The sequence below is a fragment of the Lethenteron reissneri genome, chromosome 33 (genome assembly GCF_015708825.2).
Source record: "Lethenteron reissneri isolate LAM-NWPU_2019-01 chromosome 33, ASM1570882v1, whole genome shotgun sequence".
Classification (NCBI taxonomy): domain Eukaryota; kingdom Metazoa; phylum Chordata; class Hyperoartia; order Petromyzontiformes; family Petromyzontidae; genus Lethenteron; species Lethenteron reissneri.
In genome coordinates this window covers 3,457,162-3,689,154 of record NC_083811.1, presented here as the reverse complement: position 1 = coordinate 3,689,154, position 231,993 = coordinate 3,457,162, and the positions used below count along the sequence as shown (strand labels likewise).

The 231,993-nt window shown below is 48.2% G+C and overlaps 2 protein-coding genes and 1 long non-coding RNA gene across 3 annotated transcripts; 1 reads left to right on the top strand and 2 right to left on the bottom strand.

The window, feature by feature from the left end:
- Positions 1 to 19,334: 19,334 nt before the first annotated feature.
- On the bottom strand, positions 19,335 to 164,582 carry LOC133350211 (transmembrane protein 178B-like). Its single transcript, XM_061564316.1, is given in 5 exon segments — positions 19,335 to 23,661; positions 28,673 to 28,810; positions 152,972 to 153,085; positions 163,225 to 163,732; positions 163,734 to 164,582. Coding segments are annotated over 5 exon segments (1,293 nt in total). The 5' UTR covers positions 164,004 to 164,582; the 3' UTR covers positions 19,335 to 23,398.
- LOC133350212 (uncharacterized) lies at positions 128,356 to 135,957 on the top strand. Its single transcript, XR_009756029.1, has 3 exons — positions 128,356 to 128,462; positions 129,532 to 129,739; positions 135,776 to 135,957. It is a non-coding gene; the product is annotated as an uncharacterized LOC133350212 (long non-coding RNA).
- A 10,764-nt stretch (positions 164,583 to 175,346) lies between the features above and the next one.
- UPK3A (uroplakin 3A) lies at positions 175,347 to 193,913 on the bottom strand. Its single transcript, XM_061564315.1, has 7 exons — positions 193,666 to 193,913; positions 191,799 to 191,954; positions 188,197 to 188,443; positions 186,813 to 186,904; positions 182,623 to 182,758; positions 180,331 to 180,502; positions 175,347 to 178,366 (listed from the first exon to the last, which is right to left on the bottom strand). Exons 1-6 carry the CDS (start codon positions 193,736 to 193,738, stop codon positions 180,355 to 180,357), a joined length of 852 nt encoding a protein of 283 aa, XP_061420299.1. The 5' UTR covers positions 193,739 to 193,913; the 3' UTR covers positions 175,347 to 178,366; positions 180,331 to 180,354.
- Between the last annotated feature and the right edge of the window lie 38,080 nt (positions 193,914 to 231,993).

Below are 231,993 nucleotides of genomic sequence, written 5' to 3'. Positions count from 1 at the left end.
CTGTTCCGTGGTTAGCGTATACAGACAAGCAATTCTCGGGCATTAGAACAAAACCCCTTAGTTCTGAGATTTAAACACGTGTCATACCAACAAGTTAAACTCATATCTAACACGAGTCGTTACTGAATCAGATACGCGCGTGTGAATAGCCACGTGTTTGAATCCCAGTCCAGTACGTCCACTGCAACTGGCACCTCAATTGCGATCTAAGTTCGATTTCCCCCTCCCTGCCTGGTGAACACCAGTGGCGAGTGATGTTTGAACTGGCCCTACTATCCCTCCTCAACCAGCACTGACCATAAAAGAGTTTACCATACTCTTAGGTTTTTTTTCGGTAAAGTCACGTAGGTAAAAATAAATTAATAAAAATAATAGAAATAAGAAAAAGAATAGAAATAAAATAATAAATCACGACGTTTCGGAGGCAACACAAGTCTCCGTCATCAGGTGGGACCGTCACAGCTAGATTTGCTGTATCAAGTGAGGCAAAATTCCAAGAGACAAGCTCTTAAATACAAGTTAAGGGGGAGGGGCTTATCTGAATGTGGTAGCCAATGAATGGAACGTGTTGGGGGGGTGGGCGGGGCTAAAAGAGAACAATCGGTGCACCTCAACTTGGAGTTGTAACCGGTGTTGGCTGTCAATCCAAATACAAAAAAATTAACCCGTAAAAACAAAGTTTTTCACTATAAATCCTTTATATGCGTGGTGGCTAGAGTCCTCTCGTCCTCTGGCTTGAGATGGCTGCCACCTATGGGTCAGATGATTGTCTGCCAGTATTAAGCAATTGATAATTACATATTTAATTTGTTTTCCCCAAACAGTGTAAAATTTTGGAAAAAAAATGTCACGAACATTAATTGTCTCGCACAACGAGTCTGTGAAAAATGTCAGCTCGATTGGATCACGGGAAGTGGGTTAAAAAACGACCAAAAGATTTGCACGGTCGTAAGCAAGCAAGCACGCAAGCAAGCGAACTTAATATAAAGGATTTAAAAAGCAGTATTGTTAAACGCTGGGGATATCAACACTCGGTAAAGTATAATAGTACCTGAATAGTACCGTGGTTGGCCATCGTAAATGGTAAGAGTTTACCATTGACGATAGGCAACCATTGGAACCTCATTTGCCAGTAAAAAATATGAAAATTGTTTTTTTATCCTTCTATCTGGCAACAAAACTGACACCTTTTTTACAAGGAGTCATGTTTGCATAGACCACAATACCTGCAGCCATAATGCAAACAAAAAACATAACTCTGATAATGTATGCACTGTCCTTGAAGTTGATTGGTCCACACCCGAGACAGCTTTCCTTAGAGCCTAGTCTCACATGGTGTTGGACCAGATGACGCCAAAATGCGCCTTTTGGTGTCATCTGGGCAACCACGTTGGCTGATTCAAGAGCCGAATGGCTCACAGGGCTTATACCAGCGATTAAACTACCGTCTTATTTTCTTACACTCACCATACACGCATCAAATGTCCCGTATTATAATAACTAGCTTCTTTGCCCGTCCTAGGACGGAAGCTGTAATGTTTGAGAAAACATTGAGCAGAGTATTATTGTATCTTGTGTGAATTTAATGGCAGTGAATCTTGCACGAAATTATGTAATAAAACACCTCACTTCATGTCACCAGCACTGTATATAACTGACCTTCAATTTGTTCAAATTCACTGCTCTGATACTTTATTCTCTTCTGCTTTCGGTCGCTGGGGTTGAAATTAATTGGAAATCGATACAATATCTGGAAAATCACCGATAAATGTCCATATTACCATAATGTAGAAGCATACATTAGACTTACCTTTTGTCTCAAATGCTGAAGAAATCAATAAAGACACCAAATCCACTTTGTTGCTGCGTATAATTGTTTATTTGATTCACTTTCCATAAAGAAACGTCAAACTTAAAGCGAATATGCGAAAACAAAAATTCCGCTCGACCTTCTACGTGAGTGTAAAAATCCACCCGCTCATGAATATTCATGACGGGGGGTGACATGTGGAGGGACGTCACGCGCAGGACGCAACATTCTTGGCACACGGGACACATTTGGCTCATTATATATGGAGACTAGCTGTTCTACCCGAATTTAGCATGAAATCGAGGGAAAAGACACAAATATAGCATATATAGCACTCGTTGAGTTGAATAGTGACCCCCAAATCATTACATATTCATATCACTCGACCACAGGTTAAACCATTGGTATTAAGGGAAGGCTGTCTGACATGCTACAGTACTAAAACATAATAATTCATATTAGTTGCATGGCGCTAAGTAGCAGAGGTGTGGACTCGAGTCATGTGACTTGGACTCGAGTCAGACTCGAGTCATGAATTTGATGACTTCAGACTCGACTTGGACTTGCATAACAATGACTTTGTCCCACCTCTGAGATGTGGACTCGAGTCATGTGACTTGGACTCGAGTCAGACTCGAGTCATGAATTTGATGACTTCAGACTCGACTTGGACTTGCATAACAATGACTTTGTCCCACCTCTGCTAAGTAGTGCACTGTAACATCCATGTCCATGTTTCTAGTCCAGTAATTAGTCATATTCCATTCACATTTAGCCAAATTGAATGCGAACACGTAGGGCATGTTGCACAAATCCAAATGCACCATCACTGGAGCTGCCTGTATCAAGGGAGTGCCAGTCGGTTTCTACTCAGTGTAAACTATCCACCAGGACTGATTCACTTCCATCGCGATTTCAGGAATTGTCAGTCATTGGTTATCACCAGAAGATTAATGGGTCGATCATATTTTTAACACCGTCGTAAATTGTAGCATATTCACTGACTGCAGTGGATCACATGAAGCAATTACATGCAACATCTATGAAAACAAAATAATGTATGCTTGCACGTGCAACTTGATGCTTATATTGCTAACAAAATAATTGAATTTATTCAGGCCATGTGATCAGCTGCCTGAATTCATCACTGTGAGGAGAAGTGTGGGTATCTGATTTCTTCCAAATCATTGGCCACTGTGGAATAATAAGTGATTAAAATCTCATCGTAAGCGGCGTGCCCTTCTCCTGCAGTGATGTATGCACTGTGTGGTGGGTTAAAGTCTTTCTTTTCAATATATGCACGCATCTGTACACTCCAAATAACTACAGTTGACGAATTAGCATATTATATTAACAAACAAGGAATTAAAATTGCTTTGCAATTTTGGACATGCAAAACGAACGTTCCCCAAGGAAACAGGGTGCTTGATATGCGTTGCATAAACAATTGAGGGGGTGGATGTAATTCATTTGCATGTTTAATTTTGTATATGAGCAGGCAGGTTTTCGACGTTGAATTATTGTGCCTGAAATCCCGTTCATTAGCCAAACTATGTCATCAGTTTTACTTGGTTGGCTACTGCTGCTGCTACCACGTCTACTGAGCTTTGGGTGAGGTCATATGTAAGTGACCCATCATGCATATTGGTGTTTACACACCTTGATATCATGACATCGTTACAATTGCATCATTGGTATTCGGGAGTATTCACATAGCAGGCGTCGTCAGAATTACAATATTTAATATTGTTAATGGAGCTGTGATCAGTCACCCTCTGTCACCCCGGCAATTTGATCATCGCAATTCAGGATAGTGATTCCAATCAATAATTGTTTACACTGTTGATAAATGTAGTGATCACGAATGGCAGCAGGGGTCATGTAAACCTATTGCACACAACACACATGGAAAAACATCGATTATATTCCACGTGTGATTCTATGCATGTGTAGTGACTAACTCGGAGACACTAAGAGTTGGAGGCACTTCTTTATTATACTCACAATCTCCCTTCACACACCCTGCAGTCGCCTAGGCTACACACACCCTAGCCTATACACAACACTAGCCATCTAACACTGATGGCGATGACTGATACAGCCAACAATCGTATAACAGCGCAATATCAAGTGATGACGACTGCGGCGACGAAGAGAATATTGGTGACGACGACGACGATGGACTTGACCAGCACTTAAAATCAACAGCCACGAGGTCCCCCACAGCGGCCCTTCTTATATTGTCAGCATGGCCTGGCTCCACCCCCGGCCACGCCCCCTTTCTAGAATCTCCAGCGAGTTCTTGATGTGCCCCTTCTATGACCTTTCCCCTAGATCCACCTCTGGGGTATAACCTGGCCTGCTGAGGTCAGGGCTGCTGTAAGCCGCAGATCCCTTTCCCCGCCAGCAGCCAGCGCTATGCTCCTACATTACTTATTCTATGCCACTACACATGTGTAGTGACATAGCGCTGACTGTTGTACAGCAGCTGCAACTGCAGGTAGACACTTAGCACACACGCCATTGAGAATATACACGGGTGTGCCGGCAGGGCAGAGGAACTGGGGCAAGGGGCGCGGTAGACCTGGTGGGGAGGCCCCTGGAACCCTCTGGTGGGTTCGAGAAGGGAGGCGCGGGTCGGGCGGAGCCAAGCCGCACCGAGGGGAATATAAGCAGCGGAGAGTGAGAGGTTTTGGGAGTGATCTCGTCTCGCTGTCGTCGTCGCTGCCTTCGTCGCTGCCACCTTCACCCGATCATTGCGTGGCCGGACAGTGGTTGGCTGTCTCGGTCGACGCCGTCGGTGCAACGCGGACAGGGTCGTGTCTGGGCCAGGTCGTACGGCAGCATGGTCATGAGAGAGGGGGCCGGAGATGGTGGCATAAACGAGAGATAATAAAAGGGAAGGACAGTGCCTCCTGCGACTACCCATTCTCCGACTGAGTGTGTGTGCGACACACGCCACCAGCACACACACACACACAAGCCTCGAGCAAAAGGAAGAAGAGACCTACGACACTACACATGTATGGTGATCTTCAGAATATATCAATCGACTAATCATAGATGCATCATTACACGTCTTTGTGTAGAAATCGTTACATATCGCTCCATATGATAAACAATGCCACAACACATTTATTGACATCACAAAAAAACAACTCAACGCATCAGTCAATAACACTGCCTTCAAAGAAAAATATACAGTAATGGGCTAGGTCTTGGGCTATGGCCCTACCCCATAGCACACATTACAACATGATTGGCATCACAGTGCATTGTTGCACGTTTTACAATTGCATAGCCAAAACACTTTAGCTGTATTTCCGTAGAATTTAACGCCACCCTTTTTCGGAAGCACTGCAGTAATTCTTTTTTTACTCCTCTAGAGTAATTTGTGAAATGAGCTATTTCAATTAAAAAACATCAATAGACCCCCGTACATTGCCTAAATGACTTCCCCTGAGAAGCATTACTCGTGGAATAGGTGACACTTCATTCCAGTACAATGTGATGAAATCGTATTTGCGATATGCTTGTATTGACCAGGGGGAAAAAGCCAGGATGCATTGCGGCATTGTTATCTATAACATAATGGTCCCAAACATACCGTTTAGGGGAGCGTTTGTTAACAAAAAAAAACTCATTGTATAAATCAGGGCACAAGTGCTGTGCTAAAAAAGGAGGACAGTTCACTCTATTAAAATCAGGTTAAATATTTGGGGGGACTTAATTATGTAACCTGGGGCACAGGCCTCATTTAGTACAAGCTGCAGAGAGTGTAACATGCCATAACTTTGCATAATGTGTGTAATATCTGTACGTTCTATTCTCATGGAGAAAATTAAACTACTGTATTGTACTGTAATTCCTAATGGCAATGTTAAAATGTATACCTTATACATACAGATGATTGTCACTGAGTGAGCAACGTACATTCTAAAGCTGTTCTAAAGGACTAGAACATTCATATTTAGCGCACGTACAGATGAGCCAATGTTTGTGACTTGAATATTTCCGGAAAACTAACACTTTAGGTTGTTGTGTCCCTCGAAATTACGGCATGAAAGCTAATTAGAATCACCCATAGCGCACGGTCAGCTTAACGTTATAGAGTGCTTTAAGTCTCATGCTAAAACACTTAAAGATATATATGATCCATATCATCAGCTAAGAAATTTGCCAGCAATGGAGTGTGACGCTAAAGCCAACAGAAATCAAGCAAAGGCCATAACGGCATGGTTACAGTATAATCATAAACAGACTTGATTATACAGATGTATAGAAATTATAAGAGGGATTGTTTCAACCCAAGGCTGTGTGTCATATGTCCTGTGTTTTTACCTGGTTCCTTGTGTAGTGTATTTCATGGAGACACACACTTGAACTTGGAGGCAACACGTTTATTCGACAACCCCAACAGGGTAACTACATAACCGAGGCAGGTCAGTAACGTACTGCCTGACCCATGATGCCAAACGTGACGACCGAAGACCGAAGATCGGGGAGACGTAGCACGGTGGGTTGATTCCAGAAGACAGACAGCCGTGATTGCTCCCGGTACTTCACTTTTATGCTCCTGAGCGTGGCCTCGCTCCCGCCCCCTTCTGGATCTTACCAGAAGGTTCTTGACCGAGCATCACGTGTCCCTCAAGCCACCCTTTGGGCCCCCTCGCTACCCTGTGCCGGTCACGTGCCCTCTCGGGGTCACCCAGACTATCACGTCCCTACTTGCCCTCTCTCTGACCGTCACCAGAACCATGCCGTCTAGGGCCCGCTTCATGCCATACCCACTCTGGTGCCAGAGAGAGGCTCAAGACGCGCAGTTCCACTCTTGTGACAGTAGCTGGTGCTAAACGCCATAGTGACTCCGTTAACGTCACTACACTTGTAACCATGCACAATTGCGTTGATCCGCGTAATTTTGACACATAAATTGCAATGTTACAGAAACACGTCAATACATTTGCTCAATTACAAGCTGGACAATTTAAACGTGTGACGTCCATACCCGTGGCAGCACATCGACATCCCCTGAGCGGCTGCATTAATCTTAGATCGTTTGTGATGTCATTTTGAAAAGTTGCTGCATTCGCTGCCTTCGCCGTAAGTGAATTAGACCTGGCTAAATTGCAAAACAAGCAAGGTAGGTGTCACGGCATTGTATGTTAGCCCCCCCCCCACAGAGAATTAAATCGCGTTATAAGCCATAAATCGGTCCTAATGAATCACTAAAGGAAGTACAAACTGCAGTGTGTCTTCCTGTCGCTTTTAAACGCATTCATTTATTTTCATAATTGCATTACAGACAGTGAACGTAAACCTATGTTGAGTGTGTTGAGAACTCTCCTGCAAGAGCATTCTCCCTATGTTCTTTCATGCTCGCAACCCATCCCATCCTCACCACAGAGGCATCGTGTGCCATCTGCTCCGTGTGGCACACGTGGTAGTCCGCACACCGGGTGGCACGCGCCACATTGCAGCTCCCGTCATTGCCGCCGCTGTGAAGAGACGCGAGATAATCTGCGGAGGTACATTTTAGAATCACGGCGTGCACGTGAATTATGTTCAGCAACGCGCTACATTTGTTTTAAGTGAACATAAAAAAAAATTGCAGAGTACACCGTAGTTCTTTAGTGTGACAATTATGGTGCATTTTGGAGCAGCTTGAATGGAGAACGTAATTTTTTTGTAGAGACACAGATGCATGTAAAATCATGTCGGTGTCAGTTTAATAAATAGGCTTTCGCGACCAATATCATCCATAGAGGTTTTTTGGGTTAGATCGTGAAATTATATAAATGTGTCGTTAAAAGCCGCCACCACCCGACACAGCCACAATGTAAAGGTTGTCATGTTCTGTTGACGTGACAACCCTTACTATTCATAATCAACGTTTTTGGGTTAGATCGCATTATTTATAAATGTGTCGTAACCCTCCATGTTGTGGTTTCACGCTTCAACACACCGGTGGGCTAAAGCAGTGAACTATTTGTCTTTTGTCAACGTGACACTTTTTTTGCTGATTGGCCGTGTCGGGTGATGGAGGGTTATGACACATTTATCAATAACGCGATCTAACCCAAAAACGTTGATTATGAATAATATTGGTCGCGAAAGCCCACGTGTTAAACCCTTACTAGTTGGCTGTGTCGGGTGGTGGCGGGTTTTAACGACACATTTATATATTTATGCGATCTAACCCAAAAAAACTGCTATCATGTCGGTGTGTTTATGCTTAAGGGAGAAAGGGGTTTGTGCTGGTCTTGATTTTTCATTCCAATTCGGTGGTGAGCATTCCACATTCCTATTGCGGGAGTTAGTCTCTCCAGGGGGCAAACACCATTGCCTTCCTATAAAATGATGCTAATTTGATCGAACCTGAAAAAAATACGAATTTTTATTGTTACATAATCTGTGTTGACGTATGCATCATAAACATGAAAATTGATTGACAGTTAAAGGGACAAAAGCCAAAAAGTGCACAAAGAAGCCTGGAGAGGTACATGTGCAGTGACACATGTACCTCTCCAGGCGCGTCGCGCTGGTTACTGACAGAGAGGGAACGTGGGCATAACGGCCGACCTGCCCGCAGAGCAGCGTGTGGCAGCCGTTCTGCCAGCAGAGCATTGCAATGCCACGGAGTGGGTCACTCAGGTGCGTGGCACTGGCTGCTGGCAGAAGGGGGCATATGAGGACGTGGCACCCCGGCCGGCTGGTGGAGCACGTGATAGGCCGGGGTAAAGGATGTGGGGCAAAGGTGGCCGAGGGGACACGTGAGGTAGAGCCCAGAACCTTCTGGTAGGTTCCAGAAGGGGGCGTGGCTGAGGGCGGAGCCAGGCCACGCCAGGAGCATAAAGGGAAGTCCCGAGGCTGGATAAGGGCTATCTGTCGGTGGAATAGAACCCAACGTGCTACGTCTTCGTCTTAATCTCCGGCGTCGCGGATCAGACAGCATGCCAGCTGCTCTGACCTGTGTATAGTTATCCCGTGTGTGAACAGTGTTAAGAGTGCAGAATAAACGTGTGTTGCCTCCTACTAATAGTGTCTCATAAGGGACTCACTACACATGCTTGGAATGATGCTGAGAGTCAGGTATAGGGGAGCAAATAGATTATGGGACATACGCGGGAAAAGTCTATGCGAGATTAAACATTCATTACGAAATGATAAAATGTGGTATTTGTGAACATCTATAGAGAATGACGGTTACGCCACGCACAAATACTACACTGGGCGTGGGCGGTTAATTGGTTTCTGGAGGATACATGACGGTCCAATATATGACATTCAAAAGCCTCTCCGAATAAACCACAGGCTTCTGTTGTGGCTGTAGCCTGTATGGTGTCGTTATGGGATTGCCTCTGTCACAAAGGTCCGGGCTTAAATTGTTCCCCTGCTCCAAGACAAATTGCAAAACGAGTACGGTGACTTAAGATTTGGCAGCGCGTGCAGCATCCGGCCAACTTCAAAGGGGCCATTCATTCTAAAAACAATGCCGCTGTCCAATAAGCGGTTATAAAAACGTCCACCCGACTTCCACACACTTTGTTTATTTAAGGAAATTGCAGTGGATTTTGAGAACTCGTCTCTCCCGACTGTGAAAGCCTACCCTCTGAATTACTGACCATAAAACTATAATCCATCGCGCCACACACAAGCCGGGTGAATCATGAGATTTAATTTTGATACGCTTATATATATAAAAAAGCTAAACATAAGAAAAGCCCAAGCCTCGGCCTTTCTTTCCGTATTTCCACTATCTCTCTCCGCAGAGACACTGCCATCGTCACTGGGCGCTCGGCGTAATAACATCTGCCTGTTGGCCTCAAAGCTAATATCCTGCTCAGTTCCATATTTTGAACTTCAAAATAGTTGTATTAATCCCTCCTAACTTTGGTGTGAAGTTTAATGTGTTATTTTGTCTTACGGTTTTTTTTGTCCCTAAGCTTATTTATCTATCACAGTAATCCTCTTACAGACGCACGACATTGGAATTGCATTGGGGGTGGCTAATCAGTCAATCGTGGCAGAACAGTTAAAGCCCCCCCCCCCCTGCCCACGATGTGAATCCCAAGGGCTGGGGGAGGGCAGCACTAGGCGCCAGTAAAAAAAAGATAAAGGACCCCATTTGCTCAGTCCTCCTGGAGCTCAAGGGCAAGTGCGGCTCTTTAATTTCTTGGCTGCAGCACGCGGTGGTAGGGTGGATGCCATAGCGTTGTGTCCAGCTGTGAACCCATCGCAGCCCCCACTGACAGCATCGGCTACAATCAATGGAGTTCGAATCTGCCTAGGCCAGGGGCATATAGTCACATTTTGGAAGATGGGGGTGCGGGGGTGAACCTATTATTTATTAAAATGTAAACAACAAATCTTCCATTTATATTGCTTCCATAATGTAACGAAATGTCTCAGAGCACAGTTTATATTAGCCTAGGGGACCCCCTCATGGCAGCTTGTCCATACCAGCAAATCGTCCCCGGTGGTTTGATTACTTTTAGGATCTGCAACGTTTCCTCCCCATGTCGGAGTACCGACTGCACTACAATTGCATTAAGTCTACGCAACAACTGGCTACTGAGTACTGAGCCTATATACGGCTCATGCGTTACCATGCATTTAAAGACGAAAATCAACAAAATCAGCATCGATACCGCCTCGCTGCAGCGAGAACAAAACATGGACTCAAAAATGCCATGATGTAATGTTGTCGGTTTCTCTGAGCCATGGGGCCGTCCATAAATGACGTCACGCACCTAGGGAGGGGGGGAGGGTCGGACAGTTGTGACGATGTGTGACGAGGGGAGGGGGGTTTTAGAAATGTAACGTCACATCAAAATGTTGTTATAACACTAATTGCTACTAATTGTTATAACACTCCCACAACATTAGAGTGCAGCGCCACATTAAATACGCACTACAATGCCAATAGTTTAAAGCGATTTGAAGCATGTTTTTTTGGGGGGGGGGGGGCAGAGCTTTGTGACGTCATATTTGAGGGGGGTCTGACTTTTTGTGACGCCGTGTGACGAGGGGGGGGGGGGTCAAAAATCATCCAAAATCACGTGACGTCATTTATGGACGACCCCCATGTCTAAGAATAGTGGGGGGGGGGGGGGGGTCCCAGACACCCATCACATCCACAGTGGCTGCTGCGAACCTGGTCCAAGGAAAGATCAGAGGCTGCCTGAAAATCACCGGGAAATAATTTATTGGAGAAATGCCCAACGAATTACGCCATGGCCCCGGACCCCCATGGCCCCGGGCCCCTCGCCTTCTGATCCGCGGCAGACTTTCTTCGCACGCTGCTCGCCGTAGCATCGAAGCGTCGCGCGGTCGGGCAGGGGACGTACATTGGTCGCCTCTAGACACGCAGGCCACGTGTTTACAGGTGGTAATGTGTTGACGTGCAAGTGAGAGGGTGCTTCTTCCGAACGGGAACACTGCAACGGCAGAGGTCGCAACCGGGTACCCGATACCCGTACCCTACCCGATACCCGGCTACCCGTACCCGACCCTGGTGCGGCCGGGTACGGGTAGGCCGTGAGTCACTGGTGAGTAACCGTTTGTCACTCATTTCGGGTAGGGTACGGGTAAGGAACGGGTACCCGTACCCGGCACGGGTGCGGGTAAGGGATCAAAACCCGTTTGCGACCCTGGTGCGGCCGGGTACGGGTGCGGGTAAGGAATCAAAACCCGTTTGCGACCTCTGCTGCAACGGCGTGGTGCTGTCGCTGGATAGGGGATCTGGCGCTCAATGTCGGCTGTCTACATTGATAAAACATTTGAACAGCAGGGGTAGAACGATTCCCCCTCCGCTTCTCACCGGTGATTTGATGAATTACCATGATGCAGGGTCACTTTGAATGTTACCACCACCACCACCACAGCAGCATCAATTTGTGCAAGATCCGTATGGGAAATTGCTTTCAACGCCGTTGTTATCTTAGTTATCATATTTATGGGTAGGGCTGTTATGATTGCCCCTCACCCAATCACCCTGTGATTCAATGAGTCGTTGCAATTCAGGATCACGATTAGATTTAATGTGTTTGCATTGTTGTGAATAATAATTTCTCGAGCGGCCGTACGATTGAAGGGGATGCCATCACATACAACATCGATTAATTGAAAAATATCAATGACTCCACGTGCGATTGATTCAATGTATGCATTGTGCGCTTAAGAATCGAGAGCCGGAATCAATAATTAAATGCATCGTTTCCCCTCTCACCATTTTGCGATCGCACAGGAAGAGCCAGTTCCATGTATTGAAGGTGCGCTACTCCACACACGACATGCTCTTGCAAAGGACTCGGACTTTCACTTATCAGGGGATCGTTGCAGAGGTTAAATACCTCGCCTGGTATACAGGAGGGCGTGGGTTCGATTCCGACCCTAACGCCTGCTGTATATTTGGAGTTTGCGTGTTCTCCCCGTGGTCGCGTAGATTTTTCTCCGAGTCCTCCGGTTTTTACCTCCACATTTAGAAACAAGCCTTTAGAGTATTTGGCTGCTACTAATTTCCACGTGATAAGCCACTTCGTTTAGCCATCATTTGTGGCCAAGTCGCTTCTGAAAAAGAGCCATGTAGCTCAGTGGGCCTTACCCGGTAAAATAAAAAATATATAGTCTAGTTATGTTAAACATTGCAGACGAGGCAGAAACTAAAAGTTCCACGAAAACAAAGAGGGACAGATAAGCCCACACGCTTCGACAACGATGGATGAACGCTCATTTAGGGCCCATTAGCCGAAGACTTATTTCCCGTTAATTACGATACTTTAAAAATAAGTAACGGGAGTTTTTGACCAACTTGAGATGCACTGAACTACCAGACAGAGTTATCGCTACCACTGCGTGATTTCACCAGCCTTAGTGTGACAGCTAAATACTTTGTTTTTTTTAACGGGGGGTCCCATCTCTGAGACTTTTATATGCCACGGCAGCCCAGGGCCTATTGGTCTAGTGAGGCTGAACGGGTATATCTCACAGCAATAATGGTCACTGTGCATTTTCATTATTCATTGCTTTTTTTCCCCGCACCGTACAGCAGACTTTAAAGATACCATTAGGTCTTTGAAGCTGAACGGCCGAAAACTTGGATACATTTAAAAGCCAAATATGCTGGCAAATGACTCGGCACAGCCACTGACTGCATTAGCATGAACAGCACGGTTAGAGGCCTATTAATTTTGGATGTATATCCCGAATTTTTGTCTTCACTGCAGTACAAGAGTGAGACTAAAGCAATGACTGTCCAACAGAAGCCGCTGTTGGATGCAATCGTTCAGTTACATTGGCGATGAGATTACTGCAACAAAAATGTCATGGGATACCTTTGGAGTATATCTACACTATTTTTTTTAGGTCAATCTCAATTCACTGCTGGTGAAAGTCTCCACGTTCTGCATCAGTAATTGAGGTTTTCGATTTAAAGCTTTCGTGACTGCAGCGATTCATCTTCTTGGTTCTTTCGGTAAAGTCAAAATAAAAAAAACATAATAAAATATGTTGTATTTTTATTATTTTATTATTTCCCTTCTACGTGACTTTACCGAAAGAACCAAGAAGATAATTGGGGTTTGTTTGACCATACTTCACCACGACAGCTAAGGGAGGGGAACGCGCCCGACGGGTTCTTTCCACCGCAGAGAGGGGGCGGTGAGTGAGCTGAGCTTCGTGTGCAGGCGCTTGGCGGATTATTACATCGCACAATTGACATCAGAATCAGAGTCCTTATTTAGACCGGAGGAATCCGATGAGCTATGAGGCTCTTTTTCGCACATGTCCCGTATGAGCGGGTCAGCAAGTTAGAACGGCAAACAATTAATAATGGTGGCGGCTTGCCGATGACTTCATTAATGCTGATGATGATGATGATTTTGAAGTCAAAATCCCACGTAAAGAATTTGAACAGGCCCGACGATAATCTTCAATTGGATTTATTTCGTACGCCCCATCCCGGGACAATGAAACACAACAGCAATACAATACCTCAACAATGCATGGCTATTGCATGGTCACGACCACAGGGAGGCAAACAGGCAACAGACACTTAACCAGGGTTACTTGGCCGGGAGAGGTGACGGGGTGGAGGGAGGGGGGGCTTGGGGTGATCTGTGTGAATAACTAGGGGGCAGAGAGGGTGGGGGAAGGCAGATGACCATCGTAATAAAATTTCATAACTTACGCAGTACGGTATTTATTCAACAATATTTACACAAGGTAGAGATATTTTCTACGTTGACTCTTTTTTCATTTGTCAAGCTTAATGCAAATGTCTCTGTGTGCGTCCTCTTTTTTTTCTTCATCATTACAAAAAAATAAAAATGCACAATGGCGTAAGCGTAGAAAGTCAACGAAGGGCGGCGGAAACGGACGCTGCTGGATTGTCGAAAAGTTTTGATTGAAGTTATTTTCTGTTTAACGGTAAATCGATGGGTTGTGTTTGAAATGTGCAATCAATGTGCAGTCGAGCAGAGCAACGCCTTCCTTGAAAACGAGACTTTAGCCCCCAATGGGCCCTCACCTAGGTTTTAAATACTGTACATTGATCGATCGATTGACTTATACAAGGAGCTTCCTTGACGCCAATATTAAAAGTCCTTTTGCAGAGTTAACACAGCAGTGGGACCGACTCTGACTCCATAAAATCCATTTACCCGAGAATACCTGGCTGGCTGTACTGGCTACAAGCGAATTCTGTATAACACGCACTTTTAATTGCTTCAAATTTAGCAATGAGTTTGAAAGAAAATGTTTTATGTAATTTTCCGGATTATTTGACGTTTTTTTTTTCCCAGTCAGAGAATAGTTGGGTAATGTTTCTCATAATCCAGTATTTACATGCACACAAGCATGTGTGAGACCCAGATTTGTTTAACTTGATTCATCTGGAAGTGGAGTACAATCATGGCTAAATAGTTCTAGCACTATAGGTCCTGTAAATTGCCAAAGTGTTCATTTATTTTCTTTAAAGGACCATTGCCCAAAATGCTGATAATTATATATAAATATTTGTCTTAAGTCAGCGTTATTGACCAATGCTGAGTTATTTTGTTAACGGTTGAATTTGTTTTTAGCTCTAATCATAGCCAATAAAACATTTGTAAGAATTATACAAAATGTGGATTTTGGTTTATGTTTAAACACCGAATAATGAAAAACTCGTTCTAAACACTTTCAAAATGCAGCCGCATTAGAGTCTGCTAAGACATTTTTTATTTCACGAAAATAAATAAACCAACGCCCCCCCCCCCCCCCGTAACCTATAGATGAAGTGATGTTTCCACCGACCCTGTGGATAATACCGGAAATTATACCCATTGTTAATATAACAATGATTACATACAAGCACAGAGAATGCCCCCCCCCTCCCCCCCGCTTTCCTTGGAAGATGCACACAGTGAACTCTACTTAGCGGGAGGCATGTAAAACGGTAACATTTCTTATTTTCTTAAAATTATTTTTTTTACAGCAATGCAATATGAACATGCCTTAAAGTTCCTTTACCCATATACCGTACAAATAAAAAAAAACACACAAATTTGACCCTGAAAAAGCCAGGCGTTCTTGCGCGCGCGTGAGACGAAATAATTGTTTTGTTTCTTAGAGGTACGCAAAGTCTCCACCATACACAATTATGGGGAGGCGCTGACTCAGTTTGTTGGTTACAAGCTTCTTAATTAGGTCGTTTACCCATTGGCGGTTAACATTTACTGCCATCAACATCTTTCACAGTCAAAGCACCTGCAATATGTACTATATATATGTACACACACACTCACAGATGTCACAATCATGCACGCCTCCGGTGAAGAAGTGAGAAAGCCAAAAAAAAATAACTATTGTTACAGTTTAAATAAAGGAAATTGTGATGGCTTATGCACCGGAGCACATAAAGTAATTATAATTAACAGCAGACTGAGAATTTAGCATTTGTGTTTGTAATTGTGTTTGTAATTGTGTTTGTAATTGTGCTTGCTCCGACCCACAAAAACAAAGATTCCCTCGTATAGACTTTACTAACTGTTGGGGCTAGTGGGGGTGGGTGGCCAATACCACGCCCGACCACCTTTGTCTCCCCAGTGACGATATTTACACGCCCTACTAGCTACTCATTTGAGACTGAATCGAATTAGGGGAGGCGGCCCAGGACCGGTTCAGATAATCTTCGCCGGTGTTGGCCGTGAGCAGGGAATCGAACTCGGGTGGCCGGGTTCCTAGCGCAGCGCGCTAACCGCTACACCACCGCTCCCCACGCTCCGACCCACATCACCAACACCGCACTCCATGCCATGGCCAGTCCACTTGTGACGGCTCCGCATTTTATCCACCACAGTAGCAGCAGCAGTTCGTGCAGCTCTCTCACTCCGAAACTCTTCGCACGCACAGCTGCAAAAATAAATGGTTTTTGGGTTCTTCTTTTTTTATGTTACCCACTGTTGCCACCTGTTCTGGTTCCACCACCCCAACCCACGAATCGTCCCTTTTGGAGGCAAATACATTAAAGGTCTTTGTGTTTGTCAATTGTTTAATACAGCAATACACTGCTCAAGGGAATGCAATTCGCGCGTAACAATAATTCAACGCATTCGTCAATAACACTGCGGAAAAAGAAATGTATAATAGGCGACGTTACGGGCAATTGCCACCCTTCTGGCAGAAATGTTTTTCTTATTCCCGTGATGGATAAATAGTTTTGTATTTAGTTTGATTTATTTATTTATCTATTACCTCGGAGGTGGCAAAACGTACTCCTGTCAGGGGAGTCGTAAAGACCTTTACACAGCACGGCCAAATCCGCTGCGCGTTCGAGGGCGCGAGCACGTTCACAGCGGGCACGGGGCTCCACGAGATGCCCGTTGTCATGGTGACAGCAGAGCAACCTATTACCTCCTACTACTCTTACGGGTTTTTCGATAAAGTCACGTAGGTAAAAATAAATAATACAAATTATAGAACAAATAATATAGATAAAATAAAAAATCACGACGTTTCGGAGGCAACACAAGTCTCCGTCATCAGGTGGGACCGTCACAGCCAAATTTACTGTATCACTTGATATTTAGATGTGACGGTCCCACCTGATGATGGAGACTTGTGTTGCCTCCGAAACGTCGCGAGTTATTATTTTATTTCTATAATTTGTTCTATTATTTAATTTATTTATTTTTATTTTTACCTACGTGACTTTACCGATAAAACCTAAGAGTATGAATCCTTGCAGTCACGAAAGCTTCAAATCTAGAACCTTACCTCCCCCTGCCCTGCTTTAGACGGGACACACGGGGGGGGGGGGGGGTCTAAGGTCTTAACCCCCCCCCCCCTGTGGGGGTGGTGCAGTGTGGTTAGTGGTGGTGTAATCGAGAAAGAGGGGCCCAGGTATTCATATTCTTGGTTCTTTCGGTAAAGTCACGTAGAAGGGAAATAATAAAATAATAAAAATAAAACATTAAATAATAAAAATAAAACATAATAAAATAATTAAAAGAAAACATAATAAAATAATCTAAATAAAACATAATAAAATACAAATTCTCACGACGTTTCGGCCACAACGCAAGCAGCCGTCCTCACCCTGTGGCCGAAACATCGCGAGAATTTTATTTTATTACTGTTTTATTTTTATTCCTTAATTATTTCCCTTCTACGTGACTTTACCGAAAGAACCAATAATATGAATCCCTGCAGTCACGAAAGCTTTAAATCGAAATTTAGGGGTCCATGTGTCCGGAGCGGATCCGTTGAGCGCAAGCCGAGGTTAGGGGTTAAAATAATAAGAACATTAATAAATAAATAAACCGCCCCGCCAAATGTAAGAAGTGGAACGTGCCTTAATTACTGTTTTCACCATATATGCACAGCGGCAGTCCTTGGGGCGAAAATATAATAATTGGGTTTAATGAACGCCGTCCTCGTCCAAAATGACCCCATCAGACACCATCCAGAGTCTTTTTTTTCGTGCGGCTTCTAGAGTGTTTGTGTTTTTACAACTTTACGCCTCATCAAAAAATATTTACGGAGCCAAATACAGAAAACAACGACGTGTTTTATCCATAATATAGGTTATTTGGGTGTTTTATGCATTCAAAGTGGTATATTGCCAGAATTTCCAACGGCTTTACGACACCACACATTGTGTTTTGTCTATTTATTGTAGTTGCCTACTTTGGCAAGCGGTGGTGGAGGCAGCAATAAAAGTATAAGGTACCCTCACAGGAATAGCGAAAGAAGAAGTAAAACATTACAGGAGAACACAAGATGACTGATGGTGATTGTTTACAACGCCTGTTCCTAACGCATGTATGTTAATTCCCCTAATTAGCTACATAAATAGAAATAAATCAACGCTTTTCCAACGCATTGTATTTTAAAGATTCCTCATTAAAAATGTATATCTCTGCATATATTCGCCTTGGTGAGACAATGTAGCTACTACTCAGGGTCATTATCCAAGCAATCATTGTGAGCTGGGTGGCCCCAGAGGTTTGGGGGGGCAGGGAAAATGGTTGTCATTGTTGTATTGATGCTCTTGTTCTGTGGTGATGCACCACGGATCTCCTTCGCAAGCTAGCTGGGTAACTGGCTAAAACGGGACCTTCCATGTGACAAGTAAACATTGACTGGATCGGGCCACTGAGCTTTGCGTCTTTGGGACCCTGCGTTGAAGTTCCTGCAGCCGTTCAAAATGAAATCCCGTTCTCGGGCACAGGGGTGGCACAGTGCTCATTCTACTCACCGACGACTGCACACAATAACAATGAGGTGTTAATTTGGTTTTGCTGAAGAGTTCCGTTACCTCCCCCTCGCCCCCCCCCCCCCAGCTCTTCAGGCTCATTCCCCAAGAATCAACAAGACACAGCAAAATAATACCACCGTGCGCTCATTCAAACAAGTAACGAACACAGCACCTCAGGCCTGCAGAATATTAATATATACCTCGGATGATTTCTCAGTGACAATTATCCATTATCTTCTTGGTTCTTTCGGTAAAGTCACGTAGAATAAAAATAATAAAAATAAAACATAATAAAATACAATTCAGACGCTGTCTTTCCGACCGACCTGTTCTTCACCTGAGGACGGCTGCTTGCGTTGTGGCCGAAACGTCGTGAGAATTGTATTTTATTATGTTAAATTTTTATTATTTTATAATTTCCCTTCTACGTGACTTTACCGAAAGAACCAAGAAGATGAATCCCTGCTGTCACGAAAGCTTTAAATCGAAATTTAAAATGATCAATTAATTTATTTATTGTGAAAGTGTTTTCTGCGTGTCTGTGTGCAGCAGTGCTGCCCCATGAACCGCCGCTACTAGGGGACAGGTCTCCACACTAGATGGCGGTGGAGATGTCTAGCCGTAGACATGGAGCTGAGCTAGACAGGGTGGTTCAGATGTCCTGTGACACCCCCTCCCCCCCCAAGAAAATTTATTGACCCCGAACATAGTTTTTTCCCCCTTTGCATATTCATTTCTGTTTTAAATAAACCTTTCTTTCAAAAATAGTATCACGTTTTAGAGAATAAAAATTGGGGGGGGGGGGGGGGGTCACAAGACACCTGAAACACCCTGGTAGCAAAGCCCTCTTCAAGAGGGCATACTTTTAGCCTGATCTTCCACGCTGGTCAGACACCTTGCGAGAGGTGGTGAGCACCCACGCTCGACACTCTTACCCCCCCCCACCCACCGCATCACTCGAAGTCAATCTGAACCACGACTCTAAAAAAAAAATGCGAATGAAAACCGTTGAAAAACCAAATTGGCGGGCAACTCGTTGGAGAACAAAACAAATGATATTTCTTTTCACTCCACCGTAGAAAGGTTTTGTGTCCGAGGAGACAAACTTTGTTTTGTATGCAGCATAAAAATTCGGAATGCGTTGGCGGTTTGCATATTGGATGTGAGACACCGCTGTGAGACAATACCCCTAAACTTTAACGGCCTCCACTTTTCGTTCTAATAATCCTCACCCAGCCAAGCAAACTTTACGCTAATTAAAGCTACACCACACCTCGTTCCGCCGCTTCGCTTGTGTGCGCGCCCCCATCGATTAAAAAAAAAAACCGCTTTCACCATTTACTGTGTGAGCCACGATAACACAATGTATATGCAATGTACATTACACATCAACGTTTCATATATATATAATGCATCTGTAGATTTGAACCTTGTCGAAACACACAACGCCCGGCACAACTGCTTATGAAGTCTGATTAAAACCTCACGTTCCCCCCCCCCTCCTATTTTTTTTTTTTACAGAATACAAAAACAGCATTGGAGCAAAAACAAATGCTGTGCAGTGGAGAGTGCTACCAAACGATATCTGCATGGAAATTCCGGTGACATTGAGCACCTTACCCTATTCCCAATGGACTAGCAATAGGCCAGATTCATATTACAGGAGCACTCCCCTTACCCCCTGACCCTATCATCCCCGGGAGCTGTAGGGCCTACAAAAATAGTCATTACACTGTGCAACAAAAACATATGTTTTTTGTTCCTGGGCAGTAAGTGTTATTTTCCAATTGCTCATGCCTCCAAAGTACAGAAAATTGCTATTATTCCCCACAAACTTTGCTTTTGTGACCAGGACAGTGATACTTTGAAATGTACATATTTTCAATGAGAAAACGTGTGCATTTGTGTCATTCCATCACGTAAAGTCCTGGTCACAAAAGCAAAGTTTTTGGGGAATAATAGCCACTTTCTATACTTTTTAGGCATAAGCAATTAGAAAATAAAACTGACTACCCAGGAACAAAAATCGTGTTACATCGTGTTATCTGCGGCACTATTCTTCCTATGATCTGTGATCATCAATGATCAACGCAGATGATAGGAATAAAAATAGTCCTGCGCTGCCGAGTTATCGATTGAACAATGCGTCTGATTCATGAAATATGTACGTGTTAGAGAATTGTGTATATTATCATTATTTTGACGACGTGATATTTGCCATCATTTTCTGCGAAGTGACTTTCTGTTATCCGCTAATTAATAGCAGACAAAGAGGCGTGACATGTAGTTTCATACTAGTCTCTGTGGGTTATCCACAATTTTTCAAATTGGACAAGTGCGGTAAAATCGCGGATAGCCCTGCGCATAACAATATCCATGGCTAACAGGAGTTCTGTACTCTGTGTTTCCGATTCATGGAGCCTAATCCTTGTAGGGGAAATCGCTGACTTTCCTGCGATTCTTCTCAGGTGTGCGCCGAAATATTATTATTCGCCATAAGGTTTGTTTTCTTACTGCATCGGTTTTTTTTACCTTTATCTCTTTCTGTCTCTCCCTTATTTCGCACACCCATGGGCTTGGAAATATTTCATTAAAAATTGACGAAGGCATCTCTCCCAGGCCCACTGTTCAAGGGACAAAAAGGGCTGACATTTCCCTTAGGTAGACTCTAGGTGAGCAGAGAGCCGCGGATCGGCCGGTCTGTCGTAAACAAGGCTCTGCTCGGGGAGCTGTCATGAATACAAATCCCCCGCGTCTATCGCGAAATGCAGAGTGTAAGGATGTTGTCGCTTGTTTTAATGCCACAGCATAAGGTCAGGCTTCATCCCCTCCCTTCGCCGGCAATACGCTTAAGCGTGCGCTGCATAATCTTGGGACGCACACGCGCTCGCTCAAGATGCATTTTTAACCATTTGCAAGTCTCCTTGGTCAGTGGGGGGGCGGGAGGTGGATGCTTACGGGAGACAGGTGGGGTGGGGGGAGCTTTATAGAAAAACAAAAATGAAAACTCGCCTACGTTTTGTAATCGAACACGTCTGAGAGGACGAAGAAGACGTGCTTGTTTCTTTCTTCCTTTCCGAACAGATCATTTGCACAGTTTCCACGGCACTCCAACAGATGAAAAGATCAGCGAGGCCGATCAGCGCCAACAACCGCCGACGGGGGACCCGCGTCATTTGGCCCGACGGTCCCCCCCCCACCCCTCCAGCCCCCCCCTCCCGCCACCAACGCCCATTATAGCGGAGAGCGGCCGCTATTTGCCGCGACCTTCTGTAAGGTTAAACCGTCTCGTTACCGAATGCCGACACGAACGACAGTTGCATGCTTTCAGCGTTTCTTTAATGCCTCTGAATGGTAATGGGGTCAGGGGCTTTTTTTGGCGGCGGCTGCAGTGGTGGCAGCGGCGGCAGCGGGGGCAGTGGGGCAGTGGGGGCAGAGGGGGCAGTGGGGGCAGCGGCGGCAGCGGGGGCAGCGGGGGCAGAGGGGGCCAAGGCAACCTCCGAGTGCGGTGTGCGGCCCGGCGTCCGGGGGGGGGGGGGGGGGGGTACCGCAGAGCGCACGTCCCGTTAAGAGGAGTCCGACGGAGAGAAGCTCGTTAACGCGCGGCTCTCAAGTCGCCGCTGACGAGGGGAAGCCCCGCGCCTGGGTTAACGTGACGCGCTAATTACGCCGGGTAACGGGCGGCGGTGGTTCTTTTTCTTCTTCGATGGCACCCTTTGTTCTGCGCGAGGTCGCGCCGCACTCGTTCTCCCCGACCCGGCTGCACCAAATTGGTCAAGCGCACTCGAGTTGGGGGGGGGGGGGGGAGGAAATAATAATAATAATACAGGGAGCCATCGTGATTGCGTTGGGATGGGGGTCATTCAAGCCTACGACATTTTACTCTTGCGAATTCAGATGTGCAAGACCGTCCGGTTACTCAAGGCTTTTTCCCAGTCAAGCGATGCGTTTCCTTGCCAGCTCCGTTACCCCGGTCCGCGAGCGTGAAAGTCAGGTGTCTCAATTCCTGCGTAAATCTTTACGGTTCCCCTACACAATTTTACCTTTGCTCGACACAGTCGTTTAACGCAGCCCATCTCCGGATGACATAGAGCGCATGGTTTCATAATCCTCGCATCTGCATGCCCAGCACGTTCTCAACAGCACGAGGCCTCCACGCTAAGATGGTTTCAAGACGAAGATAGCCATTGGCATGAGCGTGTTTGGCATGGGGCCCTGGTGCAAATTACGAAATGGGGGCCTCCCCCCTGCCCAATTTCCCACCCATCCCCCTTCTTCATAGCCCGGCGCCTGGGGCCCCTCTGACCTGTTGACCTCTTGTACAGTTGCACTGCCTGCACACTCGAATAAGAAGAAGGTGGCGTCCATCCCAGCCTCCGCTGTCACAGAGGCAACAATCGAGAGTGGCATCGCAAGGCAAAGAAGACGAGCCAGGCCAGACTCGTTGAAGCGGGCACCGTGGCACGGAAATTCCGCTCCACAAAGAGGCAGGATGGCGATAGGGTTGCCACCTATCCCGGTTTGCCCAGGATCATCTTTTTTTAGGCAAATCTGCAAGTCTGCCCCAGGACGTTAAGAGCCTCGCTTTTCGTAAATAACGCAAGCGCACTTGAGAGGCAACGCGTTTACACCGTAGCTCTGCCCACTCTCGGCATTGTGAGGGGTAATCTTCATCCCTCGGAGTGTTCCCGGTTTTTCCGTTGTCGTTGTTGCTGTTGTATCTCAGAGAGGTTGTAACCCTAGACGGCGAGCCGTGAGGGGTTGGGGGGGGTGGTGTGCGTTCAGACGACGGGCGGAACCTGGCGGAACCGGCCGACCGGACCGGCGGGAGAACGGCCGCTCGGAGATCACACGGCGCCGTTTTCTGGTCGGGGCTTTGGCGAGCCGGCGACGCTCGCTGGGGCGCTGGTGGGGATCTGCACGGAGGGCGCCAGCGTGCAGAAGAAGCCGGCCAGGAGCGTGAGCCCCAGGCCGCCCCACGCGCAGAACATGGACCAGCCGTAGCCGTGCGTGACGTCCGGCGGCAAGCCGTAGAGGCCGCGCGGGTACCGCGACAGCTCGAAGTTGATGCCGGCCACGCACGTGCACAGCGAGATGATGCAGAAGGTGCCTGGGAAGAGAGAGAGAGGGGGGGGTACAATGAGACAGACGTGCAAAGGTCACCGAGTCTCCGTGTCTTTAACGAGACCACAGGGCGCCAGGGATCGTCTGTGCTGGAGACGCCCGCTGGGTGTGTTGATGATAGAAGTTTCACATTTAAATACAACTCGGCCATTTCCTCCTCAAATGAGTATTGGGCTGGTGTTGATCTCCCGTGGTCACAGCCCTGGGCCAGTGGTGGATGTGGCACGTTTTTGCCGTGGGGGCACATCTATCCACGCAGCAACCGTTGATGATCTTCCCACAAAGTGGTACTCGTTAAATTCAGCCCGGCGGGATGATGTGCTGAGTCGACCCCCAACCAGGATTTGAACTCGCCTCCTTAGTAGTTGATTACCGATTTCAAGCGTCGCTCAACTATGATGTTAGCTGTGGTCGTGAATCAAACGCAGGTCGCTGGGGTTCATGGTACAGTGAGGCGACCGTTCCACCCGGATTGCATATTGGGAAGGACAAATTAATTTGGTCTTGTTCAAGTTCACATTAACCTAGCCACGCTCGAGTTGAAATTGACATTGGCCAAGTGCCATCGTGAGAGATGGGAGTCAAACACTGGGGCATGCAACGATATTTTTTACGCTCGTGATAGGACTCAATGACGCGCCAGACTGCGATTGCGGTGAGGTGCAAACCATCAGGCACATCAGAGTCAGAATTTGTATTTATACTGGAGGAATCCAATGAGCTGTAAACCTCTTTTTCACAAATGTCCTGTTGGGCCAGGTAAGAAAGTTACAACAACAAACAGGACAAACACACGATGGTAGTGCAAGGTACGAGGAAGGTAAACAAATCACCCAAAGGCATACAAATAAAACTAAATCATCCCCATCCTACCAGGAAAAAGCCCACTGAGGTATTAACTTATTTCTCAGAAGTGACTTGGCCACAAATGACAGCTCAATAAAGTGGCCCATTATTTGTACATGTATAGCAGTAAAATAATATAAATCATCTCAATCACATATCCCTGACGACTGCCCCAACACAACGAAGCTGTACGCTGGTGAAACAAGTGGACCACTCCACTCTGCTACCATCACCGGATGCCGTGGAGTGGCTCACAAAATTAGTAGCCCTGCTGATTTTTCCAAACGCCATGCCAAAAGATGAAGACGCTCTTGGCAGAGTTTTCAAATCTCCCGTCATAACAACTATCTATCTATCTACACTAATGTTACAATTAGGCGTAATGGAGCAAACAAAAGTGGACAAGTGAGAGAGAAAAGAAACAACAAAGAATACATATGAGATGGTAACAACGAGACAAAAGAGAACATCTTCTTGGTTCTTTCGGTAAAGTCACGTAGAAGGGAAGTAATAAAATAATAAAAATAAAACATAATAAAACAATTCTCACGACGTTTCGGCCACAACGCAAGCAGCCGTCCTTGCGTTGTGGCCGAAACGTCGTGAGAATTGTTTTATTATGTTTTATTTTTATTATTTTATTACTTCCCTTCTACGTGACTTTACCGAAAGAACCAAGAAGATGAATCCCTGCAGTCACGAAAGCTTGAAATCGAAAAAGAGAACATATTATTGCACCGAATGGTAATCAAGAATTGTGGCAATTCATAGAATTGCTTTACAGGAGGTAAAATAAATCAACTTTTTTTCGTACTTTTTTTACTTGTTTTTACTTTTAACCAGGTAAGACTCACTGAGTTACCATATTGCTCTTTCTCAGAAGTGACCTGGCCACAAATGATAGCTCAACAAAGTGGCTTACCATGTGGAAATTTATAGCAGCCAAATACTCTAAGCGTACGTTTCTAAACGTGGAGGCTAAAACCAGAGGACCCAGAGAAAATCCACACGGGGAGAGAGACGTTCAAACTCCAAATATGCAGCAGGTGTCAGGTTCGGGATTGAACCCACGACCTCCTGATTATGAGGCGAGGTAGTTAACATCTCACCACCGTGGTGCAGGGGTATTCAATCATTTCATGCCTATAAACTAGTCCTGTCTTGTTAGTAGGGGGCCATTGGTTAGATCAACCCTTGCATTGATAATGGTAAATGTATTTTTCCATGTCGTTCTATTTCCTTAATGTCATCGTGACATTTAGCTTGCGGTTCGAGTGAGCAATGCACATGTAGTTAGGCTGAAAGTGGCACAAATTAATTTCCCGAGGCCTCGTGGTCTCGGCAAAACACGCTCGTAATTAGATCGCATTTCATTCATTCGTAACACCTAATAAAGACACTGATATTGCCGCGATGCACGCGCCGTGGCAGCAAGCACAACCTTCACAATTAACGGGTTTCTTTCTCTCCACGCGCTCATACCGTCTAAATCAACGCAGTGCCTGGCAGTCTCTTTAGCAACTTCATACAATAAAAAAACGCACACCACATGCCACACACCGCACATCAATTATGACTAATTGAGATGATTTATGGACGCGCTGTTAGCATCGGTGATATAATAAGGGAATGCGGAAATGTCACCAGTTTAACGACCGGCCGCCGTGTTTGCGCGTGCGTCTGAGCCGATGTCGTTCCGTAAATCACGACGTCGCCGCCGAGTGAAGCCAAAACAAGGAAGGCGCGGGACGCGACGACGTGTGCTGTGCGCACACTGAACTTATTTCGCACCGCACCTAGCCAACCGCACTCATCGGAGGTGCGCGGCAGTGGAAGAGGACAACAAACTAATAGCGATTTAAAGCTTTCGTGACTGCAGGGATTCATCTTCTTGGTTCTTTCGGTAAAGTCACGTAGAAGGGAAATAATAAAGTAATAAAAAACAATATAATAAGAATGGTTTATTATTTAATTATTTCCCTTCTATGTGACTTTACATAATAATATTATGTTTCGATTTAAAGCTTTCGTGACTGCAGGGATTCATCTTCTTGGTTCTTTCGGTAAAGTCACGTAGAATGGAAATAATAAAATAATAATAATAAAACATAATAAAATAATTCTCACGACGTTTCGGCCACAACGCAAGCAGCCGTCCTCAGACTCTGTCGTCTCGACAGACCTGTTCTTCACCTGAGGACGGCTGCTTGCGTTGTGGCCGAAACGTCGTGAGAATTATTTTATTATGTTTTATTTTTATTATTTTATTATTTCCATTCTACGTGACTTTACCGAAAGAACCAAAAAGATGAAACTAATAGCGATGAAGCTTCACGCGAAAGAAGCGTCACGTGCCACCGACACGCGGTCACGGGCATGGCTGTGGCGTCGCGGTAATGGAGCACGTATTGAGGCTTCAGCGGTGAACTCTAAACGATTGGGAACTTTGATTGATAATTTTGTTGTTGTTGTTGTAATCCTCTATCGGCATGTGCGCTGAGAGGCCCATTCAGCACCCCGCAGCAGCCCCGTTCGTGCCGCGTGGTTTGTACACCATGCGTGCAGGCAGGGGTGGGCTTTGGATGTCAGCAGTGGATGATTTCATGTGGGTGGGTGGGTGGGGGGGCATTTGGGGGGTCGTAAGGGCCCAGCCACTACAGGTGTCGTGTGTGCTTGGACTCTCCGTCCCCAACATTTTTTTTAGATGTGATCGAGAGACTCCCACAAATGTTGGACAAAAACAATGTTGGGTTTGAGTCCGCGTTTTTTTAAATTTGGGATCCCTCCAACCGTGCGACAGAAAGATGCCAATCGTGCTGGCGGTGGAAGCTATGCGTACATGACGGCGCGCTAACGGGAGCCTCAGCGCTGAGTTCAGTAGCCAGCAGATTGAATGACGATGTAACAACACAGGCCGCCTCCTCCTCCTCTAAGCTGTGACCAAGAGTCGGGTGGCGCTTCACGGATCCGTCACCACAGGGAACCATTCCCTCATCACGGAGGACACCCCCAACTTCCAGAGTGTTACTGCGCCCCTGGTTGGTGGTGGGGGGGTGCCGTGCAACCCCGAATGAATCCACAGTGCCTCCTGTAAACTCCACCCCCGCCCTCAGAATCAGAATATGTATTTATACTGGAGGAATCCGATGAGCTATAAAGCTCTTTTTCACAGATGTCCAGTTGGGACACGGGGTAAGAACGCCACAACAACAAACAACACAAACAAAAAACACGATAGTTGTGCAAAGTACAACAAAGGTAAACAAATGACCCAAACACATACAAATGAAAATAAACCATCCCCATCCTACCAGGCAAAGCCTACTAAGGTATTCACGTATTTCTTAGAAGCGACCTGATTAATAGGCAGCTCATTGGGGTGGGTGGGGAGGCACTTGGGCTCAAGGTAAATGGGTCATCATGGACCATGCGGTTGATGCCATTACCACCACCACGCTTCATCATCGCTTCCTTCCTTCTGCCAGATCGCACAATCATTTGTACTGTGAACAGCCGACTCCACTTACAATCCCCTGCATGTTTAAATGCACTGCTACAACCCTTACAGTACAACCCTCACCGTCAACCCACTACTGAGTCTCGTCGTGCGGGGGGCTAGGCAGGGGGGGATTATTCGACCATAATCCAGCAAGGCGGATCAATGTTCATCGGCGAGAGCTCACTCGAAGCCGCTTCAAGGCTTGCTGTCGACTTGTGTACGGCACGGCATCACGAAATAACCGATGTCGATCTCACAAGCGGCCCTGTGACAGCCACTTCTGGGGGCTGTTTTCGAACAGCAGGGGTTGCACTGCTCTGCGAGAGACACCGATGGATGCATCATCTCACGACACGTGCCGCTGATGGCAGAAATTAAGCGTGGGGAAAGACAAAAATGGAAAGAGCTGACCAGCGAACGGGGTGACCCGGGCAGGTGCTCGCTTGCGTGAGGATACATGCAGAGTGTTGCTTGCGTGAACGTGTGGAGCATGCTTGTGTGCATTCGGAGTGAGGTGCCTGCACAGTATGCTTGCGTGTGTGCGTGCGTGCGGAGGGAGCGTTCGTGTGGATCGTGCGTGTGCACGTGCTTGTGTGAGCATGCGTGCGGAGCGTGCTCGTGTGCGTGCGGAGGGAGCGTGCGAGCGTCTCACCGCCCATGAGGAAGAGCAGGCCGGCCACGTACTGCATGAGTCCCCTCTCCCAGCAGCATCCCAGCACGCCTAGCACCCAGCCGAACAGCAGGATCGCCACCGCCATGCCCAGGAAGCCCGCCGTCATGCGCCGCAGGTCTGGTCGACAGCACGCACACAACATCGCCACCGTTACCACCGCCACCATAAGCGAGGTCATAATCCCCACCGCCACCATAAGCGAGGTCATAATCCCCACCGCCACCTTTAGCGAGGTCATAATCCCCACCGCCACCATTAGCGACATCACAATCACCACCACCAACACCATGAGCGAGTTCATCATCATCGTCGCCACCACCGCCATCAGTGACGTCATCATCACCACCGTCACAGCGTCATTACTACAATGCTATCACCACCGCTCTCATTTCTCTTATTGTGCCGATGCTTTGCTCCACTTTGGGGGGTCATGATTCAATGCAAGAATTGCCTTGTCTCGCTCGTATCATCTGCAATGCATATTCTTCTATTCGTGACGTCTTGGTCTATTCGTGCATAAGTTCATTCGCATGTTATTTTCCTGAATTCAAAATAATCAATTCCTCGCTGTGTGATTCAATGCACGTATTTGTGAGCATAATAAGTGATTTTAATTAATTGTCATAATTTACATTGCAAATAGCACAGACATCGCTATTACCGTCAACATCGCCATCTAAGTTACGACCATAACCACCACTTGAACCATCAACATTGTTATTGCTACCACCATGCCCAGCGCGAAAACCATGGCAGGCATCATCATTAAAACCATCAACGCCACCAGTCATCATCGTAATCATCACCACCAATACAGCCATCACAATCTCCATCATCATCATCACCGCTATAATCATCACCACTGACATCATTATCACTACCATCAACAGCCCGTCGCTATAATCATTACCGCCAACATCATTCTCGTCAGTACGACCAACACCACCGCCATTCCTGTTATCATCATAACCATTTATATTAATTGGTTGAAATGTTGTGTTTTCTTCATTTTAAATTAGACGGGGTTTATTTTTTTGTATTGAAGTACGGATTTCTGCTACTCAACAATGGCGAAAAGGCTTTATTATTATTACTACGTATTATTATTCGGTTGCCTGATCTTCCACTCACTCGCTCACTCGTCACGAGTCTGCCTCTGCTTGAGAGGCACGGCTCAAATTAAATTATTCGTCTGATATTTTATTCATGTTTCGGTGCCCGAGCAGAATAACGGGAAGTTAAAGTTGAATTCTCCACTTTCCTTACAGTCCTTCACTGGAGTAGAAAAATGAGCCTTGGTGTGTGTGTGTGTTGTTTGTTGATGGCAAAAACAGAGGGGCATTTTTTTTCTTCTAAATAAATAAAACCACGCGGTTGATATTTCAAAAGAAATCCAGAGAGCCGAAGGGCCAATTTTATCTCTCGCAGCCCACGGAGGTCTATTAGCTGTTGTATTAGCTGAATACAAAAAATCGCGTTATTGCCCTAATATATTATATATATGTCCTGGCTAATCATTCTTACGAGGGGGGGCGCGGAAATCAATGTGGTTTCCTTCTCAGAAAATTAGCCTGATGCTTTTCCTCGCTTGGGTGGACTCCATTGCATTTGATCAATGGCCTACTTTGATTGGTTTTAATCAAAGACCTTCCTGGCACTTCCAAGTAATAATAATCAAAACGGCAGCGGCAAACGGCTCCTCTCGCAAACGCGCGAAGGAACGACAAAGGACGCAAACGACGTCCGAGACAAAGAGGTCAAAAGGTTCAAGCGGAGGGTGCAGCCCACGCCGCTGCTGGTAGAAGGATCTCCAGAAGGAGGGAGCTCTCTGGTGCCCCTCCGGAGGGTACTTAGCCGATTCTTCGACACTCGCCTGGCCTTCTCAAAGAGGTGGGAGCATCCACACGTAGTCCCACCGCACGCTGCTGGGTGGACAGAGGCTCTGGTACGAGGCATTTAAGAAGCTTGCCCCCCCCCCCCCCCCCCGTTGTTGCAACTGATGAGCCGGGAGAAGCAGTCGAATAGGCGGCCTGTAGATTGCACGCTGCGAACCATTAAACCACCACCGCCGCCGTCATCGCCGTTGCAGCATCCTAGAATAAGTAGAGCACCGTCAATGCTTTGGGAAGGCGACATTACAATTGGCCTCATTCCCGAGGCTACGAATCAGCAGCATGCAATGACATGTAAATCATATCAGCCAACCGCCTCGGTCTGGCACGAACAAATCCCTTTGCGATTCCACCAATATCAGCTGTCGGGTAAAAATGCTCCCACTGACACCCGCCCCTCCCCCCTCGTGTGGCGGCATAATTTAGAGTGTAGAGCTCTACGGAAAAGAAAAACAATCACTGGAAATGAATTAATTGAAAAGCGGTCGCATTACAGTGTCGGAAATTTCATGAAATACCAAGAGACGATCCGATCGCCACTCTTCGTGGCGAGAGAGAGCAGGCTCCGATTGCAGGTCGGCCCGAGAAGATGGATAAGTCGCGAGTGGAAGAGCCAGGCCAAAGTAAATTAGGCTGACAATTCTCCCCGAGCACAATTTGTTTTGCTTATAAATGGCCCGTCAAACCGATATCTCCCGCGATGAATCAATGCGAAAGGGGGCCTTAGCTGCGTATAATTTTGTAGCCACATCCGATAAGAGGACCCCTTGAACATGCCATCGGCACGTTTTGGACAAAAAAAAAACTATCCACGGGGTGTCCTCGTCAGCACGGATTAGTTCCTTCGTCGCCGTGATAAATTGGCTCTTCCGAACTTTTTTTCCCCCGTTGGTCGAGGTTTAAAGCATTTTACAAAGTCTGTAGAAGTGGTCCCCAGTGCGGAATCTTTTTTTTTTTTATTTTGAAGCCGAGGTGTTCCGCTCACACGGTTTTTCAGACTCTTCGTGCACATTCATAATCAACGTTTTTGGGTTTAGATCGCGTTATTTATAAATGTGTCGTAACCCTCCACCACCCGACACGGCCAATCAGCAAAAAAAGTGTCACGTTGACAAAAGACAAATAGTTCACTGCTTTAGCCCACCCGTGTGTTTTGAAGTGTGAAATCACAACATTTACAAAAAAAAAATATTTGTAAATGTTGTGGTTTCACGCTTCAACACATTTTTTGTAAATGTTGTGGTTTCACGCTTCAACACATTTTTTTGTAAATGTTGTGGTTTCACGCTTCAACACACCAGTGGGCTAAAGCAGTGAACTATTTGTCTTTTGTCAACGTGACACTTTTTTTTGCTGATTGGCCGTGTCGGGTGGTGGAGGGTTACGACACATTTATAAATAACGCGATCTAAACCCAAAAACGTTGATTATGAATAATATTGGTCGCGAAAGCCCACATGTTAAACTCTTTGAGCACACATCGCGATATTTCAAGACCTTTCCCAGCAAGGTGTTCATAACAAGCAGCACGACCAAAAAAACAAAATCTGATATTAACTGCGCCACTTGAGAGGATTATAACGCTATATTAATTATTGACAATTTAAACCGTGCTCAATATTACCCTGCTCAAGGGGAATTAACACTGTGGTGTCGACCCATTCATTCATTGGGGCGGGCCCCCTTTCAATATAAAATATCCTGGGGGGCTGACAGTACAGATTAAAGAGAAGGGATGAAGTGAGATGAGAGAAGAGAGGCGCAGACAAGGTAGAGATGACAGAGATTATCTTTTTTTATGTTATCTCATGCCCGTTAGGATATTAATTTGAAGTGATATATAATGTACCCCCGAATATACCATGAATCCAAGGCCCCTTGAGCTACTTAGGACCAAATCTTTTACTTTAGTTTTCTTTTGACTAGCACTGCCACGGTCACTGTGATAGTCAGCTCTATCACGGCACTAACATCATTCTCATATTAAATAGGTTCAAGAGCCTTCCTTGAGGCTACAAAATTCAGCAGAGATCACAAAACTTGAAACCATTTTTTCGTCTATGCAACACAGGTGAGGGGGGTGGGGGACGTGGGTCTATCGCAGGCCACGCGAACCGGCCGTTTGCCGAATGAGACAAAGCGATTAAATGCACGGGACGACGCCACTGCTCGCTTTCACAACTCCAGCGTGCGTCTCTCTCCACCGACGTGCCCAAAAGGGGTTGCTGAAAACGGAGTCGTTTATTTCTTGCCGGAATCCCCGGCAAGGCCCTTGTGTTTTTCAACGATCGCGGCGGTTTTTGACGGCCACGCGTGGCGCGACAGCCCAACGGAGCGCCGTGTTTTAGCATCTCGCTGCTGGAGCCGCACCGGCACCTCCGCTGCCCCGTGCCAACTTTCCACGCACTTGTTTATATGTATTTATTTTATTGCGTGTGAAGATAAACGCTCGACTTTTGCCGCATTGACGCCAAAGCGGCCGAAGGATCTGTCCGCACGGCGCGTGAGAAAGTCGTTTGCAGAACTACAGACGACTCTGCGTGTATGTTGAACTTCTTTCGCACCGCACGTAGCCAACCGTGCTAATTGGAGGCGCAACGCGTGTGCAGCGCGAGTAAGAAGTGGGGGCTTTCCTGAAACGAATTGAGCGATGCATTTCAATCGTGAGTCAGTAATGTACTTTACAGTGGCACGGAACCTCCAGCCCACGGAGTGCAGTTGCACCTCCTGCACACATCCTGCAGCTCATGGTACATGCGCGAATTCGTGCGTGTGAGAATCGATGATATTATGTCTGTGCGTGTGTTTAACTTCTTCTGCACCGTACGTATCCAACCGTGCTAAACGCAGTATGCGGGGTAAGGAGGACAAACTAAACACGAAAATAAGTTCTGAAGATATGAGTTTTCAATCTAGATGATGTTAAAAGTGCATAGCTCCAGTGGCTTCCTAATATCGGAAGAAGAGCATTCCAGACGGCCACAGAAACTCATCTGAAAAGCGCGTGATGCGGTGACCGTCTTTGTTTGACGGTTAGCCAAGAGCCGCTGCTGTTAGGATGACCAGAGTTCGGACGATGGCTTTGAATGTGAAATAACCACACGGCGCCCCGCTGGGATCTTTGTGTTTGCTTGGCCAAATAATTAATTTAATTTCACTTTATTTTTGGCCAAATAAACACGGGCTGCCTGCAGCACCACATGAGCACAATTATGTGTTGTGCTGTAAAATGCCAGTCACAGTTAATGGCTTAAGGGAACTGTAATTTCATTAAAATAAAAAAAATATTCGGCTACCTCTCTCATTTGGCAAATGAAAAGACAACCTGCCCTGCGGCAGGGAACATCGTCATCCCCTTCTTGCCAGTGAAGCATTGACAATGGTCATGATACCCTTGAGCAATAATAGTCATAATGATAATACAGTAATTAGCCCCTTAATTTATCTTGGAAAGCCAGCGTGGGTCATAATGATGATTTCGAATTTTTTTTTTGCTTTCGCTGTGAGCGGAAACCAAAGCACCTGGTGGAACCCACTTAAACTCTGCACAAACTCTTCAATACTGGCCATGGAACACCTACTTGATGTACCACCTCCTACAGACACGTTGTCGTCTTACCGGCGGGCGTTTGCCGTATTCCTATGCAACTCACGAACCTCGAGCTTGAGTCACCGAATTACAGGCAAGCCTGAGAACAATAACCCATGGATCGATTCACATCACGTGTTGACACCGGCCCTTTTTGGATTTAGCTCGTAAATGAGGTCATTGCCTACGACCCGATCACTCTCATTCGTCCGTTCTCATCACACCTCAGAAGCTAAGCAAAGACTGAGCCTGGATCGTGCTTGGATGGGTGAGGATAGTACTTGCATGGGTGACCACCACACGGCCGGTTGCTATTGCCTGTGGTGCCACGTCATGGGCTGCAGAGGGCAGTGCCCCAAAACCCAGTGTTGGACTCTACTGCTACCCGACTGCTACCAACATCTATGTTCCGCGCCTTCGCCAGCATGGTGAAGTATGGAGAAAGATCCCCCACAAACCCACACGGTTGCCTCCATGCGCAGAACCGGCCCTAGACCTTTGGGGGCCCTAAGCAAAATTTGGTTGGAGGCCCCTTTGATGTATGATTTTTTTTCACCCACGAGCTAGCAGTGACTCTAGGGGGCCCTCTGCTGGCCACGGGGCCCTTTGCAATTGCAAGGGTCGCTTAGTGGCTGGGCCGGCTCTGTCCATGCGGCAGTGGATAATTGACAAAAAAATGTCTCTACACACGTAAAACATTGTACAGCAATTGAGTGAATCAGCCGGGAGTGCGATCTCTCTCCAGTGTCCGCGGTGTGCCCCGGAGCACGAACGAACTGGGGGGGGGGGGGGGGGCTCGACGCTGCTGCATGACTAGCTCGCCCTCTAGTTCACCGCAAACGTGAACACCTGAAGCAACGTGCGAATTGAGGCGGTTGTCCCCCGGTGGTGTCAGCAGCGACACCCGCCACGTGTTAAAGCTCGCGCTCTCTTCGGCCACCAAAATCGCCCCCTCAATGTGCCCGGGACTCGTCAGAGCTCGGCGCTGAATAGGGTTTAAAAGCCTCTGATGACGACCGCTTTGTGTTGCGACCAAAACGTCGTGATATTTTTAATTGCTTCTAGATTTGAAGCTTTCGTGACTGCAAGGATTCATACTCTTAGTTTTTTTCGGTAAAGTCACGTAGGTAAAAAATGAAATTAAATTTATTATTATTTTATTTTTATTAATTTTAAACTAAGAGTATATTTTTTATTCACTTTATTTGTATGATTTTATTGTAATTTTTTCTATCTACCTGACTTTACCGAAGGAACCATAGAATATTTAAAAGCCTCATTCGTTGCTTGGACAGGAAGGAGACTGCTTCTTGGGAATGTCTCGTGTTGCTGGAGGCTTGGGCTGCTGTGCCCCCAGGATGCGGGCACAAGCAGCTGTGCATTATCGAGTCAAACCGTACAGAGATTATACTCTTTGGTTCTTTCGGTAACGTCACGTAGGTCTAAAATAAAATAAATCTTTACCACCTGATGACGGACGCTTGTGTCGCGCCCGAAACGTCGTGATTTATTTTATTTTATACCTACGTGACTTTACCGAAAGAAGCAAAGAGTATGGATTCCTGCCGTCACGAAAGCTTCAAATGAAGATCGTACAGAGATTGTGAGTATGTTACCCGCCCTCGTATACGTTGCATTTTTCTCCAGTTGTCACCCACGTGCCACTCATTTGGGCACCGCGGTGGCGCGGTGTTCACTACCTCGCCTGGTATACAGGAAATCGTGAGTTCGATCTCGGCCCCGAAGTCTGTAGATTTGGAGTTTGCGTGTCTCTCTGCCTGTGGTCGCGTGGATCTTTTTTCTCCGGGTCATCCGGTTTTCCTTCCGCATTTAGACTCAACATGCGTTGAGAGTATTTGGCTGCTGTATATTTGCACGCGATAAGCGACTTGGTTGAGCTATCATTTGTGACCAGGTTGCTTCTAAAAAAGAGCGATATAGCTCAGTGGTCCTTAGCTGGTAATATATATTTTATATATACCGTACTTTAGTTTATTAATGTAACTGAGATTCAATGAGGTATTTCCTGGTTAAACAAAGCGGTTGAAATGACGTAATTAACCAAAATGCAAAAACGTCATGAAATTTCCAAGTTCGCGTTAACATTGCCTTCGAACAGAAAGACCCACAATAGGCTAACGATCTCAGATCAGCTTAAAACGTTCTCTCACCGTCTCCCAGATCCTCCATAGACTGGCCCCTGCCTGCGTCTCCCTTCTCATCTCACTCCACTCGACGCCTCTTCACTTGGGCAGCCAATGCATTCTGTGAAAGCCCCCTGGCAGTCAATTATGACTCAATAGGGAGGTCGCTCCTTCTCTGCTGCTGCTCCTCAATCTGGACGATCTACTCCTACCAGAAATCCGTGCTGTCCAATCTCTTCCCCTCTTCAAGGAACAGAGCGAGAGAGAGAGCGACAAGCGCTCTCCGCTCCCTGTCTCTCGACAAAGTCTTGTCAACAAATAAGCATGCCCTCCCTCTCTCGCGTCATTTAAACGCCCCGTACAAAAACAACAAACGCTTGACCCCCCCCCTCGCCCCCCCCCCCCGAGGATCGGGTCAAGTAAACAGCTCGTGAAACCGCCAACGTCTTCAGGGTTACACAAACGTTCGACGGCCGGGCCTTGCGAGGCTTCCTCCGTCACTGCCCGTCTCAACCCGTACCCCCCCCTCCACTCCGACGCCTCGAGGCGAGGTCAGGTGCCCTCTGTGGGCGCCGTGCGGCCAAATATTTTGTTTTTTCCACGGGCTCTTGGAGGAGGAGCCACGGCCGGTGACGGCGGTTGAGTCCACGGAGCGGGTTGCGCTGCGCTACCAACTTTGGCCACCCGAGTTCGATTCCCGCTCACGGCCAAAAGCAGCGACGATTGTCTGAACCGGTGCTGGGCCTTCCCTAGGGCGACTCGGCCTCAAATGAGTATCTGGCCGCGGTGTGTAAACCATCGCCATTAGGGAGACAAAGGCGGCCGGGCGTGGTATTGGCCACCCACCCCGTCGTGTGCAGTGCCGGCCTTCATAGGTGCTCACTAACAACACTTGCCGCAACAGTCTGTTTGGGCTACACGGAGGATCTTTGTCTTTGTTTTGCATGCACGAGGCAGTGACGTGCGCCTAATCAGGCACAAGTGCTTTGATGACGGCAAATCTGCTTAGTGGCGAACGGCGGTTGTTGTTGTTGTTGACGTGGCGTAGGGCTCGCGGTTCGTGCTCACGGCCGCCCTGGTTAATGCCGCGGTTGTATTAACCATAGCCATTCTACACGCCACCTGATTCTCCTTGGAATTGGACGTTAAAGATCCCGTGACATCGTTGGAAAAAGGAGGAAGCAATGTGTACCTGGTGTCGTGGTCCGAATTTTTGCCAAATATTACTTAACTGGGAAACACATAGCAATCGTAGTGCTCGAGACCCTTCCTGCAAAATATTCTTGACACTCAAGCGAGGCTTTCCTGGGTAAACAAGCGTAACAACAATCATAATATGGTCACTGGGGAGTCTGTGCCGCGCCGCGCCACGCGATCGTTCTGCCTAAACAGGGGTAATGAACGTGCATGCATCGGCAAGATAAGGTCAGCAAAATCAGCCTCGCCTGCCTGCCTGCCTGCAAGCGCCCGCGTGCTCATTGCAGGGACACGAGACGAAGGCCGCCATTGGCTTCCGCCCGAGATTTATGGCCTGATCGGGCGCAGACATTGCGAGCGACGGCACCGTTCAATTTACGGTGGAGTGCAAGACAATTTGGATTTATAATGCGACAAAATATACATCTTCTTGGTTCTTTCGGTAAAGTCACGTAGAATGGAAATAATAAAATAATAAGAATAAAACATAATAAAATAATTCTCACGACGTTTCGGCCACAACGCAAGCAGCTGTCCTAAGGTGGAGAGCAGGTCTGTCGAGTAGACAGAGTCTGAATGACACACTCTAGGCTTGGAGCGACTATTTAAGCTGGGATGGAGGGGGGAAGGGCGTCTTGACAAAATAATTTGCATATCAAGAGGAATTTAGCATATTTATGGGAAATGCAGATATGCGATTAGTACTACTTGTGAAATGCGTAGGTTTGGCGGGGGGTTTAAAGTCATTATGCCCGTGCATAAAGTTTAATTTTTATTATTTTATTATTTCCATTCTACGTGACTTTACCGAAAGAACCAAGAAGATGAATCCCTGCAGTCACGAAAGCTTTAAATAAAACAAATATATGCATCGCGTCTAACATAAACAAGGGGACAAACGTCTCCGACGGATGTCGCCCGGTGGTGCGGCGTGTTCTCTCCGTAGGGTGTGCGACACAGCTTGAAAACCAGCACTTCCAGAGGGTTTCACGAAGGAGGGGAGAGATGCGTATGGGAAGGGACAAAGCGGTTGGAGACGTCTGAAGGCCAGGGAGGAAGTTTAAATGTCCGGCCAAAGAGTGCGAATGAAGACTTCACGGAAAAAGAGTCGTCGGCAGAGATGAGAACGGTAGCGGGTCTAGATCGGCCAAAGGAGGTCACAGAGTCGCAGAGGAGAAGCAGAGTTTGTTTGGGCGAGTGTTTCACCAGAAGGCTTTTTGGTTGCTGGAACAGAGGGCATGCGAAGGGCAAGGTGAGCGAGGCGAGTGAAAATATCAAAAGGGTCTCCCTGCTCAAATACCAAACGTGCAAACTACTCGCCTCCATAGAGAGCCCCGAGTCAGCGGTGAAAATTCCTCAATTCTTCTGGCGGAGGTGGCCGGCTATCCACTTGGTCAGTCACTGTTGACTTTGCACAAAGTGATACTGTACTTATTTTATTGAGCACGAAGACACCCTTGTTGTGATGGCAGTCGAGACGTTACCTCTGTTATTATTGAAGGAATGGGCCGACCAGTAAGCTCGATTAGAACTCAAACCTGCGGCAGCAGACGTCACGTCAAACCATCGCGTTCAAGACACACACATAAATTATAATTTTTAAAAATCTAAGTTGAAACCCCATTTCTTTAGAGGTGCTTTTTAGTTTTTTGTCTCGCACCTCCCTATTGGCACGGTTGGCTCTATACGGTCCGAAAGAAGTGCAAACATACATATAAAATATAATCGATTCTCGCATGAACGATTTTACACATACACCATGAGCGTACGGATGTGTGCAGGCGGTGCAACTGCACCGGTATCTGTGGGCTGGAGCCTCAAGGGCCACCACTAACATGGAAGCAATTGTATAGGGAGGGGGGAATTGCATTGTGCACCTGGGCACGTGCCAAGCGCGCCACGCCACTGTAAAGTACATAACTAACTCTCGATTCAAATGTATTGCTCGATTCTTAGTCGTGCTGCACACGCATTGCACCTCCGATGAACACCGATGGCTACGTTACGGTGCGAAAGAAGTTCCACACACATACATACACACATACATACACACATACATACATACACACACATACATACACACACACATACATACACACATACATACATACACACACATACACACATACATACACACATACATACACACATACATACATACACACATATATACACACATACATACACTCTCAAGTTTCCCAGGGTACAACGCGCCTTAACGTTAAAATCTCCCATTTGCAGCGTAGTGCTGTTGTGTTGCTGGGCGCTTGGCGTTATATCCCTTTGGCCTTGTGCTCCAGCCACCGTAATCGGTCAAAATCGGCTCCTCATTTGCCGTCAGCTGCCGAGGGCCCACGTTTGTGAAAAATAATCAATTAACGTTTAAAATGGACTTAAATAGCGCTCTTGATCATCGATCACAGAGCGCTGTACACAATATGCATAATAAAAGAAGAAAAAAAAGCATCAATTAACATTTATAATAATTACGGTGCAGCAATCCTTCTCAGGTCCATAACGAAGGAATCTTCGGCACGAGAAGATTTTCACGGCAAAAGCACCGGCCACCAGCTTGTGCAATGCTTCCGAATCGCGTGCACAATCTCCGCGTGAACTCCAGTACTCCTGGATATTCCTGTCACCTCTGGGATTTATGTTCTGGCCCCACAATGCACCACCGCCATAATGCGGTGGCTCTCTCTCTCTCTCTCCCCGCAAGTGCACGATAACACAGCACCGCCTCGTGCCATTTTTTATTTTACAGCTCCCCATTAGGGCGCCCAATGCCCTGTCCATTTTTCACCACCTGATCTCGCTGTTTCCTTCGCCTTATTGCCCTGTCCATTTGTATTACTGTTGCTGTTACTGCGAAGGTGTTCGCGGGCTGTGTCGTGGTTGTGGCTCGCCGATGTGGTTTTTCGGGTTGTTGCCGCGTGCTGTTCGGCGCAATGTCCGACCGTTTCGCTCATCATTCCGATTTGCAAATCCTCAAGCTGAACCAACAACACGGGATGCAACCCAAAAACACATTAGGAGAATTTTACTATTATTATTATACATTTCTCCGTTACAATCCTGGACGCAGGCAGTGATGAACCGTCCTTACCCTGTTCCCTGACCCCACCATGGCCGTTTGTTCATCATGAAACACCTCCGCAGTTATTCCCCAAGCAGGGGCACAGCCACACTGTGCAAGTCGGGGGGGGGGGGTGGGGGGAGGGTGCCCTCCAAGTGGATTGCTCCCTGTGGTTATTGGGTAGATTATGGATCAGTCAAAGTTCGCTTCCCGCTTGGTCGCAGAAAAAAATATATGAAGGTGACGAGGTGGTTCAGAGGTCACAGCGCTGAGTTAGCACCGCTGATATCCTGGATCTGTATCTGTGTTTGTAGCTGCCGGTGATTAAACGGGGTGATCATGTGGAGTGGGGTGATGTTCTCAGCCAGATCATTGTGCGGTCTCAGCTGGGTCAAAGGTGACCCTGGCTGAGACCATCATCTCAAGTACCATCATATTATTTTGGATAAATCCTAGCGCTGAGAATTAAAAAAAAGTGTGTGGGAAAAATGCGCACCCTCCCACCGTGTAAAGGATAAAAAGGCCACTTTGCCATTTGTTACGTGAAATATCTGTTATCTGACACATGCGGCATAGTAATCCGTGAGATTTCCGAATTGATTTTTCATCTCGCTCCACGGTCTCAAGAGGATACTCGTAATAAATTAACAACAAACTAAGAATTAGAATACTTGGGTAGTGACACCAACACGCAAACCAACTATCTCACTTGGCACAGCAGAGGGTTAGCTATGTATCACTCGAGTAATTAGGCTGCAGGGCCGTGCAGTGGTAATACTTGTGCCTCATAGCAAGGAGAGCCTTGGTTCGATTCCCAATTCAGGCACCTTTCTGTCTGGAGTTTGAATGTTCTTCCCCTCTTCTGCATGGGTTTCCTTTGTATTTTCAGGTTTCCTCCCATAGTAAAAAAAAACGTAATGTAACCGGTATCGGCCAAACATCCCAATCCTGAAATTACTCAATTGTGATTGCGCGTAGCGACATCGCCCTCTCGACTGTCAAAACCATGGCAGAACGCTCCTGAAACAAAACAAAACTCAAGTGAATCTTTCCTGGGTAAATCGTTGTAAATAGAAGTAAGTAAATAAACACAGACAGTCACTTTGCAGGTTGCCCAAAAATTAATGGAGAGAATCAAAGCTGTCAATCCGCGTGCAAATTTGCTCACGCACGAGAGGTAGCTACGCCTAATCCAGCAGACGAACGTAAATAGTGAAGCATTAAAGCAAAGTTCAAAATGTACCCTCGGATAAAATACATAACATAGATCGGAAAGATGTGGGCGGCCGTTAAACCACGTGGTCAAGGGTCAAACCGAGGCGGCCGGAGGCTCGCTCCTCGGTTTGTGTGAGCGAGACACGAGGCAAACGCTGGGAATTCAAAACTAAAAAAGGTTAACCGGCAACGAGACGAAAAGTGAATACACGGGAAAAATCTACTTAAAAAATGCATTCGTTTTAATTATGTTATCTAATTTTTAACGTGTCCCATTTGTATTCGTGGGTATTTTAAGCGATAACTTAAAAATATTTATCTTGGTCCTTTGAAGTATATTTTTAACTCTTACATTTATTACACCAGATCTCCTGAGAAAAAAAAAAGAAAACCCATTTGTTTTCAAAGGGCTCTCACCTGGCTATAAATAAATTATTTGACTGATCAATGGATTGATTAATGAATGGCACAGTAAATGGATACTCGACCTGTCAGCATCAGCAACCTTTGAAAATGAACAGATAAGACAGAGGTCCTTGTGTCCATTTTGTCGGTGGAAATATTTGACCGCAATGGGATGCCGCCACAATGTAATGGAAAGTCACTTGGAATCCAGACGTCTGCAGATCGATCCGATCTCCAGGCATGGCAGTTGAAACAATGGTGCCAGTTTCACAAGTCTCTCCCCCACCTCTGACCACCCCAACGATGTAAATGGGTTCAGCGTGGTCCAGTCGATGGGTAGGTCGCATATGGTGAGGTCAAGTAGAGTAGGCGTAACACCCTCCGGCTCGCTAAAGCTTCCACCAGCAGTGGCACGAGCGAGAAATTGTAGGGCTGCGCCATTACCTCTTTAACCAACCGCAACTCTTTGACCCAACGGCACACTATTAAAAAACAGAGACTCAACGCTGAGCCTCTTCATAGTGCAAAGCTGCAGGCAGGCAGGCAGACAGCACACTGCCTTAATGAGGCAGTTTGGCCGCAGCAAATTACAGCATTAGGAGGATCCTAGATTGGGCCTTCAAGCGGCAAAGCTGGGAGCTGCCAAACATCTTGACCATGCAACGGAGCATTCAGGCATGATCCGCAACCGTGAGTTTGCCACTCAGAGGCACCTGATTGCATCTGACAGGAGGGTTGCGCTTTTGGTAATTGAGGCTCCCAGACTCTTTAAATGTCTGGCGCTTCCAAAGCGTTGCAGGCGGCGGAGCCAATCTTCTCTGCGCGCATTTCCAAATCGCATTTCTTTCTCCGAGCGATTAAAAAGCAAGAAAAAAAAGACCACCGTCCCCGTCGCGCATCGCAATAAAATAAATTGAGGGGCCTTTCTGAGAAGGCGGCGTGCATTGGCGGCGCTCGGCACAAAGCAAACCAAGCAATTCTGTAGGGCCCCCAAGCAGCTCAGGAGCCCCCATCCCCCCGCCCCGACTCATTATTATTTATTCACACTATTCATAGGCACAGGATCGTTTGTCTGTGTTGGCAATTATCGGCAGTGATGATAGTGCCGTACCGTAGCTTGGGCCGACGCGACTGTCATGCAGTGACCTCGCAAATAAAGCGACGGAGACTACGGGGTTTAACAAAAGCAACGTACCGTGCGTATGTATTTTACATATTTCCTGATCACAGAGTTCCTACCATTTATCTTATTTAACATAGATTTTATATATATGCGACAAGGGTATCACGGTGTATTGCGCCGGTGTTATATTTCGTGGGGTGGAAATAATGTGATTAGTAGTTACGTTAGGTGATGGTGGGTGAGGTCCCTTTATCTCCACTGTCGTCTCATTAGGATTAAAAAAAAAATGTAAACTGTGGGGCGGGGGGGGGGGAATGGTTTCCCAAATATGATTCCTTTTCCGGGCCCCCAGTGGGCCAAAACCACCCCAGGCAGCGTGCATTATCCGCGCCGCGTTACAACTATCCTGCGGCGGTTGCAAGTGCTCTCGTGGCAGCTGATGATTACGCGGTCTCCCCACGGAGCCATATTGACCAGCGGTCAATTGACATGGACCGTGATAAAAAAAATAAAAAAAATTACACGCGAAAAAGAGATGGCAACTCTTGCGCCGAAACCTCTTCCGTCCGTTTACCCCGCGTGATCACCCCCCCCCCCTCCCCCCAACCACTGCCTCATCCTCCGGCAAGCGTGCAAAAAACATTGCCCTCTGACCTTTCGCCTCTGACCTCGCCTCATCCGCAACACGAAATTGCAAGCAACCGACGGTGGCACTCCACCTATTGGAAGTCAGTGCCGCGGCAACGATGCGCAATTTGCTTTGGAAGGGTCCCTTTCGTGGAAGGACATTTCAGCCGTGCAACGAAAACAACTTGTTCACTATGTCTCCACTGCGCCACCACCCCCCCCCCCCCTTCGTGTCCGCTTGCGGATTTGATATTGAGCGTGGGTGCACGTTGCAAAGCGTTTCGCAGTGCATCTGGCATGTTGACGTATTGCGCTGTGTTTGGGCCTCGGATAAACATCACTCCAGCATGTCATCACAGTCGACGGGGCAGTAATTCTCCCCGTCGGTTTGCATACAAAAATGGTCGAGCGTTGTTTAAAAGCTGCTGTTTTGGGACAAGTGAGGGAGAGAGAAAGAGAGAGAGAAAAAAAACAAATTCAAACAAATAAAAAAACATCCATCGAAATGTTCTATCACATTAGACGTACCTTGCATTCATTAGTGTCAAGGCAGCATCTGAGTTCAATCACGTGATCAGCAGCATCTCAAGAGTCATCGCGCATCAGCGTCCAGGTCTACGCGGCGCTCAACGCGCCAAACGGACTGCCCTCAAGCTGTCACGGTCGGTCGGGCCACTGGGAGCAAAATGCATTGTGGGTGGAACTGCCAGAGAATAATGCATCGTGGGCAGAGCCAGCAGCAGCATTGTGAGTGGGGTCACCAGAGGCATTGCATTGTGGGTGGAGCCACCAGAGGAACCGCATTGACTGGAGCCGAGCGTGCCAAGGCACGCATCCAAACTCGTCCAGGAGGTACGCCCGTGCGGCTGCATTGTAAACGATCCCCAACACATCTTAAGCGGCGGCCGTGCACTGGGACGTAGAGCTGATTACAGGGGCCGACATTCACTTCCACGGAAAAATGAACAGCCTCGTCCGTAGCGTCTGCGTTGGCAGCGGCTCACAAGCTCGGGTTACCGGGTTCATAGCGTGGTGCGTGAACCACCACCACCGCCGCCACGGTTTTCGCCCCTTAGAGATGACACAACTATTATAAATTTATGAAAGCAATCATCGTATTAATTTTTACTTCTCTCTGTTTGGGTGATATTCACAATGGTGCCACTGCAATGACGATTCCACCCCATGTCTTTAAGTTCTGGAAATATAATTTTCTCGTGATACATTGCTGTGGGGGTCACGTGGAAACGACGGCTTCCAAGGGAAGTGAATGATCATCCCTTTTAATCGATGCTCCGGCGTGAAAGTGAAATGCGGTCGGTAACACAATTCCAATTTAGCCGTTACGCCGATTCCTAAATTCCTTATCGTACGCGATCGCTCACAAAAAAAACCCACAGACGCCGTCATGCCCCCCCCCGCCCCCCATCCTGCGTTAATGAGAAAGATCACAGCCCAACAGCAAAAATTAATGTTCTTCTGAATAGGAAGGGAGGGAGTGGGGGAGGGTAGGGCTAGAAAAAAATAAATATTTAAAATATCTCCAAAGTTACAAATTACCACGAAAAAAAACGCAGACGGGAAAGTTATACTCTAAGGTTTAATTTGATTTAAGTAAATGTCACGGGAACCGGCAAACCGAGTGAACAAAATAAAGGGCAGCCCCCCCCCCCCTTTGATCACTGAAGCGGCTTTCACCCCCCCCCCCCGATCCCTGTCGCGAAGCGCCATCCATCACTTCCCCGCGCGCGCATCCCGGGGCCAGCACCGTCACTCCAACACTCGCCTCCTCGCCGCACTCTCTCATTTTCTTCTCTTTTGTCTTTGGATTTCCGGCCCCTCCCACTCACCTCATCCCGCCCGCCCGCCACCACCACCACCGCCACCACCACAACCACAACAACCACCCACCCAATTCAGTGTCGCAGCGTGTTTGCCATTGGCCGCGGTGCAACAAATGAAATTGGACTCCCTGTCTAATTTCTCTGTCACCCCTCCCCATGCCATTGTCAAATCTTCTTGGCTCCTTTCTGGCCCCGCATGTGCGCCCCGGTGCAGTTACACCGCCTGCACACTCTGCAGGCACTCCGCCGCACAACCATACTTTCAACAACAATACTTTCCTATTCATCTGGTCGGCATCTCATTTTCAAGAGATAAGGACATTTACAATCGCAGCATTTGCTGCTGGCAGTGCGTCGCCGTTGTCAAAGAATGGGCCCCAGAAGATGATCTCACATAACTACTTCTGAATTTTCTTCTAGAGATCACTCTAGCCTTTATATGCCCTGCAAAGTGTGTTTGTCGCACATTAACAACACAAAAATGTACAATTCTCAGAGCTGCACTGTAGCCACGGTCAATTGGAACACTAAACGGGTTGCTATTCTGTCCACCGGGAGACCAGCGGACGATGTTCGACGGTGAAATTAGTTCGCGTTTGCAATCAAATCTTCACGTCGTACTGTCAAATATGACAATTCCTCCCGACAAGATCGTCATTGCCATCACAATAAAGCCACGTTGATTGTGATTTTTTTTGCGTGTGTGCAAGTCATTGGTAAATGGGATGCGACCGGAGATCATAAACTCGGGAACCACTCGCGAAACACTCGCGAACCGGGATTCGAACCCAGGATCTTAGCCGTGATGCCCCCCCCCCCGCCACTCGACTACCTCCCTCCTATGATTAAACCCCCTCCCGCAGGCCCTGATCATTTTCGGAATTTCACACCGCAGCAGTTATCACACCTTGCCCCCCCCCCCCAAAACCCACGCCAACTCTTGTGCAAATTATTTTTTTGGAGATAAAGCACATATGCCATTTACGCTCCGCCCAGCAGACGCCACTCGCTAATCTGTAGGGAAATCGGCTGCCAAGTCCTGGTATTTTTCAGGAGGCGGGGAAATAATTGTTTCCCTTTTGTCCTCGGTCACCTTGCGAATGCATTTCCAGAAACGCATTAAAACGGCACAAAACAGTGATTCTAGAAATACGCTCTCCCAGGTGCCGCTCTCGGCCCGGTCTCTCTGGTCGCCTCTCGGAATGAAACGAGCAACAGGCGGCATGGGGGGGGGGGGGGGGGGTTTGGAGCGCGTGGGATTAGCGTGTGCGCGGGTTTGGGTGGGCGTTGGTGAGCGTGGGTTAGCGTGTGCGTGGGTGTGTGTTGATGAGCGTGGCCGTGAGTGAGCGTGTGCGTGGGTGTGTGTTGATGAGCGTGGGTGAGAATGTGTTGGTGTGCGTTGGTGTGTGTGCGTGCTACGAACCCGGCGACCCACGGCCAACACCCGTGATGATCGTCTGAACCGGTCCTGGGCCTCACCTAGGTCGACTCAGCCTCAAATGAGTCCCCATTGGCGGTGTAAACATCGCCACTTGCGAGACAAAGGTGGCCGGGCGTGGAGCTGGCCACCCACGACTTCGTGTGCCGTGCCGGCTTTTATCGGTGCTCGCTTAACCGCACTTTCCCCAACAGTCAGTTACAGGCTACACGGGGGAGGGGGGGCATTTATCTTTGTAGGGGAATTTGATTGTGGATGAGCGTGAGCGCATGTCTCACTGGATCGCGGTGTACTCAACCGTGCGTGCGCACAGAGGCGTATAGTGCGCTGCTGCATCTGTCAGCTTGCATGGTGCAAACACACACACACAGGCAAGGCAAGACAGGCACGTACACCCACCCGCGCAGTGAAGTGGTGGCTCATCCCTAATTAATCAGCGATTTTTATTTATTTCTGTAAGAACTCGCTCTTAATCCCACTGTATCGGTTCATCGGGCATCCTTTAGATGCGATCCAATTAGCGCGGGCGTCGAGTTTTGTTCAGTCCGCTCTGGTAATTGCTATTGGCTTTGCCCAGCCTTGGAAAAAAAGCTGCCGCAAGGCCAGCGGCTGCCACGTGCTTTCTCGTTCGCTCGACCTCCATTGGGAGCGGGTGATGGTGGGTGGGGTGACGTCATCGGCCATCAAATCGTCTGGTGGTGGTGGTGGGGGGGCGATGGGGGAGCAGGTGGAGCGGGTGGGCCACGGCTCATTACGCGGCTGCAAGTGGTGTAGGGTTCACTGAGCATCAACACTTACTTTTGAGCTTAATTAAAATTAAATTCCGATTTCCCCCCCCCCCCCGCCCGCCGCCTCCTCTCCCGCAACCCGACTTCCATCTCCGAAATGTCCCACGTCGTGCCAAAAAAACACTCGCGCGAGAATACGAGAGGGGAGAAGGGGCATCGGCCATTTCGGACGGCTACCCTCAGGCCTCGTGTCGAATTATTTTGGCTTGCAGAGTTGCGGAGGCGCATTGATAGAAAGCGCTCTCCCGACAAATTGCGAAGCAGTGGCAAGGGCATCCGTCGTCGTTGTCTTCTGCTTATTGTTGTTGTTGTCGTACGGCTGCTGATGTAGATGCAGAGCAACTACTTACAATTTTCACATTCGGCTGGTCAAGCCCAGATATACCGCGTCGGAGGCAGCGGAGTGTATCATCATCGTCGTCGTCGCTGCGATGTCTCCTCCTTCGTATTTGTGGATCGGGGCATTGCGTCGCTACACGTCGTCAAGGTCTCTTCTGGATGAACGCAGTGGCACCGCTGACTGAGAGCTCTGAATTTTTCAATTTGCGCATCATGAATCCTCATCTGCTGCCGTGTTATGTGCGGTGGACGCGCTTTAGGGGTGGACCGTGTGCTTCGTGAAGATGACACCCAAGGGTCTTTCATGAAGTGTTCGTTTCGTGAGTTCTTTTCAACTCTTGTTCAGCTCCCCAAACTCCATCGGCGTTGAATTCGCGTCGGACGTGACGGCGTCGCTCCGTGGTTCGGCAAGTCTTCAAATGAAGGGGGGCATGCAAACCACCCCATTTAAACACATTCCTCCTGCGGAAGGAGCTGGTAGGAACGTTGGGTTGCTCGGTCAATGGCCAGGGTCAATGACCAGGATCTACGGCGGCGTGGTGTATTTCGCAAATATGGCCGACTGTGAGGGCGGGCACAAGCCGGCGTGAGTAGGTTAAATGTTGAGTTTTATAAGGGCACCACGGGGTGACCAGCCCCTCCCCACCAAGCCCCACCCTCCCCACCCAGCCCCTCCCCGCCCTCCCCACCTAGCCCTTCCCCACCCTCCCCACCAAGCCCCTCCCCTCTCCACCCAGCCCCACCCCTCCTATTTTTTGATGCACGACGGACAGACGGACGGACACAAGAATCCCCTGTGGGCTGGTGGAACCAGGTGGTTCCTACCAGTATAGGACAGCTCTCTCAATCGTGTAGATGCGTGGTTGCCGGGATTGTCCCGACACGAGTTGGCAACGGCCGACATCCTGCTTCGTTGATCGGCGAAAGTTGATGTCCCAGTACAATTGTTCAGCGCAGACAAGGCGCTCTGTCATTGCGCTGCAGTGACGTCACTGCATTCGCGTTGCAATACATCGAACGCTGCCAACTGTTGTGGAAGTTGAACGCAGTTAAAAGATTGACGATGGAAATTCGGTCCGCGTTACAAAATGCTTTTTGTGTGTGTGTGTTTAGTTTGGTGTTCTTTTCCCCCCCGTACCTCTGATGAGCGTGGTTCGCCACGTACGGTGCGAAAGAAGTTCACCGTTTTCTTGGCTCTTTCGGTAAAGCCACGTAGAATGGAAATAATAAAATAATAAAAATAAAACATAATATAATGTTCTATTTGTATGATTTAATTATCAACATTATTTTATTATAAAAAAAAAACAATATAATGTTTTATTTTTATTATTTTATTATTTCCATTCTACGTGACTTTACCGAAAGAACCAAGAAGATGAATCCCTGCAGTCACGAAAGCTTTAAATCGAAGTTTAAGTTCACCGTTGCCGCACAGTCGGTGGCAATACGTGAGTGACACCACTGGAGTTGTATAATGACGAGCTTGGCGGTAGCTTTGAAGTGTGCGTTTCTTCTAATGAACGGGGACGTCAAGCGGACCAAGGGAATACAGATGTCATTTGCAAGATAAACTTTGTTTGTTTACTTGTTTGCGTTTTGTCTTCCATATTTGTCAGAGCAAGAGACGGGGTGGTGTTTGTTGTTGTTGTTGAATGTGACGCTGCACGCGAGTTGACAGGGGATAAACGATTTTAAAACATAACTCGGTCCATATTTCACGAATTAGCTTGACGTCGCGAGAATTCGGGGGAAATATTTCATTGAATAATTACACGTCCGTGTCTCAGATCAAGTAGAATTTAAGGGATTTTATTTTTTTCATCTCCAAGTGTACTATTATTTCTGTATGTTATTGAATCAGTTTTTTTTTATTATTAATCACCATTACATGTAACCCTGAGGCGGTTCTCAAAATAGCTTTTTAGCACAGATCACGGAAACAGGCACACAACTGCCTGCCACGTGTACTTCTGGCAATTAAGAGAATATTCTGTCCTCTGTTGAAAAACTCGTCAATCGAGGGGAACAAAAACAATATCTACACAAAGGAAGATTGCGTACCATGACGTGGACCAGGATGTAACAATTATTAATTACATCGGAATTACTGCTGTGGTTTTCGTTGTGGACATGTTTCCTCCCCCCCCACACACACACACCCACAACTGCTCTCGACACGTGACACATGTCACGTGCAATCAATCCTCCAGACATGAAGTCCATCGGCAGAGCAAAAACTTTATAATCCTCGTAAATTTTTTTCTCTAACTCGTCACACGCTCACTTTTGTATTCGCGAGCTTTTGAAGAATATTATTTGCCGCATGTTGTATATTTCATCTATTTCAAGGTTGGATGTGAGAATTATTACTTGCCGTTTTTTTGTCGAGAAAACATTAAAGTTTCAGGTTCTATCCATCGGCCCAAGAGGAGGATTTCTCAAACTCTTCTTCCCCGCGGCTCCATAAATCTCTGCCTTTCAATGCTCCCCGATACGCTTCATTCGAACGCAGCGGCAGAAAACATCGTTACACATCGCATGCGTCTGCTGACCGGTTAAAAAAAATAAAATGTGAAGAAAAAAAAGGTCCCCACCACATTCATCACTGACGCCGTCGTGAAAGAGAAAAAAATCACAAAATAGGCGAACGCTGCGGGCATTAACCCTTTCACCTCTGCACAAGGGTCATGGTCCAAGACGTTGCGTTTTAATTCTATGAGCTTGAAAAACCACTCGGATAGAGCCCTTTAAGTGTTTGGTTTGGTGGGGGAGGAACAGTAAACACACATCGCCAGGTCTAAATGGCAAAAACAAATAACCCCTTCACAGAAATACAGACTTCTGGGACAGGTGCTGTTTGCGAGCGCCTATTGAGGCTGAAACGAGGGAGTGTGGTGTGGCCAACGACCTGAGACGATCCATGGTCAGGCATCAAACCCACGTCGCAGGGTTCATGGAGCAGCTCACTCATACACCAGCGATTGGTGACGTCAACCACGGCGTTTGTGCCAGGCTAGGTACACTTTTGAGGCCACCTGAAGTGTCGAAGGCTCGCTGGCAGGAGAACAAACCCAGGTGCCGTGGGTTGCCCGACTGAGATTGACGGACACAAAGAGCGCCTGGTGCCATATGTAAACATCTCCACTCAGGAGACAAAGGCGGCCGGGCGTGGCACTGGCCACCCACCCCCTCGTGTGCCGTGCCGACATTCGTAGGTGCCACTCGCTAACAGCACTTTGCCCCAACAGCCTGTTGAGGCTACACGGGGGATCTTTGTCTTTGCTCGGTTGTGATGGTGCCCCAAGGCAAACGGCTGTCCCCCCCCGCCCCCCACTCGGACCGCGTCCGTGAAAATCGCCCTCTGCAGGTCGTGAACCCGCCTCGGTGGAGGACGCAGCCCTTCTCTGTACGTCGCCGCCGTGGCTTGGAGATGTTAACTCCCTCGCCTGGTACGCAGGAGGATGTGGGTTCGATCCCGAACCCTGACGCATGCTGAATATTTGGAGTTTGTGTGTCTCTCTCTCTCTACCCCTGGTCGCGTGGATTTTTCTCCGGGTCCTCCGGTTTTTCCGTCCACGTTTAATAACACGGATTTAGAGTATTTGGCTACTGATATAAATGGCCACGTGATAAAACCGCATCATTGGGCTATCATTTGTGAAAGCCAGGTCGCTTGTAAAAGAAAAAGCTATATAGCTCAGTGGGGCCTGACCTGGTAAAAAATATTATTTTGTTCATTTATCATTCCCATCCCAGATTGCGCCTTCGTCTGCGAGCACCCACCCCCCCACTAGGCTCACCACCTCCGAGGCACAAACATCGCGTCATCTTCATCTTCTTGATTGGATGACAACCCGCAGAGTCACCCTAATGGGGCATAATGGCTTGCGTCAGAACCACGTGAAAATGTGTTGGCTTGAGTGGTGGTGTGGTGTTATTATTATTATTACGCAGCTGACGACAAAAAAAACCGGGGACTGTTAATAGTCCCGATAAGACGTATAGATTTCCTTCAGAGGCCGATGTCTCAAACCGAAGATGATGATGGGGAAAATCAGGACGGGTGGAAACCTTTAAAATGAACCACAGCCAATCTCAACAGAAGCCACGGCCAGTGTCCGGTGTGAAAAAAAGGCTTTCAAAGTGTCATCCAATTGCTGCAAAGGTTTACAAAGACCTCGAAGATCACCGTTAACGACTCGATTATATAATTACACTGGTCAACAACAACAAAAAACATTTTTTTTCCTGGCCTGGACTTTTGCAGCTGTTTTAGACTAATTTCAGGGTGCTGATTCCAAATCTGATCTCAGATTTGCTCTATCACATCTCATTTGTATGCTATCGGCATACCCCATTTTCATTGATTTTACCCTAAATGAACTCTGTCACTAATGATTGCAAGTTGTTGCGAGTCAGTGACTGCTTTAGTGTTAAAATATAGTGCTGTATTTTTAGGATAGTGTGTTTATAATATAATTTTATGAAGATATCCACATTTATTTAATATTTTTCTTCTGCAGTTTTGAGTGAAAATGCAATATTTGATATCTCAAAAACCTGATGTGATAGACAAAAACTAATGCCAGATTTGGAATCAGCACCCCAAAATTACCTGAAAAAGTGTGTTGACCAGTGTTATCGGCGGACGGATTATGTGAGAGTTTGGGGGGGGGGGTGGATATTAACCATGCTCAAACGCACCGTCCGTGTGCACTCTGGCTCCGTTTCATATGCGCCACTCCGTATTGCCCACGTGACCGCAAACACATCGGCCAGTAATCCGATGACTTTGACGGCGCATTCTACGTCGCCGTTCCTGCTCCACGGACCCGACAGAAACCACAAACCACTCGCCGTCGTCTGCGCTCGTTCAGCGGAGGCGGGAACACGCAAACTTGCACCAACTCTCTCCTGAAACCCTCTCGTGGCTAGCAGACCTCGGCGTTGGCATTTAGCTCCTGCGCGTACTGCTGCCATCATGCACGAGAATAGAATTTCCGTTCTACTTTGGGATTTTATTTTTGTCTATCCTCGCTTACATGTTTTTGTATCACCCTTGTATCATCCCGGTTTTTGTTTAATCTCAGCCACCCACCGCCTTGACTGTTGATGATAGTCGATTGTATTTGAATGAGATTGTTTGTTGTCTTCGCGTGATTATTTCTGTATTTGATAATTGAAAAGGCATTTTTTTCCAATTCATCAAATACATAAAAATAAAAAGGCGCCATAATTTTTGTTCCCTCTGTGTCTCATCAACATCCTAAGCCACATGGTCAATCCAATTGCCTGATAAAGGCCTCCAGAAGGCATCGCTACGTCTCATGGTCCTGCACTCTAACAATCCATCTAGCATCTGCGCGCGAGCTGATTTCGTCGCTCCATCTCCCCCCGGTGGACGTCCGTCGTTTTCCTTTGACCGACGGCCACCACCCCCTTTCGATGACGTCTCCGTCCCAATCCCACTCACGTTTCTTATCCGTTTAAAAATTGTGTCTTTATCCTGCCTTATGTTCCGTAATGCGCGTATGTCCCTCTTTCTGTCTCTCACTTGTCATGCATCTCTCCACGTTTCTTTGTGAACTTTTCAGTGTTTGTGAAATTTTTTGCAGTTGTTAATGATTCGGAGAGAAATAAATATTGTCTCTCTATTTACTTTAGGACAAATGGGGTATTCCGCCTGCCAAATGTGTCGTAGATTTGTCCGGCTCCGTCAAAATGCCAGTGGCATGTGTCGCTGCCAAGCCCCAGTCCACAACACCTGCGATCAATATCCCATCATCAAAACTCTCGCTTTATTACGGCAAGGGAATGTCACAAGCCAATACGCGAACCGGAACAATAAGTCTACTGTTCTGGGCGCAAGCCGCGAGTGAAGGACGATTCGAGCTAAATGAAAACTCCGGTGGTCATGCAATGGTGGAGGAGAATTGTATTATTTGTTAATGTAACTTGCTGACTCGCCCCGACTGGGCATCGGTGAAAAAGAGCTTCATAGCTCATCGGATTCCTCAAGTCTAAATAGAGATTCTGAATCTGAGTAGACGACGACACCTTGTGTAAATTTTACATTTTTGAAATGTTCATATTATTTATTTAGGGAGGCCTCGCTGAGTTTGAAGACGATCTTCCAGGAGAGTCCTGGATCACCACGCTGGCTAGGAGATGTTAACTACCTCGCCTGGTTGACAGGAGGTCGTGGGTTCGATCCCGAACCTGACGCCTGTACATTTTGAGTTTGTATGCTCTTTAAATTTTCAAGCTCCATGTGATGTTAACTACCTCGCCTGGTTGACAGGAGGGGTCGTGGGTTCGATCCCGAACCTGACGCCTGTACATTTTGAGTTTGCATGTTCTTGAAATTTGCAAGCTCCATGTAATGCTAATGGTAAAAAAAACCTGTCGGCAATCGTTGGGGGGCGAATGGACAAAAATACAAAAACTAAACAATGTTTTATTTTATTTTACCCGGTAAGGTCCACTGAGCTATGCAGCTCTTTTTCAGAAGCGACCTGGCCACAAATGACAGCTCAACGAAGTGGCTTAACAAGTGGAAACCAAGTGCTCTAAACTCATGTTTTTAAATGTGGAGGGAAAAACTGGAGGACCCGGAGAAAAATCTACGCGACCACGGGGAGAGAGACACGCAAACTCCAAATATACAGCAGCAGGCGTCAGGGTCGGGAACGAACCCACGACCTCCTGTATACCAGGCGAGATAGTTAACATCTCACCGCGGAGCGCTGAATCAGCTCCTGGATGTATGGTAGAGCAGATCCACTGATGCTGTGTTACAGCTCTAGTTAAGAAGTAGCACACGTGGACACGGAGATAGTAAAAATATTCTTCTTCGCCAACCCCCACTTGTCAGCACAGTGACGTATGGTCAAAACAATGCCAAAATGAACAGCAGGAGAATGGGGAATGCCTTCATCTAGCGGTGGATCTACAACGGGCTGCGCATACGTGCACGTGGGTCAGACACGTGTAGGCAACCGATTAACGAATTTCATCAAAGGTTGATTTGAACTGAAAGTATTTTTTCAGGATGCTTTGAACACAGCCCAATATCCCTGTTCTTGGGGCCTGGCCATCAACCACCTACTACTGGACAAGGGAATGGAAAGCTGCCGTTTATAATTCTCACACGAGTGACTTACGCCGTAAATCAGTGTCCGAAATAAAATAAAATAAAAATCGATTAACATTTTGCTGGCTGATTTGAAGTTTCATTTCCATGAGTAAATATCTAGAAAATAAATACGCATAAGCCACGAACGGGTGGTGGTGCTCGTCCCTCCGAGGGTTATTTCCTACCAATGTTTCTGGCGTGGGGGTGGAAAAAGGGGGATAAGGACGGAGAGATTGACGCCGTCGCAGGGTGTTGTTCAGAGCCCCGCTGACACGCGCTGTTAGGGCAATGCAGATAATAAACTTCGGAGGGCAATTACGCACTGCCCCCTGCCTCTGAAGTCCTCCCCCCCTCCTCCTCCGATTGGGAGAGCGATCGTAGCAGCCACGCGTGATGAATGTAAAAATGCACGGATGCCAACATGAGGCACGTGACATCGAAACATCGGTAAAAATCGATCACTGCATTCGATTTATGATGACGTAGAATGGTTCAAACGGTGCAAAACGAGACAGAGCAGAACCTCCGATTGGCACGGTTGGCTACGTACGCTGCGAAAGTAGTTTGACATACGTAAATAATGTGACGAAATTCATTCAAACTCTATTTGAGCGTGAGGAAGCTTTAGTTTTGGTGAATAAAATATAGCAAATAATCGAAATGCACAGCTCTCTTGGACAATACACTGCTGGATGAATGCCTCTCTATGCTGGTCGTAGGAATCGTTTGACCATACTTCACCAGAGTGGTCAATGCACGTTGATGAATGGGTCCGAGACCGTGGCTCAGACATCACTCACCACCGACGTTAGCCGTGGCCTGGAATCGAACTCGGGTTGCCGGGTTCAAAGCGCAGTGTCGCTGGGCCACTGGCACCACCCCTCCGTAAATGTTGGTGTACACAGTATACCTGCATCTACAATAAAAAAAAACATCCCCACAATATTTCCATTTCCTTTTTACGATATTCCACGGCGGCTGCGCACGCAATCGCCCGTCAAAGTCCACAGGCGGGACGCGGCGGCGGCGACGACACGCGCGCTCCCATCATCCCGTGTGCCCACGCGCTCGCGCACCCACGAGCCCGCCGCACGCAGGCACGGCCAGTAATTCATGCCAACCGTGACAGAGCGGGGCTCCCACCAGGGCCACTCTGTTATTATTGCGGACAGCGTTGGAGGAGCGCCGGTGGTGGTGGGGGGGGGCAGGCGCGGCATTAATCAGCCGCGCGACGGCGCGCGCGGTGCCTTAAAGAATCCACGACGCGATCGCAATGCCGCAGTGGAGAGGGCGGCACGTACGGGCGATGGTGGTGGCAAGACCGTAAGTGTGACCTTGTTCAAGCGGAGGTGGTGGTGGGGGGGAGGGGGGGTGATGTGCATACGGACACCCACCACTGGCGCCAATGTTAAACAAACTTTAAAGAAATGTCAAAACGCTAAACAGAATGAGTGATGATAGCAAGTGATGTTGTCGTATCGTGCATTCTGCGCCAGCTCTCGCCCACTGCCGTGTACGACGCCCATTGAAAGCCAAGGGCGAGATATTGACTCCCTCGCCTGGTATACAGGAGGTCGTGGGTTTGTTCCCGACCCTGACGCCTGCTGTATATTTGGAGTTTGCGTGGCTCTCTCCCCGTGGTCGCGTGGATTTTTCTCCGGGTCCTCCGGGTTTTCCCCTCCACATTTATAATCAACATCACGCGTTAAGAGCATTTGACTGCTGTACATTTCCAATTGCTAAGCCACGTCGTTGAGCCACCATTTGTGGCCATGTCGTTTCTGAAAAAGAGCTCTAGAGCTGATCTAGCCTTACCTGCTAAAATAAAAAATTGGTTGGTTTTTGCATTTTTTTTCTTCCATTCGACCTCCAACGATTGCCGACAGTTTGTCCGTCATCATCATCATACCGGCATCACGTGGAGCTTGCACGTGATGCTGGACGACGTGTGCGACAGTCAAGATCATAATTTCGAAAGGGGGGGGGGGTCCGAGCCTTCACCTGCGTATGGTGGAGGGGGTCAGCTCCCCCCCCACCCCGCCCCTGATGCTAGGGGCGGGGGGCGGTAGGAGGATGAGCATGGGGCACGGAAGCTGAGTCGAGATGGAAGGACGTGCGTAGGTGGACGAAGAAAGTGCTGAGAGGAGTAGGATGGGGGGGGGCAGAGACTGGGGGCTTGGGGTGGGGGCGGCGGGGGTGGGTGGGCAGGCACTCTGTACTCTGTGAGGATTACGATGATCATAATCGCTCACAGCATACAGGGAAAAAATACTGCAGGTCCTACCTGGATGACATGCATTTGCTGTGGCGACGGGCGTGCACGCGTCTGCATGGGCGTGTGGGTAGCATTCGTATTACCCTACGAACAGGGACACCTGAGTTTGATTCCTGGCCATGGTGATGATGAGTTGCCAGTGGGGCCTGAACCAGTCCAGCACAGGAAGAGTTTGGTTCTGGCCTTAATAGGTGCTCGCTAACAGAATCAGAATATGTATTTATATTGGATGAATCTGATGAGCGATACAGATCGATGTCACAGATGTCCAGTAGACGTTTGCCCCATGAGGCCAGTCAGTCTAGTGTATAAGGCTTCATGCAATCTTGGTCACCTGGGATCGATTCCTGGTGACTGTGCACAACAACATTGTCGATTAAAATACAAACTAAGAGTTAGAAAAAATTCTGACGTTAACTCAACCCGAGTTAATTCGCTTGTTTCATATTCTTTGGGTCTTTCGGTAAAGTCACGTAGATAGGTTCAAAGAAAATAACAAAAAGATAACAAAAAAAACTACGACGTTTTGATCACAGTGGGTTTGCAAAGTACCTTCGTCTTAGAGAAATCAACAGACACAACTTCAATCGAGAAGATGGGAATAGACTGAGCAATCATTGGATGGACGTTATCAACCAGTTTACGTCATAACTGGCTGTGATGTTCCCATCCTACCACCTCCCGATGTTAGTTGTTATTTTCCACCCTCTGATTTTACATGAACAAGTTAAATGTCCCACACTTACGCAGCCCACCTCGCTCACCGAGCTCGACATTGCTGCTCTGCGATCTGCCCTTAACATGCTAATCTCTATTCTATGGCTCTTTCGGTAAAGCCACGTAGAGAGAAAAATAATCAAAAATATCACGACGTTCCGATGGCAACACAAGCGATCGTCTTCACATGAACATAGCCACCCGCGCAATTTGTCACGGACGCCGCACTCCGATCTTACATTGACTTGCTAATCTCTCACATTAACATCGCTAGCCCCGCCCAATTGGTTTATGACCCGAGGACCACACCCTATACAAACAGTCTGCATGCAGCAGCTTCCCTCCTCCTGATGACGACCGCTTGTGTTGTGATCGAAACGTCGTAGTTTTTTTGTTATTTTTTTTCTCTGAACCTATCTACGTGACTTTACCGAAAGACCCAAAGAATATGAATTCCTGCAGTCACGAAAGCTTTAAGGCAAGATTTAGCTAGTTTCAGTGTGTCAATACCGGCACTTGGGAGACAAAGACGGCCGGGCATGCACGGTGTTAATCCCAGCACACATTCATGCATTGGGCTGGCCTTAATGGGCACTAACATCCTATCCGACCTAATAATGGTATATTTTGCGAGCAGAATGTGTGCACACACAGTCCTGAAATATTCACATTCTCAATGTACTGTGAATCGAATTGAAAAAAAGCAACGTTTGATGGGCCAGTGGGGCTGCTCTGTCTGTCTGCGGGCAGGCAGTACACGCATTTCTAACAAATACCGCGTATGCCGTAAAACGTATTGACACGTGTATCGTACACAGCTCCACACGTGGAGGGATGTGACCACTTTATGTAAACTCTACGGACGTTCTTCCAAGAGCTAGAAAGGTAACAATTTTCACAGATTACCTCTGATTATTAGAGAAATCAGAATGCCAGCAATTTTTCATTTTTGGCCCCCAAAAATCAGAGGGAGCCCGCAGTCTTACATTCAGAAGGGAATAATCAGAATCAGAATATGTATTTATACTGGAGGAATCCGATTAAATATAGAGCTTATTTTCACATACCCTAAACACGTAGAAACACACGATCCACACACGTGTCTCCCATCGTGTGTGACGCTGACGCCGATATCAGGTAAAACCGGCTACCAGTCACCGCACCGCGCGCTTTCAGATGCGCTTCTACGGCCCTTTGGAACGCTCATCCCTCCGATATCGGGAAACCAACTGCACTTTTAAATCCAGATTGAAAACTCATTTCTTTTGAACTGCTTTTTGTGTTTCGTTTCTTGACTTTTCCCCCCACCGCACACTCTGATTAGCGCGGTTGGCTACGTGCGGTGCGAAAGAAGTTCAAAATACACAAATACACGGTCGATACTTTTTAGCCAGTTTACTTCTGGATGAAGGCCTCCCTCCACACGCTTGCGTTGGTCACGAGGATTAATTGACCACAGTTCACCACACTGGTTAGTGCGGGTTGATTCAAGGGTGGGCCTCGGGAATGGTTCAGGCTTCCCATCGCTACCGATGTCAAGGCATGTTAAGGCAGGCTCGCTAACCGCTGGGCCACCACTCCCCACGGAGCACATTTCACATTGACGATACGCGTGTATGCTGGCATCCCCGCCGTGCACACATTCATAACGCATGCTCAGACGACCGGGTGACACCAGCGCATGCCGCACGCCGCGACGACAATGGACAGGCTACCCGACCGCTGAAATGACAGCTTTCTATTTTGGGCGATATCGGGTCGTCCCTGCCCAGTTCTAAATGGAAGTACACAATTGCGCCTTTCATTATGGATTATAGTGAAGCTGCTGAACATTATGGGGGGAGGGGGGGGGGTGGTGGTTTATCCCTCAATCCAATTTCCAAGTTGTAATTCTGTGCGGACAGTAATAAACTCAAACAAGTTTCGCCCTCCGCTCTCCGTACCAGTGCGTAAATGATTGCTGGACACACACACTCCCGTGTGCACCTCCCCCCATCCCCCCCCCCCTTTATTGCTCCCCCCGCCCTGCCCCACCCCGCCCCGCCACACCGTTCTTGGCGCAGGCCTCTCTCTCATATTTTTTTCATTCTGCCGTGTTTGAAATTCCGCAGAGACACGGCCCCGCGGGGAGGAGCGCTCGGGTGGAACTCTCCAAAACGCGACACGCAGGGGGCGCAGATGGGGATATCGGGGCAGAGGAATGGGGAAGGGAAAAAAAATAACCGACATTCCTTCCTCTCGATTGAAATACTAATTTCTTTAGAAGTGATTTTTTTTTTACGTCTGCTGTCCTTCCCCAATTAGCACGGTTGGCTACGTACGGTGCGAAAGAAATTCAACATACGGGGTAAGAGAGGTCGCTCCCAGGTGCGGTGCAAGACGCAGGGAATCAAAAGCTCAGGGCCCCCAAGCGGACTCAAGGGATTCCATGTTAAGAAAACAGATGCGCATCGATCGTCAGCTCAAACTCAAACCTCATTTAAACAAAGCAAGTCAATGAATAATAATCTAAATTCATAAAGCGCCCTTAAACAATCGTTCTCAGGGCGCTAATTAATGTTAGCGCATTAATTACTCTCATCTCTATCTTTTCTGCGTCTCTATTCTCCCATCTAACTGCATGTCTATTTGTGTCTATGTCCTATTATCTCACTACATCTATATCTGTTGTCTATATCTCTTCTGTGATCTCACTCCAGACTTTATACATTTAAAGGGGGCCTGCCCACCATCACGAAGGTCCTTGCTGATCATGAGCGGAGGGAGGTCAGCGATCCCAAGACTACAAAGGACAACCCCAAAAAAAAATCCCGGTCTCGTGATGGCATCGGGGGCCTCTCTCAGGCCAATGGAGCAGAGTTGACGTTGGTATTTAATGTCCCCACCACCTCTATTCCAGCAGACGGACCGAGAACGTGGAATCCGTACAGGACTGCCCATTTCCAGAAACCGATGGGGCTCCGCAATCTCCTGCTCAATATGCCGCACACAAAGACAAATACAAAGATCCCCCGTATAGCCTAAACACACTGTTGGGGCAAGTGCTGTTAGCGAGTAGCACCTATTAAGGCCGGCACGGCACACGAGGGGGTGGGTGACCAACACCACTCCTGGCAGCTTTTGTCTCCCTAGTGGGGATGTTTACACACCACACCAGGTACTCATTTGAGGCTGAGTCGACCTAGGAGAGGCGCAGGACCTGTTCAGATAATCGTCACTGGTGTCGGCCGTGAGCGGGAACTGAACTCGGGTGGCCCGTTTCGTAGCGCAGCACGCTAACCGCTCCACGGTACAGAGCATCCTGAACACCAACGCAGACATCGCATTATTACAACATATTTCCCCCTATCGCTCCACGTCTATGAAAATGTAACATCCCGACACTGCGTTTGTGAGTAAATGAAAAGCGCGTATATGAGACGCGAATGTATGGAATGGGCCGAAAAAAAATGTGAGCGTGTAAGTTAAGCGAAACTGATAACCACCAACGGCGAGGGATCGCAAACTCAATTTGCCGGACGAGTTCAACATTAATCAGCGTTTGCCGCCACCACGAGCCCAGAGACCGTGAGTCGCGTCTCTCCCCCGTCGGCTTGGGCAGAAAGGAAACATATTGCAATCCGCTCCAGATATAGGTCAAGACAAATATATATATGAAAGCGTCTTGGCAAAGGATCGCGAATTAACATTTTTTCATCTTCGTTCCGCGCGCGACGGGCATCTACGGCGACGCGTGGCCCCCGCGTGTCTCTGCCGTCGATCGCCGTCTCGGGTTGAGATTATTATTTTTTACAAATCTCGCCGTGGCTTTAAACGTGATCTATCCACGGCTCGACGAATGCCTCCCTGAAACGTCGCCATCTCCAAGCGGTCTCGCGACGCGACCGCCGTCCGCCCAGGCGGCTTGCCGGTTTCATCGCTCCGTCTCTTTGGTGGACATCCTTTCGTCCGATTTTTTCCTCCCCTGCGTGCCACTTTGTCGATAGCCTCGACCGCCGGCAATCATCCCCTCTTGTCGATGTGTCCCTGCCCATGCCCACTAACATTTACCGAGTCAATACGATGGCTTTCACCTGCTGCGTATATTCTCTGATTGATGCTTTCCTCTTCTCGTCTCTCAATGCAATTCCAAATGTCCACCTCTACCGCAGTTATTTGCACACTTTTCAGTTTTTGCTCCACGCGCTTGATACGTGCTTAACATAAGCCTGGCACGAACGAAGCGCTGGGGGGGGAAGACTGACAAACATTGACCCGCGAGTTACACTTGCCAATTTTAGTTTTTCACAAAATCGACACCGCGAGTAAACATGACAAAACATTGACAAACGAGTAAATTGGACACACCCCCTAAATTTGAACAAAAAATGTGTCAGCGCGCACAATACGTCACGGACACGAGTGACCGTGGCTCTGAAGCATGTAGCTCGGAAAGCGTAGATGTCGCTTGAATGCTGCCTGCGAATGTGCAGAAGCAGCAGCAGCAGCAGCAGGGCGATGATGATGACGGCCGCGTTCCAGGCTGAGAGGGCTGCCACGGCAGGGACCGTGGTCCCGGTTCATCGGTGGAGAGGGGTGGAGGTTGCGAGAGACTAAAAAGTGATCACGCAAACATAAGGCGGCCTTCTCAGCCATTGTGAGCCTCCAGTAAGCGAGGAAAATTGGAGCTCGCGTTGAGAATGTTATCATCCCTCACCTTTGCCCGTGTACGCACGAAGCATGTGGCGAGTCCCAAAGCCCCCCCCCCCCCTCAGTGATTCGTTGAATCGTCACAATCTAGGGATGGCAGTTCAATTCAGGAAACAATTATCCTTCCACTAATCTTCTTACCATCCCTTTGCATTATTTTTCAGCGCGTGTGTTTTTTTAAATAAGTTTTTTTTCCACGTCGCATTTTTTGCAGCCTCGTTTGCGCCCGTTACCCTAAACGTGACGTCAGCGTTGTACACGGACGTCGGCGCCCGCATCGCGAGCTCGAGATTTCGAGTGCGTAAGCGGGGCGAATCGACGCGCCGTTTGCGTTTAAGGATAACTGAATTCGCGATGGTACGGCCTGTTACTTTTTGGCGTATGTGGGATGTAGCGGAGTGGCGGGAGGGGTGATAGAAGATGGGAAATTGAAACACCTCGCGGGCCCTGCTGTGCCCGTTAATTGATGATGTCCAAATGCGGGTAAGCAGCATTCGGAGAAAATCGTCGAGGATTCGCAGATTTTGCGGACCAGGCGCTGTGGCCGCTTGGGTTGTAAGCCGGAGACGCTTGTAATCGCCGCTTCAAGGCAGCCCGCGAAACGTATTTACAGGAATCTACAGAAATTGCCCCGTAATCCCACTGCGAGCCAGGGGGCATCCCCGTGTTTCTCCGTGATAATGAACGCCCATTAAAAATGCGGCAGCCAAAAATAAGGAGCCGCCACGCGAACGGCGAGACAACCTGCTGTGGACCCTTTCGTTTGTTTTTATTTTCTGTTGAAGAGCGCGCTCAAAAATAGCGGAGATGTCCGTCCACCGCTCCGTGAGTTTTGACCTTTTTATGCTCGTGATCGTCATCGTCAGCACAGCAGTGTGCAGCTGGGCGAGGGGGTGGGGGGCAGGGGTCCATTCAATGAAGAGGTAAAATTTGTATTTAAAGCTTTCGTGACTGCAGGAATTCATATTCTTGGTTCTTTCAGTAAAGTCACGTAGAAGAGAAATAATAAATAATAAAATATAAAACAATATTATTTCCCTTCTACGTGACTTTACCAAAAGAACCAAGAATAAGAAGTGGTAGTTCACGACCGGTGCAGGTTTCACGCGCCACCGATGTCAGGAGCCTGCGAGGAACCAGGCTCGCGTCGGCGGGCTTAGCTCGCCGGGCGCTACTCACCGTGCCGCTGCCGCCACCGCTGCCGCCGCTGCACCGGAGTTGCTTGGAAACGCAGGGAAACATTTGCGCAAAGGCCGACGATGAAGGGCTGCGAGTTAACGTGCTAAACGGTTGCGCGCGAGTGCATGTTGGGTGCCGCATGCATCCTTCGACGGTTGATAATGAACCGACAAAACGATTTAAAATAAACGTTAATCAAAGCGAGACTGCGTTCATAAATGTCTACGGATTGGGGGAGGGGGGTTCTCTCAGTTTACGGTTTTAATTTTCACGAGTTGTTATTTTCGTCCCTTCCCCTATTTACAACGCGAAAACAACTCCAGCAAGCATCGAGTGTGATGACAATTTTAAATTTTTGCCCAAACAGGCTTGCAAAAAGAACGAAAAACAGTAAGCAATAAAAACATATTTTCGCTTTGTTTGGGCGGCCACTTTGTGGTGAAAGTTTGTATTATTATTATTATTATTATTGTTTGCTAAGGAACTTATTGCTTGTATGCATGTTGAATTTCGTTCGCACCGTACGTAGCCAACCGTAATAATCCGAGGTGTGGGAGTTGATGTTTCGTTTGCTTGTCGAGGCTTGAGGTTCGTTCGGCAGGACGAGGGATATCCAACAAGCGGGTTCCGCATGAATAGACAGTTATTGGGTACGCTATGAATTGTTTCTGACGGCATGAACGATGTTCCTTATCTGTTGGCCTCAAACTTTCCACGGTGTTTCTTTATTTCCTTCTCTCCGCTCGTTTGATTACAACTACATTTTTGTATCCCCACCCCCACCCCCAGTTTTATCCCAATGTTGTCTGAAGACTCGGGGAGGATTTCCTGTCTCAACGATTGGCATTTGTAATCGCAATTGTGAGTAGGTGTCGTCCCCGGGATGACAATTATGCCAACCTTAACATGTGCTCGCTAAAATGGGGACATGTTGCAATACCAAAACAACAAGTAATGCAATGTTAAAATACACAATCTTTAGCGTTATAAATAACGGGAATATGCCATAACCAGCTCAGCTGAAGATGTGCACCCCCCCGCCAACTCTTTAAGTCAAACCCTCATCCTCATTGCCTTTAAATAAACTGGGGGATTAGCCCGAGTAATTTCCATGCATGCGCTGCCATAAACGCACACGTGTAGCTACTTAGACGTTTTTCTTTTTTTTTTATCTCTCGGTGAATCAGCATTGAGATGAGAATGCCGCCGGGCAAATAAGTCGGTGGAATAAAGCGTTCGCTGTAAAAAAAAAATTGTATAATAATAACGCGTCTCATCCGTGTTGACCTTGGGCTAAAAGGTCACAATCCATCACTCCCGCAATATAGATAAAACAAAAAGCCATTCGTAAGAGAGACGCGCCGGCAAATCCCTCCCCAAGCCGGGCTTTGTGACCGACCGTGAAGATCGTCTCATTCCAGAATCTGATTCGTATTTGGGCTGGGGGCAGGGGGGAGGGGGGAGACGGGGATGCAAGGGGGAGAGAGATAAAAAAAAAGAAATATAAATAACCACATTTAAAAAAGAGAGTCCACACTTAAGAGAGCAGCCGGCGGTAATTCCTGGCTCTCAACTGACGGCTCTCGTAAAACGCGGCGGAGCATTCGATGGGGCGGTACCACGTGCCTGCCGCATTATGTATAAATAATCTTTTCTTTAGCGTAATTGGGAGAAAAAAAAATTGCGCCCCGTAATCACAGCCTGGCAACGCACAAAATAACAGCCACACAGCGTAATGAAAACCCCAGTCGCACTGATGGATGAGACATCATGTCACTAACACCAATTTAATTAAAAATAAAATAAAAATAATTAATTTAGCCTTGGCGGTGTTTGTGATATTGCCACGAGACTTGTTTCATAAACTGTTATTCTTACGTAAAAATAATGTATCCCCTTGACCCCACGACTGCTCTCTGTCTCCATGGCATTACTGTAAGGTGTAGTAGCAGGTCAGCGAGCCTGAATAAAAAAAACTAAATCTAATATGTGTTCACACATATAAATATATATATTGCTGAATTTCTCCTGCAAAATTCAGTTCCTGAAGAAGGCACCGGCACGTGTGAGCGAAACATCGGACATCGCCGCCCCGTACAGCGCGCGCCACGACTCGAAAACATCGCCGATTTGTGCAGCAGCACAACGGCGAGAACCCGCCCAGTGATAAACGTACGCTTACGAAACGCAGATCGCCACCCATGACGACGAAGCGGCAATCAAGGAACGGAACGCGTCTGATAGGGACCCCACCGGGGGAAGAGACGGAGCGCTGAATTCAGTTCGTGTGCAGGTGCCAGGTGGATCACGTACCTCGACGGATGGTTGCATCGCGAGGCCGGGACAAAGGCCTCCCCGACGACTCGGGGAGGCCTTTGTCCAGCAGTGGATAGATCAGGGCTGATGGTGGCGAATCGAGGGAGGCCTTCATCCAGCAGCAAATTGAGCATTGCCAATGATGATGATGATGTGTGTGACACAATCTAACGATCCGATTTACTGACGCGTCGAAACAACACCGTCGGCACACCGCGTTCTAATTACCCAAACCCCCGCCGTCCTTGCGGCACACGTGCCGAGCTGGTGCCACCGCTCCCCACCGCCTTCCCCCCCTCCCCCCCCCATAAGTTTACCGAAAGCGAATTCGAACGCGGAGCACGAAGCGTGACTTTGGTTCAAACGTGTCGCTCGTCACTCCGCGCACCGGCAGCAGCGGCGACGGCGGTGGCGGCGTCATCGCGGACAGCGATGGCGAGCAGTCGTGAAACATTAGAGATGAAGGATGGCGAAGTAAACTCACTTGCATTATTGAAATCCATCTCGGCGGCATTTAGGGGAGACAATCGGAGGGGAGAAGGGCCGCTCAGTATTTTTGATTACCGCGCTGCCGTGACCCATTTGTATCCTCGTTTCTGTGCTCGTGACAAACGCAAAGCGGTGTCCGCTCCCTTTCTTTCTCTCTCTCTCTCTTCGCGAGCCAGACAACCGAGTCAGCTGGAGGCAAACACAAATAATCGCAACCTTTGAAATGTCCTCGCAAGATTTATCCAAACGATCGTTTTTTTCGTTGGTTTTTAAGTCGCTTAATAATTGAGGAGGGGACGATGGGACTTGGTCTCATGCTCCTGTGAAAAAGAGCTTAGTAGCTCGTCAAATTCCTCCAGTCTAAATAAAGATTCCGACGCTGCTTCGCGGCGGAACAATGACCTTGAGGAGGCGGGGACTTTTGGAGGCAGCGCTCGGAGCAAAATGTAAAATAACAAGAAGAATAAAATAGGAAATGATTTACAACCCGTTTGCCCATCCACGGCGGCTGGATGAAGGCCTATCCCCACGCTATTGCGGGTCGTGAGGTTTATTTGACCATACTTCACCACCCTGGTCAGTGTGGGCCGGTGAAGGCGGGAGAGGGGGGGGGGGGTCACAGCACAAGAGTTGACTCTGCTGCACTCTGGTGCCCACATCACACCTTGGTAGCGGCCACCCATCCAAGGACGATCCCGACTCAACTTTGCTAAGTTGCCGAGTATTGACGAGGTTCACCTCATTCCGGGTGATATGGTCAAAGGCATTACAGCCCTTTGTCAGTCCACTGTTTGATGAAGACCTTTCCACACCATATTAATCGTGGGAGTTCTTTCACCATACTTCACCGCCCTGGCCAACGGCGGCTTGGTGATCGTATCACGTGGCGGTTGTTTGAAATGTTCACCGCGGCCGGGATTCGAATTCACGTCGCTGGGTCCATTCGTAGCGTACTTCGCTCAATTCTTTGCAACAGATAATAATCGTGTCGGCCTGACCAGGACGAGTCCAGAGAGAGAGCGGCTGCACCGTTCAGCGGCGGATGACGCCAGTGACCCGGGGAGTTTAAAGTGGGAGTGCAATGCACGGGCGCCCTCAACTATTACCCCGCGCTTTCCTTTGTGGAAATCGATGAACACAAATCACAAATGACTCGCTTACAAGAACATTTCTACGCTATATCACTGCCTGTGCTTTCTGCCCGTCCCTCAAGTTAAACGTCCCTCACTGCCAAGCGGAAGAAGAAAAAAAGTTACGAAAAATAAATACCTCGCTACTATCGACGAGAAAAGCCACCCTTTCTCCTGCCAAGCGGACACCAATTTCCCAAGAGTTGTTTCTGGATTTCAGCCCAATTGAAGCGTCAGCGACCATCTCCGTCCTCAGTGCCGTGCAATTTTTGGGAAGTGACGCGGCGGACCACCAGCGGGAGACCCACGGAACGATCTGAGCTGTGCTTGAGGTAGCGGGCGGCTCCCAGTGACCACAACATTGCATCATGAAATGTGCCCGATTTGGCCAAAACCCCTGGGTCGACTCAGCGTAAAGCGAGAACCAGGGCGGTGACGTGGCCTAGCGGTCGAGCGTTCGCCGCTTGTTGGCAGACGTTCACTGTTCGAAGCCATTGCCTGTCCTGGTTAACACTGCGGGTTTAATAGCATCATGCACCGTCTGCTTAATGGTGGACGTCAATCATCCCCTGGTGTCTTGTGCAGGAGTAGGCCACTGTGTGTTGGCATCAGCGTCCAAATTTGACAAATTAGAAAAGTACCCAAAAACACATTTCTTTAGAACTGCTTTTTGTGTTTAGTTTGTTGTCCTTCCCTGCACCTCCGAATACCACAGAGTGAGTGAGGATTGTGCAGTGAGTTGGGTTAACAGAGCGGGAAGGCGAGTGTCTGACGGAGCATCGCGGCACCCAAGGGCACTTCAGCCTTGCGAGTTGAGCAGATGGCGAAGAGAGGAGTCGGGACCAAAACCGTGACACAATAATACAAAAAAATCACTCCGTGCAATTTTAAACGTTTGGTGTGAAAGCAGTCGGATCAGGCTCAGCGGGTCAGGAGAACTCAGTCGACACTGCTGACGTTCTGAGTTCAAATCTGGGTTTCCTGGGCTTTATCCACGCACGATCGCGTGCACGTGTGAACAAGAGCCTTCGCGTGCGTGCCCTGCAGTGCATGAATTAAGGAGTCACGCGCTATAGAGAGCGCACACTCAGATCCCTTTGCCTGAATGGATCTCAGAAGTTGCTCTGTGATATCGCCTTCTGCAAACCATTCTCCAACAAGACACGGTGGTAGAGGGGGGCGATGCATTGGTATGCGGGAGTTCTGAATGGATTCTACGTCTCGTGATTGCGTTGACATAATTCGATTACAATCGGGCCAACGGGTATAGGAAGGAGGGAGTTTTGAACGATGAGCGGACGTCAATGAGAGAAGAGATGTGTTTGTACTACGTTTCGGTCGGAGGGAGTGGAGGGAGTGGAGGGAGGATAGATGCAGGGCTGGAAGATGACGGAGACGACAATATGGTTAAGGCGCACATTAAGACAATTCATAGAGATCGGACACTCGCTGGACACGGGGAAAGCCTTAAGCCTCGATTTGGAACGTGGGGAATGAGTCAGCAAATGCGACCAGCCAGGGCGGAAAGTGTTCTAGGCCGCAGGGGCAGCAGCAGGCTTGGGAGCGACCTCCCATCGAACAAAGGGATGGCTGGGATGTTTGACAGAAGGCCTAAGTTGAGGGATTGAATGACTATAGACGTAACGCATTCTACGATTCACCCAGCCGGCAATTCGACGAATTCCCACAATTCGATTTAAGAACTCGTCCTCTTTGGTCTCGTCGTCACCGTGTCCCCTCTGTCGCACGCGGTCCATCTGATCTCATTCCCTTGGCTTAAAAGGACGCATCAGCGCACGATCTCAACAAGCGGTCGATCCTTTTGAAACGTCAGACGCACGGTTGGAGACGCACGCATCACGAGCGCGAGAAAGTATTTAACATGTCGTAGGCCTTCGCGACCAATATTATTCATAATAAAGGTTTTTGGGGTTAGATCGCGTAAGTATAAATGTGTCGTAACCCTCCACCACCCGACACAGCCAGTAAGATTTGTCACGTAAACAACGCGCCAATTAGTGACTACTTTAGCCCACCGGTGTGTTGGAGAGTAAATCCACAACGTTTACAATTTGAGTAGTATGACGTTTCGCTGGTAATTACATCAGCCAGCATCATCGGGCGATTTGCCAGAATGGTGAAGCCATCCACCTGCTTCCGGTCTTAAATAGTGCAGCAGCAGGACGATGTCATCACCACGAACTAATTGGCGCGTTGTTGACGTGACAAGCCTTACTGGCTGTGTCGGGTGGTGGAGGGTTACGACACATTTATACTTACGCGATCTAACACAAAAACCTTAATTAAGAATTTTTTTACATTTTTAATCGCAGAGTTTGAGAGGCCCGTGCCCTCGCACAACAGCCCGCGCCACGGCTGCCATCACGTTTCAGAATCAGAATGCGAACAAGTTTTATTGCTGGAGGAAACCAATGAAGCTACGAAGCGCCTTTTTCACAGATGTCCAGTAGTTTTCACACACACACACGAGTAGTTTTCACACACACACACACGACGCTGTAGCATTGTACAGTGCTGTTAGCGAGCGCATATTAAGGCCACCGTGGCTCCCAAGAGGGTGGTGTGATCAGTGCCAAGCCCGCCGGCCACTTTGTTTCCAGCACTGCACCTCGTGGTCGAGTGGGCCTGGGGGATGTCCAAGATTGGATGCGAGATCACTCACAAGATCACTCACAAGATCACTCACAAATGATGTTTGGCGTTGGCCAGGAACCGAACGTGAGTTGCTCCCCAGTGCGCGAACCGTTTCAGCGCCCCAACAACAACAGCCACCACCACCATCATGGGCCACTAAAGTGGCGGTGACGTTCGTGCCAGGCTACGTGCAATTTAAAGCCAGTGTGCGCTAGCCGTTTCAGCGCCACAGCACACGTTCACGATCGCGGCACACCGTTGATTCTTTTACCCGCTCGCGAGACGTTGCCGTGGGAAGATTTTCACACCGAAATTATTCCCAAGACGGGAATAACTCCACCCCGCACGAGCCTGGCACACACTTTGCACTCCAGAGCCTTCGTCGCAATTTCTAGAAAGCTTCATAAATCCTCTTTTTGTTTTTTTAAACGTGGCAAAAAGTTGTAGAAAATGGATGGATTTAAGTACGTTCCTTTAACTTGTGACTGCCCATTCGATTATACGGTGAAATTCAATTACAGTAGAAAAATTATAATCTCCAGCTCACCATTACCTTGCTGACACAGATCCCGAAATGTGTTACAATATTTGTGCAATACGAACACAAACAGAAGCGATACTTTCTGTCAAAGAGAAGGGGAAAAAAGTCGCAGAGCAAAAAAGTCAACAGCTTAACACGCAGCAAAATCTGTCTAGAGGATGACGCGACCAGAGCGACCAGGAGTGGACTCACCACGATGGCTGAGCAGTGATCGCATCTCGTGCCGAGTCACAAGATCGTTGGACACGGGGAGGACTCACTTTCACGTCGGGAGGACTCACTTTCCCGTCGGACGGACTCACTTTCCCGTCGGGTGGACTCAGTTTCCCGTCGGGTGGACTCACTTTCCCATCGGGTGGACTTACTTTCCCGTCGGGTGGAACTCACTTTCTCGTCGGGTGGATTCACTTTCACGTCAGGTGGACTCACTTTCCGGTCAGGTGGACTCACTTTCTCGTCGGGTGGATTCACTTTCCCGTCAGGTGGACTCACTTTCCCGTCGGGTGGACTCACTTTCCCGTCGGGTGGACTTACTTTCCCGTCGAGAGGACTCACTTTCCCGTCGGGTGGATTCACTTTCCCGTCGGGTGGACTCACTTTCCCGTCGGGAGGACTCACTTTCCCGTCGGGTGGACTCACTTTCCCATCGGGTGGATTCACTTTCTCGTCGGGTGGATTCACTTTCCCGTCGGGTGGGACTCACTTTCCCGTCGGGTGGACTTACTTTCCCGTCGGGAGGACTCACTTTCCCGTCGGGTGGAACTCACTTTCCCGTCGGGTGGAACTCATTCCTGCCCATCCCTCGCCCCCAACCCCCAGGATGAGGGTAGTGAGCGCCCCACCCCGAGCAAACAAACGATTTGGTGGGTTAAACACGTTCGCTTTCGCGACCAATATCATCCATAATAGAAGTTTGTTTTGGGTGAGATCGCTAGTTATAATTACTGGAGAAACGTCGTACTCAGATTGTAAACGTTGCGGCTTGGCTCTCCAACACACCGGTGTGCTGAACCAGTATACTACACTATACACTACACTATACACTACACTACACACTAGTGCTGTACTAGTGACGAATTGGCACGTTCTGTTTACGTGACAACTCTTACTAGTTGGCTGTGACGGGTGGTGGCGGGTTTAACGACATATTAATATATTAACGCCATCTCACCAGAAAAACCTCTGTCATGGAAACTATTTAGTGCATTGGCAGTGGTGCACAAGTGGTGCACAAGTGGTGCACAAGAACAAATAAAGAAATGAAGAAATAAATAATTAGCGGTCCACATACCGCACCGTGGTTCAATTGCCGGTCATTTTGTAACAACACCATTTGCAAAAATGGGATTTAAATCAGGATTTATGATCCCTGAGGCCAACACCGTCTAAAACGCCAAACTCCTCCTCTGTCGGAGGTACAGATTTTGGGCAGTGATCGCATCTCACACACCCCACACGTTTGTTTGTATGTTGAACTTCTTTCGCACCGTACGTAGCCAACCGTGCTAATTGGAGGTGCACGGGGGGGGGGAGGAGACGTCGTGGAGTGTTTGCTTATACTGAGCTTCTGTGCGTCTTCACAAGGAAACGTTTCTGCCACCGCTACCACCACCACCACGACCACCACCACCGCCGTCACCATCAATACCGGCGCAAAGCCATCCACGGGGGACTAGGGAGGAATTGTCCCAAGTGTTATCACGTTGTCGCATAATGTAGAACATCCTTCGAAAGTGAGAAAACCAATTTCCCCTAAAATTACTAGACCAACGTAGACAAAACCTGAGAATAGGTTTTCCTCTTTTTTTCTGGCAACAAAACAGGTGTTGAGATGTTTTAAAACACCAAACTGAAACCTTTTACAAGAAATTATGTCTGCATTAACCACAATACTTGTGGTCAGAATGCAAACAAAAGGCTCCAGTGTTTTAACATCTCAACACCTGTTTTGTTGCCAGAAAAAAGGGGAAAACCTATTCTCATATTTTGGTTTCCTGGCAAAGGAGGTCCCATGATACAGGCAAAACCGTGAAATCATTTGTCTCCGTATTTAATGTTTTTTTATCCTTCCCCGTGGCTCCAAAGCTCGTTACGGACGCGCGACGCTTAGCAAGGCTCCGCACGTACGCAGTGTTATCTGTGGCGCCACAATAGAGAAGTGTGTGTAGAGTGCGCACGCTCACCGCAACAAAAAAATGAGCACCGAAAAAAAATGCCATTATAATTTTATCGGCGGCGTTAGGTTTTCGATTCCGTCACTGCCGCACGCAAGAAGAAGGCAAGCAACAGCATTAGCATTCAGCAAGACGCACGTACCAGCGCGTTGCTAAGACTGTAACGGACTTACGGATTCCTGAACAAATAATATGCATTTCATTGGTAACATAAATAAGATTGATAGATCATGAGATTTTCACCGCATCGCACGCTTTCAGATGTTCCTTCCGCGGCCGTCTGGAACGCTCTTCCTTCCAATGTTAGGACGCCGCTGGAGCAAAGCACTTTGAAATCCAGATTGAAAACGCATGTAATTAGAATTGCTTATTGTTTTGAGTTTGTTGTCCTTTCCCTGCAACCTCCGACTAGCACGGTTGGCTACTACGTACGGTGCCATAGAAGTTCAACATGCATACATACACACGTGAATAAGACAAAAAAAGCCACGTTTGAGACACCAAGTTAGAGAGTGTCCAGAAAAAGAAAATTGGCTTAGGTAGGACACGTCACGAGAGGAAGATGATAGCCAGTGGCAAAGACTAAAACTGGAGTGGCAGCCAACAGAGAGACCACGCCAGGGAAAGATGTTAACCGCAGAAGTAGAGTGATGACATCAGCTCAACTAAATGTGTTCGTTACATCGCAAGACCCGACAAGATGGTTATGGCTTGGGGACGCTTTCATCCAGCAGTGGATAGCTCATGGCTGATGATGATGATGATGCTGATATTATTCGTTATGGAATGAGAATGGGGGAATTGCGGGTGCAAGCGTTTGACGATTCTCTGCAAAAGCGGAAATTTCCTCTCGCGTATTACTCTGCAGCTGTGCACGCTGCGGGAGAAAAGAAAAGCAACGAGCGGCACGTTATGCAACCGGCCAGAGAGAGAGAGAGAGATGCGGCGCGGACCTCGGGGCCCAGGGCTCAGCCGCTAACACGGAGGGGCCAGGGCTGAGTCGGCGTTTTTTGGTGGAGATCCAGAACCGAGTGTCGTGACCCCGTACACGAACACAGCGCGGCCTACGCGTGACCGCACAGGAGAAGACGCCCTCACGCCGCACGCGGAGCCTCAGTTCGCCGCTGCCCTTGTGATGCCCAGCGTGGACTTCAGAGATCCGTCGCGACCGTTGAATGTCGAGTCCACTCGCTGTCTCAAACGTTCTTATGTCGTTCCCCGCCGCTCATCCCTCTATTTGTTCGTTTATTTATTCAGCATCTTAAATGCTCCACCGGCATACTTCCGCTTGCGCAGAGATCGAGCGAATTGAATGTCGCTCGCTCGCGTTGCGGTCTTCGTAGAATTTCGTTGCATAACCGTGTTTGTAAATCAGTTCACGTGGAGGTGATGGGTGGATTATTACCACGCAGAATCGTGAGAGGTGGCGGCAGCAGCCTGAGGAGGCCTTCATCCAGCAGTGATGGTGGTGGTGGACAGTACTGTGACGCCACTGAATGCTAACGAGAATGCGAATGGGGAACAGCCTCAAAAGCCACTCCATTGAGTGTAACCAGGGTTTGATTTCAACTGCGTCTATCTGGGTCGGTGAACCCGATAACATTTATGCACCCGGCACACCATATACACAATACCTCTTCGCTATGGCTGTGGCTGCTCGTCACGTCCTACTGGCAAGCCGGGAAAAAGTAAAGCGAGGTACACTTTTTGAATTTAAAGTAACATTTGTTGAAATAATTATTAAATTGATTCTTTGACAGGATTCTGTTGCCTGCACATGCTCAAAATAACTACGCAGATCGGGGTCCTGCTGTTGGGGAGGTGTGTGGGATGATTCGTTCCGATTGATTTAGCTGGTCTGTAGGCTTCTGGACAACATTTACAGTTGGGGATGGGGGTTTGCCCTGGATCGGTTCGGATTTCATATGGGAATCGAACTGGTTTTCATGGCACGCCACAATGTACGTTGAACTCCTGTCGGACCGTACGTAGTCAACCGTGCTAATCGGATATGCAATAACGACTACGCCACAGCTACCCCCCCCCCCCCCTCTCGAAAGCGAGCACCGGCAACTTTACGAAAAGAGATCTCTACGGAACGTGACGAGCGGAATATGGGGTCGGCGTGCGGTGCAGTGCAGTGCGCGCGCACGCGACACAAGTGACCACGTCATTGTGCCAATGATCACCTCCTCGCGGTGCCACGAAGCCGCACAAAAAATGTACCCACCCGACTCTGTGGTCGTACCGGTCCGCACACCGCCGTGTTCAGGGGCGGTGAGGGGTGTGAGCGGTCGGTCACCGTGGGATTTTACACTCCTACAAATCCCTCAATTACCCGCAATGGCCGCACCTGGTGCGACGAATTTAAAAAGCTGCAGGGTGGGGGGGGGGGGGTGTCCGTCGCGTTTATACCGTAGACAGAGGCAGGGGTCATCACCCGCTGCTGTAGGTCAAGAGGCCACTTGGCCACAGAGCGGCTGCGGTCCCCCTGCCCAAGTCCACCCTGATCGCTTACACGGTTTTTATTGGGTTATGGGTAACGGCGGGGAGAGATGGGGGGGATGAGGAGGGGGCGGGAGGGAGCGGGGAATTGGGAACTGTTTAACTCTTTGAGTGCGGGGATGGAGCCGCAATGCAGCGGTTCGGAGGAAGGCGTTGGTGGATCGCGTAGAGATTTGTGAGATTCGGGCACCTCCTCTCTGAGCCTGCGAGGTGGCCACGTTGGATGTGGTCATACAGAAAGTGGGTCCCGTGAACTCGTCTGTCTGGCGGAGCTCTGAATGTTATCCCTCTGGATCCGATGGCTTTCTAACAATACGCTTGGTTTCATCCCAGACGCAAAAACAACATTTTAAAAAATAAATTGAACACATTTGTCAAGATAACTGCCTGAAAATAAAATATATATGTAATCGCCGACGTTTCAGGCAAAGGTCATCAATCCTATTGCATCAACAAACCGCCCAAAGATACAGAGTTAATATGGCTTGGAGACTGCGCTTAACATTATGGGGGCCTGATGCGAATTGACAATTTCAAAATGTTTCTAATAACTAGTTTTTTAAATCGGCATTCAAATAGTTATACTAGTATTAGCAATTGAGCACCGAACAAATCCTTCAAGAAACAAAATTATTTCTAAATACACTCTGTTATATTAACAGGAAAGTTGTAAAATATTGCTTGCACAATGCATTGTGGGAAGTTTTGATTTTTTTTTTTGTGAGAATAAGGCCCCACCCCTCATGGCAGATGAGTGCCTGAGCTCAATCACCATTTCAAGAGAAGACATTTGACCAAAACTCGCCAAATATCCCAATGTAGGACCCTTCTGAAATAATCTTTATACTTAGCAAGGCTTGCTTGCTGTGTTAGACGGTCAAGAAGATGACAATACATCAATGGATGGATTCTCAAATCCATCTGTGCGGAGCAGCTTAGAGCATTATCCTCTCACTAATGGTAGGTTTTGCCCGGGTACACTAGCTTTCTCCCCACATGAATCCAAATACTCAAAAAGTTGAAACTGGTCAAGCTATGGCCAAAACACGACCCTCCTGTAAGTGAGCTTTGAGACTCAGTGAGGCTTTGCCCAGAATAAATAACTGACGTTAAAGTTGACTTCATTGCAATTCCGTAACTGCACACATGGATATCAATGCTTTTGCTCAAGGCTAAGCATGTTCCTTGCCTGATATTATTATTGCCAGTGTTATTAATCATGTATATTTTATCAGGATACATAGATAAGATACAGCATCTCATTTTTAGCACGCTCATTATTATTCTATTATCAGGAAAGGTGTAATGAGCTATGGGCCTGTCTTCATAACCTTGCTGTGCCTCTCCTACTTAAATCAAACGTGGCGGAGGGATCCTCCCTGCAATACTTATTTCACAAACAGTACCAGCCGTGAGAGGTGTATTATATTTTAAATAAAAATTTCTCAGAACAGGCCATGAAAAAGTTACGAATGCGAATGTTCCGTCTACGCGTCCGTGGGGAGCCACTGGAGGCTGAAAATACTTCATGCCTTTTTTATTTTTTATTTTATTTCCAGACAGCGACGACCCAGAAGCGAAGCTCTCGCATGCTCCACATTTTTTCCTCCGACATGGTTTTTGGTCCGAGGCGGCGACTAAAATATAGCACGCAGAATATCTGCCTGCTGATGTGTTGACAGGACAATTTGTTGGGTTGGGCAAATCAAATATAATTTAATTACGATTTCAAACATGTCAAAATCCCACCACCTCTCAAGATAATGTACAAATAGAGGAAATGTCCCCATATTTGAAGAGGGCTTTTCTGCATTTTATTTATTTATGAAAGCAGAAGATGATGGGAAAATTTCATCAGGTAGAGGCAGAGGATGATGGGTAAAATTATACAGGCCAGAGAAGGAATTGACATGAATTGAGATTATATTATGATAGGAATGTGAATGAGGACAGTTCACACAGAGAGATGAGAAAGTTCAGTCCTGGGCAGAGGAGGCAATTCTTGAGCTTGGACTTGAACAGGGACAGGCTCTCATTAGCGTGGACAAACCGAAGTAATGAAAAAATTCCAGACAGTAACAGCAGAAGCAGAGGAGGAGCAACCTCCAATCAATGCAAGAAGACACACGGCAGATGGCACGATCTCCTTCATCACGTGCAGGCTTCTTGAGGACCGATGGCTAAGAGCAGCGCCTCCGTTGTACGGTTGACTGTGTTTGCACAGCACCGTAATAAACACCCCGAAAGATTGACATGTTTTCGTTTTGGGCTGCAAATAAACACGAGTGATGGTTTGACCACGACGAGGCTTAGTGTCAGGGCACCCACGCCCCCACTCCCACAACAGATATTGTGTCTGGAATCAAATCAAATCTCCTGCTCGTGCTCGGCAGAGCCACCGAGATCTTAGCGTCGCTTACATCTCTTTCACGGTTGATGGATAGCGGTGGATAAAGAGCATTTTACAACCGCCCGCAGGGCATAATTTACCCGCTGGTTCGTATAGAAACAGATTTACCAAACCATCCTCATCACCATCTTCACCCTCATTATCATCCTCATCACCGTCATCGCGAGCAGTAATTCTCAATTGTTATGCTTTTTTAAAGAATTTCTACATTGCAGGGCTATGAAAGATGGCGACGGCTCCATGATACCTTAATCCAGCAGTGGTTGGAGTGCTGCTGCTGATGATTATATAGAGTAATGAGCGGATCTGTGTTTATTTTACACAGCGATTGGGGCTCGTTGCCACCGCGCACCCGGGTAGCGGAGAACACTTGCAATGGCACACCTGATAAATTGTACAGCCCCTTGTCAAAGCCACTGCTTGAGTAAGGCCTCCCCAGGCCACGTCGTTGATGAAGAATGTTTCACCATACTTCACCATGCGGGTTGGGTTAGTACTGGTTGATAAAGTGGCGGAGAGCTAGGGCCGGTTGAGATATTGATTTCTCACCGACGCTAGCCCCCCGTCGGCTGGGAGCGGCGCGAAAACCGCTGCGCCACTACTCCGCCCCCCGGACGCCAACGTGATGTCAGGCGAGCGAGTCCGAAGCGCCGGTGCAGAGAACGCTTCGCTGGCTAAACCGAAGTGTCGAGCCCTAACCCAAACCCCTGCGGTGCTGCGTGTGGCCGCTGCATTGGGGGACCAGCCCCGGGTGGGCCTGGCAGGTGAAGGGCAAACAGCCGGAGAGCCTCGCCGCTTGAGGTCCAGCAAGCTAGAGAATACCCGTGACATTACACAGACTGTTATCTCCCCCCACCTGACCGCCGCCAACCCTCTCTACAATTATTTGGATTTTTCTTTAAACATTTTTTACGAAACTATTGTCAACGCTTAAGTGCAAAAATTGAGAGGGATGGGAAGAGAATGTTGGAGATTAGTACAATCGCATGAGATGATCAGGGTGTAAACATTTTGGTAAAGTGGTTTTTTTTCTGACCAAGGTCGAAGGTCACGCGTCGTACAAATCTCAGTGCCCATGGCAACCAGGTGCCTGGTTCATTCCGCATAGAATGATCCTCTACAACAAAATATATAGAAAACACAACAAGAAAAAACCTCGCACGCATACGGATGGATTCGCTAACGCTTTGCAACGTGCGTTTTTTTCCCCTCAGAAGCATTTAATTCGCGTAAATAGCGGCATCGCTCGTGCCAGGCGCGCAGGATGCAGAACGTTTGTAGGCCGTGAGGAGTCCACGGGGTCAGGGTCGCAGCTCTGGCGGGGACTGTCGCTCCTCAGCCGTCAGCGCCGGGATGCCAAGCCCGAGTCCCGATAGCGCTGCATCGTGAGTGTCCACGTTTTTTGGCAGGTTAAGTCCCAATACGAATTCAACTTTATATTCGAATTTTATTCATATTGGCTCATCTTTATGAGAGTTGCCGTGCGCCCCCCGCCCCCCGCAACACGAGGGGTGAAACATTGGACATTATGCCCAATCACACCGTGGTATTAAATTAACTATTTTTTGGTATTTTACCAGGTAAGGCCTACTGAGCTATATAGCTCTTTTTCAGAAGCGACCTTGCCACAAATGATAGCTCAATAAAGTGGTTTATCGTCACTTGGAATTTTACAGCAGCCAAATACTCTAAACGCACGTTTCTAAATCTGGAGGGAAAAAACGGAGGATCCGGAGAAAAATCCACCCGGCCACGGGGAGAGAGACATGCAAATTGCAAATATACAGCAGGCATCAGGGTCGAGATCGAACCCACAACCTCCTGTATACCAGGCGAAGTAGTTCACATTTCCCACCGGAGTACAAGCAGGTCACTCTTGCAAATGAGACTCAGTCTGGTCTCTTGAGTTTCTCACCTGGTGCAGCAGAATACAGGCGAACAACAACCGGAAAACAACGTCAGGTGATCACATCCGCAAAAACCTCCGCAGTGGCAGAGACAATGACGGTGACAGCTGTGGCTGTGGACAAGAGAGAGGCTCCACGAGTCGGCGGCCCCTGCTGCTGCTGTTGCTGCTGCTGCTGCAGCGGTGAACTCGCGTCAACCTGGAAAGCCCAAGTCCCCGTGGACTGCGGCGCGTGTGGTCCGAAAACCCCGACCGCCCGTGCACGTCACCGTGCCCGCTCTGTCGTCCCACGCGCGGTGTCGCGATGGGAGCGCGGCTTCAGCTCTGTTCCCATCATTACCGGTCGGGCTAAGGAGGCATCAAAGAAGCTTGGTTTCCTTTTGGGTGCCGAAGCCTTCTATAACTCTGTGTGGTTAATAATTAATTGTTATTTTGGTTCTTGCCACGATGTGCCACAATGCCTTGCTGATCTCATCAAAGAGAATAAACCATCACGCGAACTCAGGTCATCCTCACAGCAGCAACTTTTGATGAGCCATCGCAAAAAGATGGTCACCGCATCGTGGGCTTTCAGGTACGCTCATGTGGCCATCTGGAACGCTCTTCCTTCTGATCTTATAAAGCCACTGGGAGCCATGCAATGTTCAAACTTAGATTGAAAACTAATTTCTTTAGAACAGCTTTTTTGTGTTAGCATGTCGTCCTTCCCCCACACCTCCGATTTGCACGGTTGGCTACGTACGGTGCGAAGGAAGTTCAACATACATACATTTACAGGACACAAATTATGTCTAAGTTGGAATCTTGTTGTAATATCTGGGCTGGTGACGCAGTACCACACGTGGCGCTTTTCGCCGCTCTTTGCAGAGGTTCGTAATTAGAAACCAGCTGCCGCCCTGATTAATCCTGTGGTGTGTACAAACCGTAAACGTACTACACACCACCTATAAACTATTACAATACTATAAACTATTTTATTTTTTATTTTTACCAGGTAAGCCCCACGGATCTATATAGCTCTTTTTCCACGCTTTTTATTTAACTCACTCTGTCTGTTGTTGTTGTCGTTGTTGTATCCTTAAATCTTGTAACACAATTTTAACCCACTTCCCAATGTGGTATCGATTGCAAACTTGGTATACTTACGTCATACAGATGAAAATACTATATTCTTTCATAAAAAAAATCTATATTTTTCAACATTATTTTTTTATATGTTATGTTTCGGCTTGGGTCTAATTGTCCACGCTCAACTGACGTTGGCTGTAAATGACCATGGCCTCTTACGTTATGGCAAGCTTCGGGGTCACTTACTAGTACGGTACATTTCATTAAAGTAAAAAACAAACGTATTCAGAAAAGACCTGGCCACAATTGATAGCCCAATGAAGTGTCTTATCACGTGGCAATTCATAGCAATAAGCCAAATACTCGAAACGCGCGTTTCACAGTGGACGTTACATAATCCCGTGATGTCTTTCGCAAGAGTAGGCCATCATGCGCCGCGGCGTCATGTCCCAAGCCTCGTGCCGAAAATCTAAAGGACCCTCCTCAAAAAGAGTTATATGACTCATTGAGAGCTTCCTGGCTAAACACGTGTCAAAATAATACTATTGATCATCATCATCATCAGCATGTGGGGGTCGAACACCCAGTTCCTACACCCCTCGATAGTCAATACAAATTTTACGGTTGATTAATGATCCAGCCCTGATCGATTGACTTCAGGTCACGTGCTCGCCGGGTGGTCGGTCGCCTCATTATCACTCGCCTATCACGACGACTTCCGACTACCATGGTTACCGTCCCCGTGAACATCGCTCATCAATTCCTCTACCCGCCGTGCGGGTGAATACTCTTTGCTGTGGTAGTGTAGCGGTAGTGCGGCGGTCAGCGTGCTGCGCTACGAACCCGGCGACTCGAGTTCGATTCTCGCTCACGGGCCAACACCAGTGACGATTAGCTGAACCGGTCCTGGGCCTCCCCTAAGTCGACTCAACCTCAAATGAGTACCTGGTGCAGTGTGTAAAACCGTCGCCACTGGGGAGACAAAGGCGGTCGTGCATGGTGCTGGCCATCCACCCCCTAGTGCACCGTACCGGCCTTCATAGGTGCTCGCGAACAGTACTTGCCCCAACAGTCGGTTAAGGCTATACGGGTGACTTTTGTCTTCGTGTATTCCCACACACTGCTCAACTTTGGAATTTCCTCGCGTTGTCTCTCCTCTACTCGGCCCTTCAAGAGTGCTGTTTGTTGTTGGCCGCTTTGGGCCTTTGGGCTTGGTCTTGGCAACCGTAAAAGGAAGACAACAACGTGTATGCGAAGGCTATTTGCAAACCCCAAACGGCAAATTAAAAACACCAAAGAGCCTCGAGGAAGATCCATATAAAATCATTGCTCCTTATTTTTCAAAAATGTACTCATCGATTGTATTTTCTTTGAATGCCAACAATATTGCAATGCCTAAGAGTTGCAAAACAATTTAAAAAAACTGCATATACAATACACGCAATAATAACGCATTTTTAAATCCTTAGCTTTATCACTGCTCCTCTCTTCTGGGCTGTGCTCAGTGGACACCAATAATCATAAAATATATCAATTGTTACACTGCACACACCTTGCAGATCACCCGCAGAGCCGGATTACGTTGGGGATGGGGGGGCATTGCTTTTGTAGCTTTTGGTGGTGGGGGAGGGGCCTTGTTGTGCTTCCACTTCTTTCCCTTGACCGGCTTAACCACCACCAATGCCCACTGACCAACGCCGCGTTGTCATTGACCTTGGTTATTTCAGTCCCGTTCTTTCAATGCGCCGTACGCAATGCGTATCCAAATCGAAGTTCGAAACGGAACCAAACGATTTCTAGAAAACTGCCATTAACAACACGCGCAGCGTCGCTGTGCCTTTAGCGGCTAAATTAAAACCACGGGAGGTTTTTCACTGCCACGGTATTGCATGCCGACAAATACGAAGCACTCGTATTGGGTGGGCCATTAAAATATGGAGCCTCGGGTGACATCCCCCCCCCCCCCCCCCCTATAGCTCGTGCAGTTTAATCCGGCCCGGATCACGCGACGTATATATGGTGGCGAAATTAATAAATAACAAGCGATGATTTCTATTCCTCAGGTACTGGTCGTCTGCTTGGCAGGTATTCTTCAAGGTCATCGAGCTGACAACGGGCCGTGAAGTGTGACTAAACACATGCATCCTCGCAGATGCCGAGCTTCACCAAATACCAAACAGGCCCCGCGGTTCATTTCTGCCAAATGCTGCTTTCGTTTATTGTTTCAACTGATTTCTCACACTGAAGCCAACAATAAAGGCGAGGTGTACACATACAAAGATAAATATCTCCCGTATAGCCTGAACAGACTGTAGGGGCAAGTGCTGTTAACGAGCACCTATGAAGGCCGGCACGGCACACGAGGGGGTGGGTGGCCAACACCACGCCCGGCCGCCTTTGTCTCCCCAGTGGCGATGTTTACACTTTACACCGGGTACTCATTTGAGGCTGAGTCGACCTAGGGGAGGCCCGGGACCGGTTCAGATAATTGTCACTGGTGTTGGCCGTGAGCGGGAATCGAACCCGGATCGCCAGGTTCATAGCGCAGCGGAGCGCTAACCACTTCACTACGCACACACACACACGCACACATGGATCAGGAAGCACGCGCAGGTTAGAGACATTGCATTGACCGTTGTGAAAAATCAGTGAGCCTGAGGCCTGGACACGTCCTGGCTATAATAAGGGATGATGGCTGATGGGCGAGAGCGATGATGGAGTGGCAGCCAAAGGAGGGATCGCGGTCAGAGAGGATGACCATCGCAGAGATGAGATCGGCTCGTGTGGAGGCGCGAGATGAATTGTGGCATCGCACGACCGTGAAGGATGGTCACAACTTGGGGAGGCCTTCATCCATCAGTGGATACATCAGCCGTCAGTGGAGAGATCATGGCTGGTGATGCACATACACACTCACGGCCAAATCAGAACCTTGGACTTTCCGCTTTACAGTCCTATCTTTTAGTTTCTTTGCTTTCAAATGTGTTATTACGTTTTGCACTTTTTTTACGTAACATCATAAAGTTCGCTTCTCAACCACTGCGATTGTTAATCGGGCGTTTGTACATATTCTGTACTACACTATTACGGCGGCGGTGGTGGTGATTGTTATGATGACAATGACTTCAGCTCAAAATAAATTAGTGCAGCCCCCCCCCCCCCGCCAATGACTTTGAATCCCTCCCACCCGAGGGTACCACGAGCGCACGTCCGACAAGCCAGCGGTGGAGCGATTGAGGGTTCATGCGGTGCGACTGCACTGGGGCCCACGGGCCAGGGGCCATGCCAACCCAGGGGCCATGCCAACCAGCCTACCCTACACCACTCATCTCAGTAGCCGGCTTCGAAGGATCTTCGCAGGAGATGAGGGAGCTTTCCCGAACTTCTCACAGATATTCCTCGACGTGTACCTGCAACTAAATAACCCCCCCCCTCCCATCGAGTGTGGCTTTTACAGCAAAGGTCATCAATACTTTAATTGTTATTTTCACTATTATAGAATTCTATTTTTAACAGTGGCCACCCCCTTCCATACTGCCCCACCTCCCACTCATTTCGTAATTTCTCGGGAGACCGTTCCACGTACCGCATTTAGAAGGATATTTTTTTTTGCGCGCGCACACGCACACGCACGCGTGCAGGTGCTTTCTAGATAAAGATTTTCTCCGTTAAGAGTCGGCGCGGACACAATTACGGCACTGCAGATAGAGGTAATTGAATTCACGTTTGGCGGAGGATTTAAAACTGCAAACGATGAAAGCTCACCTGGAGCCTGCATGCAGATGTTCACGGCTGATTGTCCCCCCTCCCCCCACCGGGGGGAAAGGGGTGACACAGAATAAGACCAAAAAATGTGCACGTAAGTGGCTGCGGCGTGCGTTGGTGGGGCATGGGATCCCTGTGGTAGTGGGGCAAAAAAAACAGGGGGGGAGGGAGTGTGGGAAAAGGAATGGAGAGGGCGAGGGGGTGATATGCAGTTCATAATATTTACAATGAGCAGCTAAGTTGCGTTAAGGGTGTTTGAATCACATTTTTATCGTTTCACTCGTGAGGCTCAGCCCCACTGGGAACTGAATGACGAGCTGCCACTGCGCGCTGGTATATATATAACAGTTATCTATATATAAAAGGGACATTTGTGAATATGTGTGTCTGTTCAGAATGTTTAGCGTACTTCCCGACATGCAACAAACTTGAAATTTGCCATGTGGGTACTTTCCAGACTGTACACCAATGCAAACATTATAAAAATACACTTTTTTGGGGGGTGGGGGTGCAATAATGCATATTTTGCACGGCAAGTGAACTGTGATGTCATATCTGTCATGTGACCCGCACGCGGCAGCGTCACACAGTGTGCCTGCTGACGTCACGCATCCCCCCCCCACCACCCTCCGCGTCGGCCGTGTATTACTTCAAGACAAGAATCCAAGTCCCGGGCGAAGCCGGGTAGTAAAGCTAGTGTGTAATAAAACAATATAACTCTGTGAACATGCTGGCAAATAGGGCAGTTTGCAATCTGCTTGGTGAATTGGCTTCTGGGTTGACTTGAAGATTTCGTGACTGCAGGAATTCATATTCTTTTGGTATTTTGGTAAAGTCACGTAGATAAGTTAAAACAAAAATAAATGAAAAAGTACACGACGTTTCGATCGCAACACAAGTGATCGTCATCAGGTGACTTTACCGAAAGACCCAAAAGAAATGGCTTCTGGGTGTTTGCTACCGCAGGGGCCAAATGTGTGACGTAGTAAAAAGCGTACGATTGGGTTCAAGTTTTCGAGTGACATGGGACTGAATAATGCCACCGTTGGCATCGCTGCTGCTGCTGCTAGTCAGCCGATGTGAAGGTGATACCAGTTTGTGTGAACCTCGGGGAAGACTGCCTTTGTCCACAGTTGGAGATTACAAAAACAACGCTGATAACGTGAATGCAGCATGGACCGAGTTTCTATTCACCCAAATTCAAACCCAGCATATCTCTGCCGTGCCGACTCGTGGGCTTTGACCCGTGCTCAAAGCAGGCCACCTTTAGAATTTTCCAATTTACTAATAATCACAAATGTACACGGTGCTAAGATGCTCCTCCATCAATTGCGGACGCCACCGTACAATTAGACCAGTCTCTGCGTGCGATGTGGAAATAATACACCTTATTGATGTAATGATATAATGGGCCCCCAATGAATCACTCAGGCCCGGCATCGGAGTCCTCTCCAACCTAACGACCACTCTCCGCTTTCGGTAACTGCCGTGGTCACTCTGTCACGCAAAGCGAGAAACTGCGTGAAAGAAACAATCCTGTAAGTCTATACAAAAACATGTTCGGTACAGTAATATATTTTAAGTTGACGATCGAACAATATTTGGTGTTATTCTTTGGTTCTTTCGGTAAAGTCACATATAAAGATAAAATAATAAATTAAATAAATGATTAATTTATACCTGATGATGATTGCTTGTGTTGCATTGCTTGTGTTGCATTCATTTATACCTGATGATGATTGCTTGTGTTGCAATCGAAACGTCGTATGCTATTATTTAATTTATTATTTTATCTTTATACGTGACTTTACCGAAAGAACGAAAGAATAATTCCTCCAGTCACGAAAGCTCTAAAATTAATATTTGGTGTTCGGTGCGAAGTGATCTCGGTCTGCATGCTGTCGCGTTGTAACGGGTAGTGCACTGGACTTGCAATTTTGAGGTCACCGGTTGAAAAAATTGTGCCAGTTTCTTAAATTTCCTCGCACTTCCGTCCACCCAGCAGGGTAAAATGAGTTCACCACAATTAGTCGATCGGCTGGTTGCACGCGGTGGGGTAAAGTGTTGGTCATTCACCACCTCTTCTGAGACATCTTGGTCAGTGAAGAGGGCCCTCTCTGGAGCTCGCTTTCGTGAAGGCCAGAGACACTTCAGAGGCTGCACCTTTACCTCATGTCTGTCTCTTTCAAAATAATTACATCTACAAATAAACTAGTAAGTCCCGCTCAAGTCAAAGGCATGGGACCTACATTGTTTATATTTAAACTGAACTGTGAAAGTAACACGTTTTTTTATTTTACCTGGCAAGGCCCACTGAGCTATTTTGTTTTTTCAGAAGCCACCTGGTCACACATCACAGAGCTCAACGAAGTGGCTTATCACGTGGAAATTTAGAGCAGCTCTAAATGCGTGTTGATTCTAAACGTGCATGGAAAAACCGGAGGACCCGGAGAAAAATCCACACAACCGAAGGGAGAACACGCAAACTCCAAATATACAGCAGACGTCAGGGTCAGGATCGAACCCACGACCTCCTGCATACCAGGCGAGGGAGTTAACATCTCGCCACCGTGGCGCCCCTCTTGTATTTGTGTCGCCGGTCACTGTTCTCCATCGCTTGAGTCCTCTCTCTCTCTTTCTCGTCGAGCTGCCTGCTGCTGGCAGTGGTTACCGTCTGTCCTGGAGTCCCATCCGTCACGGCTGGGACTCTTTGAGCCCCCCCCCCCCCTTCGGTGCAAGTAGCCTCCCACCCCAGCCACCTCCGCCACTCTCCATGGTTTAAACCGGGGGTGGGGAACCTTTTTTCTGCCAAGAGCCATTTGGATATTTATAACATCATTCGCGAGCCATACACAATTATCACTTAAAAATTAGCCCGTTATATTTGGTCAAAATTTAATTAACTCACTCCTAATGTGATGGCTGAAACTGCTTCTCTTTGGCGAGGCGTGTGATGTTGGCTGGTATTGATGATGTTGCTACTCGCAACTGCTTTTCCAGGTTTGTTCCTAGATTTATTGAATGTAGAGTCCCGCCTGCGGTTGCCTTGGCAGGGCCAGACCAAATGATTTTGCGGGCCTTGTACGGCCCACGGGCCGGACGTTCCCCACCCCTGGTCTAAACAAACAACCTAAGCTCGCGGTAAGTTCTTCCGAAAGCCGAATCGGTAGCGACGGCTCCAGGCCACGCCTGTCAAAGCGGCTTCTGGATGGTGCCGAACGTTCGGCATCACCCAGAAGTGGCGCTGGTGGAGGTTGTCAACGCCGCCCCCCCCCCCCCTCCGACACCGGCGCTGGCACTCTGTCATTCGGGGGAGGGTGGGCGGTAAATTGCGCAAAAAACCGCCGTGGCCACCCGCTGCTAACGGAGACGGCGTCGCAGCAGGACGCCCACATGGGAGCGCGGGGGCGTCCGGCTCGATAGCGCGCCCGCGAGAAAGCGAGCGAGCGAGCATCGCTCTCGCCGCGCTTGCCGCGGGAGCGAAGGTGTCGGTGATCGATAGCCGAGAGTCATTTCTCGCGGCCGCCCCTCATTCATGGAGACCGACGTGGGACGGACCGCGCTTTCTGTCGCGAGGCCGCCGGTAATCGATGACGACGGCTCGCTGCCAACAAAAGGTGTCCGACCGCACGGAGGGCCTCCTCCTCCTCCCCCCTTCTCCTCCTCTGCTTCCCTCGCGAGCGCGGAGACGATCTGAGCTGTGCTTAAGGCAGCGGCGGAGCCCGTCACTGCAACATCGCGCCATGAAATGTGCCGCCGATTTGATAAAATCCCCGAGGCCAGGGGTAGGCAACCAAAATAACAAGAAGGGCCAATATTTTCAAATTTGGTACGACAAAAATAACTCAAGAGCCGTAATGCCATGTGAATACGAAACGGACCTTTATGAATGGTACACTGGAATCCCACGGTGAACTGGACTCCCATGGTAAACTGGACTCCCATGGTAAACTGGACTCCCATGGTAACTGGACTCCCACGGTAAACTGGACTCCCATGGTCAACTGGACTTCCATGGTAAACTGGACACCCATGGTAACTGGACTCCCATGTTAAACTGGACTCCCATGGTAAACTGGACTCCCATGGTAAACTGGACTCCCATGTTAAACTGAACTCCCATGGTAACTGGACTCCCACGGTAAACTGGACTCCCATGGTGAACTTAACTCCCATGGTAACTGGACTCCCATGGTAACTGGACTCTCACGGTAAACTGGACTCCCATGTTAAACTGGACTCCCATGGTAAACTGGACTCCCATGGTAAACCGGACTCCCATGGTTGGGGGGGGGGGGTCTACAACCAAAATAATAAGAAGAGCCATTTTAGTCGAATCATATATAAAAAAAATAAACCCCCAATATTTCAACAGCCATTAATGCACCCAGTCCTTGAAGAGCTAAAGAAGAAAACCAAAAGACCCGGAGGGAACTCATGCAGAACAGAGGGGACACTCACAGACTGCACAAAAAAGGCGTCAGTCAGGAATCAAACCCAGGCATTGCTTGCTGTGAGGCACAAGTGTTACCAGCGCGCTGTCCAGCTAACCAACATAACCACGCGAGGATTCGCTTCATTCTCGAATACTTCACAATTCACTTTGGATATATATATATATTTTATCGTGTCATCTGGCCGCAGACACAATGAACATGATAATTCTTTTTTATCATCCGCTTAATCCGCCAACAAAAGCATGCTTTCAGTAGAATTTTACTGTGCGGGCTATCGAGTTTATTTCCAGAACACTCGTCCAATCGCACGGTATCATCGCGAGGGATGACTACAGCATCCAGCAATGGATAATCGCCGATGATGATGACGCTGATGAACCTATCTACTTCCCTTCAGATAATCATGTAAAACAGGAGGGATGGCAGAGGTCAAAGGTTGACAATTTGAAATTTAATTTCGATTTAAAGCTTTCGTGACTGCAGGGATTCATATTCTTGGTTCTTTCGGTAAAGTCACGGAGAAGGGAAATAATAAAATAATAAAAATATACAAATATAAAACAATAAAAATTACCACGACGTTTAGACTGCAACACAAGCACTCATCATCAGGTGTGAAATCCACAGCAAGATTTGAAATTGGTTAAATAAACCAGCAAGTTTTACCTAGCAATGGAAAAGTTGATCGGAACAAGAGACAAGACTTTGGGCAGCCACCATTCCCGCAGATGACGTTCACAGACAGCGTCTGTACTTTAGCAAATTTGTTCTCAACACGGCTTCCACCTGTCCTGTCTCCCCCCCCCCCTCCCAGGACCGTTCTTTTTTTGAGGCAGCTGTGCTGGGTGTAATCCGTGAATCTTCCGGGGTGCATTTTGACAGTTTCTTAATAATTACACCACTCAAGACAATGCAAATTAACGTGTCATTCTCTCGCCCTCCTTCCGATATCGTGAGATGTTCTTCTTTCCTGTGTGATTTGTCTCAGGGGTTTTTTTTTTGTACCTTTAGATGCGACAACCATAAATTGGGAGACGGAAGATGGTGGCTAAGCTCTCCTCTCTCTCTCTCTCCCTCTGCATCACGTTCCGCAAATCGCTAATTGCTCATTAATATGAATGAATATAAATTAATGTTAACTCAGTGACAGAGGGGGTGGCGGTGGCATGGACGCGGAGAAACTAAAGAACAGAACGAGCCGGCTCTGAACGCACAAATGGCAGCGCAAAGTACCAATTTGAGGCTGAGTCGACCTAAGGGAGGCCCAGAACCGGTTCAGAAAATCAAGCGGGAATCGAACTCGTAGGTCAACGCGCTAACCGGCCACACTACCGCACATGCACACACGCGCCGGGCTGGTGCAAAAGCAGCTAACGGGAAGAGTACTCGATCAGCGATGGCGGAACCAATCCATCTATTTTTAGCGATGACTCAACGCTCGCTCGCTCGCTCGCTCTCTCTCCGTGTGACCCACTGCCTCCCTGGGGCTATGCCTCTGGGGGTTGCTCATCGCTGGCCTGTTCAGGTTTCGGAGGGAAAAGACGCGAAGCTATGTCAGGTGTGTGTGTGTGTATACGTCCATTCTAGATTTGAAGCTTTCGTGACTGCAAGGATTCATATTTTTAGGGTTTTTCGGTAAAGTCACGTAGGTAAAAAATTAAAATTAATAAAAGTAAAATAAAAAAATAAAAATCACGACGTTTCGGAGGCAACACAAGCTTCCGTCTTCAGGTGGAACCGTCACAGCACGATAGCTGTACCTACGTGACTTTACCGAAAAAACCTAAGAATATGTACATGTCCACTTGCTAAGGTCTCCCCACCATGTCTTGACTCGCGCTGGTCAATGCGCGCGCTGGTCAAGGTTGGGGGGTGGGGGGTCGAATAAGTACGGTACAACGATGGATTGTGTTGCACTGCTCTCTGCTGCCCACCACGTAACTCCCCCCCTCTCAGCCCCCCCCCCCAGCTCGTAGCCAGCTGTGATAAGCTGGCATGCATGTTGGTCACCTCATATCCAAACTCTCTCCCGGCTCAATCATTCCTGGCGTCCGAGATCTGATCAGATGGCGCACATTCAGGGGCTACGCGCCGTGTTTGTTTCGTGCTATAAAGTTGGAGGTTGTAAATTATCCACAGGATGGGTCTGCGAACTTTGCGAGGATATATTGTTCAACAACAGGGTTATTTTACGAGCCTATTTTGCTAGTTTGAAGCCATATGTTTAATATCCATAACACGTGCTGTGGTTTTGCAGCCAAAATATAATTGCTATTGTACATTAAAAAAAAATCCATTATGCACCGCTGCGCAGGATACCAGGTCATAGATAAATATACCCACCTCCATCCATCGCTCCACGTAAACAATAACATTTCTGTTAGTCAATCAACGTCAACTTACGGGCCCGATGGTCCAATATTATGCACCAGCCAGCGGCGTGGCACGGTTGGCATGGGCCCCGCACACCTCCAATGAGACACGGTTGGCTTACGTACGGTGCGAAAGAAGTTCAACATACGCAGGTACAAATGGAGGCCCTCGCCCTGTCCAGCTTTTTCCCTCTTCCTAGCCCGGCGTCTGGGCCCTATGGACCCCGGTGCAGAATCAGAAATCCAAAGTATTCCCCCTTCCCGAAGAAGCGTCCAGCACGTGCAGCCAAACCGTGGTGGGGGATGGGGGGGGAGACACATCATGCAGAATCACATAGCAGCACAAACCGAAAACGCATCGGAGAGCTATTCAGCACAACCGTGAAAACCCACTCAGTAATCTCAAATTCCAAGTCTCGAATTCATAGCTCCAGGCGTTGTGGGTTGGGGAGCTGGTGGGCTGTGGATGGGTGGGTGGGTGGACAGAGACCGAGAGAGACTGATCTTCCTGGTCAATTGAGGAGTGCGCGTTATTTATCGATCTGACGCGAGGCACCTTTGGCTTGCACAGCTGAGCTTGAAATGATTGGCCAGCATTCTTCCCGCTGCCGAGGGGTAATATCTTCAACGGCAAACAGAGCGGAGATTCTCGTAATGGAACGCGCGTGTGTGTGCGCGCGTGTGTGTGCGCGTGTGCGCGCACGAGTACGGCGTGTCCTTTCTGGAATTTGGAAAAATACATGCAACTCCGTTTACCCAGAGCACGAGCGCTCTTGAAACCCATTATGAAACCCACGTCTGTGGCTCGTGGCAGAATATTGCGTTTGGTATTAGCCCGGTGGCTTTGCATTTACGAACGACAACACGTGTCAGGGCGCAACATAAGACAACACCTTGGAGGGTTGGCGGCACGGCGGTAGGCTCGCTGCGACGTGTACCGGACAAAGCTGAGCTTGATTCCCGGTCAGAGCTAGCGTTACTGGCGGAGTGATATTTGAATTGGTCCTGGGGAAACCCCTCTGTTCACCAGCCAGCGCTGATCAACGTGAAGTGTAGTCTCACAACCCCTCTTGACCCACGTGTTGTGATGAGGACTTTATCCGGCAGCGGAATGACAAAGAGAGGCCAATTCCTCTTATTCATTTCTTTTTTAAATGAAGGGTGCATACGTGCCATCTAAATATGTGTTATTTAGTCATTCATTTGTCATAACCCGGAATTGCAAGGGGGGAGCGGTGGCATTGTGGTTAGCGCACTCCACTGCAATCCTGGCGACCCGGATTTGATTTCCGGCCCTTGTATCCGTGACGGTTGATATCTGAACCAGTCATGGGCCACCCTCGCCCTTCTCTTCACCAACCGGCACAGACCAACATGGTGAAGTATGGTCGATCGACCGCCCACGACTCACCCCTCGTGGGCAGACGTTCACCCGACCAGCAGTGGATTGACGTAGAGCACTGTGAAGGCAAATTTATGTTTAACACAACACCAGCTAGCGAATAGAACGCATTCAGAAAACGACCACAGTGGAGATGGAGCGACGAAATGAGCTCATCAGATCGGATTCAGAATCTTTACTTAGACTGGAGGAATCCGATGAGCTGCAAAGCTCTTTTTCCACAGACGTCACAGATGTTGCCGGGCAGCTCGCGCGAAGGAGCGCAACGGTCCGCCGCATCTCAGGGCGGCGGACGCGCGGGGAGTACTTCATCGAGCAGTAGACGTGCAGTGGCTGATTGACGGGACAATGCAAGATTGATGATGGAGGTGAAAATACTTGAACAATAGCGGATGGGTTTTTGCCCTTTCGTTTGTTTCTTGTTCGGCGGTAACAACGGTGACCTGATTTTTATCAGAAAGCAAAGCCTACAACATGATTAAAGGTTGGGGTAGATGTGCGTGGGAGGACTCGGGGGGATTACAGCCGTGTCTCTCGTCTGCCTCGATAAGTGCCGCTGCCTGACTTGGCATCATCCAGAGCAATTGAAGGGAAGTTTGGCAGCTGGGAAGTGGGGGGGGTGAAAGGTGTGGGAAGCGGTGGTGCAGCGGTGAGTGCGCGCTGCGCTACGAACCCGGTCACCCGGGTTCGATTCCCACTCACGGGACAACACCAGTGACGATTTTCCGAATCAGTCCTGGACTTCCCCTAGATCGACTCAGCCTCAAATTAGTACCTGGTGCGGCGTGTAAACATCGCAACTGGGGGAGACAAAGGCAGCCGGGCGTGGTTGCTGGCCACCCACCCCCTCGTGTGCTGTGCCAGCCTTCATAGGTGCTCACGAACAGCACTTGCCCCAACAGTCGGTTAAGGCTATACGGGTGACTTTTGTCTTCGTGTATTCCCACGCACTGCTTAACTTTAGAATTTCCTCGCGTTGTCTCTCCTCTACTCGGACCTTCAAGAGTGCTGTTTGTTGTTGGCCGCTTGGCCGCTTTGAGCCTTTGGGCTTGGTCTTAGCAACCGTAAAAAGAAAAAGAAACCGTGTATGCGAAGGCTATACAGATCATCTTTGTCGTCATTGTGGGGGGGGAGCAGTGGGGGTGGGATTAGATGCACGGCCCGAATGCTGATGTGTTATGAGGACGGTGTTATGATGACGGTGGTTGTTGCGGCCAGTGCCGGCGCTCGGCATGAGCAGCCCAAGCAAAAGCTTAGGGCCCCAAGCAGCTCAACGGCCTCGGGATAGATGAAAACCCCACAACAAACGAAAGCAACAATAACAATAGGGGCGCATCAAATATCAGCTCAAGTTCAAATCCGAATTGACAGAGCGAGCTTAAGTGTAACGCAACGACGCCGATTTGGCGTTCCATCTCCATCTCGTCCGCAATGTCTCGCCTCTCGTCGACATCCGATCTCATCTCGCTACGTCCGTGCGTTGTGCATCATCCGTCGGCCAACGAGGGTGGTTTTTGTTTAAGATTCTCCCCATGGGCCCGGCAGGGCACGTGATGCCGCGTTTGATTCCTCGAAAAAATTTGAATAGCATTGCTCACCGTGCATTGCATCTACTCGTGCACGGTCGAAATGTCTTATTTACACGCACGTGATTTTGCTCGTGTGACAATTTATGTTAACGGAGCAAATGAAACCGTGCGGACAAGGTGTAATATATATGCAGAGAGAGAGAGAGAGAAACAATTTACACAGTAAAAACGCGCAATTAATAAAGTAATAATCAATTCTTGAACCGGATTGCGATCCCGAATCGTGAGTCCATGGAAGCGCCCTGGGGGGGTGACCCCTTTTCACGATAGCTACGTGCGCAGCAATGCCATTCCCATTTCCCGGGTATAAATTCACGCGCTGTCTGGCAGAGGGAGATTTCACGAGCAAACACGATTTGTGCAGCAATCTCACCCCTCGCGCACATTTCCAAAGCGTGCAAATCGTGCACGAATATTCCTTCCCGTGGCAATGCAACCTCCAAGATGGTTTCCCCCCCCCCCCCGCCCCCCATTGCATTACTGGGAGACGTTGACAGCTTGGGGAGGCCTTCCTCCAGCAGTGGATCGCCCACGGCTAATGATGATAATGATCGCGTTATGAAGTCGCTGAACTCTGACCTCTTCGTAACAAAAGAGAGATCTCCCGCTGTCGTAAGACAATGAGTGGATGCAGTCGGCATCGCGAGGCCGTTAGAATGCTCGATTGGACGACGCGTACAATGTCGCCACCGGATGAGGGTGCGTGGGCGGGGGGGGGATAGATGGTTGGGGGCATTTCAGAGTGATGCAGGGAGTGGGTGTCTGGGGGAGGTGGGGGGAGGTGGGGGGAGGGAGGAAGGGAGGAATGGAGGGAGGGAGGGGAGGTAGGGAAGGGAGGGAGGGGGGAGCGAAGGGAGGGAGGGGGAGCGAAGGGAGGGAAGAGAGGGAGGAAAGGAGGGAGGGGAGGTAGGGAGGGGAGCGAAGGGAGGTAGGGAGGGAGGGATGAGCTCTTAATCCCATGCTCACGTTGATAACGTATCACGGCCGAGCGCCCGAAATGGGAAAACATTTGAGTGCGCGATTCGTTGCCAAACGCAGAGGAGCCCCAACGACGCTGATCGCCCGCAACCATCGCTCCCGTTCGCACTCTCCGCGTGCGAGCCATCCCTAACAACGCGCGGAATCGAGCGCTGGAGAATTTACCGAATCGACTGACGCGCCGCGTTCACACCCCCCCCCCCCCTTGTCACCGTGCAGACGGGACGCGTGAGAGAAGAGCCGTGTGCTCGGTGGCAGATGACGGGGAGCTCTGCATGCTGATATGAGCTACCCGTCGGAGGCCGTCGGACGACTGCGAGAAGGGCTGCGTGCAGAACTAGAGCGAGAGAGTGAGCGAGAGGTGGGGGTTTACATAAAGCAAAGTAAAAAAAAAAATTACGAAATGATGAACGAAGCAAAGTGCCGACTACACCGAGCATCTTCTTGTTTCCACTGATCGTAAAAAATAAAAAAATAAAAAAATAGAGACGAGTCGCGCACGCCGATGCCGAAAACAGCAACGGCTCGCACATGGCACATGAGCGGGAGCCGTGCATCACGCGTGGGGTGAGACACATCTCGAGTTTTGGCTTTATCGGTCACGTTGCTGCCAGATATGAATGTCTCCAATCCCACGGAACAACCGTCTCAATCCGAGCGTGGGGTTTTCTTTCTCTCTCTCGCTCGTTCACTCACTCACTCGCTCTCGCTCATTCACTCACTCGCTCTCGCTCATTCACTCACACTTGTTGCTCATTCACTCACCCTCGCGCATTCACTCACTCATTCTCTCTCGCTCAATCACTCATTCACTCTCGCTTATTCATTCACTCTCTATCTCGCGCATTCACTCACTCTCGCTCATGCACTCAATCGCTTTCGCTCATTCACTTATTCACTCACTCACTCTCGCTCATTCACTCACTCGCTCTCACTCACTCGCTCTCACTCAATCACTCACTCTTGCTCATTCACTCACTCTCTCTCGCTCACTCACTCACTCTCGTCGCTCATTCACTCACTCACTCTCGTCGCTCATTCACTCACTCTCGCGCATTCACTCACTCTTTCTCTCTCGCTCACTCACTCACTCTCGCTCAATCGTCAAAGCTTCAGTTGGCACCAGGGCCGGATTAAGCTTGATGGGCGGTAGGGGGGGGCGAGAGCTGTTGTAGTTTTGCACCCCCCCCCCCCCTTTCAGTTTATTCAATTCCCTCCCTCGACTGTTTTTACCACCGCTCGTGCCAGATGCCAAGCGCTCCATTGTCATTCGCCTTGGCTATTTCACCTCGACTTTCCTAATCGCGATAGACGAACTGTCAGGCTAAATCAAAGTTAAAACGAACAAAAAACCCTTTTTAATTCCAGCACGTAATTCGCAGTGATACACAAGGTGGTACTCCGGCGATAATTACCACAATTAGCCACAGTATTTAGCGCAAAAAGTATCGCGGTTAGGGCCATACGGATATTGCTTTCCAAAAACATTCTAAAGCGGGCATCGTAAATATATAGAGACGAGCTTTACTACCCAGCTTCGCCCGGGACTTGGATTCACCACGCCCGGCCGCCTTTGTCCCCTCAGTGGCGATGTTCACACAGCACACCAGTTACTAGTTTGAGGCTGAGTCGACCTAGGGGAGGCCCAGGACCGGTTAAAATAATCGTCACCGGTGGTGGCCGTGAGCGGGATTAAAACTCGGCTCGCCGGGTTCGTAGCGCAGCGCGGTAACCACTACACTACAATGCGTTACGCTTCCACATGCGCGGGTCACGTGACAGATTTGACGTTACAGCTCACTTGCCGTGTAAAAAATATATGCATTATTGAGCTCCCCCCCCCCCCCCCCCAAAAAAAAAGTGTATTTTCATAATTTTTGCATGGTGTACAGTCTGGAAAGTACGCACATGGCAAATTTCAAGTTTGTTGCATGTCGGGAAGAACGCTAAACATTTTGAACAGACACATAATCACAACTTTGCCTTTAATATACATGGAGATATATTTTTTATTGGAGCTGCTCCCTAGAACAAAAAAAGAGACCTTGCGGGCTGCAGCCTTTAACGCCGCCGCGTGAATCCGCGATCGCCGCGTGAATCCGCGATCGCCGCGTGAATCCGCGATCGCCGCGTGAATCCGCGATCGCCGCATGAATCCGTGGTGGCCGCTGACGCGGGCCGCTGGGCCCTCCCCACTGCGGGGGAGCCCGGTTCGGGCTCCCCCGAACCGGGCTGTGTGTGTCTACTGGACATGTGTGTGTCTGCTGGACATCTGTGCGTCTACTGGACGACATCTGTGAACCGCTGGACGTCTGTACAAAACGAGCTTATTTTTTTTTTAAGCTCATCTGATTCCTCCAGTGTCAACAAATATTCAGCATTCTGATTCTGGGCCTGGCTTTGCTGGTGGCGGTGGAGGCGACGATATAAGCGGCGGAGTTGGACGTCTGGTGCCAGGCGAATACGGGGGAGAGGCGGGCGCCAAGATCGACCACGACAATTTGCACGCACGCGCGCACCGGCACGCGCGCACCTCTCTATGGAAACCGACGATCCATGTTTGCTCATCCGCACCCGCTCATTTTATCCTCATCGCGTGCCAATCACCCTCTGAGCAACAAGTCGCCCAGAGCCATTCTCGTCAGATCGCAGACGCTAAGCATGGGGTTGAGCCTGGATAGCGCTCAGGTGGTTGAAAACCACCGTGGAGGAAACAGAGGCCCGTGAGTAGCTGCTCGGCTCTGTCATGGGCAGCTAAGGGCAGCTCAGTGAAAATACAATACAATATTGTACTTTAATGTGCTGTTCTGCCTCCTAAAATACCCCTCCCCCCCCCTCTTCGCCATGAACCGCATAGCCCTCATTCAGCAGTAGATTGACAAAGGGGATGTACGGGTGTCGATCAGTCATTGACCTGTATGCAAGTGGAATCAGATGAGAAGTCCACTCAGGTCACGGGAAAATCTCTCTTGGCAAGCTCATGTGTGGGTACATAAAGTGCCCTCTTATTATCGCTTGCAGCGCGAGTTGCCGTGCATACTAATTGCACTACGATGTTCGTCCTACACGGAATCTTTATTTAAGCCAAGTGAGAGCCCCGGACCAGATGGAATAACTGTGCACATCAAAATTATCGTCATCAGAAAAGCCAGGACCAGCTGTTCACACAAAATTAGCAGACGCGTTTATTAATGTTTACACAGATATGAGATACCTCAATCGCGGAGTAATGTCTGAATCATCCCACAGTTCAAAAGGGGCCAAGAAAGCTTGATTCAAAGAATTATGGACCCATTACCCTCCTATCGCACGGATGGAAATTGGTCCGCAGTGGACACAGAGAAGTGAATATGGGACGATTTAGAAGCTAGCCGACCACGTGAGTAGGCTGGATTAAAAAAAAAAAGAATGCCATCAATCAGATACTATGAAATACAAAAAAAAATCTATTTCAAATATCATTGATGCCTGGCTTTTGTAGATTACGAAAAGGCGCTTGATTCAGTGGAAAACTGACGTGGCCATCCAAGCGCTCACACAATCCGAGGCCATAATAAAAGAACGAACAGCAAAAACCAACCAATTTCGAAATGTTCAAAACCATTCGTAAAAATATAAATGGTGCAACGACACCGAGGTTACATGGAAATCCTGGCAATATAATCAGGAGGAGGGAGTCGGACAAGGTAGCACACGTTCCCGACGGAGATAATTGCAGAAACACTCTAAGATATTAACGAGAGAGAGACAAAGATTGGATTACAAAAATGAACCGCCCTAGTGGATGGCAGCGATGGAGTGGTGACATCGGTTTGCTCGCATGCAGTGGGGGGGGGGGGGGGGGGGGGGTGAGCCCATTGTTTTATCGCAGGGCTTACCTATGGGATAGCGTGGGGAGGCCTTCATCCAGCAGTGGATTGAACCATGGCTGGTGATAATGGTGACGATCAACAGACGCAGTGGTTCTTACCCTTGACTGCAACCTTGCACCCCCCCCCCATTTGGTTCTCAATCATTAAAACATGTATAATGTTAACAAATACATAGGGCTTTGATTAAACAAATTAGTTGTACTTACGTGTCCGTGCTTAATTAGTGTTTCGATGATTTATCTTCCAAAAAAAATCTGTCCACGTCTCGCACCCCCCATCTCGCACCCCCCCCCCCCCCCAATATAGCAAACTAACGCGCGGCGTTCGGCGCCGAAGAGAGATGGCTTACTTGCAGATTCCGTACGTGACCGACACATGTTTCACTTTGTGGATTAACTTCGCGATTAATTTTACAACATTACCATGATTATTCGGCTTGTTTTAACGATACGCAGTGACGATTCGCTTGCGTGGATGCAATGTTAGTTAAAAATGCAATGTAAGTTAAAAATGAAATGAATGCCCGCAGTCACATTGCGTATGACTATCACGGCGACGAAGACGATGATCACTTGCTAAAGCGTCATCGCTCCACGCTGGCACGGCGAGAACGATGACTCTTCATCGCACGAAGGGCACAAGCGAGGATGAGGCAAATTGCCACTAATCTCTTTAATATTACGTGCTAGTTCCTATTAACAGTCTGATAAAATCTAATCACCGTGCAGTGATGAGGCTTACAATCGTCGTTAACATCGGTGCGACTATCAACTCAATTACGAGCGTTGTCTCTCTGCGCGTGAATTTTCAGCCTCTCGACATCACCTTTCAATCTCTCAGCATTAACTTGTCCGCCGTAACATTTGACGGTAGATTCAACCGGCTTTGTGAAACCTAAAACAATAAGATGTATTGTAAAAAAAAGGTGTCAGTTTTGTTGCCAGATAGAAGGGCAAAAAACCAATTATCATATTTTGCTACTGGCAAATGAGGTTCCAATGGTGGAATAAGATGTATGTTTCCTCTTCCGCGGAATGAGTTGAAGAGATACACATCTGCTTGCCGAGTTTGACTTCTATATTTGGGGGGTGGAGGGGCGGGTATGGAGTTCGCTTTGGCCCCTCACTTTAGGAATGCGTGGGTGCATGTCACTGATGAATTTATTTCAATCTTAATTGTTAACTACTGAAAATAATATTATTGGTTCTTTCGGTAAAGTCATGTAGAAGGGAAACAATAAAATAATAAAAATATAAAACAATAAAATTATCTTTTTTATTATTTTATTGTTTCCCTTCTACGTGACTTTACCGAAAGAACCAAGAATATGAATCCCCGCAGTCACGAAAGCTTTAAATCTAAATTTACTGAAAATAAATTTATAAAGGTGTCCCCTCCCCACCGCAAACTCTGCCCACGCCACACGGCTAAACAATGTAAAGGTACAGCCCTCTAATGACCGGTTTCGGGGTCACTGCTGGCAAGAGGGCCTTCACACGAGGAAGCCCTCGAGAGGGCCTCCTTCTCATGGGAATTCTGGCCCGCTCTTCCCCGCTCGCCAGACGCGTCGCACAAAGAGGTGGAAGTTAGTCCACGCTTTACACCACCGCAAGGGATGTGCTGATCGTTGACTCGCTGTGGTTTGCCCATTTATACCGTTGGGTGGGACAGAGTTAGGGGGGGGGAGGATTTTAGTAAATACATTTTTTATAATCTCCCGTTGTTTAAACCGTTGCCGCCGGGAGATGGAGTCGACTCGGCAACCCCCGGATTGAAAATCCGGTGCGCTGCTAATCACTGCACCAGGGAAGCATCCCCGCTGCATTTCCCCTTCACGAATATGGTGGCAAAGTTGGGCCCAAGATGCAAATTCCTTCCCCTCCTTAAATAATAATAATTTCAACTTACAACACGCAAAGGACTGTACGTATGTATGTTGAACTTCTTTCGCACCATATGTAGCCAACTGTGCTAATCGGATGGTGCGGGGGAAGGACAAAAAAGCATCGGTGGTGCGAGGGAAGGACATTGGCTCACTGGCAAAGAGGAATCAACAGCCAAGCAGAAAATGCATCCAGGCGGTGAGCCAGCTATGCAGTTCCCTTTATGTCAAGATGATTACAGCCAATTAATGAGTGTTAATGCGTGTGGGAGGACACGAGTGCGCCCGGAAAAAACGTGCGTGTGCAAGGGGGTAACGCTCTATCCCACACAGATGGAACAGGTGGGGGGGGGGTCCACATTTGTTGTTCCGCATTCTGCGAGCGAGCCAGAGTACGCACGGCTCCTCCTGTGTGATCCACTAACCCTCGCCTCCACAATGAAACCAAACTATTACATTTTGTTTTATTTTATCAGGCAAGACCCACCTGAGCTATATATATATATCGCCATTTGTTGCAGAAGCGACCTGGCCACAAATGATAGCATCAACGAAGTGGCTTATCACGTGCACATTTATCGGGCAGGCAAATTACTCTAAAAGCTGGATTGCAGGCCACGTGCGTGGCACCACCACGATGTAGCGAGTGGCACAAGCACTGTAAGTAGTGGCGGCAGAAACGCGATCCCTGTGCAAAACGCCAAGCAGCAGCAATAGACGCTGCCGACCCGATAAGAAAAAAAGTCCAGCGACTTAATGAGACAAAGGGATCAGAAATAAATTGAAAATGAACGAAGCGCCTCCTCTGATGCCGGGAGGGGTCGTGAACTTCACAGCGATGGCCTCTGTTTCATGTTGCTAAAACTTTGATACGATTCTGTTCTCGGGCACAAACGCAGCCGTTTAAAAAGCTGCGAGTAATCCCACGCGTCCCCGGAGCAGAGCTTTTGAAAATGTGCAACATTCACCGCTGCAATTCTGGCGTGTGGCACACGCGACGGCGGCGGCGATGGGTTGAAAAAATAAAAACGAGAAATTAAATCTGCTTTCTCCTGTGCGCACTGCTGAGCAGCCGCTGACGAGATGGGCTCAGACGGAGACGCGGTCTTCACAGAAGCTCAGCTCTTAAAGGCCACGCCATTTCCCCGTTATTTGTTGTTTCTTTAACTTTGCGACCAACTTTTGCTTTAATCAATTTCACTTTCCGTTTCGTTGTCGTTATGCTTCAACGCGGGGGGCACGTCTTAGCCGCGGTGTCGTGGTTAGCGCGCCGGACTTGAGATCTGTTAGTCGCCTGGTTCGATTCGATCGTAAGCCACGGCAGTTTAAATAGAAACTTGGGCAATTTTCTTAAGATGGCGCCGCCGCCGCCTACGTTCAACCATAAATATTATGTACATCAGTACACCAAATTACAGATTTGAAGTTTTCGTGACTGCAAGAATTCACTCTTTGGTTTTTTCGGTAAAGTCACGTAGGTAAAAAAAAAATTAAATTACGACGTTTCGGAGGCAACACAAGCTACCTTCGTCAGGTGGAACCGTCACAGCAAAATTACTGTATCAAGTGAACTGTATAAAGTGAACTTGATACGGTAATATATAGTTATTCTTCAGAAGCGACCTGGCGATCACAAATGATAGCTCAACGAAGTGGCTTATCATGTGGACATTTACAGGAGCCAAATATTCGAAACGCACGTTTCTTAATGTGGCGGTGAAAAAACCGGAGGACCTGGAGAAACATCCACGCGACCACGGGGAGAGAGGCATGCAAACTCCAAGTACACAAGCGTCAGGGTCGGTATCGAACCCACGACTTCCTGTATACCAGGTGAAGTAGTCGACATCTCGCCACCGTGGCACCCCGAGACAGGATGAGTCCTGCTCTCCGTTCGGTGTTTTTTTTTTTCAAACATCAGCACCCTCTCGCGCTTTAATGTCTCACGGACACCGCGACCTCCCCACGGTCTTGACGCCAGCAATAGCCCTCCAGCGGCGGCGATCAAAGCGAGCGGTTGAGTCGGCGCGACTCCCGCTGCTCGAGAGAGACAAGAGACACACGAGTCCGCCTCTCCAACTCAGCCGGGCGCCGCTCGCATCTCCGCGGCGGCCTTCGGCGGAAGGTGTCGCTCACCCCGCGGCTTAATTCAGCCGGGTCCTTTGTGCATTGCCACGCACGGCACCACTTGCACCAACCACATCACGTTGATACCCCAGTGCCGTTCATAGGGAGGTTCGGGGCCAGAGGCAAATCGCGTCGTGTGGGCTCCCCCCCCCCCCTCCCCACCCTCTCGACGCCTTCAAACTAAACAGGACCTATCACATCTGACCCCGTGACATTAAAGCGCGCGCGCCCCCCCCTCCCTCAGCCACCCAAAACGTGGGGCCCGGGGCAGTCGCCCCAATTCGCCGTACCGTCTCGGGACAGCAGCAGTCTCCCTAACTCTCGCTTTGACTCCTGCCAGGACAGCAGCACTTGTCACGCGCCACCTACTCCGGTCTGACTACCAGTGAGGCGGGAAATATTCGGTGAGAAATTCAGCCCTCGATGCGCTGGTGGGCGGGGGGGAGTAGCAGGTGGGTTTGGTGGGAAGAACCCGTCGGTAAATCACGCGGCGACCCCCGGCTGATGAGCCTCGTCCTTGGCGGTGCCGCTCACAGCGCCAGCTCAGGCGATGAATCGCAGGCCTCGTCTCGTTTCCCGTGGGGGGAGCGCGCGAGGACAGGACGGGGTCGTGGAGTGACGGGGACGGCGATTCTGACCACCGGCGCAGTGAACGGACTCACCGCGCCCGGCTGGCCAGGGAAACAGGATCGGAATATTTATTTATACTGGAGGGGGAAGCCGATGAGCTGCAGAGCCCTTTGTCACAGACGTCCAGAACGTTGCAACAATAACGCGATACAAAAACACGACGGGCAACAGCCACGGCCACGTGATCGCTACTCCCAACGGGCCCGAGGCGTAAATTAACATCGCATCGGCACAGCGTGTTTAAAGCCACTTCCTAATACACATGTAAAAAAAAAAAGAACAATCTGTGCTTGTGAATTAGCAATCGAGTGTCTCTATCTCTGTGTGTGTGTATGTCTGTTCACATGCGGAATGCATTGACGCGTTTTTTTGCAGGCAAATGCACTGGGTAATGGTATGCGGAGTTCGTGGTGTTGGATTCGGTCGTGTTGGATTTTACCAGGGAGATCGTCGGAGGCGTCGGGATGTTCAATGGTCTCGCGTGTTCACAGTCTCGCGTGTTCACAGTCTCGCGTGTTCACAGTCTCGCGTGTTCACAGTCTCGCGTGTTCACGTGTTCGCGCTCTCACGTGTTCGCGCTCTCACGTGTTGGGCTTTCTGTTTCCGCCGTGGGATGAGCGGCCCTTCTCTCTGCGTATCCCGCAGCGTCATCGTCGTCTGTTTTCACATTAGGACATGGAATTTTACGAACCCTGTTGTCACCACTTGATAGTGATAATTTGAGAGTAACCAAAAAAAATACGATGAAACCCAAGTTCTCATGCTTAAAATTTAACAACGTTCAAATATGTTTTTTTGTTATTTTTAAAGCATCTGGCAAAACATGTCTTTTTTTGGTAAGTTCAAACCCAAACGTACAAGTTCAGAATTGCAAAGAAAACGGTGTGTATTTTACTGAAGACGTTCAAATCAAACGTCATTTGGTTCAGACTGTTGCAAGCCGATTTTACATTAACATTTTAACGGCGAAAAGTTTATACATTTCTTCGCGAGTATGTGTAATATATTCTATGCAGTCATTACTGGTGGTGTAGGGGTTTGTGCGCTCTGCGCTATGAGGCCCAGGAACTTGAGTTCGATGTCTGGCCATGACTTACGTGAAGTGGCGAGCGCTATCGGAACCAGTAATGCCCCTCTCACCCATCCGCAGTGTCCAGCAACGGTGGCACAGCATTGGAAGGCTTCCATCCAGCAGTGGATTGACAAAGAGCTGTAATTTATATGAATTTATATAGATGTAGAAAGCCCTTTTCGTTAATTTTAGCCAGAATATTATGGTCCAATTAATTATAAATTGCTGCTAATGTAAGAAACACACTCGTATGAGAGAGACAAGCAAACGCACTCCTGCCGCGTACGTATGTTGAACTCCTTTTGCACGCAGTCAACCGTGTGAGGGAAGGACAACTAACTGAATAGAAAAAGCAGTTCTAAACACATGAGTTGTCAATCTAGATGATAATTTAAAAGCGCATAGCTCCAGTGTCTTCCTAATATCGAAAGGAAGAGCGTTCAAGACGGCCGCAGAAGTGCATCTGAAAGCACGCGATGCAGTGACCGTCTTTGTTCGATATGTGTGTATATGTAAATATATATGAGTACATATATAAATATATATATGAGGATATATAAATATGTCTGCGTGTGTATTTATGCAAGCGGCACGACAGCAATTTTGTAAACCCGATGACTCCTCGCGCAGCATAACGGGCTCGCAGGAAGGACGGACGGTGCGTTCCCAATTATTTTGTTTCCTGGACCAGAATCGCTGCGAAAAATGAACCCATGACCCGTGACGCGTCGCTGGGCTCTGCTGCACCCCCACCCCACCCCCCGCAGGGACAGCTAGGATGATGGGGGGCGGGGGTGGTGGTGGGGGGCTCCCTCCCATATTTTGTTTATTCTATGTGCGACGCGCGAAGGATGATCAACAACGCGACAGCAGACAATAGGTACTGCGGCAAGTGATCTGTAAATTGAACGCATGCATTATGCATTGCATTAGTCACTTAGACACGGTATGCATATGTTCGTAGTCAATTCCAGACATTCTCAATCCGCCAATGGATGAAAGCCTCCCCTAGGCCACATCGGCCATTATGGAATATTTTTTTCTACCATACTTCACCACGCTGGTCAGTGCGGGGTTGGCGGTGGAGGGGGGGCAGGATCGGTTATGATGCCACTTGCCACTGATGTCGGATGTTGGTTGTGGCCGAGGATCGTACCCGGGTCACCGATTTCATAGCGCAGTGTGCTAACCACCGTAATATGGGAAAATGAATGGTGCTTTCTTGCATTCGTACAGACATTTGGTGTATTTGCTGTGCTTGTTTAAATTTCATGGGGTATAATACAAATGTCTACAATACAGCTGCATGTGCTCGTGAATGGCCTGGTGAGTAACCGATTTAAATTCTAACAATGTTTTACTAGGGCTCAACATGTCCTCTATTGTCTTAATTAGAACATGGTGAAGTATAGTCAAATGAACCCCAAGATCCGCATGGCATGGGGAGGCCCTCATTCAAGTGATTTGACAAAAACTAGAATGTAAAATTTCTATCAATTTTGACCTTCAAAAATACTACTCTAGCCATAGGGCAGGGTCAGCCTAAAGTTCCACATTGCGCTGACTCTCATGCAGGCTAAACATTTACATTTATACAATCCCCGTACATTAACCTGCAATTCACTTCCCGTGGAGTGTGACGATGCAACTGATATAAAGCCATTTAACAAGTTATTTATTATACAGCCGAGGGACGTTGGTGGCAGAAGCGATGCCGAGTTTATGGTGGCTTTAAGAGCCAATATCCACCCTTACGATGGCTTCGACGTACGGTATTTATACGCTTTACAACTTGCTCCCACCCAAAGGAGGACATTCAGAAAAACATATATTTTAGAACCTCTTTCGAATGGAAACACGGCCGGAAGTGGCGCGCGGGGAGCTGTACAGAGCAAACTCTGCAGCGCTGACTATTTTTTCGTGTAAACATGATTTGTCGAGCCTTGGCACACACACTCTCTGCCACCCGGTACTGATGTAATTACCTTCCGCCGTCGCATTAATCAAGCGCGCACACGCTCACTCGCGCGCACGCACGCGTGCATGCATTGTGACCAAGGAAAATAAAAACACAGCAGTACGTGCACTGGTCTCCCCTCTGTTTATCCGCGCAGGCGATTGGGACGAGCGCTGTTGTGCATGTGCACACCATGTCCAGCCCCACGATCAGTTGCGTGTCACTGATCATTTACCACCGTGTAGAAATAGAGCCCATGTTGAGAACCGAGTGATACTTGAACCGTTACCGGACCTCCCCATAGGTCGACTGAACCATAAGAAAATACCGAGCGTGGTTTTGTAAACATCAGCACTGGGGGGAGACAAGCGACTGGGCGAAGTGCTGCCCGCACCTCTCCTCAGGTGGGCCATCCCAGCCTTAATAGGTGCTCGCTAACAGCACTGGCACCGTTAGTCTATGATGACAGTACGGGAGATCTTCGTTGCATACATATTTACACACCCACCCAAAACGCGTAACACACACTCGCGCGCTGACCACATTTACAACAGCGGCTAACAAAATGCAATTTCCACCAGTTCCCATCATGAATATCACCGCTGTCACTTGAACACAGCGTGCCAAAGCAATGCCATATATCTAAATATATATGCAGCGCAGTGCGTATATCTACAGCGCGCATGTAAAACGGCTCGCACGTTCACACGTCGCCCAAGTTTACGATCCGACGGTCAGCGGAGTCGAGGAGAATGCCGGGCTAAAGGATCGGCTTCTGCCAAACCCTCGCCGGGAGTGGGAGCCCTCACTGCCAAACAGACATCTTTTGACGGGCATTACTGGATGCCCAGAGTGGCTATCATTATTATTATTATTATTGAAAACATTTCCCCCCACCCCCCCCCCCTGCAGCCTCAAACGGCAATGGCAGGTAATCCATAAATGGGATTTTTTTTTAACCCACCGACAAAGCCCTATTAAATTAAACACAATCTCAAACCGCCGGAGCTGTGAATGGTGAGCGGCCGTGCGATGTGTGTGGGTGGGCGTGGGTTGGGGGTTGGCGGTTGGGTCTCTGGCTCTCGGTTGTCACCTCGAGCCGTTTGGGCTGTAATTGATCGCTCGATATTTGAACGCGCACTGGACAGCCACCCTGGATTCCCAAGCAACAGCGAGCGGCTGGCTAATTAATCACCGACACCCAGAGCCCGCGAGTTTCACGTATGATAATAATAATAATAATAAAAAGAAAGATTGAATAAATTGGCATGGATTTCTCACTTGCGCTATGGTTTGTGCGGCTGGAATGGATGCATTGATGGGGGGAGGGGGGGGATATTGCTTATGAGACAGAGCCACTGCATTAGCGTTGCGCGTCAGCCTCGCCGTAAAATATTGGGTGGCGGAAAAGCGTTGGCGTGACCAAAGCAGGACAGAACAAACAAAAAATCGCACCGCTCAAATTCCACGCCGCTGAGAGACGGCCTGACATGTATTGGCTTGTGCCCGAGGTATACGGGCATACTTTGAAATCCGTGGGCAGGTGAGAATGATGTCACTCTGTGGGTGCTTGGTAGACCCGGCCACGCATACATATTCTGAGCGAGATCGTTCCGCTCGGCATTGCCGATGTTGATACTGTCCCTGTGTGAACCTCGGGCATTAAAGCAGCACCTCAAGAGATGCCAAAGGTAGCTTAGTCTGGTACACGTGGGCACGTGGGTTTACATGCGAGTGTGCTAGATTAACTGAATGGAGAGGAGAGTTACTCAGAATTAAGGCTGAAGCCCGAGGAATGCCACGGACGTCTTCTTGGTCTGGCTCCCTCAACCTCAGATAATAAAGCATCATAAGAATCCTAAACGTACATTCATTTGGCTCTGTGCATTACTGCATCCCTTAATATATTCACACACACGTTATGCAAGTATCTTATTTATAGATAGAATATAAACACGAATCAAATGAATACGTGACCATGGTGGTAATAAAAACGATGATGACTGCTGTTCATCGTGACAATCCGTTAACGTGCTGCCAGCAGACGCAAGTTGCGAACGTAGAGCGGCTGGTGCCAGCAGTGGGAATGTGGTTACAATCTTTAAGGGGCGGTCAAAGTGGTTTACTGAAGATTATCATGCGGTTTATATGTTTACTTCTCCGAATAAATATATCAGCTTAAGTATAATAAAACATTTTTGCCGGATTCAGGGTCCAAATTGTACACATTTTAGAATTACTCGAACATTACTCAACATTACTCAATTGAGATCATACATAGCAATCATTGTCCCCCACCTGCCCTACTAGTAGACTAATACTCCAGGTGACTCTTGCAAATGAGACTACCCTAGTCTCGTGAGTTCTCACCTGGTTCGACAAAATCAAATTGAAACTGGAACCACGTTCGACATGACAAGGCGAGACCTTCATCCAGCAATAGACTGAGAAATGTCCGTACATTATTAACCAGAGGCAGACATCGCCGAACGCGGGGGTTACGTTCTTGGAAAATGCCGTGTTGGGCAAAACTGCGTTCGACAATTAATATAGCTGATGGGAAAATAGGGTTGCGTTTCTAGGTCCGAAATGATCACCCTCTCCATATTTATTTCACCAATTCTACAAGATGCCCACCATTATCATTGTACTAACAAAGGCTGAAGTCGCTCTCCATTTCTTATGTATGCGTACACTATATGTTTTTATATCGACTCAACACACAACCGTTCGTCTCCATGACTCTTCACGAAACGCGGCATTCACGCCCGGCACTCACCCCCTGACACTGTCACTTGAACGTCCAAGGTTCTCGCCGTCTTGGCGTCCGTCTGGCTGACGTCAACAACGAGTGGATGGCTGAATGCACGCGGTAAGGTGTTAGCATTTGCGTTGTGCTGTTGTGCGCAGTTGAGTGTGTTACATCATCACACACACACACACAAAACCACACACACACAAAATATACTTTGGTAAATAAATGGTACTCACAGTCGGTGCATTCACACTTTCCAACGGATGCAGCACTCTCAGTGAAATACTTTTCGACGCGGAGATGAGAATCTGAGCAGCGTCATACCGAGCCGAAGAAGCAGCACCCCCGTGCTCCGGAAAGCAGACTTCCATTACGTAAAAAAAGTGTACAGCCGAAACACGCGTTCGATAAAGCAGTGTCGGGCTAGGTTTTCCAGTATCGTTATGACTATTTAAATCACAATTACAATATTTAAATCCATATCTGCTTGTACTAAGCATATTCTGAACTAAAGTAAACAAGCATGAGACTGTGCACCACCGTCAGCTCCCGGCTCTCAAAACTCTTTCAAACTTTCACACCGCACGCGTGAATACATTGTGTGCTGCGCCCGTTTGAGGAGGCCCTGTCACTCCCGACAGCTCAATGTGGCAGAGCCAGACGGCCAAGCCGTGGAGACGGGAGGCAGACCAACTGACGGGCTATTAAGAAATCATCCCACTTTTCAAAAAAAAATATCAACGTCGCATTCAACTTTGGATGTATTTCTCTCCTTCTCCTACCAATTATATTTCCATGCCGAGTATCCGATCACCTGGAAGCTAAGCAGATTTTGAGCCTGGCTAGTGGTCGGACTAGCCAAGCTAGTCACACAGAGGCAGTATCAAGAACGGCTAGTTTAGGAAGGCACTGGAGCCACGTTCTTTTGAATCTAAATTAAAAACGAATTTCTTTAAAACTGCTGTTTGTGTTTATTTTAGTTTGTTTTCTTCCCATCCCCCTCACACCTCCGATTAGCACGGTTGGCTACGTACGGTGCGAAAGAAGTTCAACGTACATGGAAGTGCAAGCTCCTCCCCCTCCCATACTTCATGATCCTGCGTCAAAATTGTTCCAAGCCTTCACCATCCCGCACTAACCCGACGTGGGAAGTTCCCGTAAACAAAACACCTCCAAGAGCCGCGCGGCGTGGCAAGGCCCTCGCCAAGCAGTGGATTGACAAAGAAGGGCCGCACGTGTACACCTATAGACCGATTGGTAAAAACACAAGGGACGGGGAGGCCAGAAGAGACGGAGTGTGATCTGCTCGTAGGCCACCGGTGTAAACAAAAACGAAAAAATAACCCAGTGGTCATTCATATCGAATTGGAACAAAACGCAAGCAGGTGGACGGTGACAACGAGCAAGACGACTGGGGAGGGTGTGGGGATTCGCGAGCAGCCGTGCTCCGAGTTTTCCCGAGCCTCGTTACAAACGCACGCGAACTCAAAATGTCAAAGTGTGACAAAGTGTTTTTATTTTGCGCGACGGTGACCTTTGTCGAAGCGCCGCATCGCAAGCAGCGACGTATGTGCGGTTCGTGCGCGCAACAAAGTTCAAAGCGGCAAATGCCCCTTTGGAAGTGGGTGGATTGTATTTTTGTCCGACCAATTTAGTCGGGAGATTGTTCTCACGCAGCCCAGGCACTTGCCGCCTATATATATAGTCCGGCATCGTCCATTAGTCCACCCGCTGTCTCTTGGTCTCCTGCAAATGGAGGCTGCGCAAAGACGCGAGGCGAGGGAGACCATTACGGTGCATTACCCCTAACGAGCGATAAAACTAAATCGCAAAAAAATGAAACGTAAAGCCGTCTGCTTGCAGGTAGCGCGATTATGAAGGTGTAGTAGGGCTCACGTTGATGTACGGCGTGCATTATGCAGATTCATCACGCGCCCCCGTGGCTCATTATAGGTAAAAGCGTATACAAGCAGAAACGCCGTTCTCTATCGCCGCATATCAATAAATAAATAAACATACATCAGCTTGAATGCCTTCCAGGCCAATATTATCAATCGGTCCCACAGTTTGCTTCCTTAAACAAATGGTGCTGGATAACATTGATAATGTCGGTATTTTTTGGCCTGTACAATATTGTTTTATTTATTCGGCGAGACACACAACAGACAGGTGAGCTTACATCGGATTTCACGGAACGCATTTGGCAATCGTGCGATTTGTTTGAGTTTTTTGTTGTTGCTGTTGCTGTTACTGGCAGCAACAACATTTAAGTGCTGTTTGTTGAAATGAAACCCTGGATCCTGCGTAGGCCTTTTGCCAGGTCGGTCGCATGACCACGTAATGCATCAATCGATCGATTGCAATAAATTCTTATGTTTACGATTACGCGAGCACAAGAATCAACATTTTTTTATTTGCCTAAATTGGGCCGGGGAAAGGGGGCAAAGCGACAAGGCGTTGGTTAGCGGCGCTGCAGCGTTACGAGGACTGTCAGCAACCCACACTGACCAGCATGGTGTCATATCGTCAAATAACCCTCGTCGTGGCCGATGCTACGTGGGAGCAGGTCTTCATCCAAACAGTGACTCGGGCAAAGGAGTTGTAAATGGTGACGTTACATTTGTACGATGTAGGCAATAGCTTCTCACGACCTCTGCAACCGCTGAAGATTCAGCGCGCGCTCGAGTGGTAAAATGAATAAATATCGACTCTGCAATTGAATTGTGACACGCAAACGCTGTGCCAATTCATGCAATCGGTGCGGCGAATAATTTCATGCCTATCGACCATCCGTAGCAAAGGCTGCTCTCTCATTCTACTCCGCTCGTTTCACGGAGTGAGAGAGAGAGAGAGACGGTGGAGGGGGGGGGGTATTGGACGCAGGCCGCGCAAGAGACCAAAAATAGAAACCTCCAATTATTGGGTGTCACAGTGGCCCACGCGTGCTTACGCAAGTGCGGACGCACGCGTGGACTTCAGGAAGGCTGCGCAAGTTGACAACATCGGCCATCGCCCCCCCCCACCCACCCCCACTTACCCCCCCCCACCCACCCCCACTTACCCCTTACGCAACCACAAACGGAACGTGACCGACCAACTTTCCGCGCAAATGTATCGCCCGCCGTTTCCGCCTGGTGAAATAATCGCTCGCGGGCACGGGTGGTCGGTCTGACACCCCCCCCCCACTTCCGCCCCGTGCCGAGTTAATAATTAGCGGCATGGCAGCAAAGTGCGGATGACGATGAATTTAAATTACTGCCCGCGGGTGTCGGCAAAGTGCGATAAAGGGTGGGGCGTCCAAACTTTCGTGACTGCAAGGATTCATACTCTTAGGTTTTTTCGGTAAAGTCACGTACGTAAAAATGATTTAGACGCTGTCGCCTCGACAGACTTGGTCTTCACCTGAGGACGGCTGCTTGTGTTGTGGCCGAAACGTCGTGATAATTATTTTATTATGTTTTATTTTTATTATTTTATTACTTCCCTTCTACGTGACTTTACCGAAAGAACCAAGAAGATGAATCCCTGCAGTCACGAAAGCTTTAAATCTAAAAAACAATGAAATTAAAAGTTAATAAAAGTAATAATGGAAATAAAATAAAATAATAAATCACGACGTTTCGGAGGCAACACAAGTCTCCATCATCAGGTGGGACCGTCACAGCCAAATTTACTGCATCACTTAATATTTAGCTGTGACAGTCCCACCTGATGACGGAGACTTGTGTTGCCTCCGAAACTTCGCTATTTATTATTTTATTTATATTATTACTTTTAGTAATTTAATTTTTTACCTACGTGACTTTACCGAAAAAACCTAACAGTACGTATCTCAGTTGCCTTTGCTCGCACCTCGAATAGTACTGCCCGTGACGTCTTTGCTTGCCCACGGCTTCCCACCACTAACTGCTGCCCGCCACTCAGTGCTGCCCGCCACTCAGTGCTGCCCCACATTTCACGGCTGCACACCAACTTCGCACGATTCACTTTTGAGTGGAATGTCGCCACTCCGACAATGCGAATGCACGTGTTGTTAAGAAACCGTTAATTTAAAAATGCACGGACATCTTACGCTGGTACTTTATCTAAACTCTTAAACCGCATTTTGTTTGATGTAATGTCAGCACATTTGTATTGTGTTTTATAGACCGTATGTACTCTTTTTGCTTGTATTTAATTTATATAAAAAATATAATTTCCGTCAGTTTTTGTGCGCTGTACACCTTTGAGACGCGCCACGTGGCGCCGCGCGTTCACTCCATTTTACTCTCCGATCCTCTCGTCGGTTTTTTGTTTAATATTTTTTTGCGCGTATCTCCTTTCGGGTCGAAAACGACCATTTATTTTTCCCCTTCCGCCGGGCGGCGCGTAATTTCCTTTTTTTTTGACCCCACGTCTCACCTGGGAAGAAAAAAGAGCGAGCGAGCGAGAGACCAACGCGGCCTCTCAAACGGGCCCCTTCGCTCGACTTTAAGTAAAGGTCACATGTATCCATCTACTTCGGCTTTCATTTTTACCACGCCGTACTCGACGCTGCCAGGGCTTGCTATCCGACGGTCGCAGAGCCCCCATTGCAGTTAGCCCCCTCATCACCACCACCCCCGCGGCCTCCATTCACCTTGCATCGCGGTGTTCTCATCAAAGAAAGCCGAGCGCTGCTGCATTCCGCGTGAGGCTCCCCTGTCGATGCTCGCACTCGAGCTGGAGACATCAGGGTTCAAGCCCGGATAAAAGCCCCCCCCCCCCAAACCCGATCTTAATTGGTTCTCAAGGAAGGAGGCCCCCGGCTAGTGCCTACCAAACATAACGTCCATAATTCTAAATTGTACAATAATAATGGTGACGACGTTCAGACCTACAGTCAATCCACTGCTGGATGAACGCTGCCCCGCGCAATGCCACTCACACGGGTTGCTTGACCACCACACTTCACCACGCCGGTTCGTGCGGGTTTGGTCGAGTTGCTGTTCACGGTGGCAGGCAATGAAACTCAGGTCACCAGGTTGATAGTCCAATCCGCTCGCCACTGCGTGTTACTGCTCCACCACCCTCAATGGTACAAGCTTCCAAGATAAATCGTTGTTCGGCACGTGGGGCGAAACGTCGGATATCGTTCCCAAAACAATACGCGGATCGAGCCGAAGAGGCATGGGGGGGGGGGGGGGGGGAGCGTCACGCTCGCAAGTTCCACGTTCACGTGACCCACGACTCGAATGCGGTGAGCAACCCTCGGAGGGGATCGTCCCGAAGGAGACTCCGCCGCTTGCCCTCGCGATGCAAACGACGCGACCTCGTGACATCGTCCCCCAGGAACGCGTCTCCCCCTGCCCCCCTCCCCCCTTCTTGCTATTCTAATTTGGTGTTTTTGTTGTCGATTGGGATTCTGAAAAGGGATTTTTTTCTTTAAAATATCGGCTTAAATCGCGCAACGAGGCTCTCGTCGCTTCAATTACCGCCAGCTCCATGGGGGGGGGGGGGGGGGGGGGGTGGGATTTGGTGAGTGACTGCGTTAAAGGAAGGCCACCAGCGGTTCACTTCAAATGGGAAACCCAAAGGAAGGCTCATGCCTATGGGGTGTGCCTTTGCCACGTGATATAATGACTATGCAGCGCCCACTCTGGTCGGCACAATTGGAATAACATCTTTGGGGATTTGTGTGTGTAATATTATACCACTATTACTGGTAGGAACCTCCTGGTTACACCAGCCCACAGGGGATTATTGTGTCCGTCCGTCGTGCAGGGAGGGGCTGGGTGGGGAGGGAAGGGAGGGTGGGGAGGGGCTGGGTGGGGAGGGTGGGGCTGGGTGGGGGGTGGGAGGGGTGGGGCTGGGTGGGAAGTGGCTGGTCACCCCGTGGTGCCCTTATAAAACTCAACGTTTAACCTACTCACGCCGGCTTGTGCCCGCCCTCACAGTCGGGCATATTTGTGGAATACACCACGCCGCCGTTGACCCTGGCCATTGACCGAGCAACCTAACGTTCCTACCAGCTCCCTCCGCAGGAATGTGTTCATGCTGTATACCGAGCAGAAGGGATAGCACAGTGATGCCACGAACCTATGTGCTGTGAACACGGCGAGCAGAGTTCAATTCCCAGCCACGGCGATGACATCAACGCCAAGCGACGCTCTCAACGGATCCTGACTTACCCCCGTGTCACCAAAAACCACACTGACCACCAGCAAGGTCAAGTATGGTCAAACGATCCCCATGACCGACACTCTGTGCGTGTTGCGGGAACGCTTTTATTCTTCGGAAAATTGGCAATGATCTATTATTATTGTCGTGATAAATAAACGCATGCATACAAACACACGTACCAGGTTGCACTGCTCACATATGCAAGTAGTAAATATACAGGAGGCGAATAAAATCTATTTTCGACAACTACACCAAAATACCTCTCAGACATTGAATCACCATTAACAGCCACGGTCAATCCACCGCTGGATGAATTCTTCCCATCATCTCCCTCCGTCCTATTTTGAAGCATAACCAATTATATCATGAAATAAATGCACCGATGTAGTAATGGGCTCACTGTGAGATTCGTTATTTTCTCAAATGAATCGCGATCAGTGTGCACTACCGGCAGGATCGCAGTTGTTCAGCTGCCGGTGGGAGACAAATTAAATTCCACGTAACGGAGTCGCCGACCTAATTCAATCTCGTTCCGCGGGAGAAATCCTATGAATTATATATAAACAAAATAGGGGTACAAGTTTGCGTGGATTAAAATCCATCGCAGTGAACCGAGTTATTACCCTAAAAGAACACAAATCGAGAGAGAGGGACCTCCCCTCCTCCTGGTATAACATAGCGTTATACATCGTAACGTCGTGACCCGCCCCTACAGGACATGTGTGGAAAAGAGCTTCATAGCTCATCGGATTCCACCAGTATGAATACACATTCTTATTCTGGTGCCTGCACTGCCGCGGTGTGGAGGAGCTGTGGGGGGGATGATAACCCACGTGGACGATGAGCCAGGTAGCCGGGTCACCATGATGGTGCCAGCGCTCACACGGCACTACTGAGAACCTGGGTTCGAATCCGAGTTGCAGTCACCCGCTGCCCGTAATGAAACCGGGCTCTCAAGCGTATCGAATCGATGGTCTTGGTTTGGTAATGAATGATTACACACCACACACACACATAAAACAACAATAATTAAACTTGGGTTTTCACTTCATTTGGCGGATTCACATTCCGAGGCTGCAATTTTAACCAGCAACGTTTCCGGGACGTTAAAATGTGCGGTCCTCGTGTGGGTAAGAGAGACTTACTGAAGCGACTTCACAAGTAGTTTGAATGAACGCGGATAACCGGACGATGACCACTCCTCTAAACCTCGAAATTGTCTCAACCAATCCAGAGGCAGCATGCGCCACTTCCATGCGGATTAAAAAATATATAAAATACTTTCTCTATAGCCTCTATCGGGGAACCTGGGAATTAAGAACGAGACCCAACGATCAAAATCATCGCACATGATTATCTTGGCTGCTGCTGCTGCGACTGGCTTCGTGTCAGCTGCCTTGGTGGTGGTGGTGTCGGGGGGGGGAGCATAAAAAAATACGGCTCGTTTCCCGCTACCCACTGACGCTGTAGTATCAGGATTCTCATTAAAATGTCAGCAATGTCGACCAAATTACTGCCCATTGCGCAACGCAAGGCGGGCATCTGCGCTCGGGCATTTTAATGGACGCGGGCGGAGTGGGGGGGGTGGGGATGATTGCCCAGCCGTACGCGCTGCCAACGTGGCGAGCTAATTAGGGTGTGGTGCGGTGCGATCGGGCGACGGGGGCTCTCCGGAGAGAGCCACTTTCCAGCGGAATAAGTGCTTTTCTTTTCGGCGGAGCGGGCAGACGTCGAGACGGCGAGGCGTGGCAATTGGGGGGGTTCTCGTGCCGGCGGCGCGATAAACGAGGGGCGCGCCGCTCGCCCACTCAACCCCGCGTCCCACGTGCTCCGGCTCCCTCCCGACAACGCCACGGTGGACGCGTGGAGATTCGCAGGGATGAGGCTCGCGCGATTGAAAGCTACGCATCGGCTGGCGCGCGCGTGTCGTAAATTCGGACGAAGCTTGTCGTCCAATTTACGATTGTTTAGTCGTGGACGGTCCATGCCTTTGCAGACGAGGGATGGACAAGACTCGGGCAAAGGATGGAAGACCGCGCGAGAAGGAAACAGGAAGCAGAGGAAGGAATTGGAAGGGATGGCGAAATGAAATCAATGAGTTCGGAGACCAACACTGGACGGTAATATCTCAAAAAAGGGAGAAAATTCTCTTCACAGGCTGGCCACAACAACAACAAAGAACGTTGCGTGACACGTGGTCTTGCGGCAATGCCGAGATGAGAGTGGTAATAATTCTGCGTGAATGGCACGTGCTTGATTCAACCACAATCGCTGCGTGTATTATCTGCATTTCAAACAATTGGATGCAATGAGCAATTCAGCACGTGAGATTACGTGATGGTTAATTACTCGAATTAAGCTTCGAGGTGTCTCATTACTCTTGCTTCTTTCCCTTCGCACTTTAGAATTCTCCCCCCCCCCCGCCATCCTTCCAGCCGCCTCCCGCATCTTCTCGAAGCTATTTTAATGATCCCTCTCAATTCAAGCAACGCACTCAACTCTCCATCTCCACACCTGCAAACGTAATCATTGTTACCGGCTGCGCGTAGTTTGACCCCTTTGGGCCTGCGCTCAACAAACTCAAGGATTATGGTTGGGGGGGGGGGGGTTGTTAAAACCCGACCGCACTATTGCCGAAATCCGACAGGTAACTTTCTTTCAGATGGGAAAACTGAGATAAAGGAAACTAAAACTCCGTGGTTGTAATAATCCCACAGCCGATTGGATTTCGTCCGCGTACGAACACAATCAGTCACTCGGCTTGCTCTACGCTGCTTCTTGTAACGGTATGATGATGATGGCTCTCATTTGCAATTCAGTGGTAATGAGTTTTCGCCAAATTCCAATACATAAAACTTGAGACCGCAGAGGGATGTGGATATGAAACAAAAATGCAAACGGGGGGGGGGGGGGGAGAGATTAAAACAAAACACAAAGAGAAATTCCTGCGAAAGGGAATTTGCGCTCACTCGGCCTCAATCTCGTTTCGGTTTCGCTGTTGAAGCCCGGCGACCACAAAATATATATTTGTGTAACAGGCGATGTTTTTGGCAATGGCTCCTCTGCGTTGCACATCAAATATCTGTTACGTGTTTTATTTTATTCTAAGGCTACTGTCTTGTTAATGACGAACGTGTTGATTTATGTTGTGTCAACTGTGCTCGTGCAACGCAGCAGCAGCAACGCCGCATCGTTTGTTAAAACGCCAAAAAATATCCGGGCAGTGGCCATCTCCGATAGCTGTCACAATCCATCGGGGAATTCCACAGACATTGTATTCCTAATTGTTCGTTTGGAATTCTCGCAGTGAGCAGTGCATCACCCCATGCGCTACATAATAGCCCGTGGAAGGAGGATTCATAGACCTACTTCTGAGATTCCTTAAAGTGTATTTTTTTTACTTTTTTTGGCCCACACACTAAGGTGGAGGAGCGCTTTCTGACACCCCCTGCTGCAGGGAAATCTTCTCACATGGCAAATGAAGCCGAAATATAGGATACTCTCAATTATCCGCGTTCGATTTGTCTGATTAGCCGATTAACCGTGCACCTGAGATTTTGACGTGAATTAATAACTCATGGATTTCCCCGAATTAATAATCCAAAAACAGTTCTACACTGTTATTGTTGGAAATGCTAAGTACAAGTCACGTGCTTAAACTGAACAAATATGTTGCTCCAGATAATCCTAAATCCACGTGATCTCCTCTACAGTACAGTAGTTGGATATCATTACAACAGTGGGTGGAGTTTGATTGCTGTTGATTGGCGTGGCTGCTATCCACATAGTGGGCAGTCTTCTGCACGGGAGCAGGGAAGTGCTATTATCACCGAGCACACGCATTGATCGGTCGATCGTTAGTATTCGTTCCTCATCGAAAGAGTAACAATCGAAATCCTCAGTTGTGCTTCCTTTTGTGGGATTTATCCGACAATTTATTTCGTGAGTTTTAATTTACGAAACTGTGCGATGGCAGAGAAATGGAAGCGTCGTGCCATTTTAAAATTAGTTTTTTTGGCAGAGATCCTCCGAACATTTATATTTTTGGATTACCCGCAACTTTTAATTACCCGCGGCAGACTTCCCCGTCACTTGCGCGGATAATAATCAAGAGTCGACTGAATTAGCAAAATTTGGAGTTTATCCAAATTAAGTGGAAAAAGTAAAAGTCACGTGAGATTTGTTTGTGCAGTCATTTGTGACTGCTGGGCTGACACCATCACTTCACTACACTCGAGGAACCAGGTTTAACCACAAGCAGGGTTTATTGGACACCTGGCGAAACTACTGCACATCTCATCAGACTCCTCCAGTATGAATACTGATTCTGGGTGAAGCCCTCATGAAATTCCAGCATCTCAGCCGTGGCCGTAAGTCGACCGACTCTAGAGTCTTGTGGATGACGTGGCTGGTTGATCATGATGATGATGATAATACGTCTCGGTCAACCGTCATCAGGATTTCAACTCACGGGGCTTTAAACAACCGTAAACACGCCGCTCACACCAACGGTGGCTGTGTCTCGGCACTAAGCATAGCGAGCCGCAAAGCCATGGACACGACTGGGCGTTCGTCGCCAGGAAAAAGGCAACGGCGCATTGAATGCGACTGCTGCTGCCCCGGCTACTGCTGCTGATAATCGCGCGGTAATCCCAAAACGGAGCAGAAGACTGTGGCAAAGCTCCAAGTTGAGTCAATCACAAAACGGGGAGAAAGGGCTCCGGATTGTGTAGAGATTTCAGACGACAAGTCGCCTCATTCGCCGTGCGATGCAGAGCGACGGAATTGATCGATCTCGCCGATGACGGACGTGCGTACGAGCTCGGCGTCCCCGAAGTTCGATTCCCGGTCACAGGCGAACATCGGTGACGAGTGACGTCTGGGACCGGTTCCGGCTGAACCGCTCCGCCAAGCCACACGAACCGGCATGGTGAGTGGTGAAGACCAAACAACCCACAAACAGGACCAATACGGCGTTGGTAGGCCTTTATCAAGCCGTGGATTAACAAAGATTACATTACAATAAAGTATTATTACTCTATATAACTCATTTGATATCTAATTTTACCGGGGCACTTGTTTCTTCCATCGCTCTGCGGAATATAAAAGCGGAGATTAGTTACAGCTACTGAACATAATGCCACGTAATTCCGGCAGTAGGTGACGTTAAGTGGAGCTGACACCGGGAGACAAACAGCCGCGGTGTCACGCCGGGAGGTCACGTGGGGCGATGGGTTGACCACGGCGTCAAAATAAATTGGGCCGATCTTAATCCAGTGGCTTGCACAAGCCACCGATTTCCAAATCCACCCCCCCCCCCCCCCCCCCCTCTCGTCGTTTCTCAACCATAACAATAACGTGCAGACCTCTGTGTCGATCCACTGCCGTGTCGGTCGTGGCGTTGTTTGACCATACTTCATCGCGCTGGTCACATTTGCGGGTTGGTGAATGGGATGCCCAGGGCTGTTTTCTCGGGTGAAAGGAGTTTTGTCTTTATTTGGCCACTTTGGTCAATTTGTGCCGCGTTGGTCCAACACACTCGTGTGCGGTGTTAGTAGAATGTTTTTTGTATCCATGCCTAGATGTCTCACTGTAAATACACAACCAAACCCTGTGACCTGGGTTCGATACCACGTATGTATGAATGCCTGACTTCTTTCGCACCGTACGTAGCCAACCGTGCTAATTGGAGGTGCGTGCTTTGTGCGCACAACCCATGCATGTAAAGTGTAGCCGGGAATACGAATAAATGCTCGGTTTGAGTACTGGACGATTCTCGTGGAAACATTCTTTTTAGTGAACCTGAACCAGTGGTGGAAATTCCACGGCAGTGTGACAGGGGGCAAATCTGTGACTCGGCCAATCGAAAAAAGGCGACCAACCATTCGGATTTGCGTCACGTGTACAAGAGACTGTGTCGCGAGGCGTGACCATTTGCGGTCCTCTCCTCCGACAAAGTGGCACAGCCTAAAAGCGGGCCTGAACCCCCCCCCCACCCGCCCCACGACCTCGCGATTGGGAATTCTGCTCGCTCTGCCAAGGAGGGCTCGCACGATGACACATAAACGTATTTGCACAAAGATCCCCAGCCCGCACACCCGCCCGCCTGCCCGTGTAGCCTTCACAGACTCCGGGAGAAAGTGCCATTAGCAAGCACCTGTGAAGATCGGAAGACCACACGAGGAGGTGGAGTGGCCATCACAACGCCGGGCCACCTTATTCTCCCCAGTGGCGATGTTTACACCCCGCACCAGGTAATCATTTGAGCCTGAGTCGACCTAGGGGAGGCCCACGATCAGTGCAGATAACTGTCACAGGATGTAGACTGCGAGCGAGAATTGATTCCGGGTCAGTGGGTTCGTAGCGCAGCGCGCTAACCACTGCGCTACTGCTCACCCCACACGCACGAACACACACGATGCCGAGCGCCACTCTACAAATAACATTTGCCCTTTTCCGGTAATGCCCCGTTACCAGAACGTCCATCACAAACCTGTGACGAGCCCGTGGTGAATATTGCACGCGTATCCTGGAAGGGGTTTTCCGAAGGAGGTGATTTGTGGGAAAATTACTTAGGGAAAGACCGAGAGAGAGCGAGAAAAAAAGAATGGCGATGTTAGACAACGTTCAATAAGGGTGGACAGACGGACGGACAGATGGAGAGAGCAGAGATGATAGAGGATCATCGAGGAGAGAATTGTGTCTCAGGTCAGCCTACGAGATGATGATGCTCCTGCAAGAACACGATAACGAACAAGGGGGTTAATCACATCGGCCATCGCCGAACTGGCTGGGCCACGTGTATCCCACGGCAGCGGATAGAAGGGCACAGCAAGGCCTTTGTTGTGTTAATCCACTGCTGGATGAGGGCAAACGAAGACGAGGATGACTGCTTGAAGCAAAGAGCGCAGCAACTACAGCACGACCATCACAAATTCAAGTACATTTTTTTGTTCAACCAAGTGAGACCAGGATCGTCTCATTTGCAAGAATGGCCTGGAGCGATCGTCGTTCTCAACCCCAGGACACAATGGGTCCAACCCTTGCGAATAACACAAGCATTATTATGGTTATTAACTCCGCAGTAATAATCACATGGCGCCTGCTGAATTCCAACCGACGACTATTCTGGTCTACAGGGTTCTGGTCTACATGATCCCGGTCTACATGATCCCGGTCTACAGGATCCCGGTCTACAGGATCCCGGTCTACAGGATCCCGGTCTACAGGATCCCGGTCTACAGGATCCCGGTCTACAGGATCCCGGTCTACAGGATCCCGGTCTACAGGATCCCGGTCTACAGGATCCCGGTCTACAGGATCCCGGTCTACAGGATCCCGGTCTACAGGATCCCGGTCTACAGGATCCCGGTCTACAGGATCCCGGTCTACAGGATCCCGGTCTACAGGATCCCGGTCTACAGGATCCCGGTCTACAGGATCCCGGTCTACAGGATCCCGGTCTACAGGATCCCGGTCTACAGGATCCCGGTCTACAGGATCCCGGTCTACAGGATCCCGGTCTACAGGATCCCGGTCTACAGGATCCCGGTCTACAGGATCCCGGTCTACAGGATCCCGGTCTACAGGATCCCGGTCTACAGGATCCCGGTCTACAGGATCCCGATTATTACTCGCCACCGCTTCAATGCCAGGGGACTGACTCGATAGGAAGCGAGTACTCGGTACTAAAAGCCCATGGCCAGAATTCGCAGCAAATGTTTCTCCGTGGCTGCTCAGTCCAATGCCTCTCCGCCGTGCGTTTCACGCAGAAAACCCCGCTCCAGGAAAAGAGAAAAAAAGTCAAACAGCTGTTCCCACGTAACATCTGGAAGACACCGATTCTGTCTCAGCCGCGGTCATCCCCTTTTTATTCCCATTTTACGGGGGGGGGGGGGGGGAGTACCCGCGTACAAAAAAAGTGCCCACTTTTCGTCCAGTCCGTTACATTTCAGGGGCACGCAGTCAGGCGACCTGGCGCGGTGAGAGAAAGGGGTTAATGACGGACCCCCGCAGAGGGTGGTGATGGATGTGCGGGGAGAATTTAAGTGGGGGGGCGGTGAGTAGGAGGAGTGCTGCGGGCGGGGGGAGGGGATTGGGCCGCGTGATGCCGGCCTGGCCCGGCCCCTGGCACCATCATTGGCATTCTGCGCGCGGCGGCCGCCCCACGACGGCGCAGCGCGGCTCCAGCGAGCGCGCTCCTCGTCGGCACAGAACCCCCGGCGGTGTTTACGCGGCGCCGATATAGCATGCGGTCGATCCGTCGGAGGGTTGTGTTGTGTCAGCCGGGGAAGGGGCTCTGGTTGTTGTTGTTTTGGTAGTCGTACAGTGGTGGTGATGGTAGTGGCAGGGTTGTTGGTAGCATTGCAACCGTTGGTGGTGGTTGTTGTATATGATGATGGTGGTTGTTGTTGGTAGTAGCGGCAGTGGAGGAGGGTGCGGAGGCAGTGGGGACCAGCGAGACCGAGTGGCGGGTGCACGGGGCTGTTGAATTTGGCCACGATCCGTGTAATGGAATCCTACGGCACACAGCCGAGTCTCTCGCGGTGGCCTTTACAGCCGCGAGAAAGACCGGGGGGGGGGGGGGGGGGGCACTGGAAATTGTACGCAGGGAAAATGGGAAAATGCTGGCGGTAAAGGTCTCGCGTGGACTCGGGTTGCGGTGGAGTCAACAAAATTGACACTCAAATTTCTGTTATACGCTGCCCCACATTGGAATATTTGGTTACATTTGTTTTTTCGCCAAACGGAGATTTTAACGCTGCTTTGTACTCTTCGCTAAGGAGGTCCGAGTTCTTAACGCAAAATTCAAAAACCCACAATTCACGCGACTTAATATTCGTATTTCATAAATATTGCGGCGGTGTTTGACGCATCTGCCGTGCCCACGTGCATTGACCACATTACTGAACGCTCCGCAAGAATGGTACATTCTTGGTAGCCAGCCAATCACATCGTCAAGAGTTGTCCACTTAACTAGCCAGATGGCCAAGAGCTAGTCAGTCGGTCAATCAGCTAGCCAACCAGCCAGCCGGTCAATCAACTAACTGGTTAGAACGCGAGCTAACCAGCCAGGTAACCAGTGAGCCATCGAGTCAGTCAGCGAGTCATTCAGCTGGTCAGCCAGGTAGTCAATCGGTCAGCCAACTAGCCAGCGATCCTGCCAAACGCAGTCAATCGTTCCCACAAAGTGGCTTCATTTGGGAACGGCGATGAGCCAACTACTGTCAGCCTTTCTGCTCCGTCAGATCTGCTCAGCCCCCTGTCAGTCCTGGTGCCATCTGACGCCATGAGGAGGATGACATTACTAACGCAGAGACAGATGGAACGGGCCTCCCATGTATCCCTCACGGACTGCAACGGGGCGAGTTGCCGTTGGTGAGCGCCGATTACATTTGGCACCACACAGGAGTTCAGCAGCATGCCTGACCACCGCCTTTGTCTCCACACCGCTGTTGGTAGTGGCCACTACCAGCAGAGATTGGCGCCTGGCCGGCAATGTCTGCGCTCAGGAATGAAATCTTGGATCGACAGCGTTGCTTGCGTGGCACACGAGTTCCTGTGGAGCCAATTCCTCATTCCTGGCAAACACATTCTTGCGCACGCAAAATACATTTTGTCCTTCCCACCAGCGTATGCCAAATATATTTACGAGACGTCCACACAAGTGCAAACAAAAAAAAACAATATTTCGCGAGCAATTATTACGTTCCCGCGAATGAAGGTTCATGTCTTGCAGTTCGGCTTCAGTCATAATGTTTCTCATGTGTGCAGAGAGAGAGAGGCACCGGCGCAGGGCGCATGCTCGCGAGAACGGATCAGCCACGTTCTGGAGTTAATGATTGGAAGAGTGTTTTAATTAGAAAGTGGCTGAGGCTACGCAACTCGGGGGTGGGGGGGGTCAGAGCTGACAACATTGACTTTCCGGGATTGATTCTAGATTTCACTCACCTCTGATTAAACCGCAGTTTCAAATACAGTACGTCCTCCAATGACTGCCACAAATAAAACCATGCCAACGTTGAGAATAATTAGCACTTATAATCAGGCGCCTTTTCGCAATGTCTCAAGACGCTCGGATCTTCACTTAGCTAATCAGGTGGAGAAAGCTAAAAATATTGGTGTCATTGCCGTGCATTTTATATTTCTTTGCAGCATAAAATGCAGGAGAGAGCTCCCCCTAAGTGTGCGGATAAAAGGTCACTTGCAAGGATCTCAGAAGTAGTTACGTGATATTGCCTTCCGTGGACTGTTGCCTAACACGGGGGTTGTGGGTGCGCTGTTCTTCCAAAGCTCCAAATAGACACATTATTTCACGACAGCATAACAGGAACGAGACAGGGGAAGCATAATAACAATCAAAAATGTAAACAAGATAACCAGCAAAATGCAATGGGACGGTGCAACAACGACCAACAGCCTCACGAGCAAACGACGCAATCTGCCGTCGGCTCCTCGGCCCCGGGACAATGAAGGAGAGAGGGGAGGGGAGGGAGGGGAGGGGAGGGAGGGGAGGGGTGAGAGGGACGGAGGGTGGGAGGGTGGGAGGGGAGGGAGGGGAGGGGTGAGAGGGATGGAGGGGAGGGATGGAGGGGAGGGAGGGGAGGGAGGGGAGGGAGGGAGGGAGGGGTGGGAGGGGAGGGGAGGGGAGGGGAGGGGAGGGAAGGGAGGGAGGGTAGGGAGGGAGGGAGGGGAGGGAGGGGAGGGAGGAAGGGTAGGGAGAGCAGGGAGGGAAGGGAGGGAGGGGAGGGAGAAAGCGAGGGGAGGGAGGGGAGGGAGGGCGCCCGACTGCGAGCGCGCGCGCGCACAATGCCACGGCCTTAATAATACATCCAGGCCCGCAGCTGTACACAGCTGTTGAGCGGCACGCGTCGCTGAATTTGTCCAACTCGGCGTGCCGCCACGTCCCTAAGGCCGGGGGTGGTGGGGGGGCGCAGGGTGGGGGTGGCGCTCGCCACAATCGTGACCATCTCGCCTGGCAATGCTCACCCGGCCGAAAAAAATTTCGTCGGGTCGAGGTGACCGGGTGTCTGTTCAGGGGTCAAGGCGCCTGTGTGCCCGGCAATCCGCTGAGAGCCCCCGGGTTCAAGGCTGGATGTTGGCCACCTGCAGGTTCAGGTGGCTTCGCGGCCCTAATACTAACGGCTGCGCCACAAAGCCAACGGCTGTGGGTAAAATTGGAATTCACGAGAATTTTGGGGGCAAAATTCCAGCTCGAAGAATTAGAAATGTCGGTTTGACCGCCACGCGACAAACAATCCTGCAAGGCAGGGCCGCACGTGCCAAGGTGCAGAGCCCTCTCGCGCGTGGATAAGAGGTCAGATTGAAAGAGGTCAAACGAACTCTGAAATGATGTTCAAATGTTCTTCCGTAGGCCCATTCTGTTCCACGCGGGGTGGTGATGCACCGCTCCTCGGGAGTTTCGGATGAATGCGCTGTCTCACGAGACGATGCTAATAACACGATTGGAATCAAGTTTAGGGGAAAAATGAGTTTTCAAATGTTTTTAATGTGACAAGTGCGTTAGAATTTGTCAAGTCTAGCTCATGTTTCATTCACAATCAGGGCCCACGGGTAGCCGCGGAGCGGGCGAGTGGCCAATCACGCGGTCGAGACGATCTGGCGGAGCCGACTAGAGCACTACCATGGCGACGACACGTGCGCAGAGAAAAACAACAACAACAACAACAACAAAAACATCCGTGCTTGGACGCGTTTGCACTTTGTACCGCTCGCTCGCTGAACAATTAACGACGAAGCTCCGGGCACGTGGCGCGAACACGTCACGACAGCAGGCGTCGCAGCCCGAAAACACGCCGGAGAATTTCACAGCCGAGCCGGCGAAAAGCTACGCGAGCAGCGAGACAATCGAAAGACTTGGAGCCTGTCACACGCAACGAGGTACACGCGCTCGTTTTGGTGCCACGCTGCTGCTGCTGCTTTGGATTATGCGCGGAGGCCCTCAGACAGCAGCCAGGGTCATCGGAGGTCACGGCTTTCTCTCTCAGACCTGACGGCGACGTCGAAATCGATGTTGAGGCCGCTGCGGCTGTCTTCTGCGACGGCACGTGAAGCCGAATTTGCTTTCAGATTCGTTGTGCCACGAACAATCTCCGCGCGCGGCCGTGAGCGTTCCCGAACAGGCAGCACCAGCGGAATTCACGTAACCTTATTTTATTTTGTGGATTTTTTTGGGGGTGTCAGTAGGGTCAAAATAGATATATGTTTTTTTTACGTTTGATACTATTTTAATGGGAATAAACATTTCCACTGCAGATCGTAAAAAAAAATGTAAGCACGTGAAGACAACATTTTAAGAAAATAAAAAGCAGCAAGCTTGACAATTCCTTACTAGCGGCATTCTTCTTATTTAGTTAACATAGAAATGAACGAAACTCGCGAATTACATCTGTAGACAAAGCGTGCAGCCACATGGAATTTGTGGCAGCCATGACGCAGACTTTGTAAGATTATTTCCAGCCTCACTCCTGGTTATTACTCTGGCAATTAGTATCGGTGTAATTAGAAGGCCTACCCCTCTTTTCATCCACAATTAAACAGGAGCCATTTCCACCAACGTTGGCCAGTGAATCGTGCAGTCGATGAGGACCCTGCTCATTAAATTGCTTACAACAACAACAAAAATCAATCTTTCACATTTTTTTTTGTAAACGTCTAAATATTATGGCCACCTGTTCGCTGTTTTCGCGCGCCATACACCAACGAATGGCCGAGGTTGCCGAGGAGAGGTTCGGCGATGGGGGCGCGCGAGGGCGGGCGAGGGGGGGGTCTGTCGAGACGGACGGCGATGGTAATCGCCGTGCTAGCGCGGGTATTAGAAAGGCGTGATTTTGCTGGGACACGGAATAATACAAAAAACTGCCCTGTTCTCGGCACTGGTCAAGAGCCCACCAGTGACCCCGCGCGGCCCACATAATCAATTCACGGTGGTTTTTTCTCTTTTCCACAGAGAGGCCACTTGGAGCCCTCACGATCTTCTGGCTGCGAGGTCCAAGGAAATGAAGGGATGGATGGATTTTCACCCTTCCCCGGTGGCCGCCACTGGGGGGATGGGGGCAGCACCGCTGTGCTCGTCTCGTGAAGAGGGAGTCAGCGGCAAAATTGCTTTTTGTTTCGCCAGGGTCCTGAGTGTGTCTTCGTCTTAGGACCGGACCCTGGTGAGTCAATACAGAAGGGGGACCTCTCTTCTCGAGTGATCGTCATAAGGATAACACTATGGAACACGGTTTTTGTTCCTTGGTAGTAAGTGTTATTCTCTAATCGCTTTTGCCTCAAAATTATAGAAAATGGCTATTATTCCCCACAGACTTTGCTTTTGTGACAAGGACTTTATGCGAACGACAGATACAAATGGACACTTTCTCATTGAAAATAGGTACATTTAAAAATATCACTGTCCTGGTCACAAAAGCAAAGTTTGTGGGGAATAAGCCATTTTCTGTACTTTTGAGGCATAAGCAATTGGAAAATAACACTTAGTACCCAGGAACAAACAAAAATGTTTTTGTTACACAGTGTAATCGGTCAGCAGTTGCATTTTTTTCTCTCTCGTGAAAGTCTTGCTGTGACGGTAACGTCGCCGTTGTGGTCAGTGCACTTTGATGAAGATTAAGTCATGAATTAATAACATGATGATGTACTTTACCGAGGAAACATTGATAGTACTATCCACTTCTGGTTGATTGCGTGCCCCCCCTCCCCCACCCAACACCATTGCCATCCCTCACGTTTCCTGCGATGCCACAATCCATCTCTCGCTCCTGCACACCAGCTGGAATCCCATCGCTCCATCTCCACGGCAGACGTGCTCTCTCGTATGCAATCCCTCATTAGGCTATAACAACGCCTTTTAATCTTGATTTGAAGCTTTCGTGACTGCAGGAATCCATACTCTTTGGTTCTTTCGGTAAAGTCACATAGGTATTAAATAAAATAAATCACGACGTTTCGGGCGCAACACAAGCGTCCGTCGTGGAGAGCGTGACTGAGTCTCAATACTCTTTTTACCAAGGGGCCTCATGTTGTGGGCATATTTGGACAATTCTTTGGTTATGGGAAGAAACCGTGAAAAAAATTATTTGCTCACAAATGAATCGACCAAACATTCCAAAAAAGGAGGATCTTGAATTTTGACGAGAGACTCACCAACGCCTCCCCCGGAAAAAAATGAATTACATAATGATTTAAAAAATAATAATAATATAAAACCAGATAGCCTCATGAAAAACCCACGCGCACGAGATAACACGAACTGAAAAACACACGTCCTGTGCTGTCGCCCTACTAACCACCTCGCAGCCTCGGGTTTATTCGCAGGCGCGGGTCGAGATTTTAGCGCGACCCGCACCAAACCGATCGACCAATCCCGCGCCTCCCGCTGGGGTCTCGGGCACTGCACCAGTGGTGGCACACGAGCCACGCGTGCCACTTGCACCAGCGGTGGCACGCAGCCACACGTGCACCGCGCCACCAAAAACAACGATCTCCCCCCCACCCTCCCGTATGGCCTTAAAAGATTGTTGGGGGCAATTGCTGTTAAGCGAGCAGCGTGCTACCGCACGCACAACCTCACACAACCATTGCAACAATAACACGCCACGAGCGCAGGAGGAAGAAGGTCACTTGGGAGGACGGGCAGGAACAGATTGTTCCCACGCAAATACCTTGGAGAACAATTGAGAGAGAGAGAGAGCGCGCGATCCAGAGAAAGCATTAGTGTCGAAGAAAACGAGAGCGAGAGAGAGCGAGAGAACGAGAAGAAGAGGAGGGTGCAGGAGGAGGAGGAGTGGATGGCTACGCGCAAGGGCAGGTGTAATGTGCCGACACGGGCTTCTGCGTGTTTGCGTAATGCCCCCTCCCCACCCCCGCAGCGCACCGCTAGTAGATGATCTTCAATTAAACACAGCCCCGCCGGGAGGCCGCATGGAGCCGCGGTCGTCTCTGGGAGGGCGCCTCGACCCCTCCTTGGGGCTGCAACGTGGAACGTCTCCCAACGCCGCGTCTGCCGCAGCGCAAAGTCCCCTGTCCCTCCATCATCACCACCGCCACCATCTCTCGCTCTCTCTCTCTCAACTATCTTTGCCGTCACGTAAGGCAAGGCAACGCCACAGTTCCTCCCATCAAAGTGCGACGACGTTACCCCTTGGCCGTAGTCGATCCATCGATCCGCTTCGGAGCGACAGATCTCGGCGGCGCCTCGTCGCGACGACGCCGTGCGGGAGACTCGCGACGCCCTGCCGTGGAGCAGCGATGGGTAAACGCAAATACAAAAGTCCCTTTAGTCCCTCCAAGAGTCTACTTGCTTTGACAAATGCTCCCCTCAACCATTATATATACGGAGTGGTATCTCCTGTAATCTCTCATTTACTTGATACAGCTGTCGGGCTGTGACGGTTCCACCTGAAGACGGAAGCTTGTGTTGCCTCCGAAACGTCGTGATTTTTATTTTTATTTTACTTTTATTAATTTTAATTTGTTACCTACGTGACTTTACCGTAAAAACCTAAGAATATGAATCCTTGCAGTCACGAAAGCTTCAAATCTAGAATTGACAAATGCTACTTCGTAATATTGGTCAGGAAAGCCGACGGGCTGACAGGCTTAACAATAACAACAAAAAACATAAATATTCATATGGTGAGAGACAGCGTGGAGCTCTGCTTACGTTTGTTTTTTACCAATCTGGCTGGGCAGGCATCGAACGAGCTGGGCTTTTTCTTCCGTGCCAAAGCCTCTGTTACGCTGAACCATCATTTACCACTCACAGAACACATTGGCCAGCAGTCTGAAATCATTCTTTCATGTATGAGGTGCAACAGCCCAAGTCCCGGTGTCACTGAACTCGATAGAGATCGACGCTACGTGGCCGGTTCGATTGATGAACCAGAACTCACACAAGCGGTCGTCATCAGGAAAGCAAATTGTTTATAAAGGTTTGGAGATGGGCGTAGCCCAAGTGTGTCAGCAGCATGGGTGGGGCAGCTAATGTTAATTCTAGATATGAAGCTTTCGTGACTGCAAGGATTCATACTCTAATGTTAATGTTGGAGAAAGCAACGCCAACGCAGTGTGTCGACACCAGGGGCGGGGAACCTTTTTTCTGCCAGGGGCCATTTGGATATGTATAACATCATTCGCGGGCCATACAAAATTATCAACTTAAAAATTAGCCTGTTATATTTGGTCAAACATTTAATTAACTCACCCCTAATGTGCTGGCTGGAACTGCTTCTCTTTGGCGAGGCGTGTGATGTTAGCTGGTATTGATGATGTTGCTACTCGCGACTGCTTTTCCAGGTTTACTCCTAGATTTATTGAATTTCGAGTCCCGCCTGCGGTTGCCTTGGCAGGGCCAGACCAAATGATTTCTCGGGCCTTATACGGCCCGCGGAGCGGACGTTCCCCACCCCTGGTCTCCACCAATCAAAGGGCTGCCAGGCAATTATTGCACCTTGCTTCACATACCCACACTGCTGACGGTGGAGGTTGACAAGAAAACACAAATCAAGTCATGACTCAAAGTGGTTGATGACATCTTTCCAATGATTGCCGAGTTTATAACCATCCTCTCGGTTGAAATTGTGTCTGTGTCTGCATATATGGATGGCTTCATGAACGAATCTTTGTTGATAGCCAGTAGGCTTGCAAAGTACCGTCGTCTTCGAGAAATCAATTTCGTGTGAACCAGCTGCATTAAAATAATGATCCGCCACGGCCGAGGTATTGGTCCTACCGTGTTTCACATCTACCTTATGCTCACGAACACGGTCCGAGACATGTCGCTTAGTTTCCCCAATGTAACTGCTGCCGCAAAAACAGCTTAGTTTGTAGACGCCGGGATATTGCATGTCAGGAATCTTGTCCTTCACAGATGGGATCAGATCACGAATTTTATGTACTGTGTTAAATCAGACTTGGATCGTGTGTTTGTTCATGATTTTGGAAATCTCTTTGGTTACCCCTGCTATGTATAGCAAGGTGGTGGTTTTTATTTGATCCTCAGTTGGCTCCTTCCTCGCGGTTGGGGTGATGGCTTTGCGGATTGTGTCGTCAGAATATCCATTCACCTTGAGAACTTGGTGTACGTGTTTGAGTTCACTGGTTATGTGTTCATGCTCGGAGATACATTGTAGCGTTTTGATGAGGGAATTCTTCTGGGATGGATGGTGGTGGGAATCAGGTTTTAGATAGGCGTCAGAATGGGTTACTTTCCTGTAGACAGAATGGCTCAATGAGCCATCTGGTCTCTTTTTGATTAGGACATCCAAGAAAGGTAGCATGCCATCCTTTTGTTCCTCCATGATGAATTTGATGGCTGGGTGTATGGAATTGATGTGGTTAAGGAATTGGTTCAGAGCCGGTCGGCCATGTGGCCAGATGACAAACGTGTCATCCACGAAAGTTGTAAGACGAAATGTATGTGTTTAGAGTATTTGGCTGCTATCTTTTTCCACATGATGTGCCACTTCGTTGAGCTATCATTTGTGGCCGGGTCGTTTTCTGAAAAAGAGCTACTTAGCTCAGTGGGCCTCTTGCTAAAATAAAAAAAATAAGTTTACTTCTCTCTCTACACTGCTTAACGGTCAATACAATGCATTTGCCAATATTTATCTTTTAAGAGATGTACTGTATGCATGCCGTGCCACGGCTGATGCACACCGCCCAGCTTGCGAACGCATTTCCCTACAACTCCCAACTCCCAGGAGGAGCTGGCAGCTCCCATTTATTCACCTATTTAAAGATTTTTTTTTATTTTACCAGGTAATGCCCACTGAACTATATCGCTCTTTCTCAGAAGTGACCTGGCCACACACAATAGCATGTGGATATGTATAGCAGCCAAAAAACGGAGGACCCGGTGAAGAATCCACACGACCACAGAGAGAGAGACACGCAACCTCCAAATATACAGCAAGCGTCAGGGTCGGGATCGAACCCACGACCTCCTGTATAATAGGCGAGGTAGTCAACATCTCCTAGCCACAGTGATGATGATGATGAGAGAGAAAGAGATACCGCAAACTCCAAATATACAGCAGACGTCAAGGTCTGGATCGAACCCACGACCTCCTGTATAGCAGGCAAGGTAGTTAACATCTCCTAGCCACTGTGGTGCCCATTTATATTGCAAGACTCGTCGCGTTCAATCGGCCAACAAACGCCTTTGGCTGGACAAGAACCGCAACGTTGCGTAGGATGCCTGAGTTTCTTTTTTTAAGATTACATTTTTAAGGCTTTTCAAGTTAAGGCTGAACGCATTCGTGGATTAACTTTGTCTCTCGGTATTGTGGGGGCGGCCGTGGTTGGGGGGGGGGGGGCAGAATATTTCTCATCAAGATGATTCAATATGAACAGAACTTTAGTAGAACGTTGTGTTACTATTCGGGACTTAGCCGAATGAAAACCGGCAGCATCGATAAAAAAAAACGGGGTTGCTTAAAACTTGTGAGATATGAACCGGCACTCAAAGGACTATTTCCCAAATATGCAAAAAAAAATTGCACTCACAACGACCACACGAGGTGTGATTGAATAAATCAGAGGGTGGACGGATGTTGGAAAGTGTTACACAATAATACGTTGGTTTCTTTGCAAGTTTAGTTTCATCTGAGGTTTTTTCCCTTTCAGATTTCATTCCAATTGCGCTGTTTTCCTCACTCAGGTCATGAGTCGAGGGAACTCTCGAAGCGAGCAGTACACCTCCATGTGTTGGAGAACGGCCCGTGGACGGGATATCCCAGAACTACTTCTAAGATTCCATCAGACGACCTCTTATCCAAACGCTAAAGGGCCTGCTTCCAAGCCAGCCACATAGAAACGCTCATCACATGGCAGTCAACACAATATTTTTTTTTAACATTTCTTTTTTCTCAGAGTTGTTGAGAACAACAAAAAAACGCTCTTCTTGAGAACTCGGGTTAAATCACATGTGGCTGAATCCCAGCTTCCAACGCAGGCTGTGAAAATTCCTGTTCTTGTTTTTGTTTATATTTTAACAGGAAATCCCATCACAAAACGACGCATTGAAACATGACAGCACGTGCGCGCGTGCCGTCAATCTCACGGTCGTTCACAGTCTTCCGGGCGAAACCGGTGAACTCGACAAAGCGGCTTTAATTGCAGTTCCAAAGCTCAAGTTGTTTGCCCTCCCCTCTGCGACCCTGTCTGTCCCCCCCCCCCCGCCCCCCCCACAGCGACGCACCCCGCTCGCTTCTCTCGGCTTGAAACCCTCTAATTGCTCTGGGATGACACTCAGCAATCTGCCATTGCTGCACCGGGCCGCTCGCCCCCGCCTCGTCGTTCAACGATCAAAGAAAAAAACAACAACCATGTGGTTAACCCTCGCCCGACAACGCCAAATGTCTGGTTACATTCGACCGGCTGGTTTGCAAATACGACAACGTGAACGGCGCCAGGGCTTTCGGAAGTCTCGACCGAGCATTTTTCCGGGTCGTGGCACGTGACTGGCCAGTCGCCGCTGCCGTAGCGAGAGGTGTGCTGGATGTGGTGTGCAGGGCACGGGAATATTTTCCGGGTCTTGAACCGCGGACACAATCCGGCTGGAAGTAAATAAACCCTGAATATCTCAAAAGCTGGTGTGTGTTCACGTCTCCCCCCGTCTCGCGAGAAGGTCGTTGGGAATTGCTTTCGGATACGTCTACGCCAAGGATTTCGGAAGGTAAAGCAGGAGGATTGTGCCGCTCCCGAATTCGCGGAGTGCTCAAAAGGTTTCGCGATTTTTAACGATGCCGCACAGGGCTCAGGAAAGATTCCGATTCAAGACACGAACCTGCCACCTATAATTAACTCTCTTGGCTGCAGTTACCGACAATCACAAAATCACTGCCGAGTGAGAACCCCCTGTCCGCCAACTCTCCCCCTCACTTCCCGTACTCATTAGCGCAATTATTTCACCGAAACGTTCCACATCTGCAGTTGAAATAAAATATATAATCATTGCCAGCCATTGTCAATACTCCAACGGATTGAAGAAGGCCTGTCCATGCGAAGCCAGTCATGGAGGAGGTATGTAAGGCCATACATCACCACGACGGTCACTGAGCGACGGTGTGGCTGGGTCGGGGAAGTGGCAAGAGTGGGAGGCAGCAACAAATCCGATTTCACTCGCCACTGATGTTAGCCGTGGTCGGAAATCGAACTCAGGATGCGGGGGGTTTAGAGGGCAGCGGGGATAAACACTGCCCCCCCCCCCCCCCGCCGTGTATGTATCTACATTGCGAGCAGCAGAGGGAAATTCAGCAAAATCCACTGTTGTTATGTACTTCTATGTTCCCACGTCCATGTTCCCCACATTCACCAACCCACACTGACCAGCGTGGTGACGCATGGTCAAATAACCCCCGCGACACGCACGGGCGTGGGAGAGACTCCTCATCCAGCAATGGATCGACAAAAGGGGCCCTTGCGAGCAACTTGTGTTTTTGTTAGACAGGACCCGACTGAAAAAAAAGACGTCTCAAACGGCTAACTTTGGCTCGGTTAAATAACAATTGTTTAACGGTATCGGATATTTCAATCGCAATTTTTTTTTTACCCGTAGCGAATGATAACGATTATAAAAAGATGCCTTCGTCGAGAGGGACAGATGGAGGCCGCGTTATAGTCTTGTGGCTGCCAATTAGGCTTGTATTATTACACGTCTGCACAAGGGCAGGATGTTTGCAACAGCTTTATTTACGTGGTGTGTCCAATTACCTTAATTGTATGCAGCGATACATTAAGTGTATGTGCACGCGCACGAACAACACTTTCTGACTCCAAGGACGTGTGGTCACTTCTGTTTATACGTGATCTCTGTTCGAGGGGTTCGCTTTAGCTCCCCTCCACCTCAGTTTTTATTGCAAGTGTGCTGCCGGCGACTCGGCACGAGATGAAGAGGACCACGTGGTACTCTCTTTCACGGTGAGCAGTGCATCGGCCCGTGTGTTAAGAGAGCTGCCCACTGAAGTTGATTTCGTAGAGCTACTTCTGAGATCTCCCTTGGCAGTGACTCGTAACACTTTATCCACACTCGTGGGGGGGGGAGGGGGGGTACCGTATGTCCTGCTATAAAGAAATATCAGAATCGGAATGTTTATTTTATACTGGAGGAATCCGATGAGCTATTAAGCTTTTGTCGCAGATGTCCAGTAGGGGCAGGGCAGTACGTTACAACAATAAAAAATAACGATAGAAGTGTAAGTATAGGAAATGTACGCAAATCATTTCAATATATACAGAAACAAAACGAAACTTTTTTTTATCTCAACACGTAATCCCACTGAGCTATTAGTTTATTTTTCAAATGATAGCTCAACGAAGTGGCTTATCACGTGGAAATTTATGGCAGCAAAACCAATTTTTTTAATTCTCAGAACTGCAATTTCTCTTAAATAAATACCGTATCCTCCAGATTATAAGACGATCCAGAAAGTAAGATGCACCCCACAACTTGTGCCCGGTGTCAATAAAGTAAAATCAATCTGCTTTCACGCACACACACACGCACACAGTTACCAGATTATAAAGAGGCAGAAGCACATTTTTTGCTCAAAAATTCTGTGGGAGACGTTGGGGGTGGGGAGACTGCAAATTATAATCCAGAGAACGCGGTAGCTCGCTGTGATGAACGGGGTTCCCCCCCCCCGCCGCCGCCCGATCATTTGAAGCCACCAGCGAGAGCCAATCATTTGTTCTCTCCCCTGCCAGAGAGGGAGCGGCGACCCGGGCGTGGTTTAGCGGCTCCTGTCAGCGACAAAAGCAGCGAGACGGGGCGCGTTCGTTTGAAATAACCCGCGATTATCTCGTCAATCACACGCGCGCTTCTCGACAGCACCTTGAGCTCAGCGTGAATAGTCTTCGAAGGCGCTGCGGTGTTTTGATGCTCTCTGTTCATGGCTTCATTGCGGCTGGGCCCTGTCCGCGTGGGCGATCCGATAAAATACGTCAGCGCCCGGCACACCTGGTCCAGAATGATCTCTCTCTCGCCATGGCTGCAGGCTGCTGGTCATGCACCACCTACTACAGTCTAACCAGTCTACCCAGCGACCGCGAAAGCGTTCAGGGAGTAGCAGTGGCGTAAGCCACGACATTGTCAGCTCGGGGTGGGGGGGGGTGTGCCTGCAATCGGTCAGGTGGGGCCCCAAATTTTGATTTTAATTAAGTTCAATTAAAACGTGGGACGCAAATGAAAAAAAATGTTCATTACAAAAAAAATGTAACCGCGTTTTTAACGTGTTGTTGTTGTTGTTGTTGTTTTACCCTGTCGTTGAAAACATATCTCACGGAAGTTGTCAAGGGGGCCCCAACTCGTAGCTTTCGCCACCAGGTATGGGGAGGGGGGGGGCAACAGGCCCCCCCCCCTTGCCTGCCCCATGCTCGTTACGCTACTGGCGAGTACTGCAAAGTAAGCCCAGGTTGTTGTTTTTGTTATTCCCATACTCGTCCACCCAGACAGCTCGTTGATCGGCAGTGAGTGAGTGGGGGGGGGGGGGTAAATCGTAGGAACTCGCACCTATTCCAACACGGCCTGTTCTGCGTGGCGGAATTGGCCAAACACCGTCTCCCCAGAGGGGACGCTCCACGTTCAGGCGTGAAAACAAGGCATTGCAGGGCTGCGCCTTTAAACTTTGTTGTTGGTGTGCGGTGGAGGCTTGAGAGAGGCTTGGTCAAGCTCGTCGAGAACCAATCATCGTTGTCACCGTCAGTCGTGCTCCATCTACTGCTGGATGCAGGCCTCCAGAAAACCGTCTTCAGTGTTGGCCAAACGGAGGTGCGTGCAGGACCTTCTTGAAAAGAGCATCCTGAGACTCGCTTGGATAACACTGGTCAACAAAAAAAAAACATGTTTTTCTGGCTTGGACTTTTGCAGCTGTTGGACTAATTTCAGGGTGCTGATTCCAAATCTGATTTCAGATTTGCTCTATCACATCTCATTTTTATGCTGTCAGCATACCCCATTTTCATTGATTTTACCCGAAATTAACTCTGTCACTTATGATTGCAAGTTGTTGCGAGTCAGTGACTGCTTTAGTGTTAAAATATGCTGCTGTATTTTTAGTATAGTGTGTTTATAATATCATTTTATGTAGATATCCACATTTATTTAATATTTTTCTTCTGCAGTTTTGATTGAAAATGCAATATTTGATATCTCAAAAACCTGATGTGATAGACAAAAACTGATGCCAGATTTGGAATCAGCACCCCAAAATTATCTTAAAACCGTTGGAATACCTTATGCCAGAAAAAGTGTGTTGAACAGTGTAATCAAAGGGCATTGTTACAATAATTAAAAAAACAGAAGCAAGCCGACACTGAAGCAATATTAATATATTTTTTACATGTACAAACAAGCTCATACTGCATTTTCCGCAGGCATAATTTTTTTCCCCGGTATGCAGACCGCTTAATTACACGCTTTGAAGAAATGGAAATAAAAAAATAATGCTTATTAGACTTTATAATGAGCGCCGTGAATGTTTAATAAACAATGAAATATAAATACGCATTTCTTAACGCATCGATAACCCCTCGCGAACAAAAAAAGTAAAGATGCCCTTTCGGGCGGCAACGTTCGCCGCTCGCGTTGAATCGCGGCGACGTTTCTAATTTACACCCAGCGAGCGAGGAAGCCGCGATTGGTTCGTAGCGTAACGAGTGTGGTGGGGCCAAGGGTGCCTTGCCCCCCCCAACCGCCCAACCGCCCAACCGCCCAACCCCCTCCCTGCCCTACAGCGTTAAATGTTCGAGACCGTGAACTTAATGATGTAATTAAGTAAGAGGAGCCGCGATATATAACAGACTTTAGGTGCGACCGTGCGAGACAAATCAAATATTGGGGCCCACATCTGACTGATTGCCACACCCCCTGAGCTGATAATGTCGTTACTCCGCCACTGTTTCGTATGTATGTTGAACTTCTTTCACACCGTACGTAGCCAACCGTGCTTATCGGAGGTGCGTGTGGAACGGACAACAAACTAAACACAAAAATCAGTAAAAGAAAGTAATTTTTTATCTAGATTTAAAATTGCATTGCTCCGGTGGCTTCTTAATATTGGAAAAAAATTAACCCGTAAAAACAAAGTTTTTCACTATAAATCCTTTATATGCGTGGCATCGGGGCGGCTAGAGTCCTCTCGTCCTCTGGCTTGAGATGGCTGCCACCTATGGGTCCGATGATTGTCTGCCACCATTAAGCAATTGGAAATAAAATATTTTTAAAAAATTCCCTAAACAATGTAAAATTTTGGAATTTTTATTTTCACGAAAAGTAATTGTCACGCACAACGAGTCTGTGTGCAAAATGTCAGCTCGATTGGATCACGGGAAGTGGGTTAAAACACGACCGAAAGATTTGCACGGTCGTAAGCAAGCAAGCAAGCACGCAAGCAAGCAAGCAAGTGAACTTAATATAAAGGATTTAAAAAGAGCGCTCCAGACGGCCGCAGAAACGCATCTGAAAGTGCGCGATGCGGTGACCATCTTTGTTCGACAGTTAGCCAAAAGCCGCTGCTGCTAGGATAGCCGAAGTTCGCGTGATGGCTTCTGCTCCTTGACGAGACCGGCAACGTGTTGAGGGTCCGAGGCCATTTCCGTGAGTATGGCAAAAGTGTAGTGCAACACTACTACTATTTCACGCTGGCCAGAGACATCTTGGAAGAGATGGGAGTACCCGCACTTTACCCCACCACACGCAACCTGCCGCGTGTGGTGGGGTAAAGTGACGCGGTAGATGCGTTGCTGAAAAGTGGCGCGTTAACGGAAACCGTGTTAAGCGAATTAAACAATTTCCCCGTAACTAAGCTCGTTCCCTGTTACCGTAGGCCACTGCGGGTAACACCGTGTAGCAGATCACCTGTTAATGCTACGGGGCGATAGACTGCCATTTGCGTTGAATTGTTCATGAAATCTTTGCAGGCAAAGCTGTAGCGAATTTTAAAAGAACCGCGCACATCGCATTGCTCACTGTACCCGATAGGAATTTGTTTGTGTGTGTGCCTGTGCAACAATGCTTCACGACACGATTAATAGGCCTTCACCTTCCCGGCCGGACCTTGCTATAGAAGCTATTAGGACGCATTCTGCAAATGTGGGTTTCTTTTTAAGTCTATTAATTCTGCCGATATCATTTAAGTTATTGATTTTTTTTCCCGACTGCCAATTTAGCCAGCGCTTGCCCATTAGGTTTCCTCAAAGGCTCTCTCCCAATTCCCTGTACGGCTACCACGGGGGTCACTACCGCGACCAACGGTGCAGCCCTGCAATTTGCTTGCTCACGCCACGACTGGCGGATGGGCCTCCGCTAGAGCGAGCTCTGCAGAGCCCCCCTCTACCGAGGGGGTGCTGTAGTGGCGAGATGTTAACTACCTCACCTGGTATACAGGAGGTCGTGGGTTCAATCCCGACCCTGACGATGCCTGTATATTTGGAGCTTGCATGTTCTCAAACGTGGTCACGTGGATTTTTCTTCGGGGTCCTCTGTGTTTTCCCCTCCACATTTAGAATGAGAATATGATTTTGGTTGCTATAAATTTCCACGTGATGAGCCACTTCGTTGAGCTATAATTTGTGGCCAGGTCACTCTGGTAGATAGAGCTCAGTGGGTCTTACCTGCTAAAATAAAAATAATTACGGCAAATTTTGGGCCTACTCTGTCGTACTGGCCAAACATCTTGAACGTGGTGGGAATACTTCACCTTACCACAAGCACCACGGGCGATGGACAAAGACCGTCATTCAAGTGGAAATCTTGGAATCACACTGAGAGTTCGAAAGAGGGACACAGAGATTAGAGAACACACGCACAAGTTGTCCTTCTCCCCGCACCTCCGATTCGTGCGGTTGGCTACATACGGTGGGAAAGAAGTTCGACATAGATGCGTACAACACGTCGCTGGAGAGAATGATGGCTGGCGGTCGAGAACAGTGATGGAATGGCAGTCCGAGAGAACATCGACCGTGGAGGTGGCGCGGTTGAGATCCGCTTTGTGTGCAAGGTGCCGGGCGGGTGGATTGTTTTAGCGCACGATCGTGAGAGATGACAACTAAATTTTCGATTTAAAGCTTTCGTGACTGCAGGGATTCATCGTCTTGGTTCTTTCGGTAAAGTCACGTAGAATGAAAATAATAAAATAATAAAAATAAAACATAATAAAATAATTCTCACGACGTTTCGGCCACAACGCAAGCAGCCGAACGGTCGACAGACCTGTTCTCCACCTGAGGACGGCTGCTTGCGTTGTGGCCGAAACGTCGTGAGAATTATTTTATTATGTTTTATTTTTATTATTTTATTATTTTCATTCTACGTGGCTTTACCGAAAGAACCAAGAAGAAGATGACAACTGCTTGCAGTGGATTGAGGATGACGATGATGAAAATTGCCAAACACATTCACAAAATCGCATGTGCTCATACATAAACCACTCGGACTAATATGCTAAAATTAATATTGTAATATTTATTAAATGGACTTGCATAGCAAGCCTCAATACCCAATAGAAAAACATACGCTAAAAATACTTATATATAGTAAATGTAAATTTACTAAAAGATTATCTGCCATTCAGTCTTAGCATTTATTGCATCCTAAAGATGTAATATTAAGTAAAGATGTAAAGCTTAACATTGCAGTTTACCGTCTCCTACATAAAACAAAAAAAACATCATTTTATACGATCTAATTGGCTATTAAAATCAGGGCTGCTAATCTTGGGAGTCGTATGGCACACACACGCAGATTCACGGGGAGTAGATTTGCTGCCTGGGCTGCACATTTGCAACAAAAAGAAAATGCATTTGGTGGCATATTGGTTTGTAAAATTTTTATTCACAAAAGCGCGAATCTCATAATTACCATCTGTGCACCAGAACACAACATCTATTGCGAGCTTGCGTGCATCAGCAATTATGCATGCGGACCGCAAAAAAGGCAATAAAATATACATAAAAATGATGGCTTTTCAGCGAGTGACCAAGTTACAGGCTGTACTTTAACAGTGGGAGAGGAGGTGCGGGGAGGTGTTGACAGCCTCCAGGCAACGGCAGAATGCTCCTTTAGAACATGTGTGCACACATCACAGAGACAAAGATCCCCCGTATACCCTTTCATAGGCTGTTGAGGCAAGTGCTTTTCGCGAGCACACACCAATGACGTCCAACAGGGCCCACGATGGGGGTGGGTGGCCAGCACCACGTCCGGCCGCCTTTGTCTTTTCAGCGCTGATGTTACACACCGCAAACAGGTACTCATTTTTAAGGCCGAGTTGACCTAAGGGAGGCCCTGAACCGGTTCAATATATTCACCAATGTTGTTGCTCATGAGTTGAATTTAAACTCGGGTCACCGGGTTCGAAGCGCAGTACGCTAAAAAACTGCGCCAAAACTCCGCACGTACACGCACACACATCTGCACGCGCACGCACGCACACGCGAGGTCTGTTTTTTGATAATGTGAAAGTTTTTTGTTTAGTTATATTGATGAAAAATTCCAAACCTCTTGATCATTTTGTCCATTCATCGAGAAAGCTTTCATTCACAGTGTGTGGGAACGTGCGGTGATTAGCGCGTGACAAAGGAACCCGGCATGTGGATTGTGTTTTTATCCGCAGTGCCAGCGTTGACAACAGCAGCATTAACAAGAAATTTCGTTTCATGATGGAGCGCCCTTTCCACCGGGGGGAGTTTGAGAGCGTTTTAAACGCGGTAAGAGACTTGCCGCACACCTCGGCACATTTGAAAGGGCACCCTCAGTGTCAACTGCCCCGGTGAGCATCAGGCGACTGAGGACTCGGCCTGCTCTGCCAATAGGGACGCGATGGTTGCTATGTGCAATCCCAATCGAGTACATTTCGGGTAAATTATTTTTGGGGGTCGGAATTCTGAAAAGTTGGTAGCATGACGCCCTCCGCATTTAGAATCAATGTGCATTTGTAGCATTTGGCTGCTTTATACATTTCCGCACGATAAGCCACTTTGTTGAGCTATCATTTGTGGCCAGGTCGCTTCTCAAAAACGGATGTATAGCTCAGTTGGTGCCTTACCTGGCAAAATAAAAAAAAATACTTTAGTTTAGTTTCGAACAACGTCACGGGATATTTAATGTCCACTGTGAAGCAGACAGCTGGTGTTTTTCGTTTGATGTGCACGAGCGCTATTAACCAGGGCGGTCGCTGGGCTCAAACTGATGGAGTATTTAAACCGCTGTGACAATTGAGCTTCTTTTACTAAATAGATGTGGGGGGAGAGGTGGCGCTGCACTGTGAAAAGGGTGACAAGTTCGATTCCCGGCTAACATCGGTGTGGATTAATATCTCTACCGCTCCTAGACTACTTTGTATGTATGTTGTATATATGTTGTATGTATGTTGTATGTATGTTGTATGTTTGTTGCATGTATGTTGTATGTATGTTGTATGTATGTTGTATGTATGTTGCATGTATGTTGCATGTATGTTGTATGTATGTTGCATGTATGTTGTATGTATGTTGTATGTATGTTGCATGTATGTTGTATGTATGTTGTATGTATGTTGACCTTAATTTTGCACCATACGTAGCCAACCATGATAAATCGGAGGCAGGGGTGCTAATTGGAGGTGTGAGAAATCAGAGGTGCTTTAACCAACCACCGCTTACAGAGTGTGGTGTGGTATGGTCAAACAACTCCCCATTGATTGATAAGGTGGAGGGGAGGCCTTACTTTAAACAGTGGATTAACACAGGGCTCAAAATTATGCAGTAACACCGGACTAGAAATGGACCCAGATGCCACCTCCGATTAGCACGGTTGGCTATGTACTGTGCAAAAGAAGGTCAACACAGATGCATACATACAGACGAGATTCCAATGGGGCGCAAAAACTCCGTTGCAATGGTGGCAAATGACGCAGAAAAAAATCATAACTGCTTTGTGTGTTAAACGTGTACCGCCACAGCACGCAGGACAACCAAAATATTACAAAAAAACTAAAACTAATAGGGTAGTAAAAAAAAAACCCCGTGACAACTACAAAAATGGAACACACGTTTGTCAGATCACAAAGTTGGACCCAACAAACCTCACGGATGTGGCACAACATAAGTCTTCTGCCACTGGTAAACAAAGAAAATAAGGTGACCGCCTTTCTTCCCGAAACCGCATTGCATCACCGCTTGAAAGAACGTAACCTTTTTTTGAAAGTCTAAATCTATATTTTTAAAAGCACCGCAATTACAGAGCGTATTCATTTGCAAGGGCACGTACATACAATGATCAAAGATCCCCCATATAGCCTTAACAGACTGTAGGGGCAAGTGCTGTTAGCGAGCACCTATGAAGGCCGGAACGGTACACGAGGGGGTGGGTGGCCAGCACCACGCCCAACCGCCTTTGTCTCCCCAGTGGCGATGTTTACACACCACACCAGGTACTCATTTCAGGCTGAGTCGACATAGGGGAGGCCCAGGACCGGTTCAGATGATCGTCACTGGTGTTGGCCGTGAGCGAGAATCGAACCCGGGTCGCCAGGTTCGTAGCGCAGCGCGCTAACCGCTACACTACCGCACGTACGCACAGACACACGCGCACACACGCGCCAGGCAGAACGAGGGCACAGGCACAGCAAACGCATTGTGTTCCATCCACCACCTTTGTTGGAGAGGACACATTAATTACAATCAAAGCCGTTTGTGTACAACCGCACGCCCGCGCCATGAATAAAACGGGAGGGCGATTTTATTTTAGTTTTTTTTGCCGACACCGCGCCGCCGCTCCTCGCCAGAGAGCCATTGCCCACAGTGGCTTTGACCTCAATCGCTCGGACCGGAGGTCAAGTAAAAACACATGAACCCGAGCACACGCGTCTCTATTCACAGCGACAAGATCGTCGTCGGCTTTGACCCCTGATGAATGAACTCATTAAATAACGCGCACGGATAGATGTACCGCCACGAAGGCCCCCCCACCACCACCACCACTCAATTTAGACTTATGGATTGTGGGGGCAAGTGCTGTTAGTGACAAGATCAACCCCCGCCCCCAACCCTCTCCAACCCAACCCCCATAGCTGTACGGTACAGGCTGTTGGGAGAAAAAGTGCTGTTAGCGAGCACCTATTAAGGCCCGGCACGGAGCACGGTGAGAGTTTGCTCGTCGTTAGTAAGCGTCTATTCAATTAGGAAAGGCACAACAAACGGAGCGGTGGAGTTACCTACCATCCACTCCCAGCCACCTTTGTCTCACCCATTTCTGACGCTGCTCATCATACCGCGCTAGCTACTCAATTGAGCTTGAAGTGGACACGCGGACTAGAAAACGCGTGTACAGTGTCAAATAAAATCGAACTGGAGGTGACAAAAGTCCGCTAAGAAGCACGGACCAGGTGCACGAAGCTAGGAAGAAGAACGCGTGGCTTTGGGAACGGTCCCGATCGAAAGAGATCAATTTGACTGTTAGGGAAAAGTAAAACTAAACCATTTTAAAGCTAAACTAATTTTTTATTTTACCAGGTAAGACCCACTGAGCGATAGAGCTCTTTTTCCGAAGCGACCTGGCCACAAATGATAGCTCAACGAAGTGGCTTATCACGTGGAAATTCAAAGACGCCAAATACTCGAAAGGCATTTTTCTAAATGTGGAGGGAAAACCGGAGGGTCTGGAGAAAAATCGACGTGGCCACGAGGTGACAGAGAAACCCAGACTCCAAATATACAAGTATCGTCATGGTCGGGATCGAATCCACGACCTCCTGCATACCAGGCGAGGTAGTTAGCATCTATCCACCGCGGCACCGCGTCATCCTCCTCCTGCCCCCCACTCACCCTCCTTCCCTCCCACGTTTGTTTAGAGCGTAGGAGTTTGCTGTGGTGTAGCCACATTGGGGATGGCGTTGAGACGGGCGAGTGAGCGCCCGCCCGCGCGAGCACGCACGACACAGCGGCGAGCCGTGCAGACAACGGAGAAATCGAGGGGACGCCCATTCTCCGCTGGGTGGCACCCAGGTGGTCGCCATCGCCCTCTTACGATTATTATTCAGCTGCCGTGGTTTCCAATTTAAAATTTTGTACCGGTGAGAAATGAAATCCGAGCCATTGTTGCGCAAATGAAATGCCATTCACATGTCAGAGAACAACAAAAAAATTTTTCGCCTGTTCAGCCTTATGGGCTCTCTGCTGCCAGCGAACACCTTTTAAGCGAAGTGGTGCATGATGGGATGGTATGTCCAGCACCACACCCAGCCAGCCGCCTTTGTCTCCACAGTGGCGATGTTTTCACATCGCATTAGTTACTCATTTGAGGCGGACTCAACCTAGATGATAATCGTCGCCGGTGTTCGCTGTGAGCGGGAATCGAACTCGGGTCACCGGGTTCGTAGGTCAGTACGCTAACCATTGCACTACCGCTCCCCACGCAGATGCGCACACACACACAGCCATTTGAACCTTTGGAAATAGTATAATTCTGTCGGCCTAATTCAGAAAAAAGCCACAGGCCCAATGTTATGCTCATTTCACAAGCCCCTTTATAAGACTTTTATAGAATATGTATATTGTGTGTAAAATTACTAACACCGTTGAAAAAATATTGAAAAGTGATTGCTTGCCATATTATTCTTTTATTTATAACGGATTCTCCAACTTTTGTATAATGGTCCAGGAGACATTCGTACAATTTCAAAAACACTTTTTGGTCTTATACTCGTAAAAGGTTACTGTTCAATTTCAAGGCGCAAAAACAATCTCAAATTCTTTTGAAACTTAAACAAATATATAGGAATAGGGCAAGTGATACATTTATATGTGTACTTTAATAAAAATACTGATATTTTGAGCCATTTGTCAATCCAACGTTGGATTAAGGGCCCCTCAAGACGGTGTCGATCGTGGGGATTGTTTGACCGTACTTCACCACGGCGGTCATCATGAGCAGACGTGTTTCGAGCCTGGAATTGAACGGGGAAGGGGTGTTGGTCTCTCAGCAGTATGGGGACGAGCAGAGGAAATTCCGGACAATTCCAAACAACCGCCGTGTCGGCCATGGGCGTTGTTTTTTTCACGGCCTAGCGAAGCAGATGGCCCAGGATTGGGTTCGGATATCACTCGCCACCAACGTGAGCCATGATTAAGAATCGAACTCGGGGTGTCGGGTTCATAGCGGAGCACTCCGAGCAACGAACCTCCGCTCCATCCATCATTTAATAATTGACAACAACAACAACAACAAAAACTTACGCTCGTGAACAACGCTGCCTCAAAATGCAAAAATAAATACACATTGCAAAGCAACATAAAATTGATGACTTTTCAGGAAATTGACTTTTTTGTTGTTAATTGTGCTCGTGTACCATTGCCAACGCATCAGCAGCAGCATCGCCAAACAAAGTCGTCGAATAATTTACAACACCATGATTGAAAAGTGCTTTCGAACTGAAGTTCCCCCCCCCCCCCCCCCCACTTTTGCACATCAATACACGTACAACAAAGACAAAGATCCCCCGTATAGTCTATAACAGACTGTCGGGGCAAGTGCCGTTAACGAGCTCCTATGAAGGCCGTAAGGGCACATGAGGGGGTGGGTGGCCAGCACCACGCCCAGCCGCCTTTGTCTCCCCAGTGGCGATGTTTACTACACACCGCACCAGGTACTCGTTTGCGACTGAGTCCATCTCAGGGAGGCCCAGGACCAGTTCAGGTGTTGGCCGTGAGCGGGAATCGAACTCGGGTCGCTGGGTTCGTAGCAGAGCGTGCTCACCGCGACACTACCGCACCCACAACAACACACCAACACACGCACGCACAGGTGACACAACACAACCCGCGCGCAACGATGGCGGCGACAACGCAGGTGTTTAACCGGGTCCCTTCTCACTTAATTGCACCTACAGACGCGGCAGACACGCTATAAATAATGAACGAGAAACAGCGCGCGGTAATGATTCATACGCCGCCCGAAGGCAACGGGGCTTTATCGTTAGGTTGCAGCTTCAGTCTCTTTGAAAGAAAAAAAAAACCCAATCCCCCAACACGCTCCCGTGTATACGGTGTCGTGTACTGCGGGGCATCTGCCGTTAACCCCTTCATAGCGCGTGTCGGCGCGTTCCGGGCGGCGTTTTCCCCACATCGGCGCGCGTTTGAAATCAGGGGGACCGTTGCCCACGTTCGTCGTCGTCTTATTTTTTATTTTGGGGGAGTTTTTTTTCCTGTAATTATATTCGTGCACGGCGTTTGAAAAAAATGTTACACTCGCAGCTGGCGCCACGGTACTTTGCTCGAAACGCATTAATCCGATCATGCATTTGATGTTTTGGAAAGAACACAAACCTGATCGCTCAGGGAACACGATGTGTGCGTTTCGATAACTTGCGATTTATTTTTAAAGTGCGCGCGAGCTTAAATTGTAATTGCCATTGTAAAAGCAGGGCTGTGCAGGTTGGCAGACGGTCAAAGCCAAGGGCCAGGAAGAATTGTGTTGAAATGTTATAGAGCGCGAGTAAAGCCGGGGTTAGCCGCTAACCATTGGCGTAGCTATCGAGTATGCAGGCGGTGTAACTGCACCAGGGTCAGTGGGGCTAGGAGGGCCCCAAGCATCGGGCTGCAAAGACAAGGGAAACAGAACAGGAGACTCCCCTCCCCCCATATCATTCTGTACACGAGGCCCCATGCTAACCATCCTCCTCCGCCACCTTTAAACTGTCATCATGAGGCCATCGGAGCAATAAGCAGTTGCGCTTCCAGAATCACGAAAGGAAGTTGAAGCGAAATAAATATTCGGGTTGTACCTCGCGCGCACACGCGGCAGTAGCAATGGCACTCGGCGCAACCTGCTGCACAAACCCAGCAGCACAAACCCAGCAGCACAAACCCTGCAGCACAAACCCTGCAGCACAAACCCTGCAGCACAAACCCTGCAGCACAAACCCAGCAGCACAAACCCAGCAGCACAAACCCAGCAGTACAAACCCTGCAGCACAAACCCAGCAGCACAAACCCAGCAGCACAAACCCAGCAGCACAAACCCAGCAGCACAAACCCAACAGGACAAACCCAGCAGTACAAACCCAGCAGTACAAACCCAGCAGGACAAACCCAGCAGGACAAACCCGGCAGGACAAACCCAGCAGGACAAACCCAGCAGGACAAACCCAGCAGGACAAACCCAACAGCACAAACCCAGCAGCACAAACCCAGCAGCACAAACCCAGCAGCACAAACCCAGCAGCACAAACCCAGCAGCACCAACCCAGCAGCACAAACCCAGCAGCACAAACCCAGCAGCACAAACCCAGCAGCACAAACCCAGCAGCACAAACCCAGCAGGACAAACCCAGCAGCACAAACCCAACAGCACAAACCCAACAGCACAAACCCAGCAGCACAAAGCCAGCAGCACAAACCCAGCAACACAAACCCAGCAGCACAAACCCAGCAGCACAAACCCAGCAGCACAAACCCAGCAGCACAAACCCAGCAGCACAAACCCAGCAGCACAAAGCCAGCAGCACAAACCCAGCAGCACAAACCCAGCAGCACAAACCCAACAGCACAAACCCAACAGCACAAACCCAGCAGCACAAACCCAGCAGCATAGATTTTTTAAAATATCTTGGCACATGTTCAATCTGATCCGAAATTCGTTTTCGTTTGACTAAAACGTAGCGACGTCCCCATCACCAACAATGAAACGAAGATTGCCAACATTTGTTTTCATGGATTTTTGAAATTTGGCCAAGACTAGAATCTAGGCCAAAATGTTCAAAAGTATTGCATTGGTCAGAGTGCACGTAAACATCCTTCGCCTTGTTGTTGTTGTCTTACCTGAGACGTGTATACAAGTTTGTAAAAAGGCGGAGTGCATAGCAGGCTCTGGATACATTTAAGTGAAGATAGTTGAATGGTTTTATGACCAGATAATGTGGATAGCTTTTAGGAGACAGCAGAGGCCAGCGGAGTCATCAAAGGTTTTTTTTTATGGGATGGTGTGCTTGAATGTATTTACGGCCGGATAATCTCAGTGGCTGCTCATAGAGGATATAGTCTTGGGACTCTTTATGATATGGTTTGTCTTAGGGTAGAGTCCTCTGGATGCTGATAGGGGGGAAGGCCACTTTTGAAAGTCTTCATGTCAGGTGCAATCCGACACGTCTACAACAGACAGAGGCCTCCTTCGACATATTGAGGGGTGGGCACTGTGCAGTGTGTGGTGCACGATGGGTGTTGCAGGCAAGACAGCAGCATCTCACGCATAGACATCTTCAAAATTTAACATGTTGACTCTACAGTGACTCTATGGACGATAGGGAGGGGGGGACGCCATGTGGAGGAGCTGTAGCCAACGGTCAAATCTGCAAATCCGTCGGTCAGTCGGTCACTCCGTCATATTTGCTCAAATTTATATTGATGGTGACCCAATACAACAGCATCACAATGCAGTTCTTTGGGAAATGCTGTATATTTTTTTTTTACACATGCACTGAAACGCCGTGTGCTTTTTTTTACACCATTTTCTGCGCGCCGTTTGAAATTTTTCGCCGTGGGGTGGACGCACGAGGTGGATTAGTTTCACACATGAAGGACGTGGGTACGTATCCCCTCGCGTCAGATTACACAGTAAGTCCCCCCCCCCCTCGCCCTTCGGCTGTTGTGTCTCTCCACCGAGTGACCCTTTTAATCCACCCACAAGTTTCATTCTAACGGTAAAAAGCGTCCATTGCAATCTTCCATCTCCATGGCCACAGGCAATATTTCGCGGAGGACTAAAAGATCTCTCTTCTGCCTCCAAATCCACCAAATTGTGGAGGGAGCAGTGATGTGGCCCATTACCTCCCCCTCCCCGTTGTAGTGCTGCATGTGGCCGTGTGGTCACAGGGGGGTTACTTTGACCTCCTGACCCTCGCCCTGACCCACGACGCACACAGCCTCATCCCAGTGGCGTCGCGTGGTTGGCATGGCCGTGGTGCAAGAAAGCAAAATTAGAGCCCCCCCCCCCCTCTTTTAACCTCCTCCCCCCCCACCCTCGACTTCCCTCCCTCCCTCTTCGTAACTCCGGTGGCCGTGCATGTCCGACCCCGTGCACCACGGAGCAGTTGCACCACCTGCACACTCGATAGCGAGCTCGCCGTCTCATCCTCACCGCCCGCACGTGCGCGCGCGCGTGCGAGCGTGGATGTATGCACATCCGTGCATGGATGCGTGTACATACGTGCGTGCGTGGATGCGTGCACATCCATGCGCCCGTGTGTGAGTGCGTGCGTGCGTGGATGCATGCACATCCATGCGCCCGTGTGTGAGTGTGTGCGTGCGTGTGTGGATGCGTGCACATCCATGCGCCCGTGTGTGTGTGCGTGCGTGGATGCATGCACATCCATGCGCACGTGTGTGAGTGCGTGTGTGCGTGCGTGCAAACTCACGGAGCGAGTGCCACTCGTCCTGGCGGATGGCGCGCGTCACGTTGTAAGGCAGGTTTTTTGGCAGCGATGTGGACGAGTAGTGATACTTTATCGGGAAGCAGCGCTGGATGATGCCTGCAGGTCCGACATAAACGGCCGTGAGTTCGCGCCCTCGACAGAGCCAGCAACATCAGCAGCACATCGGCGGCAGTCGACGCAGACGGTGCAACGCGCGCGTGTACGTTTGTTTACACAACACTCGTTTGCGTAGCGTCGAAGTGTAAAATGTGCGTAGGTGTGTGGCAAGGTCACGTGCGTACACACACAACCACTCACGTGCGATGTACACAAATACAACAAGTTGGCACCAGTGGGAATAAAGCTTTCCCTGTTTAACGTGCAAGTGAAACGGGTCGTTAGTTTTTTTTTAATAATACATAGCAGCATTGTAGAATAAGATGTGACCAGGTGATGGCATGAGAGCAATGGTTCGTGAAGCTATCCGAGCGTAACTTTGCGTGTTATCTCTACGTACGTGTGGTGGGTTTTATCTGGGTACTCCGGTTTCCGCCACGTGCAAAGCACTCAACGCGATGTGGGGAAACACTCCAATGCAGGAACCCTCCTGGAAATCCGCCTCGAGACTTGGCGAGTATCGAGACTCAGCTGGGTGACTGTGGCGCAAGTGGCTACACGGGACCATAGTTTGCATAGCAAGTAAAATCAATATAAGAATAAATAGTACTCTTTGGGTCTTTCGGTAAAGTCACGTAGATAGAAAAAAAAGGAAAAAATCACGACGTTTCGATCGCAACACAAGCAATCGTCTTCAGGTGAAAAAATACAGCAGGCGGACTGCTGAGGCAGGAAGAAATATCTATGTGACTTTACCGAAATACCCAAAGAGTATGAATTCCTGCAGTCACGAAAGCTTTGAGTCAATATAAGAATAGGATGTACCCTTTCTGGCAATAAAATAGATGTGAGAAGATGTTAAAACACCAAACTGAAACCTTTTGCAAGGAATCATGTCTGCATTAACCACGGACACGTGTGGTGAACATGCAAACAAAAAAACACGCTCTGAATCTGATTGGTCCACACCAGAGACAGCTTTCTTGAGAGGCTAGTCTCAAACGGCGTTAGACCAGAGGATGCCAAAAGGCGAACAGCATAAAGATAATGTCACTATCAGGACATTGAGAGCTCGGGGTGAGCAGCTACATCATGGGACCTCCCTTGCCAGTATATCAAAATATAATAATAGGTTTTACCCTTTCTGGCAATAAAACAGTTGTGTTAAGATGTTAAAACACCATAAGATGTTCAAACACAATGCATGTTCACCACAAGTATATGTGGTTAATTCAGAAATGATTCCTTGCAAAAGGTTTCGTGTTTAAACATTTTCCAAAAATTGTAAAACCTATTATTATATTTTGATACTCCCAAGGGAGGTTCCATGATGAAGTTCAAATAAACTCAAACTCATTGAATAAAGGGTCATTATTTTAGAAAAACGAAAACCCAATGTGGACCGTACGAGCAGCGCAAGAGAAAAAGCACCCTCCCACCGCTTGATACACGTATTGATTGAGAATGGCTTTGTTTGATGTGTGTGTCAGAAAATAAAAATAAATCCCATTTATGTTTCTCGCCGAGAAGCAAGAGAAGTTTTGAGCACCTGGTCTTCTTCAGAAATTGTTTATTTTTACGAAAAGGCATCCCGTGAAACAAAACGCCTCCTATTCTTTTTTTACTCCCACTTGACCCGTGTACAGCTGCCGAGATGGCAACAATTCACAGGACCAGATACACGAAGCATGTTTATGTTTTATGTGTTTTTTTTTACTCTTTCAGGAAAAATACAACACCATTGTGCATCAAACAACACAAGCCTCGCAGCTTTAATGACAGACAAGTTCACGCGGGAAAGGCCGTGCGTGCGTGTACGCTGTGGGGAGCGGTCGTGTTGTGGTTAACGCAAACGCAAGACGCGAACCCGCCCTCCCGAGTTCGATTCCCTCTCGTGGCCAACATCACCGGTCAATATCGAGCCCAGTGCTGGACCTGCCCCTAGCTCGACTTGTGGTGCTGCACCCAGGCTTGGATCGTGTATAGATGGGGGCGTAGGTGAGAGGGCGAGCCCTTTGCCAACGAGACTTTAAACTGTGTTGACGCGGCTTTAAATGCCGCGCGATGATAGACGGGGACAAAGGCGATTGTTGCGCGAATGTTGAAGATGAAAGCCAACGGACACAATAAGGTGCAGGCCCCACGCAGGTGCGATGGTGCACGAGGTGACCGGGTGACTCAGAGGTCAAAGGTCAGAGCACTGAGCTGGCACCGCTGAGAGCCTGGGTTTGAATCCAGGCAGCCGGTTTAAATCGGGTTCTCAAGGGCAGTGACGAGACGATGCCCTCTGCTCAGACACTAGTGATGGCACAGAAACACCTTCTCTCCCCCAACGCATTAAATTTAGTTCTGTACTTAATTTGGCTCAATTCTCGCTTCGAGAATAAAAAAATATCAGTTTTTAACTGTCACGCTTCCGCAGGCGGTTCTCTACCAGGAAGGTTTGCGCTGCTCTGCGAGAGATGCGAGCGGACACTTCACCAATTGCAATTTTGGGTTAAAAATAAGGAAGCAATCCATCAAAAAAATGATGCGGTGCTGCATCTCCGTGACACAGCAGTTTAGAGGCAACGGTTAGTGGGTCACCGAGATTTGTGAAACTCCCAAACCCAGCAAATGGGTTCACGAACTCATCCATAGAGTGGGCCTTGGGAGTGCCGTCCCTGGTACAGTATTCGGGGGTTTTCTCCAGGCACTCCGGTTTTCCTCCTTCAAGCAAAAACGCTAATGAAAATTGAATTGGACAGATATGCCATTGCAGCAACCTCCTGCCAAAATTGTCTCGAGACTTAGCGAGGCTTGTTATGATGGATAGATAGACAAATGACTATTTACACAGGGGTCTACGAGCAGGGCACAGCAAAGGCCAATGCTCATTATGTTGCATTGATGAACCTTAACAGCAGCTAAGCAGTGCACAGTTGGGTCATGACCCCAGCTGTTCAAAAAAAAGCCATATGACCACGTGACCTCCGATTAGCAAGGTGGGCTACGTACAATGTGAAAGAAATTTAGCATGCACACAAAGACAAATATTCCCCCGTGAAGCCTTAACAGACTGTTGGGGCAAGCGCTGTTAACAAAGTAGCACCTATGAAGGTCGAAACGGCACACGAGGGGGTGGGTGGCCAGCACCATGCCCGGCCGCCTTTGTCTCCCTAGTGGCAATGTTTTTTTTACACATCGCACCAGGCACTCATTTGAGGCCGAGTCAGGCCTAGGGGAGGCCCACGTCACCAGTGTTTGCCACGAGCGGGAAATCGAACCCGGGTCGCCGGATTCGTGGCGTGGCGCGGTAACCGTTACGCTACCGCTCCCCACACACACACCAGCCCTCTCTCACTCTGCTCCCAGACCTGGGCCCTGCAAATCTCACCCACAACTACTAGGATGCCCTTGCTCCCCTCTTTTGAATTTAGTGCCTAAACCCACCCCCAACGCGCCCCCTCACAGGTGAATCCCAAACGTGGCACCTGCGCCACCAAGTGTCCGTTTGGAACTCAAGAGAGCAGTGCACCACCACGTGCTGGAGAACGGCCCGCGGAGGTTAATATGTCCGAGCTACGCCTTGAGATTGCCTTCAAGTTGGCGTCCTCGTTCAATCCAAGGCCTAGGAGGGAGCACATTTTCTCACACTTCCCGACTCCATGTGGCAGTCGGAGACATTTTTCTTTGTTTTAAATCTCGGGGGTAAGTTGGGAGTTAGGGGCCATCCATAAATGACGTCACGCACCTAGGGGGGGGGGGGGGGGTTAGACATTTGTGACGATGTGTGACGAGGGGGGGGGGGTTGAGAAATGTGACGTCACATCAAAATTCGTAACTTTAAATAAATATAGACAACACGTTCTACATAATTAAATAGACTTTTTAATAAATGCATGTTTTCTCCTACAACATCAGAGTGCAGCGCCACATTAAATACGCACTACAATGACAATAGTTTCAAGCGATTTGAAGCATGTTTTATTTTTGGGGGGGGCAGAGCTTTGTGACGTCATATTTGCGGGGGGGGGGGGTCTGACTTTTTCTGACGTCGTGTGACGAAGGGGAGGGGGGGACGGCCCCTTAGCCGAATTAAGTGAAACATCCAATTTAATCTGTTTTCATTTAGAACTCATCGATGACCATTGTTGTTGTCCTCATCATCGTTGTTGGCTTTATCATTGTTGTTGTCTTTGTCATTGTTGTTGTCTTTGTCATCGTTGTTGTCCTCATCATTGTTGTTGTCTTTTTCATTGTTGTTGTCCTCATCATCGTTGTTGTCCTCATCATTGTTGTTGTCTTTGTCATCGTTGTTGTCTTTGTCATTGTTGTTGTCCTCATCGTCATCGTTGTTGTTGTCCTCATCGTCATCGTTGTTGTCTTTGCCATTGTTGTTGTCCTCATCGTCATCGTTGTTGTCTTTGTCATTGTTGTTGTCCTCATCGTCATCGTTGTTGTCTTTGCCATTGTTGTTGTCCTCATCGTCATCGTTGTTGTCTTTGTCATTGTTGTTGTCCTCATCGTCATCGTTGTTGTCTTTGTCATTGTTGTTGTCCTTATCATCGTTGTTGTCTTTGTCATTGTTGTTGTCCTTATCATCGTTGTTGTCTTTGTCATTGTTGTTGTCCTCATCGTCATCGTTGTTGTCTTTATCATTGTTGTTGTCCTCATCATCGTTGTTGTCTTTGTCATCGTTGTTGTCCTCATCATCGTTGTTGTCTTTGTCATCGTTGTTGTCCTCATCGTCATCGTTGTTGTCATCATCGTTGTTGTCTTTGTCATTGTTGTTGTCCTCATCATCGTTGTTGTCTTTGTCATCGTTGTTGTCCTCATCGTCATCGTTGTTGTCCTCATCATCGTTGTTGTCTTTGTCATTGTTGTTGTCCTCAACGTCGTCGTTGTTGTCTTTATCATTGTTGTTGTCCTCATCGTTGTCGCGTGCGTTTTGTCGGCTCTCTCTCCCCCCTCCCGCCCGCCGCCCCAACAGAGCCGGCAATCCGGTGGCACCCCGTAGCTGTGTGCGGCTTTCAGCCCCAGACGGAGGAACACACGGGCCCCCTCTCCGCGCCCGATACCAAACCGCACGATGCCATCACACCCCTACCGAGAATTAGGGATTTTCTCCACGTAAGCCGCCTTAATACGCTGCCGTAAACAGTTTTCTTTTTTTTATATCTCTCTCTCTCCCTCTGTAATGTTGACGTCGGGACTCCTTTTTTATTTTTTTATTTTCATCCGATAAATTATTTACAAGCAAGGTGCATTATTCACGCAGCGTCACGTTACCACACACACACACACGGGTGGTGCCAGGCCTGGTGTTTGCCCACGGGGAGTCATGGTTGCATCGGGCCAGGCGGGCAACGAGTGGCATTTAGGCATCGGCAGAGAACTAGCAAAGGCTCAGGGACCCGTGTAGCTTAAGGGCCCCCCCACCCCCTAAATTATAAAATACAAGGTGCTTCAAAAAAATGTTAATAATTACATGGGACTATCGTTTTTCATGGAAAAAGAATGGTTAAAGCGCTGTAACAGGGTAACAAATGTATGTTAATAGCTTCAAAATTCTAAATTTGAAGCTTTCGTGACTGCAAGGATTCATACTCTTAGGTTTTTTTTGGTAAAGTCACGTAGGTAAAAAATTTTAATTAAAAATTATTAAAGGTAATAATAGAAATAAAATAAAATAATGAATCACTATTATTACTTTTCGTAATTTTGTATTTTATTTTTTTACCTACGTGACTTTACCGAAAAAACCCAAGAGTATAGCTTCAAAATGTCAAAGAGTCTCCACTTATTCGCCATCATTGTCAACACGTGCCTGGAATCTTCTCCAGGTGGTCTCCAGAGCCCGGAGGCACAGTTCTTGTGGTGTTGTTACAAATTCTCAGAAGTATTAAAAATATATATTTGAAGTACTCTGTATATGGGTTTCATGAAATATCCGCTCAACTTCAAATCTTCAAAACGTAACGAGCGCATTATAATTCAAAAGCCATTTTTTCTTTAAATCTCTTGTCATTCCTACGGTGTCGCTGCATCTTTCTTCTCTCATCCCCACCACATCTCTATACGTTTGTTTGCATTTCTCTTATATCGCAATATCTCTATCTCTTCTGTCAGCTCGCTTGGGAGCATATAAATTGAAAAGGGAGGGGGCCCTCATTACACAGCACTATCTTTGGGCTAGCACACCGCCAATAACACAAAAAACCTCTACTATGGTTACATTTGGTCGCGAAAGTCTACTACGTTTTGAACAGATTTCAGATTGTTATTTTACATTTTGTAAACGCGCCAGCAGCTGATCATACATTCACACTTGACCGGCGACCTGAGTTCGACTACGACCTACGGATAATATCGGAATCAAGCCTGCGGCACCCCTGCTTTCACTGCCCCCTCCCCCCACTCTCCCACTGACCAGCTTGGTGAAGTATAGTCAACCACTCCCCCTCCCCCCCAGCATTCGTGATATGGTGTCGGGGGTCCTCCAATCAGCAGTGGGTTGACAAGTAAGAATAACTCTAGATTTGAAGCTTTCGTGACTGCAAGGATTCATACTCTTAGGTTTTTTCGGTAAATTCACGTAGGTAAAAATAAAATTAATAAAAGTATAAAATTATTATATTATTTTATTATTTTATTTTATTTCTATTATTACTTTTATTAATTTTAATTTTACCGACGTGACTTTACCGAAAAAACCTAAGAGTAAGAATAACTCATCATCGTCATCATTAATATTATTCGATTCCAGATATATGCAACCGCTGCAGGTTCTAAGAAAATTTATTGGCGTGGCTTGTAAGAGATGAGATGCTCGCCGATTAACGTTTCGATATGACGCAAAGGTCCGTTAGCAGTGGAGTCCAAACGGAGGCTTCCAATTCGCCACTCTACCACCGTCGTCCACGATACGTTGCAGCGTTACACGTGCTGCTCACCCACACGACAACAGTCGTGAAGGATGGCAACCCCCATCGCGGCTGATTGGCCCCCCGACTTAATTGCCCGTTGAAGCGGTGGCGCAGTGATCATGTCACCACGCCACGACTCCGGCGGACACTCTTAGATTACTGGCCACGGCTAACGTCAGTGGCGAGTTGTATGTGAACTGGTCCTGGACCCCAATTCGCCCCCCCCACCGCCCCGTCACTAACCCACAATGACCAGGGCGGCGAAGTATGGTCAAACGACACCCATGATCGATACGGTGTAGATCGGCCTCCGCACCGCAGTAGATTGACAAATGTGGCAAAACATTAAATCATTATGACTAGATGGATATATATGGATATATACATTTGGCCTATGTGTGGTGCATACATTGGACATTACTCTAGCATGGAACTGTGGGCGATAGCATCGCCACAACTATGTACATGAAGCAATGTGCTTATGAGCTGACAGAAGTGGTGAAGCTGAGCAGAAGTCAATTGAGATGCACAACCCTCCCCGCTCTCCAACGCGTGTTCTAATATCTGCATGTCTCGGGTCTCTGTACCTTAACCCGAACAAGCACGTAGCAATTCATCATCATCAGCCGTGAGCTATCCAGGACTGGACGAAGGCCGCCCCCCCCCCCCCCCCCCAATATTATTGGAGGGAACAGCTGATAGTACGACACCACGCCGGTCAGTACGAGTTGGTGAAGATATACTAAATGAATGTCAGTTATGAATGATAACAACGCAATAATACCAATAATAACGATTTGCTTACCCCATGAAAGGCGCACTGAGTCTCAAGGCTCTATCGGAGGAGGGTCCTGCATTGAGATGTTTGGCCAATTCCATGCACGAGTGCTTGGGCATGTACGTACTGTATGTATGGTGAACTTATTTACGTAGCCAACCGTGCGAATCGGAGGTGCGGGGGAAGGCATGTGGCAGTACCCGGCGAAAACCCACCAAAAAACACGTGGCGGGGGGGGGACAGCACTCAAAGCTCAACGCAAGATAAACAAAAACATTTCATCACCGTGCTGACATCACATGGCCATCACCGCAGCCCACGCCTACACAACACCTCGGGTGTTCCCAGGCGGTCTCTCATCCAAACACGAGCCAGCCTCAACGCGGACTCAGCTTCTAAGATGCGATGAGGTTCGCGAGAGATGGGGGGGGGGGGAGATTGAGAGAGCGATGGGGTGGATGGCTCGACTCGAACTAACCCGATCGAAACCACGAACCCACGACCCCATTCCTCTCTCGTTGCACGGTGGGCGTTAAAGACCGCTGGCTTCATCTTTTTTTTTACGTATGTATCGTGGAACTTTTTTCACACCGTACGTAGCCAACCGTGTTAATCGGAGGTGCGGAGGAAAGGACAACAAATTGGGCTTCGAGCTGGCGGTACAGCGAGTGGGTCTGGGCAACCATATGCCTGCTCACTCCTTTTTGTTGTACTCATTGACATGTAAATTTTGTCTCTAACCCCTCCCTCTCGCTGCCTCCGTCCCCCTCTGTCTATTTAAGGCCACCGCACAGAGACGATCACCCCTCTCTGTACCTGTGTTGCCCGCTGTGTGTATCTTGGTGATATCTGTCTGCTTATATGTCTGTCTATAATTTTTTCTGGTTAGATTTTATGTCGCTATTTCATTATACCTGATGATGATTGCTTGTGTTGCAATCGAAACGTCGTATGTTATTATTTAATTTATTATTTTTTCTTTATACGTGACTTTACCGAAAGAACCAAAGAATAATTCCTGCAGTCACGAAAGCTCCAAAGCTCCAAAGTTAACATCTGTGTGGACCTTCGGGCGTGACCCCACCCTCTCTATCCCACGAAGAACTGCACCTCGCCGTGGCGTCGCACAACATCGACGCCGCCCGTCTCTAAATTACGATCGCCCATTGCGTGCCCTTGCAAAATAACGAATCTCGCTGGGATGACACGTGGCCTGCATAAGGCGCACCAACAAATCCATCACGCAGAGTCCCTACAGTATGCACGTGCATATTTCTCACAGGTAAAAAAGAATAATTGGAAATGCATCGTTAGCAGTGAATGTTCAGATGAAATACGTAGGAACCCAGCATGATAATCACCCATATCAATCCACTGCTGGAAAAAGGCCTCCCAAAAACGATGGCGATGCTAAAATAATCGAGAGGGCATCACGGGCGATGCCATCGAAGTTATCACACTTCACCATCACCTCTTTCCTTCTGCTAGATCCTGCAGTTGTTGCAAAGCCAATTCTACCGTAAGGTATACTCCTATAGTGTATGATAGTTCTTGATTGTGGAGGACTCAATTAGTCTCGAGCCTCTTTCAACGTACCTCCTTCTAGGCATCTTGGGTCGCTGGCGCGCGCCTGTGACCCAGTGCTTTCGGAGGCGAGGGGTGATGGATTACACCGAGATTTGTAATTAACGCCCAACACTTATAGCTGGAAATGGCAGTACAGCAAGTGGGTGTATGTATCCATCTGTGTGGACCTTTGAGCGTTACCCCCCCTCCTCCTCCCCCCATTCCACGAAGGAAAACGCCTCATTTATAAACACACACACGTGCATCAGCCAAACATCCCCAATGTCGCAGCACCCTTCTCAAGCACAGCCTTGAGGTTCGGCGATTTTTTTACATTGCAGATAATTAGCACATTCGATGAGCACGGTGGGCTACGTGCGGTGCGAAAGAAGGTCAACATGCACGCAACAAAGACAAAGATCCCCCGTATAGCCTTAACAGACTGTTGGGGCAAGTGCTGTTAGCGAGCACCTATGAAGGCCGGTACGGCACACGAGGGGGTGGGTGGCCATCAACCACGCCCGGCCGCCTTTGTCTCCCTAGTGGCGATGTTTGCGCAGCGCACCAGGTACTCATTTGAGGCTGAGTCAACCTAGGGAGGGGAGCTGGACCGGTTCAGATAATCGTCACTGGTGTTGGCCATGAGCGGGAATCGAACTCGGGGCGCCGGGTTCGTAGTGCAGCGCGCTAACCGCTACACTACCGCTCCCCACACACACACACACGTGCTCACACACACACACCTACATAAACAGCCGTGCCTCCGGACGTTTCTACCAATTCGCTCTGACCGAGAGCGCGCGCGGCACCTCCGTGGCGCCCCCCCCCACCCCCCCGCGTGATCTGCGCGACACGAACCCGAACCTCGCCCCCCTCCACCCACCCACCTTTGGCGATGAGATCCTCGATCTCGTCGTCGAAGCCGTCTCGGTAGCACTTGCTCCACAGCCCCATCTCCGTGGAGTTGGCCTGGCGCACGCAGTCCGGGTCCGGGACTCCTCCCGGCCCGAACACCTGGCGCCTCCTGCGCGCGCTCGACGCCTGCACGCGCGGACCCCCGCGGGCAGCCGCGCCGACCCCCAACGCCGCCGACGGCGATGCTGATAATGACGATGACGATTGCGGTGGATGATGACTGTGGCTGCTGCTGCTGCTGCGGCGGCGGCGGTGGCGTCTTCTCAACGAACACTGGCGGCGGAGGAACATCGCCGGTTTCCCGTCTACGACTGTGAGTCGAATCATCCCGGACGAGCCAGCAGCAGCAGCGGCACCACCGGCACCGCCACTGTCTCGACGGATCGCGGCGCGTCTCGCCCGGAGCGGAGCCGGCTGCTGCTGCTGCCTCGAGTCGCGGGGCCTCTCGACTCCCGCCTCTGCGTCGCTCATCTCGGCGGTAGCCGTTGCGCGCGGCGCTCGCTCGCTCGGGCGAGTTTGGCCTGCGGCGCACCACCTGCACGAAGGGGCTCTGGCGGAGGGGCAGGTTGTTGTTGGACGTGTAGATGTAGCCCGGGTCGCGACGCTTCGTGCCGTAGCTGCGGCAACGCTCGCGGTGGCGGCGCGCGTCCGTCTCGTACCAGTGGTCGGTGCAGAGCGCGGCCGCCAGGAGCCCCAGGGCGCACAGAGCGAGCGCCAAGCCCGCGTACAGCAGCAGCCTCACCGCAGCCATGGTCGCCGAGTGTCGAGAGGCATTCGGGCTGGCTCGCCCCGAGCTAGCAATCGTTGGAATGATGATTATTATTTGCTAGACCCCCCCAACACCCCCCAACGATAACGACGAAAGGCGACGACGATGATGACGACGACGAGAAGGAGGAGCGTTTTGCTGCAGGAGCAGCCGCCGCGTTCGGATGGAGCGTCGCTTGCGGGGGAGCCACGAATTGCGCGCTCCTCCTCCCTCTCCCTAACGCTCCCGTCGTGCCGAGAGCTCCTCGCCCTGACGATGCTGTGAGCGCGCTTGACCTCTGCAGCAGCAGCAGCCGCAGCAGCAGCAGCTTTCACCGTCCGATCGCATCGGGAGTCGGGATGAGTCGCGGCTACGGCGCGGAGAGACGCTGTTCTGATGCTCCGAGTCGATGCAGCGTCCATGTTTCGCGCACCATCATCATCGTAATTGCCACCATCATCATCATTATCCGTAGAGACAGAGAGAAACGAGGAGGGGGGGGGGAGATAGGGATCGAGCAAACGAGAGATGGAGCCGTCTGCTTTCAACCTGCGTGGGAGCGCCGCTATGCGCGCGCGCCACCACCACCACCGAGTGGGGAGGGATACGAGGAGGAGGGAGGGAGAGGAGGGAGGGGAGGGAGGGAGCGAACTGCGTGGGGTTGGGGGATGGATGGAGCAGTGATGTCATCCCTCCTCCTCGAAGAAGATCGATACGTGGTCATGCAGCCTCGGCTCCCTTGGACGCTCACCAACCATCTTCCCCCCCACCCACTCACTCACCTACTCACCCAAATACTCAGCCATTCACCCACCAACTCACTCACCTACTCACCCAATCACTCAGCCACTCACCCACCAAGTCACTCACCTACTCACCCACCCACTCACTCACTCACCCACTCACTCACCCACTCACTCACCCACTCACTCACTCACCCACTCACTCACCCACCAACCCACTCACCCACTAACTCATTCACCTACTCACTCACTCACTCACCCGCAATAATAAAGGAAACGCCAGGTATCATATTCTGGCGCGCGAATAATCTGCGAAACCGATCATTTATTTTTTGACCCCGGTCTGTCTCATCCAGCAGTGGATTGATCACATGGCTGGACGTGTATATGAAGGGCTTCATTTCTCCTGGAATATTTTGGAGGGCCCCCAAGGGAGAATTGGGGGGAGGGGGCATAGACCGGGGGTGAGGGGGGGGTAATATTTCTTGTGCTCAGCCGCGGACAGCTCCGGCTGAAAGGAATTTAGTCTCTCTCGTTCTACGGACATAGTTTGCTGTGAGCCCGCCTGCGTCCCTTTAGAGGCCAAATTAACATTCTGCACGAAAGCAACGTGGAATCGCCGCTTTAAATTACGCGAATTAAAAATGCGGGCAGCCTTGCGGTGTCCACGGTTCCACGGCAGCACGTGCGAATGGCAACAAAATGCAATTTCACGTACCGCTTTTACATTAGCAGGTGCAGCATCCGGGGTCTTAATTGGTGATTAGTTACACATTAATTAGGGGCAAGAGCACCTTAAAGGCAGAGCGCCGAATCAGCTGGAATGCGGTCGATCTCCATATTGTCGCGTGCGATTAAAAAAAGAAACATGTATTTAAAAATGTTTTTTGTATCTATAGTCTTGTTGATTCTCCTAAAATCGATGTTAACCGTGGTATTTGTTTAAACAAGCAAACCGAATTGGCTGAGAACTTCTGGCTTTCATCAGCATCGTCGGGCCTGCTCAAATAAAGTGGTTTAAGGGACGTATATCGATAAGAGTTTCGTGTTGAGCGGTTTTCTTTTACTGGTAGGAACCTCCTGGTTCCACCAGCCCACAGGGGATTATTGTGTCCGTCCGTTCGTCGTGCGGGGAGGGGCTGGGTGGGGAGGGTGGGGCTGGGTGGGGAGGGGACGGTGGGGAGGGGCTGGGTGGGGAGGTTGGGAAGGGGCTGGGTGGCGTTGGGTGGGAGGGGTGGGGTTGGGTGGGGAGGGGCTGGTCACCCCGTGGTGCCCTTATAAAACTCAACGTTTAACCTACTCACGCCGGCTTGTGCCCGCCCTCACAGTCGGGCATACATTTGCGGAATACACCACTCCGCCGTTGACCCTGGCCATTGACCTAGCAACCCAACGTTCCTACCAGCTCCCTCCGCAGGAATGTGATTTTTTTTGTTACGCAGCGAAGAGAGAGAGACCGCGAGGGACCGCCCGCCACGGAGGCCGGGCGATGTTGATCAGCTGACGGTGCAGGATTGGCGTGTTGCCGGTCGCCCTTCGTCCAGCAGTGGATCGACCGTGCCTGCTGACGGCGATTGCCCATCGGAAATTGAGGTTCGCTTTTGTTCTTTTCCCCGTGTGCGGTGCGTTAGGGAAGTGCGTTTGTTAATTGCGGTGCTGGTGAAGTGTTATCATTTTCAGCCCGCAGTCAAAATTAATTGTGCGAGTTGCAAGCCCTGTGGTCTAATTGATGGTGCTACTCAGAATTACCATTTCTGCACATCACGGGGCAAGCTGCTTCTTCTGTTGGCTGTGTTTACTGGCGGCACGCGAACACGCGTGAGCCTACACACACCCGAACACTGCTTCCAGTGATCACTCTATCTCCACGTAAATATGAACAAAATATGGTTCAATCGTAAAATGTTTTTTTTTACAAGTATATATATTTTAAAGTAATTATTCACGCGTTGTCAATCCACTGCTGGATGAAGGCCTCTCTTATGCCGTGTCGATCACGGGGGTTGTTTCACCATACTTCACCACGTTGCTCACAAGCAGCGGGGAAGAGGAAAAGTCTTGGAGCGTGGAATTGCTGACCGGCCCATACTGGACGTCTGTGAAAAAGAGCTTCATAGCTCATCGGATTCCTCCCTCCAGTCTAAATCAAGATTCTGATTCCGAACAGCGGAAAGGGTTCTCAGCAGTCGTGCGAACGGCCAAAAGGAAATTCCAGACAGTGTCCCGGAAGGCAGCAGCAGAGAAGGAGCGACCTCCCACCGAGCACAAATATCCATTCGCGTCGTTGTGGAGAATATAACAAAATACTCGAGCAGACAAAGTCTCCTTCATATACCCGTTTCTCCACGTAATATTAAAACATATCTTGCACAACGCACTGCCCCGCCGCACGGCCTTCATGGAGCGCATACATTCATCAGCAGTCGATTAAAAATAAAATCTGGACCGGTTTTGACATGCAGTGTCTCATCAGCGGTCAGACTTGCTCGAACCAAAGCTGGTGGGTGAACTGCCAGATCTTGACGGCGTAGGTCCCGTAGTTCGACGCACAATTACTCCTACAACATAAAATAGTCGTGAGCGTCATTGTGTTGGAATGTAAATAACACAATAAATACGCTGAGTACGACGTCTCTGTCCTTCATACATCCGTCTCTGCACATAAAAAGCGGTGTATTTATTAGACGCGCTGAGCAAAGGTTGACCGGAAGGATTTTCGTCAGAATGCTGCCGTTGCCTAGGAGAGCCAAACGGACGTGAATGGGCCCCACGCTCTCGCAGAGGACATCGGTACGAACGCCGTCGAAGATTTTAAGAGACACTTCCCTGCTGATCTATAAATGTATTTCTAAATGACACCTCGGCCTGGCACCGTACAAATGCCCCAAGTCATCACTCGCGAATTCTGCACAAAAGGGTCTGTGCGGTGCATGCGATAAACTTCATTAAATAGACGGAGGAGGGCACAGCTCCGCATACAAAGCAGGTGAGCTGCAATGCCACTTTCCCTGTCGCGCGTCTACGCACGCGACAGGGAGGCTAAATACATTCATCTTCATTCACCGCCGCCGCCATCAGCAGTAGCAGCAGAAGACATGGTCTATCCACCGCTGGACGAATTCTTCCCCCAAGAGCCAGTCGGCCACCTCTCGCACAGTCGTCCCGCGATTGCGATAAATCCGTCCAGATCCATCGCGCGCCACGCACGTGGTGATGATCGTTTTCTCGCTTTCCATCTCCGCAAGCAGTCGTCGTTTACTCGTTTCACACGTCGTCTTATTCTTCTTCCACGCGTCTAGTCCCACTCACGGTGGAGGTGTTCCGCTGCCCTTGCCAACCTTCTCCACGCTGACGAGGCCTGCGCCAACTCTCGTTCCGCACCTCGAGCCACCGCGTCCGATCGCACCGCATCTCCCCCACCCCCCACCTCTCCTTCTGCTTATTATTCATTTCTTTCCTTCCACTTGCATCACTTGCCACCTTCTGACCCACATCGTTTCCCTGTCGCCTTTTCTCTCTCTCGTCTTCTCTGTGATTCTACCACCTTGAGTCTTCCTCTCGCTTCTTCATCTCGCTTCTTCATTTCTCACCCCCCGTGTCCTTCCTTGTCAAACCGCAACATCCATCGCAACATACTCATCTCTGTGACTGCCATTGCTTGGTCCTCCCTCTTTCCCGTGCCCCAGCACTCGGCCCCAATACAACAGCACCGGCCTCACCACCGTCTTGTACTACCCACTACACTATACACTACACACTTTTTCCTCCAACCAAACCTCTTATCGCACACCACACCAGTCATCTCTCGACATTTCAGCCATCCAGCCCTTATTGCCCTTTCAGACGCGTTCAATGCCCAATGCGTCACGAGTACGATGTCGCATATCCGACTGTCCGTGGGGGACCGAGATGTGCGAGCGAGTTAAGCGAGCGCCGATAGAATAGTGACCATGCCCAAAGCCACACGCCGATTTCAGCGCGGGCCATACGCTCTGTTTACTATTGTCGAAGAACGAGGCTGTACGCGAGAATAGGAAGATCTATTCTCGCGGCTGACTCGTTCGAGTTGATTACTTTTCTTTACGGAATTCGACTTTCTGCAAAAGCTGAAATACCCGCGCTACCGCGAAATGTCATTCACATTCAGAGCCCCCCTACAGCCAACATCCACTAAGGAATCAAACAGAATGGAGAATCAGAATCGGAATATTTATTGACACTGGAGGAATCTGATGAGCTATGAAGCTATTTTTCATAGATGTCCAGAGAGCCTGGGCGTTCAGTGGAGCACGTGCACAAACAGGGGGGGGGGGGGGTGTAGAGACAGCAAACCTCACCAAGGCTGTCATTAGCGCTGCCCTAAAGCAGAACAATAAACACAAACATATTTATAAAAAAATTATATCTTAGCTGGTTGGTGTTTCAGACCTAGAGGCACAGCCTATAACTAAATCACACAGAATTCGCCCGGTCACGTCACATCTCGGAAACAAAAGCAGATGTTGAGTCTGGATGGGCGATGGGGGGGGGCGACACGGTAGGATAGTTCAGCAAAATTAACAATTGAACTGCATCTTGACTTAAAGCTTTCGTGACTGCAGGAATTCATATTCTTGGGTCTTTCGGTAAAGCCACGTAGATCGGTTCAAAGAAAATAATGTAGTAGATTTTTGTTATTTTTTGTTATTTTCTTTGAATCTATTTACGTGACTTTGCCGAAAGACCCAAGAATATAATTGTCCTGCACTTTCATGCTACCGCATCTACGCACAGCATTATCGACGGACAATGCTACGGAGCAGTCTAAATATATGACAGTTTTCAAGATTGGTTTTTAATTTTTATTAAATAACGATCCAGCAGTGGATGGATCCGCGGGCTGTATATGCACAAGATATTGCAGGCAATGGACCTTCTTGAGAGGAGAGGGAGGAGAGATTGACTGAACTATATTTGGCGAGGCAGTAGTGCAGTGGTTCTTAACCTGGGGTGTGAGATGCCCTTTGTGAAGGTAAATCATCGAAATACTAATTACGCACGGGCACGTAAGTACAGCTACTTTGTTTAATCAAACCCTATGCATGTATTGACATTATTCACTGTTTTACAATTGAGAACCAAAGGGGTGCCAAGGGTGCTGTAAAGGTTAAGAACCACTGCAGTTTAGTGGCACTCTGGGACACCACGAGATATCAAATCAAACTAGGTGTGTGTAGGGTTATCAAGAAGAATAGCATGTGTGCAAACAAATCACAACAACACGCAGTGTAAACTGACACAATATACAATTAATATTTTTTATCGATTTGCATAAACAGCCCGTTATATTTGGTCAAACATTTAATTAACTCACGCCTAATGCGATGGCTGGAACTGCTTCTCTTTGGTGAGGCGTGTGATGTTAGCTGATATTGATGATGTTGCTGCTACTCGCAACTGCATTTCCAGGTTTACTCCTAGATTTATTGAATTTCGAGTCCCGCATGCAGTAGCCTTGGCAGGGCCAGACCAAATGATTTCGCAGGCCGGACGTTCCCCACCCCTGATCTAAAGCGTAACTCGCTTCATGCAGATACAAGCACAGCCCATACACGTCTGCGAATGCTCCACGAAGTGTTGCCATTTTCATCATCGCGTCGTAACTATTGTTTGGATTACTTTCCTCAATCGACGAGCTGCTGGATAATGCGCGTGTTGCACGTGTCCACTTCAGCAAGAATCTCCTGGGTTCGATTCCCGACTCTGGCCCCGTTCTGTATCTAGATTGTATGTTCTCCCCCTGCTCTGTATGGGTTTGTATGTTCTCCCCCTGTTCTGTATGGGTTTCCTCCGGGTTCTTCGGTTTCCTCCCATAGTAATAAAAAACACAATTGTGACTGGAATTGGTCAAACACCCAAATGCTGAAAATGTTACACTGAAAATTACTCAATTCGGATTACACATTTAAATCTTTGCTCCTTGATGCAAAAAAAAATTGGCAAGAACCTAGACTCAATGAGACTTGTGTGTTGAAACAAACTAAAATATAAATATAAATGGGGGTAGGCGAGACAATGGTGGCACAGTGGTTACAGAACCTAGTGTAATCCCGAGTCACAGCTCCCATCAGTGGCGAGTGCCATCTGAAGTAGCCCTGGGCTTCTTTTCGCCAACTCGCACTGACCTGAATGGTGAAGTATGGTCAAATAACGCCCACGACTAATGGCACAAGGATGCCTTTATTTAGCAGTGGAGACATAGAGGCTTGTAAATTGCTATTCTGGTAGATGGGCAGACGAGCACGTTTAAACCTGTATGACAACAGTGGTCGAATGCAGGCATGTACCAATGTAGCTATCATCCAATTAAAATTGATTACGCTCACAATGCATGCATCGAATTGCACGTGTTAGGATCCATTCATTTGTATTCATGTATGTTGTGTGTAATGGGTTCACAGCCACGCGGTGCGATACATTCACCACAATGTAAAAAAAAATTGATTTTTAAATCAAATCTTGACTCCCCTAGTTGTGAAAATGTATCAGCTGGCGCGGTTGAATCATTGCATGACAAGTTTAATGGTTGTCACGGGTTGAAAAATGTCTGTCTTCTGAAAAAGAGATTTCGAAGGGGGTTTTTGAATATAAATTTCAAGTGCGAGTGATTTTTTTTTGGGTAATTTTACAATCGTGGAACGTGATGCCGTCACGTGATCTCGTTTTCAATAATGGTTGCCCTCCACGTGCTGGAGGAGGAGGCTGCAAAGTGGCTCTGCGGCTTCTTGGGCTGACGCCCAGTCAAAATAATTTATTTATTTATCAATGATAGGTAAATAAAAAGATATAATATATAATGATAAGTTATCACAATGTAAATAGCATTGGCTAAAGAAAAACGGGAATGTCGAATTTCCACCGCGGCCTTCTGGCTCAAAGCGAGCATCTCCCCGTGCTCGTTAGAGCAAGAGAAAACTTTGACTTGAACCGAAAACTTCGGGTTTCCCTCACCACTACGACGATCCTTTTTGTTTTTGGGGGTTCGGCCAACGTTTAAGTTTCAGTGAGTTTCAGACAAATGACGCTTCGGTAATTGCAGGGCACACGCAGATGTGCAGCAGTTGTTTTTAAAGCCTTTATATTAAGTTCGCGTGCTTGCTTGCTTGCTTAGGACCGTGCAAATCTTTCGGTCGTTTTTTAACCCACTTCCCGTGATCCAATCGAGCTGACATTTTCCACACAGACTCGTTGTGCCAGACAATTATTGTTCGTGAAAAAAAATTCCCAAAATTTTACACTTTTTAGGCAACATTTTTTTATTTTACATATATTCAAATAGAATGCATTCATGGATTTGGCTGAACGTCAGAGTGTAAGAGCCCAGAGCGTAACCCCTCCACAGGCCGTGGTGGAGTAGCGCAGTTGGTAGCGCCCTCGCTTCCCATGCCAAAGGTCGCGGGATCGATCCCCGCGTCCTCCACAGGCGAATATATTTTTAAATCCTTTATATTAAGTTCGCCGCCACGCATATAAAGGATTTATAGTGAAAAACTTTGTTTTTACGGGTTTACTTGTTAAATCCTTTATATTAAGTTCGCTTGCTTGCTTACGACCGTGCAAATCTTTCGGTCGTTTTTAACCCACTTCCCGTGATCCAATCGAGCTGACATTTCCTACACAGATTCGTTGTGCGTGACAATTAATGTTCGTGAAAAATGTTTTCAAAAATTGTACACTTTTTAGGAAAAAAATATTATATTTAATTACCAATTGCTTAATGGTGCAATGCAATCATCTGACCCATAGGTGGCAGCCATCTCAAGCCAGAGGACGAGAGAACTCTAGCCGCCACGCATATAAAGGATTTATAGTGAAAAACTTAGTTTTTACGGGTTATACTTGTTTTGGTTTACCAAGTAAGGCCAACTGAGCTACATAGCTCTTTTTCAGAAGCGACCTGGTCACAAATAAACGCACACTCTAAACGCATATTTCTAAATTTGGAGGGAATAAAAACCCGAGGACCCAGAGAAAAATACTCGCGACCACACGCAGAGAGGCACGCAAACTCCAATATAGTAGCAGCAGGCGTCAGGGTCTGGATCGGGATCGGGATCGAACCCAGGACCTCCTGTATACCAGGCGAGGCAGTTAACAACTCGCCACCACGTGCGCCTCCAGTTAAAAGCACACTCAGAGGTAAGTGGAGGAGGCGGGGTGTAGGACCCTTCTGCACACACGCGATGGAGTCGTATTGCTTGTTGTACGTCAACAGCCAAATACAAAATAATTGTAACCATTCGGATAGCTATTGCCTTATTGCTGCGTGGAAGCGAATCATTAAATAATGCATTATTTAAATGCATGCCTATGAATGGCAGCATACTTCAATAGAGATTACCGTTGGTACGGCTATTTTAATATCACAACAGATAGGACGGATAAGATCAAAGGGCTCGCATAATGCACATGCATAATGTACATTGACTCAGTAATTCCCCCCCCCACCCCCCACTTTGCGCAAGAGCGCAGAAGCGTGGTCACCACATCTACGCCTCGATATAAGGAACGAAACAGGAGGAAGACTTCTCCACAAATCTGGCTGTCGCCTGATGATGCTAGTTGTTATTACTGGCGAAATGTCGTACTCGGATTGTAAATGTTGTGGCTTGGCTCTCCAACACACCGGTGTGCTGTACTAGTGACGAATTGGCACGTTCTGTTTACGTGACAACCCTTACTAGTTGGCTATGTCTTTAGTCGACTGGATGTGTCAAATAATCACACCCGATGTATCGATAAGGTCGGCCGTGTGTGTCAATCATCACACCTGTTGTTGTATCGGTAATCGGCCGTATGTGTAAATGACATCTGGGTCCACTTTTTTTTATTCGTCAAATCGATGAACAGCAGCCGCAACAACAACAGTTTCCGTGTAAATAAGACGACAGCGGAAACAACGCGCCAGGAACGGAGCAACAGATTCATGGAATGGATGTTGGGTCGGGGGCTGGGAGAAATCCACAGATCTACCCCCGGGGCAGGCATCGCTCCACTCCGCGCTGAGATGATTTAGCACGCGCAGCCATCATCCAGTAGCGGTGACGCGGCCGTGCCCCAGACGCATCGAATATTCATCGTTGTTGTTGTCGAGGCTTTCGTGACTGCAGGAATCCATACTCTTTGGTTCTTTCGATAAAGTCACGTAGTGGGCAAACTTCAGCATTTATTTCATGCTGTGGTGTTCCCACCCTGATGAGGATTTCTTGTGTTGCGATCGAAACGTCGTGATTTGTTTTATTTTAGTTATTTTATTTCTACCTACGTGACTTTACCGAAAGAACCAAAGAGTAGCTGTTATTTGTTGGTTTGCCCGGTGCACGGTCGCAATCTCCCTAAAAACCTGCCAGGGTTTCGTGGCCGCCCAGCAGCGGAACTGATCCGTGGAGGCAATGGTGGAGCCAGCATTTTCAGGTAGGGGGGAGGGCAACCCCTCCAGCAATGAAAAATGATAGAGGAGTTGTTAGTGAGTAAGGACTTGTCCCTTGCTTTTTATTCGACGCGTGTGCGGCGACGGCGCAGCCATCGATCGAGGGTCGAATTCAAACCGCGTTGTGTGATCGGCATCGCGCTCGCTGAAGGTGAATGCCTTCAGGGAAGTCGTGCACTATATACGCAACTGCACACAATTCTGAGTCACTTATAACTGCTTTGCCGTTAGTTATTGCAAATTATGGACACAGACTATTGTCCTATCATCCCATAGAGTCCCTGGCATGTAATAATGCTACACAGTGGCAGTGGGGGTCGCAAAATGCCGATTTATTGCTAATAAACCCCAATGATCCGATCTAAATTGCACGTGCCCCTCCAATGATCCGATCGAAATTAGGGATTTCGATCGGATCATTGGAGGGGCACGTGCCACCCCACCCCCCACTGGCTCCGCCAGCGCGTCGAGGTGGAGGGGAGGGGGAGGGCTCGATGCACGCCACGTGAACGCGGCGTATGCGCGTTCACAGGCGCCACCCGCCCACCGGTTTACGAAATGAAACAAACCCAAAAGAAAGACAAAGATCCCGCCGTGTAGCCTTTAACAGACTGTTGGAGCAAGTGCTGTTAGCGAGCGCCTGTGAAGGCCGGCACACGAGGGGGCGGGTGGCCAACACCACGCCCGGCCGCCTTTGTCTCCCCAGTGGCGATTTTTACACACCGCACCGGGTACTAATTGAGGCCGAGTCGACCTAGGGGAGGCCCAGGAACGGTTCAGATAATCGTCACCTGGTGTGTCGGTCGCGAGCGGCAGTCGAACCCGGACTGCCCGGGTTCCTAGCGCAGCGTAGCGCTAACCGCTCTGCCACCGCTCCCCACACCCTAAACAAAACGCGCGCGTGTGCCCATTGTCGAGAGATACACGTCCATGGGAGGCATGACAGCTACAACCACAACAACGGAGTGAGGGCATCATTTCAAAACCGTCAAAACAAACCTCTATCTATTCGTCACTCAGTCAAGACGTGAGCCACGCTGGAGTCCCTACGATGCGCTGGACTGCAACTGATGGATGGATGCGGCTGCATAGGGCAGCGTGAAACCACGCAAATAACACAAGCGAAGGGCTCTCGTTTTTGCAAGGTTTTTTTTTCTTGTATTTGAGCTCAATTCGTTTTAGGAGCGCGCGTTGAGGTGATGGACACAGCGACCCGCGGGCTCGATTTCCGGCCAAAGCTAACATCAGCGGCGAGCGATTTCAGAAACCGGTCCGGGCGTTTCCCACCTTCGACCAACCCGCACAAATTGCCGGTGTAGCGAGGAAGTATGGTTAAACAAACATTGTGACCCAAAAGGTGTCAAGGGGTGGGGTGGGGTAAGACCGAAGACCTTCATCCAGCAGTGGATTGACATAGAACCGTAAACTTACAAAGGATTATTTAAGGATCGAGCCATATTGTCTGCCTTCATACAAACTGCCTCTTAAGGTGTTACAAAGTATCTACGCCTGTACACTTGGAATATAGATACGAGTTACCTTCACAAACTAGTTCCAAGTTTTACTCTCATAAAACCAGTTATACCACAGCATATAAGCAGCGATTAATTGCGCACGCATTTTTCGAAAAAAAAACATGCAGTCATCCTGCTGAAGTGGTTAAAACCAAATTACATTTTTTTGTGTCACGGGAAAAAATATTTGAAAAAAAATCCATTTGAGAACTGCAGTAAATACCCATAAGCCTTTGGGTGGCAAAGCGCCACCACGTGGAGAGACAGGAGCTCAGACTGTGTGGCCAAAAAAACTCCTGTTTAATCAGAATCTATATTTATCCTGGATGAATCCGATGAGCTATGAAGCCGCCTTTTCACAGGTCCAGTAATTGCGAGGTGCAATTACTGGCGAAACGTCGTACTCGAATTGTAAATGTTGTGGGTTGTACTAGTAACAAATTGGCATGTTTTGCTTACGTGACAAACTTTACTAATTGGCTATGTAGGGTGGTGACAGGTTTAACGACTCATTCATATTTACGCGATCTAACCCAAAAACCTCTAATGGATGTTAAAAACAGACCGGGCAGTCGTGGTTAAAGCTGGCCAAACCAAAGAAAAGCTTGGGGAACCCATAATATTCAAGGGACCTCGGATTGATGCAGAAAACAGGAGTGGACATCAAACACCAGCTCAAATAAAAAATCCTAATGAACACAACACGCGAATTAACATTAAAAAGACAGTAATAATTATTTACATTTGTAAAGGCGCATTTCATCCAGAGATCCCAAGGCATCGCCCGCTTCTCTCGTCTCACTGCGTCTGTATCTACTACATCCATCATCTCACAAGGATTTTGTAAATTGAAGGAGGGGGGGGGGGGGATTCTGAGACTGTGGCCACGGGACCAAGAATTCTTGGGATTTTCTGAAACCTCTGGTCACGTGGAGCACGGCACTGTTGAATTGAAGAACGTGTTGGCTTAAAGGCTACGACATCCCTACTGCCAACGGTGAATATTAAATGTTTAAGCCGACTTAGCTGCGGTCGGCAAGTTAAGCAGAAATCAGATTGGACAGTGTTGGTGAGTTTTATTAGAAACATTCTTAGAGAGAGCCAATTCTACATTTAAAAAAAATAAAGGTTTTTATTACAAAACTTTACTCGGGTTGCCACCTGTCCCTTGTTCTATCAGGATTCATCCGCTGGCGATAGCGGACAGGGGAAAATCCCGGCTTTGGTCCGTTGTAAAAGTAATATCGTAATAGTAAAATAGTAATACAGCTTCAAACGATGCACATTTACATGTACAGTACTGTGGGTCTCTCCTCTTCTGACATTGCTATTTTGCTTCCCATGTCCTGGCTTTTTGTACCTCACAAAGTGGCAACTCCCCCCCTCCCCGACATACATACACACACACATAGGGATGGTGATTATTAAGTTTTGTTCAGTCGGCTAACTGCAATTGGCCGTGTAAGCAGAAACCCAACCAAGTCGTAGTCCAGAGAGCCTTAGGCGAGTTTTACAGACACATTTGTAAAAAGAGCAGTTTCCAATTTTTTTTTTAATAAACGAATTCAACACTGCCGTGACTGCACGCTACAAAAATTCCATCTTGTTCCGGTAGACAAGTTGAGCAGAACTAGGCCAAGCGTAGGGTCACGGGGACAGCCTCGAGACAAGTATGAGGAGCCACGCTTTTGTGAAGAGACGTTTCAATTTCAACGAAAAGATTCACTGCAACCATTTGGAACAAAACCATTCACGGCACGGAGGGAGGGGGGGGGGTATCAAGAAATCTCTCAAGAAAACATTTTAAAAAGCCATACTCTTTGTTTTTTTCGGTAAAGTCACGTAGGTAAAAAATAAAATAAATGAAAACAACCAAAGAGTATGAATCCTTGCAGTCACGAAAGCTTCAAATCTAGAATTTTAAAAAAGCCACCCACAGGCAGTTGATTTGATTTAAAAAAAATTGCATTAATGATTGCACTGAACTGGATGTGTTTGCACAAAGTTTCCATTCAAATTCAATGTACCATCATTGAATTTAGGAATTCATGGTCTAATATTTTAATACCCGAGAGGGCCCCCCCTCCACTCACCTCTAGAGCTCCCCTCTAGTGGATGCCCCTTCCACCTGCAGTGGCCTAAGAAAGCAGTTGCAGGACTGCGCCTACAGCTTCTTTCAGCTTTGCATGGCTATATGCTTTTCTTTGAAAGGAAAGATCAAACTTTTAGTTTTAATTACAATATGATTTACTAATACTGGTGTTATAGCTTTTTTGTTTAAAATACATGTGCCATTTACAGAGGATAAAACATGTTTCAAGAATATTGCAACCATTATACCAACTGATGAATATGAAGCAATTAAAATACAGAGCGTATACAATTCCTAAAATAAAAATATTAAACACCAAAGGAAACCGTATGAAATGAAGCTATTTAAAACGAAGGGGTTTACACACTGCCAACGTCACTTACAGCACTGTATATGCCAACAGAGAAATACGATAAAAGGAGATATTTAAGAAATGCCATTGGATGTTTAGGCATTTATTCTCGAGGGAAAGTTTAGTTGAGGAGCAAGCGCCTTCCCCGCTCTTTCGAAGCACATGGCATCCACGCTCCCACGGCTTCACTTGCTCCCTGGAAGAGACACGTGCACACAACGCCCAGCACCCACACAAACACAAAGATCAATGACAAAGATCCCTCCTGCCGTGCAGGGCCTTTAACAGACTCATTAAGACAGCACACCTATTAAGGCCAGCATGTCACACGATGTGCCGAGGTGGCCATTACGCCCGGCAACCTTTGTCTCCCCAGTGCTGATGTTGTTCACAACGCACCAGGTACTCATTTTAAGGCCGAGTTGACCTAGGGGAGGGGCCAGGACACGTTCAAAATATTACACCACCACCGTTATTGGTCGCGAGTGGGAACTGAACTTAGGTGGCTGGGTTCGTAGTGCAGTGCGTCATCCACTACACTACCGCTCTCCACTCCATTGTTATGTATGTACTTGAATGAATAATCATTATATATAAGCTCCTAGCTTGGTAGTGTCTCATTCTTCACCTGAAGACGGCTGCTTGCGTTGTAGCCGAAACGTCGTGAGAATTATTTTATTTTATTATGTTTTATTTTTATTATTTTATTACTTTCCTGCTACGTGACTTTACCGAAAGAACCAAGAAGATGAATCCCTGCAGTCACGAAAGCTTTAAATCGAAATCATTAAATAAGTTCCACATTTTTTGCTAGGCTACCGTGAACAAAAAGTGAAATACATCCAACAGAAGAGGGCGTTTGGTGACAAGTGAGGCAATTGTAACCGGCACAGTCGTAAGTGATATTATTTCAGCACACCGCAAAATTACTTTCAGGATCTCGATTCATAATTTCCACAACGCTGGAAGCAATTCCGGTGCTGTGGCAAGTTTGGGCTTTGTTAAATCAGCCACAACACCGGGAATGGCCACAAAGGGTGAATTTTCTAAGGAGAGTGCAACTTTTGATTTAAAGCTTTCGCGACTGCGGGGATTCATAATATTGGTTCTTTCGGTAAAGTCACGTACAAGAGAAACAATTAAAGAATAAAAAATATTTTTTGTATTTTTTAATAAAATAAGAAAAAATATTGTTTCATATTTTTTAATAAAATAATAAAAATATTGTTTTCATTTTTATTTTATTTTTTTGTTTCCCTTCTACGTGACTTTACCGAAAGAACCAAGAGTGAAACTTCTTCAGTAAGAATCCAGCAGCAATCTCACACTGAGTTACCTCGAGTGGCCATCGTTTCTTTTTTAATCTTTGAACTTTCATTCCAAAGTCACGCTGTTCGTGTTCGCGTCGCAAGTCCAACGGATTTTCCATTCGGAACTTTAGCAGCTGGCAGTGCACCACCTTGTGATGAAGTTCTCCCCCCATATTGTGTCGTACGACGACTCGACTTGTGGCGTCATTTTATTTCCTTCCAGTGATGCAAAAAATGCTTGACTTGCAGAGTTGATTAAATCACATGCCAATCAAATATGTCAGAAATGTTATAACTAAATACTACAATTATTTTTTGTTTCTCTTGCAGTCATTGGCGATCGGGCTGAAACCATTGTGGTCCGCCACACTTTGATGCTCTGACACCGCATTCACCAAGTCAACCTTTGGTATGGCACATGCGCAAACCAAGACTTAGATCCTGGCCATGGTCCAAAGCATTGGATGCATTTTCATTAGCAGTAGACTGCAAATAAGGGAGATTCCAGACCTTGGGCGCATCAGAGGAGAGTGAGTGACCTCCCCCTCCCACTGAGCAAAGGTTCTCACTGGCAGCTTAAATGCAAAGCCTTGGTGTGGCTGGAGTGGAGAGAGTGCGAGCGCGCGGAGAGCGAGATAAGGCGAGAGGAGAATTCATTTACATTAAACACAAAAGACTAAGATAGTGAAGCAAGCAGCATGTACGGTAACACGCCTGCCCTCAGGCCGTCTCGGCTACTTTACGAGTCGGAGAAATCGATGGGGGTACACCGCGGGTAACAGGTTGTGCGAAAGGCATTCAGAAAAGCTGTGGTGGGTGGGTGGGCGGGCACGGGGGTTGCCGTTCTCACCCGACGTGCCCAGCGAGCCGGAGATTATTGGTATCGTTCGGGCTTCGCGGGAGGCGCGTTGTCGTCTTCCCCGTAGCCCTTGTTGGTGTAGTGCGTCTTGTAGGCAGAGTGAACCGTCCTCATGGGGGGAGCTTCCACCTGGGTCGGCTTGGTCAGCTCCTGGGTGTCGCTGCTGAGGGGGACACAGGGGCGGGGCACGAGACCCGAAACGTCGTCAGGACGCGCTGCTGCTGCCGCCACCGCCTTCTCATCTCGGGAGCACTCGGGATGTGAAGATGGCACGCGCCTGTAAACTTGAACTCGGAACTTATTTTGCATCGCACGTAGCCAACCGTGCTAATCGGAGGCAGCAAGCAGGCATTAGTAATGATAATAATTCACCCTCCTCCCAGCAATTCATCGAATTGTTACGAGGATTTAGGGTCACGGTTTGATTAAATGAAATGTTTGTCTCGGTTGAATTGGTTTTGTTTTCACCATTAGTCTAAATGTAATGTGAGCGTACCCTTTATTGAGCGTCGCACGATTTGTAAATAACCTCATTTACGTTCATCTGTGTATCCAGCCGTCTTAAATGTTGCAACCGTTGCTCCATATCCGGTAACGACGGTCTTTATGCCATAAAGCCTGCATGAATTCATGGCAGAGCCGTGTGATTGGTGTTAAAGGTTTCAGCCCTGCAATTTCTTGTCACACGTTCCTGCTAGGGGGGGGGGGAAGCGATTTCACGAGAGGAAGCTCTAGAGAGCCCCCCCCCCCCACCCAGAGGGTATTTAGGCCTACCCCTTCCACGTTGGTCATAAATCTTGGAAGCAGTGGGAGTACCCACACTGTCCCACCACATGCCACCTGTCGATCGACTGTGGCGAAGCGATTTATACTGCTGGGTGGACAAACGCTGTGGGGGGGGGGGGGGGCAGAGGTGGTTGGGGAATTTAGGAAACATTGCCCACGTTTTTGTTTTTTCAAATGCCGCGCCAGGAGACCAAATCAAACCGGCGACCTCTGGATTGCAAGTCTAGTGCGCCAACTCGCTGCACAAATGAACCTCATGGCTGGACCCCGGGGTCCTGAATAAACAGAAGTCAAAATCGTAATTGATTAATGTCTTTTTGGCGACTCTGTCCCACCGCGCACACAAACGCCACAACCCTCCAGAAATCAATCTTCTCGTTCTTCACCAAGCACCCGTCCATTGCCAAAGTTTCCGTAGTCATAAACAAAACTTTGAAACTTTGATTAGCGCATCGTGTAGAGCTCGTCGAGAGGAATAGATTGCCGTACCGTTCGCCTTCAACAGACACACAATGACGTCGCAACGCAGTTGATGCGAGAGCCTGGGGCTTGTGGGACCCCAGGGTCCCTGCCATAAGGTTCAACTGTTTACTTAAAAAAATGTATAAATTAAAATTCCTCACGTGTTACGATTCCGTGCAGCCAATTAAGAGCAATCATTAGAGATTCAGTAAAAGGGATTTAGCCATTTCAATGGCTTTGTCTAAGAACTGGTGAATTTCAGATCAGATTCTCTATTTCGACTGGGAGGAATCCGATGAGCTGTGAAGATATTTTTTTACAGATGTCCAGTGCCAAAAGGTGCCACGGTGGCTAGGAGATGTTAACTACCTCGTCTGGTATACAGGAGGTCATGAGGTTCAATCCCAACCCTGATGGCTGCTGCATATTTGGAGGTTGCGTGTTCTCACTGTGGTTGTTTGGCTTTTTTTCCCCCCCTCTCTGGGTCCTCCAGTTTTTCCCCTCCACATTTAGAATCCACAGTATTTGACTGCTATACATTTCCGCTTGATAATCCACTTCGTTGAGCGATCTAATTTGCAGTCAGGTTAGTTGAGAAAAATAGCTACGTAGATTCGTGGTGGCTTACCTGGTAAGTAAAAAAAAAAGTAATTTAGTTTTTTAAATGACACAGGATCTTTAATGCGCACTGTGAAGCAGACAGCTCGTATTTTGCGGTTGATGCGCACCGGCGCTTATTAAACAGGGCGGTTGCCAGGCCCAAACCGCAAGCCTCTGCAACAAGCACTGAACTCGCTTTCTGCCGAGCCACGTCACCGAAGTATGCCAACCCCGGTGACAACTCGCCGCTTTACATCGGAGAAAAAATATCTTTACAACTGTGGGCCTTACCTGGTAAACATAGTTTAATTTATGGTTTTAAGTTCACGTTGCCGACGGGTTTGGCTGTCCGTCCTTAGCCACCACCCGCTCCCCCCCCCCCCCATGTAAACGCGTGCGGTGTGCGCGTGCGAGCAAAAGCACCCCGCTGCTCACCTGCACGCCTTGAAGATGACCACCAGGAGGAGTGCGGCGAGCAGCAGGAAGAGCAGCGTGCTGAGCACGGCGGTAACCACCACCATCCCGCCCGTGCGTTTGCCGGGCCACGTGTTGATGGTGCTGGCCGCTGGCGCTGGGCTCGTCAAGTCGGTGGGAGGGGGGGCGGGGGAGCGGTGGGGGGGGGGGGAGCGGTGGCGTAGCGGTTAGCGCGCTACAAAATCCGGCGACCCGAGTTCGATTCCCGCTCACGGACAACACCCGCAACAATTATCCGAACTGGTCGTGGGCCTCCCCCAAGTCGACTCGGCCTCAAATGAGTACCTGGTGCAGTGTGTAAAGGTCACCACACGGGAGGACACAAAGGCGACCGGGAGTGGTGCTGGCATTCATAGGCGCTCGCTAACAGCACTTGTCTCAATAGTCTATTAAGGCTACATGGGGCATCTTTGTCTTTGTGGGGCGGGAAGGTTCGCTCAACTTGGTTTAGTAGTGAATACATGTTACAAATCTATATCAGGCAGATCTACAAACCTCCCATGAGGGACGGAGGTGCAGTCCCAAAATGGCAAGTTTTTTTTAAAGAAGACCCCACAATAATAAATGTATTTTATCTGGTAGAAAAAAATCAATAAAATACCAATTGCCAGGGTCCTTTGGATCTGCCATTGCTACAAATGGTCAATAATAGAAATAAGAATGGGAATTTACCGTGGTGGCGGCCTCCAAATTCTTGAACTCCCTAGAGTATTTGGCCGATATAAATTTCCACATAAGCCACTTCATTGAGCTATCATTTGTGGTCAGGTCGTTTCTGAAAGAAGAGCTGTATAGCTCAGTGGGCCTTACCTGGTAAAATAAAAATATATAGTTTCGTTTTACCGGTGGAGGTCACACAGGCTCTGGAGAATGCTGCCGTCTTTAAATCCCAGCCCAAAACCCGATCTTTTAACAAATAAACTCCACCAAGTATTAAGTCAGAGAGAGTCTTTGATGAGTTTTACAGGACACATTTGTAAAAGAGCAGTTTACATTTTTAATAAAACACGTTCAACATTTCTTTTAGCTCAAATTTTGCCACCCCCAGTTTTCTTTAATGTATCCTTTTCATTCATCGCACGTTGAGACTGAACGATGCCTTATAAATGCAATTAATATAAATTGAGGGTTGAGTCTTACAAAGGCAAAACTGTACAATATTTCAACATAAAAAGTGACAAATCGAAAAAAATAATAAGAAGTTTGACGACGGATTGGTCGACACTTGCACAGTATATCAATTTGGGTAACCCTCAGATATGGAGGCTCCTTGCAATTGGAAAACTTGGTCGCCAATGACAAGACATTGCAACGTCATTTATTTAAGCATGAAAGAAGAATTAAGTCTCAAGACTCATCAGGCGCGTCCTGGATCGGGTTTTTTATCCAATTCAATTTTCAAGGAGCGCTTGGATTCATGCAGGTAGGAGATAACTCACTCCGCACAGATGGGTTCACAAACTCGCTTGCGTTACTACGAATTCCTAGCCACCTCACGACACATTGGGTTTTCGATTTTCACGAATCTCTCCCGTCAACCACCAACCCTTGCACCCTTCTATGCGTGGCTGAGCTGTAAACGCATCTGCCTCTTCAAGCAGCAGTACTGGAGGTCACGCAAAGTTAATTTCCCTCAAAACGAAAACCAAAACCCCCGTGTGAAATGTAAAAAAATAACATCAACAGCATCCATACTGGGTCAATAACGAATTATCGCATTTGTCACTCATTAGATGGAAAATAAGAGCGGAGACCTGCATAATTCACGAGGTCGAGTTATTATGAACCGTGCATCTGCGAGACTCTTCATATGTATTTCCACGACCACAGATTAAATAGCGAGCGCTCGGACAAACGACAGGAAACGTCGTTCAATGCGCGAGAGCATTAACGGAGAGACACAAAAATGACCGTACAATTAACCACCATTTCCAAACGCCTGGGAAGTCGAGCCCCAAAATAACAGACGTCAATAAATGTCCACGACACGGTGTAGATGGAAGAGAGATTGAGGCAGACTTAGGACACTCAACTTAGAAGATGAAATAGTTAAGGTGATTCGGATTTTAAAAGAGAGAAATTCCAAAACGTGAACCACTTGGTACATCACCTTAATGGTTAAGACCGCAATTTACACGCTTGAAAAATGTCCTCGGGCAAATTATTATATTATTCATGTCCATTGTAAAAAATATCTAACAGCAGGCGCGGTTCATCCACTAGGGGCGTTGGGGCGTCGCCCCACCAAGCAACAGGAGATGCGATGTAATATTTCTAATAAAAAAAATACTTTCCTATCAATAGTTTTGTTGTGTTGAAAGTATAATTATAATATAATTATGCTTTCAACGTGAATTGCCTAATGAAGATAAAATTTGAAGTTATTCATATTAGAAACCCCTGCAACACCACAGTCTGATTTGTGCCTTGGGGAGTTCTCAGGGTGGCTGTGAAGGCGTCCGAGTGAGAGATTTCCTTCTTCTTAGTTCTTTCGGTAAAGTCACGTAGAAAGGACTTTACCGAAAGAACCAAGAAGATGAATCCCTGCAGTCACGAAAGCTTTAAATCGAGATTTCCCTTCATTCATTGCAATGAGCTTCGCAATTTAGCCACGCCGTTTGAGACCCATTCAGGGCGGTGAAAAAGCCACCCATGGCTGTAATGACGATGTCAGAACGCTAAGTTGCACTGTCCAAATATAGCAGGTCATGGCCTACACGCTCTAGGAGGAAACAACAGCAATGGCGATGACAGCAGGTGCAGCAAACGAACAATTAGCAGCGAACACTGTGCGAGTCACTCCTAAATGTTCCATTTGAAAGGATGAAAGGATTGTGTAGTGTGGCCTTGAGGGTCATGGGGACAGCATTTGAGTGCTGTTGTTTTGTTTCGTATTGTTAATAAATGCCTACCGTTGGTAGACAAGACAATTATCACTATAACATGCCGAGGTTTTTCTTAATTAGAACACCATATTTTCAGAGGTCACTCACAACAGCCCCGCCTAGTGGAAATGTCACGGAGCCGCCACTGTAGAAAAGCCATCCAAACATTTCTGGGAGGCTCAGCCCAAGGGGACACTTGGTGACCTGGCAGCCCCGCCCATTCGTTTACATAACCACGCCCATTTTACACATAACCACGCCCACTTTTACATAACCACGCCCACGTTTACATAACCACGCCCATTTTCATACATAACCACGCCCAGTTTTCCACATAACCACGCCCATTTTAATACATAACCACGCCCAGTTTTACATAACCACGCCCGTGTTTATACATAACCACGCCCACGTTTACACATAGCCATGCCTATGTTTACACATAACCACGCCCACTTTTATACATAACCACGCCCATGTTTACACATAGCCACGCCCATTAAATCACGAGTCCCCGCCCACAGTTAAGTGGATTCACTCCGACGTTCGCAGAGCCCCACTTGCTCATAGACGCTGCCCCCACTCGTTTACCAAATCCCCGTCCTCTACTCACGTAGGGCCACCACCCTTGGCCCCAGTATCGAGAGTCTGAGAGTCTGAGGCGAGAAGGTGTTTTTAACTCCGAACAAAAATTCGCAATGGTATTTGGGAGCAGCCTTGCCGAAACTGCCATGGGGACCAATCCCGGCCACATCAGGGAGGTTTGTTAAATCGCATGATAAGGACAGTGGCTAATTACAATTTTAAAAAACGAACTCCAATTAATTAAATTAGGAAAAGCACCAGGTGAGTGTGGACTTAATACAGGTTCTTACAAGTTAAATCGCGTAAAAATATAAATGTGCCGTTAAACCCGCCACCACCCGACACAGCCAATTAGTAAGGTTTGGCACGTAAACAGAACGTGCCAATTCATTACTAGTACAGCACTAACCGGTGTGTTGGAGAGCCAAGCCACAACATTTAAAATCAGAGTACGACATTTCACCAGTAAGTACAACTAGCTTCATCAGGCGACAGCTAGATTTGTGGAACAGTCCACCCGTTTCGTGACAACCCTTACGAATTGGCTGTGTCGTGTGGTGGTGGGTTTAACGACACACATTTACACGATCCAACCCAAAAAAACCTGTATTATGATTTTGGTTGCGAAAGCCTAAGTATTAAACCGAGTTGTGGACTGTACGAAGGTTTAGTGTTACTCACATTTCTTTGTGGAGACAGGGTCTGACCAGGGAGTTTGATCCACAATAGGTTTGGGATTTTGTGCAGTTGCTTCCGAAAGCGTATATTTCACTCTGCAATAAAGAGCATCAACATAAGACAATTGTCGCGAAGAATATAGTATTTCTATAGAAAATATAAACAGATGATTTTACCATATGCATAACAAGTGCCACATTTCCAGGATAGCATTCTTGACATTCATAGTTTTCATTAACAAATCTTGTCCTATGTTGCAGTAGTAATTTAACACAGAGCATGCTGCATCACTTACCACTGCAAAACAAGTACTGTATTGAACACTTGGATGGCTTTCGTGATTAAATACTGTAATGATAATAATGTGTTCTAGTATCTGTCGACTGAATCGTGAAATGAGGCACGTTTTATTGTTACATAATCCAGAACTGTATGGACATTAAAAGGTACGGTTCATATCAAATGGATCCTGCAAATATAGTACACTGTTCCGGCTGGGCTACACGATTATTTAGGTCATCGTTAATTAATAAGGGCCAAATCACTCAATTATTTGAATGACACATAGGTGGTGGGGGTGGGGGTATCGCCTCCGTTCCCAGATCTCACTGAATGGGAGGTGATTGGAAGGGTTTGATGAGGTCATCGGCATGATCGCTGCGTCACGTGGGATAGCTTGGAGGCGGGGGGGGCGCTGCCTTCGGGAGCATCATAAAAAAGAGGGCCCTAAATAGTCGATCACAAAAGAGTAGTTTATAATTATGTACTCGATTAAATCGACTGATATGGTTAACTCTGAATATTATTATTTCATCAAAATAATGAAAAATCTATTACTGTCCCTCAATGCACGCATAAAATCACAGACTCGAGAATAAGCGATTGAGAATGTACTCAAATGATGTGGAAATTATCGCCGAATATTGGACAGGAGGCCGTCACTTCAATCCCGAGCATGAGAGCCCCATGCTAACCAAGACAAAGAAAAAGACCCCCCCCCCCCCATATAGCTCTTACAGACTGTTGAGGCAAGTGCTGTTAAACGAGCACATATGAAGGCTAGCACGGCACACGAGAGGGCGGGTGGTTAAAACCATGCCCAGCCGCCTTGGTCTCCCTCGTGGTGCCATTTAAACATCGCACAAGGTACTAATTTGATGCCAGGTCGACCGAGGGGAGGCTCGGGACTGGTTCAGATAATCGTCATCGGTGTTGGCCGTAAGCGGGAATCGAACTTGGGTCGCCAGGTTTGTGACGCAGCGCGCTAACGGTCACACGACTGCTCCCCATCCCATGCCAACCGCGCGCTACGTCACCAGCATTGCACCCTCCCCCCCTGCTTGCCCCACCACGAGGAGGCGTCGCCACCGTTGTCGTGCGGACTGACCTGTACTTCATTCCGGGTACGAGGGGTCCGTTGCATGCGGACGCACTGGGCCCTATGCTGTTCACGCAGGCCGTGTCACCGCCCAGACGGAATGTCCCGTTCGTCTTGACAGCCATGGCGTCAAAAGGGCTGGCTTGGATTCCACAGTCCGGAACGTCAAATGTGGCTGCGAGGTACGGACTGGGCGACACCGGGTTCGTCCAGTAGGAGGACAGCGCTGTGCCGATCGAGTTGTCGAATGCATAACCTGGAGATAAATTGAGAGACGTTGAAATACAAGTTGGCACAAAGCACGCATTCGCACGAATCACACGTATCCATTGGATTACATAATGCTTTATACAATGCGCATTTGGCGTATGGGTAAAAACGCATTTGCTTATTTGAATAGTATTTTGTGCCACCAAAGATTTTGCATGCACCTCCACGAATCTGGTCTATCGCACCGCATGCAAACGCCATGGCCTCCACTACTTTGGAGAAATGTGCAAGTGCCGAGGCAACAGATTTGGCTAACATCCTTCTGTGAGCTCTCCACAAAGTCCAAACCAGTGGCTCGTCACTCAACAGTACAGACCACAGCACCCCCCCCCCCCCCCCCCAGTGACATGTCGGTACCTAGCCTCCACTTGATATCTGGTGGGAATGGTACCAGAAAAAAAAAGACAGCCCATGTCTTTCGAACTGAATACAATTCATTTGGGATGACCAAATTAACAACTCATCTGCACTTGACACGTAGTTTTATTTTAAAGCGGTGTACAAACCTTACTCCTTTGGAAGGTCATATGCACTGTTTCCTCCTACAGGAACACATTTCCTTGCATAACACATTTAATTTCTCGGTAAAATTGGACAGCGCGGGGTAAAAATACACTAGAACTCGGTCTTGTTTTTAAGTCTCCTCTCCTGTGAATTCATCTACCCTGCTTGCAACAGAGGAATTTAAAAAAAATTCTTCAAAGCACCTTTGATCCTAATATTTATTTAAAATCTCCACTTCCATTGTGCAATGAGTCACCAAGTCAACAATGGGTCCTCTCTCTTCAATAAAGACACCACACTGCAACATGGCTACCCACAATGCAATGTTCCAGAAACATTCTAAATGTCATTTTAATATAAATAACTATGCGTAAATAGATGTTTGTTTATTGAAGGGTGTGTTGCTCAATATCCATAATAAAAAGGTAACTATTTATATGCCAATTTAAAACTGTTCCTTTTCATTCTGTTCAGGGCCTCATGGCAGATTATGCACTCACCACTTGCTTATTCACTCGGCCTTTCTGTGTGCTTTGAAGAAGGGTCATGCCCGAAACCGTCACCTATTATAATGCCTTTCTCATTAGAGGGATTTAGTGCCAACCCTTCAGAGTGCTACATCTTGCTTTCAATCTCAGGTCGGAAGGCATTAAAAATACTTTACCATAAAAAAACTATCATAATTGTCATGTAAGTGCAATTTGAGGGTAATTGCAACGAATTTGACCCCAGATGTCCACGAAAAAAAGTGTGAATAAAAAAACAAATTTTTATTAAATAATTTAATTAATACTTGAATGTTCTCCATTGTGTAGTACTACGTGACAAACATATTGCTGTGAGTGGACTTCTTTTTTTAAACTGGGGTGTAAATTCAGTAGAGTTATGCGAGCAATGCATGAGCGAATGAGCTCCATTTTCAGAATCTTAAAACAAACTCATGGGCGATTCTGAATTGGTAGTGGCAGACAGGCACAAAATCCCAAAACTTTGGACCGTCGAGGCAAAATTATTTCTAATCTACGCTCCTTCAAAAATGGAGACAAAGTCAAACTACACGAACTCTACTGAAGCTAACACCCCCCCCCCCTCCCAAGGCATTAGCATCTTGCTCCCGAAGGCAAGAATCGAATAGAAATATTTATTTAATTGTTTTTTTAAACCTATAATTAGCTGAAGTATTGGGCGTGGCTTTCTTTAGAGCGAGCGCAAACAAATAAATGGAGCGTATCAATGGCCCTGCCCTTCGTTGGACGCCCATGTGTACGCTATCAAGACAGGTCATTGCTCAAAGCTTGCCCATTATGCTTTTATTCTTAGGGCCACGGTGCTGTGTACGAATGTGCGCCCGAGCGCGTGCTTGTGCACCCACTGTCCATGCACTATCACTGAATAATTAATTTAATCCTTAGTGGATTCGTGATGTCCATTCTTCACAGCAACGTGGAGGGATGAGGCCAAGTGAGGTAGAGTGGCATCATGGACAAGGTGTGTGTGTGTATAGATATATGTTATGGACATGGTGTAGAAAGTGTAAAATTACTGCCTCCAACCCTTAACCATTCTGGCCTATGTTGCCATAAATGAAGGCCACTGCCAAAATGTCGCCTTTTATTAAAACAAATATATATATAATTTGTAAGGCAGTGCTATATGAATGTAAATTGTTCTACACTGCTGCACAGTATCCGAATCGCTCTCCTGGAGAAATAACTCCGAAACGTGAGGATGAACCACAGGCGAGTGGGGAAGGCAAGCTCTGTGGTCTTTTATATAGGAGGGTGTCAGCAGCCAATTCATTCGTGTTTACAATGTGGCAGGACACCGGAACACCTTGAGCAAACCACGCATGCTTGGGGGAAACACAATCTCATACAGATAGAACTGGGTGGAGTTCACATTTGTAAATGTACCACATTCTCATAGCAAGCCAAGGTATGACCTCAACATTTTTGCCATTCACCAACCCTGACTGACGAATGTGCAAACTTTCCACTGCTAGACGAGGGACTCTCAATAACATATGGGTCATGTTGGGTAGACGGGAGGGGGGCGATTTGACCATACTTCACCACACTGGTCAGTGTGGATTGTAGAAGGAGCGTAGGACAGAAGTAACGTACAGCAATGGATGTTGTTGCCCGCTACTTGTGTGTTGGTTACAAATAGATGTAGTTCTTCATTGTTTGAGGGATAAGGTAGAAAGACCACACCCAAGTCTGTGCTCTCTGGTTGCTTTGGTGAAAAGTGGGCAACATCCTTGCCCAATTCTGGCCCATCCGGCTCGCAACTTAATACATTAAAATAAATGCTACATATATCGGATGCAAGCCTCACAGAAGTCTTCAATACACCCCGAGATATGCGTGTTGGTCGTCCATCCACTAGTTCAGGGGTCAGCAACAAAAAGAGCCAGTTTTACCAAATTGGTTTAAACCCCCCCCCCCGCCCCGATATTTCAAGAGATCCATGTCATATGAATTCGAGACTGTGATCCTGAATAAATAACGTCACAAAACGGTCCTTAATGAGCCGCATGCAACTCCGGATCTGCAGGTTGCCGACCTCAGCCCATGGTCGGGCGACCTCTGCTCCATGGTCAAGGGGTTAGCCACCAAAATAATGAGGCTTTTTTTTTTCGAATTTCAAGGGCCGCACCGCAGTCCTTAAACGAGTCTCGCGCGGCTCCGGAGCCGCAGGTTGCAGACCCCCGCGCTATTTAGTTGATGGGGCCGACTTCGGTTTAAATGCCGCTTGGCTTCCGAGATAGGGTGCACTTCAGCGGTCTCAGGCCTCCAACGCCAACGACGATAAGAAGAGGTTCGAGAGCCGCTTACTGTTGTTGGTGATGGACGCGTAGACGTCCACGACGTACTGAGTGGTGGAGACGGGCTTTTGGAACACGCAGAAGGGCTTGGACCACACGATCGTCGTCTCCGTCGGGTTGTACGGAACGGTCGTCGAGCTCGCGAGTTGGGGCTTGGTGCCGCTGCCTGAAACCACGAAAAACCCCAACGATAAACACCACATTTGCGTGTTAGAATCCAGTGGGTGCATTCCGTGTCTTTGTCTTTGTGTAGCAGTTAGCACGCTGCGCTACGAACCCGGCGACCCGAGTTTAATTCCCACTCACGGCCAACACCAGTGACGATTATCGGAACCGGTCCTGGGCTTCCCCTAGGTCGACTCGGCCTAAAATGAGTTCCTGGTGCGGTGTGTAAACATCGCCACTAGGGAGACAAAGGCCGTCGGGCGTGGTGCTGGCCACCCATCCCCTCGTTTGCTGTGCCGGCCTTCACAGTTGCTCGCCAACAATCCGTTAAAGGCTATACGGGAGATGTTTGTCTTTGTTTGTCTACGTGAGATCACCCCACCCCCCTTAAGCCACAAGGCAAAGTATTGAAGACCATCTTTGCTCAAGAGGAGCGTGGGGTGGCGCCCAGCTTGACTTTCGGCCCCAAGCCAAGTTTAAGTTCCACATTTCTATGGCAGGGAGCAGTCCAGATAACCTTGGCTACACGCCGGTCAAAAGGTGAAGGCGCGGCCCTGCAATTGCCCGTTTATGCTACTGCTGGCTGGAGGCGGCAGATGAGAGTACCCACATTTTACCCCACTACACTGAAACCTGCCGGTTGACGAGCTGCGGCTCACAGCCCTTTGGGCTGCAGCGTGGACAGAGGTGGGGCAGGTGGGGCAGGCTGGAAACAGGATGAAAGGAGCTTGTGACATTCTGTCAACTGGCGCGCCCGGAGACCGCATTGAACTGGCCTCCTCTTGGACTGCAAGTCCAAAGTGTTCACCTAATAATTGACACCGCACCCTCCCCGTCCGTGTGCGATTGTTGTGAAAGTGGTGGAAATTCCACATTGCTAATGGCAGGGTGGCCCGCTTTATCCGTAGAAGCTTCCAAATATATTTATTGAAATTGTCAGGATCTGCCCCGCTCAACAGAGCATGGGTGGTTTCATCATGCCCATTCGGTGGCCGTGATGCCGTGGTGGAAATTCCACACTCCTATGGTGAAGCCAGTCTCTCATCCAATGTGGGACCAACCGCGAAAGGTGATGCCAAATATATCAAGTCCCAGAGTTGATGATGGCTCATACAGCTATGGCGTTCATGATGATATGCAGTACATACTTATATCCAGAATCATATATTCAGTAGACGTATTTACTGGTTTAGCAATTTAAACATTTGCAGACAGCACGTCCGTATTATAAAGTGCGTTCATTGAATCTAAAAGAAAAAAAGCACGTTCCATCCAAGCAGTTGTATTTACGGGCACTAAATGCTTTATTGGCTCATCTGTTAAAGTTGGTATTGTATTTATTTTGCGTTATTCATGCGACACGTGAATAGTGCTCCAGAGAACAAGATAACGACAACACATCTAAATGCGGTGTTGGGCTGACACCAAAGCCCATCATTAATGTAAGAATCACATAATCGAGCAGTGTGAAAACGTTAACTTTTAAATGAACCTCTCAAGAACAAACAAACAAAACACACACAAAAAATAACTCCACCACGTTAAAAGGGGTCACGAACCCATAAAATTCACCTGTTATATGTTATCCCTCTATGGAGCAAAGTGTTGCCGAGGAACGCGTAGGCAGGGGGATATAGCCAGCGAGCACAACATTCACAAGCCATTGCGAGCCACCAAGAACATGCATTGGCGACGCGAAGTTCCACCCTTACCCAGGACAGCCAATTCCACGCCGGCGACGCACGCCAGGAGAACCACGAAGGCAGCTTCCACTCCGATGGCCATCGTTCCCTGTCACGTCGCACGCGGCTCGTTTGTCGGCGCTTGCTCCAACCACAGCTTAGGAGATTCGAGGAACGCGTGCCAGTGAACGAACGAGGCGGCAGCGAGCGAGGCGAGGCGAAGTCACAAAGAAGCCCCCCCCCAACGCTGTGAAAGTCGGAGCACAAACCCGATCCGACTAGATCCCAGGGCTTTATAGAGCCACACCCAGAGAACCGGGGGTGGGGGAATGGGCCCTGACATCATCATAATTGCATGGCCTGAAACACACCTGTGGTGTTGGCAGCATTTTAACGTCTTAAGTCGGTAGGGTTGTCGAAAATAATTATTCAAAAAATCATAGCTAATAAAAGCTTTTTTTTTACCCCAGGTAAAGCCGTGCTGAGTCGTAAGAGTTTTTTTTCAGGAGGGTTCTTGCGTTAAGGTTTTTATCATAAGATGTGTTCTATTCATCGTGAGATGTTTTGAGACTATTCAGGTCTCCGTACAGATTGGAAACAGGCGGAAGTGTTTTTTAATTGGGTGCAATTGCGAACAACGGCCATATCAGACGTTAGTACATCATGCAATCGGCATAATCGTTGGTTCGCTGCAGCTCAAAGACTCGGTGCTACAGGCATGCGGTGAAGTTAGCAGATGTCCGTGTGTGTTTGTGTGCTCGTGGTGTAGCGGTTAGCACGCTGCGCTATGAACCCGGCCACCCGAGTTCGATTCCCGCTCACGGCCAACACCAGTGATGATTACCTAACCCGGTCCTGGGACCTCCCCTAGGTCGACTCAGCCTCAAATGAGTGCCTGGTGCAGTGTGTAAACATCGCCACTGGGGAGACAAAGGCGGTCGGGCGTGGTTCTGGTCACCCACCCCGTCGTGTATCGTTCCGGCCTTCATATGTGCTCGCTAACAGCACTTGCTCCTACAGTCTGTTAAGGCTATACGGGGGATCTTTGTCTTTGTCTCTTGTGCTCGGCATTTGAAGACCTGAAGCCGAAAATCGGTGATTCCGCTGACAATGTGGGAGGCACTTCCATATCCGGACAACAGAGTGAAGGAAGCTCCTGTCCAGGCAGCTCGTTCTGGCAGCTTGGGGGGGGGAGGGGCAATGTCACAAATGTTTAGTCCACTTGCTGCCCTGCCTTCACCTGGCGAACAAGGGTACGGATGACCCCTTCTCGATGCCCACGGGGAAGGGAGTTCCACCACGACAACGTCTGTGTGTGCGGTGATCCACGAAACCCCCTCGCTGCTGCTGCCTCCACCACAGTGCTGGATGACAGCAGACACAGCCACCGTGTGGCTATTCTCAACACCATTGATGCCACCAGCGGCCGAGGGGACATTTTCGTAGTCACGGTGGGCACGGCCGTTGCGACATCTTGCACTACTTTCCTACTGCTAATAATAGTACGGTATCGATATTTGAATTTGGGGATGGTTTTTGGTGCGTAACGAAGTTAAAAGGTCATCCTCCGGTATGGGTGCGGGATTTGTTTTGAGCCATAGGCAGGTCAACAGTGGCGACGATGGCGTAGCGTGCTCCACACGCGGCTCCTGTGAGCCACGAGAAGAATGAAACGAAAGCCACCACGAGGCGTGTGATGATTACGCAAAGCGCCATCTTCATGGCCACTGGGAGAGAGGGCAAGTCCGTGCGTGTTTTTGCATCAGCGTAAGGTGAAGTTCTCAAAACTAGACTTCGCTCTTGTTTGGCAATTCAAACTGTTAACGCTAAACTTATTTGATTTATTTGACCAGGTAAGACCCACTGAGCTATATAGCTATTTTTTCAAAGGCGGCCAGACTATCACAAATGATAGCTCAACTAAGTGGCTTATCAATGTGGAAATGTATAGCAGCCAAATGCTCTGAACGCGTGATGTTGATTCTAAATGCGAGGGGAAAAAACAGAGGACCCGGATTAAAATCCACGCAACCACGGGGAGAGAGACACGCAAACTAGCAAATATACAACAGGCGTCAGGGTTGGGATCGAACCCACGAACCCACGAACCTCGTGTATACCAGGTGAGGTCGGTAACATCTCTCCACCGTGGCAAAGGGAGCGGTGAGTGATCTCCAAACCGGTCCTGGGCACCTCCACCCCCCTTACCAACAAGCCCAGACAGACCGGCGTAGTGAAGTAGAGTCAAACAACCAACACGATCGATACGACGTGGGGAGGCCTTCATCCGGCAGCGGTTTGACAAAGCACCGATGAAAGCTTATGATAAGCACATACAAAAGACACACACACACAATGCTTTGCGATCCATCGGCCAATCTTCATTCGAGAAATCTATGAACCAACAGTAGCATTTGTGTAAGCAAGCAAACTCTGGACTCCATACGACCTTCTGAGTATCGTTAGTCATTGAGGCTTGTTAAACAAATGCTGCTAGGATCCATGTGTTTTTTTAAAGGGGGCAGGTGGGGTGGTTAGGCAACGTAAGTATTTTTTGTTGCTATAATAAAAACGATATTTTTTGTCGTTCACCCCCACCATGTGACAAGATTGCCACATTCGTAAAGATATTACTATTATTATTCACACGTGGGCAATGTATCAATGGAATTATGTCAAATAAAGCTTCTCTTCACCGGTGGCGCCAGACTTTTCATGACGATTTGACGTCAACTTACGACAATTCGCTCAATCTAATTGGACCGTCATCATTACATTGGCTACGAAAACCCCGCTCTTAAAGTTGAATGCTGCCAGGTTGACAGATGTCATTGGAATTCTACCTAAATATTATTTTACCCAATTATGCTCCATCACAACAGTGCCGGCCTAACCTATCGACAAATAGGGAACAAAATATAACGAGTTTCGTATCATTGTATTATTGTTGTTGTTGTTTGGTAAGCCAGCAAGACTGAGTTGACATGCCACCCGGGTTGCAGTGAGTTCCTAGGCCAAGCCAATACCAAATCCACACCAATCCAAAAACGGAGAAACTGATTCACTCTTCAACAAAACCAAGACTGACTTTTTTATTCTGTTAAATAACCCAATTTGTAACGATTGGCATTACCCTGTGTAATTATTGGCAAATGAATAGCCAGTTTGGTATATTACGTGATCTGATGCTTTTAGAATGCTAATTTTAGATCTGCCTTGCGAGGAATGTGGAGGCTTACGATTTGGGTGGGGTGGCTGCGTTCAGGTGAGTGCAGTGTCGATTATGTTTTACTCCAAAGTTGAATGTCTCCATATTTCAACCTTTTCCTGCCAAATGTATGACACACACGAGGTAATGGTGGTAGGTCGTGGGGTAATGCCGAATACAAATTAAAAATCTTTCCACCAAGCCGCAGTATACAGGAGGTCGTGGGTTCCATCCCGACCCTGATGCCTGTATATTTAGAGTTTGCATGTTTTCCCCGTAGTCGCGTGGATTTTTCTCCGGGTTCTCTGTTTTTCCCCACCACATTTATAATCAACGTGAATTTGTATGTTTTTTGCTGCTAGAAAGTTCCACGCGAAAAGCTACTCCGTTGAGCTGTCATTTGTGATAGCCTGGTCGTTTCTGAAAAAAAAACATCTATATAACTCAGTGGGCCTTAATTGGTAAAATAAAATAAAACATCTTTACAGTTCAATGTATATGGTATTGGCCAAACATCCCAATGCTGAAACGCGACCTTCAAATTACTCAATGGGGATTCTAGACATCAGCTCATTGCTCCCCGTACTGCGAAAACTTGGCAAAACCCTCCTGAAAACAAGTCTTGAGGCTCAGTGAGGCTTTCCTCCCTTAGCAAGCATAATACTAGTAATAAAGATTGCGTTCTGGAGAGATACCCATCTGTAGTTATCCATTCACCTTGTGCCACCACTTGGCTACAGAGCATCTCGGTAGCTCAAGTGCTTATCGCTCGCATGTTTTACATTCACTGCCCTCTCACGCTATCGGCTGAGCACTGAATCGGTACAGCCGAGATCCTACTTCTAGTGAAATGGATTTCACCTGCCAGTATCTATATGTAGAAAGTTGTATTGTTTCAGCACCCATGCCTATACAAACCAAAAAAAACTAAAGATCCCCCCGTAGAGCCTTCACAGACTGTAGGGGAAAGTGCGGTTAGCAAGCAGCACCTATGAAGGCCGGAACGGTACACGAGGGGGTGGGTGGCCAGCACCACGCCCGAACGCATTTGTCTCCCCAGTGGCGATGTTTACACACCGCACCAGGTACTCATTTGAGGCTGAGTCGACCTAGCGGAGGCCCAGGACCGGTTCAGATAATCGTCGCTGGTGTTGGCCGTGAGCAGGAATCGAACCCGGGTCGTTGGGTTCATAGCGCAGCGCGCTAACCGCTTCACTATCGCTTCCCACAACCCATGCCTACACACACACACACACAAAAGCACGTTACATTTGCCTTTTCACTCAATTTAGCCAAATTCTAGCTCCGAGAAATCAAAATACTCCGTCGACATGACCGCCACGCGACATACGTTTGTCAGTTGGCAGGGCACGTGGCAGAGCACAAAGCACCAACGTTTGGATGAAAGGGTCACGTGAAGGGATCTCAGAAGCAGTTCTGTGATGTCGTCTTCTGTGGGCCGTTCTCCAACACCGGGGGCAGTGCCCTGCTCTGCGAGAGCTCCAAATGGACACTTCGTCTCTTGACATGGTAGCAATAGCACAGTTGGAATAAAACTGGTTGAAAGCCATTACAAATGCATCCACAAGTCAACGAAAACATTAACTAGACCCTGCCAAAGACACACTCGCAGAGCTGTCGTCGTTTTATCTTACAAATGTACGGTGAAATTAAATGGGCACTTTCAATTACAGTGACATTTAAACAATGAAACCAATGTAATGCGTACACAGTAAGTCTATTTTACGCATGCGAAGTGGATAAATGACCTATCTCTGCAGTCATGAAAACTTCAAATCAAGAATGACCTATCTGTTAAGTATATTTACAACTAAGAAGCCCTTCCTCCAGTTCAGCTCCCAGTGCGGTTGTGTGACTCAGTCCTCAAGTGGGAGAGAAGATTAACACGGTGTAGGCTTTCGCGACCAATATCATTCATAATAGAGGTTTTTTGGGTTAGATCGCGTAAATATATAAAAGTGTCATTAAAACCGCCACCACCCGACACAGCCAACTAGTAAGGTTTATCACGTAAACAAAACATGGCAATTCGTCACTAGTACAGCAACACCGGTGTGTTGGAGAGCAAAGCCACAACATTTACAATCTGAGTACGACGTTTCGCCAGTAATAACATCAGGCAACAGCCATATTTGTGGATAAATCCTCCCGTTTCGTTCCTTAAATAGATGGAGAGATGTGAAATTCAGTGGGAGAGACATTTACTTGTAGCCGATTTGTCCAGAGGGTGGTGTTGGAAAGCAAATCGAAATTACGGTTGCCTCTTGTCCCGGTTTTCCCAGGATCGTCCTCTTGTTGAGATCGCAGCTGTCACGGGGCATCTGTACGTCGTCCCTAAACATGAAGTCCCCGCTTCGTCATTCACGAAATAATAGCAATAATAAAATGTTACGTATATGTTTTTTTACGTGGAGTGAACTGCTCGTCCAATTACATTACTTGTAATATTTTAAAACTTTATGAGTCGTGGACTACATCAGTGGATTGTGCGGCAGGAGTAATAATATCTCTCTCATATTCTTGGTTCGTTCGGTAAAGTCACGTAGAAGGGAAACAATAAAATAATAAAAATATAAACCAATATTATTTTATTGTTTCCCTTCGACGTGACTTTAACCGAAAGAACCAAGAATATGAATCCCTGCAGTCACGAAAGCTTTAAATCTAAATATCTCTCTCGTTATATAAATGTTATATATTGGGATGGAGCAGTGGTGCAGCGGTGAGCACACTGCACGATGAACCTTGCAACAGGAGCACAACTCCACGTGCTGACATCATTTACGAGCGACATCTCAACCTGTCCTGGGCTGCCCATCTCCATCACGAACCCTCAATGACCAACGTGGTGAAGTATGGTCGAACAACACCCATGACCGACACGGCATCGGTGTCGTTCGACCTCAATGTGGCAGGGTGTCGAAAAGAGGGTTGCGAAATATATAGTGATTACCTTTTGAGGAACCCTATACTAGCACTACTGTTATGCTTTGAATGAATCGCTCACATGTAGCATCCAAGCAACAAGAGAGGAAAAATAACAATCCCTTTCAACTCCCCACCCATTAAACTCTCCACGTACCACCACCACACACGTGACATCCCTCTAGGACACGAAAACCAAAAGATCCGGTTTGTGCAGTTGTGTTGGAGAATGCTTGGTATGCATCCCCACTGCACCACACCGCGCACGTTCCACTCGCCATCCACCACGAACCACAGGCGCGTGAATAATTAGACGTGACAAAATAATGTTGTTGCCTAACGTGGTCTTTTTTGTAGATCGGATTCATCAACGAACGCAAGAAAAATCAGCCCCGGCCGAGTGCTCCTGTTTGCTGCAAAGAATGTGCCAAACACAGACAAAGCGTGAACGCAATCGTCTGTAGCACCGCTGTACGAAAAATAAGAATGGGTTTAAAAAAATAAGAAAGGGTTTAAAAAAATAAGAATGGGTTTAAAAAATCAAGAATATGTTTAAAAAAAGAATAGATTTTAAAAATAAGAATAGGTTTAAACAAATCAGAATAGGGTTTTGCACCGCTGTGTGGCCTTAAAAGTAAAAGAATATATATGATGGGCGACATTTCGGGCGATGGCCCCTTCAAAATCGCACGTAAATGAAAAAAAGGGTGTTGGGTCATTCCGCAAAACGTCACCTATTACAGTATACTGGAAATCATTTCATTTTAAAGCCACGGTGTTATTTTAATTGACGGTTGTGTTGAGTTTATCTGTTACTCGCTAGCTACGACTAGTATCGAACGAGTTATACATTCTTTGTAGACTAGTTTCAAAAAAACTGGTCATCAGAAAACATGTTTTGTAAATTATTATCTTCATGGCATAAAGTGCAGGCTCCAGTTCTGAGTATCCATTCGACCTCTCCGGCCTCTCTATTTACGTGCTATGAAGATGGATCATTGCCTACAAACGTTGCCTATTGTATATTTTCCCGTTCACAGCCTCAGTGTTACTGACGAATGTACGGACACTTTTTTTGTACATACAGTAGTAATAAGAAGAAGAATTCAGATGTATAAGGCGCCCTTAAACAATGGATCTCAGAGGGCCACGTTTATTGTGGTCGTCACCCCACTGACAACGCAGCAGCAAAAACTAATTTTTGCGTCGAGTTTGTCGTCCTCCCGCACCTCCGATTATCACGGTCGGCAACGTACGGTGCGAAAGAAGTCCAACGTGCACGCGTGCATGCATACAAATAATGTTTCATCTTGAAATTAAGGGTGCGTCGGGGAAATACGGGGATGCATGCGAGGTGCGTATGGAAAAGGGGAGCGGATAAGAGAAGGCAACGGGAGGATTTCTACTTAAGAAACGAAACAGGAGGAGATCTCCACAAATGTGGCTGTCCGCCTGATGGTGCTAGTTGTAATTACTGGCGAAACGTCGTACTCGAATTGTAAATGTTGTGGCTTTGCTCTCCAACACACCGGTGTGCACTGTACTAGTAACGAATTGGCACGTTCTGTTTACGTGACAAACCTTACAAAATTGGCTGTGTCGGGTGGTGTCGGGTTTAACGACACATTCATATTTACGTGCTGTAACCCCCCCAAAAAACTATATTATTGATGATATTGGTCGCGAAATACTCCTACGTGTTAATCGGATAACAGAAAGAGACAGGTAAAAGGGGGTGGGTGAAGAGAGTTCAGAGTTCATTTGTCCTCGTCATCACTTGAGTCGGGTGCGGTGGTTGCTTGTGGAGGGTTTGAAATGAATGATGTCGGTCAGAAACATTGTAGGGGAATGTTTCCGGATGTCTCGTGACCCCCAATTAATTAACCCCAATTAATTTTTTACTACTTTTTAGGGAATTAAATGTGGGGGGGGGGGGGGGGGGGCGGGTCACAATACATTTGGAGCACCCTGCAGATGGATGGCACGCGTGAGAGAGTGTGGCTGGTGTTTGTGGCTTCAAACTCATTCAGAAATTTATTTACTACTGCTTTTTGTGTTTATGTTGTTGCCCCCCCGCCCCCCCCCCCCCTGCGCACATCTCATTAGCACGGTTGGCTACGGTAATTACGGTGCGAAATAAGTTCGCCACGCATACATGCAGCATGAAAAAAGTCCCATTTCGTAGTTGCTCATCCCGAGCTATACATGCTCTCTGAGAGCGCGTTGTTGTCTTTGTGCTGTTCGCCTTTTGGCGTTCTCTGGTCTGACACTGGTGGGCCTAAAGAAGGCCGTCTCTGCTGTAGGCAGATCAGTTTCACAATGCCGCATATTGTCAGGGCATGTTATGTTTGCGTGTTCACCGCAAGTACCGTGTGTGGTTAATGCAGTAACTTAATTCATTGCAAAATAAATCTATTTGGTGTTTGAACATCTTAACACCTCCTGTTTTATTGCCAGAAAGGGTAAAAGCCATTCTTATTTTTCATACTTTGATACTGGCACGCGGACGTCCGAAGAAGCGATGGATGGATCGAATAAAGGAAGACATGAAGACGGTCAACGCATCCCCCGAAGATGCCCTGGACCGAGCCAAATGGAGAAGACAATGCCGAAAGCGGACCCTGTGCCACAGCGGGAACAACGCTAGGAAGAAGATACTGGCAAAAAGAAGGTCCCATGTTTAATACATACAGCAACTTCAGCTCGTGTCTAGGAGGCGGGGGGGAGTCACAATGGGGTCGAGTTCGACACCGCGGCCGGAGTCTTCTGCACTTTACGTGAGCGCGAGTCACGGTCGGCAAAACGTGACAATCACGGGGCCACCGCAGCGGCCGACTCTCACGCACCACGGTTATTCCACCCAAGCACTATCCAGCAGCATCCCTCGCTACGCGTCCGCTCCGACGTCTATGTTTCTCCCATTCAAGGCCGTAGCCATGGAGTCAATATTGGGGGGGGGGGGGGCAAATCTTCCTGGGGGTCTGTGGGTCCACCCCCAGAAAAAAAACTAAATTTGAAAACTAATTTCCTGCCATTTCCTGCCTAAAAATATTTCACAATTCACGAACACATGGAATGTACTTTTTATTGATTTCTTTACAATAATGTATAATAGTGTATTGTATTACATTGCTCTGTTTTTTTCTTTTTTACATTTTCTTGTATCATTGTATGTGTAGAGGTGATACGCGCTGGGATTAGGGATCGTATGCCAGCACGTAATGATTGGCTGTGTAGGTGGTGACGCGCGCTGACGGTGGAGGATCAGGGGTCAGCGCGGGGTCGTGGGTTACGGGGTACTGATTGGCTGTGGGCCCGTGACGCGCTGAGAGGGAGTGATCGGGTGGCAGCGCGGTGTGATTGGTAGAGGAGTGTTAACACGCGCTGGGGAAAACGGATCGTAGAGAGAGTGCGTCGTGATTGGTTCACTAGGGAACGATGCTCACGTCGACGTCCGGATCAGCTCCGTCTCTCGTGAGCAGGGGCTATAAAAGGGGATGCACACAGGCGTAAGGGCAGTATGTAACCAGCGAAGAATGAAGACGGGGATGAAGACCTAGGGCCCTGCGGTACCTAGTCCCGCTGTCCTAACGGGACCGGGACTCTGTGTAACCCAGAGGCGAGTGTAGTGTGTAGCCAGAGGCATAAGGTCTACACGAGCCGAATGTATTGTGTGTAGCCAGAGGCATAGGGTCTACACGAGTCGAGTGTAGTGTGTAGCCAGAGGCATAGGGTCTACACGAGTCGAGTGTATTGTGTGTAGCCAGAGGCATAGGGTCTACACGAGTCAAGTGTAGCGTGTGTAACCAGAGGCATAGAGTTTATACGAGATTAGTGGAGTGTGTAGTCGGAAGAAGGGAGACCACACGTTGTATTGTGAACGTAAAGATTTAATAAAAGTGTGTTACCCGTCAAGAAGTTCCTGCCGTCAATTCCAATACTTCAACTGGCGTCAGAAGTGAAACGGTCTTCCAAGCATGGAGACAAGGAAGACCCGTCGGACCCACGAGATTGACCGCGAGGACAACCTCGACGACTCGGGCCAGCTGGCATCGGGGGGTGAGGACGAGGAATTGCCCACGCTGCAGGATCCGCCGACGGCGCCGGACGAGCGACGGGGGACCGACGCCGTGCTTCGCGAGGCGCACTCCCGCCTGGCGGAGCTGCTGCTCGCCGCCGCGTCCATCCTGGCGGAGATCAGCTCGTCGGGAGGAGCGGGGACGGCGGCGGACGTTCTGCAGGGTCGCCCCGCAGATTCCCGCCAAAACGACTTGGCGATTCCCGCCATTTCATCTGCGCCGACTTTTGGCGGGAACGGCCATCACCACGTGGCAGCGGTTCTCCAAGCGCGCCCGCTTACGTCACCAACGCGCGCTGCGGACCGCCATCAGACACCCGCCACTGGGGCCGCCATCTTACACACCGACGGGGCGGCGGAGAGGAAGCACGGGGAGGAGGACGACTTCATCTTTCAACAGCGCCTTCCCACGTTGTCAGCCTTCAAGGCGGAAGGCGGGGATTGGAGCCAATTTCAGCGCAGGTTTTTGGCGCATCAGGAGATGTCCGCCTGGTCCGACGCTACGGCACTGCGGGCATTGCCTGCCATGCTGGACGACAACGCGCTCGCGGCCTTCACGTCCGCACGCAGGTCGGACCGCTCCACGCTCAAGGATGCGCTGGCTCTCATGGCCAAGGTCTATGGTCCTCCCTCGGCGTGCCGCCATCATTTTTATGCAAGACGGAAGGCGGACACGGAGACTGTGCTCGCCTACCGCACGGCGTTGCTTGCTCTCGCCGACGCCGCGTTCCCTCGTATGGACGAGGAGGGCCAAGATGCGATGGTTTTGGAGCAACTGCTCAAGTTGGCGCAGGACCTGGGGGTCCCCATCAACACGGCCGACGAGACCGATATTTCTTCCTTACGGGTCGCTACGAGCATACAAGCGCACGAGGTCCTTCAACGTAAACAGGGGGTCGTCTGCAACGCTGCCGTGGCCTCAGCTCCGGGCCCGGTAGTCACCGTGCCCCAAGTCGTCAGCCCACGAGAGGAGGCGTTCATCGCAGAACGACCGGGGGACTGGAGGTCGGGGGGCCGTTCGCCTCTGCAAGCAGCCCGCAAGCTGGAGCAACCGAGATCTCCGACGACTGTCATCACGTGCTATAACTGCGGCCTCCGGGGCCACGTGGCCTCCGGTTGCCGCGCCCCACGTCAGCGCGCCATGGGACCTCGGCTGGACGACGAACAAGGCCCCAAGTCATCCCTGCAAACCCCGGCAAGTCGCGGCACCTCACATGCTCGGCCCGCATACTCGACACGTATGGGTCGTCGCGTTGCGGCGGGGGAGAGCCGAGTAGAGTTCGGGGATTCGGTTCGGAGAGAGGGGTTCGGCCGGGACCGGGGGGACATTAAATGGTCGGAGTTGGGGCACAGAATAGTGGCTGCCTCAGCGGGTTCATCCGTCGTTACCGGATCTATTGATGGGGTCGAGGTCAGGGTGTTAGTGGACACGGGGGCATCGGCGACTATTATATCGGATCTCATTTATAACATTCTCCCTGTACAATGTCGTCCGCTTCTTCCGGTGGATGTGCCATTTTACGCCGCTAACGGGGGATCGTTGGGCATTATCGGTCAGATTAGGGCGTCCATTTGCATTGGTGATATCAAATTGTCGGGACCCGTTTTCGTTTCGTCCTCCCTGGCGGTTCCCTGTCTATTGGGCACTGATTTTTTGGCAAAAATGCCCATCAAAATTCTCATTGATCAGCGCTGCATTGAACTACCATCGGGTCGCCGTATTTCATTTTTGACGAGCCCTAATGAAATTCGGACGGCGTGCGCTACCATACAGGCGTTAGCGACACAGACCGTGCACGTGCCCCCGGGTTCACAAATGTTAATTCCCCTCCGGTTGCGGAAGCCATGGGTGAGGGAGGCCTCGGAACAGGGCATGCTTTTGGGTCCTTCTAATAGGGCTGTTGGAGGTCTCGATTTGTCGGTGGCTCACACTTTGGTTGGGGCTGACAGGGATCCGTTTGTGATGGTTTTAAACGCTGGGGCGCGGCCGGCCGTCATTCAGCAGGGCACCGTGCTAGCTCACGCGGCGCGGGTCCCTGCGGAGGAGAGGCTGGTTGCGCAGGCTGATCCGAGCCCCACGAAAAACGTAACATTGAAGCAGGACCTCGATTGGGTTGATTCGCTGTGCGCGGACTCTGACGATTTGTCAGTGGTACAGTTGGGTGCGCTGCGCGGGTTGCTGATTGAATTCTCGGATGTCTTCAGTAAACATAAGTATGACATTGGGTGCACGGACCTGCTACGCCACCACATTGAAACGGGCGATGCGGCACCGGTCAGGCAAAATCCCTTCCGATTGAGTCCTGCTGAGAAGGAACATGTTCAGTCGGCAGTTAACGATATGCTGGAAGCCGACATTATTTCGCCTTCTTCCAGTCCTTAGGGAGCACCTATTGTGCTCGTTAAAAAGCAAGACGGGTCCCTGCGATTTTGCGTCGATTTCCGTCGCCTGAATAAGATCTCTGTGGCCGACGCGTATCCGCTCCCCAGGATGGACGAGTCTCTCGACGCATTGTCTGGTGCGCGATACTTTTCGACTCTTGATTTATTATCCGGATTCTGGCAGTTGCCACTCGACGAAGAGTCTAAGCCTAAGACTGCATTTCGGACTCCGGGGGGCCTGTTTCAGTTTAACCGGTTACCCATGGGACTTCACTCCTCTCCTGCGACGTTTCAGCGTCTTATGGAATTGGTTTTGTCGGGCTTGCAGTGGGATACGTGCCTCATTTACCTTGACGATGTCATTGTTTTCGGTAAAACGTTTGAAGAACATCTCCAGTGATTGAGAGGGGTGTTCTTGCGAATGCGATCGGCTAAATTAAAGTTTAAACCGGCCAAATGCCACCTTTTTCGTAAATCCGTGAGGTACTTGGGTCACATTGTCGACTCTTCGGGGATTTCTACCGATCCTGCGAAGACGGACTGTGTCAGTTCGTGGCCGACGCCCACGTCAGTGTCAGACGTGCGCAGTTTCATCGGTTTTGCTTCATATTATCGCCGATTCGTTGAGCACTTCGCCACCATTGCAAAACCCTTGCACGCTCTAACGGCGAAAGGAGTGAAGTTCCGATGGGGACCGGAGGAGGAGGCTGCATTCTGCTCCCTCCGGGACGCCTTGGTAAGGGCCCCACCCTTGCGCTATCCGGACTTTGCGAGTCCCTTCTTGCTGGACACGGATGCTAGCAACACGGGCATTGGGGGAGTGCTGTCCCAAGTCGTTGGAGGGGTCGAACGAGTGGTCGCCTATGGTAGCAGGGTGTTGTCGCCGGCAGAGCAGCGCTACTGCGTCACCCGTCGCGAACTGCTTGCCATTGTTTTTTTCGTACAACAATTCAGGCCATATCTCTATGGTCGTCATTTTACGGTCCGGACGGACCACATGGCGCTCCAGTATTCATTGCGGGTCGCCCAGCCCTCGGGCCAATTGTCGCGGTGGTTGGAAGTCCTCCAGGACTATCAGTTCACGACTACATACCGTAAAGGGTTGCGACACACAAATGCCGATGCCCTGTCGCGGTTGTTGCCTTGTCACAAATGTGCGTGCTTGTCGGGATCGGCGCGCTGTAAACCGCCAGTTACGGAAGGTATGGAGGAGTTGGTTGCGACCGCGGGCACACCAATTGGGGATGTTCCCGCTACCCCAGGGGGTCAGGACTCGCTGCTCTCACTGTCGTTGATTGAGTGGGGCCATCTCCAAATGGCGGACAGCTCCCTGCTAGCATTGCGCCGCAAGACGGGGGGTTCCGAAGGGGACCATGAACGAACTGGCTCCTACGTGCTTAAGCAGAGCCTGTTAATGAGATGGGACAGTTTGTCCCGGCGGCACGCGATTGTGGTGCCTTCTGCTGTGAGGGGGAAGGTTGTCTTGGCCGCACACGAACGCCTCTTGCATTTGGGAGTTAACAAAACGCTTGCCCTGCTTCAGCGTGACTATTATTGGCCGGGAATGGGGGGTGACGTGGTGAATATTCTGAAGGGTTGTGTTGAGTGCGCCAGACGAAAACCACCGCCTGTGGCAGCTAATCCACCGCTGCAATCTATTCAGGTCTCGCGCACTAACGAGCTCGTTGCACTCGATATTCTGGGGCCTTTTCCAGTCACGCCTAGGGGTAATAAGTACCTGTTGGTGGGGGTCGAATATTTTACCCGGTGGCCTATGGCGTGGCCACTCGCCAACCAGTCGGCGGCGGCTGTGACGGACGCCTTTGTCCAGGGCTACGTCCTGGACAAGGGGGCTCCCGAACGCTTGCTGACCGACCAAGGGAAACATTTTTCGAGTAAATTACTGCAAGAGGTGTGCGACCTGTTGGGTACTAAGAAGGTGCGTACCTCCCCGTACCACCCGCAGACGGACGGGATGGTTGAGAGGCTCAACAGGACATTGACTTCTATGCTGTGCCAGCAGGTGTGTGAGGCACATGTTGATTGGGACCTGCAGGTTCCTGGGGTCCTCGCCGCGTATAGAATGGCCCCCCATGCAGCTACGGGATTTTCCCCGTTTTATCTGATGTACGGTCGGGAAGCCGACCCGCCCATGGAAACGCAGCTGGGTCTGCCCGCACCACGGACTAATTCGAAGTTGGCAGAGCATATTAAATTTAACATTCATAAGCTGACAGAGGCAAGGGAGGCCGCACGGCTTAATTCGCGGGCTCGCCAAATTGCAAACGAGCGGTTGCGTGCACGGAAGGTGTCCGTGCACAACTGGGAACCAGGTGACAGGGCCTGGCTGCATTGCCCTCAGGCACCTTTGGCTACGTCGCCTAAATTGTTGAAGCCATGGCGGGGACCCGTGGAGGTCGTGCGGGTTGCACGCCCCCAGTGTGTTCAGATAAAATGGGGAAAACGCCGTTGGTACGTCCACCCCTCCCGACTGAAACCGTTCTCGCCTCCATATGGCCTCCCCTTGTGTCGTGAGGGCCGAGCATGTGACGTGACCGACGACCCTAAGGGGGAATTGTCTTTGCCTGCTCCTCACATGTCTCCGCCTGATCCGCTCCCAGGTGTCTCGGAACTGACAGCTGCCGACCACCGGCGACCGGATCTTCGCGGCGGGGCCGGTCCTTCCAGGCCCGATCCGCGCCGTCTAGAGCTGCCGGAGCCACCGGACGTATGCCAGCGTCCCGTCCCATACGACGGACCGGCCAGACGGACTCGCGCTAGGTCGCGCTACTTTGTGTGACCTACCATGTGAGGAGTCGAGGCAGACGGAGCGCCTCGGCACTGCGTTTAGTCACAGAGACACGTGGCGCGTTCGTTTTCGGGTGTTCGCTCTTATTGTGTTGTTCGTCGGGCTGTATATTGCTTCATATTTAAGTGTTGTGTTGTGTTGTTGTTGTTGCGTTACGGGGCACACTGGGAGGTGGAGTTTCTTTATTACTGCGTTGACGTTAGGTTGTGTTGTTGGTTAACAGCCGGGCCGGCTGCAAGCTATGTGGGAGGGGGTGATGTAGAGGTGATACGCGCTGGGATTAGGGATCGTATGCCAGCACGTAATGATTGGCTGTGTAGGTGGTGACGCGCGCTGACGGTGGAGGATCAGGGGTCAGCGCGGGGTCGTGGGTTACGGGGTACTGATTGGCTGTGGGCCCGTGACGCGCTGAGAGGGAGTGATCGGGTGGCAGCGCGGTGTGATTGGTAGAGGAGTGTTAACACGCGCTGGGGAAAACGGATCGTAGAGAGAGTGCGTCGTGATTGGTTCACTAGGGAACGATGCTCACGTCGACGTCCGGATCAGCTCCGTCTCTCGTGAGCAGGGGCTATAAAAGGGGATGCACACAGGCGTAAGGGCAGTATGTAACCAGCGAAGAATGAAGACGGGGATGAAGACTTAGGGCCCTGCGGTACCTAGTCCCGCTGTCCTAACGGGACCGGGACTCTGTGTAACCCAGAGGCGAGTGTAGTGTGTAGCCAGAGGCATAAGGTCTACACGAGCCGAATGTATTGTGTGTAGCCAGAGGCATAGGGTCTACACGAGTCGAGTGTAGTGTGTAGCCAGAGGCATAGGGTCTACACGAGTCGAGTGTATTGTGTGTAGCCAGAGGCATAGGGTCTACACGAGTCAAGTGTAGCGTGTGTAACCAGAGGCATAGAGTTTACACGAGATTAGCGGAGTGTGTAGTCTGAAGAAGGGAGACCACACGTTGTATTGTGGAACGTAAAGATTTAATAAAAGTGTGTTACCCGTCAAGAAGTTCCTGCCATCAATTCCAATACTTCATATGTAATGGCAGAGATTTAGAGATACAACCAAAACCACAATCATATAAACATACATCTTTACATTGTTATATGAAGACAAGTCGAGATATTTTGGCCAAGGTTTAGCAAATTGTTCTTTTTATTTACATAGCATCGCAATCATTGTTTAAAATATTTTTATAGCAATATATTGGGGGAGACATTTTCAGCATATTTGAATATTGGGGGGGATCTGTCCCCCCCAATATATATTACAGTTAAGGCCTTGCTCCCATCGTCGCCGACTGGCGACTGGCCAGCGGAATGAACGATGTCCACATCGTCCCTTTGCGAGCTGCACGGCTTGGACGAGGCGCTCATCCAGCAGTGGATTGGGTTACGAAAGGGGTCCGTGCACGCATTGTACACGCACGCTACACGCGCGCGGCGAATTGGCCGTTCTCTACAAAAGGTTCAACTCCGCAATACATCCTCGCGTGACATTGCAGACGGACCGGTTCTCTTTTCTATTTGTTAAAAGGGATGTTAAAACCACAAGGTTCCCAACGACAAGTCACACATTACGCTTTGGTTCTTTCGGTAAAGTCACGTAGGTATAAAATAAAGAAAGTTATTTAAATCTATTTATTTATTTATTTTATACCTACGTCACTTTACCGAAAGAATCAAAGAGTGTGGATCCCTGCAGTCACGAAAACTTCAAATCTATATTGAAGTCACACATTAAGTTGATACTTACACATCGTGATAACGACAATGGCGATAAAGTTTACAGCCCTCTGTCAATCCACCGCTAGATCGAGGCCTCCCGATTATTTGTGTCAATCATTGTTTGACTATACTTCACCACGCTGGTCAATGCAGGCTGATGAAGACATGAGTGGGCGCAGAACGAGTTCAGCAGATATCACTCGCTACTGTCGATAGCCGCGCATGGGAATCAAACTCAGGTTGTTGGGTCCATAGCGCCGAGCTCAGATCGCTGCAAGAACAACAAGATGTGCATTCATCTTCTTGGTTCTTTCGGTAAAGTCACGTAGAAAAAAAAAAAAACATAATAAAATAATTCTCACGACGTTTCGGCCACAACGCAAGCAGCCGTCTTCAGGTGGAGAACAGGTCTGTCAAGTAGACAGAGTCCTGTTCTCCACCTGAAGACATAATAAAATAATTCTCACGACGTTTCGGCCACAACGCAAGCAGCCGTCTTCAGGTGGAGAACAGGTCTGTCAAGTAGACAGAGTCCTGTTCTCTACCTGAAGACATAATAAAATAATTCTCACGACGTTTCGGCCACAACGCAAGCAGCCGTCTTCAGGTGGAGAACAGGTCTGTCAAGTAGACAGAGTCCTGTTCTCCACCTGAAGACGGCTGCTTGCGTTGTGGCCGAAACGTCGTGAGAATTATTTTATTATGTTTTGTTTTTATTTATTTTTTCCTTCTACGTGACTTTACCGAAAGAACCAAGAAGATGAATCCCTGCAGTCACGAAAGCTTTAAATCGAAAAATGTGCATTCACCACATCTCTTTCCCCATGAATGATGTACCTGCACTGTGGGTGATCACCTTAATCTCCAGAATATAAAGGACGCACCTTGTCCCTCCCCACCCACTGTATTTTGAAACAAAGATAGTGGCCGCGTCTTACATTCCGGTAGGCGTTGAGTACGAGTGACCAGATTCGTATCGAGGACTGTAGCTGTATTTAGGGGTGGGCTACGTCTCACCTTCGCGGCGAATCTCACAATCTGAAGAATGTGGTTGAACATTTTAAACAACAAAAAATTTTATGAAATTGAACAACGCGTGATTGGGAATTATTGACATCGCCGATATGTTTTTCTGGATCCTTAGTACGCAGCAGGTTCAGCGACAAAACGGTTCCTTGAATTCTTCGGATCATAACGCGTTCTCGTGTCTATTTAACGAACAAATAAAAAATAAGTTTTACACCAGCAGTTACGACACAGATATTATCTCTACACGCAATGAATACACCGTATCGCCGAGTTTAGTGTCTATATTCTGCGGGGGGGGGGGGGGAGGTAGTGGGGATGGGTAGCTAACTGGGAAGACGCAAAGTCTATGTCATAATAAAACTGGCGCAGTTGAGCAACTTGAAAAAAAACCCACTCAACGCATTCGTCAAAAACACCTTGACCTTCCACGGAAATATATAATAGGTGACGCTTCGAGGTAATGACCCTTCCTCATTACGTGCTATGAAGAAAGGCCCATTGCCCGAAACGTCGCCTATTATATATTTATCCTCTCAAAGCCCACAGAGTGGTATTGACGAGAGTGTCGCAATTGTGTGTTGTCGTCATAGTTGGTATTTGTGTTTGTACACTGCTGCAAACGCAGCTGCAGCACCAAATAATCTTTTCACAAAACAACTATTTTTATCATGGAATGTAATATACACTATGTTTACATTTCTCTATTGTTAAATCTGTATATTCACAATCTGGTTTCTACTCCGCCACGTAATTCTCCATACTCTGCAAGATATTGCCTCCGTAAAATGTGTGAAAGAATGTACAAATGTGGGCGCTAGGTTTGAAGGTCGCGAAATGTCTCGAAAAAGTTAGTTTAGCCTTTGGCCAAATCGTCCAGAAGGCGTGAGTGACCTCTCGTCACATCTCGGGAGCTAAGCAAGCTTTGAGCCTGGAGAGCGCTCACATGGATGGCTGCCGGTAGTGTAACGAGGGTGGGGGGCAGGAGGTGCCTTGACCTCCGCACTCAGCATTGATATTCGGTGCTTTTTCTGGAAGACTTTGCTGTTTTTTCCTGGATTTTTTCTGTTGCGCGTAGTCACTTTAAGATGTTTCTTGTTCATGTTTTTGTTTGTTGCGGTTGCACCCGATTCAAGAGCCGAATGGTTTACAGGGCTATACCAAATAAATGAAACTGAAAACTGAAACACATCGACCCTTTCTGCCTTTACCAACCCACGCTGAGCAGTTGTGGTGAAATTTGGAAATCTGGTCAAATAACCCCCGCCCCCCAACATGGCCCACATGGCGTTGGGAGGGCCTCATTTCACCGTGGGTTGGCAAAAGGGCTGTAACATACTTCGCTTAGCACTCTCCCTGAATAAAATGGGATTTAGACCCCTCCTGTATGTACGTCGGGACGAAGTGCCAGTGCCACAGCTTTGGCGTTAGTAACACAGAACATGACCGTCTCTGCTGACAATTAAGTCCGCTCTCGGGTGACAAGAGTGAATAAATTCAACCGCATTGCTATTTAATGACAGTCTCAGCTTCGTGACGCGCCACGCAGAATTGGCTCACGACCGACGAGAGAGAGGAGAGAGACCGACTCGGACCCGCTAGGAGGAACTGCAGACAAGCGGGAGAGCAAGTCAGCCGGTAAGCTGTCACCATATAATTTCACAAGCTCTGCGGAACTCTATATATGTCGGTGTTATTGGCCAATCAATGACTGTTTACATGTGAGCGGAAAGTGTAGCGTGCGAGGCGGGGCGTGGGGGCAACCCTCTATCCCATACAGGCGGAACAGATGGAATCCACATTTGCCGTGCCGCCTTCTCCTGGCGAGCCGAGGGACAGCTCCTCTTCGACTCCCACGGCAAGGAAGCTTCACGACATCTTTATACGATCCACCAACCTTCACTGCCTCCACAGCGCTGGATTACATGTCACGTGCATAACCACCACAGTTCGCCTTAATTTGGCGCCTCTCAAGAGAAACAACAACATTTTGGAGGGCTACAGGGAACAAACTAGACTTTGCTAGTGCGAGGCGAGTGACAGATAAGTGATATCTTGTTCTATGATGAACCTACACCTCCTCCCCAAGACAGCCCCCCCCCCACTCCAACACCCCCACCCCACTCACTCCCTCCCCCCACTGACATGTCCGGCATTCTTGGCATGTGTGATATTATTTTTCAGCCCTTCCCACACAAGTTTCTCTCGCTCTGCGAACGAACGCGGGGGGGAGGGATGTGGATGTCGAATGTGTGGTGACCCACGGAACCACCCAGTTTCTGAAATTCCACATTCTATCAGCCTTTCTGTCTCAGGAGATCATTCCAGATATCTCAGAACCGGTCCTTCTTGCGCGCGTGTGTGTTTTTTTTTGTTTAAAGGGCTCGCGCTCACATTTTTTTTCTTACAAATTGCGTGGACGCACTCCGGCTGCTGAGTCGCACGCCCCTCCCACCATCACCACCAGCCGGTCGCCTTCCACCCCCCCCCGCCTTGCCGAGCAGACAAAAAACGTGCTTGGCTGGATCACAACTAAAGAGCATCGCCCAGAAGCATTCACTGTATAAAACGTTCCTCCTCCCTTCCTCGCAAGCAGTGCCCGATTATCGTCGTAGCACAAGTGGCTACGGGCCCCGCACTTTCAAGCTATCAATTCCGGTTCAGTGATTCTGCACTTGCTCTATTACTATAGTACTATACTGCCTTCAACTTTTACGAACGACTGGGTGTTTAAGGTTAGCAATTTGTCGTATTATCTGGCTGTATAGCAAATGAAAAAATACAATGACTTTACTATGCAAGTAAAAAAATGTGTGTTTTAATATTCATGTGTTTTTTTAAATTCTAATTAGGGCCCCTTATAACAAATGCTACAGGGCCCGAAATAGCTTAATCCGTCACTGCTCGCAAGCGTGGGGTTTTCTCTGGCCACTCCGGATTCCTTCCCACACGTGAACACTCAGTGTCCGATTAGCACCGTGATCTGCCAAGAAAACTATGGCGCTCCATCAACCGTTTGAGAACAGCAACAGGTCGCTGCGCACAACATCCTCCACACGTGGAGAATTACAGGCGACCCAGAGTGCGACTGCGGCCACCCGATCCAGACAATGGAGCACGTTACGGACAACTCTATCCTGCGCCCGCTCTCCGGCGGGACTGAGTGGTATTAGTCGCGCTGCTCCTGAAGCTAACGCGTGGCTCACAGACTTAAACTTGGACGTGTGATTTGCACACACTTGTCATACGCTAGGGAGAGAGAGCGCCGTGATATATAGAGGGCCGCGGAGCTTTGGCAATTGTTGCGCCCGCTCATAGCGCGGCTGCCTCCCTGTCTTGTCCGTGCTTCCTCACGCCAATTGAGTCGTTCTCTCTCGCAATGGGAGTGAGCGAATACTTTGGCTGAGAGGAGAACACGACGTGTGATTAAGTTTTGAGTGGCGCATTTCGTTAGAGGAGATAGACAACACATTGCAACACATGACTACACGACTGTCTTTTGCCAAGTTTTTTTTTTAACCTCTATTATACCACGTATCGATTTTCGAATAACAAATTGCGTCAGATATTTCCCCCCAGAAGATGTAATGAAATGTATTGAAAATAGCCTTCAAAATCGGTATGCAGTCAAAGGATTTTTTTTATATCGGTGCACACTGGATAAGGTTGGAGGTCTGTATTATTTAACTAAACTAGTTTATGTTACCGTGTAAACCCCACTGAGCTATTGGCACTTTTTTCAGAGGCAACCTGGCCTCCCGTGGTATCTCATCTAAGTGCCGTCATCATCACACGTGGCAATTTATAGTCGCAGACACATCATCTAAATGCACCCGGAGACTTTACCGAAAGACCCAAAGAATATGAATTCCTGCAGTCACGAAAGCTTTAAGTCAAGATATCTTCAACACTTTTGTCAGTAAACTAACCGTTTGGCGGGCCACCCTGCGTGTATGCAAGTGTCTCTCAGTGAAAGGGTCAACAGGGGTTGTCTTATTGGACAAGAGACTTGACCCTGCCATAGGGAAATTGATTTTATGCTATTGGCTGAGGAGCCCTGAGGAATATGAACGCCGCCAAACGCTCATGGGAGGACTTTGTTGACACACCGTTCAAATATCCATTTTATTTTAAAGCAATTGTGTGCATACAAAAGTACATGTAAAACTCATTCGCATTTGTTGCTGTGAAAGCTTCGTATCAAGACGCAATTAGTGTGCGTTTGGCAGACACACGTAATAATAATCATGAATGTCTCCTCATTTATCAGCTGGTCCCGCCTCTCCAGTCCTCTCTCTGCCCCGGCCTCTCCCCCCTTCTCTCTATTTCAGGCCTCGGCACAGATTCGTTGTCCTTCTATTTGTCTTGGTGTGTGTCTCACTCTGTGTCTTTGTGTGTGTGTCTCGCTCTGTGTTTTTATGCGTGTGTCTCTCTCTGCATACGCGTCTGCCTATGCTGTTCCCGTGTCTGTGTTTTATCATTCATTCTTACCTGATGACGGTTGCTTGTGTTGCAACCGAAACGTCGTATTCTATTATTATTTGATTTTATTTTCGACGTGACTTTACCGAAAGAACCAAACAGTAATGAATGGTTAGTTGTAAAAGCCGGTGTGGTCGGCTGGGCACGAGAGCCTGGATGTTCGTTCCACATCATGTCCCGGTCACTCGTAGCGTTGGGGGGGGGGGGGTGGTAGGGGTGGGGGTGGGGGTGGTGGACGTGGAGGAGGTGGGGGTGGTGGTGAAGGAGGTGGTGGTGAAGGCGGTGGTGGTGGTGGGTGGGGTGGTGGTGGGGGTGGTGGAGGAGGTGGGGGAGGTGGTGAAGGGGGTGGAGGTGGAGGTGGTGGTGAAGGGGGTGGTGGTGGTGGTGAAGGCGGTGGTTGGTGGGGGTGGTTGTGTGAGGTGAGGGGAGTATCTTCACTAGGCGGGGCTCCCAGGAATGTCCCTCCTTTCGTGAGCACAGGTCACGTAGAGCCGGACAAAGGCGCCGCAATGGCGAGATGTTAACTACCTCGCCTGGTTTCCAGAAGATCGTCGGTTCGACCCCGACCCTGACGCCTGCTGTATATTTGGAGTTTGCGTGTCTCTCTCCCCGTGGTCGCGTGGATTTTTGTTTTCAGGTCATCAGGTTTTTTTCCCCCTCCACATTTAGAATCAAAATGCGTTCAGAGCATTTGGCTGCTAGAAATTTCCACGCGATAAGCCACTTCGTTGAAATTCATGTGGTCAGGTCGCTTCTGAAAAAGAGCTATATGTGGTAAAATAAAATACTATATTTTTAATAGTAGTATTTTTACAGTGTACACCCCCACACACCAGGCAACCATGCCCGTCAACAGTTTCGTCTTTTCACGTTGAGTTGAGAATAATGTTAAAACACCAGAAAAAGAGTCCCCGCGTTAATAAGGGTGCGGTGTGGCGGTGGGCTCGGGTGTCAAGGGTCGAGCCCACTTGACTCTCGACACAAAGCCGTCTTTATTTCGGCAGCCGCGAGCCTTGTGGTTCACGCACCACGATCCACTCTGTCGGCTTCATTCTGGCTCACCTCACTGATTTATAAAGTACATTTTTATTGGTACTGCGGTGGCGAGAAGTCTACCACCTCACCTGGTATACAGGAGGATGTGGGTGCGATCCCAGCCCCAACCCTGTGTATTTTTCGCAGGGACCTCCGGTTTTTCTCCTCCGCATTTAGAAACACGCGTTTAGAGTATTTGGCTGCGATACATTTCCACATCGATAAGCCGCTTCGTCGAGCTATCATTTGTGGCCAGGCCGCTTCTGAAAATTTATTTAAAAGCTCAGTGGGACTTACCTGGTAAAATATCTATGTTTAAATAGTTAAGATAGACTGCTGTCAAACAACACAATGGACAACCATTGTAGCTCATTCCTGCCACTGATAAAATCATCTGCTGCGAGTAATATCTCAGGCAATCCTGCCTGCCCCCCCCCCAACTCACCCTCAGTCACCCGCAACCCGCATAAACCAGTGTGGGTGGAATGGCATGGAGAGGCCTTCGTCCCGTAGAACAAATGGGCTGTGAATTAGTATCGTGATTGTCACTGGTTTGAGATGTGATACCCTGCAGCACTCGAGCGTATTCCTGCCAACACAGTTTTGAGTAATGCATCTGAGCGCATTTCGGAATGTGCACATGCATTCCTGTCCTAAACATCACCACGTTTGTGCTTGAAACCATAACCACTGATTTTTTTGTTACGTGTGCGTATGTGCGTATGTACGTTGAACTTCATTCGCACCGTACGTAGCCAACCGTGCTCGTTGGAGGTGCCTGTGCACAATGACGAGATAAGACCCGGACTGAGTGTACCTCCCAAGATGGAATGGAGCCAAGTTGACAGGGTATGGTATGAATGGGGTTCATACTCTTTGGTTCTTTCGGTAAAGTCACGTAGGTATAAAATATATATATATTATACCTACGTGACTTTACTTTTAAAGACAGGTTAATTTAAAATTAAATGTTTGGTATTCACATTAAACATAAACAACCCCATTCATACTCTTTGGTTCTTTCGGTAAAGTTACGTAGGTATAAAATATGTTTAATGTGAATACCAAACTTTTTTTTTAATTAACCTGTCTTTAAAAGTAAAGGATCACACAAACAATTAGCGGCTTTCTTGTTTAAAAAAAATATATGTATTCGATGTATCTCAGTTAAGATGTATGCGGCATATGCTTCAATTAAAATAGCCCGAGGGGGAACCCACGTAACAATAATAGCACACGCTGGAACAAACATGAGCTTAAAATAAGATGCAAAAATGTGTAAAAGGGACACCCATTGTGCATCATGAAAAAACTCAACAGCAGTTCCTGAAGAAGTGCATTGTGGTCCACTTGTCTGAGATGGCCATCAAAATAAAGTTGAACGTTGGTGACTATGCACTGCTGATGATTCCTAATTATAATGAAACCAGTCCACAGTTATCTATCACTGCTGCTGCAAATTGGTCAAGTTTGCTCACATTTATTGTGATGGTGATCTTAGACAAAAGGCGGCCACGCTCCAGTTATTCCGAAATCTCTGATAAAGTGTTTTGTGTAAAGTGCAAATGGCTGTGTGATTTTTACTCTATTTTGTATCTTGCTTTAAAACTTGCGGCACACTTACAACATCTTTTGGTGGAGATCGTAACTTTTGCAGGGAAAAAATGTCGCAGTTTTTATCCCAACAATATGAAAGAATACGCAATGTAATCATTACATTTCAAACAAGTTGGGGGCAACAAGCCTACAGTGCTGTACCTAGTTCCAATCAGTGCGTATTATCCGCTATGACGTATTGATGATAAACTTCAGACATTGACTAAATAAAATAACTGGTGCAAAAATCTGAAAATTCGTAAAGAAGCATTCAGCAGCGCATTCTTGGAGAGACTGAAAGAAAACTACCTGGATCAAGGAACACATGCAAGTCAGTAACATCGTATTGCCTCTTAAGCAAAGTAAAAGGCGCCACAGTGGCGAGATGTTAACTACCTCGCCGGGTATACAAGAGGTCGTGGGTTCGATCCCAACCCTGACGCCCCTATATGTGCATGTTCTCCCCGTGGTTGTGTGGATTTTTCTCCGCGTCCTCCGGTTTTTCCCTCCACGTTTAGAAAAATACATTTACAGTATTTGGCCGCTATACATTTCTACACGATAAGCCACTTCGTTGGGCTATCGTTTGTGGCCAGGTCCGCTTCTGAAAAAGAGCTATGTAGCTCAGTGGGCCTTACAAGGTAAAAAAAAAATAGACTAGTTGTTAAATGTACTTAGGCAGAACACATCGTGAGAAGAGGTGATTAATGATGGACGAGACTGGTTACAGAATGGTAGCCAATGGACGGAAAGTGTCTAAGAGGACAACCAAATGGAGTAACTATACCAGTCAATGCCCCAAAACGTCGGACATTGTGCCGAACAACACGTGGCACCAACCCGAAAAACACATCGGAGAGCTGTGTGTATGTACGGTGTGTTGAACTTCTTTCGCACCGTACGTAGCCAACCGTGCTCATTGGAGGTGCGGGGAAAGTTTTGCGTCAGCACAACCGCGAAAGCATAAAAGCAGTCGCGTTTCTAAAACAACGTCCTGATCGGCCGGACCCGCTTCCCTTCGCTCGGTCAAAAGTGTGTCGCACGATCTGAAAACAGACAGCTCCAGGGTAGCCCGGACCTACGAACCCAGAATACACAGATAAGTGCACAATGTCTGCGATGACTGGACCACTCTAGTTTGAGATGGCGATGCCGCTGTGGATGTGGGTATTTGTACGCGTCTCTCAGCGCTGGTCAAATGACCTACGGGTTGACGTACGCATGGAATCCGGCGTTCGGGGTAGAGGGAGAGGGGGGTTGTTGTGTTTTGCGAAAACGTATCAACAACTGGAGTGTTCACCTCATACCTGTCTACGTGCCTATGCAATGCAGGTATGAAAACACACACCCGCATGCACACACACAAGCAATGACGTGTATTTATGCCCGTAAGTGTATATGAACAAGGCCTTATAAGCATGATGTAAGTTAATTGTAACCAAATTAGAGGTCAATTATTCAACTTGCGTTTGACTCGTGTAACACTTGACTTTAAAATGACGCAGACTAATCTATGCCCTTTACTTGCCCACTAGATATAGTCCTGTTCGTGTCACGTGTCCAAACCATCTCGGGGGTTTCCTTCGTTCGCTATTGTCAACAGTTCACCTCACGGAGGTCGCCAAACACAACTACCACTTTGTGGGAAGTCAACAAAGGTTGTCCGGTGGAGAGACCAACCCACCGTCATGGGAAAAAAATGCCGCCCCGTTTAGTCATTTGCTTGGAACCCCATTGTTAGAGACACGGCCAAGATGATGATCACCACGGAGATGAAGTTAAGAGATCAGTTCATGTGCAGGGGATGCCTTTCTCCAGCAGTGAATAAAGCATGGCTGGTGAGGATGATAATTATATGGGTGATGGAAAAATATTCCAGGAACGCCTATTATATTGGACGCCACAGTGATGAGATGTTAACTACCTCGCCTGGTATACAAGAGGTAATGGGTTCGATCCCGACCCTGACACCTGTATATTTAGAGTCTGCATGTTCTCCCCGTGGTCGTGCAGATGTTCTCTGGGTCCTTTGGTTTTTTTCTCCACATTTAGAAACATGATTTTCGATTATTTGGCTGCTATAAATATCCGCGTGATAAGCCACTTCGTTGAGCTACTATTTGTGATGCCAGTTCGCATCTGAAAAAGAGATCTTTAGCTCAGCGGGCCTAACCTGGTAAAATAATATAAATCGTTATATATTAATCTTTTTAAGGCAAAAGTGTTATTGGCGGTGTTGTTGGGTTTATTCATAACAGTGTTTGTGCTTGTGCATGACTGCAAACGCATGATCCATAAATAATGTGAATAATATACCTTGTTAAAGGCTTAACTATTCTGTAAACTCTTTTATAGGCAATCTAGGCTCATATTACACAGGCAAGAGACCATGTAAACCCACCTAAGGGTACACTTGTGAAACCCACCGCAGATTTCGCCGTTCTTTTTTGTGTTAACAAAAGCTATTGCGTACAATGGTTCAGTACACTGTACGTTGATCGTCTTGCGTGCAGGGTGTCACAGTCGAGATGGGTGGATCGTAACCCTGGGGCCAAAACAGTTGCCCCCCACCCCAACTCCCGACACCCCTAGGGTTTGTAAAGCCAGGGCAATGTTGAACTGCTTTTGCCCCATACGTAGCCAACCGTGCAAAAAAACTGTTCTGAATAAATGAGTTTTCAATCCAGATTTAAAAGTGCATAGCTTCAGTGGCTTCCTAATATCGTAAGGAAGAGCGTTCCAGACGGCCACAGAGGCGCATCTGAAAGCGCTATTATGGATGGCCTATTGTTGATTAGCAATCGTTATATACACAGTACACTGCGGAGCGAATACGGTCAGAGGGTGCATTAGCAGTGCTGTCGCGTTTTTTCCTCCACGGTGCAAAAAAAAGCACTGGTTATACCTGCTAAACAGGCCCACCAGAAATTATTCCGTCTTGTTCTCTCTGCCACATAATCGCGCGGCATACTTCAAATGTCTCTTGCCTGGTCATTCACATGGCCTACGATGAAATCAACCCGCGAGCCAGGCAAGTGCTTGTGTGGGTGACCAACACCTTGCAGAGAGGCTGCTGCGTGGCTACATCTGTTGTGTTCATCTTCTTGGTTCTTTCGGTAAAGTCACGTAGAAGGGAAGTAATATAATAATAAAAATAAAACATAATAAAATAATATTTTATTTTATTATGTTTTATTTTTATTATTTTATTACGTTTTATTTTTATTATTTTATTACTTCCCTTCTACGTGACTTTACCGAAAGAACCAAGAAGATGAATCCCTGCAGTCACGAAAGCTTTAAATCGAAAAATCTGTTGTGTTGTGAATGACGACGCCGTGGCAGGTCTTCAGGTAAGGGCTTGCGCCGGTTTATTGACAAAGTCAGTAACCACCAGGGGTAGGTGTCCTACACTCGGCCATTCTCTTGGGCCCCTTAGCTCTCTCTACTGCTAGCCTGCTGGCTGTCTCTTCGGGCTGTCTCGCTCGAGTCGGGGACGGGGGTTCAGCCAACACCGCCCGGCCGAGGAGAGCAGCACCTTCCGTAACTACAGCCGGCTTCTCCAGACGTCTTGAGCTCCTACCCCTGGCTGTCTCTTCAGCTCCATTCAACCGCTCTCCATCCCGGGCTCCCCCCAATGACCCCGCTTCGTCACGGGGGCTCCCTTAAGTACCCCCAGGTTACATGACGTCATCGCACCTCACAGCGCGTATGACGTCACGTCCCCATACTACTACTCTACACATTGTCAACCCCGCACTGACCAGTGTATGGTCAAGTATGGTCAAATAACCCTCCCCCCCCCCACCCTTCGCATGACCCGCATAGCGTTGGGATATCCTCATCCAGCAGTGGATTGACAAAAAATCTGTTCAGTATACATTCACCGTACACATGCGGTATAGTTTTACTGACACTGCAAACACAAATAATGCAATACTATTTACATATACAACACTGTCCTGGGAAATTCTAGATTTGAAGCTTTCGTGACTGCAAGGATTCATATTCTTAGTTTTTTTTTTTTCGGTAAAGTCACGTAGGTAAAAAAAATTTAAATTAATAAAAGTAAAATAAAAATAAAATAAAAATCACAACGTTTCGGAGGTAACACAAGCTTCCGTCTTCAGGTGGAACCGTCACAGCACGATTGCTGTATCAAGTAAGATACAGCACGATAGCTGTATCAAGTGAGAGAGATTCCAAGAAAACAGTCCTTGTATATATACTGGTTGAGGGTGGGAGGAGCCAAGGTAGGCCCTGAAAGTTAAAGGTGCAGCCGTGAAATGATTTGCTCACGACCCTGGTGGCGCAAGGGGCCTCCGCAAGAGAGTGTTGTGTTGGCATGCCCTGGCCAGAGTTGGGAGGATCGTCCCCACACTTTTTACCCCAACTGCACGCGACCTGACGGCCGAATTTTCGTGCACAGATTTCCACCGCGGGGTTGACAACAAGCGGGGTCGATTTAAGAAACTTGCGCCATCTCTGTCAAACGCCGCGCCGGGAGATCTAATTGATCTGGTGAACTCTGGATTGTGAAACTCAATTCTTGAGAACTGCTTTTTGTGTTTAGTTTGTTGTCCTTTCCCCCGCACCTCCGATTATCGCGCTTGGCTACGTACGGTGCGAAAGAAGTTCAACATACCTACATTATAAGTCCAGGGCGCTGCTAACCGCATTATTACAGAACACACAATGTCTCATAAACTGTATTTCATGCAAAATAAAGTCATGTCTGTCTGCAGGCGTATTTCCTTCCCTGTCAACCCCACCCACAGAAATCGACTCAACCAACATCATTATCATCCAACAACAGCATCATCATCCAACAACAGCATCATCATCCAACAACAACAACTTAATATAAAAACAAAGGTCTAACTCACGAACCCTGCGGGAATTCATCGACAGTATCTTGAGAGCTCACGAGAATGGGAGCATGGTGTTTCTATTTTTAAAAGACGTGGGATATACTGCCTCTAGGGTACAAGCTGGATACACGCACACGTTGCTCCAGCACAGTTCTGATATAAGCAAGCATGATCTAAAGAGAAACGTCTGATAAAAGCACACTTCGGACATAAGTATGGCGAGATGTTAACTACCTCGCCTGATATACAGGAGGCCGTGGGTTCGATCCCGACCATGACGCCTGCTATATATTTTGAGTTTGCGTGTCTCTCTCTCCGTGGTCGCGTTGCATTTTTCTCCGGGTCCTCCGGTTTGCCCCTCCACATTTAGAAACATTAATTTAGAGTATTGGGCTGCTATAAATTTCCACATCATAAGCCACTCATGATGTGGTCTGCTGCTGATGCAGACTGTTTTAAAAGGTTTGAAATGGGTGTAGCCCAAGGGTCATAAATAATTTTTATGACCCTTGGGCAGACCATGCTTTCCTACCTGATGACGGACGCTTGTGTTGTGCCCGAAACCTCGTGATCTATTTTATTTTATTCCTACGTGACTTTACCGAAAGAACCAAAGAGTATGAATAGCTGTATAGTTCAGTGGGCCTTACCTGGTAAAGTAAAACAATATTTAAAAGTTGAATATGCACACCTGGCCATAAACCCACGGGGTGTGCTTATAATGGAGCGTCCTACGCTGTTCCGGTGTGGTCATTCAGCAACACTGCTCGTTTGTGTCACTGTGGGCGTGGTGACATGCGAATTTTTTACATTCTTATCTGGGGAGAAGTCGAGTGGAGGTATGTCGCATCGTCGCCCCCCCCCCCCCCCCATCATATTTCAAATGCAGCTTTGCCTGGGAGTCCAGCTAAACATACCAGATTACCATGACACTGGCAACTGCAGGGCACTGGCTGGGTTTCAATGGAAAGAGACATAAAACCAAGTCGCCACCTGAGTATATCTAGTTTGATATGTTTCCATGACCAATTTGGCAAGCGGTCTTGATCAATCAGAAACTGTTCATTAAGCGTTCCAGGATTTTATCAGAATCAGTACTCGAATTGCAAATGTTGTGGGGTTACTCGCCACGACACCAGTGTGCTGAATCAATAACTAACTGGCGCGTTTTATTTACGTGACAACCCTTATTAATTGACTGTCGGGTGGTGGCGGGTTTAACGACACATTTATATTTACGCGATCTAAACCAAGAAAAGCATTTTATCACGAAGAATCAGAAGTTATTTATACTGGAGGAGGAATCCGATGAGCTATAAAGCTCTTTCCCACAGATGTCCAGTCGGCAGCAGGGCACTGGTTCAGGTCCTCCGCCACGTTCCGTAGGCCACGGAGGCTCCGTGTGACCCCAGACACTCATGCACCCCCACCCACCTACCCTGCCATGGTCAAAGTGAAGTGGCCGTTAAAGAAATGAAACGAATTCTATGGTGGTGACGCTGTTGCTGCGTGCGTTGGCAGTGGTACAAAAGCACAATTAACAACAATAAAAACAATAACAACGCATTTGTCAATAACGCTGTGGCCTTACAATTTAAAAACATATCAGGTGACGTTTCGGGGAATATTCCTTTTTCATATCACATAAACGAGAGGACAGAGAGATAGAGTGGATCATAAGGGTGGGAGACTGCACTTTACCACCACAAGTCTTGATGATAATTCAATAAATACAAATTCACATTCAACGCACGCTGTCTTGGATTGGCTAGCGCCATTGCCAGCTATAATCTGTTATACAGTATTTATACATTTCCTCGGTGTATCTTTAACGACGACAGCGGTGAAGTTAACCGGGACGCCATTAACCACGGATATTGGTCTGTGATGTCGTGACTAGCTCTGAGAATGGCCGAGATGAAAGCGCGCAGATTGCCTTGAACAAGAGAGCCATGTGGCCCACAAAGAGTGAGCAAGGCAGCTCGGTTGGTGCTGGCTTGGCTCGATAATTCGTTGTGGGAATGCAGGCAAAGCTCAATTGCCCGGTTGGCATCTGCGCTGGCTCGCTTCCCAGTGGTTGTGGTTATAGTAAAGCGATATAGATTACCATGATTATAGCCAGCTACAGGAACAAGCCTGATTTTAATAGAAAGGGGCTTAACAACAATGGGACCCCATCTGTCTCAGAGACTTATTTTCCTAGTTCTTCCATACATGATGGGCCATTTGCGCAGATAAAATATTATTTAAATTAAAATAATTGACTGTGTGGGTTTCTCCTTCTTTACAAAAAAATGTTATGCAGTACATCCGCTCACACCCAACAACGTGGACAATTGTGAAATTTCCGAGGTGGCAGATGGATGTGCCCTGAGCATGACTCATGGGCCCTGGGGAATGAGCCATGCCCTTCACTCTGCTTTAGAAATTCATAATTACGCCAAGGAACACTTGAGTTGTCGAAAATTATAATGGTAATGTCTCACTAAAGGCTACTTTCGTGGGCCAATTCTGCATCCCGAACGATCAATTAAGAGCGGCGAATTTCATTCCATATAATGGCGCTTATGCGATCCAGACATAAACACGCGATGCATTTGAGTGAAGCCGTCTGGCTCGCTGCCAGGCAAAAGCGGTGATGGCGCCGCACCCCTTTAGCGAAATGTGCAGGTAAGGCCTGGGGCGAATTTAGTCGCTTTGGAAACAGTGGTATATTGTTACGCACACGCCAAAAAGATATGCATCCAAAATGTGTTGGCTTACGAAAACCGGTTCAAGAACTCGATTTCACCATCTTGCACAACAGAGCCCCTTGTCGATAACACATTTTGAGCCTTGGGAAAGCGGCAGCTTCATTGAGACGTGTTTAGTTGTGACTGCGGTAGATTTTTGACCGACAAATATTCAGCCAGAGTCGGGGTTTGTACATCAGGAGAGAGGTAGCAGTTTGCAACAAAAAAACACTTGAAACTTTACTTGCCATTCTTAAATATTTAGGTGGGAGGCTGCCGATTTTGAAACTCTTCACCGCATTTCGATAATAAGAGTAAACATTGCGTCCACTTAACAATAATCTATATGAAGTAGCGTGATTAGCTGTGGATGCTGTGTATGTGGGCGGTTAAAGGGTTTGAAATCGAGAGCCCTCCTGCGACAACCGATACGGCTGACACAGTGCGGCACTTGTGAGGAGAAACTAGACCGTCTTGAGTTTTTAGCACACTTTTGTATACATATTTCTTGAAATATAACTTAAATAATAATGTAATCGTCTATTTACCCAGGAAAGCCTCAGTCAGCCTGAATACTCTTTTTTTAGGTAGGTCCTGCCGTATTAAGCAGGATGTTTAGTCAATTTTCCAACAACGAGAGTTTGGCTACCTGTTGAAGGACAATGCAGTGAGTGCAAGGGAGAAAACCCATCACGCATTCGATCATGGACGGGGCAACGCTGAACGCTCCGTAGCACACATTCAGAACCCATCGCCTTGCTGGCACCTCCTGGCCACCTCACAGCCGAAGCTGACAGCACCGTGTAACCCCCCGGGCAGAATTTAGATTTTTTAACAATCCGATGAACTCTAAAGCTCTTTTTAAAACAGATGTCCAGTAGGGGGCTGGGTCAGAAACTTACAACAACAACGAACAATACAAACAAACGATAGGAGTGCAATGTATAGCCTGCCACTCCTTGTGAAGTACTAAACAAGTTTAACCGTAATACAGGTGTTTTGGGTTAGATTGCGTAAATATATAAATGTGTCGTTAAACCCGCCACCACCCGACACAGCCAATTAGTAAGTTTGTCACGTAAACAGAACATGGCAATTCGTTCTTAATACAAGTTTAACCGGCTTTATGTTCTAGATCTGGCTGGGGAGCATTCAAGCTCAGTTAGTCATAGGCAAATAAATGAAATGAGACGTTGGCATGCTCTTCACATTGACTCACGGTTAAACACCAACATTGAACGCCAGGAAAATGCTGGGTAAGAGTGGGAAACAGTGACGTTTCCTCGCTCTCAGATGGGCCCGTGTGTTGTTTGGCATGATGTCCGACGTTTCGCTGCACGTGCTGTGACCTTTATTCGGAAGCGAATTCAAACAATTTAGGGTCGAGCATCTAGATGCTCAATTCGGTTCCTGAAAAAAAAAGCCCCAACAATGCGAACGCGAAATTCAGCAATCGTGCCGAACGACATGCGGTAACAACTCGATAACACATCAGGGAGCCGCACAGTGCAGCGACAAAAAAAATCACCCACGCAGTAGGTGACATTTTCAGTGAGGGACAGAAGGGACGAGATTGGTTGAAGGGGCAGTAGCACCCCCCCTTCCCCCTATCCCCAAATGTTGTGTCTCCAGGATGACCATCTCTGGAGTTTTAGGATGCATTGTTCATCTTTCTTCTGCGAGGTTATGGCCTCCATAACATTAGGCTTTTCCCTGGTGGCTTTTACCTCCAAACGAAATTCTCCGGACACGCCACTAAATCGGGACAAGCTCACGTATTCTGTGTTTACAATTCCGTTGTATTCGCCTGCTCATGGAAATTCCACAACGTGATAAGCAATACAAGACTTGCGTGAAAGATGGCGATTGCTTGAGTAGGCGTCTATCCAGAAGTGGATAGATCATGGCCGATGATTATGGCTCAAGCAATATGCATTCATATCGATTTGAAAAATTAACAGTCGCGCACATTGGTAAAACACTTTAGTGACATCTAGTGTCGGAATTATATTTGCCCATGGCTTCGAATAGTAACCGAGCACGTAAAAATGCATCGTTGAAATAAAATCTTACACTCGCGATACATGCATAGCTACAGTCATGCAAATATTAATTCATCACAAACTATGTGAAAATATTACAATAACAAATGTTACAATTAAGCAAAAAAATGTGAATTGGAATTAGACACGTGAGAATATCAATGGGACAGTAATGAACGAGCCAAGAATTGTTTCCTGAATCGAATCACGATGCATGTTAAACTTCTTTCGCATCGTACATAGCCAACCGTGCTCATCGGAGATCCTACTAATCGGAAACGCTGATTTATAACAGTTCGTCGAATCACATGGGGTTTGATTCTTTCCATGCACAGTATGCACACATTGATCGATCGGCAATCAGCCGATTGGCACGTCGCACGCGGTGGGATAACAGTTTGGCTGCTCCCACCTCTTCCGAGAAGTCGGGCGAGCGTGAAAGAGTAGACCAAATTACCCTCCAGAGGGGCTCTCTATATCTCCCGCTAGTGGAGGCCTTTCCACCAGCAGCGGCGTGAGCAAGTCTTCTTCTTCTTTCGTACGGCTGCCGATGTAGATGCAGAGCAGCAAATACAATTTGACATTCAGGTGGTCAAGCCAGACAACCGCGTCAGGAGCAGAGGGATCTCTTTCGTATTTGTGGGTCGGGCATTGCGTCGTTCTACGTTGTATGGTCTGTTCTGGATGGCCACGGTCACACCATTTACTTTATTTAAAAAAAAAACTTTCATTCACACTTTTAAGGTTATCAGTTTCTGCTATAAGTATACACCACAATTGGCGAATACGCTAATGCCTCTACCCACCTTAACCTATAATCCTCACCCAATTTATATTGTTGTCAGCAGCTGGGATTGGGGAAATTTAATTACATTAGGTGCATGTTTATTGGCTTGTACTGCCAGATTCTCTGCAGGATTCATATCTACAAAATCCACATCAACCATTTCCCCCAATGGATACTGTTGATATGCACGTGTCTTCATTGGTTGCCAAGGAGTCCCAATAATCCTCGTAATTAAATTCATCACCAGAGGAAATGCTAATTAGTGTGCCCTTACGTCGGATAGTAATTAATTACGCACTCATCTGCTCGATTAAGCCGTATTATTATTAAAAAAAAACAATGGTCTAATCATCAGTGCTGTCCTGTAGGAAGGTCATGTGCATAATCTGACCCATTCTCAAATGGAAGGTGCTTAGTGAATTGTGATGCGGCATACTTGGGAAAAAAACCCGGCTGATATCATAATAGGGTTTTCTCCTTTCTGGCAATAAAACACTTTTTTCAAATTTTCTTGCTGTGTTTTTCACACCTGATGATGATTACTTGTGTTGCAGTCGAAATGTCGTGAGAATTTTGTTTTATATTTGTATTATTTTATTGTTTCCCTTCTACGTGACATTACCGAAAGAACCAAGACTATGAATCCCTGCAGTCACGAAAGCTTTAAATCAAAATAAAACAGATGTTAATATGTTAAAACACCAAACTGAAACCTTTTTAAGGAATCGTGTCTGCATTAACCACATATACTTGTGGTGAAAATGCAAACAAAAAAACATGCTCTCACAGTATGTGCATTGTCCGTGAAACTGATTGGTCCACACCAGAGACAGCTTTCTTTAGAGCCTCGTCTCAAACAGTGTTAGACCAGAGGACGCTAAAAGGCGAACAGCACGAAGACAACGCCACCATCAGAGTAATAAGAGCTCGGGTCGAGCAGCTCCATCATGAGACCTCATTTTTGTTTGCATTTTCACCAAAATTACATGTGGTTAATGCAGACATGATTCCTTGCAAATGTTTCAGTTTGGTGTTTTAACATCTTAACACAACTGTTTTATTAGCCAAAAAGGGGAAACCCCTATTATCATAATGCAATACTGGCAAAGGAGGTATTAGGCTGATGTCATGCCGGAAAAGAAAAGCTCTATTTCTGCGATGCGTGAAAACTCGGCAGCCTCAATTCTCCAGGATCCAGAGGGGTCTTGAATAAGTGAGAGCACAATCATGGGTATTGGGAATGGTCGTAGAGGCTACGCTTGCTGGGTCGTTCGAATCTAGCCAGCACAATGCTCTGTGTCTAACATTGTGACGTGTTTTTATTATTATTTACACGCTTTTTATTAACTCACTCTGTCTGTTGTTGTTGATGTATCCTCAAATCTTGTAACTCAATTTTAACCCACTTCCCAATGTGGTATCGACTGCAAACTTGGAATACTTATGTCATGCTGATGACAATACTATATTCTATCATCCAAATATTTTTTTTTAAACATTCTTTTTTATATGTTATGTTTAGGCTTGGGTCTCATTGTCCAAGGTCAACTGACGTTGGCTGTAAATCACCACGGTCCCTTACGTTATGGCAAGCTTCGGGGCCACTTCGTGGAGTCGTGGAGTTCTTATATTACTAGTACGTTACATTGTATTAAAGCGTGTTTAAAAAAAAAAGGTTTTTTAAAATATTACTTATTTAAGTTAAAGAATAGCAAGCAATCAGGTGTTTGCAAATGGAAATCAATTGTGCTTAATGACGTGACAGAACATCTGGGGTATTACAATAATATAACTAAACATACATGTTTATATTCTGAATACTCGTAATACACATACAACAGCAAAATACCATATAATAATACAGGTGTTAAGGCAAGTGTCATTACTGAGTACTGTACCAATTTATGACAAAATGGAAAATGAAGTTTTGATATGGCCAGTACCGTGTTTGACCGACTTTGTTTCCTCAGTGATGTTCACACCATAACACCAGATACTCATTTAAGGGATGCTCCTGGACTGGTTCTGATATCATTCTCCACCGATGTCGGCAATGGCTGGGAATTGTCCCGTGGTTCGTAGTGCAGCGTGCTAACCACTATGCCACCACTCTCACTGGAATACACATGTAACACACACACACGTGCAAATCAAACACTCAACACGGTAAATTAGTTCTACATTTAAATGTATTTATAAATACATCTTGATTCTTATTTCAAAAGGTAGAAGTATTTTTATTACATGAAATTCTTTATTAAGAAACAGTACTGCAATGTTTATTAAGAAACTGTACGACAATGGATATTGTACGGTCTCTGCATCCAGTACAGATTGGACCCAGTAACTTCTTTCATGGACAACAATAAAGCACTATACGTCAATTATAGTGCAGTACGGTATATAGTCAGTGAACAAATGGTGGCCATCTTCGAAATATGTTGGACATATGTGATGTTTAGGTGGCTTGCGCATTTTTGTTCTTAATAAGTGACCTCCAGAGATAATACAAGCCAAATTTGGAGCTGGTATCCATTTGAACGATTAACCACGGCATCAGCTGGGAGGGTAAATGACAAAATGAGTGAATCAGAGGGTACAAGCACCATGAAATTTGAATGTAACCATTGCTACGTACCACTT

Excerpts from the sequence above, each read along its gene's own strand:
- UPK3A (XM_061564315.1), bottom strand. The coding sequence starts at position 193,738 with ATGGCCATCGGAGTGGAAGCTGCCTTCGTGGTTCTCCTGGCGTGCGTC. Across the intron at positions 191,955-193,665 it reads CGTGGAATTGGCTGTCCTGG|GCAGCGGCACCAAGCCCCAA; the intron begins GTAAGGGTGGAA and ends TCGTGGTTTCAG. Across the intron at positions 188,444-191,798 it reads CGCGTCCATCACCAACAACA|GTTATGCATTCGACAACTCG; the intron begins GTAAGCGGCTCT and ends ATTTATCTCCAG.